Source organism: Bubalus kerabau, chromosome 5 (assembly GCF_029407905.1).
Source record: "Bubalus kerabau isolate K-KA32 ecotype Philippines breed swamp buffalo chromosome 5, PCC_UOA_SB_1v2, whole genome shotgun sequence".
In the NCBI taxonomy this organism is placed as follows: domain Eukaryota; kingdom Metazoa; phylum Chordata; class Mammalia; order Artiodactyla; family Bovidae; genus Bubalus; species Bubalus kerabau.
This window is the reverse complement of record NC_073628.1, coordinates 106,220,420-106,468,208: the sequence shown is the minus strand read 5'-3', so window position 1 is coordinate 106,468,208 and position 247,789 is coordinate 106,220,420. Positions and strand designations below refer to the sequence as shown.

Genomic DNA, 247,789 nt, shown 5'->3' with positions numbered 1-247,789 from the left:
AACTTTCACTTTTCACTTTCATGCATTGGAGAAGGAAATTGCAACCCACTCCAGTGTTCTTGCCTGGAGAATCCCAGGGATGGGGGAACCTGGTGAGCTGCCGTCTATGGGGTCGCACAGAGTCAGACACGACTGAAGTGACTTAGCAGCAAGACTTTATTCCTCCTACACAAGGGAATGAAATAGCACTTTGCAATTTTGCCATTATCCATTAGGGAAAGCTACCCTATTGCATGTATTTTGATGAATCTCTCATAATTATGATGACTAGGTGAGTGAGAGAACAAAATGCTTATGCCTGTCCCAGAAAGAGTGTGAGGGAAAACATCATTTTGTCCTTGCAATAACCCTGTGAGATTAGATGATGGTCCCCATTTTGCAAATGAGGAGGGTGTTCAGAGAAGGTGAGCAAATGTCAGAGCTATGGCTTGTTCTACAGTCCGACTCCAAAGCCAGTGCCCACTCCCCTACACTGCCTGGTCCCCACTTCCCTCTCTCCCACATCTCTGGAACTGCCATTCAGCCCTGGATTTGGAAACAGTTGCAAGCTCTAGATAGAAAAGGGATTGAGGATATCTAAGCACCGGGATATGCTCCTACATACATGCAAATTTATGTGACAAGGACGTTCCAGGCAGCAGCATTTATAAGAGAGAAGAGCTGGAAACTCCATTAGAAACACACGGTAGAATTGCTCAAAGATGACTTAAAACCGTAGCAACTGCCTTCCCGTTAGCTTGCATCACCTGTCATTTCTTTCTTGATTTTCAGTACTACCTTTTGTTTGTTTCTGTCTATGTCTGTCTCATCTATTAGAATGTCAATTCTTGAAAGTCAAGAACATTGCTGGGTTCCTAATGTCAGTGTCCAATCATTTTTGTGAAATGAATGAACCTGAGCATTTTGAGATAGCAAGTAAAAAGGTCATTGCAGGATGTTGTGCACAGGATACTATTTTTGTTTTAAAAAATGTTTGAGTGCAGGTAGAGAAAAATCTGTAAGACTGAATATTAATAACTTTGGGATTGGGACTGGGGATTAGGTAGGGATGATTCTCATTTTCCACTATTTCAGTCTGTTTTTTACTATAAGCATGAATTTCCTTAGTAATAATAAAAGTGTTTTTTTTTAATAATATTCCAGACTTTTATCTATAGGTGCCAACATTGATGTTTGGGGATGTTTATTCGAGCATTATTTATAGTAGCAAAAAGTAGAAATTATCGTTTGCCTGCTTTAAAAGGGCTTCCCAGGTGGCACTAGTGGTAAAGAATCCACCTGCCAATGCAGGAAACATGAGAGACTCAGGTTCGACCCCTGGGTCAGGAAGATCCCCTGGAGGAGGGCATAGAAGCCCACTCCAGTATTCTCGGCTGGAGAATCCCATGGACAGGGTAGCCTGGTGGGCTACAGTTCATGGGGCTACAAAGAGTTGGTCATGACTGAAGCGACTTAGTGTGCATGCAACACAGAACTTCATTCCTCTGGAGATCCCTCAGACTCAGAATGCTTCTTCCTTTTTTTGTTTAGTGGCTCAGTCGTGTCTTACTCTTTGCAACCTCATGGACTGTAGCCTGCCAGGCTCCTTTGTCCATGGGATTTTCCAGGCAAGAATACTGGAGTGGGTTTCCATTTCCTTCTCCTGGGGATCTTCCCAACCCAAGGATCCAACCTGCAGCTCCTATCACATCTCCTGCATTGCAGATGGATTCTTTTACTGCTGAGCCACCAGGGAAGCCCTAGAATGAATCCTTTCAGTTCAGTTCAGTTCAGTCGCTCAGTTGTGTACGACTCTTTGTGACCCCATGAATCACAGCATGCCAGACCTCCCTATCCATCACCAACTCCCGGAGTTCACTCAGACTCACGTCCATCGAGTCAGTGATGCCATCCAGCCATCTCATCCTCTGTTGTCCCCTTCTCCTCCTGCCCCCAATCCCTCCCAGCATGAGGGTCTTTTCCAAATGAGTCAACTCTTCACATGAGGTGGCCAAAGTATTGAAGTTTCAGCTTCAGCATCAGTGCTTCCAATGAACACCCAGGGCTGATCTTCTTTAGGATGGGCTGGTTGGACCTCCTTGCAGTCCAAGTTACTCTCAAGAGTCTTCTCCAGCACCACGGTTCAAAAGCATCAATTCTTCGGCATTCAGCTTTCTTCACATCCTTTAATAAGTCAATATAGTATTTATTTATTTATTTTTTAATTGAAGAGTAATTGCTTTATAGGATTTTGTTGTTTTCTGTCAAACATCAACATGAATCAAACATTGGTGTACATATGTCCCCTAACTGTTGAACCTCTCTCCCACCTCTCTCCCCATCTCACCCCTCTAGGTGGTTACAGCCCATTTGAGTTCCCTGAGATATACAGCAAATTCCCATTGGCTATCTATTTTACATATGATAAGGTAAGTTTCCATGTTACTCTCTCCATACATCTCACCCTCTCCTCTCATCTTCCCATGTCCATAAGTCTGTTCTCTCTGTTTCTCCATTGCTGCCTGGCAAATAAATCCATCAGTACCATTTTTCTAGATTCCATATATATGTGCTAGTATACGATACTTATCTTTCTCTTTGTGACTTACTTCACTCTGTATAATAGGCTCAAGGTTCATCCAGCTCATTAGAACTGACTCAAATGCATTTCTTTTTATGGTTGAGTAATATTTCATTGTGTATATGAAGCACAACTTCTTTATCCATTCATCTGTCAATGGATATCTAGGTTGCTTCCATGTTCTAGCTGTTGTAAATAGTGCTACAATGAACAATAGGATACATGTGTCTTTTTCAATTTTGGTTTCCTCAGGGTATATGCTTAGGAGTGGGATTGCTGAGTCATGTGTTGGTTTTATTCCTAGTTTTTTAAGGAATCTCCATACCATCTCCCATAGTGGCTGTATCAATTTACATTCCCACCAAAAGTGCAAGAGCATTCCCTTTTCTCCACACCCTCTCCAGCATTTATTGTTTGTAGACTTTTTTGATGATTGCCATTCTGACCGGTGTGAGGTGATATCTCATTGTAGTTTTGATTTGCATTTCTCTAATAATGAGCGATGTTGAGCATCTTTTCACGTGTTTGTTAGCCATCTGTATTGGAGAAATGTTTATTTAGGTCTTTTCCCCACTTTTAGATTGGGTTGTTTGTTTTTCTGGTATTGAGTTGTATGAGCTGCTTGTATATTTTGGAAATTAATCCTTTGTTAGTTGTTTAATTTGCTATTATTTTCTCCCATTCTGACGGTTGTCTTTCCACCTTGTTTATAGTTTCCTTTGCTATGCAAAAACTTTTAAGTTTAACTAGGTCCCACTTGTTTACTTTTGTTTTTATTTCCATTACTCTAGGAGGTGGATCATAGAGGATCTTGCTTTGATTTATGTTGTTGAATGTTCTGCCTAAGAGTTTTATAGCTTCTGGTCTTACACTTAGGTCTTTAATCCATTTTGGGTTTATCTTTGTGTATGGTGTTAGAAAGTGTTCTAATTTCATTCTTTTACATATAGCTGTCCAGTTTTCCCAACACCACTTACTGAAGAGGCTATCTATGCCCCATTGTCTATTTTTGCCTCCTTTGTAAAAAATGAGGTACCAATAGGTGTGTGGATTTATTTCTGAGCTTTCTATCTTGTTCCATTGGTCTATATTTCTGTTTTTGTGGCAGTACCATACTGTCTTGATGACTGTAGCTTTGTAGTATAATCTGAAGTCAGCAAGGTTGATTCATCCAGCTCCATTCTTCTTTCTCAAGATTGCTTTGGCTATTCAGGGTCTTTTGTGTTTCCATATGAATTGTGCAATTTTTTGTTCTAGTTCTATGAAAAATGCCATTGGTAGTTTGATAGGGATCACATTGAATCTGTAGAGTGCATCTGGTAGTATAGTCATTTTCACAACATTGATTCTTCCTTCCCAGGAACATGGACTATCTCTCCATCTGTTTACGTCATCTTTGATTTCTTTCATCAGTGTCTTATAATTTTCTGTATACAGTTCTTTCATCTCCTTTAGATCAGATCAGATCAGTCGCTCAGTCGTGTCCGACTCTCTGCGACCCCATGAATCGCAGCACGCCAGGCCTCCCTGTCCCTCACCAACTCCCAGAGTTCACTCAGACTCACATCCATCGAGTCAGTGATGCCATCCAGCCATCTCATCCTCTGTTGTCCCCTTCTCCTCCTGCTCCCAATCCCTCCCAGCATCAGAGTCTTTTCCAATGAGTCAGTTCTTCGTATGAGGTGGCCAAAGTACTGGAGTTTCAGCTTTAGCATCATTCCCTCCAAAGAAATCCCAGGGCTGATCTCCTTCAGAATGGACTGGTTGGATCTCCTTGCAGTCCAAGGGACTCTCAAGAGTCTTTTCCAGCACCACAGTTCAAAAGCATCAATTCTTCTTCGGCGCTCAGCCTTCTTCACAGTCCAACTCTTACATCCATACATGACCACAGGAAAAACCATAGCCTTGACTAGACAAACCTTTGTTGGCAAAGTAATGTCTCTGCTTTTGAATATGCTATCTAGGTTGGTCATAACTTTCCTTCCAAGGAGTAAGTGTCTTTTAATTTCATGGCTGCAGTCACCATCTGTAGTGATTTTGAAGCCCAGAAAAATAAAGTCTGACACTGTTTCCACTAGGTAGGTTTATTCCTAGATATTTTATTCTTTTTGTTGCAATGGTGAATGGGATTGATTTCTTAATTTCTTTCTGATTTTTCATTATTAGTATATAGGAATGCAAGTGATTTCTGTGTATTGATTTTGTATCCTGTGACTTTGCTAAATTCACTGATTAGCTCTGGTAAATTTCTGATAGTATCTTCAGTGTTTTCTATGAATAGTATCATGTCATCTGCAAACAGTGAGAGAGTTACTTCTTTTCCAATCTGGATTCCTTTTATTTCTTTTTCTTCTCTGATTGCTGTAGCAAGAATTTCCAAACCTATGTTGAATAATAGTGGTGAGAGTGGACACCCTTGTCTTGTTCCTGATCTTAGGGGAATGCTTTCAGGTTTTTCACCATTGAGAATAATGTTTGCTATGGGCTTATCATATATGGCCTTTACTATGTTGAGACAGGTTCCTTCTATGCCCATTTTTGGAAGAGTTTTAATAGGTGCTGAACTTTGTCAAAGGCTTTTTCTGCATCTATTGAGATTATTGCATGGTTTTTCTCTTTCAATTTGTTAATATGGTGTATCACATTGATTGATTTGCAAATATTGAAGAATCCTTGCATCCCTGGAATAAACCCAACTTGATCATGGTGTATGAACTTTTTAATGTGTTGTTGAATTCTGTTTGCTAGAATTTTGTTGAGGATTTTTGCATCTATGTTCATCAGTGATATTGGCTTGTAGTTTTCTTTTTTAGTGTTGTCTTTGGTTTTGGTATCAGGGTGATGGTGGCCTCATAGAATGAGTTTGGAAGTGCTCCTTCCTCTGTTTATCTTCTATAGTATTCTTAAAAATTAAAGTTTGGCCACCAGGAAAGACTGAACAAAAATTATTCCCCTCCCTCCCAAACAACAAGGAAACAGCTTAATCATCTCTTTCCTGACCCACAAAAACAAGGAAGTAGTTGGAGCTGAAGCCTTTAAATAGGAAATTTCAGCTCCTAAAACATTGCTTGTTGCTCAAAGGTGAAAATCCCCACGTTTTCTTCTCCAATATTTGTCCTATTTGTGAGTTTGTTTCCATACAGCGTGCATGCACACATCTCCGGTACTCACTCACACATGCTCTTACTTTCACGTGAGACACTATTTTTGTGTGTGTGTTTGTTGATTAATTATGAGAATAACAAACTTGGTGTGTGCAGAGTTTCAAAGGTGCTTTGTCCACATCAAAGCCACCTGAGTCCTTTTCTCTGAAAGCCTGAAAAATCAAATTACACAACCAAGGATCACTACTTTCCCAGATGCTGTTCACAGGCTGCATATTGATGGAGGGCAGAGAAAAAGTCCTCATAACTGATGTTTAGGTAGGAAGGCAAAGAGACAAGCTCTATCACCCTGATATGCTAGGGCAGAAAGCCTAGTGTGCTGTCCTCAGACCAAACTTCAACACTAAATCAGGATCAGGGACATCATTCAAATTAAATGGTCTAACATATCTGCATCCATATCTGTGGATTTCTTTTGCTGCTGAACTACTAACTAGCCAAACTCTTGAGCAGCTCTCACAATATCTGCTTTTCCATCTTCTGGGGACAGCACTTTCGCTGATGAATGGCAATCTTTGTCATGACTTTACAAATTCTGGTGAGTATTTGGAACTATCTAAGTCAGTCCAGATGTTCCTGATGTTGTTTTAAATTTCATTCATCAACCTGGAATTATTTCTTTTGACAATCCCCTGGTGGTCGTAGACGCTGAGGAAATAGATGCCCACGCCAGACCGCACCACCAAGCTTGCGATGTCGGAGAAGCTGGGCTCCTGCTCCTCCTCGGTGATCACCAGGCTCAAGTACACAGGCAGCTTCTCCAGGGAACTGCAGTCCTCGCGCTACTGCAACTGCAGGTGGGCCGGCTGGGCCGTTCCCCTGAGCCGAGGCCGGTGGTCAAGGCGGTTCCCGCCGGCAGCCGGGGGCTGGGAGCCGAGCGGCGCTAGGACCGCGGCGGAGGCGGCGCGGCAGCGGCTCCGCCTGATCCAGTTCCAGGTGCCTAACCGCAAGCGGAGCCCGGAGGTGAGCTTGAGATGAGGTGCAGGCCGAACCGGGCGTGCAGCCACCCACAGCAGCAGCTCCTACAGCCCGATCACGCTCTCGTGGCTCCCTGGCGTCCGCCCGCTCCCACACCCGCGGCGAGCCAGCTTCCTATCCAGACTCGCCCAGCGTTCCCCGCCCCCTGCCCCCAAACCCGTTCTTTACACTTTCCACGCACCCCCACCTCTTTCTGCTGTCAGTACCTCACCTCGCCCCCCACCCGCAACTCCCCCACCCCAATCTCCGCCATCTCCCTCCATCATCATAGCGATTGAACAGTGCAGACCTGGGTCTGCAGACCTGAGTTTGCACACCGGTTCTGCCACACTAGGGAGTTAATTTGAGTCCCAGTTTCCTTCTTTATACTTAGAACTCCCAGATTCTCTGGGACTTTCTTTTTCTTTTGGCCACGCCAGGCGGCATGTGGGATCTTAGTTCCCCGATTAAGGTTAGAACTCCTGCAGATCCCTGCAGCACGGAGTCTTAACCACTGGACCTCAGGGAAGTCCCTCCTTTATAAAGTTACTAACAGGATAATGCTGCCTCCGCCAAACAGCTTTAATGAGCGAAGTTTTGGAAAGGGCTTTGTAAGCTGCAAAGCTCCTTCCAGATGTTAGCTATATGGGTAAGATGTCCACCTAGCCCTCTGGATGGATGTCGTCTCAAATGATTACTCGCTCTAGTCTTTACTAAACAAGAAAAAAAAAGAGATTTGGGGGTATACGTTTTGTAATTCACTTACCTTAATAGCATTAGGCAAGAGCTGAATCACAACCCATGATTACAGCCTGGGCAAAAGCTTGCTAGAAACATTCTTCGACATTTTTAGCCAAAAAGTTGTTCGTTCCTCAGTGTTCTCCCTCTTTTGCATCCCACACTCAGCCAGCGACTGAGTACTGACTCAGTCTTAAGGGAGAAGTAGCATGAATTCAGCAACTTTGTATATAGCATCTTCTTATTCCTACACTGAGCCAGACTTCCTTAGGTAAGAAGAGAAACTGGAACTGGAGATCCTCAAGAGACCTAATCAGGGGACTTTCCCTGGTGGCACAGTGGATAAGAATCCGCCTGTCAATGCAGAGGACACAGGTTGGATCCCTGGTCTGGGAAGATTCCACGTGCTGTGGAGCAACTAAGCCCCTGCGCCACAGCTACCGAGCCCACATACTGTAACTACTGAGGCCCGAGTGCTCTAGGGTCTGTGCTCCACAACAAGAGAAGCCACCGCAATGAGAAGCCCGAGCACCACAAGGAAGAGTAGCGCCTGCTCGCCTCAACTAGAGAAAGCCTGCACACAGCAACGAAGACCCAGGGCAGCCAAAAATTAATTTAAAAAGAGAGAGAGACCTAGGCAGAAGTTGCCAGAGATGTCATAAAGGGGATTCAGATATGAGGTGAGAGGCTGGAGCAGATCAGTACTAAGATCTCTTCCAACTGTAAATTTCTATGGAGAAGAGCTCCTGCCCTTTTGAAGCATACAATCTAATCAGGAAGATAGACATGAAGAACGTGTAGAGACTTCCCTGTCAGTCCAATGGGCTTCCCTGGTGGCTCAAGTGGTAAGGAATCTGCCTGCAATGCATGAGACCTGGGTTGGATTCCTGGGTCGGCAAGATTCCCCTGGAGAAGGGAATGGCAACCCACTCCAGTATTCTTGCCTGGAGAATCCCATGGACAGAAGAGCCTGTGGTGGGCTACAGTCCATAGGATCACAAAGAGTCGGACATGACTAAGCAATTAACACTTGCCTTTTCCAGTGGTTAGGATTCTGTGCTTCCACTGCATCAGGCATGTATTCCATTACAGGTCTGGGAACTAAGATCCCTGCAGGGCCAAAAAGAAAAAAGATGAAGAGACAGTAAGGAAAAAGTCCTGAGCAGGAATGAGCATCGCCTATTTAATTACCATTGCAAGTATGTTAGTTGCTTCAGTTCAGTTCAGTCGCTCAGTCGTGTCTGACTCTCTGCGACCCCATGAATCGCAGCACACCAGGCCTCCCTGTCCATCACCAACTCCCGGAGTTCACTCAGACTCACGTCCATCGAGTCAGTGATGCCAACCAGCCATCTCATCCTCTGTTGTCCCCTTCTCCTCCTGCCCCCAATCCCTCCCAGCATCAGAGTCTTTTCCAATGAGTCAACTCTTCACATGAGATGGCCAAAGTACTGGAGTTTCAGCTTTAGCATCATTCCTTCCAAAGAAATCCCAGGGCTGATCTCCTTTAAGATGGACTGGTTGGATCTCCTTGCAGTCCAAGGGACTCTCAAGAGTCTTCTCCAACACCACAGTTCAAAAGCATCAATTCTTCTTCGGCACTCAGCCTTCTTCACAGTCCAACTCTCACATCCATACATGACCACAGGAAAAACCATAGCCTTGACTAGACGGATCTTTGTTGGCAAAGTAATGTCTCTGCTTTTCAATATGCTATCTAGGTTGGTCATAACTTTCCTTCCAAGGAGTAAGTGTCTTTTAATTTCATGGCTGCAGTCACCATCTGCAGTGATTTGGGAGCCCCAAAAAATAAAGTCTGACACTGTTTCCACTGTTTCCCCATCTATTTCCCATGAAGTGATGGGACCGGATGCCATGATCTTCGTTTTCTGAATGTTGAGCTTTAAGCCAACTTTTTCACTCTCCACTTTCACTTTCATCAAGAGGCTTTTTAGTTCCTCTTCACTTTCTGCCATAAGGGTGGTATCATTTGCATATCTGAGGTTATTGCTATTTCTCCCAGCAATCTTGATTCCAGCTTGTGCTTCTTCCAGTCCAGCGTTTCTCATGATGTACTCTGCGTATAAGTTAAATAAGCAGGGTGACAATATACAGCCTTGACGTACTCCTTTTCCTATTTGGAACCAGTCTGTTGTTCCATGTCCAGTTCTAACTGTTGCTTCCTGACCTGCATACAGATTTCTCAAGAGGCAGGTCAGGTGGTCTGGTATTTCCATCTCTTTCAGAATTTTGTGTCCGATTATTTGTGACCCCATGGACTGTAGTCTGCCAGGCTCTTCTGTCCATAGGATTCTCCAGGCAAGAATACTGGAGTGGGTTGCCATTCCCTTCTCCCAGGGATCTTCCCGACCCAGGGATCAAACCCAGGTCTCCTGCATTGCAGACAAAGTCTTTATCATCTGAGCCACCAGGAAAGCCTACCACTGCAAGGAATGGTGACTGTTTTTCAACTGGGGGAGGCCTGTGGGTTTAACTCCTCTAGGAATCCTTGGAATTGTTGTTGTTTTGTACCTAAGTCATGTCTGACTCTTTTGCAACCCCATGGACTGTGGCCTGCCAGGCTCCTCTATCCGTGGGATTCTCCAGGCAAGAATACTGGAGTGGGTTGCCATTTCCTCCTCCAGGGGTTGGAACTGACAGGTCTGGTTTAATAAGTCAGCAAATGTGACTTGGGACAACTAAAGTTGGAAGGCTTGGATTAGCTCACTGAGGGAAGGGCGGGTCCTTGCTCTGTAACTGCCAATCAGGGTGCGGAGATTTTAGAGCAGCAGCAGCTACACTGCCATTGCAGGAAGAGTACAGCCTGCTAGTCAGTGGGAAGCTCGAGGCGGCTACTTGTCATTGCTACTTGCTTTCTGAACACTGTTGGGACATTGTAGAGCTCACAAACTCAACACACATTCCTTGCTCTGTGAGGTACGCAGGATCATTTTTATCCTCATATTGTTGCTGAGGAAACTTAGTGAAATGCCTTACCCTTTATCTAGTGAGATACAGGCTATGCTGAGACCCACTTATCCTGACTTCCAGATGAGTGTGTGTGTGCTAGGTTGCTTTAGTTGTGACTCTTTGCGACCCCATGCACTATAACCCTCCATGCTCCTCTGTGCAGGGGACTCTCCAGGCAAGAATACTGGGGTGGGTTGACATGCCCTCCTCCAGGGGATCTTCCCAACCCAGGGATCAAACCCATGTCTCTTACATCTCCTGAATTGGCAGGCAGGTTCTTTACCACTAGCGCCACCTAGGAAGCCTCAGATGAGTGCTTGTTCCTTAAAGAAGATTGTCACGTGAATTTCAAGACTAATGTTAGAGTCAGGACTTTAAAAAGCTGATGAGTGTGGAGAAACTTCTCATCATATCTCAACTCCCCACTTTCCATTTCTAGACACACACAATGATGATAAATTTAAATGTATTCTTGCAAATGCAAGAATATTGCATTTGAATGTGTGCTCAGTCATTTAAGTCATGTGTGACTCTTTGCGACCCCATGGAATATAACCCACCAGGCTCCTCTGTCCATGGAATTCTTCAGGCAAGAATACTGGAGTGGGTTGCCATTTCCTTCTCCAGGGGATCTTCCCAACCCAGGAATAGACTCTGTCTCTCTTACGTCTCCTGCATTGGCAGACAGGCTCTTTACCACTAGGGCTTCCCTGGTGGCTCAGATGGTAAAGTGTCTGCCTGCAGTGTGGGAGACCTGGGTTTGATCCCTGGGTTGGGAAGATCCCTTGGATCTTCCACTTGGATCTTTACCACTAGTGCCACCAAATCAAATCCATGAATATGGTAACCTTCTGGAACAGTGCGGTTTGGTAGAAATATACTTTGTTAAATTTTCTAGAAGCTACATTTTATAAATAAAAAGGCGCAGAGTAAATTAATATATTTAAATCAATATATCAAAAATATTTTAAAAACTTATAATCAGAATATATAATACTAATGAGATAGTTTAAATTCTAAGTCTTCAGAATCTGGTAAGCATATTATGCTAATAAGACATCTCAATTTGAACTAGCCACATTTCAAGTACTCAGTTTGATTTGTAGCTTGGACAGTTTTGGCCAGTGCAGTTCTAGAAGTAGAACTGCTAGTATTTGAGGCTGACCCCAACACACTCCAGTACTCTTGCCTGGAGAATCCCATGGACGGAGAAGTCTGGTGGGCTAGAGTCCATGGGGTCGCAAAGAATCAGACACGACTGAAGCAGCTTAGCACAGCACAGCACTGTGAAGTTGGCAGGCATCTTTTGGGGGACAAAATATCTTCTGATGTCCCTCATATCACACAAAACATGCATGTCCTGCATCATCCTTCAAGAAAAAGAAATGAAAAGGAACTAAAGTTTACTCAATTTTTTAAATTGTAAAAGATTATATTGGAAGGGCTGTCTGAGACGATCTAGTCCAAAAGTTGACAAATTTCAGCCCTGGGTCATATCTTTTCACTGCCTGTTTTTTTCCTGCATCCTGAAAGCTAAAAATTATTTCTATGTTTTTTAAACAGTGACAAACTTTATTCTTTTGGGCTCTCAAATCACTGCAGGTGGTGACTGCAGCCATTTAACTAAAAGATGCTTGCTCCTTGGAAGAAAAGTTATGACCAACCTAGACAGCATATTAAAAAGCAGAAGCATTACTTTGCCAACAAGGTCCATCTAGTCAAAGCTATCATTTTTGCAGTAGTCATGTATGGATGTGAGAGTTGGACTATAAAGAAAGCTGAGCATTGAAGAATTGATGCTTTTGAACTGTGGTGTTGGAGAAGACTCTTGAGAGTCCCTTGGGCAGCAAGGAGGCCTTGGGCAGTCAATCCTAAAGGAAATCAGTCCTTGATATTCATTGGAAGGACTGGTGCTGAAGCTGAAACTCCAATCCTTTGGCCACCTGATGCAAAGAACTGACTTATTGGAAAAGACCCTGATGCTGGGAAAGATTGAAGATGGGAGGAGAAGGGGATGACAGAGGATGAGATGGTTGGATGGCATCAGTGACTCGATGGACATGAGTTTGAGTGAGCGCCGGGAGTTGGTGATGGACAGGGAAGCCTGGCGTGCTGCAACCCATGGGGTTGCAAAGAGTCGGACACACCTGAGTGACTGAACTGAACATTTTTAAATGATTCAAAAAAATTGAAAAAAGAATAATGTTTCATGACATGTAAATATTATATGAAATTCAAAAGTCAGTGTCCATTATAAAGCTTTTTCAGAACACCTCCACCCTCATTTGTGTACATTTTGTCCATGGTTGCTTTTGAGCTACAACAACAGAGTTGTCACAATGATAAAATGACCTACCAAGCTCACAGTAGTATTCACTGGCCTTTCACAGAAAAAGTTGGCTGACCCCCTGCACTAGACAAACATTCCCATTCTATTGGTAGGGAACTGAGACACAAAGACATGATAGGCCTGAGGTCACACCATCAGCCAGAGGTTGAAATAAGACCTCAGTGGTTAGTGCTCTTTTCACTGCACCATCACATGTACCCAAAAGCTTCTCGGTTTATCAGGACAATGACTGCTTGGTCCTTTTATGTGCCTGTCTGCTCCTCACCTGCAAGCCTAACCTAGGTTTTAGTAGGGGCCACTGCATCTGTGGTGCAGTAGTAAAGAATCTGCCTGTAATGCAAGACACTCTGGTTCAATCCCTGAGTCAGGAAGATCCCCTGGAGAAGGAAATGGTAACCCACTCCAGTATTCTTGCCTGGGAAATCCCATGGGCAGAGGAGCCTGGCGGGCTACAGTCCATGGGGTTTCAGAGTCGGACATGACTGAGTGAGCACGCTGCATTGTAACCTCGAGAGGGCAGCACTGGCTAATGTGACTCCAGAGAGCAACCTTTCCAAGAAATAACCAAAATAGAGTACAGCTATGTCTTTAAAAAAAAAGAGAAAGAAAAAAAGCAAGTCAAAAAGGTCCCAAGTGGCTTTTGATGGTGACATGCATACATACTAGTACAGTATAAGATATTTAAAATTTTCTTTTTTTTTTGGACAAATTGCCAAAGGTGAGTTCAAGCTCAGAAAATATCTACATCTAGCTAGAATTGAAGGAAGGCAAATTGGTAGCAAAACCAAAGAAGGCATTTCAGAGAAAAGCACCCACACGTTAAAAAAAAAAAAAAAAAAGCTTTCTGAGTATTGAGGGAAGACTAAGAGGAATAGTAGAGTGGGTTGCCATGCCCTCCTCCGGGAGGGGATCTTCCCAACACAGGGATCAAACCCAGGTCTCCCACATTGCAGGCAGATTCTTTACTGTCTGGTGGCTCAGACAGTAAAGAATCTGCCACCCACACACTAAAAAAACAAAAACAAAAACAAAAACCCAATTCTACTTTCTGAGTATTGTGGAAACATGGAGAGGAAATTAGTCCTCCTGGAGCCTTAGGGACGGTTTAAGTAGGTGAGTGGAGCTATGCTTATGACCCAGATTTGTACTCGTTCTGAGGGGGCTGAAGAAGAGCTTCCATCTCTTCATTTTGGTGAGGTCTAATCATAACATGTGGCTAGTGAGGTTTGCAGCCTAGTATGAGGTATTTAGTAAGTATAATTAATATCTGCAAAGGGCTGTAAAACCCTGCAGATGAAAAGGTGCCCTGTGGAAGATGCAGGATGGGCTGGTGTGACTGTGAGGGCAGATACATCTCCCTGGGTGTCACCGCTGTTGCTTCCTGAGGAGGCAGAGGGAAAAAGTAGGTTAAGGCCAGGTGGCACAGGCCTTCAACGTGACTCAGAACTGGGCCACAGGAAACCTGTCTAGGCAGACTATCACATCAGATGGTCTAGAGAAATTTCCCCAAGAATGCATAAATCCTCAGAGGCAGAATGGTTAGCTTCATGACACATAATCACGCCTGGAAGAAATCTGGTGGGGCTAATTAGGAAAACACAGATGGCACTTCCGTCTTTACAAGGAAGGGGACTGAGTTGTATTATTCAGCAAATATTTTCCTCAGCCTGAGCTTGACTTCTGAGATTTTCTGAGAACTGAGCATTTTTTCTAAGTAATCGCAAAAGCCTGGGTAACAGCAGGAACTAAGCTAGTAGTCTAATTATGCATCCCCATACTGCGATACTTTAAAACACTACTGGGAATCCCAATGAGTTCCTAATGTCTAATTCGTAAATTTAATCCAAAGTGTTCCACTGAATCCTCTTGTATGACCTTTGTTAATTATGTAATGTCTAATCACCAATGATGATAAAAAATTGAAAACGATGGCATGAACTGATTCACTCTGCTGCTCAGGAACAAAGATTAGGGCATCTCCGAGGAATAAAACTTTAGCATATAGGAAATTGCTTTCAAACTCTAGCAATTAAGTATATTTTTAGTCCCTGGAATGATAAAAATATGGAACTGCACTGAATGGGATTTTGTTGTTGTTCTTATTTTTTCCAGGTAGAATTTTGGTCCAGATCAATCCTATAACATGTGGGAAGACCTTACAGACTTATCATGAAAATAATCTGGTGACTTAGGGTACATTAAGAAATCCTCAGCAGAAATATCATTAAGTTTAAATCTTTATTCTGTTACTAAGAAAAGTAAATCCACAACTCCAATGCTGTATTTACTTTGGAAATTACAAACTACCAGAAAATAAAACAAAGACAGGAAGAAGGAAAAGAAAAACAGAGGTATTATACCACTCAAGTGCCCAGTATTGTAAATATAACTTGGAACTTACTTTACGACATTCACATAAAGCTAATTGACTTAGATGGCTTTGGTTTTCTGGATTTTGTGTATTTTTGTCAGTTCTGTAATGTTACATGGTTTAGAGGATCAAATCCTATTTTGTGTAATGTTGTATTCCATTTTTAAATTTCAAACCAGTTGACAGAATCTTTAGGTATTGGTACAGTCCTCAAAGAGGGGAAAAAAATCCAACTTAACTGTGACTCTGTTTCCTATTTATATTGTATTTCTCATTTAAGAAGTCAAAAACTCAGTGGACTTTACTCCAAGTCTCCCTAGCATATCTTAGATTTCAATAGCATTTCTCAGATTACAAAACACTTTTACATCTATTCTCTCCTTTCACTGGGTCTTCAGAACAATACTGTGGGTGGGTATGGCATGCATAGTATAGTTATTTAACAGCTTCATTTCCAAAAATTAATTCAATGAATATTTATTGAATGGCTACTGTTTGCCAGACACCTTTAGACAATGACCGTTCAGTGGAAAATAAAACACATGAAGAGCCTGCCAAAAATGTTTGTGATTTGCCTAAGACTATAGAAAGTAAATCCAAAACCTTTGGATGGATGTACTGTATCATCATTTCCATCTTCAGCTGGAAAAATGAAGCACAGATAACTTACTGGACACTGTCTCTTAGTACTGTAGTGGCGTTCCTTGTATAGATTTGCTCAGCCACATCTGCTTGCCAGTATTTGCTCCCATACATTCCAGCCTCTGGTCTTTCACTAGATCAGTTCTTTTATACTCCCATCTACAGTCAAGTCCTTCAAAGAGGCAGCTCCTCTCTCCTACCTAAGGACATGTATCCAGTCAACTCTCTCCCACACACTGCCATTCTCTAATGTATCAGAAAAAGATAAAATATAGTGTTGTTTAAAAAAAAAATTAAAAAGTATTGTAATTTCTTCTGCCTTAAAAACAAACTTCCTCAATCCCACTTCCTCCAGCCACTCACCCCTTACCAGTGATCACTCCATTTTTCTTCTTTCCTTTTGCAGCAAACTCCTATTCTCTAATTCGTAAGTCAAATAAGTATTTATTGAACAGATGCAGAATAAATGAACTAGGAATGTTTCATATGAAGTTAAGTAAGTTCAAGTATTCCGATGCCTTGTCACACACACACACACACACACACAAACTGGTTTTATATTTCTGCAAAAGGCAGAACTATACCCAATGGTTAGAAATATCCAGCATGATATTTGCACCAATAGTTTCAGTTTCTCCAATAAAACGGATGCTAAGGTTTCCCTCGTAGCTCAGCTGGTGAAGAATCTGCCAGCAATGCAGGAGACCCGGGTTTGATCCCTGAGTCAGGAAGTTCTCCTGGAGAAGGAAATGGCAACCCACTCCAGTATTCTTGCCTGGAGAATCCCATGAACAGAGAAGCCTGGTGGGCTACAGTCCATGGGGTCGCAAGAGTTAGACATGACTTAGTGACTAGATCACTCACGCTTTTTCAAAGAGATGAGATATAGGGACTTCCGGGGTGGTCCAGTGGCTAAGATTCCAAGCTCTGAATGCAGGGGGCCGGAGGTTCAATTTCTGGTCAGGGAACTAGATCCCACATGTTGTGACTAAGACCCAATGCACCCAAATAAATAAATAAACAAAAACAAATAAACATTTTTTAAAAAAAGAAATAAGATATAATTTTTTTTTTTTTTAAGCAACTGCATCTCTGGTAGCTCAGCTGGTAAAGAATCTGCCTCCAGTGTGGGAGACCTGGGTTCGGTCCCTGGGTTGGGAAGATCCCCTGGAGAAGGGAACAGCTACCCACTCCAGTATTCGGGCCTTGAGAACACCATGGACTGTATAGTCCATGGGGTCGCAAAGAGTCGACTTTCACTTTCCTTCCACCTAAAAAAATAGTATTCTTGGACCTTTCAAAGAAATCGAATTTTCATGGCCTATTCTCCACACCAGCAACTGAGGCACTCATACCATCAGAAATACACCTCAAGTCAACTAACTGATTTGTTATGGAAGTGGTCTTTTGTTCTCAGTTATATTTTCAGTTTCATATCAGTGATTCTCAGAAGGTATGAGAAAAGTCTCACAAAGCAGATATATCAGAATCCCTGGAATTCTGATATTCCATTCTAGGGAGACAGTCTTCCTCAGCCCCTAAGTGAATCACTTACCAGTACAAACCAGTATGAACTGATGGAAGTATAGTCTGTGCTAATATAAGGGAGTAACTAGAAAATATAAAGTAAACTACATAATATACTAAGCTTCAACCAAATTGGTATTTCAAAGTAGAAATTGTTTCAACAATTACTAGGCATAAATGTTCCAGGATAAAATATACATAGTAATTTATAGCTATGTTGTATCACATGTTCCAATAAGAATAAGATAATACAATACAATAATACAATACAGTAGGAATAAGATAATACAGCTGAAGGTAAAAAATGTTAATATCTATATTTATCAGTACACAGGATTTTAAAGGTGGAGCTTGAGCCCAGGATGATAAACACATTTTCAAATAAAGCACATAGCAAAACTAGTTAACTGTTGTTCACTGGGGAACTAGAGCAGGCTCCAATATGACAGGTGGAGAAAACTTACTAAAAGGAAACTTCTGGGACTTTTACAGTGGATGGGAATTCACCTGCAAGTGCAGGGGACACGTGTTGGATCCCTGATCCAGGTAGATTCCACATGCTGCAGGACAACAAATGCCCATGCGCCACAGCTACTCAAGGCTTCCCACTTCAGAACCTGAACTCTGCAGCAAGAGAAGCCGCCGCAATAAGAAGCCCATGCACTGCACGAAGAGTAGCCCTCTCTCACCACAACTAGAGAAACCCCTGGTGCAGCAAAGAGCCAGTGCAACCAAAAAAAAAAAGGAAATCTCTGGGCACTTAATTTCTAGGGTATTACCAGCCTTGTGATGGGGTCAGTTTGTCATCATCGTTCTAATACTTTTACAGGAAATCCTACAAAAGCTGCAAACTCATCGGTAATTACTGAAGTACACACTTGAGAAACCAGGGTAAAGTCTGCCTTGTAGCATTTCTTTTTTTTTTTTTAACCTTGTAGCATTTCTAAGCACTGTGTGGCTGGCTGAATTGCCTCAGACCACTGGTGAGCATCAGTGCTTATATAAACCCCAGGAAAATCTCTGCTAGTCTTTGTCCTACTAACCAAATTCTTCAAAGTAATGACCAAATTCCAAGTTCTATTTTCAGATTTTGTAGGATAGTGTTCTTTCCCAAAGAAATTGTGTATTACTCAGATTATTATGGAACAAATATGAGGCTAGCAGCAGACCACATCTTGAGAGTGTAACAATTCTTCCAGAAGTCTAAAGGTTTTGTTTCTGATTCTCCCACTGATCCAGGAACCTTTGAAATTAACAGTACTTTGTACCATCCTAGTCCCTAGCATCTCTCTCTCCAAATCCACTCCACTGTAGTACTCTCCACTGTAGTACTTTTCCAAAGGTCAGACTTCATATACTAATTTTTTTTTCTGCAACCCAGTCTAGTCATGCCTTTGCCCCCTCTGTTCCACCAAAACCGCTCTTGCCAAAATCACCATTGACCTCCATGTTGCTCCAAGGGTGAGTTCTCAGGCCTCACTTTAACCTCTCGGCAGCATTCCACAGTTGATCACTTCCTCCTCCTTCAGATATTTTCACCTAACTTCCGGAACGCTATTCATCTCTTGGTTTTCCTCTTACCTAACTGGTTTGTTCCTACACAGTTGCTCTGCAAGTTCTTTTCTTCTGAGACCTCTTAAGTGAGAAATGTCTCAGGGCTTTCCTATTTCTCTTTCCTTCTGTATCTATCTACACTTATTCCCTTGGAGATGTCATTAAGTTTCAGGCTTTAAGTGCCATTTATATGCTGACAATTCCAAAATACACACACACACACACACACACACACACACATTATGCATTTTATATAACAACATATCTTCAGAACTTCCTCCTGAACTAGACATATCCAACATCTTTCCTAATGTCTCCATTAAATATTTAATAAATTTCAAGTTGAACATGTCCCAAACTGAACTGTTAATATTCCCCTGGAAAATTGTTCTATCTAATGCTCCCTATTTCAGATGATTGCAACTCAGTCTTTTTAGTTGCCCAGGTTAAAAACCTCAGGCTCATCCTTGAATCCCCCTTCTATTAACTGTATATTCAACCCATCAAAAAGTCCTCTTGGATTTGCCTTCAAAAAAATCTATCCAGGATCTCTTAATCACTGATGTTCTCGTGTTTCATTTGGATTGCTCAAAGAGCCTCCTTTATAGACTTCTGCTTCTATCCTTGATCTTTTATTCTCAGTACTTCTCAAAACCTAAGTCATATCATGCAACAGCTCCACACCAATTAAAAGCCAAAGCCTTCCCACTCCGGCCCACCAGGTTCTACAGATCTGCCTCTCACTCCCCTTACCTCTGACATCCATCCTCTTCTATACTCTCTGCCTTGCTCACTCTGTTTCAGCCACTCTTCAGGTGCCATTCATGCTTCTACTTGAGTGCCTTTGGACTTGCCGTTTCCACTCCCTGGAAACTCCTGCATAAATATCCACATAGTTTGCTCCCTTAGCTCCTTCTAGTCTTCAGTATTTTCTTGAGGCCTATGCGCCACTTGAAATGATAACACATGCTTCCTCTCTCTTTATATTTCATCATCTTACTGTTCCTATTATTTAATTTCCTTTTTATATTTATTGTCTCTTTTCCCTCTATTCCCCCATAGTAAGTTCCATGACAACAATGATTTGTTTTATTTAGTGATGTATCTTAAGCACTTGGAATAGGATCTGGCATAAGGTTGATTCTCAAAAACTATTTGTTAAACAAATAAAGATCTTGGCTTTTAGAAGTCTTTTTGATGTATTTTCTAACTGGACCATTTAAACTGTGATGCCAAAATGATAAGCCTATGGGTTTCATATAATCTGCAGAACTGTCAGGATAGTATCTTGTTTTAGGAATGACCATATGAACTCTGGCAGAACAAACAAATGTTGGGTTGTTCAGGAGTATTTATTTTTATAGATATGCGTCTATTTTTCTAAAAAACACACAGTTGGCGGCAGGGATTTGTTCTTTGAACTCCAGTACTTCGGAAGTGCTGAACTTCTGAGTTTTGCCTCAGAAAGGAAAGGACTATTACAGCATGTGGGAGTGCTTAACTACTGCCAAAAATATTTGGGAAAACTTCCCATAATACTAAGTCTTTAAAGAAGATCATTTATCTTTTCCAGGAAAAGGTTACTATTGTTTTAAATTTGCTCCTATGCTAGAGTTTGCCATGAAAAGCTGGCCTTTCCTGGAACAATGAATAGAGATATTTAATATTTCTGTATGTTGTTTGGAAAAGGTGCACACAAGCTTCTCCAAATGCCAAAAGATAAAATCAAAGGCTTGAGCCAAAGGGGCCTAGAACATAGCACTCAATTCCACACTGGCTGTCTTAAGGATCTGAGTATAATTAATGGTTTTGGTTAACACCTAATCTCTTTCAGGGAACACAAACTGGTACAAATTAATTCAGAATCTGTTTTAGAATAAAAAAGAAAAACTAAAGGAACAATGGACTGGTAATCCTGGAATTCACTAATCCTGCCTGGTTTGACAAAGTGAAGAGACCCAGGAAAATACATATACAGAAGTATTTTCACTACTTGGGCAGATCATGAGACTGTGACAAAGAGTTTTGAGGCCAACAAGAGGAAGAGTGGTGTTATTCCTGGATTTCTGCTCTACCGTTTTCCAAATGCATGGCACTGGCCAGGACAGATGAACAGTGCAACATACTACTTTTTAAATGATAAACTATTTTTTAGAGCAGTTTTAGGTTCACAATAAAATTGAAAAGCACAGAGCTCCTTTACATCCCGTGCCCTCAACACACAGTCTCTCCAACTACCAATAGCTCACACCAGAGCAATATATTTGTTACATTGACACATCCTCACCCACGCCCACGGTTTACATAAGGGCTCATTTTTGGTATTGTACGGTCTATGGGTTTCAGTTCAGTTCAGTTCAGTCGCTCAGTCGTGTCCGACTCTCTGCGACCCCATGAATCGCAGCACACCAGGCCTCCCTGTCCATCACCAACTCCCGGAGTTCACTCAGACTCATGTCCATCGAGTCAGTGATGCCAACCAGCCATCTCATCCTCTGTCATCCCCTTCTCCTCCTGCCCCCAATCCCTCCCAGCATCAGAGTCTTTTCCAATGAGTCAGCTCTTCGCATGAGGTGGCCAAAGTACTGGAGTTTCAGCTTTAGCATCATTCCCTCCAAAGAAACCCCAGGGCTGATCTCCTTTAGGATGGACTGGTTGGATCTCCTTGCAGTCCAAGGGACTCTCAAGAGTCTTCTCCAACACCACAGTTCAAAAGCATCAATTCTTCGGTACTCAGCCTTCTTCACAGTCCAACTCTCACATCCATACATGACCACAGGAAAATCCATAGCCTTGACTAGACGGATCTTTGTTGGCAAAGTAATGTCTCTGCTTTTCAATATGCTATCTAGGTTGGTCATAACTTTCCTTCCAAGGAGTAAGTGTCTTTTAATTTCATGGCTGCAGTCACCATCTGCGGTGATTTTTGAGCCCAAAAAAATAAAGTCTGACACTGTTTCCACTGTTTCCCCATCTATTTCCCATCAAGTGATGGGACCAGATGCCATGATCTTCGTTTTCTGAATGTTGAGCTTTAAGCCAACTTTTTCACTCTTCAGTTTCACTTTCATCAAGAGGCTTTTTAGTTCCTCTTCACTTTAGACACATGTATAATGACAGGTATCCACCATTGTAGTATTATACAGAGTAGTTTCACTGCCCCAAAGAGCCCCATTCCCTGCAAATTCATTCATTCATTCCTTCCCCACTGCATGCATGCTCAGTCGCATCCAACTCTTTTCTACCTGCCAGAATTCTCTGTCCATGGGATTTTCCAGGCAAGAATACTGGAGTCTGTTTCTATGCCCTCCTCTGCAGGATCTTCCTGACCCAGGGATCAGGGATTGAACCTACAACTTAAGTTTTCCTGCATTGGCGGGAATATTCTTTACCACTACTGCCACTTGGGCCTTGGGAACCACTGATATGTCTTTGTTGTTTTGTCTTTTCTAGAATATAGTTGGAATATTAGAATACATATAGATATTACCTATGCTTAAGAAAATATGAATTGCAAATTTTGTACAAAAAAGGATGTGCTTTTTGTGTTAAATGTAATAGCAAATGGGAAATAAGTACTCGTTTTATAAATTTAAAAAATTCTAGGAATTAGAATTGTTTAAACAGATATTTCTATGTCTGTATAAAGAGAAAGAAAGCTTGTTCAATCGTTCTCTGAATTTCAACTGCTTGGCTGATTAGGGGTGTGATATTTTGTTTGCATTACTAGGATAGCACATTCGAATTCTCCAATAATACTAACAGTTCCACACTATTCAATTTTTGTTGTGCAGGCAAAAAGTAATAGCTTTTAAAAACAATACTTTTTTAGTAAAGCACCTATTCCCCAATATAAAATAAAAATTTAAAAAATATATTTCATAAGCTCTTACCACCAAAAGAACGTACAGTATTGTGCTTTACAGAATCTTGGGTATTAAAAAAATCAAAACTCTATGCAGTGGTTTTAGTCGTACTGAACCTGAAATAAAACTTGGACTTTAACAGTCACTCCTCAGATGTTTCTTTCATCTGGAAGCCATCAAATACTGATCTATTCCTTCAACGACAAATATATTCTTTACATATTCATCCATCATTATACATTAACCCCCCGGTTACTGAAACAGATAACCGCCTATATGTAGTAGGGGGAAAAAAAAAACAAAAAACTACTGTATCTGTGACACCAAAAAGATTTTAGACTGAAAGGCTGGCTAAATTATGAACACATGCTACTGTACTCATTCTTTTTTTTGAATTCATGCTGTGAAAAAAAAAAAAACTGCACAAAATTAAACAAAAATATCTCCCGCAAAAAGCAAGTCTAGAAGACAAATTTAGTAGCATTACTCTTTAATTTCCTGGCTTTGGTGATTTTGGAGTCTCAAAATTAAGATCACAATGCCAAGATTAATATTTAAATATTTCTCTGGATGTCAGGGAAAACAGTTCTTTCAGAATTTGAAATCACACTTGAAGGTAAAGATTTTATTGAGTCAATTTGTTATTTATATATTCATAAGGGATTTAAAAAAATTAAATGGAATATATCCACAACCGACAGAAATAAGCCATTCCAATCTATTGTTTCAGTTTATAGCTCAGATATAAATAAGGGGCTATAAAACCTGATCTGAAAATAGTTGCGCAGTGCGTGCTTCACAGGCAGCCAATGAAAAGCAACGTCTGGCTTCTGTGGCTGACAGCACTCCAAAGACACTACTTTTTTAAGAGACCGACCTCTTTGTTACCCTGTTGTTTAGCACCTTTGTTGGATCTCCCAGCTCCGCAGTTTAATTTTCATCTGCTGAACGCCATTGCGGTTCAAGGCATTGCATTCCAGCAGGCTTAGTGCTCCTAGCAGCACAAAGCTGCAAAAAGCGCTTTCACTCTCAAGGTGAAATGACAGCTTCCCACGCTCGAGTTCTGAGCACTGCCTCGTAAAACTGATCCTTTTCACACAGCAAGTGCTGGGGTGAGAGATCCCCCTTTTCAAGAGCTTAGAGGGCAGGAAGCACTTGGGACTCCGTGCACGCCTCTCGATGCTTTTCAGAGGTTCACACGCCGCGTGCTCACCCGGCGCGTGTCCGGGGCGGGTCGCGACAGAGCCTGAGCCCAGCCAGCAGGACACAGGCAAAGAACAAAGGCGACCCGCCCGCCTTCGTTCCCGGGGGCAGCCCGGCGCGCGGTCGCCGGCCCCGCCCCCCACAGCCCTACGCCCGCGGCTGCGCGAAATGGCGGCCGAGCCACAAAATGGCAGCCGGGCCAGGCCCCGAGCTGGCGCTGGCGAATAAAAGGCGCCGCGGACCCCTCCCCCCAGCGCAGCAATGCCAGCTCGGGCTTCCTCTTCATGGCAGTCCCGGCCCCGGCTCTGCTCAGGCACTGGCGCGCCTCCGTGGCTGCATGGAGACCCCCGCGGGCCTTCCCATGCCGCCTCTCAAGTCCAAACGACGCGTCGCCTTTGTTTTTCCAAACGGCCCCCTCTTCAGGAGGCTCTTACTGAAGGGGGTATAAACTGAAAAGAACTGAGCGTTGCACACCTGCAGGGCTACCCCTGTCCTCCCAGGACGCCCATTAAGCCGGGAGCGGGGCGGCGGGAGCACCTCATTCCCCGGGTCTCCACACTCGCAGCTTTAGTTTCAGGTCACCAAAGACGGGAAAGGGGGTTCAAAGAGACCTCCAAATTAGGGGAAATTAAGGAAAGGGGTGGGGGCAGAGCCCCAGACCAGTCCTTCGGCAGCCACGTCGAATCCCAACGCACTGAGTCCACACCCCAGCGCGCAGCAAAGAGCCGCCGGTGGCCCATAGCGCGCGGGCATCTCCAGAGCCGCGATGTCGGCTTTGGCTCCACCACGCAAACATCCAGTGAGCGTTTTAGGCTTTTCACCATTCCCCTCTGCCCACTCCCTTCTCCCTGTGTTGAGGGGCCTCGGGGGCTGGGCACGGGCAGAGGAAGGAGCGGCTGCTGTGGTCCCCATACTTTTTCCCCTGGCGTGAGGGTCTCGGCGGGCTTGCGCTTTGCTTTGGTCGTGGCTTGATAGATGGAGGCAGGGCGATATCGGTGTACTTTGGGTTTTTCGCTTTTCCGTCTCTCAAACGCTCGCTTCCCTGCGCTCCCCATCCCCCAGCTTCCTTTGAAGTGCATCTTTCCAGAAACTTCTCAGGGAAACTCAGCAAAAACCCGCAGGCTCCGAAATCGCCTCCCTCCCGGAGCATGCGCAACGCACTGGGCGGCAAGCTCAGTGCGCGCGTGTACGAGTGTGAGAGTGGTGCGTGTGCGCGCGCGCGCTCGCCGTGCGAGGCGGGACGGTTCTCTCACAATGAAGGGAACAGGTTTTCTCCCCTCCCCCAACGTTCCGTCGTTGCGCAAGCGCGTTGAGCCAACTCCGCTGGCCTTTGAGAGAAGTGGGGGGAGGGGCAGGCCCAAAGGTCTGGAGTCGCGGCATCGCGCGCCTGCGCACTGTGTTGCCTTGGCCCGGCTTTTTCCGCGCATCTTGTGGTAGGGCTTTGATGTGAAGTGCAATTGAACACCTCAGTTGCGCCGTACTCATTGTGTCCTCTACTCCCACTCGCGGAATCTGTAGTCTCTTGAGGGGTTATTAATTACGTCCCGCGGGTTTCCTGGAGAATGGCCTTTCCTTTGTGTCTAAGGGCTAAGGTTGAACCGTGTCTCGTTAGCCCCCTTCCACTCCTGCCTGCGCCTTGACCCCGGACAGGAATCGATGACTGGAAAGTGTTGGAGCCTTCTCCCAACTAGGGGAAACAGCTCTGATCAAATGACCGGGTGACGGCCGCGCTGGCTTCCATCAGGCACTGCCTGCAGTTCTTGCTTACTAAATAAAGGTGTCCTTTATTTGGAACCCTGCGCTTGGTCCTCGACACCAGCCTCTGCTGGGGCTGGTGGGGCTGGCAGCTGGGCTAGACCTCCGAGTGTGGATGCAGACAAAGAAAGGGCTTTGGCGTGCCGCTCTTGTCTCCATTTGCAGAATTGAGGTTAGAGCATGGTAACCATAGTAACCGCGTTTACAGTTTTTTAAGGTGCCTATTGTTTTGTTCTCTTTTTCTCTTCCTTTCGGAGTGTGGTGGAAATTATTACCAGGGTTGTAGGTTCTTAACCCGCCCGCTCCCTCACCACCCCCCCCCCCCGATCTTTACCTTGCCACGTATTCCACTTCCATTCAACCTCGTTTTTTGAAATCCAGTAGGTTCAGTAAGGTCCGCTTGGCAGGGCGTGGAGGCTTCCCACTTCTGCAGTCTGAGTTTTGTTTCCTTGCCACTCTTCTTTTGAAGTACACCACCGTCGCTTCCCTGGTGGACTAATTGTCTTTCTATATTCAGAGCCTCAGAGATGTAAGGTTTAAAAGAGGGAATTTGCGAAAAAGGCACTTTGGGGGATCCTAGAGACTGATGTTGCAATTGCAATTTTGTATTTTATGGTCTCCAGCACCTGCTAACTTGCCCGCAGGTGCTAGTGAGCCACTGACCACTCAGACTCCGAGGTCAGTCCAGGTCATCGCTCTGGGCGGAGTCATTCAGTGGTTCCTAGTTCAGGGAGATCTTTTTTCCTGCTGGGAATTTTGAGTTGGTGCCAGATTCCTATCAGGAACTCTTAGCTGTCTTGAGGCTGTTGACGTACTAGCAAGCTATCGAATTCTGCCCCTGCTAACAAGGTTATACCGTCTTTTGAAGCTTGGAAAAGATGAGATCAATCGCAGTAGTCCCCTGAATTTGCAGAATTTCTGGTAGAGATTATGTCTTAACAAATGATGGTTAATGAGAGTATTTAAAGGCAAAGTTCCTACAATAAGGATAACACTACTAAACAAGGGGAAGAAAATTTTGAGTATGTACGTCTTGCAATTTTAGTTAGGCATAAAATCAAATTTCTTATGTGCTAATAATTAGAATCTTGAGAAACTGATCTCAACAGAAACGATGTATTTAAGTTGAAAACCATGGAGAACAAAAGTAACCGGGTTTAAAGCCCACTTCTTTGGGTGAATTTTTATAAGTGAAGGGTTTAAGCTTGGGTGTGTGTTTAAATTATCTTGTGGGGGATGGGTAAAACACAAACTGCTTTTGTTAGTTCATCTCACTGTGCCCCTCCCACCAGCTAACAGTATATAGGGAAATCTTTAGTTATGACTCTTGCTGGTTCTGTTTTTGTAGAAAAAGCATTTTAAGTTAATCTAGCATTTTCTAAGAGAGTTATTTTGAGGCAAATTATTTTTCAGGTGAAGTATTTTCAAAGTAGAACTGTAAGGGATGGTTTCTAGGACTTTTGTAATATATAGCTTGAACAAATTCTATTATCTCCTTTATCAAAATACTGAAATTTAACTTTAAATTTAAAAATAATTTCAGCATTTAATTCAGAAGTGCATCATGTCCTACTTAACGTTTAAATAGGATGTGGTTTTATTTTAAGCCAAAAGGTTTCAAGTGTCTAATTATGGAATATATATAAAATTAGCAATCTTTACCATCCTGAAGATTAATGGTAAAATACTGAAGCAGATATGACTTAAAGTAGCATCGCTATTAAATAGCAATATTTAATTAAAATGTAAACAGTTTCAAAGCATATATGGAATTAGTTCAGGATGTTTTGAATTCTCTACTTCAAACTAGAGCAAGGCCTTTCAGAGGAGCAGTAGGGGAGCTCAACACCCTAAATTTGAAATTTTCAATACACATGTAACAAAGTACTAAGTATATTTGATTTGGTGCTATTGTTTCTGAGATGCTATCAAGTGTACTTTGATAGTTTTCTCTAAATTAATCAGCAGACTTGATTTGCATTATGTATATTATGCTTGCTTCTTGATGCTTAAGTGACAGTCTCTTAGACCTGGGGTGTTTTTGGCTATTGTATATCACTTACAGTGAAGAGGTGGTTTTTTCTCACATGAGGATTAGCAGTACAGTTTTAAAAGGTTGAATTAACTCTCTGAATTAACAGAGAATAATAATAATAATGTTCATGTGGGAGCTGTTACCATAAATATGTTGATTTAATGTAGTGAAGTACCAGCATTTCAGAGGAGCCCTTAACTAAAGTCCCCCAGAAGCTGACTTCCAACTCATTTTAACTTTTTTCTAATTGCAAGAGCAATACATGTTAACCAAAGAGAAGTTAAGAAAATATAGATGAATGAGAACTTTTAAAAAAGTTTTGAATTCTGTATTTCCCTGGCAGTCCAGTGGTTTGGACTCCGGGGCTTCCACTGCAGTGGGCATGGGCAGTTCTATCCGTGTTTAGGGAACTAAGATCCCCACAAACCTCAAGATGCAGCCAAAAAAAAAAAAAAAAAAATTGAATTCTACCACTTAAACACAACCATGATCAATATTTGTTAAGTATCCTTCCTGTCTATTTTTTATTCAATGCCATCAGTTCAGTTCAGTCGCTCAGTCATGTCCGACTCTTTGCGACTCCATGAACCACAGCACGCCAGGTCTCCCTGTCCATCACCAACTCCTGGAGTCCACCCAAACCCATGTCCATCGAGTCAGTGATGCCATCCGACCATCTCATCCTCTGTCGTCCCCTTCTTCTCCTGCCCTCAGTCTTTCCCAGCATCAGGGTCTTTTCCAATGAGTCAGCTCTTCGAATCAGGTGGCCAAAGTATTGGAGTTTCACTTCAACATTGGTCCTTCCCAATGAACGCCCAGGACTGATCTCCTTTAGGATGGACTGGTTGGATCTCCTTGCAGTCTAAGGGACTCTCAAGAGTCTTCTCCAATACCACAGTTCAAAAGCAACAATTCTTCGGCGCTCAGCTTTCTTTATAGTCCAACTCTCACATCCATACATGACCAGTGGAAAAACCATAGCCTTGACTAGACAGATCTTTGTTGGCAAAGTAATGTCTCTGCTTTTTAATATGCTGTCTAGGTTGGGCTTCCCTGGTGGCTCAGAGGTTAAAGCATCTGCCTGCAATGCGGGAGACCTGGGTTCGATCCCTGGGTCGGGAAGATCCCCTGGAGAAGGAAATGGCAACCCACTCCAGTATTCTTGCCTGGAGAATCCCATGGACAGAGGAGTCTGGTGGGCTACAGTCCACGGGGTCGCAAAGAGTAGGACACGACTGAGCAAGCAACTTAACTTAGGTTGGTCATAACTTTTCTTCCAAGGAGTAAGCGTCTTTTAATTTCATGGTTGCAGTCACCATCTGCAGTGATTTTGGAGCTCAGAAAAATAAAGTCAGCCACTGTTTCCCCATCTATCTGCCATGAAGTGATGGGACCAGATGCCATGATCTTAGTTTTCTGAATGTTGAGCTTTAAGCCATAAGCATTAGTAAATTGTATTCCCAATTCTAAATATTAGATATATTAGCAGTATTTCCTCATAGAGGGAAGAAAGTTACTTTTAGCAACTTTCCAAGGAAATGGTAGAAATATAAAAATTGATTTTTTAAAAAGAAAATATCAGCGATTATATCCATTTATGGAAAACCAAAAACAATGTAGAATAAATAATTTAACTTTCTTAGAGAATTGAACAGTAAAGTAGATTGTGAAGTGTGAAAAAATGATTTAGAGAAGGACTGGCTAACTAATACTATTCAACTGATTGGAGTTTTATCATTGACATATGTATAATTTCACTTCAGTCAGCCTCATATATCAAAATAAATCTGTTAATATACTGGTCTGTCTTTTTCATCAGTTGACGTGCAGAACTAGCAAGGTGTCAAAATACTCTGAGAATAGTGCAGTAGTTTTGTCTGTTTTATTTTCTACTGTTCTGGGGGGGGCGGGAAACTGATTCTAATACTAGGAGGTTGCTTGTATTGTCAGGTTCTCATATGTCTCATGTGCTTTTAATGTCACCTTTTGGAATTATCCTTCATACTCATGGGAAAATTCACTTCACCATCCATTTATCATAGATGAAAGAAGAGATCACATCCTACTTTTTGATCTTTTTCAGTGACCATAAATTATTAACTGTTAAATTAAAACATAGCAAAACATTTTTAGAACTAGTTAGTATATTTTCATGTTATGTCTTTAGGAATAGTGCTTACATTTTAAGTATGTTTTCTTATGAAACAGTTCATAGTGTGGAACTCGACTGGTAACCAAATTTTTGTTAAATATCTCGTAACTATACTGTCTCCTATTTAAATGGTGATAGTAATTTATCTGATCTGTTGGCTCCTTAGCATTCAAAGCTTGAGTTTGAAACTCAGATGCTTTTCCCCAATTGGGTTTCCATTACACATGACTGAACTCTTTGAGCACATCTAGCATGCTAAATACAGTCAGTCTGCACAGTGAAAATCAGTCCTGATTAAAAGCACATCTATTTTAATTCTACTTTGCAAATGGCTCTGCTTTTAATGTCACCTTTCTGAATTATCTTTCATACTCATGGGAAAATTCACTTCACCATCCATTTATCATAGATGAAAGAAGAGATCACATCCTACTTTTGATCTTTTTCAGTGACCATAAATTATTAACTGTTAAAAAATCAGAGAATAAAGAGTGGGCTGTTTTTCTTTTGAAAACATACAAAAATAAATGTTTATGAAAACAATTCTGCCCTTGTAAATATTTGTAAATAATTCTGCCCAAGGACAGAAACAAAGTAAAGTTTTCCCAGTGTTCCCTGATACGTTGTCAAAAAACATGAAAAGCACTGAGAAAACCCAACATTTGATTTTCAGGGCTGTGCAAAAGGCATGTATTTACCAGTTTTGTTATTAAGAGTTTTGCAATAGAAAAAGTCAGCAAAAGAGTGCAAGGAACTTCATAGTTGATATGCAGTCACACAGGCTGATTTGACTATAACACCTGGCTTTAATCCTGAAAAGCTATAAAATTGATCATGGTATGTTTTTAACTTCACCTGATGCTTACTTCTGATATTAATATGGAATTACCAGTCAACTTAATAGTATTCATGATATTTTTAGGCTGTGTTACTTTTAAATACTTTTACGTGTATTATCTTCCTTGATACTTCTAGCAACCTTACTAGATAAAGAAGAGATACTTTTATCCTCATTTTGCAGATAAGGATATTCAGACTTTAAGGAATTTGACCGAGTTTACTAGGCCATATAGCCAGTGACAAAAATGGAACTGTAATTTTTGACTCAATGCAGGGGTACTTCCATATACTATATCTCTCATTCATACCATCTGTTTTTCAGTATCCTTCAAAGTTCAAGGTCAAGTAGTGTTATGCTGAAGAATCAGTAAGGAGCATGGACATTACTTTTAACCAGTGAATGTTAACTTTTGTAGAAATGGATAGAATTCCCACCTGAATTGCTCATTGGAACTTAGCATCTATAATGTGAACTACTTTTCCTTCAAATGAATTTGCCTAACTGAAGTCAGAATAATATTTTTAGGGGCATCACAGGAACATACTAAATATTTGAACAGAAATAAAATTTGTTTTACTAATTAAATTATCTGTATGTCTATTTAGGCTGATGTAGTGAGATTTTAATAGGCTGAGAATTCTGAGAAGTGCATATCAGATTTTTAAAAACCCAAGAAGCTAAATTAATACCTTGCTTGCTACTTTTGGTGCCTATAATTCTGAAAACAAGTATGAAAATAACACTTCAAGAGAATCTGAGTATGAGGTGCTATCAAGTAATGTTTAATGGGATTTTGCTAGCCCAAATATCTTAATAATATATATGTGTGTGTGTGTGTATACATATATACATATATGTATATGTATGTGTATATATATATATATATATATATATATATAGCTTCATGTCTTGTGTAATCTTGGTTCCCCGATCAGGAATTGAACCTGGACCCGGGGCAGTAAAAGCGCTGAGTCCTAACCGCTGGACAGCCAGGGAATTCTCTAGCCTTTATATTGTTAAACAGAGACTGTTTCTCAGTTGTTTGATAAACCTTTGGCAAACTGGGAAATGATATTAACTTCATTTGGCATTTGCTAATCATCTTCTTGATATCCTGTGATCTCTAAAGGTCTTCGGGAGAACTTTAACTCAACTTTGCTTAACAATTTGTATGTTAGTAATTATCCACTCCACAGTTTCTCTTCTGCTACCTCCCAAAAGGTGGGAGGCTTGGAAGTATTTGCAAACAACTTTGCCATTTCAAATTAAACTTTATGTAAAATTACATATCTATTCTGCTTTTTACATGGAGAAACAGCACTTCTGTAACAAGATCTTTAGGAAAATCTAAGAGAATGACATTAAAAAGATTTAGTTGGCAAACATGTTGCTTTCAATTTTCATTTAATGTCTCCCTATTCTTGGGCCATAGAGAAATTATAAATACCTCTTAATTGATTCTTATTTTGTTTTAACTTATCCTTTTATTGTTCTGTGGGAGTTATAGATGGATACAAAATACCACATTTAATAATGACTCTAGCCTCTCTTCTAATGATTTTGCTCTAAAAGCTGCCACCACCCCCCCTCCTTTTTCAGCCCTTGAGTTTTCTTCAGCATGATTTTAACTGAAGGCTGCGTTCAAGGTGAGATATGTTCTTTATTTCTCTAATTGCAGGGTGCTGTTTTTTGAATCTACTTTGTTGCCTCTTAAAATGAGATTGAGCTGAGCTTCTGTTCTTCCTGTGACACTAAGAAGATGCAGCTAATTCAGGGCCTCTCAGGTTTTAAATGAGTAATTTACATAATATTTTAAAGTGTGTTTCATTGTGGCTGCTTATATAGAAATTTATGATTCATGGAAAAATGCCAGTCAGTTCAACGCTAACTGCAGCCACCTATATAGAACTATGTAGTTCACGAGTGTAGCTAACTGTATGCTGGCCCAACATTCCTTATGTGATAATTGTGACAGAGAAAGGGCCAAATGTAAATGTCTAGTCCTACATCTGAATATAGGTTGATTTGCTTTTACTTTTACTGAGGAATCAATTCCATAATACTTTCAAGAAAAAATATTTCCATGTCATTTAATGACTGATTTGCATGAAGACAAGGTGAACCTCTTGGGTGGCATTAAAGGCCTTAACTAAATTACGAATGACTGCCACTATTGTGGTGGTACTTTTTTATGAGTAAGTTGTCAAAAATCCAAAAATCATTTCAATGGATAGTTATCTCCTGAGGAAGCACATCTTGTTCTGTAATTGTTGTAACTGTGTAAGGGGTTGGGGTGCTTGTTTAGTCTTCTAATATCCTAAGAGTAAGGAAGAGAAGATCTCAGTTGAGCAGACCTGCTGAGATCAAATTTAAGTACAGTATAGACCCTGAACCCAAATACAAGAAAAGTTGATATGACTATCTGACATGACTCTCTGACACATCATTAAGAAGCTTATGTTAAGCTATATGACAAACAAAAAACCTACTTGGAGCTTTACCATCTGTGGAATTAAAGAGACAATTTAACTATGTACAGGTGACCCCAGGTGTTAGTGCCATTAATTATGATGACCATATGTTCCAATAAAAAGTATCAGTTTGATAAGTTGGCTTGTATTTAAGGAGACAGTGAATGAGATCTAATATTTAAAATCTGGTCTGTAAAGCACTACACCTATGATTGTTTTTCTGTAGATAAAAAACGTAAAAGGAAACTGAGCCGTTGACAGATCTAAACAATTCAATTTTTCTGGACTCAATACCATTGCCTTAATTTTGTGGGTTTTCTTCGGGGCTCTGATAACTAAAAAGTTCAACTGTAGGCTTTAAAATTTAAAAGCTCTTAGGTCTGGAAAGGCTGGGGTTCCAATCCCCTCCCTTTGCTTAGATTTTATAGTAAATTTTCTGAGGGGAACACTATCCAGACATGTAACCATCTCACTTCAGTTCTACTCTTGGTATACCATAACGATCAGCAAAGAGATCTTGCAAACTGTTTCGCAAGATCTTATATAAAATAAAGTTGCTTAATGTTACAAGCTAATGATTCTTGGGAGGGATGGGTTTCTGCAGCCGTCATAGCTTAGATGGGCGGTGAGAAAGGCGGCCTTGTTCTGACACTTTCCCAAGCAGGCGCGGCTCCAAGTGCCCGGAAATGGCCAGAAGCTGACCAAAGGTGAGCAGGGGAAGGAGTCCTGACTTCTTCTAGGAGAGAGGGCTCGGCAGCCGCTTTGACACGCAGCCTTGTGAATACCAACCCCCTTTCTCTTTTCTTCCCCCAGGCCAGCGCCTGGGACCCCTGCTCGAGGCGCTGGAGGCGGTACCTTCTCCCGCACTCGCTGTGCCCCAAGCCTGAAACAGCGCTTGACCTGACAGAGGGCTGCGCGCCTGCGCACTGGGACGGAGCGCGTGAGCGTTCCTTCCTGGCCCCGCGTTCTTCCCTACCTCGCGCGCTTGCGCGCCGGCTGGGAGGAACTCGGCGTCTCGGCCTCGGCGGGCGGTCGGGCGGACGAGCGCGCGCCCGCGGTGAGGGAGGCGGGCCGCGCGCGCCGGTGGGAAGCGTCCGGCTGCCACAGCGCCAGCTCCATCGTAGTCGCTGCCGCCCGGGTCCCGCTCGCCCCTCCTCCCCGCTCCCCCGCCCGCCGCTGCCCGGGCGCATGCGCCTCCGGAGCGCGAGGGTCGGCTTCGGGTGTGTGGTGGCGGCAGAGCGGAGCTGCGAGGCCCGAGAGTCAGAACCTGGGGGAGAGGGATGGTCTCTGCACGGGGGGGAGCCGGAGGAGCCGCCGCCGCTGCCGACGCCACCGCCGCAGCCGCCGCCGCCGCCGCCGCCTCCTCGGCGCCCGCCTCCCGGCGCTGACGGGCTCGTACGAAGCCGGCGAGGGGGAACCCGCACCAGCGGTCGCCAGCACACCGCCCAGCATGGTCCGGGAAACCAGGCACCTCTGGGTGGGCAACTTACCGGAGAATGTGCGGGAAGAGAAGATCATCGAGCATTTCAAACGGTGAGTGACACGAGGCCCGGGGCCGCGCTCTCTCCTCGGGCACCGCTGCCCACTCCGGCCCGTTGCCGGCCCCTCCCCGTGCGCGGAACTGGTGAGGGGACCCGGGCCAGACCCACGGACCGGTGCGGAAGGCGCGCGGCTGCCTGGCCGCCTCTCTGTCCGCGTCGCGGCGTTGGGCCTCGGCGGAGCGGGCCCGGCTCCCACCCTCTCCCTTCCCAATAAGGAGGCGGCTGTCGCTCGGCCTCAGCGAAGCCGGCGCCGGGAGGGTGTTCTCAGGCTGGCCAGCCGACGGTGGGGTCGCGTCCTCGCGCGCCGCTGCCCCGGTTCGGTGCGGCTGTCCCGGCCAACACGCCCGAACCGAGCTGCTTCTGAGCCCCCGGGACCCGAACCCCTACCCCGCCCCGACAACCCCCGGCCCGGCCAACTCCCGAGTCCCGCAGCAGCTCCCGCTCCTCGCCCTGCGGACGCGTGGATATGTCTGACCTAGAGAGGGTTTTGTGCGAAAGGAAAGGTTATACAAACGGAAAAGTCTTGGTAGGTGACATGGGGGCATCTCGGAACTGGAAAGACACTACTGGATTCTAGGGACCTCTCATGAAGGCTCACAGACCTAGAAACTAAATGGACGCAAATGTTTTAGATTCTCCCCACCTTGTTTTTGTGGGGTTGGGCGGAGGATGGTGTCCGAGAATAAGCTGGTGCGTCTGTTTCGGCTCTTTCGCCTTCCTGCCTTCAGCGCTCTGGGGTCCCTGGATGGGGAGCACGGTGGGGACCGAGCGCTCGCAGAGGAGGAGCCGCCTCTTGCAACAGAGCCCCCGCCGCGCCGGCTCTCCGGCCTCGGGGTCTGAACACTGGGCAGCCTTTATAAGGCTGCTCCCCTCCCGCCCAGAATTCCTACATCAGTGGTTTAAAAATGCAAGCCTTTTCAGGTTAAATGTAGCTCTTCTAGAAAGCTTTTTCCCAGAGTGTATTTTTTGTTCAGGGGTAGCAGCAGCAGCAGCAGTAGGGATAAAGGGTAAATGTTCTTGATACATTTTAGTTACTTAGTAGCGTTCAGCATTTGTTTTTATTTTGTGAAATCACTATCTGCCATCGCTGATGGAGCCTTCGGTGTGAAATAACCGAAAATGACGCTTTACTGAACAGCGATGTAAATCGAGAGGACCGTGGCAGATACGTGATAGTCCTCGGAAATGACTGTTTCTTCCGATATTCAAGACTTCGGAAGGTTTTAAGTTTGGTTTACTTTTAATTCCTCTTACTATCTAGTGAGTGAAGGAAATTATGGAGCGCCCTTATTAGTGAGTCACCATGGGAAAAATAGGTTGCGTCGCTCGCTCCTGAGCAGCTTGGATCAGGAAATGGAAGCAGCGGCAGCGGAGCTCCGCTCTTTCAAATGGAGGATCATTGATTCTGTTGGTGGTTGCTGTTACTGGGGTATTAAATCTTCACCGCTGGAACGCGCGTCTGCGCGTGTCCGCGTGTGAAAAAGAGCCTGGAATAGTGAGGCCATTCATAACCCACTAAAGCTGTCCTCGGCGAGACTGGAGGAGGCGCGCTTCCAGGGACTCCCGGTGTTTACTACGTTGTGCTGAGAAACCAGGCAGCGGGAAGGCAGGAGCAAAAACTCGCCTGTGTCCCCTGTGACAAAGGGGAGATCTCGGGCTCGTGGGGAAGCAGATGGGACCTCGCTCCCTGGCGCTGCTCCACCCCTTACCCCATAAGGAGGCCCCGTATCTTCAATGTTTTGGTGGAAAAATCATTTAGGCGCAAGATTATTGGAGTGGAAAAGCCACTTAGATGCGCTTGCTTTTATCTTCTTGCGGACCTTCTCTGTAGGTCTCCGCCTGGGAAATTCGTAGGCACCGACGTGCAAACACGTGCATTGCAGCATTTGCTTTGCCCCTCAGTATTACGTGGCCAGAAGTGTCATTTCGGCATTATGCAGATTCTAGAAAGAGTGTCTGCCTGTCGCGGGCAGTTTGACTCCCCTGGCGAGATGAGAGGTTCGAGAGGAAAAAGGAAGTTATCCGAGGGAGTCTTGGAAGGTTTTTAAGTAGATGGTGCTGCCGTCCGGCCTGTGTGAATGACTTTCTAAAATGGCGGCCAGGACCCACTTTATGTGGGAATCAGCAGAGCTGATCTCAGAATGCACAGAGGGAGGAGCGGGCGGAGGATGCGAGCTGCCTTGGAAGGCGGCGGTCTGCAGAAGCGTTTCAGTGTTAAAGACGGTTTAGCTAGCACATTGCTCAGGACTTCATTTAAAGCACTGTTACCTATTGCAGAGCAAAAGCAGATGCTATTGGTAAAAGCAGATTATCTTAAAACTAAGTAGACCGAGTGTCCCTGACACTCCTTTATATTTTTTAAAACGACTTTTGAGAATTTTAAACAAGTTTGCTCATATCTTTGGATAGATAGTGCATTCTTAGTGGGTTTAGAGAGTGTAAAAAGGTTTACAGAAAAATCTTCCCTTTACCCCAACCCTGGGAATTCCAGTTCCCACCCCCCACCCCCTACTCCCCTAACAGGTAATCTCTATGTCTGGCTTCTTGTTTATCCTTAAACGTGTACAAGAAATATTCTTGCTGATCAAGCTGTGGCGCTAAATGGACTTTGGAGAAATTCAAGGTCTTTTATCCTTATTGTAGAGAACGTTTTGTAAAATGTGAGATTGCTACAGGGAGGGAAGCTAAATGTGAATAAGTGAAAGGGATAAAACAGTGGTTGGACCAGAATAGTAGCTTTGCAAGAAAATTTAAGAATATTGACTTCTGATGTCTTCTAGAAATCATAATGAGAAAAACCATGCCTATACCTATACTAAGACTGAGGTTAAAGCACCTACTTTCACTGTTTTCCCTAGCTGATTTCAACATTAACTAATAACTGTTTTACAGGATTAAGTAGTGTACACTGGGAATACATTATATAAAATGTTTCAAAATGAATGTTCTTGTAACGGTGATTAGGCTTTGTAGTAAGTGTTTGAATTTTAAAGAATGATTCAAAGAGACAGCTTTGGGAGCAGGGTAGTTGAGAAGCATTTTGGGATGGGGGTCGATCAGAGCCAATTCTTTTATTTATATTTTGATCAGTGTTTGGTAGAAAATAGATTGAAGGAAGCTTGCTGATTTGGCTTTTTTCTCTGTGCCAAAGAAAGACCAAACCTTTAGAATGTAATCAGAACATTTTCAAAATTTGGCTTTACCTTCTTGCAATAAGAATAATATAATGTGCTCATTATTTTAACAGCATTCAATATACTGATTGAAAGGAATTAAGTATTTCTGAATCAAATTTTATTTAACAAAGATCCATTGCAGAGACTGAATTTGCACAATAGAGAAAGTCCTTTCCTTTGTATGGTGTGTTAGCTGGATTGAAGGGGGATGGGAGGAGTTATACAACAATTGGTTGCTGTCTTAGTTGTTAGAGGGAGAGGTGTGTGTGCTGAGGCAGCTCCCTGAATTAAAATGAGCCAATGAATAAAACCCTTTAGAAGGAAAAAAACTCTCTGTATTTTATTTTCAGATTTGAAGTAAATCTGATATACAGGTTCTTCCCATCCATTCTCAGTTCTAAAGAATAGGTTGAAGATCTTACAGAGGTTGAGCAAGGTAGTAGTTCATGTAAAAATTTTTGTCAAAGAATGAAACTCAGTTTTAGCTGGTATGTATGTTACATTACGTGAATTTGGATAGCTTTACTGCTGGGACACAATAATAAAGTATTGTGGTAGAGTTTCCTTATCCTCACATACTCTATGACTAGAGATATTTTTAGACTTAAACGAATTTGACTCATCCTAGCCTGCATCACTGCTTTATGGTTTATTCTTTTAGGCTGAGCCGGTTTCTATGAAGAAACACCTCTGTTTCTGAATGTTACAATTTTGAATACCTATTTTCATGATAGGCTTTTGCACATTAAAACAATGAAGTAAAATACTTTTATACTTATCTTGAAAAATAGCATTAAAAATTAACACAGAATGCTTGAAATTTTGTATTTTATTTCTTGAGTTAGAAACGCCCCTGACAGATTGGAGGAGAACAGAGGGCTCAGTGCCAAGAAAAAAGAAGGTGTTTGACTTGTGTAGAGGGCACCTTTTTCCAACTACCTTTCTTGTAGACTGATTACTCAGGTGTTGTATTGTTTGGTATGCTTATGAAGAGATTTCAGGCTTGAATTTGGAGACATTTTTAATCTTGTGAGCACTAATGCTTCAGAAAGACGTACAGATGTTACAGGGATAGTGGTAATTTGAAATTTTTTCCAAATAGTCTTCCAAGTCTCATTTTCCCCTTAGTTTCAAATTTTGCTCAAATTTTTAAAAAAACTGAATTTTTTTGTGAAAACTAGCATATTCTGATTGGGACTATGTGTTTGGTTTTTGTTTTTTTTTTGCTTTTTCTTTTAAGAGTCCCTAGTGTTTGAGCTGTATTGAACTAGTCCACAGTATTTAGAGTAAACATTGCAGTCTGAAAATACCTTGAGTGTATATAATCGTTAAAATTGTGCTCCCCGAGTGTCATTATTGGATGCTTTGAAATAAATTGTTGTTCATCAACTTTAAATAGACATATATTAGTCTGTTGAACAAGGAGACTAACTAAAGTAACACTTTTCTATATTAAAAACACTTTAATTTTTTCTTTATTATATGCCTTCTATCTGCTTATATTTTGAGTGAAAATAGCATGCTCTGTTGTGGAAATCAATTAGGATGTTTAATCAGCTTATTATAAATTATATAATTTTGTATGCTGCTAGCTTTTTTTTAGTATGTGGAAGTATGCTTTGCAGTGAGGTGTTCTTGGTGTAATGTTAAAGTATTGAGACAGTCACATTTTTTTCCCCTTACATGTGTCTCTCTCTGCCAAGTTAAAAATTTTAAACATCTTAAAAAAACCCACAGTGGTATGTCTCTAGAAAATCCTAACTTAAATTTAGTGAATTCTTGGATTTAATTACTTAGGATTTCATTTTGATTATAGGATGAATTGAAATCTAGCATGTTTAAAGATTCTTATTGTATGAGAACTGCTCCGTTTCTTACAGTTAAGGAATATTTGTGGAACATTCAAATGGAAAACATTTATTATTACTTTTGTTTTATACTTGGTGCTAGATTTTTGGTCCAGCATTAAACTTCGGGATTATGTGTATGTCTTTGTATCTTTGTATTAGATGCTGAGTTTCGGTTACATTGACAAATGAAATGAAGATTTTTCTGGTTATATCTTGTATTGATTTTGTTACAGTCTTAATCATGTTTATGCACAATATATGTACTCTTACATATGATACATTTATAATTTCTTTGGGCTTCCCTGGTGGTTCAGATGATGAAGAATCTGCCTGCAGTGCAGGAGACCTGGGTTCGATCACAGGATTGGGAAGATCCCCTGGAGAAGGGAATGGCCACCCTATCCAGTATTTGTGCCTGGAGAATTCCATGGACAGAGGAGCCTGGTGGGCTGTAGTCCATGGGGTTGCAAAGAGTTGGACAGTACTGAGCGACTAACATAGTTTCTTTGATTCTTAAAATAGGCTCAGTGATTTTTCTTTTTTTAACTTTCACCCAATCATTTTATTCCTTTTATTTAAAAACTAAAATATTTGTACTCTGCTTAAAAACATTTTGTATTTTACATTTGACATACAGTGATTTGCATCTTTTGTAAGTCAGTAAATTGGTAGGTATGAATTTTTTTTCAGGCATTACTTTTTTTTAAAGAATAATAGAGCCCACTAAAGAAGTTTGTTGTCAGCTTTTTTCTTTTTTTTAAAAGATTTATTTAATTATTTATTGGCTATGGTGGGTCTTCGTTGCTTCAAGCAGGCTTTCTCTAATTGTGTCTAGTTGCGGCAAGTGGGGACTACTCTTGGTGGTGTGAGGGCTTCTCATTGCAGTGGCTGCTCTTGTTGAGGAGCACAGGATCTAAATGTGTGGGCCTCAGTAGTTGCAGTGCATGGGCTTAGTAGTTGTGGCACACAGGCTTAGTTGCTTCATGGCATGTAAGATCTTCCCAGACTAGGGATCAAACCAGTGTCCCTTGTGTTGCAAGGCAGATTCTTAACCACTGGACCACCAGGGAAGCCCTTCAACTATTACTTTTTAAAATTCATGCTGTCTGCATTAAAGGCTCTTTTTTACTCAAGATTTAAAAATTTTTATTAATTTTTTTTTTTCCCCAGGTAGCTGCATGTTGTGGCATGTGGGATCTTAGTTCCCCAACCATGGAACCAGCCCATGCCCTCTGCAGTGGAAGTGTGGACCCCTAGCCACTGGACTGCCAGGGAATTCCCCACTCAAAATTATTTAAGTCATCTGAGATTAAAAGAAAAAATATATTAAAAGTTTAGCACTTTACTATATCAAAAGGATATTAGATTGTTCAATGAAAACTATTGCCATTTAGACCAGAATTTAGGAGGAGGTACTTAAATTTGTCTTGGAAAATACTGTATCTTTATTTTCACTAATTTCTTATCAGAATTTAGCATTTCTGTCAATTCTTAACTGTATCGTGGTGTAGTACCAGCATGGTAGTATGAGCAGTACCTGTGATGATCGCCAACACCAATCAGATGTGTTTTCATATTTCACATTACGGTTGTTGCAGACATCTCATTTATGCTCATCACAACTTGAAATGACAATAACTTTTAGACCTGCTAAATACTTCTATTTAACGCATTAATAAAGATGTGTATACACACACACACACACACACACACACATATGTTTGTATATATATGGGGGCTTCCCTGGTGGCTCAAATAGTAAAGAGTCTTCCTGCAGTGTGGGAGACCTGGGTTCAATACCTGGGTCAAGATCTGTGTCTATGTATGTGCAGATTACTGCAGACAGCATGAAGCAAGAATCTCTCTCTCTATACACACACACACACACACACACACACACACACACACGATACTGTATGGTCAATCTGTGTTGTGGATATACTTTTAAAATTCTACCTTGGAGAATTTGAACATACACAAAAAGTAGAAAAATAGTAAATTAATCCTGTGTACCCATCATTTAGCTCCAGTGACCATCAACCATGACTTATTCTGCTTTATGAGGAAAAAGAAAACACAGTAAGGGATGGGGAGTAATGGGGGTGGCGTGATGAGGAAGGCCTCTTTGAAAAGATAACATTTGATTCACAGGAATGAAGACCAGTCCATATAACTGGATCCACTGCCTAACTGTTATTTTTTTTCATTTAAAATTTATTTTGAAACAGTTAAGGAAAAGTACAAAGAATTCCCACATTCCCTTCACACAGATTTCTCAGTTGTTAGCATTTTGCCACATTTCTTCCATTACCTTCTCTTGTTGTCTCCTGGCATATCATCCTTTCACCCTTTATTCTCCGGTGTGTACCTCCCGAAAACAAAGACACTTCTGCATTTCACCATACAGTATTCTCAGCCAGGAAATCAACACTGGTATAACAGTATTACCCAATCTATAGACCTCATTCAAATGATGCCAGTCATCCCAGCAATGTCCCTCTTTCCTTTTTGATCCAGGATCCTAGCCAGTACCATGTATTGCCTTTGGTTGTTGGGTGTCATCCTTCTGTAACAGTTTCTTACTCCTAATTCTCATGTGCCTCATAACCTTAAAGAACATAGTTCTTTCAGTCTGTAGGCTGACCTTCCACCCAGGTCTGTCCAATATTACCTTGTGACCAGATGAGGTCATGCTTTTTTGGCAGATATACCACAGAAATAATTCTGTGCTTTATCAAAATATGGAAACAGTATGGCTCCATCCCACACTGGTGATGTTAACTTTTGATCACGTAGTAAAATTAGTGTCTTCACTATTTCCCCCCTTTTATTTGTTTAACATTTTATGGGAAGATATCCAATATTGTACTGATGGTCTTTTTTCCATCATCAGCCCTAAACCCGGTAGCCTTAACATCCTTTGATAACTTTTTTTTAATGTTTTCATTTTTGTTTGGCTACATTGGGCCTTGGTTGTGGCATGTGGAATCTAGTTCCCTGATAAGGGATTGAACCCAGGCTCCCTGCACTGGGAACTAGGAGTCTTATCTACTGGACCACCAGGGCAGTCCCCTCATTGTTAACTCTTGACTGTATCATATACTGCTGTGATTGTTGCAAATGATAATCTAGTACTATGATTACTTCCTCAGTAATTCTGCTGTAGGTAAGAATTTTCCATATATATATTTGGAAATATATGTATATATTTTTATGTACATATATAAATATGTATTTATACATATGTACAAAGTATAAATATATACATTGAGAATATATATACATTTTGAATAAAGGTGCAAGAGAGTGAAAAAGCTGACTTAATACTCAGCATTCAAAAAATGAAGATCATAGCACCCAGTCCCATCACTTCATGGCAGATAGATGGGGAAACAATGGAAACAGTGCAGACTTTATTTTCTTGGGCTCCAAAATCACTGCAGATGGTGGCCGCAGCTTGCTCCTTGGAAGAAAAGCTATGACCAACCTAGACAGCATATTAAGAAGCAGAGACATTACTTTGCCAACAAAGGTCCATATAGTCAAAGATACAGTTTTTCTGGTAGTCATGTATGGATGTGAGAGTTGGATCATAAAGAAAGCTGAGCACCAAAGAATTGATGCTTTTGAACTGTGGTGTTGGAGAAGACTCTTGAGAGTCTCTTGGACTGCAAGGAGATCCAACCAGTCAATTGTAAAGGAAATCAATCCTGAATATTCATTAGAAGGACTGATGCTGAAGCTGAAACTCCAGTACTTTGGCCACCTGATGTGAAAAGCCGATTCATTAGAAAAGACCCTGATGCTGGGAAAGATTGAAGGCAGGAGGAGAAGAGGATGACAGAGGACAAGATGGTTGGATGGCATCACCGACTCAATGGACATGAGTTTGAGCAAAGCTCCCGGAGATGGTGAAGAACAGGGAAGTCTGGTGTGCTGCAGTCCATGGGATTGTAAAGAGTCGGACACGACCAGGCAACCAAACAACAACAATATATATTTGGAAATATGCGTGTACATACAGGCACACATATATATGATTTCTATTTTTTTTCTGTAGGTTTTAATTTAGGGCTTGCTTATTTTGATACCCAAATCATCCTAGATTTGACCAGTGGGAACCCCTTCAAATTGGCTACTTTGCCCTTTTGCTATCTCCCCACTATTCTCTTAAACATTTATTTCTGGCAACAACAAAGGCTCATCTTGTATTTTCCCTCCCCCAGTCCTGGAATCAACCATTTGTCCAAGAAACTCTTGGTTCTTTTCATGAGGGATGGTATTTAGAAACCAAGATCTGGGTGCAAGTTTTCTCACTGGTACAGAGATAAGAGGATGTATATTGTGTGTGTATATGTATACAACCTGTTCATTGACTACATTAAAGCTTATGACTGTAGATCACAAGCTGGAAAATTTTTAAAGAGATGGAAATACTGGATGATCTTATTTGTCTCCTGAGAAACCTGTTTGTGGGTCAAGAAGCAGCAATTAGAACCCTACACAGAACAACTGACCAGTTCAAAATTGGGAAAGGGGTATGAGAAGGCTGTATATCATCACCCTGCTTATTTAACTTCTTTGCAGAGTACATCATGCAGAATGGCTGGCTGGATGAATCACAAGCTGGAATCAAGATTGCAGGGAGAAGAGTCAGCAACCTCAGATATGCAGATGATACCACTCTAATGGCAGAAAGTGAAGTGGAACTAAAGAGCCTCTTGATGAAGGTGGAAGAGGAGAGTGAAAAGGCTGGCTTAAAATTCAACATTCAAAAAACTAACATCATGGCATCTGATCCCATCATTTCATGGCAAATAGATGGGAAAAAAGTGGAAGCAGTCACAGATGTTATTTTCTTGGGCTCCAAAATCACTGTGGACAGTGACTACAGCCTTGCTTCTTGGAAAGGTATGACAAACCTAGACCAGTCAATCCTAAAGGAAGTCAACTCTGAATATTCATTAGAAGGACTGATGCTGGTGCTGAAGCTCCAATACTTCGGCCAACTGATATGAAGAACTGACTTACTGAAAAAGACTCTGATGCGGGGAAAGATTGAAGGCAAAAGAAGAGGGTGGCAGAGGATGAGATGTTATCACTGACTCAATGGATGTGAATCTGAGCAAACACCAGGAGATAGTGAAGGACAGGGAAGCCTGATGTGCTGCAGTCCATAGGGTCACTAAGAGTTGGACACGACTTGGCAACTGAGCACCACCACCAAATGTATGCATATATATACATTACATGTACCACTATATCATATATTTAAAAGCTGTGTTCGCACATGTTTCCATACATGAATATTCTTTCTGAACTCCCCATTTCCATGTTTTTAAACTGCTTCTCAGACAGTGAGAAACCTGACTGTTGTTATTCTCAATATATTTGCTTCTTTACCTAGTCATGTTCTCAGTGTAGCTAGTAGCCCAGCCACTCTGCCTCATCTACCTTTGGGCTCCTCGCCCCTGCTGCCGCTGCATCAAATCCCCTCCCTCTTGCCTATTCTCTTTGAAAACCGACACTGGGGGGGAGGTGAAAGGCAAGGCAAGGAAGGTGGAAGTGGAAATTACTTGAATGTTTTTGTCTTCAATTTTTTACCTTATAGGAGACAACTTGTGGATGGATGAATCACCTGCCTCTGATGCCATTTATAGGCAGATTTAGAGCAACCTCACTTTTTAAACTGTTGGTTTTGATTCTACTTCCCCACTGACTTTATGACATGAGGTTAATCACAGGATCAATATGAGCTGTATTATATGCTTAGTCATTCAGAAGAGGGAATGGTAAGAAGCTTGTTTTTTAGGAATAATATTAGGTCCCATCATTGCTCCATGTATTTGGGTGTTAGTCATTCACTTTATGTGATATCTCAGCAAATTTTGCCCTTGCTCTACTTCCCCCCAAACCTTACTGACCTCAACCTTATTTCTTTTTTTGTTTTAACTTAAATTTTTAAAAAGTAATTTTAAATTAGTAAATTTTAATTTAATTCTTAATTGAAGTATAACCGACATAACCTTATATTGATTTCAGGTATACAACATAATAAAATGATATTTGTATATATTGCAAAATGATTACCATTAGTTAACATTCCTCATCATGCATAGTTATAAAAACCATTTTTTTTCTCGTGATGAGGGCTTTTAAGATTTACTCTCATAGGAACTTTCACATATGCAAATACAGTATTAACTACAGTCACTGTGCTATACGTTATGTCCCTGTGACATTCACTTTATTACTGGAAGTTTGTATCTTTTGAGCCCTTTCGTTCCACCCATCTCCACACTCACCAGGCGCTGATCTTTTTTCTGTATCAATAAACTTTTTTTGTTTTAAAGAATTCCCATGTAAATGAGATCAAATGGTATTTGTCTTTCTCTGACTTATTTCACTTAGTATTATGCCCTCAAGTTTTAACTCATTTTGTTCCAAATGTCAAGATTTCCTTTTCTGTGGCTGAATAGTATTCCATTCTGCCTGTGTGTACATACATACACAGCCCATATGTCACATCTTCTTTATCCATCCATTGATCTGTGGATACAGATTGTTTCCGTATCTTGGCTTTTGGTAATAAATGAATATTGCAGTGAACGTGAGGATGCATATATCTTTTCAAATTAGTGTTTTTGTTTTCCTTGGATATATACCCAGAAGTGGAATTGCTGTCATATGGTAATTCCATTTTTAATTTTTTGGTGAACCTCCATACTGTTTTCTATAGTGGCGGCACTCAACTTTCTTTCTTTTTTTTTTTCACTTGGTATTATCTTTAATTACAAAGACTTTTCCAATCACATCACATAGAGATCATTTTATCCACTGCTCTGTTTGGCTGCCAATCTCTTATCTCTCTCCTCAGCAATGGTAAGGCGAATACCCTTTCCACGGGGAAGAGAGATCCATGGTTTGTTGCCTTTGCCAATAACGAAAATGTTTGAGAGCCGTGTGGCAAAGCTGTTGCCGTTCACATCTTTCACATGAACTACATCAAAAGAACCTGGATGCCTCTCCCGGTTTGTAATCACACCAATTCTTCCCAGGTTAGCGCCTCCAGTCACCATGCACAGGTTGCCAGTGTCAAATTTGATGAAATCAGTAATCTTGCCAGTCTCCAAGTCAATCTGAATGGTATCATTCACCTTGATGAAGGGATCAGGGTAACGGATGGTACGAGCATCATGGGTTACCAGATGAGGGATTCCTTTTGTCCCCACAAATATCTTTCTTACTTTGCACAATTTATACTTGGCCTCCTCAGGTGTAATACGATGAACAGCAAATCGACCCTTGGTGTCATAAATCAAACGAAAATTCTCTCCAGTCTTATCAATGCTGATGACATCCATAAAACCAGCAGGGTAGGTTATATCTGTGCGGACTTTGCCATCGATCTAAATGAAACGCTGCATGCAAATCTTCTTTACTTCATCTCCAGTTAGGGCATACTCAAGTCTATTCCTTAGGAAAATGATTAGGGAGAGACACTCCCTTAGCTTGTGGGGGCCGGTAGATGGACGAGGGGCAAACACACCAGTCAGTTTATCCAGCATCCAATGTTTTGGAGCTGCTACGCGTTTCAGGTGCTTCTTGGGACCCCGGGCCATGGCTGCGCTAGGCACGAAAAGAGCTCAACTTTCTTTTCCCCCCTCCCTCTATACTACTCTTCATCCCTGTCCAAAGAATTACTTAATAAATTAAGAACTGTATTCCTTTGCACAAGCCCTGCAATGTGTATAGTTGGTATTATTTTGAAGTAGCTCCCAGACATCTTATTTAATCCATAAATATTTCAGTGTTTATCTCTAGAAGATATGCACCAATACTGTGGTATATCTGTATTTCAAATACTCAGTCTGACTGGGGCATTTGAATAGGGGTATACCATTGGCTCAATTACAAACTTGAACCAGTACTCAAGTTTGTAATTGCTTTAAGAATTTTTTTTTTTTTTAACTCAGGCTCTAAATAAAATACTTAAGATTTATTTTAAAAATTTTGTTGAGGTAAAATTTGCATACAATAAAATGTACCTGCTTCAAGTGTTGAGTTTGTTGAATTTTGAGTAATGTAGGCATCCTTGTAATCACCACCACTACCACAGTCAAAATACTACATTTATTTACTTATTGATGGACATTAGACTATTTAAATTTTTTTTAATCTGTAAGTTTTAATCTCTTTACAGCTTAGTTTGTTGGAAATCAGGTTGACTGTAGAGTTTCTCACAGCATGTGTCTTGCTGATTACATTTTTGTCCTGTGGTATACATTAACATCACCTTTTGTCCTGTGTATTTGCTATATGTTCAAAAGGGCCTATTTTTGGATATTTGATAACTGTGTTTCAGTATAATTGGTTTCCTTGTAATTCATGCATTTTATTTTCCTTATGACCCCCTGGACTGTAGCCTGCCAGGCTGTTCTGTCCGTGAAATTTTCCAGGGAAGAATACTGAAGGGGGTTGCCATTTCCTTTTCCAGGAGATCTTCCCAACCCAGGAATCGAACCCAAGTCTCTTGCATTGTCAGGTGGATTCTTTACCACTGAGCCTTTAATTTAATAATATTCTGAGAAAGGTTTATAGGTTTCACAAGACTGTCAAAGCAGTCCAGGGAAAAAAGTTTAAGAAACATTGGTTTAGGCAAACCATTAGGTTAAGAGTAGAATGCTAGCAGTATATTTAAGTATTGATTTTAGCCTTGACCTAAAAAGGTTCAGGTTAAAAAGTTAATCACTGAAAAACTTTGACTTGAAAATGAAATGAAGTAGTGTCCTTTGAAATAGCTTGATTCTTTCCCTCTTTTTCCTCATTGTAAACTTAGATTCAGTTCAGTTCAGTCGCTCAGTCGTGTCCGACTCCTTGCGACCCCATGAATCGCAGCACGCCAGGCCTCCCTGTCCATCACCAACTCCTGGGGTTCACTCAGACTCATGTCCATCGAGTCAGTGATGCCATCCAACCATCTCATCCTCTGTCATCCCCTTCTCCTCCTGCCCCCAATCCCTCCCAGCATCAGAGTCTTTTCCAATGAGTCAACTCTTCACATGAGATGGCCAAAGTACCGGAGTTTCAGCTTTAGCATCATTCCTTCCAAAGAAATCCCAGGGCTGATCTCCTTCAGAATGGACTGGTTGGATCACCTTGCAGTCCAAGGGACTCTCAAGAGTCTTCTCCAACACCACAGTTCAAAAGCATCAATTCTTCGGCACTCAGCTTTCTTCACGGTCCAACTCTCACATCCATACATGACCACTGGAAAAACCATAGCCTTGACTAGACGTACCTTTGTTGGCAAAGTAATGTCTCTGCTTTTCAATATGCTATCTAGATTGGTCATAACGTTTCTTCCAAGGAGTAAGTGTCTTTTAATTTCATGGCTGCAGTCACCATCTGCAGTGATTTTGGAGCCCAAGAACTGCTTGTGGGAATTTTTTTCTGTTTTTTTTTCATCCTCCTCCCTCCCCCATTTATCCTAAAAATCATGGAATCTTTAGGTTTTTAGGATTATTCCTTTTAGTCAGCTTTAATTCTTTTAATGACGTGAATTTCAAGCACGTCCAATGTTAGAATTAAATGCCATATTAGATATTGATTTCTGTTATATAGATGGGTCTAGCCTTAAAGAAAACAAGATTTGTTAAAAATCTCAATTTATGGAGTGTCTTTAATTCAGTTAGTGTGTGATATTGTATATAAAACAAGACAGGGAATTCCCTGGCATTCCAATGGTTAGAACTTCACGCTTTCACTGCCTAGGGCCTGGGTTCAGACCCTCATTGGGGAACTAAGATCCTGTAAGCCATGTGGTGCAGCAAAAAAGGACAAAATAGGAAGCTAACTCTTCAGTAACACATTTATTATCTAAAGTCGGTACATTTATTTTCTCCAATAAATTAAATGGGTTGGATTTTAAGATTTCTGAGGTCTTTTTAGTTTAGAAAATCTTGTTCTAGGGCAAACTATGAACATGTTAGAACTGGTAAAGGGTCTTTATTGGCATGGATAAATATTTAATGACAAAACAAGGTATAAAATGGGACATGTAACATGATCTCTATCAGTCAGTTCAGTTCTGTCACTCAGTCGTGTCTGACTCTTTGTGACCCCATGGACTGCAGCATGCCAGGCCTCCCTGTCCATCGCCAACTCCTGGAGTTTACTCATACTCTTGTCTATTGAATCAGTTATGCCATCCAGCCATCTCATCCTCTGTCGTCCCCTTCTCCTCCTGCCTTCACTCTTTCCCAGCAGGGTCTTTTCCGGTGAGTCAGTTCTTCATTCACATCAGGTGGCCAAAGTATTGGAGTTTCAGCATCAGCATCAGCATCAGTCCTTCCGATGAATATTCAGGACTGATTTCCTTTAGGATGGACTGGTTGGATCTCCTTGCAGTCCAAGGGACTCTCAAGAGCCTTCTCCAACACCACAGTTCAAAAGCATCTATTCTTCGGTGCTCAGCTTTCTTTATAGTCCATCTCTCACATTCATACATGACTACTGCAAAAACCATAGCTTTGACTAGATGGACCTTTGTTGGCAAAGTAATATCTCTGCTTTTTAATATGCTGTCTAGGTTGGTCATAACTTTTCTTCCGAGGAGCAAGTGTCTTAATTTCATGGCTGCAGTCACTATCTGCAGTGATTTTGGAGTCCCCAAAAATAAAGTCTGTCAATGTTGCCACTGTTTCTCCATCTATTTGCTATGAAGTGATGGCACCAGATGCCATGATCTTAGTTTTCTGAATGTTGAGCTTTAAGCCAACTTTTCCACTCTCCTCTTTTCACTTTCAAGAGGCTCTTTGGTTCTTCTTCACTTTCTGCCATAAGGGTGGTATCATCTGCATATCTGAGGTTATTTATATTTCTCCCAGCAATTTTGATTCCAGCTTGTGCTTCATCCAGCCCAGCATTTCTCGTGATGTACTCTGCATATAAGTTAAATAAGCAGGGTGATAATATACAGCCTTGATGTACTCATTTCCCTATTTGGAACCAGTCTGTTGTTCCATGTCCAGTTCTAACTGTTGCTTCCTGACCTGCATACAGATTTCTCAAGAGGCAGGTCAGGTGGTCTGATATTCCCATCTCTTTCAGAATTTTCCAGAGTTTGTTGTGGCTCACACAGTCAAAGGCTTTGGCATAGTCAATAAAGCAGAAAAAGATGTTTTTCTGGAACTCTGTTGCGTTTTCGATGATCCAGTGGATGTTGGCAATTTGATCTCTGGTTCCTCTGTCTTTCCTGAATCCAGCTTGAACATCTGGAAGTTCATGGTTCACATACTGTTTAAGCATGGCTTGGAGTACTTTGAGCATTACTTTACTGGTGTGTGAGATAAGTACAATTGTGCAGTAGTTTGAGCATTCTTTGGCCTTGCCTTTCTTTGGGATTGGAATGAAAACTGACCTTTTCCAGTCCTGTGGCCACTGCTGAATTTTCCAAATTTGCTTCCATATTCTCAAATTTGCTGGCAAATTTACTGGCATGATCTCTATGGGGCCGATGAAAATCTGTACATGTAACTCTCTCGTGTATATGCTCACTGTGTCAACTTTTGATACGAATGGTGTTTTGATTGATAACTGAAAACTTAAAGTGAGAGATGAATGAGTATAATATTAAAAGCTCTTGCAAGCCAAAGAAAAAGAAAATCTGGTTCTGCCTGTCATTCTTCATAATGAATAAGAGTCACTGGAATGCTGTGAAGATTTTTAAAAAGTATATATTGATGATTAGTTGGATAATAAAAGAGCTTACTATATCTAAATACTGTGTATCCATCATGCAAAAGAAAAAGTTCTTTTCAAGTGAATCATTCTGCTAAATAGCTATGCTTATCAATCAAAAATAGCCTTTCTTAGGTCCAAATTTAAGTGGTCTTTGTAAAGTTTCAAACAGTTTTAAATTATATTGCAGTTAATTTTAAAAAATGGTGTATGTGCCTTGTTACGCTAATCTAAGGTATATAAGAATATACTCTTAATTTTTCTTGTCACTTATAGCGCCCCATTTTATTTTACTTTTTAATGAACTAGCCCTTTCCATGGTGGTTTTTGACACAGATTATTCCATTTCAGCATAAGTTTGCTTTGCCAGCGTAAAAGTAGGTGTATAAAAGGAACTTGCATCACAGCTTGGGGTCTCACAGGGTTGTGACATTAGATTTCCTTTGTGTTGATCTTATTGGAAATTTGATGGTAAAACATTTTTGCTTATAAGAAAAAGCTTTTTAGTTCTAAAGATGATAATTAATCAGACTAAAGTGTTGACTGAAGAAGTTTGCCTATTAATACTTTTGGGAATGATTGGATAGAGACTGGTGACTTAATAATTTAATGGATTTAATTTTGTGCAAGTTTGTTTTTTTTTTTTAAATTTGGAAGCATGATTATTTAAAAGTTTATAAACCATTGGAATTAAGTAGAAAAACCCAAACACCTTTTAAGATTAGAGTGGTACATTTCTTTAATCTGGAAATACAGGTAATCTTTAAAGATTTTACAAAACTACAATGGTGGATAAAAAGATTATGAAATTTGTGTATATTATAAAAAGATCACATTTCTGTCTTGCTTTTATTCTATCTAAGCAACTAAATATTATGAAAGTAGGATAGAAATGTAATCAAGTGAAATATTAGAAGGAATTTATAAATTTCTCAAAGTCTTTTAAATTGTTATTTTGTTACTACTATGAAGTAAGCCTTGTTACTACTACGAAGTAAGCCATAGATTAGAAGTTAGTTTCCTTTTCAGTGACTGTACTGTAATAGTCCTATTAAACCAGGTAGGAGAAGGCAGTGGCACCCCACTCCAGTACTCTTGCCTGGAAAATCCCATGGACGGAGGAGCCTGGTAGGCTGCAGTCCATGGGGTCGCTAAGAGTCAGACACGACTGAGCAACTTCACTTTCACTTTTCACTTTCATGCATTGGAGAAGGAAATGGCAACCCACTCCAGTGTTCTTGCCTGGAGAATCCCAGGGACGGGGGAGCCTCGTAGGCTGCCCTCTATGGGGTTGCGCAGAGTCGGACATGACTGAAGCGACTTAGCAACAGCAAACCAGGTAGGAAGCACATTTTCTGAGATTCTGTTTTTATTTTCTTTAGATTTATACCCAGAAGTATTTTCAAAGAGACCTTTGCATTTATACCCTTTCCTTCCTTTCTTTCTTCTCTACCCTCCTTCCCTGAGGTCTTCATTGCTGCATGTGGGCTTTCTCTAGTTGCCTTGAGCTGGGGGTGGGGTCGGGGTGGGGGGGGGGAAACTCTTTGTTTTCTTTGGTGTGCGGTCTTCTCCCTGCAGTGGCTTCTCTGGTTGCAAACACAGGCTTCAGGCACCCGACCTATGGGCTCCAGGGCTGAGGCTTCAGTTGTTGTGGTGCACTGGCTTAGTTGCCCTGAGACATGTGGGATCCTCCTGGACCAGGGATTGAACCCATGTCCCTTGCATTAGCAGGCAGATTCTTATCCACTGTACTACCAGGAAAGTCTAAGTGAGTATTTTTGATTTCCAGTATTATGTTAGGAAAGGAAATTCTGACTTATGCTACAACATGGATGAACCTTGAAGACATCATGCTAGGTGAAATAAGTCACAGAAGAACAAACACTGTATGCATCTACTTACATTAACTACCTGGAGCAGTCAAATTCATAGAGACAAAGTGGAATGGTGGTTCCATTTTTTGTTTTTAATTGTTATAAGCAGTACTGCTTACTAAGAAATCTTGTACACTGAGACATGTGCAATTATACATGAATGAAAAATTCCTGTGAATGAAATTTCTGGGGATGTGTACTTAGTTCTAAATTTCTTTTTTCATTTATTTTTGACTGGGTCACAGGGCATGCGGAATCTTAGTTCACTGACCAGGGATCGAATCTGCACCCCCTGTGTTAGAAGCACAGAGTCCTAACCACTGGATGCTAGGAGTGTCCCGTTAATAAAGACACTATCAGATTGTCTTCCTTAGAGTTTATCTAATTTATACTCCTGCAGACAGTGTTATGAAAGTACTATTTTCTTAGACTTTCACTGTTATCTAGATATTAATATTTAGATTTTTGTTTTACATGGTACTCTTTTTGGATTTTTGAAATTTTGAGTGAAATTGTTAAAGAATTTCCTGTTTAGGTATTTTGCCAATTTTTTGGGGGGGAGCTTCTGTCTCCTTTGATTTGCAGAAGTTTGTATATTTAGGAAATCACTTATTTCTCCATTTGCAGGTATTTTTCCCCATTTGTCTTGACTGCATTTTGCAATTTAGGAGCTATTATTTTTACGTGGTTTAATTTATATGGTCTTTTCCTTTATGACATAGGTATTTTATCTCATGCTGAGAGTCTGTAGAAGACTGTACAACAAACTATTAATTATTTATTTTTGGCAGAGAGAGAACACAAATCAGTAAGCTGTTACAAATCATTCTCCACCCCCTTCTTTTTCCACAACTCCCCCATTCCTCCAAGTAGAGCAACATTTTAGAATATTAGCTTTTCCTAAAAATGAGGCTGGGAGCCTGTGGTTGACTTTTCTTTGCTGGATATAGGGATTCTGAGTCTGTTTTTGCCATCTTTAGTTATTATTTGTACAGTTCTTACTCCAAAGATAGGGTGTGATTAAAGGGGAATATGTTAATTTTTCAAGAGTAGCTTATAGATATGTTTTATACATTTATACTGAAAGAATTCAGTATTGCTGTGAAATGAAGATAGGTTTTGCTTGTCATCTAATGGGTTTCTTATCTTCCCAGGCAGTCATGCCTGAAATAGAAAATGTCTTCGATGTGTGCCCATTTACAGGAAATGTCGCATTCAGTTGATTCATTGAGTAGGCCAAAAAGTTCGTTTGGGTATTCTGAAAACCCCGAATGAACAAAAACTTTTTGGCCAACCCAATATATTGAGGGTAACGTAGACGCTTGTGACCAAAGGAGACATAAATTCTGATACATTAAAAGACCGTGACAGGGGCTTCCCTGGGAGTCCAGTGGTTAAGAGTCCACCTTGCAATGCAGGGAACACCGGTTTGATCCTTGGTTGTAGAATATCCCACATGCCCTGGGGCAACTGAGTCCATGAGCCACAACTACCGAGTCCATAGGCAGTAACTGCTGACTCCTGCTCACTTTAGAGCCCATGCTCCGCAACAGCAGAAGCCACCGCAATGAGAAGCCTGCACTCTGCAACTAGAGAAAGCCTGTGCATAACAGTGTAGACTCATCACAGCCAAAAATGCATACATACATACATACACACACACGTAAATAGTGAAGAAAAGACAGTGACAGGTACTATTTTTGTGTTTTTTTCTTTTAATAGCAGTTTTAATGAGATATAATTCATATGGCATAAAATTCTTCCCCTGAAGGCTTACAGTTCATTTGTTTTTTAGAATAATTGCAGAGTTGTACAGCCATCACCACTGACACCAGAATATTTTTATCACTCCAGAATGAAACCTATTAGCAGTCATTCCCCATTCTTTATTTTCCCCAACTTCTGGCATCCACTAATCTTTTCTACTTCTGTGTGTTTGTCTATTTTGGACCTTTTACATATGAAATCATACAATATGTAATTGGCTTCTTTTACTTAGTATAATATCTTCGAGATTCATCCATTGTTGTAGCATGTATTAGGACTTCATTCCTTTTTATTGCCGAATGACATTCCATTGAATGGACCTACCACATTTTAAAAACTCCACTCAGCAATTGAACCTTTTTTTTTGGCTATTATGAATAATGATATTGTGACATTTCTGTGTTTTTATGTGGACATACATTTTCACTTCATATCTAGAAGAATTGCTGAATTACATGGTTCTAAGTTGAACATTTTCAGGAACTTCCAAATTGATTTCCAAAGTGACTGTACCATTTTGCCGTTTCACCAGCAATGTCTTAGGGTTTAGAAATCTTTGGAAAATCTTAGAAATCTCCTTATCCTAATCACTTGTTATTGTCTGTCATTTTTATTTTCGCCATTGTATTGAATGTGAAGTGTTATCTCACTATGGTTTTGGTTCTTATTTTCCTAAAGTCTGATGTTAAGCGAATTTTTGTGTGTTTATTGGCTGTTTACCTTTTTGGGAGAAATTGCCCATATATCCTTTGCCTATTTTTAAATTGCAATATGTCTTTTTCATTGTTGAGTTTTAAGAACTATCAGATAAATAATTTGCAAATATTTTCTATTTTCTGGGCTTATAGCAATTTTTCATCCTTTGGACAGAGTAAAACTATTAACTTGTAATTTGTGATTCTCATGCTAACAATTTAAATTTATCTTTGTCATTCTAGATAATTGTTAAAACAGGTTCTTCCTTTGGTTTTTAACTTATTTAAATTGATAATGAGACATATGACGTATTAAAATATCAACATCTTATTTGGTTATGTCCAAATTGCAGGAGTTTTACAATTTAAATATATGATTCTGAGCTACATACTACATTTAATGTGTTGATGTATGGGGAGTATCAGTAATTGTAAATGATGTAGCTTTAATGTCTACCTCCACTATGTTGAGGACCAGAAATAGCTGTGATTTATTTGAAAAGATTGGGATTGTACACGTAAATGGCTAAATAGCTAATTTTATGTTTTATTTTATTGCAATGAAAATTTAAAAAAATTTGACCTGTGACTATGTAGGAAAATTGTGGCCAGCTCCAGTTTAAATGCTGTTAAGAACCCCTGGAGGAGGGCATGGCAACCCACTCCAGTATTCTTGCCTGGAGAATCCCATGGACAGAGGAGCCTGGCATAGGGTCCATAGACTTGCACAGAGTCAGACATGACTGAATTGACTTAGCACACACACACATAATGCATTTAAATTTCTAGCGGATTCTGCATTTTGGTATTCTTCAAGTATTTGTAGTCACTGGTATAGGAAATAAAAGTCTAACACAGAGGGGAAACCAGTCTTTTGGTCTAAATATAGGATCAAGTCATTGATTTATAAATTTTGTAATTTCTTCATAAAATTTTTTTACTATAAAAGGTTTCTATAAGTGTTGATGTTACAGCATTGTTACAGATAGCTTGGTGGTTGTGAAGGATATATTTATAACCCAACTGTTTGAGTTTGGAAGAGGAATGATTTTGAATATTTTAATAATGTAAAAAATTGTTGTTTAGTTGCAAAGTCGTGTCCGACTCTTTAGCAACTCCATAGACTGAGCCATTAGGAAAGCCCATAAATAGATGTTTAAGGGAGACCAGGTGAAAGTAAAGGTGAATTTGCTCAGTCCTGTCTGACTCTTTGTGACCCTATGGACTGTAGCCCACCAGGCTCCTCCCGTGGAATTTTCCAAGAGTACTGGAGTGGGTTGCCATTTCTTTCTCCAGGGATCTTTCTGTCCCAGGGATTGAACCTGGGTCTTTCACATTGTAAGCAGATGCTTTTACCATCTGAGCCACCAGGGAAGCCATCGCAGTAAATGTGGCATTATTTAGGGTTATTTTAAAACTCGCTCCTACCAAAAAAAAAAAAACTCGCTCTTAAAAACTTTTAAGAACTATAGTGTATGTTGATAAATTTAACATTTTTTGATGGTGAACATTTTTGACCAAATAGAAACCAATGTAATATTTTTTGATTTGTGTTTTTGAAAACAAACCTTTTAGATTTTATATACTACAACTGGTAGCAATCAAATACGATTTCTCAAGTTTATGTTCTCATTTTTAAAAAGTTTAGGTTCTCTTGATTCTTTAAAGCTACAAGTGAATTAACTTATTACTACAAGCAGTGACTATGTAACTTAAAAAATTTTGTGTGTATTACTGGAGACTCTTTGATAGATTCTCTGAAAACCTATAGCTAAGGCTTGATGTTTTTTAAAAAAGGAAATATTATCTAATTGTGATTTTATTATTTTTGTTCTTTTTTTCTTTTTTAATTAGTAAATGTTAGGTAATGTTTCATCTTGAACACTTGAGGACTACTTGAGTACTATAGGAAATGTGTTGTTTTGAAAAGAGTAGACAAAACCAGGAAATCACGTTTACATTTTGTTTTTGTTGTTCAGTTGCTAAGTTGTGTCCGACTCTTTGCGATCCCATGGACAACAGCATGCCAGGCTTCCCTGTCCTTCACTATCTTTTGAAGTTTGCTCAAACTCATATCCATTGAGTCAGGGATGCCATCCAACCGTCTCATCTGTCACCCCTTCTCCTCCTGCCCTTAATCTTTCCCAGCATCAGGGTCTTTCCCAGTGAGTCAGCACTGCATCAGGTTGCCGAAGTGTTCAAGCTTCAGCATCAGTGAATATTCAGGGTTGATTTCCTTTGGATTGACTCATTTGATCTTCTTGCTGTCCAAGGAACTCTCATGAGTCTTTTCCAGCACCACAGTTCAAAAGCATCAATTCTTTGGTGCTTAGCCTTCTTTATGGTCCATCTATCACATCTGTACATGCTGAGTTTTTATGAATATGAAGAGTTAAGCAGCTTTTTTCTTTTTTTTTAAGATTTGGGTGTTTCTAGTCTACTCAGTGTAAAAGAGTAATGTAATAGCTGATGAAGTTCTTTGTTAAATTTGGAGACAAATTTGTATTTTGTTTCCAGAGTGTAGTCCCCTTATATAACAATGATGGGGACTGTGAGCCCACCATTTTGATGAAGGAGGCCCATCTGACTTTGTTTTCATAATCTGTGCATTGAGTATTTGGTCCCTCTTTTCAGTATTGCATTTAGCTCTTTGTTATTCAGAATTTAAGCTTAAATATTTGTTTTTCCTGTAGTAGTTTGGCTTTTTTTTTGACGGAGAGTTGCCTGATGCTTCCCTCTTTTCTCTTTCTTCTTTCTAATAGAATAAACCTTTGTGCGCTTGGGCTGAAGTGATTAGTTGTGTATGTGTGTGCATGTTAAAATATACAAAATACAAAATTTATTATTTTAACCATTTGACGTGTACAGTTGGTGACATTACGTGCATTCACAGGGAAGTCCCTGGTGGTCCAGTGGTTGGATTTGGTGCTTTTACTGCCAGGGCCCCAGCTTCCATCCCTGGTTGGGGAACTAATCCTGGAAGATGCTTGGCATAGCCAAAAAAAAGTGTACTCACAATGTTATGTAACCATTAGCACTATTTCTAGAATTTTTTCATTCCATACAAAATTCCATTCTGTACTATTAAGCAGTATCTCCCCAACCTTTATTCTACTTTATCTTCATGAATTTGTCTATTCCAGATACCTCATATAAGTGGAATCATAAATTAATTGTCCTTTTGTGTCTGGCTTATTTCATTTAGTATGATGTTTTCAAGGTTTATCCATGTTCTAGCACATATCAGAACTTCATTTCTTTTTATGTCTTAATATTCCATTTTATGTATATACCACATTTCATTTTATTCATTCATCCATTGATGGACACGGGTTGTTTCCATCTTTTGGTGTTTGTGAATAACGACATTGGTGCACATGTACCAACATTGGTACATATGAGGGCTTCCCTCATAGCTCAGTTGGTAAAGAATCTGCCTGTGATGCAGGAGACCCTGGTTCAATTCCTGGGTTGGGAAGATCTGCTGGAGAAGGGATAGGCTACCCACTCCAGTATTCTTGGGCTTCCCTTGTGGCTCAGCTGGTAAAGAATCCATCTGCAATGCGGGAGACCCTGGTTCAATTCCTGGGTTGGGAAGATCCCCTGGAGAAGGGATAGGCTACCCACTCCAGTATTCTTGGGCTTCCCTTGTGGCTCAGCTGGTAAAGAATCTGCCTGCAATGAGGGAGACCTGGGTTCGATCCCTGGGTTGGAAAGATCCCCTGGAGAAGGGAAAGGCTACCCACTCCAGTATTCTGGCCTGGAGAATTCCGTGGACTAAGTCCATGGAGTCGCAAAGAGTTGGACACGACTGAGCGACTTTCACCTTCACCTTCACCATCATTGGTGCTCAAATAGTTGAGCCCTAGTTTTCATTTGTCTTGGGTATATACCTTGGACGTGCTGGGTCATATGATAATTCTTTGCTTAACTTTTGGAGAAAATGCTACTTTTCCACAGTGGCTGTACCTTTTTACAGTTCCAGCAGCTATGCAGGAGGTTTCAGATTTCTCCATATCCTTGCCAATACTTGTTCTGTTCTGTTCTCTTTTCTAATACAGACTAGTGGGTGTGAACTGAGTGGTATTTTATTGTGGTTTTGATTTGTATTTCCCTAATGACTAATGATTTTGAGCATCTTTTTCTGTGCTTGTCTGCCATCTGTATATCTTCTTTGGAGAAGTGTCTTCTCCAGTTTTTAAAAAGTGAGTTAAGATTTCTTAGATTCTTGATACAAGTCATTTGTCAGATACATTTGAGGGTATTTTTTATGTTTATATTTCTGTTTCTATCATTTTATTCCCCAAATTTAAAAGATCCTTTCATCAATTAATTTATCCCACGTAATTTCGTTACATCTAGTTCAGTTGCGTGATGAAACTGGATTTTAGGATTATGTTTCCCTTGTGAGATGTAACAACTTAAATCATACTAGAGAATATAAATGAAACGTCCCACTTTCTGATAATATCAGCTTCTTCAGGGGAAGTGTAAAATTACGATCTTGGATTGTCAGCATGTAAGAGTGTTATATTTAAAAGCGCTGTGCCTGCCTTTTTAAAATGCCAAATTAAAAAAAAAAGCCAAATTACAGGGATATATAAAATACAATTAACTCCTAATGAAATTAGAAGAATTTTCTTGAATTTTAAAATTCTAGATAATTATGTTTTTACATGCATGCTTCAGAATATAAATGGTGCCATACAATTTTTCTTTTTGTACATAGTAAACTATTTTTGGAATGAAAATGAGAACATAGAGTCTGTCAAAAGATTTTCTGATGTATTAATTTATATAAACAATTTAGTTATACATAAATTATAAATTTTAACACTTTTTCTTTTAATCCCCTGGAAAAGAGAATTAAATAGCAAAAAATTACATTAAAAATTAGGACTGATACTTGCACATGCACAGAATATTTGAATTTATTTTGCCTTCCAGTAAGGAGTGTTTGAAATCATCTTATTTTTTCAGTAAAATCATTTTCACTTAATGAATTAAATTAAAATGAAATCTGTAGAATAGCTGTTTTCAGCTACAGTTTTTACTTGAATAAAAATCTCTTAAGACTGGTAAGTTACTTTGATTATCTTAGGTATAATATCCTGTTTTAGGATGTAAAATTCCTAAAAACTTATGAAAGTCATTCAGCTTAGTGTTCTAGAAAGGTAAAGTCAGTTTATAGTAAATACTATATTTACAAATGAGAGCAATAAAACAATCTGGTAAAAATGTTAATATTTGCCTCAAAAAAGAAAAATGTGAGTATACAAGACATTTAAAATTAACTTGCAACCCGTCCCCTATACATGCATAATGTAAATTGTTTAAATATAAGAAACATTTTTAAAACTATTTTTGGAAAATTATTACCATGCAGCAATAACACTGATTATTTATTTATTTATTTTTTTTAGATATGGCCGCGTGGAAAGTGTCAAAATTCTCCCAAAGAGGGGTTCTGAAGGAGGAGTGGCCGCCTTTGTGGATTTTGTGGACATCAAAAGTGCACAGAAAGCTCACAACTCAGTCAACAAAATGGGAGATAGAGACCTACGCACGGATTATAATGAACCAGGCACCATTCCAAGTGCTGCTCGGGGATTGGATGATACAGTTTCCATAGCATCTCGTAGTAGAGAGGTTTCTGGGTTCAGAGGAGGTGGTGGAGGGCCTGCTTATGGCCCCTCACCATCACTTCATGCACGAGAAGGACGTTATGACCGGAGACTTGATGGGTAAGTTCCAAGGTTTCTGTAGGCAGGTATTTTGTATTTGATATGGTGAGAAACAGAAACTCGTATTTAGGGGCCCCAGATGGATTTAAAGTTTTGGGCATTCTCAATGTTTCCTATTTTGGGTTGGAAACGGAAGTGATTTCTATCCCAGTGGCTGGTATCTTATGGAATCGTAGAGGATATTTCCTGCAGCTGATTGGATATCTACTGCTGAGATATAAAGTGGTGGAAGATTTTGTATGGCAGCATCATTTTTGGAGTTACCTGTCTTCTAGACTTTTATTCCTTCTCTTGGATAATGTTAAGGCTTTCCTTGGATATATCTCTTCTACCTGATGGAGCTACTTGGCTACAGATTTTGTGGTTGTACTATATGGAATATTTCTGGAATATTAGAGCCTACAGATTCTTTTAGAATTTGATATTTGCTTCTCAGTTTTCACTGCACGAAGTGTATGAACGAATTGGTATGTCACCAAAAAACCTAGCAGTCCATATAATTCGACCTCTTGGATTCTACAAACAATACTTTAACCTGGAAATATGTATTTGGATGAAGAGGAGTGAAGGCAATCCTTGATTTTTCCATTTTGGATCTACACAGTTTCCATGTTGGAATTATACTCCTTGATGGAATGGGGAAAAATTGAGATAATGGACGTTCCTAAATCCTGGAATATAGCTCTTCTTTTCTAATTGCTGGAATGTATGGGATATCATGTTGTCAAGATTCCATTAGCCCAAGAGAAGAGGATTACTATCCTGTTTCTTAAGCAAGTTGCTGTCCAATTAAAGGTACTTTAGCTTTGAACACATGGTGATGATCAGTTGTGGATACAGCAATCAAAATGGACTTTGCTGGATGGCTACAAAGGTGAACTTTTGGCGAGCAACTGTGCCTTCCTCATTTGGTGGAATCGTAGAGGATATTTCCTCTTCTGTCAGCTGCCTGATACATACTTAGGGCTGGAGATTTTTGTGAATGTGGATCAATTTATAATTTTCTACTGTCTCAAGAAAGAAGTCTGGGGGTTTGAGAGTTACAGTTTGTCTGGGACTGCTTGCTTCCAGTGGAATTATTTTATCTGGTCATTAAGATTTTTTTTCCTTGTGGTTCATCTAAATATCATTTGACACCCTTGCCCATTAAGAAGGTGGATTACCCCCAAAAGAGGGGCCAAAATTGGGGAAGTTATGTTCACAATTCTCTCCCTAGATTTAATTGGGATTATAGGTCGTGGTTCCACACTTGGAAAAGGTTGGTATATCCTGACCTGTGTATATTAGCCCCTCTCCTAACCCAAGTCAAACTTTCTTTATTTCCCCACTAACTCTAGAATTATTTAGTACTAATAGATGATTCAAAGAATAGCTATTAGATTTCAGCTCTGCTATCTCTTGTGCCTGCCTTCTGTATCTTCTAATGGATAAGAACTGTGCATATTTATAAAATATCTGATATAGCAGTAATTCTCCTAGAACTATTACCTATTGCTTCTGTTATATCATTAATAATAGCTCTTACTGATTAACATTTGATAGGGTACTAATTGAATTATTTATGACATTTTCTAAGTCTCAGAAGAACCCCTCTTCTTTGTTAGACAGTGAAATATCTATCCAAATTCCAGAAATGTAGCAAATAAAAAAGGAGAGTCATTTAATATATTTAAGTAGGAAAGATAATATTGAATTTTTTTGCCATGCCAGTTGCTTTTCATAATAGCAAAAACAAAATACAGCCTAGGAGAATGTATGATTGCTACTAAGTGAGATGGTGAAAATGAAGGTTAGTGGAGAGATTTGGAATCTAAGCATGTATTGGAAACACAGTATTAGTTGTAAGATTTTTGCCACATATTCTTCATTGCAGAGATTCTAATTCTTCTGTATCTTTCATAGTTCCTTAATCACTTTTGATAAAAGATAGACCCAAAGGTAAGGTTGAGAAGAGACTCAACCTCATGCTTGAGATTCAAGTGAACTGGTGTTGTAGGAACTTTCTTAATAAGTAGAGAACTGAAGATTTCTTTGTAGGATTGGAATTGGTTTTTAATATTAACATACAATTGCATGTGTATAATTGTACATGCAACAGTTTTTGTACTCATAGATTGACAAGTGTTCATGCCCTACAGAAAAAAACTTTTATAGTTAAACCATTGCTAAAAACTGAATTTTATAGTTTGCAAAGTTGCCTTATTTCATCAGAGGCAATTTGAGTATAACTAAAACCCTAAGCAAATATATTTCTTTTAACCATTAAGTAATACATTAACAGACTGAATTATGGACTAGGCATTTAAAAATTATTTGTAATTTGATAGCACAAGAAGATAAAATAACCATTATTCTTTAATTAGTTAAATTTATCATAGAATAGCATGTGGCAGCCCAATATTTTGATATCCTAAGTGGTTTTTGGTTTGATTTTCTTTTTTAAGATCCTGTTTTTATTATTAAGTGTGATTGTTTGGGCACAGCAATTTACATAATTTACTAATGTTATAATTACCCAAGAAATTGAAAGTTAATATGAAAAAGTTATACTTAACATTTTTTTCTATACTTCTTTAAAAATGCCCTCCTATTGCTGGGACATGGGCATGCATTGCAATGAGGCTTTCATGTCTGTGTGAAAAACAAATCATGGAAATTTTGCCTGAAATACATTTGCAAAGTAAATACAGTTTGGCATATATTTTAATCCAATGAAAGGATAGAAAGTTTCATTTTCATATTAAAATAAAAGTCTCTTCTTGTTCCATTAAATTTAAAATAAAAAAGGAAATGGCATATGTCTATTTCTGTATATAAGCCAGAAAATCCCTAATAAAAAGAGCAGCTGACTTACAGAACACTAGTCATGAAAGCCCAATATACAGTTACAACAGTTATTGCTTAGCTGTGGAAATAAGTTTTGTAGTCAAGTAAAATGTTAAGCTTGTTAATGTTTGCTTACTAAAGTAGGTTACTGCTGTTTAGAAAATGACCAGTTGCACAAAGAAAATGCTGAAGTGAATGTTTGCATGACTTGCTTTTAGATTTGCTTTCCCGTTTCTGATTGATTAAATATTTTTCCCCCCTCCTAAATGCAGGGCTTCAGATAACAGGGAGCGTGCTTATGAACATAGTGCCTATGGACACCATGAACGGGGGACGGGAGGATTTGATCGGACAAGACATTACGATCAGGATTACTATAGAGATCCTCGAGAGCGGACTTTACAACATGGGCTCTATTATACTTCTCGGAGTCGAAGTCCAAACCGTTTTGATGCTCATGACCCCCGATACGAACCTAGGGCTCGGGAGCAGTTTACACTGCCCAGTGTGGTACACAGGGATACCTACAGGGATGACATTACCCGGGAGGTACGAGGCAGAAGGCCCGAGCGGAATTACCAGCACAGCAGGAGTCGGTCACCACACTCATCCCAGTCTAGAAATCAGTCTCCTCAGAGGCTGGCTAGTCAAGCGTCTAGACCCACAAGGTCCCCTAGCGGCAGCGGCTCTAGAAGTAGATCCTCCAGTAGTGATTCAATCAGCAGCAGCAGTAGTACCAGCAGTGACAGGTAGGTTAACAGTCTTTTGTTATCAGAGACAAGGTCTTGAATAAATTGTTACAAATGGGCTACCATCAGTGGTACTGATTTTTAGTACAGTAATGTTTTGGGAAGTAATCTTGGATCATGTATATAATGAATGAAGAAACTTTGATTAGCCCTGTAGTACTCGAATCTGAATGATGATTTGCAAATACTGTTTCATCCTTCAGATGCTGAATGTTAAAATTGCCAAAAAGGAAGAAAAGCAATAACTTCAGTTGTATGAAACAAATCTTGTGCCATACAATGAACTTTCAAAGTTCTTTAATTTCTTAGTGTATACTATTTCTATTATTTGGTTGAAAATTTGTAAAAGCTGTCAGGGTAAAGATGTCTTGGTGAAATATATTGTTGATATGTTTATTATCAATGTATAAATTGACGTGTACATTTTAACTAATTTTAACATCAAGATGGTAATCAATTTATAAACTCAAGTAGGAAAGCTTTCTTTAAAATTCAGTTTGTGTCTTTGCTGTTCACTAAGGGTGAGTAGGCTAATTTTGTTAGTTGGGATTTTTTTCTTTTTTTTTTTTTTTACAAAAGAGTTGTTGTCTTTCAAAGATGAAAATGATAAATTGAAAATAATCTTAACAAGAAACATCTTATAAGCTAGGTTATGGGTTTTGAAGTAATAGGTCAAGGTTAAAAAAAAAGATCAAGGTAGACAGTATACTACGTTTATAATCTTGGACAAGTTACTAAAGCTCTCTAGGCCTCAGCTTTCTCGTCTTTCATAAGAACCATGTTTCCTAAAGTCATTTGGAAGGTTAGAATGAAAAAATCCTTAAAGGGCTTAGCTTGATACCTATATATGTTAAATACCTCCTTCAGTAACTCCTAGCTGTTGTTACTGCTACTACTTGAGATGTTGGTAGTCTTCAGTATTTTCTGTTTCTCTTTACTGTTATTCAACATGTTAATCTCAGACATTCTAGTTTTAAATTTAAATTTGTATTTAAATGTATTTTAAATTTGCAAGAGACAAATTCTTTGACCTAATTAAAATGCCCAGATTATTTTTCCTTTAGTATTGCCTGCTTAGAATTAACTTAAGAAAAGTAAATGATCATGTAATTGATAAAAGCCTCCTTTTATGCCTGCTGAGTTTTCTGATTCAAAACAATAAATGGAAGCATTTATTTATACATCTATCTATCTAGATGTAATTCAAATATTCTGGAAGATGTAGCATATTATAGTGAAGCAGGCAGTTTAAGTCGGAACAGTTAGGTTCTGGCTCCAGCTTTGCAGCTGAGACATGGTTGAGACCCTTAACTTCTTTTGATATCATTTGATGTATTGTTGAGTTAAAGGATTGACAATATTCATTTGAATTCTATAAATTGATTATAAAATCTTGTCATGATTCACTTTCTTCTGCATAGAGTTGGCCTAAGATACTCAAGTTTTAGTCATTTTCCCCAAACCTACCTCAGTAAAGGGATGGTACTGCACTCCACTGAATCAAAACTTTTTGAAAAGTCAACCAATTGAAGAAGTGTGGAAGTTAGAGATGAAATGCATGGCTTTCAGAAGGGTGGCATTGTACTTTGGTGGGAGTTTGTGGTTTGGGATTTGGCTCTTGGAGTTGTGGGCTCAAAAACTTGAACCCAGAGGTGATCTGATGAATTTTGATGGGGCTAATTGCTGTTTACATAATCAAAAGGAACAGTTGTATGCTTCTGAATATTTACATTCAGAAAGATAACTGCCACAAAGGCAGGATGAGCTTGGGAAATCTACGTGGAGACTAAATTATAACCGTAGAGGATATTTTCTCCTGTGTCAACTGCCTGAATCATACTTAGAGCTGAAGATTTTTATGATTTAGAGCTATGAAGGATATGTAGAACTTCAGAAAGGAGATACGAATTTTGGGCTAGACAGGGAACATTGTGAGCAGAAGAAACAACTTGAAGAGATACAAGTAGGTGGAAGAATGTTTTGAGAACAGCAAATAATTTAGTATGACTTAACCATGCTAATGTTTTTGGGTTTTATTTTTTATGCAGAGATGAGCCATTGAAGGATTTTGAGAAGGGAAATAGCTTATTGAGATCTGTGCTTTAGAAAGGCATCTGCTTTAGAATAGGAAAGAGAGATTGCAGTTAGACAATTTCAGTATTGCATAGAAGGAAAACTTGGACATTGAGAGTGCCTAACTTGGGAAAAGTGGACATTGTAATAACATTCAGATGATATCGATTTATGAAAAAGAGAATCAACTTTTTTGAAGACATGGAGAGCCTTTTGGTGCCGTTCTGTAAGAACAGGGCCAGGTAGGTCTTCCTTTGTGCACACTGCAGAGCCAGATAAGTGTATTGCCTTTCTCTGAGTACACATTCAAATCGTTGAAATACTTAGCTACAATTCTTAGTAAAGAGGAAGGTGAAACCAAAATTGATGTAATAGTTAAAAGAGTGGTCATTATATTGTTACTGAATCAAGTACAGAGAAATAAAATATTTGGGTGTTCAGAGCACATCCATTGTCTTGGGGTTCATCCCCCCTTTTATCAGATATCCTCCTTTCCTCTATAATTATATTGATTACAAAACATGTTATTTTTTTAAAAGATTTATTTTTTGGCTGTGGTGGGTCTTTGTTGCTGCACATAGGCTTTGTTGCTGCAGCGAGTTGGGGCTACTCTTTGTTGGGGTGCACAGACTTCTCGTTGCAGGGACTTCTCTTGTTGTGGAGCACAGGCTCTAGGCATGCCGGCTTCAGTAGTTGCAGTGCATGGGCTCAGTAACTACGGCTTACAGGCTTCAGAGTACTGGTTCAGTAGTCGTGATGCAGGGGCTTAGTTGCTCCGAGTAATGTAGGATCTTCCCAGACCAGGGATTGAACCTGTGTTCCTTGCATTGTAAGGTAGATTCTTAACCACTGGACCATCAGGGAAAGTGAAAGTGAAAGTCACTCAGTTGTGTCTGACTCTTTGTGACCCTATGGATTATACAGTCCATGGAATTCCCCAGGCCAGAATACTGGAGTGGGTAGCCTTTCCCTTCTCCAGGGGATCTTCCCAACCCAGGCATTGAACCCAGGTCACCCCCATTGCAGGCAGATTCTTTGCCAGCTGAGCTACGAGGGAATCCCCTCAAAATGTAATATTTTGAGTTGTTATTGTCAATTCACAATGTTCAATGCCCTTTTGGAAGAAATAAGTTCTTTTTTGTAATCCTTAAAACTTGATTGTGAAATGGTGACATTCCAAGTCCTTTAAAAATGTTTTAAATCAACAGGTTATCAGTTCAGTTCAGTTCAGTCGCTCAGCCGTGTCTGACTCTTTGCAACCCCATGAATCACAGCACGCCAGGCCTCCCTGTCCAACACCAACACCTGGAGTTCACTCAGACTCACGGCCATCGAGATGGTGATGCCATCCAGCCATCTCATCCTCTGTCGTCCCCTTTTCCTCCTGCCCCCAATCCCTCCCAGCATCAGAGTCTTTTCCAATGAGTCAACTCTTCACATGAGATGGCCACAGTACTGGAGTGTCAGCTTCAGCATCATTCCTTCCAAAGAAATCCCAGGGCTGATCTCCTTCAGAATGGACTGGTTGGATCTCCTTGCAGTCCAAGGGACTCTCAAGAGTCTTCTCCAACACCACAGTTCAAAAGCATCAAGTCTTCGGCGATCACCTTTCTTCACAGTCCAACTCTCACATCCATACATGACCGCGGGAAAAACCATAGCCTTGACTAGATGGACCTTTGTTGGCAAAGCAATGTCTCTGCTTTTGAATATGCCATCTAGGTTGGTCATAACTTTTCTTCCAAGGAGTAAGCGTCTTTTAATTTCATGGCTGCAGTCACCATCTGCAGTGATTTTGGAGCCCAAAAAAATAAAGTCTGACACTGTTTCCACTGTTTCTCCATCTATTTCCCATGAAGTGGTGGGACTGGATGCCATGATCTTCGTTTTCTGAATGTTGAGCTGTAAGCCAACTTTTTCACTCTCCTCTTTCACTTTCATCAAGAGGTTTTTTAGTTCCTCTTCACTTTCTGCCATAAGGGTGGTGTCATCTGCATATCTGAGGTTATTGCTATTTCTCCCAGCAATCTTGATTCCAGCTTGTGCTTTTTCCAGCCCAGTGTTTCTCATGATGTACTCTGCATATAAGTTAAATAAACAGGGTGACAGTATACAGCCTTGAGGTACTCCTTTACCTATTTGGAACCAATCTGTTGTTCCATGTCCAGTTCTAACTGTTGCTTCCTGACCTGCATACAAATTTCTCAAGAGGCAGATCAGGTGGTCTGGTATTCCCATCTCTTTCAGAATTTTCCACAGTTTATTGTGATCCACATAGTCAAAGGCTTTGGCATAGTCAATAAGGCAGAAATAGATGTTTTTCTGGAACTCTCTTGCTTTTTCCATGATCCAGCGGATGTTGGCAATTTGATCTCTGGTTCCTCTGCCTTTTCTAAAACCAGCTTGAACATCAGGAAGTTCACGGTTCACGTATTGCTGAAGCCTGGCTTGGAGAATTTTGAGCATTACTTTAGTAGCATGTGAGATGAGTGCAATTGTGCGGTGGTTTGAGCATTCTTTAGCCTTGCCTTTCTTTGGGATTGGAATGGAAACTGACCTTTTCCAGCCCTGTGGCCACTGCTGAGTTTTCCACATTTGCTGGCATATTGAAGTGCAACACTCACAGCATCATCTTTCAGGATTTGGAATAGCTCAACTGGAATTCCATCACCTCCAGTAGCTTTGTTCGTAGTGATGCTTTCTAAGGCCCACTTGACTTCACATTCCAGGATGTCTGGCTCTAGGTGAGTGACCATATCATTGTGATTATCTTGGTCGTGAAGCTCTTTTTTGTACAGTTCTTCTGTGTATTCTTGCCACCTCTTCTTAATATCTTCTACTTCTGTTAGGTCCATACCATTTCTGTCCTTTATCGAGCCCATCTTTGCATGAAATGTTCCGTTGGTATCTCTAATTTTCTTGAAGAGATCTCTAGTCTTTCCCATTCTGTTAAAATATAGCTTGGTTTTATCTATAAAAGAGGTTTCTATTCTATCTGTATGACTGACTGGAAAATTAATCATCCTCTGTGCCCCTTAATTGTTACAGCTTTGGTGAACAGATCCCTAGCAGTGCATTTCAAATGAGCAAACATGGGCTTGATGACAGTCTCACTGTGAAGTCCTTGTAAATGATACACAAACTGTTTCTGCCAAGATATTCACAGTATTTATTTAGCTGCTGACAAGATGAGGGGCAGGTCGCTTAATGTTACAAACTTGCTGTGTGCAGAGACCTGTGCTGCTGCTGCTGCTAAGTCGCTTCAGTCGTGTCCAACTCTGTGCGATCCCATAGACGGCAGCCCACCAGGCTCTCCCATCCCTGGGATTCTCCAGGCAAGAGTACTGGAGTGGGTTGCCATTGCCCTCTCTGAGACCTGTGCTACTGGGTGTCTATTTCTTTCTCTGTCTTGGTTATTTAGGGAGGCCCTTTTCTTTTCACAATAAATTTTAAATACATAAGTTAAAAACTTTGGGGGTCAGCCTTTTTCTTTTTTGTTCCTCCTTTTGGTTTGTCCAAGGAATATGTCAAGTAACCTACAGACTTTTATTCTTTCTAATCACAGAAACAGGAATTTAGATGGAAACCCTTAAAACAAATGTAATAATAAGCACAGATAACTGCATATAAATAACTGTCGTTGGTTGTTGTTCAGTCACTCAGTCGTGTCTGACTCTGCAGCCCCATGGACTCCAGCACACCAGGGTTCCCTGTCTTTCACCATCTCCTGGAGCTTGCTCAGACTCATGTCCATTGAATCGGTGATGCCATCCAGCCATCTCGTCTTCTGTCATCCCCTTCTTCTCCTGCCTTCAATCTTTCCCAGCATCAGGGTCTTTTCCAGCGAGTCTACTCTTCACATCAGATGGCCAGAGCTTCAGCGTCAGTCCTTCCAATGAATTCAGGGTTGATTTCCTTTAGGATTGACTGGTTTGATCTCCTTGCTGTCCAAGGGACTGTCAAGAGTCTTCTCCAACACCACAGTTCAAAAGCATCAATTCTTCAGTGCTTAGCCTTCTTTATAGTCTAAGTCTCACAGCCATACGTGACTACTGGAAAGACCTAGTGGGTGATCTCTCACTGTCTCTTGTCTCTGTGGCTTTCAGTAAGCCATGTCATCTTAAATTGTGTTTAGTTTACCAGTTTGAAGAAATCAGAATTTTAGAGCAAGCTTCCTTCTTAAGTAGGTTTTAAGAATTGGAATAGGTTGATTTAAAAACTGTATATAGGCAATTCCCTGGCAGTCTAGTGGTTAGGACTCCATGCTTTCACTGTTGAGGGCCTGGGTTTATATGTTGAAATATATAAAGACGAAGCTTGGAGATAGGAAGGGGAAGAAAAAGACACACATACAATATCATTTCCAGGTCAAAAAACTAACCTGTTAAGTCCTTGTGGTGTTTGTTTAAAGAATAATTTACTTTTTATTGAAAGGGAAATGAAAAATAATTTTAAAAATTTTATTTATTTCATTTTGGCAGTGCTGGGTCTTTATTGCTGTGCATTGCCTTTCTCTAGTTGTGGCGAGCAGGGATTACTCTCCAGTTGCACTACGAGGGCTTATTGCGATGGCTTCTCTTGTTGCAGAGCACAGCCTCTAGGGTGTATGGGCTCAGTAGTTGTGGCACATGGGCTTACTTGCCCTATGACATGTGGAATCTTCTCACACCAGGGATAGAACCCTTGTCCCCTGCATTGGCAGGCAGAGTCTCAACCACTGAACCACCAGGGAAGTCTATAAAGTATTTCTTATTGCTGGTATTATTTGTAGAACTTGTACGTGTATTTCTTTTATATGTTTTGAATAAAATATATCAAAAATTGTCTACAGTTTTATTAATTTTTTCTGTTAGCTTAAGAATATTTTACCTGAATTATAGTTACATAGTAATTATTTAGAATATTGAACAAATTCTGAATTTTTACAACAGATAAAGGTAAAATGAACGTGACCCTTTTAACTAAAAAAGTGTTAGCATGGCAGTCCCTAAACTGACAAGCTTTTGAAAAATCTCACACACACACACACACACACACACACATACATAATGTGTGTGATCAATTCTGCTAATAATTTTGTGAATGATGTAGATGTTTTAGATTACAGTTTCTTAGAGGGGGAATTTTATTCACATATCCTTTTGTCTGCAATTTCATAAGGAAGTTTTGTAGTTCGTTTAGTTTATGAGAGAATTTCAAGCTCATGAAGGAAAATTTTCAGTATTGTCCGTCTGAAGCTTTGTGGAAAAGTATGGATGAGGCTGAAGAGGTGCTAGACGTGGTGGCAGTGCATGTATCAAGCGGACAGTGGCAGTGTACTTTTCGCTTCTCTTAAAGTATGCTCATTTATAATGTTGATTGGGGGAAGGAATTCTCATGTTATTACTATTACCTGGCTATGTAATTTGCTATGATATATATTATATACTGGAAACTGTCAGACATGGCACCAGTTTTAACAGATACATACATGAAGTAAGAGTCAGTTTCTTAAAGTTGTTAAAGGGATTAATAATTAGTGGGGTTTTTTTGGTGATAGTTGCAATGCTTAATCATAAAAACACATTTGTCTGAAATTTTATCATCAAAGGTGATCTTATCTATAATTTGGGCTTCCCTGGTGGTTCAAATAATGAATAATAATTTCTGAATTCAGTTGGAGATAAAGTTTGTTTTTTTGCACTGTTTGACATGAATCACTTAAATTGAAATGGGATTTTTTTTGGTTATTATTCTTTGAGTGTGTAAAGAGAAGATACTTGTGCTCTGAAACCACTGAAACATAAACTGTCTACAGTGTAAAAATCAATGATTAGATATCTATTGATTTGGGGGATAAAACCAAGTGAAATGTATGTTTTAGATGTATTCAGAGGACTTTCAAGGAGGAACAGTAAAGGTTTAGTCAAAAAGCCTTTAGAAGAAGCCAAAGTCAAGGATAATAAATATTCTTAGGATTTTTTTCTTTGTCTTTTTCCCCTTATTTTTATTTAGCATGAAACTATTTCCACTCTTATTTTAAGCTTGAGTAAAACATTGCATTTTAAATATCTGACTTATTTCTGCATTTCACAGACATTCTTGGCCTGTTTTATTGTTTTTGTCCTTCTGCCTCATTTTTACTTTTTTAAGATAGTTGAAATTGTCTGAATTTTCAAAAGAATGTCTTTCCAAAAATCAGTATTATGAATAAAATGTATTTGTTACAGTGGACTATTCCAGCTGCTAAATGAAGTTTTTATTTTGAAATTTGCAACTCTTATTTGTGATGGATGGCTTTTTTGACTATGGTTTTGACTTTTTTAATGATTATTCTTTCCCTGAAATATTGGTATCTTAAGTTTTTAAAAAAAAAATTAATTTTGGTGTGTGTGTGTGCTTGCGCTCACACGTGCTCTTCTTCCTTGCTTTGCACAGGCTTTCTCTAGTTGGGGCAGTGGGGACCACTCATGATCATTGTGTGCCTGCTACCCTTGTGGAGTACAGGCCCAAGGCACCGGCTTCAGTAGTCCTGGCGCAAGGGCTTTAGTTGCTCCCAGGCATGTGGAATCCTCCCCCAGACCAGGAATCAAACCCCATCCCCTGAGTTGGCAGGTGGATTATGAAATCCACCGCACCTCCAGGGAAGTCCTCTAAGTTTGCATTAAAAAATTCACCTTTTTGGAAGGAGAAGGAGAACTAACATGCTTGCTGTTGTTTATTTGCAGTCCTGGAGAAAACTGATCTAAAATCCACATTGTTTTGCTTCATTTTGAGTGGGGCTGCTTTAAGTACTGTTAATTTCCAAAGGAATAAACATTTGCTCATTCCCTCCTTAACGCAGTTTTGGAATGGTTAGCACGTGTGGGGTGGTTTAGCGGTGTGTGCTTGAAGAGCTGCTGTTCTTCGGTCGCTCAGTTGTGTCCTACTCTTTGCGACCGCATGGACTGCAGCATGCCAGGCTTCCTTCACCATCTCTCGGAGCTTGCTCAAACTCATCTCCATCGAGTCGGTGATGCCATCCAACCATCTCATCCTCTGTCGTCCCCTTCTCCTCCTGCCTTCAGTTTTTCCCAGCAGATGAGTGCTGCTGCTAAGTCACTTCAGTTGTGTCCGACTCTGGGCGACCCCATAGACGGCAGCCCACCAGGCTGCCCTGTTCCTGGGATTCTCCAGGCAAGAACACTGGAGTGGATTGCCATTTCCTTCTCCAATCCAGTATCCCCATCTAATTAATTAATTAATTTTGTTGGTAGTGTTTTTTGCATTCCCATCAATGGCAGGCATACTGAAGAGCCGGTATTTTGGAAACATTCCTTTCCAGTTTATCGGGCAGTAAACGACACACTTCTGTCTTTTGGGATCACCTTAGCCAGCTAGGCCTTTTTTGTATGCTGAATATGGAAGATGGAAGTGTTTGCTAATTGCTTTGGTGGGCTTAACTTCCATTATGGAAATTTATAAATAGGTCTAGTTCCTTTTTTTAATTAAGTACAGCATTTCAGTAAGGCTTTTGAGAGGTGTAGGTAGGTGTTGCCAGCGTTGGCGTTCCGCGCAGAATAGGCAGTCGGTGTTGGAAACCAGTGCTAAGCTGACCCATTTTGACTGTATTAGGAGCCTTGCTTTCATTAGGAGCCTCTGCTACTAGTGAAAAGAGAACGAGCGAGGTAGACATAGAGCTGAGCGTAAATGAGAGTTCATTGTGTGCCCTGGGCAGCCAGTGCCTCTGAATATTATGGGGAGAGCTAGGAACTGCTTGTTTGTGACTCAAACCAGCCTAAACTGGAATCATCCAGTTTGAGTTGGCGGCTTGCCACCTCCCAGAGGCTTCCTTATTTTGCCCGTTTTTGCCCGGCCCTCAGCACAGGGGGCGGGGCCTACGCGTGGGGGCTGGCCCGATTTGGGGAGGAGCTCCTGGGAAGTGGCTGCAGGTCAATCCAGGTGTGTTCCCAAGGAGGCAGCCTTTCAAAAAATTCAGGAGGCCAAGAATAGAAGCTGATGTGAACACCACTCTTCAGTGCATCTTTCCATTATTACTCTCTTGTTTTAACTGTAACTTTCTCTCTTCTGCCCCTCAGAAACTAAGGCTGGAAAAATAGCTTCTGCTGTACCGCTGCTTGGGTATATCACAGCATGTTCTGTATTTGGTGATACGGAATTTGTTACCCCCCAATTAATTAATTATCGGAGTTCCCCAGGAACTTGCTTTTAGTTGTTAGTCTGTTTGCAGTGAAGAACTCTCTGCCGTGCTCCTTTTCATTCTCTTCACCGAGGTGCTGGGATTTATTTTGGCTTGTTAGGTGGAAGGAATGAAAAATAGGTTAGGGGGATAAACTTGTGACTTGGTATCTTGTGAGTTTTAATTTAACTTTGATGTAAATTTCTAAATGTTGCTTTAAAAATTAACAAAAAGTAATTTCAAGCCCTAAACAAACTTTAAACTTAAAAATACTGTGCCAGATTGTATTTGATTTAGAAGCAGAGTCAAAACAAAAATGCTTAAATTGTAGATTTTTAGTGTCATGACTGCTTTGTGCATAGCATCTTTCACAACTTTCCTCTTTGACAAATAAGGGAGTTAAATATGGCCTAATTCCTGGTCAGAAAACACTGAGAAGTCACAAAATATTAAAGCCACAAATAAAGGAGTGCATTTATTTTTGTCTTTAGAAGTGCCAGAGCTATATAGAAAATGTAAGTGCCTATAAATTTGTTTATGTTTTAAACTTTTGGAATGAGATTGAAACCTGTGTTGTTGTTGTTTTTTTACTTACGGTAGAAGTTTAGAGTGGTTTTGGAGACCTTGTTATTCTCTTTTATCTTTTGTGAGTTGTTTTCACTTGAAGGCTTTCTATGGTCTTTCTCAGAAGCCATGGTATAATCGTACCCTGCCCTGAACAAAGGGATCATCCATGCACAGAACTAAAGGGAAATGTGTATTCTCCTTTTAAAATAAACAGTAGCATTTTCTGAAGCTTAGAATTAGCCAAGATTTCATTGTCTGCCTTCTCCCCCTAGTTTTTTTTTTTTTTTTTTAATCTGTTTCTTCGAGTACAAACTGAGTGTTTACCCTTATCTGTAAAGGATAGTTTTGTGATTTACTCTCGTGAGAAAATGCGAAGAGCACCCTTTGATAATTTATTTACTTAAATTATTAGTCATTCATTAAACTAAATACTATTAGGGTTTCATACTGCTACAAATTGTATAAAGTCACTTCTGTGGGACATTTTCCTACATCTGCTTTGTAGGATAAAGGAACTTCTCTTTTCAGGTATACAAGATAATAAGTGAAATATATTTTAAAATTAACTTTGCAAAACAGAACTGGTTTTCCTAAGAATCTGAGTCATACTCTTAAAAAAACTTCTCTTGGTTGTAGAATGGATTAAAAATATATTCAAATATATGGTGATAATAATATGTATTCTTTGAATCAGATTGGAAAATATATAATTCAAGTAAAATAAGATTGGACTTTTTGAAATCTTTTATTTATGTTTTTAAAGTTGTGTTTATTTTTTGCTGCCCTGGTCTTTGTTGTTGTGTACTGGCTCTCTCTAGTTGTGGTGAGCAGGGCTACTCCACGGTTGTGGCACACAGACTTCTCATTGCGGCGCTTCTCTTGTTGCGGAGCATGGGCTCTAGGGTGTGCGGGCTGTAGTTGTGGTGCGCGGGCTTGGCTGCTCCAGGGCTTGGTTGCTCCACGGCATGTGAAATCTTAGATCCTGGACCAGGGATCAAACCTGAATTCCGTATATTGGCAGGCAGATTCCCAACCACTAGACCACCAGGGAGGTCCAGAGGACATTTTAGAATTTGACTTGGTTAATAACCTTTTGAGTTTTTCTTAATCCCATTAAATTAGAAAAACGAAAAATTGTTTTAAACTTGTGTGAATTGCTGGTACAATCCCAAATAAAGGATGGTGGTTTGTTTTTTTTTTTAAACTTATCAACAAAGATAGTTTTTAAATTTTAAAGTGATAGGTACCCAAGAACTAAGTTCTACTTTGTCTATTTATTCCTCTGTACTCTTGAAGTGGAAATGTATGTTTTCAGGGATCAGTCTGCTCACTTACTAGAGCTGTCTGGAATTAAAATGAGAACTTACGTGACTTTAACAAAATAACACTTTTCCGTTAGTTTTTCTTAATGATTTTTTGTGTATACTGTAACAATTATTAATTTATTTGAGAAAATATTTATTTCCGTATTTATGGCTGTGCTAGGCCTTCATTGCTGTTCTCGGGCTTTCTATAGTTGTAATGAGTTGGGACTACTCTCTAGTTGCAGTGGCTTATGTTGTTGCACAGCATGGACTCTGGGGCTCTTGGCTTCAGTAGCTGCTGCTTGAGGGCTCTAGAGCGTGGGCTCAGTAGTTGTGGCACATGGGGCTTAGTTGGCCCTGCAGCATGTGGAATCTTCCTGGACTAAGGATTGAACCCCCGTGTCCCCTGCATTAGCAGGCAGATTCCTAACCACTGGACCATCAGTAACAATTATTTTAAAATGTGCTAAACCTCTGAAGTGTTACCTCTCATAAATGGCGTTTCTTTTAAGTACTGTAATGGCTTTAACATGTTCTTGTTGTTCAGTCGCTCAGTCATGTCCAACTCTTCGCGGCCCCATGGACTGCAGCACGCCAGGCTTCCCTGCCCTTCACCATCTCCCAGAGCTTGCTCAGACTCATGTCCATTGAGTCGGTGATGCCATCCAGCCATCTCGTCCATCCAGCCATCTTGTCCTCTGTCGTCCCCTTCTCCTCCTGCCTTCAGTCTTTCCCAGAATCAGCGTCTTTTCTAAGGCTTTAACATGGCCTCTTGTTTAAGGATGATGTGCTTATTTATTGGGGAGCTTTCTGGTTCTAGAACTCAGTTGTGCATTACTGTATACTCTAGCCACGTGTGGCTGTTGAGCTCTTGAGATTTGGCTAGTCTGTGCGCTAGTACTGATCCACGCTATAACACGATGAACCTAAAAAAAATGCTTAGTGGCAGAAGATGGTAGGAAGGACCACATATTATATGATTCTCTTTATGTAAAATGTCCAGAATAGGTAATTACAGAGGCAGGAAGTAGATTAGATTAATGGTTACCTTGGGCTGAGGATGGAAGATAATGGGTTGTGCTGCTAATAGGTATGCATTTTTTTTTTCTTGAACAATGCAAATGTACCAAAGTTACATTATGGTGATGGTTGTATAATTGTATAAATATACTAAAAACTATTAATTGTATACTTTTAAATAGGTCAGTTTTATGGTATGAAATTATTATCTCAGTGGAACTATTTTAAAAAAATACAAAATTTTGAAGATACAGCAAAACAAAGTTACTAGTTTTTATGTTGACTGCATGTTGAAATGACATTTTGAGTGTATTACATTAAATAAGATACATTATTAAATTTCACCTGTTCTTACTTTTTAAGGTGTGGCTACTTTAAATTACATTTTTGTCTTCTATTAAATTTCTGTTGGACAGCACAGTTTTAGAAATGAACTCTATCAAGATGGAATGTCATGGAGTAATTTGTGCATTCATATTTAGTGTTTTTCATTTTCTTTTTTTAGAGAATAGCACCCATTATTTTTATTAATTCTCATGACCCTTCTATTCTTTTGACATTACCGATTAATGAAAAAACCTCTTGGGACTTTTCATAAAGTCCCAAGACTTAAAATATAGTCTTTGCTGAGTCTGTCTTTTTCAAATTTAGGATTGATCAGCCTAAAATATTAAAATGCATGTTGATTTCCAAAGTGGCCAAGGGAATGTCTCAGTTGTTGAAAACCTTTAATGTGTAAGTCTCTAATAAATTAACCTTCTAAGAAGAAAATTATGTCATCTTAACTGAGTGATATTTTTTAATTAAAAAAAAAAACAACACCTCAACCCCTTAATCTGAAGGTGTAATTTTTAAATGATGGCTAATACTTTTGATAAAGGTTTAAAGTGTGTTTAAAATACATGGAATTCTGGTGTTGAAATTAGAATAAGACACACATTTAATAGATACTTGTCTTATTTCTAGATGCGATTTATGTAACCAAAACTGGGGAGTTCTGTGACCCTTTGAGTGTTGTTTTTGATCCTGGGGAGGGGCACACTCCTCTCCTGAATGTGCTGTGTCATGGTAGTTGGATCCATTTGGAGTGCCGCTTTTGTTTGTTTCCATTGGAAGAAATCGCAGAGGAGTTGTTTAAGAGGAAGGACTTGAGGCTGGGGTTTTTTAGTGAGTAATGTGAAGTCATTTATAAATAAACACATGCATCAAACAGTGGGTGGCTTTAGGCTTCCTAGTGGGAGTTAGGTGCCCTGGTAACCTCTTGAGTATGAAGCTACCTTAATAAAGAGTTTAGAAGTGGAAAATAGCAAGCCTCTTTTTAAAAATCTGGATAGGAAAGAGTTGCAATTAGCTCCAAAGTTAAATTGGAGAAAGGCAAAACCCAAAGTTCAAATTTACTTGTGGGTTTGGTAAAGACTACAGCATTTGTTCATAACCATTTGGGAATTTAAAAACAACAACAGCAAAATGGTTTCGCTTGATCCATATGCTTTCTTGGTTTATGCCTTTTAAACCATTTAGTTGTTCATACAAGAAGTAGATCTAGTTTTATACTGTGTGTAGTTGAGGAAATAAATCCACTGTAATAACTAGCAGTTTAGATTTCTCCTCAGTTTGTCCCTTGAATGATACATCCATCCCATGGGTGTTCTAAGGGCTTTGCTGCCTTACAAAACGATGTCTTGTTCCTTAGGCACATGTGTTCTATCTGCCTGTCACTTCTAGGATGCCTTCATGTTTGATGCTCTTTGCTTTGAGTTACCTGAGTATCAGGTTTTGTGAGTTTTAAGGTTTTGTGAGTCTTACATTGCCAAAAATGTAATGACACTGCAGGCTGAGGCTTTTTGGAATTTAAGCTAAAGGTACTTTTGACCCTAGAGGAAAGGCTACAGTGAGAATATATACATAAGTAATTTTCCCACTTTATCTGCTACAAATTTTTTTTTCCGCTATGAATCTGTCCATGCAGAATCTGATCACATACCTGCCCCACTCCCAAATCTGTTTAAAAGAAAAAATAATAAGCTGCACTTTGTGACTAGTTTTCTGCTACCCCATCATCTTAAAATTAACTTGAAAGTTTTTTAGAGCCCCATGAAGCCCATCAGCAAATATGCCACGCAGTTCTTAGTAATATATTTATAAGAGCTTAGCCCCTTTCCAGTTTTTTTCCAATAGCCAGTTTTTGCTATTGTTATTAGAACACTAAGATTTGAAACCACCAACCTATAGTTTCTTAAAAATATTTATTCAGTATTTATTTATTTGGCTGTATTGGGTCTTAGTTGTGGCATGAGGGATCCGTTTGTTGTTGTGGCTCATGGACTCTCTAGTTGTGGTGTGCGAGGGCTTAGTTGCTCATGGACTCTCTAGTTGTGGTGCGAGGGCATGTGGGATCTTAGTTCCCCAACCAGAGATTGAACCTGTGTCTTCTGGATTGCAAAATGGATTCTTAATCACTAGACCACCAGGAAGGTCCTCCAAATATGTTTTTAATGCCTAAACTTGTAAGCCTTCAATTTTTAAAAAATTGTGGTAAAATATACATAGCATAAAATTACCATTTTAACTGTTTTCAAGTGTACAGTTCAGAGGCATTGAGTATATTTACTTTGTTGTACAACTACCACCACCAGTCATCTCCAGAACTTTTTCATCTTCCCAAACTGGAACTCTGTAATCATTAGACAATAATGGTTTCTCTTCCCTAGTCCCATTCTTCTCTCCCCTAGTCCCTGGTAACCACCATTCTAGTTTTTGTCTCTCTGAGTCTGACTATTCTAGGTAACTCATAAAAATGGAATAATACGATATTTGTCCTTTTATGTCTGGCTTATTTCCCTTAGTACAATGTTTTAGAGATTCATCTATATTGTAGCAAATGTCAGAATTGTCTTCCTTTTTAAGACTGAATAATATTCCTGTAGGCTTTTGGGGAAGAAACCTTTACTTATCTAGCTGTTGTTCTATAGATTAACTATTTGCATATTCCTTGTATTTAATTCTGCTAAAAAATAGTGTCAGTAATAAGCTTAAAACATTAACTTCAGCTGTAATTGCACCCAGAAGAGTCACTTGTACTTAATTTTTTTGTTACCAAGCTACACATATGCTACAGATAGCATATTTAAGCTCAATTTTAAATAGTATTTTCCACCAAAATAAGGTGCTCTTTAAAAAATTGTCCTTAGTAATTTTGTTTTTTCCTTCATTTATGTAAACTATTGGACTTTAGAATAGGAAGATAAATAAAATCAATTATTTTAATACTGCAGTTGAATTTACCACTACTTTAGTGACCATGAACTCTACACCTGTTTAATCTTATCTACGTATAAGGCAGAGAAAGTACCTAAGGTTTAAGCATGCTTGATATTTACAAATGCTCATAGGTAAAGGCTAGGTGGAAACTAAAACCCAGAAAAGTTAATTTTTGAAGAGTAGATTTTCTATTATACTTAGAAATCCTTAGAAAATAAATTATTTATTTTTTATATTAGTAGAAACTAATTGCAGTGTAAAGAAAAATTATTGCTGGTGGATTATGGCTTTCTTTCTGCTTCTAGCTGTGTCTCTTAAGGTAAAGGTTACACATAGGCATATGCATGTGCGTGTGCACACACACACACACACACACCCCCATGGAGTATTACTCAGCCAGCAAGCAACACAGTCAGACCTGGAGATTACTATACTAAGTGAAGTAAGTCAGAAAGAGAAAGACAGTATCTTTTATCACTTATGTGTAGAATCTAAAAAGATGATATAAATGAATTTATTTATAAAACAGAAATAGACTCAAAGACATAGAAAACAAACATATGGCTACCAAACGGGGGAGGGATAAATAAAGAGTTTGGGATTAACAAATAAATACTACTGTATATAAAATAGATAAACGGTAAGGACCTACTGTATAGCACAGGGAACTATATTCAATATCTTGTAATAACCTACAGGGGAAAAGAATCTGAAAAAGAGAATATAAATAACTGAATTATTTTGCTGTCCACCTAAAACTAACAAACATTGTAAATCAATTATACTTCAATTAGGAAAAAACAGATAAATGTTGAAAGAAAAGGAGACAAAACTTCTGTCGGTTTCACTATTTAAGTTAATCATCATATTTTTAAAATCAGATCTTTTCCCATTAGAAGTCTTTGTGGTTTCTAATGATAGAAGAAATATGTGGACAAAACAAAATTGACATTAAAATATTGGTTCCATAATTTAAAAATGCATTTTCACTCATTAATATATTAATACAGTCTTTCTCAATAAGTATCCTAAATACCAAGAATTTAAACTAACTTTTCATTGACTTTTGGTCTAAAGAGTTTAATTTATAATTTATATAGTCAAGACCTATAATGCTTTCCCTATTTCTTTCCAGATAGTTGTAGAATCACCAGTTAGAGCTGACTCATTTCTCTGAAATTATTTCTGGGGCACCTTTACCTTGATGAGCCAGGTTGTGGGGCCTCGATTCAGCAGAGCCTTATATAAGCCAGGTTGTGGGGCCTCGATTCAGCAGAGTCTTACTGACAAAACCCAGCACGTAGCTTGTTACATTGACTGGTTTGGAATCTCTCCATTTGTTTCTAAGGAACAAAGAGAAGTACAGTTCATTTTGTATTTTACTTCTTAGGTTTTGTGTGTCTGTGTTCAGTTCATTCGCTCACTTGTGTCTGACTTTTTGCCACCCCATGGACTGCAGCATGCCAGGCTTCCCTGTCCATCACCAACTCCTGGAGCTTGCTCAAACTCATGTCCATTGAGTTGGTGAGGCCATCCAACCATCTCGTCTTCTGTCCCCTTCTCCTGCTTTCAGTCTTGCCCAGCATCAGGGTCTTTTCCAATGAGTCGGCTCTTTGCATCGGGTGGTCAAAGTATTGGAGCTTCAGCTTCAGCATCAGTCCTTCCAATGAATATTCATATTCAGGACTGATTTCCTTTAGGATTAACTGATTTGATCTTGCATTCCAAGGGATTCTCAAGAGTCTTCTCCAACACCATAGTTCAAAGCATCAATTCTTCATCTCTCAGCTTTCTTTATGGTCCAGTTCTCACATCCATACATGACTACTGGAAAAACCAGCTTTGACTGGATGGACCTTTGTTGGCAAAGTAATGTCTCTGTTTATTTAATATGCTGTCTAGGTTGGTCATAGCTTTTCTTCTAAGGAGCAAGCGTCTTTTAATTTCATGACTGCAGTCACCATCTGCAGTGATTTTGGAGCCCCCCAAAATAATATCTCTCACTGTTTCCATTGTTTCCACATCTGTTTGCCATGAAGTGATGGGACTGGATGCCATGAACTTCATTTTTTGAATGTTGAGTTTTAAGCCAACTTTTTCACTCTCGACTTTCACCTTCATCAAGAGGCTCTTTAGTTCCTCTTTGCTTTCTGCCATAAGGAGGTGTCATCTGCATATCTGAGGTTACTGATATTTCTCCTGGCAATCTTTATTCCAGCTTGTGCTTCTTCTAACCCAGCATTTCTCATGATGTACTCTGCATGTAAGTTAAATAAACCCTTGATGTGCTCCTTTCCCAATTCTGAACCAGTCCCTTGTTCCTTGTCTGGTTCTAACTGTTGCTTCTTGACCTGCATACAGATTTCTTAGGAGGCAGGTCAGGTGGCCCAGTGTATGTGTATAGATAACATGAAATTTACCATTTTAACCATTTAAGTATACACTTTAGTGACATTAGTACATTACCTTGTTGTGCAGCAGTCACCACTATTCATCTCCAGAACCCTTTCATCTTTCCGTTATACAAGAACTCTTCATTCTCTTCTTCCCCAGCCCCAGGCAGTGCCATCATTCCTTCTGTCTTTATAAATTTGACTGCTCGTTACTTCATAAGAATTGAGCCGTACAATATTCCCCTTTGGTAAATAGCTTATATCATTTAGCATAATATCCTCAGAGTTCATCCAAGTTTTAGCATATGCCTGAATTTTCTTCCCTTTTAAGGCTCAATAAAATTCCATTGTATATTGATACCACGTTTTGTTTATAAAGTGGTCTGTCTCTGTACCCTTGGGTTACTTCTACTTTTTGGCTATTAAACATGCGATGAATGTGGGTGAACAAATATCTGTTTGACCCCTGCTTTTAGTTCTTTTGGTTATATATCCAGAAGTGGAATTGCTGAATGGTTGTGGCAATTGTAATTTTTTAAGGAACTACCATACTATTTTCCACAGTGTCTATACCATTTACTTTTCCACCAACAGTGCACAGGAGTTCTGGTTTCGTTCCATCCCAGCCAACATAGTTATATTCTATTTTTTATAATTGGCATTCTAATGAGTATGATGGAGAAGGAAATGGCAACCCGCTCCAATATTCTTGCCTAGAGAATCCTGTGGACGGAGGAGTCTGGTGGGCTGCTGTCCATAGGGTTGCACAGAGTTGGACATGACTGAAGCGACTTTTCATGCATGCACGCATTGGAAAAGGATATGTCAACCCACTCCAGTATTCTTGTCTGGAGAATCCAGGGACAGAGGAGCCTGGTGGGCTGCTGTCTGTGGGGTTGCAGAGAGTTGGACACGACTGAAGTGACTTAGCAGCAGCAGCAGCAATGAGTATGAAATGGTATCTTGTTTTGATTTGAATTTCTCTAACAGTCATGTTTAGCATGTTTTCATGTGCACCTTGGCCATTTGTATCCTCCTTGGAGAAATGTCTGTTCAAGTTTGAAGATACTCATTTTTGCATCTGATGGGTTGTTTTTTTGCTGTTGAGTTATATTGTCATTCTTAAAGGCAGTCTTTAAAATGTCTAAAAGTTATAAGGCAAATACCCCCTTAAGCTCTTTATGCAGAATAGAAGTTTTATTCATTTCTCTGACCATGGTACTTTGGTGAGAAAAATATCTATTTGTGATACTGAACTATCATCTTAAATCTCTAGGTTGAGGGTAAAGAAAGCTGTTGAGTTGAGGAACAATTTTAACGTGAATTGGAGTAGTTACCATTGACGTGAACCTGATAGAGTCAGAGTAGCTGTGCTGTATATTTCACCCATATATTTCACCATTTATTCAAAAACTATAAAACAGTGTTGTCTGCAAGTACTTTGATCCTGCTATTGACATGGCAAAGCACATATAAAAAGCTGTGTGTGGTTTCCCTTTCTGTCATGTTTTCCAAAATCAAATGACATCAGAACATTTTTGATCCTAGCTTCCTCTCGGTCGAATCTATAAAAGTTGACCTTTTTTTTTTCCCCGTAAGTTTTGGTGTTATTCAGAGATTTTTATGAAGTGATAAATACATATTTTAAAATATTTATTCATTTATTTGGCTGCATCAAGTCTTAGTTGCAGCACATGGGGTCTTCGTTGGGGTGCACACACTCTCTAGTTGTGGCTCTCAGCTCGGTAGTTGTAGCTCCTGGGCTCAGGAGTACTGCTGCTGCTGCTAAGTCGCTTCAGTCGTGTCCGACTCTGTGCGACCCCAGAGACGGCAGCCCACCAGGCTCCCCCATCCCTTGGATTCTCCAGGCAAGAACACTGGAGTGGGTTGCCATTTCCTTCTCTAATGCAGGAAAGTGAAAAGTGAAAGTGAAGTCGCTCAGTCGTGTCCGACTCCTAGCGACCCCATGGACTGCAGCCTACCAGGCTCCTCCGTCCATGGGATTTTCCAGGCAAGAGTACTGGAGTGGGTTGCCATTTCCTTCTCCAAGAGTACTAGGGCTTCAATATTTGTGGCAGGCACTCAGGCTCTCTAGTTATGGCATGTAGGTTTTGGAGTGCATGGATGCATGCACTCCTATGGACACAACTACAGCTCAGTAGTTGTGGCACAGGGGCTTTAGTTGCTTTGTGGCACATGGGATTTTCCCGGACCTGGGATTGAACCCGCATCTCCTGCATTGCAAGGCAGATTCTTAAGCACCAGACCACCAGAGAAGTCCCTGAAGTGATATATTAGTAATAAGGAAGAGTAGTGACTTTAAGGATTCCACATTTGAATTGCAGCTTAAAATTAGCACGTTGGATTTGCAAACGAAAGGAAAGCAGTCAAGGAAATAATGTAAGCTGGATTTTCTCAACCTTGGTACTATTCATATTTGAGGCCAGATAATTCTTTTTTGTGGGGACTATCTTATGCATTGTAGGATGTTAGTAGCATCCCTGGCCTCTGCTCACCAAGTGGCAGTAAGCTTCATCCCTACCCACAATTGTGACAACCAAAAATGTCCCTTGGGGGACAAAATTGTCCCAGCTGAGAGCCGCTGATGTAGGTCTTCACAGTTACAAGAATTTTGAATGAAATAGAATAATGCATCCAAAGACTCTGGACTTTGTTAGATATTTAAAGCATTGTGTTGTGTGTTATAGTGGTGCTTTTTCTTTCATTACATTCCCTGGTGGCTCAGACGGTAAAGTGTCTGTCTACAATGCAGAAGACCTGGGTTCGATCCCTGGGTGGGGAAGATCTCCTGGAGAAGGAAATGGCAACCCACTCCAGTATTCTTGTCTGGAAAATCCCATGGACAGAGGAGCCCGGCAGGCTACAGTCCATGGGGTCGCAAAGAGTTGGACACGACCAAGTGACTTCATGTTCACTTATGCTTTTCTTTCATCCCAGAAAATGTCTGTTTAAAAAATCTTCTACAAGGTTGTAGATGACAGGATCCATGAAGTGTTTTTGTTTTTACAGTTGCCAGTGATTATCCAGTCAGGTTAAAATGTGTCGAAGTCCTAGAATCTTGGCTTAGAACAGCCATTGTTTTTCTTGAATAACTAATGAAACATTAAAGAAGAAAGACATACTTTGCAGTTTCCAACAAAGTCATATTTTATCAGAAATTTTCTGATGGTGGGAAGATTTGGGAGAATGGCATTGAAAAAAAAAAAAGAAATTTTCATTTCACTCTTAGATACTGAATGTAGGTAATTACCTTCATTTTATTGAGCTTGGTGTACTTTCTTAGGCATCAATTTCAGTTGCTTGCATAATTCAAGTCAATAATTTCTTGGAGGCACACATCCATTATACATTGGGCACCATGGCTAGACTCTGTTTACAAAGATGAATCCAGTCTTAGACTTTTAAGAGTCCAGTAAATGAGTGGTTATAATACTGAGTGAAGAGGTTTGAGACAGACATCGTAGTAAAAGAGGTTTAGAAATACACAACTAAGAAACTAATGAATGCTTATGGGGTGGGGTGGGGTTGTCAAGAACAGCTGCAGAGCAGGAGGTTAACTTTGGATCTCACTAATCCTTGAAGGCCAATCAGGGAAGTACAGAAAGGTGTCCTCAGTAGGAGCAGGTATGCACAAGAGCGCTCATACTGCTGTGTGCATGCAGAGCTCTAAGCAGTCATCACTAACTCAGTAAATCCTCACCACAGCCTCTCATACGTGGTAAGCATTATGACCATTTACATGCAATAAAATGAAAGATTAGAGAGGAAGTAATTTAACTAAGGACTTACATCTGATAAGAAAAAAGGGAGCTACCCATGATTAGAACCTGGTATACTCTTTTGTTTTTTGTTTTGGCTGCACTGTGAGGCGTGTGGGATCTTATTTCCCCACCAGGGACAGAACCTGTGAAAGCACAGGGTCCTAACCACTGGATCATCAGCGAAGTCCCTAAACTGGTATACTGTTACGTGGGTAGATCATTGTTGTTATTTAATCGCATGGTTGCATCTGACTCTTTTGTGACCCTATGGGCTGTAGCCCACCAAGCTCCTCTGTCCATGGGATAGATCATTAGTGGGTGGGATACAGTGTGACAAGAGAGTGAGAATGAGCAACTAGGCAGTTAGTTTGGGGCCAAGTTGTAAAGGGTCCCTTCTCCCATGTTGAACAATATGGAGGTGTCAGAGCTGGAAGATTTGGAGGGAGGTGGAGAGTCAGAATCCTAGAGTTAGCAGGACCTTTGAAGGTCTCATAACCCACTAGGGAAATTAAAGTTTAGAGAGGCAAAATGAGGTACCTTGCCAGACTGAACAGTTGAGTATTTCCTTCCTGATTTTCTTATAAAACCAAAAAACCACAGACTTAATTCGGCAATTCAGGTTGTATCAGAAGTGGTGGAGTGTAAAATGGAATTAGGATCACATCAGACCATCTACTGAGCTAGTGGGGGTTTTTGTTTTTAGTCTTGTTTAAACTTTCTGGTGGGCTCAGGACCCTTTTATTTTTTTTTAATTACTGAGCTTTTGTTTATTTTGTACTGTCTCTTGACATTTTGCCATATTAGAAATTTAAACTTTAATTTGAAATTGTATTGATTTCATTTGTCATAACTTTTTTCTTTCCTTTTAAATTTTAATAGTTTATTTGAGCAAAAATCTAATTGAATTGGGCACTGCCAAACTGGAAGTGGTTAGGAGTGCTCCATCAACAGGAGCTGGAGTGAAAGATTTTTATGGAGAAAAGCAAAGCAGAAAAATTATTTGATCAGTTATAACTTTAGTATTTGCTTTATTTGGAAAAGCCTGACTGGCTGTTGGTTATTGGTTGTCCTTAGGTTTGATTTCCTAATCTTGAGGCGTTTGCAGGCTTAGGTTTGGTTTACTTATGTAAGGCTGTAAATTATTAGAGCTACCTCAGTCTAATGGTCTCCTTGCTTAATTAACACCCTTCCCCCCTTTTGGCCATCTTCTCATACAGGAGAGTTTAACCAAAAATTTGGTGTAAGCACCACTCTTGGTCACCATCAAGGCTGTTGTTTTTGTCTGGGCGTGAAACTCATAGGTTATGAGTCTGGTCTGTGAAAGAATTGTTTTTGCTGTTCATCTTATTTGTATTGCTGATGACTACAAACATGAATTTAAGACCCTTGAGAGATTACAGCCCACCAGGGAGAGTATGATGACGACTGTCAGTTGGATAATACCGAGAGACTAGAATGCTCCTTAAGGCTCCCTGGGAACCAGCCAAGTTGGTATCTAATAAAGCAAAGAATGTACCCAAAGGGGCATTAACCTGTCTTAAGTCAAGTGGCTTCTTTGTTAATTTCCTGTGTTTCCTCCAGGATCAGAGGGATTGATCCAGGTATAGCAGGAGGTATTTGCTGTGGCATAAACTTATGGCTTGTTTTGCCAGTAATTGAAAGCAATTCTGTTATCCAAACCACTTTAGCAAGAAATTCTAGGGACTTTTGTTGTGCGACTGTGGCCTTAGTGGTAGATTTAGTGGCAGTTGCCAGAGTTAAGGACGTTGTGTTCCTGTGCTTTAAGGACCATTGTCTCCCTGTGCATTTACAGAGGAAAAAAGCTAGTGGCGCAAAGACAAATCGAATAGTTTCATATTGGAGACAAAGATCTTCATCCATGATCTTGGGAGAGCCATCTACCTCAACTTGTCTGCTTCTGGGGAGGAAGCTCCATAGTCAGTTTTAATTTTAGCTCTCTAGCTGGGTGACATAACTATCTTTTAAAACAAAAAAGAGTGAGATGAGTGGCATCTCAGCAGATAGCTAGATTCTCATAACTACTTCTGTATTCAAATTGTGATTATAAAATTTTTATATGAAAAAGTGTGAAGTATATGAAGAAAATGTGGCCTCACAGATACATAATTGAAATAGGGAGGACATCAGACACCCTCAAAAGGACCTTGGAGATCCTCACAGGTCCTCACACCACATTTAGAGAACTGCTGCACTAAAAAGATAAGATTGTCTTGAAAATTTGGACTTGTGAAAAACTGGACCTAAAGGGATTATTACCTGGTATGATGATATGTTCTGTTTAAGAAATTAGATCATTTTACCCTTTCACTTTATGGAAGCCCCAGGGACAGCAGGTACATTTTGAATTGCCCAGGCCTGATGGAAAATCTGCACCTGGCATCTTTTATCTTAAGCTTATATATTAACTATATATAGAGAAAAAATTGTTAGTTGCATGATAGAAGAGAAGAGAGACTCTGCTTTTAACAAATCAGCCTTCTTAACTGTTTTTAACTGCCAAGTTTTTTAGTCACTTTCCTGGTTCCTTTAAAAAAAAAATCCACTTAGGCCATACTTTTGTTTCTCAATTTGGTGAAATGCTTTTAATATTCCAGCTTAAAAAAAAAAAACAGCATAGATGCGTATTTATCATAATCGAATGTTTACAAATACAAGTACGTGTGTGTGTGTGTGTGTGTGTGTGTGTGTGTGTGTGTGTGATTGGATGTTACTCTTGTGTGTGAACAAATTTATCCCCAAGTCATCTTATAAATGGGCTTCCCAGGTGCCTCAATGGTAGAAGAATCTGCTTGCAATATAGGTGATGCAGGAGACTAGGGTTTGATCCCTGGGTCAGAAAGATCCTCTGGAGGAGGACATGGCAATCCACTCCAGTATTCTTGCTTGGAAAATTCCATGGACAGAGAAGCCTGGAAGACTACGGTTCATGGGATCGCAAAGAGTTGAACACACTGAGTGACTGAGCACATCTTATAAATAGACATATGCAGTATCTTGACATTTTCAGTGTTAAGTGTCAAATGCTCACTGTAGTTCTGTGTATAAAATGGCTGTGGAAACAGTAACGGTTACTTATTTGACAACATAATTTGGTTTAAGAGAATCCTGGCATCCTGTATTCTGTTTGCTTATCAAGAATTACTGTGTAACCAATCACTTGTATTTCTCCACTATGGAAAATTTCCATCAGATCCACTTCTTAGTTTTCTGAATAATTTTTCTTTCCGGGGAGGAGGGAGGGCTGTGTCACATGACCTGCGAGACCTTAGTTCCTTGACCAAGGATAAACCCTGGGCCCACAGCAGTGAAAGTGCAGAATCCTAATCACTGGATCAGAAGGAAATTCCCCTTAGTAATCGTAATTTAAAAATTTTAAGCACATAACAAGAAATAATTCAGCCTAATTGTCTTATGTGCTTAGGAAAAGTGTAACTAGATTTCTTTTAAATTGTAATTTTTTCAGGTTCTTTACCATTTAGAATTTTTAAGTGATGTTGAAAATGTAATACTGATACGGTCAGGTAAATTTTTATTTGTAGTTTTTTTTATCAAAGTGAAGTTGACTTACAATGTTGTGTTAGTTTCAGGTGTACAGCAAAGTGATTCAGTTAAACATTAGTCAGTTCAGTAGCTCAGTCGTGTCTGACTCTGTGACCCCATGGACTGCAGCATGTCTAGGTTTGTCATAGCTTTTCTTCCAAGGAGCAAGCATCTTTTAATTTCACGGCTGTAGTCACCATCTGCAGTGATTTTGGAACCCAAGAAAATAAAATCTCTGTTACCTTTTTTTTGTTTTTCAGATTCTTCATCCTTAGGTGTGCTCAGTTGCTCAGTCATGTCTGACTCTTTGTGATCCCATGGACTGGGGCCCACCAGTCTCCTCTGTGGGATTTCCCAGGCAAGAATACTGGAGTGAGTTTCCATTTCCTTCTCCAGGAGATCTTCCTTATCCAGGGATTGAACCCATTTCTCTTGTGTCTCCTGCATTACAAAGGGATATTTTACAGCAGAGCCATCAGTGGAAGGCTTATAGGTTATTACAAAATACTGGGGATAGTTCCCTGTGTTATATAGTAGTTGGTTATCGACTTTATATATAGTAGTGTGTATATATATTAATCCCAAACTCTTAATTTACCCTCCCTCCCACGTTCTTTTTTATGGCTGAGTAACATCCCATTGTATACATACACCATATTTTATCCATTCATCTGTTGATGGACACTTAAGTTGCTTCCATATCTTGGCTTTTATAAATAATGCTTCAGTGAACATTAAGGTGCAACATGAATCTTTTCAAATTATGGGGTTTTAAAAAATATTTATTTAGTTGGCTACATTGGGTCTTAGTTGTGGTACACAAGAGCTTCACTGTGGCACATAGGCTTCTCTCATTGTGGCCTGTGGGCTTCTCTCTAGAAGAAGTCTAGCTGATACCCAGACTCCAGAGCACATGGGCTCTCTGGTTGTGGCAAGTGGGATCTTAGTTCCCCGACCAAGGATCGAACCCACATCCGCTGCATTGGAAGGTGGATTCTGAACCCTGGGATCACCAGGGAAGTCCCCAGGTGTGTTTTTTCCTAGATATATTCCCAGGAGAGGGATTGCAGAATCATATGGTAGCTCTGTTTTTTAGCTTTTTATGGAACCTCCCAGTGTTCTCTGTAGTGGCTGCACCAATTTAAATACATTTCCAACAGTGTAGGAGGGTTCCTTTTTCTCCACACCCTCTCCAGCATTTATTATTTGTAGACTTTTTGATGAAATATTCTGATCAGTGTGAAGTGATACCTCATTGTAGTTTTGATTTGCATTTCTCTAATAATTAGCGACGTTGGACATCTTTTTATGTTTCTCTTGTGGCCCAGTAAATTTAAAGCCCACTTTCTTAAAGCTATTAGTTGATGCATCTTCATTACCAATACTTTAGACAATTTAGATTGGAAAGCTTCCTATTAACTATTCTTGGCTCTTAAGAAACAACTAAAATAACTATACAGGCTTCCCTGTATAGTGTGGCTCAGCAGTACAGAATCCCCCTGAATGCAGGAGATGGAGGTTTGATCCCTGGGTCAGGAAGATCCCCTGCAGGAGTAAATGGTAACCCACTCCAGTATTCTTGCCTGGGAAATCCCATGGACTGAGGAGCCAGGTGGTCTAAAGTCCAAGAGTCCGATACAACTGAGCAACTGAGCACAAAATACTATGCATTGTAAATTTTGATGAACTCTTGTGATTTTTCAGTTTTAACAAGATTCTGAAAATAAGAATTTTTAAAAGTTAAAATTGACACAAAAATTCTGAGCATTTGGTTTTTATTTCAGTTTATAGGGCTGAAAAGTATTTGGGAACCTGCTTTGATTCAAGATCTTGAAATCCACACTACATTTAACAGATTACACTGGAAATATACATTGCAGTTTTGGGTTAGCATAATAAAATCCAAACTCAAAAGTTATATTGTTTTATCATTTCATAATTTATTTAAAAACCTTTCCTTTTTTTTAGTTATAACTCCAAATTGATCAGCAGATATTTCTGCCAGTTAAATTTTATATCTTGTTTCAGAATTGGTGTGGTAGCAGGAAATTAAACAAAAGTGTGATGACATTTCTATCATTGGTTTATGCCTTCAAATCATAATCATTGATTCCTCTGCATTTTTATAACAAACTTAAAAAGAACTTTGTTGGGACATTATTTTGGTACCCAAAAATTCTGCTCCTGGCCATATTTGTTTACATCTTTCCCTACTATTGCTAAGGAGTTTTGGTGTATATAATGGTAGTATTGATAGTAAAGTGTTTTCCTTAATGGTGATTTTATGGTTCCTTGAAATTAAATTGATAAGTCTATTATACATATTTTATATTGTAGTCATCTGGTGGCCTTATGAATAATCTTGTATTGCTTGGAGTATGTAATACATGTAACAACCATTTTTTTTCCTTCTGTGCTAAAAACAGGAGATTAATTTTGTTAACCCTTGATTTGAATGGGGCTTCCCAGGTAGCAGTAATAGTAATGAATCCACCTGCCAGTGCAGGAGATGCAAGAGACTTGGGTTCAGTCCTGGTCAGGAAGATCCCTTGGAGAAGGGGATGGCAACCCACTCCAGTAATCTTGCCTGGAAAATTTCATGGACAGAGGGGCCTGGTGGGCTACAGTCCATGGAGTTGCAAATAGTCGGATACAACTGAGCACGCATGGGTTAATTTGAATGAGAACAGTGTCCTATTTCGGAGAAGGCAATGGCACCCCACTCCAGTACTCTTGCCCGAAAATCCCGTGGACGGAGGAGCCTGGTAGGCTGCAGTCCATGGGGTTGCTATGAGTCAGGCACGACTGAGCGACTTCACTTTCACTTTTCACTTTCACGCACTGGAGAAGGAAATGGCAACCCACTCCAGTGTTCTTGCCTGGAGAATCCCAGGGATGGGGGAGCCTGGTGGGCTGCCATCTATGGGGTTGCACAGAGTCGGACACGACTGAAGCGACTTAGCAGCAGCAGCAGTGTCCTGTTTGGGCTTCCTAGTAGCTCAGCTGGTGAAGAATCCACCTGCAGTAATGCAGGATACTCTGTTTCAGTTCCTGGGTTGGGAAGATCCCTTGGAGAAGGGACAGGCTACCCACTCCAGTCTTCTTGGGCTTCCCTGATGGCTCAGATGGTGAAGAATCTGCCTGCAGTGCAGGAGATTCCCATTTGATTCCTGGGTCAGGAAGATCCCCTGGAGGAGGGCATGGCAACCCACTCGAATATTCTTGCCTGGAGAATCCTCATGGACAGAGGACCCTGGTGGGCTACAGTCCATGGGGTGTCAAAGAGTCAGACACGACTGAGTAAGCTCAGCACAGCACAGTGTCCTGTTCAGTTTGTTGACATTGTTGAGTTGCTCAGTGGTGTCCAACTCTTTGTGACCCCCCGGACTGCAGCATGCCAGGCTTCCCTGTCCTTCACCGTCTCCTGGAGTTTGCTCAAACTCGTGTCCATTGAGTTGATGATGTCATCCAACCATCTCATCTTATTCACTTGGTAATTGTAACACTACTTTTACTTTATAACTTAGAAAAAAATTATTTTTATTGATGGGAAAACTGAAGCCCAGTCATTTCTAGGAGGCCTGGTAGTGATGACTTGTGATTCTGTCTTGAGGCTTTTATCCATAGTAGTTTGTATTTTGTAACTCAGATATCTCCTTTTGGCTGTTACTGGCATAGGTTTATTTCTTTATGTTTTAAACTGTAGAAAACTCTGATAACTTCATAAAATTTTTAATATTTTGCCTTATTATGTGAGAACTAAATAAAAATGCTGTGTAAGTTGTATTTTCTTAGGGTATTCCACCCCCGGCCCCAGCCTGAGGTATTAAAAAAGCAGTAGCAAGTTGGTCTCAGTTCTTGGAGTTGAACGTACTCATCTGACTGGTTTAGAGTTTGTTGTGGATGTGAGAGCTCTAGTCTAAGGGCAAATGACAAAAACTATTGAATTTTTCTTTTAGGGAGTGTGCCTAAAGTGGATTTACCACCTGTGCCCCACCCCCAACCCCCATCCTGAGTTGTTTGCTTAAAGGATTAAGTCTTCCACTATAAGGAGCTGAGAGTATGAAGCAAAATTTCAGAACCCTGTAAATAACAGAACCTGTAAATAGCTTTTTATTTTTAGTGTATTTGGAAATGCTATAAAAGAACTTAAAGCCATAGCAGTCTTGCACATGGAGTACTGAAATGATAATTTACTATTTCTCACATGGTTCTTGGGCATTATAAACATGTTATAATGTCTGTCTCTTATTCAGACCATGTTACCATGTTGGTTATGTTTTCTCCTTGTCTTTCTTTTTTCCCAGAATTTATTTTTAGTTGGAGGGTAATTGCTTTACAGTTTGTGTTGGTTTCTACCATACATCAACATGCATCAGCCGTAGGTACATGCACATCCCCTCCCTCCTGAGCCTCCCCCACCACCTCCCACCCCATCCCACCCCTCTAGGTTGTCACAGAGCAGCAGGTGTGAGCTCCCTGCGTCATAAAGCACATTTCCACCGGCTATCTGATTTTACAGATGGCAGTGTATATGTTTCAGTGCTACTCGTTCAGTTTGTCCAACCCTCTCCTTGTCCCTGTGTCTACAAGTCCATTCCCCATGTCTCTATTACTGCCCTGCAGATACGTTTATCAGTACCATCTTTCTAGATTACATATATATGCGTTAATATATGATATTTGTTTTTCACTTTCTGACTGACTTCACTCTGTATAATAGGCTGTAGGTTCATCCACCTTATTAGAACTGAGTCAGATGAGTTCCTTTTAATGGCTGAGTAATATTCCATTGTGTATATGTACCACAATTTCTTTATCCGTTCATCTGTTGATGGACATCTATGTTGCTTCCATGTCCTAGCTATTGTAAATAGTGCTACGATGACTATTGGGGTACATGTGTCTTTTTCAATTATCATTTTCTCCGGGTATATATCCAGTAGAGGAGTATTTGAATCATATGGTAGTTTTATTCCTAGTTTTTAAAGTAATCTCCATACTGTTCTCCATAGTGGCTATATCAATTTGCATTCCCACCAACAGTGCAATAGGGTTCACTTTTCTCCACACCCTCTCCAGCATTTATTGTTTGTAGATTTTTTGATGGTGGCTTCTGACCAGTAGAGTGATACCTCATTGTAGTTTTGGTTTGCATTTCTCTAATAATGAGAAATATTGAGCATCTTTTCATGGGCCTGTTTTTTTGTTGGGGTTGTTTGTTTTTCTGGTATTGGGCTAGATGAGCTGTTTGTATATTCTGGAGGTTAATCCTTTGTCAGTTGTTTAATTTGCAATTATTTTCACCCATTCTGAGGTGAAATGTCTTTTCATTTTGTTTATTGTTTCGTTTGCTGTGTGAAAGCTTTTGAGTCTAATCAGGTCCATTTGTTTATTTTTGTTTTTATTTCCTTTACTCTAGGAGGTGGGTCAAAGAGGGTATTGCTGTGATGTATGCCAAAGAGTATATTGCCTATGTTTTCCTCTAAGAGTTTTATACTTTCTAGCCATACATTTAAGTCCTTAATCCATTTTGAGTTTATTTTTATGTATGGTGTTCAGAAATGTTCTAGTTTCATTCTTTTGCATGTAGCTATCCAGTTTTCCCAGCACCACTTATTGAAGAAGCGATCTTTTCTCCATTGTATATTCATGCCTCCTTTGTCAAAGATAAGGTGGCCATAGGTGCATGGATTTATCTCTAGGCTTTCTGTCTTGTTCCACTGGTCTATATTTCTGTTTTTGTGCCAGCACCATACTGTCTTGATGACTGTAGCTTTGTAGTATAGTTTGAAGTCAGGAAGGTTGATTCCTCCAGCTCCATTTTTTCTTTCTCAAGATTGCTTTGACAAAACACAAATTGTCTTTTGTGTTTCCATACAAACTGAAATTTTTTGTTCTGTGAAAAATATCCACTAGTATTTTGATAGGGATTGAATTGGATCTGTAGATTGCTTAGGGTAGTATAGTCATTTTCACAGTATTGATTCTTTCAGTCCAAGAACATGGTATGTCTCTCCATCCATTTGTGTAATCTTTGATTTCTTTCATCAGTTTTATAGTTTTTTCCATACAGGTCTTTTGTCTCTTTAGGTAGGTTTATTCATAGATATTTTATTCTTTTTGTTGCAATGAAGATCTCCTTTTCTTTCAACTGTGATTATCTTACACTTCAAAGTTTGCATTAAACTGAAGAGAAAAATTAAATTTCATTGACTCACATTTCCCACATTATTCACAGAGAAAAGAGCCTAACTGACAAGACTCTAGTGATTTGTATAATGTTTCTTTATTAATCCTTCAAAAATTTAAACCTGGGAAATTACTTTGAATGTCTGTTTTTTCTTAAAGGTTAGTGTCTATGAGGTGGTAGTAGTAGTAGTAGTAACAATAGTGGTAGCAGCTGCCCCTTCACTTATTTCCTGCCGGTCATATTCTGAGCTCGAAACCTGTGTGTGTTTTTGTTTCTTAACCTTGTGAGATAGGTACTATTATTATTCCCATGTTTACAGATGTAGAAACTAAGGCTTAGCAAGAGGTTAAGTGACTTGTCCAAGCATGCATGCTGTATGTCTGAGTTAGGATTTAAATAGACATCTCTGAATCCAAAACTCATATATCCACTATTTTATTAACATTACCCTTAAGTCATATGTGTTTACTAGTCTTGTTTTATTTGGAAAAAATTGTTCAGATTTTGCACAGAACAAAGCATTTGTCTTTCGGTGGCCTGTGCTGGTAAAAGATTGTTACTTTTACTTCCACATTCTTAGGCCAGTGAGTGCTGTCTTCTGCCATCTCTGAAGTTAGAGTATGAAATAGATGTGGAGAAAGTAGAGTATCCAGAAAACCCAGACCTGAAATTTAGACCTTTTGATGATTGCCACTTGTTGACTACAAGAAGTTTTATATGTGATTCTCTGTTGGTTTTTTCACTTGTTTGTTTTTTTCTTTGCCCATCTGTAGCACTGATTCCAGCAGTAGTTCAAGTGATGACTCTCCAGCCCGATCGGTTCAGTCTGCAGCAGTCCCAGCACCCACTTCCCAGTTGCTTTCGTCTCTGGACAAAGATGAGCCCCGTAAAAGTTTTGGGATCAAGGTTCAGAATCTTCCAGTGCGCTCTACAGGTAAAATTTTGTATTACTGTACTTTCCTCTCTGCTATTTTTGGGGAATGAGAGAGCAACTTATGTTTTCTACATTGTATAGATTTTGTTTAAATCTCTCTCTCTTTTATTCTGACTGTGTTGGTAATATTTTCTATTTGTCTTTCAGCTTTGACTCCTTTTTCTTTTTGTGGTTCATTGATATTTAATGCCATGTAATAAAAAGCAAGTGATTATAATTTATATAATTTCTAGGTTGTTACATATGTAAGATTGCATGTTACTTGCACCTAATTATATATACACATATACACATTATTATGCATATTGTATGCATTTGCACACATGAAGATTGTATGGTGTGTGTTATATAAAGAAAGCACGGTTCATTTTGAATAAAAATGCTTTCTGGATTAAATATTTTTATATTAGGAAATATTTGGTATAATGAAATTATAGAAACACTATTTTGAGTTAGATTTACAGTGGTCTGGAGTCCTATGAAATAACTTGGGCATAAAAAAATTATGTTAGGAAACCCATTTCAATATGTTAATATTTTAAATGAAGAAAGTCATGAATAATGACTGTATGTAGTTAAAAGCTCTATTGTAATTTTTATTCCAATTTTTTTTGACATTTGGTTATAATGTATTTTTATTGCTATGTCAGGCATATATTGAGTATGTAAACAACTGTTAGCAGATGGTCAGATCAACAAAGACCAAACTAAGTATGTCTTGCTAAGTGCATTTCAGTGATTACTTATCTATTAAAATAGCCTGTGAAACCTACATACCAGGTTTATGAATAGAGACTATTGAGATAGAAATGTTGATGAACTTTTGATTTAATTACTTTGTAATTTAGGAATGGACAGGGGTTAAAATTGGCTTGTCTTTCTGTACAGTTTTAATTTTTATAATGGAACTAATTAACACAAGACTTCCAGATAGTATATTCATCTCTAAAAGGCGTTAAAGTTGTTTAGCATGTTATATGCCATTTCCCATAGTTTTATCATCAGCATGATGCATGGAAAACCAGAGATATGACTTTCTTTCTCAAGTCTTTAAAGTTTTCATATGCATATATATGTATGTTTGTGAAGTTTTTATCATGAAAATTTTAAACTCACCCACAGTAGAAGAAATATTCCCTTACACCATACCAGATTTAAAAATCATCAGTGTTTTGCCACACTTGCTTTAACTGTCTCCATCTTTATTCTTTCCTGTTCTTGTTCCCTTTTTATCCTAAAGTGAATCTCTGGTGTTACATCATTTCACACTATCTTAAAAGATCTGTACATAAGAGTATTTTCCTGAGTAACCATGCTATATCATTCTAGCAGATAACCAGTAATATCTTTTAAAACCCAGTTTATTTTCAGAATTGTTCAGTAGTCTCTAAAATGCATCTTTAGAGTGGTTTAATTTGAAAAAGTAATGTTTTAATGCTAATTAGGTCAAAAGTCAGGTTAAAGACTCAGTAGCTTACATTTTGAGTTGTAACTGTATTAGAAAAATGAGCAACTTGTTTTTGTTTGATGGTTTAGATACAAGCCTTAAAGATGGCCTTTTCCATGAATTTAAGAAATTTGGAAAGGTGACTTCAGTGCAGATACATGGAGCTTCAGAAGAGAGATATGGTCTGGTATTCTTTCGGCAGCAAGAGGACCAAGAAAAAGCGTTGACTGCATCAAAAGGAAAACTTTTCTTTGGCATGCAGATTGAAGTAACAGCATGGATAGGGCCGGGTAAGAGACAGAGACAGCTCTCTTAACACACTTTCAGTGTCTTCTGTTTTAAAGAGCTGTTGTTTATTAAGTTGTTGCTCAGCTTAATAAAATAGATTGTTTTGGTTCAGAAGGCATGAAGATTGTTTTTGTAAAAGGCAGTTTAGGCCCTTGTTGAATCCCACCTCCCCCAAAGGATTGAATTGATTGAGATAAGGTGGTAGTTCCTAGGAGAATGACAACAGAATTAGAAAACAGACTACATCAATTTGAGGGACTAGTTAGACCAGTTTTGTTTCCATTATGCTCTGCACAAATTGGTCCTGTTATTCCAGTTTCCATGACCTTGAAAGATAATGACAGATGGAGTATATGCAGCCCGTTGAAAATTTCAAGGGGACGTTATATTGCTCGAACCTACCTGTAAGACTTGTCTATTCTAAAGCAGGAAGTCTTGTCAGACGTGACGTGGGTCAGTGTTCTTCCTGTTTCAGAACCACCTGCAGTGCTTGTTTATAATGCAGATCTTTGATCCTACCCTCGCTTACTGGTTTATAATTTGCATGCTTAAGTTTTTAAAACCCCTGATTTACTTGTGAGTAAATCTATAGAGGAATGAGCAGAAATGTTAACTTTATGCATTCGCATAATGTATGCGTGGGACAGTTGAACTTTAAGAGTGAGACTTTGAGTGGAATTTATAGGATAAACATAGCCCATTTCCTTGGAATATTCATTGTATTTGACAACTAAGAGAAAAAAATAGAATTTCTCTGATAAGAATTTGTGTTATTTGTATATTAAAACAGGCACAGAGTTTTTAGAATGAAGACTATAAAATATGCTTAATTTTGTGGTAAAACACAGGAATTCAAAGGAATATAATCTTTTCAAAGGAATTGTTAATATAAGTTATTCCTTCCCATTCATTTCCTCCTCTGGAGTTTGAGATGTACTGCCTTAACTTACACTTGGGCTAAGGGCAGCTCAGGAGTTCTTATTTAACACATTTTAAGCAGTCAGAACTGACTTTGAGGAATAATATTTAGAATGTCATATAATCTGTACAAGTTTTTAGAGCCATATATACATATGTAATTTTTAATTAGTGAGGATCTAACTCAGGGGCATTATCAATAAGTGACCTTCTAATCTCCAAGTAGTGGGCTTAGCTTGAGATTTTTAGTGGGAAAAAAAACAAAAAACAAAAAAAAACCATTTGGGGTCTTTCCTGGAAGCCCAGTGGTTAAAACTTTGTGCTTCCAGTGCAGGGGTCTCAGGTCCCATCCCTGGTCGGGAAACTAAGATCCCACATACTGACAGCATGACCAGAAGATTAAAAAAAAAAAAATCATTTTACCTAATTAGTTAACACCCAGGATGTTAACTGGGCTTTAACCACCAGCCACTGAAGATGTTGAGATGTTTTTTTAAGCTTCCCTGGTGTTTCAGACGGTTAAAAATCTGCCTGCGATGCAGGAGACCTGGGTTTGATCCTGGGTCAGGGAGATCCCCTGGAGAAGGGCATAGCAACCCATTCCAGTATTCTTGCTTGGAAAATCCCTTGGAAAGAGAATCCTGGTGGGCTACAGTCTGTGGGATCACAAGGAGTCAGACAGTACCGAGCCACTAACACTTCTACTTTTCTTTCATTGAAGATGTTGAGAAGTTGGATTGGTTCAAGCATAGGAAAGCCAAAGGTACTTTTCCCAAATGGGACAGCATTGAAAGACCAGTTGAATGGGTTATTTGAAAGCTGTGTTAAGGACATTTGGTTGGAATTAGCTGTTGGATGGTTGTCATAAATGTTTTATATTGAAATGTATGGAGCTGATTGCTTCCTTAGGTCAGAGACCTCTTGGAATTAAAAATATCCAAGTCCAGGAAACCTAACTTTGCCGACAGACCTCTGGTGGCTTCAAATGTTGTGCTTTTTTACTCCTCTGCTGTGCCACATCACAATCCCCTCAACATTTCAGTGATGTGTAGGCAATAAGAGTTAAAACTGGTCATGAAGGCTGAAAGACACACTCTGAAATTTTTACTGAGCTGTTTGGTGGAATTGAAGTCATTGTAGATTTGAATGGTTGCAGATCAAGCTTTATCATTCTGATTCTGCTTTTTCTTTTTTTTGACTGCACTACGAGGCTTGGGAGATCTTAGTTCTCCTGATCAGGGGTTGAATCTGGACCACAGCAGTGAAAGCCTAGAATCCTGACCACTAGGCCAGCAGGCCAAGGGCACTCCCCTGATTGCCTTTTAAAGTACAAATCTCAAGATGTGTCTGAATTATTTTTTTCTCCTTTTAAATGAAATATTTCTAAGTATGTATTCTCCTAGATAATTTTAAGAAGACCTTGTTGAGTTTAAAATGAGACATCAGATCAGATCAGATCAGATCAGATCAGTCGCTCACACAGATCAGTTGCTCAGTCGTGTCCGACTGTTTGCGACCCCATGAATCGCAGCACGCCAGGCCTCCCTGTCCATCACCAACTCCCGGAGTTCACTGAGACTCATGTCCATCGAGTCAGTGATGCCATCCAGCCATCTCATCCTCTGTCGTCCCCTTCTCCTCTTGCCCTCAATCCCTCCCAGCATCAGAGTCTTTTCCAATGAGTCAGCTCTTTGCACGAGGTGGCCAAAGAACTGGAGTTTCAGCTTGAGCATCATTCCTTCCAAACAAATCCCAGGGCTGATCTCCTTCAGAATGGACTGGCTGGATCTCCTTGCAGTCCAAGGGACTCGCAAGAGTCTTCTCCAACACCACAGTTCAAAAGCATCAATTCTTCGGCGCTCAGCCTTCTTCACAGTCCAACTCTCACATCCATACATGACCACAGGAAAAACCATAGCCTTGACTAGACGAACCTTTGTTGGCAAAGTAATGTCTCTGCTTTTGAATACGCTGTCTAGGTTGGTCGTAACTTTCCTTCCAAGGAGTTAGCGTCTTTTAATTTCATGGCTGCAGTCACCATCTGTAGTGATTTTGGAGCCCAGATAAATAAAGTCTGACACTGTTTCCACTTTTCCCCATCTATTTCCTATGAAGTGATGGGACCGGATGCCATGATCTTCGTTTTCTGAATGTTGAGCTTTAAGCCAACTTTTTTACTCTCCACTTTCACTTTCATCAAGAGGCTTTTTAGTTCCTCTTCACTTTCTGCCATAAGGGTAGTGTCACCCCCTGTGAAATAAGATGAAAATGTAGATAAAGATAGTTGTAATGAGCACTGAACAGTTTCTGGGTCCATCTGACTAAAAGTATATATATATATACTCTCTGATGATTGGGTGAGATTAAGGTCTGCTACCATTAGAGCTATTAAACTGGAATCAGAAGTGAGATGTATTCTGGCGTAGTTCACCCAGCAGCTCAGAAGTTGAGTCTTTTTAATATCAGTGTTGTTGTTGACATCATCAGTAATGTAGCTGGAGCTAATGAACACTTTGTTTTAGTCAAACTGATTAAATACTAACATTTTTGGATGGCTTTGTTTTACATTAAAAAAGAGATATCATACAGGCCATATTATGATTGTTATCCAGAAAACGTTGAAAGTCCCTGACTTGTTGTTTAGTCACTTGGTCGTGTCCTACTCTTTGCGACCCCATGGACTGTAGCCTGCCAGGCTCCTCTGTCCATGGAATTTTCCAGGCAAGAATACTGGAGTGAGTTGCCATTTCCTTCTCCAGGGGATCTTCCTGATTCAGGGATCAAACACACATAGAAGACAGATTCTTTACCATCTGACCCACGAGGAAAGCCCATCCCAAGTTAAATGGAACTTCAGAGAAAGCCTATGATTGAGTTAGACATTGAACCAGGACTTTGATCATAAGAAATAAAAACCTTAAGAGTCATTTAACCTCTTTCTATTTGTCATTGGGTACCATGCAACACCAAAAGAAGATATTTTGTAAGCGTTACTTCAGTCAGTTTTTATACAGTTACTATTCTTGTATCTAAAAATTGCTGTATTTAGATAATTGGGTATGACAAGCATAATATGCTAAATATTTTACAAAATATTGAAAAGTAAATAAAACATAGTGAAACTGGACTGTTTTTAGCTGAATTTCATGTTTATTTCAGATTTTAGGATTTTAGTTTTATAGTTTGCATTCAGAGCCTACTACATAATTTTGAAACCTAAGATTAGGCTTAAATAATTGCCATTTTCCACTGGGGTTTAAAACCTATTTCTGTGATAGTGATTATCTTTTAAAACAAATCAACTGAAATGGAAATTCAGTCTACTTTTCTATTTGAAAGATCAAGGTGTTAACTTTCTCTTAATTTTTTGGACATGTTTCTCTAGCCTCTGTATTCTTCTTTTGTTTTGGAGCTGTTTCTGATAGTATATATGATTTTTCAGATTACATGAGAATTAAGCCCCGCATATCAGAGATTTGATTTCTTAAAGTAGATTTTCCCATGATATATGAGTAAACATTAAAACACTCTCTGCTCCTTCCCACTTACAGAAACGGAAAGTGAAAATGAATTTCGCCCCTTGGATGAAAGGATAGATGAATTTCACCCCAAAGCAACAAGAACCCTTTTTATTGGTAACCTTGAAAAAACCACTACTTACCATGATCTTCGCAACATCTTCCAGCGCTTTGGAGAAATTGTGGTATGTTGTGTTTTTTTTTAACAATGAAAACAATTTTAAATCTTTGTCATAAAACATACAGCATAAGTGCAGCTTATATTTGGAAAAATGTATTTAGATGTTATAATGAATATTTTTCTCATTTGCCCTATGTGTTTTTAACTCCTGCTAAAAGATGATCTGGCAAAACTCATCAGGGACTGCTTTATGTGTGTATGTAAAAATATATAATTGTCTTTATTTACGTATGTATTTTCTTTTCCACTTTTCTTATCTTTGTCCATTGGATGCTGTTTTAATGCCATCTGTAGTCCTGTGGGTTGAAAGGAAAATCTGGAAGAGAAAACATGTCTGTAAGAAAGAAGCAACAGATTAGTGTATGATTCTTTTTATTACAATGCACGTTAGAAGTACCTTGGGAATTATTGGAATGTGGTTGTCATGCTGGAAGCTCGGTTCTGTTTTGAAGTTTTAATTAGAATCTGTTTAAATTACGCAAGTCATTATTTGACTTAGAGATAGAAGGATTTTTCTGTTCTCCATGATTTAAAACTTGAGTGAAATTATAGTGAAAGTAGTTTGGTTACAGTTTGTATCCTTAGGTATACTGTTTTGTGTTATGTTTGAAAAAATGGAAAATTACTTCTGTCTTCCTAGACTTTCTCTAGGACTTCACAGCTAATAATTGTGAAGAAAGTAATATATTTGGCCTTTGGAGAGCAAAAAAAAAAAAAAAATAGTTTGAGTAGAAACAGCTATTGTACATCTTTTATGTTTGTGTATATGTGATGTCCATTTGTCCATTCTTACGTATACACTAATGCTCTAAGCAAAAGATTCTTAATATTTTTTAATGGCATAACCTAGTCTTGTGAATAAAATATTATTTGTGCTTGTGGCTAAAAAAAACCTCATCTTTAGGGGCTTGAGAGAAGAAATTGAAGTCGTTGGCAGAAGTGAAGGAAAAACAGAGAAGCTATTTAGGGAGCGATACCAACAAAACATTCATCTTTCTTTTCTGATTATTTAACTTCTCTTATTTTTGTGAGGGTACTGTATACTCTTAATTCCAGCTCTACTGCCTACCTGGATGAGTGACTAGATGCTCAGTTACCTATCTGGGCTATAGCTTCTTCTATCTTTAGATCACAGTCTGTTATTTATTTGTTTTTTGGCTTTGCGAGACTATGAATTGATAAAATTTTGAAACATATTCTTATTTGAATGTTTGAAGGGAGTATAAAAAGTTGAATTTGGGCATGTGGATATATTTTCATCACCAGGGTTGCTAAAAATGAAATGATTATTGTGTTTTAAGAGCTACGCTTGTCAATAAGGCAGACATGTCAGTATTTGACAACTATTATCTTGTTTGCAGTTGCTCATGATTGTCACTGTTTTAATGACATACAAAGCTTGGGAACATGGTCTGCTGCTTATTGATAACAGATTATGCTATAACAGAACCTTTTTAGTGAGTCAGCCCACCATTGTTCTTTGGGAAATTTAAATGGAGCTATCCTGAGTTACTACATTCTATGTAATGATGAAAACAGCTTCCGTTTACCATTACTTAGAAAAATTTTGAGTATAAATTATGCTTTTTTTTTTTTTTAAGGACCCATCAAACAGCTCTTTAAATACATTACTCATTTTGCTCTGTTTCAGGTTTTGATTATTGGCTTGTGACCCTTAAGGAGGCTTAGATAATCACAATACATAATCTGCAATATATGGCCCAGCTCATTATTGTTTAAGTACAAGTTTTGCCATCCAAGTGTCTGGTTTCTCTGGACCATTTTCATGTGTAAGCCAGGTTTTTTCACTACCTCCTCTAAGTAGGCAGGACCAGAGTGTCAGATGTGACAGCAGGTTTTGAGCATTCCAAGGAAATGGGGATATTCCTTTATGTAGAGTGTTTCTTTAGTCCAGGGATGGTATTCTAATGCATCTTCACAGAGTAATTCAGATATTTATGTAGTCCATTCATTCTGGGTATGAGAGATTATTACCACATTTATCAGTTACCAGGTTTGATTCAGTTAGATATACTAATAGAATGAAGCTTCTGATTCGGGATTGCATATTTTAAATCACTTTTTGAAAATTTGACTTCTTTATCATTGTTATTCTTCCCAGATGCTGTATTTTAAATGGCTTGCCCCTAATAAGGATTTTAGATATTGCAGAAGGGAATTATTTGTTAGGTTTTCATTAAATAGGCCACCTTTTACTTCTTATCATAAATTTCTCTTAACACAGGTATTATGGATTTAAAATTTTGAGTTTTGAGTTGCATTGCAGTTGCTCTTCTGCAAAGAGCTTCACGTGCGAAGAATTTCATGGTTTGTGACTACAAATGTTGTGTTGAATAGATTTTTAGGCTATTTACAGTTGCATTAAGATGTATAATTGTAACTAAGCAGGTGGTTTGGGAGGAATCTGATTGTTTGGAGAACCATGTAGCTCATGTGGACTTGGTTTATTCTGATTTATTTTTTATTGACACATCACTAAGTGGTATCCATCCATTGTTTTTTCAGGATATTGATATTAAGAAAGTAAACGGAGTCCCTCAGTATGCGTTCTTGCAGTACTGTGACATTGCCAGCGTTTGTAAGGCTATTAAGAAGATGGATGGGGAATACCTTGGAAATAATCGTCTCAAGGTAAAGGAATTTATATAAGTTACTGTGCTGTTAATATTTGCTGTGTTTTTTTTTCCTCAAGATTTGGAGGTGTTTTATTTTGGTATATATGATTATTTAAAATTGTAATAGTATAGTTAGATAACCATAAAGGTAATAAACTTCTTTGCATCCTTATCCTGTTATACTGTAATCTGAATTAATACTTGCTTAGCCAGGCAGGATAAATTTTGTGTAAATTTTTGTTCGATTTTAACTTGATTCCCACTTGAGGTGGTGGTTGGATAAGATTCCTACAGAATACAAGTTTTTTCACAATTTTTGTTGTTGAATAATTGGTGGCTTAACTAATAGAAATTTTGCCTTTTGTATTCAGCTGGGTTTTGGAAAGAGCATGCCTACAAACTGTGTGTGGTTAGACGGGCTTTCTTCAAATGTGTCAGATCAATATTTAACACGACATTTTTGCCGATATGGGCCTGTGGTAAAGGTAAGTGGGAGGTATGAGTATGTGGCTTTAAGTCACTAATGACTTCCTTTCTTTTGGTATTCTGTCCTTTCAGACCCAGTTTCTAGTGCTGACTTTTCTCTGTAACTCATACATTAAAATTCTCTTTTTTCCAAAATTTGATCTAGAAGAGCACTTACTTATGATATGTTTTGAAAAAATGATATCGAACCCATCAAAATGATTAATTTTAGAACCAGTCTGCAAAATACTGTTAAATAGACTGTTGCTTAGGGATTTCTGTAATTTTATCTCATTAAAATTAGTCTGATTATATAATTATTCACATTTACACTTACATGTAATTAGACTTGATTTTTTAAAAAATGCTAATTTTCGAAAATACTCATACAACAGAATATTCATCCAACCAATGTTTGTTGTGTAACATTCACAAACATAACAGGAAAAGGGTCTCTGGACCCCATTCCATTATGTGAAGGTAAAGATGTTAACTTCTTAAAAGCAGATTTTACATTGTGGGAGGTATGTTGCATAACTTTGACATTTCTGTACATGTAGCTTTTGTTGTATGGAGAAACAGTTTTTTGGTCTGGTGGTTTTTTGTCGGTACTTACTTTAATATAGGACAGTACTCAGTCAACGTGGAAAAAAAATACACAAAAACAAAATAAAAACAATATACCTCAGGCCACAATATCCACAAATCTAAACAGTTCCTACAACATTTTGTTGTGTTTTAACTATAACATGCATCATCAGGAAAAACAAATTTTTTTCTGGAATAAAAAATATATATATTTATTCTTGGCAATGTGTTAGTGACTTAGAATTTTGTTGGGGCTAACACAGAATTTTGTTTAGACTGATGTTGTTTTGTTTTTTTACAGGTGGTGTTTGATCGCTTAAAAGGCATGGCCCTGGTTCTTTACAATGAAATTGAATATGCACAAGCAGCTGTAAAAGAGACCAAGGGGAGGAAAATCGGTGGAAATAAAATAAAGGTGTGCAGAATGACTTTAAGCAGAACCAAAACAAAATCATGTTTGGATCCCAACCTTTTAATGATTGGCATTTTGTTGGCTTATAGCACATCTAGTATATATCCTCAGTTTTCAAGGGCGATATTACAATTTTTTAATTTGGCTACTTAAGGACACAGAGGAGAAGGCAATGGCAACCCACTCCAGTACTCTTGCCTGGAAAATCCCATGGACAGAGGGGCCTGGTAGGCGGCAGTCCATGGGGTCGCTAGGGGTCGGATAGGACTGAGCAACTTCACTTTCACTTTCACTTTCATGCATTGGAGAAGGAAATGGCAACCCACTCCAGTGTTCTTGCCTGGAGAATCCCAGGGACGGGGAGCCTGGTGGGCTGCCATCTATGGGGTCGCACAGAGTCGGACACGACTGAAGTGACTTAGCAGCAAGGACACAGAGTCTTTTTAAACGTTATCACAGAACCTTCCCTAAAGATCCTCATTCCCTACACCCTGGGTTCCTGGTGCTCTCGAGTGAGCTCTCAGTGCAGGCTGCACTCCCAGGAGCTCCAAGTGTCAGTCCAGCTTCTTGAATGATCCTCTCGATCTTTTTTCCTCGTCTCTTAAAGAGTGGGTAATCAGTGAAAGTATGATCTTTTATCTAAGTATTTTTATTTAAAAACTTTTGTTCATGAGAGTTTCAAGGAATTTATGCACTTAATAACTCAGGTTAGATTGAAATCAGTCTTTTTAAATAAAATATTGATAGATGGTGAATATCATGCTTTAGTGACTTTGAGGCCTCACTGAGTAAAGTTTAAATGTTCTTCCATATTTTATGTTCTAACTGTGGTTCCAGCAAATTTATGCACAAGATGTTATTGTTGTTTAGTTGCTCATCATATCCAACTCTTTGCAACCCCATGGAGTGCAGCATGCCAGGCTTCCCTGTCCTTCACTCTCTCTCAGAGTTTGCTCAAACTCAAGTCCATTGAGTCCATGATACTATCCAACCATCTCATCCTCTGTTGCCCCTTCTCCTCCTGCCTTCAGTCTTTCCCAGCATCAAGGTCTTTACAACGAGTCGGCTCTTTGCATCACGTGGCCAAAGAACCGGAGCTTCTGCATCAGTCCTTCCAATGAATATTCAGGGTTGGTTTCCTTTTGGATTGACTGGTTTAATCTCCTTGCTGTCCAAGTTACTCTCATCCAGCACCGCAGTTCAAAAGCATCAATTCTTCAGCGCTCAGCTTTATAGTCCAACTGTCACATCCATACATGACTACTGGAAAAACCATAGCCTTGACTAGATGGACCTTTGTCGGCAAAGTGACGTCTCTGCTTTTTAATACTCTGTCTATGTTTGTCATAGCTTTTCTTCCAAGAAGCAAGCATCTTTTAATTTCATGGCTGCAGTCACCATCTGCAGTGATTTTGGAGCCCAAGAAAAGAACATCTGTCACTGTTTCCATTTTTCCCCATCTATTTGCCATGAAGTGATAGGACCAGATGCCATGATCTTATTAGTTTTTTGAATGTTGGGTTGTAAGCCTGTTTTTTCATAAGATATTACTAGATTTAGTTGGTCTGATTATTTAACCGATGGCCTGGAATCCTGATAGGTATGTTTCAGTTTTTGATTTTGCTTTCTCCACTTCTTCAGGATTGGGTTCTGAAACTTAAATTATAATTCTTTATCAAGATTTCTGTAGAATTTGAGAATTTTCAAGTTAAAAAAATACAGTTTTAGTTATGAGGACTATTTCACTTAAATGAGATCTAAGTTACATTTTCTTGAAATTTATCCAGAAGAAGAGTTTTCAAATTTGGTAACACTTTCCATCATTGAAATCTGAAACTTGCATTAAACACCTGCTATTCATTTTTTTTTTTAGGTGGATTTTGCAAATCGAGAAAGTCAGCTGGCATTTTATCACTGTATGGAAAAATCTGGTCAAGATATTAGAGACTTTTATGAAATGTTATTGGAAAGAAGGTATGTATTTTCAACCTATCAGCATAGCTTGAATTTGAAAATTTCTAGTACATAAAATTTAGATGGGATTAAATTCTGTTTTTCATCCCTTATTGCTACTCTCATTCCCCCCAAACTTATCCCTTTTATTATCCCCATGTATGGAAACACATTAAAAATGGATTTCTCATGTAGCTCATGGGAGTTGGGTTAACCTTATCTACATTTTCTCCCTGAGAATACTCATTAAAAGAGTTACCCTTTTCTAGATTATAACTTTATATATAAATCATCTTGCCTTACACATTTAAATTAAACATGTTGAAATGTATTGCTGCTGCTGCTGCTGCTGCTAAGTTGCTTTAGTCGTGTCCGACTCTGTTGGACCCCATAGACGGAAGCTCACCAGGCTCCCCCGTCCCTGGGATTCTCCAGGCAAGAACCCTGGAGTGGGCTGCCATTTCCTTCTCCAATGCATGAAGGTGAAAAGTGAAAGGGAAGTCACTCAGTCATGTCAGACTCTTAGCGACCACATGGACTACTTATAGACTATTAAATGCCCGGTGTATTTAGTAATGACAACATCCAAGTTGTCACCATGTATGAGCTCATAGAATTAATTGAAAGAACAAAGAACTTTCAAAAGACTATCAAGAGCTTTGTTTTAAATTCAGATCTCTTAAATAATTTGTGAATCAGAAAGCCAAAGTTGTATAAATTAGTAACTTTAGCTATGTAGAAAGTAAACAATCCTTGGGAATTCCCTGGCCTTCCAGTGGAAGGACTTGATGCTTTCACTGCCATGGACCTGGTTTCAATCCCTGATCAGGGAACTAAGATCCCACAGGCCACATGGCACGGCAAAAAATAAAGTAAACCTTACTGATCTTTGTTAATTTTTTCAGTCATGGTTATGTGGTATTTGATATTTTTTCTACTGCTTGTGGGAATTGTAGGAACCATTACAGTCCCCAGTCGACTATTTAAGGTGTCACCATCTAAATCAGGCTAATGCTTAAAATTGCATCAGAACTGATGATTAATTCTTTTTTAGACCACCTATATTAAAACACCTGACAATGTCAGTAGGTTCTTCAAAAGCTGATCACATTTGAAAATGGAAGCTATCATCCATATGATAAAGCTGTTTGTCCAAACTTGCCTCTGTGATTAAGTCTCCTGGAATGTTTCTACTAGATCTCCACCCTGTAGATATGTGTTAGAGAAAAGACTATTTGAGAAATGCCTTTAGACACTCAAGTTCAAGTATAAAAGGTCTCTGTGACAGTTCAGTTCAGTCGATCAGTCGTGTCGGACTCTTTTCGACCCCACGAATCGCAGCACGCCAGGCCTCCCTGTCCATCACCAGCTCCCGGGGTTCACTCAGACTCACGTCCATCGAGTCAGTGATGCCATCCAGCCATCTCATCCTCTGTCGTCCCCTTCTCCTCCTGCCCCCAATCCCTCCCAGCATCAGAGTCTTTTCCAATGAGTCAACTCTTCGCATGAGGTGGCCAAAGTACTGGAGTTTTAGCTTTAGCATCATTCCTTCCAAAGAAATCCCAGGGCTGATCTCCTTCAGAATGGACTGGCTGGATCTCCTTGCAGTCCAAGGGACTCTCAAGAGTCTTCTCCAACACCACAGTTCAAAAGCACCAATTCTTCAGTGCTCAGCCTTCTTCACAGTCCAACTCTCACATCCATACATGACCACTGGAAAAACCATAACCTTGACTAGACGGACCTTAGTTGGGAAAGTAATGTCTCTGCTTTTGAATACGCTGTCTAGGTTGGTCGTAACTTTCCTTCCAAGGAGTAAGCGTCTTTTAATTTCATGCATGGCTGCAGTCACCATCTGCAGTGATTTTGGAGCCCAAAAAAATAAAGTCTGACACTGTTTCCACTGTTTCCCCATCTATTTCCCATGAAGTGATGGAACCAGATGCCATGATCTTCGTTTTCTGAATGTTGAGCTTTAAGCCAACTTTTTCACTCTCCACTTTCACTTTCATCAGGAGGCTTTTTAGTTCCTCTTCACTTTCTGCCATAAGGGTGGTGTCATCTGCATATCTGAGGTTATTGATATTTCTCCCGGCAATCTTGATTCCAGCTTGTGCTTCTTCCAGCCCAGCGTTTCTCATGATGTACTCTGCATATAAGTTAAATAAGCAGGGTGACAATATACAGCCTCGACATACTCCTTTTCCTATTTGGAACCAGTCTGTTGTTCCATGTCCAGTTCTAACTGTTGCTTCCTGACCTGCATACAGATTTCTCAAGAGGCAGGCAGGTGGTCTGGTATTCCCATCTCTTTCAGGATTTTCCACAGTTTATCTTGATCCACACAGGATGAGGTAAATCCTGATCATGCTCCCAGAAACCTATTGGGTGCATTCCCTTTTTATTGCTTCTTCTTGCCACTTCATTTTTGTATAAATCAAAGAAGGTATATATTCTTTTTCATTTCCTCATGGTGTTTAGTGTAATGGTCATTACTTGAACGGTTTTTTAATGAAAAATATCCCCTACAGCCAAATTTCCCAAAGGGTGAACTTCTAAGGTATCAGTGGTTTTCCACTAGTGGATTGGAATCCACGTTCTAAATTTTTCTGTGTGTGTGTGAGAGAGAGAGAATGAACATATGTAAGAACATAGTCTGCATATCCTCTATAGGGAGGATTCTCCATCCTCCCCACCCCCACCCCCACAATCTGAAGTCATTGTTAATACTTTAAGTGCTTATAGGAATTCTTAGCCATAAGTGAGTGGAAAATGTATTGATGATCTAGTGGCACTTAAGACATAAAAATTTCATTAAAATTCTCTGTGTGTATGTTCAATATTTTTCAGAGAACAGTGTCTTGTGAGGGTTGGATAATGTTATGTGAGTGTTAATTTTTGAATATTGCCACTCAAATTAATTCATTTTACTGATTATCTGGCTCTGGCTTTGTTCCTTGCTATTTATCCCTGTTGAATGTTTAGAGATAAAGTAGGAAGCATGAGGGTGTGGGACTTTACTGTGACCAAGCTTTACCTCATTTGGTTTTAGATGGTAGTGTTTCTGGAATGCATTCCTTTCAGTAGAACTTAAGAATCTTTGCCTTTTCCATAGAGTGGAAGTCATGCCACTCAATAGTTGATGAATAAGTAGGGGGGGGAAATGCTTTACCCCCTAATGACAGTTCAGCTCACGAAAGCAAGTGATGACTCATTTTCATAGGGCTCTGCAGTTTAAAAGTATTTCTTTTATTCCCTTAAATACAGTGTCAAGGAAATAGGGCTGTGACTCTTCTCATGTGTTACTTATGGTAGGAACTGACAATCAGATGACTTTGCTGATAAGGTCACAGGCTCCTAAATGATTGGGCTAGAAATAAACCCAGTGCATTTAGTTTACCTGCTAGTGCATTGAGTCCTACAGGTTGCCAAAGTAATTCTCAGCACAAATTTATGGGGTCACATTATGCTTTAGATGAATTTCTCACCTACTTACAGTAGTTTGGATACTTTGTAGTCATGGGAACAGCATTCTCTGAAAACCTGGCCTTTCAAAGTCCTTCCGGGTCCTGCCAGAGCCTTTTGTACATAGTACTAGTGTGCAGTTTTATTGTCTCTTGCTAGAGTTCCTTGGTGGCAAGAACACTCATTTCTTTTGGTAGAGTCCGGCAAAATGTGTACAAAATCATCAGTTATTAAACTGAACAGTGTAGCACTAATGTTTACGTATATACCTTTGACTTCTGTAACTTTTTTCTTTCACATTTTGGACATAGTTTTAGTTTGCTTATTTTAGAAAATACCTGGAAGCCATTTTTAAACCTACTTTTAATGCAGGCAGTAAACTTACAGCCATTCTTGGTGTCTTAACCACTTTATATTAGAAAGCTTAGGGAATTCCCTGGTGGTCCAGTGGTGAGGACTCTGCACTTTCATTGCCAGGGGCTTGAGAATTCAATCCCTGGTCGGGAAACTAAGATCTTGTAAGCCATGATGTGATCAAAGGAAAAAAGGAAGCTTACAGTGTGTTCTCCTTTACATGTGAAAGTGATGCTTCCTTGGAGTTTGTATTTATGGTGATAAGGAGTTAAGTCAGCCTAATTTTACAAAATGGCTGGCCAATATTGAGGCAAAAAGTCTGATTCCTATGGAACTGTAGAAGGATCGTCTTGAATTGGTCATCCTATTAAATGAAATATCATAGATGTGTCATAAATGATTCTCTTTGAAATGATAAAGTTCAGTGTAAATGCATATAATAAGGTGCTGTTGATGCTTCCAGTGTTGAATGCTAAAGTCTAGATGCTTCATTTGCTGTTGAAAATGGGTTAGAACATTGCCCAGTAGCAACTTTGACATACTTTTCTAAGGTTCATTCTTTGAACAAATTTGAGTACCTGCTATGAGCCAGGAAGACAAAAGCTCATGCTTTTAGAAGCTTAGGTTCAGGGTTCATTATGTTTCATTGAGCTGCCGTTAGTAGTACCATGTAGACTGAGTAAGCCATACTTGTTTGAAAGAACAAAAATAGGACATGAACCAAGAGTAAAGGAATTGGCCTCTGTTACAGGTAAATTTCCATTTTATACACCATACACATTCTTGCATGTAAATTCAGTCCTATTTTGAATGCCCTGGGTCATGCCACTTTAACAATTAAGGAATTCTTTTACAATTAAGGAATTATCTCACACAGCTTGTAATACATAATTTGTTAGTTGGCAGGTTGGGGAAAAGTAACAATTACTGAAGGCCAAGTATGTGCCCTGTATTATGTTAGGAAAGTTTTTACAAAGTTTCATCTTATTTAACCTTCTTGTTTAACTTATTCTTAAATAACATTATCATTTTATAAGTGTAAAGACTGAGCCCAGGGAGACTTGCCCCCAGTGTGTTTTTTTAAACTGTGAATTGAGGTAGAGGTTGCAGAGGTAGAAAAATTTTAGTTAAATTGTTCATCTGTCTTTTCAAACAATACATTTGTTTCCCAAGTTGTGGTAAGACTATCTCTTGGCAGAGAAGTAATTAATTTATTTAACCTGCTGCTGCTGCTGCTAAGTCGCTTCAGTCGTGTCCGACTCTGTGCGACCCCATAGACGGCAGCCCACCAGGCTCCCCCGTGCCTGGGATTCTCCAGGCAAGAAAACTGGAGTGGGTTGCCATTTCCTTCTCCAATGCATGAAAGTGAAAAGGGAAAGTGAAGCCGCTCAGTCGTGTCTGACTCTTAGTGACCCCATGGACCTGCAGCTTACCAGGCTCCTCCGTCCACGGGATTTTCCAGGCAAGAGTACCTAGTCTATCTGAGATACTATTTCAACATGTATTCAATCTGAATAAATTACTGAAGTATATGTCTTCTTTAAAAAAAAAAAAAGACTAAATCTACCAGATCTAGTCTGTATTTTATAAACACCTCAATTTAGTCTAGCCAGATTTTAAGCTCTTAGTAGCCACCTGTGGTTTGTAGCTGTGGTATTGGATGGTGAAATTCTAATGATTTGGTCGTTGTTTAGTTGCTGAGTTGTGTCTGAGTCTTTGTGACCCCATGGGTTATAGCCTTTCAGGCTCCTCTGTCTGTGGAATTTCCCAGGCAAGAATACTGGAGTGGGTTGCCATTTCCTTCTCCTTTCTTATCTTGGATGAGGGATCGAACCCATGTCTTTTGCATTGGCAGGTGGATTCCTTACCACTGAGCCACGAAGGAAGCCCCAGTTCTAATGATTAAATAATGGCAAAGATTTTTAGAAGCAGGACTCTGTAACTGCACATGTATGATTAATGTGTCAGTGACGAGAAAACAAAAAACCAATACATTCTTTTTTGTCTTTGGCAGAGAAGAACGAAGGGGATCTTATGACTATAGCCAAGATCGTACATATTATGAGAATGTCCGTACTCCAGGCACATATCCTGAGGATTCCAGACGGGACTATCCAGCTCGAGGGAGAGAATTTTATTCAGAATGGGAAACTTACCAAGGAGACTACTATGAATCACGATATTATGATGATCCCCGGGAATATAGGGATTATAGAAATGATCTTTATGAACAAGATATTCGGGAATACAGTTACAGACAAAGGGAACGAGAAAGAGAACGTGAAAGATTTGAATCTGACCGGGACAGAGACCACGAGAGGAGACCAGTCGAACGCAGTCAGAGTCCAGTGCACTTGCGACGCCCTCAGAGCCCTGGAACATCTCCCTCACAGTCCGAGAGACTGCCGAGTGATTCCGAGAGGAGGGTTTACAGCCGCTCCTCAGACCGGAGTGGAAGCTGCAGCTCACTTTCCCCTCCAAGATATGATAAACTTGACAAACCTCGTTTGGAACGCTATACAAAAAATGAGAAGACAGATAAAGAACGAACTTTCGATCCTGAGAGAGTGGAAAGAGAGAGACGTTTAATAAGGAAGGAAAAGGTGGAGAAGGACAAAACTGACAAGCAAAAACGAAAAGGAAAAGTTCATTCCCCAAGTTCTCAGTCTTCAGAAACAGACCAAGAAAATGAGAGAGAGCAAAGCCCCGAAAAGTTGAGGAGTTCTAATAAACTGAGCAGAGAGAAAGCTGACAAAGAAGGATTGGCCAAAAACCGCTTGGAACTCATGCCCTGTGTGGTTTTGACTCGAGTGAAAGAAAAAGAGGGGAAGGTTATTGACCACGCCCCTTTGGAAAAGCTGAAAACCAAGCTTGATAATGACGCTGTCAAGTCTTCTGCCTTAGATCAGAAACTTCAGACCTCTCAGACAGAGCCTGCAAAATCTGAATTGTCTAAACTGGAATCTGTTAGGATGAAAGTGCCAAAGGAAAGGGGGCTTTCAAGCCACGTAGAAGTGGTAGATAAGGAAGGCCGGCCTAAACCCAGGAAGCACTTAAAACCAGAGCAGAGTGCTGACGGAGTGAGTGCTGGGGATCTGGAGAAGCTGGAGGCAAGGAAAAGGCGTTTTGCAGATTCCAATTTGAAAGTAGAAAGGCAGAAATCAGACCTCAAGAAAAGTAGTCCAGAGATGGAAGATGCTCGGGTGCTTTTAAAGAAACAGCCTGACTTGTCATCTAGAGATGTCATTCTGCTGAGGGAAGGAGAGTCTGAAAAAAAGCCTATGAGGAAAGAAATTCTTAAAAGAGAATCTAAAAAACTTAAACTAGACAGACTTAATGCTGTTCCCAGCCCCAAAGACTGTCAGGAGCTTACCAGTATTTCTGTTGGGACTGGCTCAAGGCCCAACTCAGATCTGCAAGCAAGGCTGAGAGAACCAGTAGGTGAATCTGTGGAAAATCAAGAAATCCAGTCAAAAAAACCCACTGCCTCAAAACCACAACTCAAACAGCTGGAGCTATTAGATGATCAAGGACCAGAGAGAGAAGATAATAGGAAAAACTATTGCAGTCTTCGTGATGAACCACTTGAATGTAAATCGGGCCAAGAGAAACCACATTCAGTAAATACTGAAGAAAAAATTGGCATTGATATTGATCACACGCAGAGTTACCGAAAACAAATGGAGCAGAGTCGTAGAAAACAGCAGATGGAGATGGAAATAGCCAAGTCTGAGAAATTCGGCAGTCCTAAAAAAGATGTGGATGAATACGAAAGACGTAGTCTTGTTCACGAGGTAGGCAAACCCCCTCAGGATGTCACCGATGACTCTCCTCCCAGCAAAAAGAAAAGAATGGACCATGTTGATTTTGACATCTGCACCAAGAGAGAAAGGAACTACAGAAGTTCACGCCAGATCAGTGAGGATTCTGAAAGGACTGGTGGTTCTCCCAGTGTTCGGCTTGGTTCCTTCCATGATGATGATGACCCTATTGGTTCTCCTAGAGTGTCCATAAGAGGGTCTCCTAAATTAGATGACAAAGGTCTCCCCTATTCTCAAATAACAGTCAGAGAAGAGTCCTTAAAATTTAATCCTTATGATTCAAGCAGGAGAGAACAGATGGCAGACATGGCTAAAATCAAACTATCTGTCTTGAATCCTGAAGATGAACTAAATCGGTGGGATTCTCAAATGAAACACGATACCAGCAGATTTGATGTGAGTTTCCCCAACAGCATAATTAAGAGAGACAGCCTTCGAAAGAGGTCTGTCCGTGACTTGGAACCTGGTGAGGTGCCTTCTGATTCTGATGATGATGGTGAACACAAATCTCACTCACCTAGAGCCTCTGCATTATTTGAAAGTTCTCGGTTGTCTTTTTTATTGAGGGACAGAGAAGACAAACTACGTGAGAGAGATGAAAGACTCTCCAGTTCTTTAGAAAGGAACAAATTTTATTCCTTTGCATTGGATAAGACAATCACACCGGACACTAAGGCTTTGCTTGAAAGAGCCAAATCCCTTTCTTCCTCTCGAGAAGAAAATTGGTCTTTTCTTGACTGGGACTCCCGATTTGCTAATTTTCGAAACAACAAAGATAAAGAAAAGGTAGACTCTGCTCCGAGACCTATTCCATCCTGGTACATGAAAAAGAAGAAAATCCGGACTGATTCAGAGGGAAAAATGGATGATAAGAAAGATGACCATAAAGAAGAGGAACAGGAAAGGCAAGAATTATTTGCTTCTCGTTTTTTACACAGCTCAATCTTTGAACAAGATTCCAAGCGACTGCAGCATCTAGAAAGGAAAGATGAAGAATCTGACTTCATTTCCAGCAGGTTGTATGGGAGGCAGACCTCTGATGGACTGAATAACACAACTGACTTGATTCAAGAGCCAGTAGTTCTTTTCCATAGCAAATTCATGGAACTCACACGAATGCAACAGAAAGAAAAAGAAAAAGACCAGAAACCCAAAGAGGTCGAGAAACAGGAAGATACAGAGGATCATCCCAAGACCCCAGAATCTGCTTCTGAGAATAAAGAGCCGGAACTGAAAACTCCATCTTCAGTGGGGCCCCCTAGTGTCACCGCTATAGCTCCGGAGTCAGCAGCAGCATCGCTGGAGAAGACAGCTGGTGAAAAGACTGGAGAGGGGCCTCCGGTGCCAGAAGAAAAGACCATTGAGCCAGCCTCTGTCCCGGAAGAGGCAAAATCCACAAGTACAGATCTGGCTCCCGTCACTGCGGAGCAGCCTGAGCAAGGAGACTTGCCCCCAGGAGTGGACACCAGGAAAGACACTGCCGAGCCTCCTTCCACTGTTGAAGGAGGTTCATCAGTCGATCAGCTGCCTTATCTGGATGCCAAGCCTCCAACTCCTGGGGCCTCGTTTTCCCAGGTAGAGATCAGTGTAGATCCTGAGCCTAACAGCACCCAGACACTTCCAAAACCAACTCAGAAGCCTGAAGAAGCCAATGAGCCTCAAGTGGAAAAGCCAGAATTGGCTGCTAACATTGAACCTAACACAAGTCAAAAAACGGAAGATGTTCCTGAGGCTCCGCCTCCGGCTACTGAAGTTGTAGAGGTTGATCCTCCAGTTGCTGCAAAAGATAAAAAGCCAAACAAAAGTAAACGTTCCAAGACCCCCATTCAGGCAGCTGCAGCAAGTGTCGTGGAAAAGCCCGTCACCAGGAAGAGTGAGAGGATAGACCGGGAAAAGCTCAAGCGCTCCAATTCTCCCCGGGGAGAAGCACAGAAGCTTCTAGAACTGAAGATGGAGGCAGAGAAGATTACAAGGACTGCTTCTAAAAATTCAGCCACGGACCCTGAACACCCCGAGCCAAGCTTGCCACTTGGCCGAACCAGGCGCCGGAATGTGAGGAGTGTTTACGCAACCATGGGCGACCATGACAACCGCTCTCCAGTCAAGGAGCCCGTGGAGCAGCCCCGAGTGACCAGGAAGAGACTGGAGCGGGAGCTGCAGGAGGCTGCAGCGGTTCCCACGACCCCTCGGAGGGGGAGGCCTCCAAAGACTCGCCGTCGGGCCGATGAAGATGACGAGACCGAGGCCAAAGAAGCTGAGACGGTCAAACCAGCTGAGGGCTGGAGATCCCCACGATCCCAGAAAGTAGCTGCTGGTGGTCAGCAAGGGAAGAGGGGGAGAAACGAATCCAAAGTTGACCCTGAGCGTCCTGAGGCGACCACTGAGGGGAGTCCCCAAGTGAACGTGAGGGAAAATAATACAAAATCCAAGGCTGATAAAGAAGCAGCAGCGAGTGAACAGAAACGTGACAAGAAAGAAATTAGCACGGACAGAAATCCACCTGAAACCCCCCCAGTTGAAGTAGTGGAGAAGAAAGCAGCCCCTGAGAAAAACTCCAAGTCAAAGAGAGGACGATCTCGAAACTCTAGGTCAGCAGTGGACAAATCTGCAAACGTGAAAAATGCGGAAGCCACCGTGAGTCCCAGTGTGGCTGCAGGCCCTTCAGAACTGCCGGTGGAGGAGGAGGCTGGGGTCGTGACTGTTTCCCCCGAGAAGAGCAAGAGTCCCCAGAAGGAGGGGAGTGTATCATCACAGTTGAACAGTGAGCCCGCTGAACCGGACAAGGAACCAGAGAAGGAGGATGTGTCTGCCTCCAAGCAGTCCCCAGAAGCAAATCAGTTAGCCCGGCAGATGGAGCTGGAGCAGGCCGTGGAGAACATCGAGAAGCTCACGGAAACCTCCACACCCGCAGCTTTCAAGGCGGCAGCTCCTGATGCCACAGAGGGCCTCTCTACAGAGGACAGGGACAAGCCCGCACACCAAGCCAGTGAAACAGAGCTGGCCGCGGCCATCGGGTCCATCATCAATGACATTTCTGGGGAGCCAGAAAACTTCCCTGCACCGCCACCTTACCCTGCAGAATCTCAGACAGATCCGCCACCTCCTGAGGAAGGCATGGAGCCTGAGACCAATGAGGCTGTGTCTGGCATCTTGGAGACAGAGGCTGCTGCTGAATCTTCTAGGCCACCAGGCAGTGCACCTGACCCCTCAGCAGGCCCAGCAGACAACAAGGAAGCCCGAGGAGACAGCAGCGAAACCTCCCACCCAGTGCCAGGAGCCAAGGGGTCAAAAGAAGTAGAAGTGACTCTGGTTCGGAAAGATAAAGGGCGCCAGAAGACTACTCGATCACGCCGCAAACGGAATACAAACAAGAAAACAGGGGGCACTACAGAGACCCATGTCCCTGAACCTGACCAGGTTCAAAGCAAGAGCCCTGCTTCAAGTGATGGGACGACGGTACAACCCTCAGAAGCTCCACAGGAAGAAAAGCAGAATGACAAGCCCCAGTCCGCTGCTCCCGAGTCATGTGCTTCTGACCCAAGCAAGACTCCATCCCGAGAGGATCTGCCCCAAGAAAGCAGCATGGAGGAAGAGACTCCGACCAGAGCACCTGCGCTCCCAGACCCCGCTCCTCTCTCGCAGCCTGCCCCTGTGCATGACGAGCCTCAAGCCAGATTCAAGGTGCACTCCATCATTGAAAGTGACCCAGTGACCCCGCCCAGTGACTCAAGCATGCCCACCCCTCCAATTCCCTCCGTAACGATAGCAAAGCTCCCACTCCCTGTCGCTGCTGGGGGGATCCCACACCAGAGTCCCCCTGCGAAGGTGACAGAGTGGATCACGAGACAGGAGGAGCCACAGGCGCAGTCCAGCCCGGCTCCGGCTCTTCCCCCAGACACCAAGGCCTCTGACATGGACACCAGCTCCAGTACACTGAGGAGGATCCTCATGGACCCCAAGTATGTATCTGCTGCGGGTGTCACGTCCACGAGCGTCACAGCTGCCGTTGCAGAGCCTGTCAGCGCTGCCCCTTGCCTTCACGAGGCACTGCCCCCTCCAGCTGAATCTAAAAAACCTGTTTTAGAAGAAAAAACAGCAACTCCAGTAACTAGCACCTCGGACACACAGGCCTCAGAGGTTCCAGTAGCTGCTGACAAAGAAAAGGTGACTCCAGTCATTGCTCCCAAAATTACTTCTGTCATTAGCCGGATGCCTGTCAGCATTGATTTGGAGAATTCGCAGAAGATAACTCTGGCGAAACCTGCTCCTCAGACCCTGACGGGCCTGGTGAGCGCCCTGACTGGCCTGGTGAATGTCTCCTTGGTCCCCGTGAATGCACTGGCTGGCCCTGTGAATGCCTTGAAAGGCCCTGTGAAGGGCTCAGTGGCCACGCTGAAAGGCTTGGTGAACACTCCCGCTGGCCCCGTGAACGTCCTGAAGGGACCAGTCAACGTCCTGACGGGGCCCATGAACGTTCTCGCCACTCCAGTGAACGCCGCCACAAGTGTGGTGAACGCCGCCACGGGCACGGTGAACGCCACTCCGGGCACAGTGAATGCTGCCGCGGGTGCAGTGACGGTCACGGCGGGTGCAGTGACCACTGCCTCTGGGGGTGTGACAGCCACAACAACGGGTGCCGTGACGGTGGCAGGTGCAGTGATTGCACCGTCAGCAAAGTGCAAACAGAGATCCAGCAGCAGTGACAGCAGTCGGTTCCACCCGGGGTCTATGTCTGTGATTGATGATCGCCCAGCAGACACGGGCTCTGGTGCCGGGCTGCGCGTGAACACTTCCGAAGGGGTTGTGCTCCTGAGCTATTCGGGGCAGAAGACTGAAGGGCCCCAGCGGATCAGCGCCAAGATTAGCCAGATCCCCCCAGCAAGTGCGATGGACATTGAATTTCAACAGTCAGTGTCCAAGTCTCAGGTCAAACCCGATTCTGTCACATCGTCTCAGCCTCCAGCCAAAGGCCCTCAAACTCCTTCAGGCTATGCAAACGTGGCCACCCATTCTACCCTGGTACTGACTGCACAGACATACAATGCATCTCCTGTGATTTCATCAGTGAAGGCTGACCGTCCATCCTTGGAGAAGCCCGAGCCCATTCACCTGTCTGTGTCCACACCCGTCACCCAGGGTGGCACAGTGAAGGTTCTTACCCAGGGCATAAACACACCTCCGGTGCTGGTTCACAACCAGCTAGTTCTCACCCCAAGCATAGTCACCACTAACAAAAAGCTTGCTGACCCCGTCACCCTCAAAATAGAGACCAAGGTCCTTCAGCCGGCAAACCTGGGCTCCACTCTTACTCCCCACCACCCTCCGGCTCTGCCCAGCAAACTGCCAGCAGAAGTGAACCACGTCACGTCGGGGCCCAGCACCCCAACAGATCGAACGGTGTCCCATCTGGCAGCCAGCAAGCCAGATGCGCATTCCCCTCGATCCAGTGGGCCCGCTCCAAGCCCATTCCCGCGGGCATGCCACCCCAGCAGCACCACGTCCACTGCGCTGTCCACGAACGCCACGGTCATGCTGGCAGCAGGCATTCCTGTGCCCCAGTTCATCTCCAGCATCCACCCGGAGCAGTCTGTCATCATGCCACCACACAGCATCACCCAGACGGTGTCCCTCAGTCACCTGTCTCAGGGCGAGGTGAGGATGAACACGCCCACACTTCCCAGCATCACCTACAGCATCCGGCCCGAGACACTCCACTCTCCACGGGCCCCCCTGCAGCCGCAGCAGATAGAGGTCCGGGCCCCGCAGCGCGCCGGCACCCCCCAGCCGGCCGCAGCTGGGGTGCCCACCCTGGCCTCCCAGCACCCTCCAGAGGAGGAGGTGCACTACCACCTGCCCGTGGCTCGAGCCGCAGCCCCCGTGCAGTCAGAGGTGCTGGTCATGCAGTCTGAGTACCGGCTGCACCCGTACACCGTGCCTCGGGATGTGAGGATCATGGTGCATCCTCACGTGACTGCCGTCAGCGAGCAGCCCCGGGCGGCAGACGGGGTCGGGAAGGTGCCGGCAGCCAGCAAGGCCCCTCAGCAGCCAGGGAAAGAAGCCGCTAAGACGGCAGATGCCAAAGCTGCCCCTGCCCCTGCCCCTGCCCCTGCCCCTCACGGGGAGGCCCGCATCCTCACGGTCACCCCTAGCAACCAGCTCCAGGGGCTGCCTCTGACTCCACCAGTGGTGGTGACCCACGGGGTGCAGATCGTGCACTCGAGCGGGGAGCTCTTCCAGGAGTACCGCTACGGAGACGTCCGCAGCTACCACGGCCCGGCCCAGCTCACACACACACAGTTCCCTGCCACGGCCTCCATCGGCCTGCCTTCCCGGACCAAGGCTCCCAGCCAGGTGAGCACGCCCAGTCTGTCTTCTGGTCCAGAGAGTTGAGGGGTTGGCGGGTGGCGGGTACCAGTGAGGTCCTGAAATATGTCGTCCTTTTTGTGGACTTCAAGAGGAGCTTCCTCAACTTCAGAATGAAGGGATCAGATTACAGCAGAGCCTGGGGGACATGAGGGAGCTCACAGTGGGAGCGGGTGGTGTGGTGGCCCTGACCCGAGGGGGTGACAAGGTAGGGAAAAGGTGACCTCTTACCAGAACCCTCAATCCTGAATGCCTGAGAGTGGGGCCATCTGGTTAAAGCTTTTTCCAGGGGCCTGGCTGTCAGGAGCTGCCCTGCAGGTGACCCATCCGGGGGCTTTTGGCTGCTTGGTTGGGGGCAGGATGATCTTTGTGCAAAACAGACCAACTCTCCTTTTTCTTCCCACCCAACGTTAGGGGCCCCCTGAAGGCGAGCCCTTACAGCCTGCTCAGCCCGCACAGCCCCTTCAGCCTGTGCAATCTGCACAGCCGGCCCAGCCTGCACAGCCCTCCCAGCTCAGCCAGCCTCCAAGCAGCAAGATGCCTCCGGTGTCCCAGGAAGCCAAGGGCACCCAGACAGGAGTCGAGCAGCCGCGCCTCCCTAACGTCTCTGCCAGCAGGCCGGCTGAGCCTCACACCCAGGTCCAGAGGGCGCAGGCAGAGACGAGCCAGACCTCCTTTCCCTCCCCTGTGTGTGTCTCCTTGAAGCCTGACCTCCCGACTCCTCTTCCTGCTCAGGCTGCCCCAAAGCAGCCGCTGTTTGTCCCCACTTCCTCAGGCCCCAGCACCCCTCCAGGACTGGCTCTGCCCCATACTGAAGCCCCACTCACCCCCAAACAAGATTCCTCTCCACACTTGACTTCCCAGAGGCCTGTGGATATGGTGCAGCTTCTGAAGGTAAGCCTGGACAGGGCCTCCCCTACCACGCTCCAAGCTTTACATTGTGTTCACTGTCCTGAGATCCCCATTTAGATCAGCACGTTCTCCTCAGGGCCATGACCAGCATGGCCTCATTCTCCAGCCGTGAGCTCACTGTTCTTTGTTTCCCTGCGAGCAGAAGTACCCCATCGTGTGGCAGGGCCTCCTGGCCCTCAAGAACGACACGGCTGCTGTGCAGCTCCACTTCGTCTCTGGCAACAATGTCCTGGCCCATCGGTCCCTGCCCCTCTCTGAAGGAGGGCCCCCCCTGCGGATTGCCCAGAGGATGCGGCTGGAGGCCTCACAGCTGGAAGGGGTTGCCCGAAGGATGACGGTAAGGCTCAGGGCCAGGTGAGCCACTGTCCCACCAAGAAGGGAGGCCACAGGTGGCCCCCACTGTCTCCCTGGCTTCTTTTGGGGTGCAGCAGTGGGATTCTTGGGAGTGGATGATGAAGGAAGGGCGTGTTCTGTCTCCACTAGGGGTGTAAAGTTCCTCTAGACCCAGAGATGAGGCTCTTTTTATTCAACAAGTATATGGATGATCCTCAAGGTCATCTCAGTAGTAGGGTTTTTTGTGGATTTAGGAGCCAAATCCCCTGGGTTGGATAGTCATCTTGTAGGCCTCTGACCTTGTGAGGTGGTCTCTGATCACTGACAGCTCCCTCTCCCCCAGGTGGAGACAGATTACTGTCTGCTGCTGGCTCTGCCCTGTGGCCGCGACCAAGAGGACGTCGTGAGCCAAACAGAGTCGCTGAAGGCTGCCTTCATCACATATCTGCAGGCCAAGCAGGCGGCAGGGATCATTAACGTTCCCAACCCCGGCTCCAATCAGGTCAGCCCAGCGTCCTACCTTGGCATGCGCACGCCTGTGGGGGTGGGGGTTGTGGGTAGTGTTGGTTGGATAGTTTGACTAACCTGCCAGTGCCAACTAGAGGAGTCCAGGACAGTTTCCAGAGGAGCTGGACCAAGGGGCATTCTGGATAGAGACCAGCTGGGGATGGGCATGTATGGGCAGGACTGCCGTTTAGCCATCTGGGAGACAGACAGTGGGCAGCTGAGACAGCAGAGGTTTTTCTTTAGCTTAATGATTGAAAAGAGCGTCCCAGGGAGGTGGTCAGTTCATTTGTTTTCTGATACCTAGTTTTCTTCTGAAAGCCTCAAGAGACCTTAGCTGGTTGGGAACTTGACTCAGCCTGGCTCCGTGTGTTGGGCCTTCAGGGCACCCCCCCCCCCCAGTTGGGAGTTTGAGGGAGGAGAGGTAGTAGGTGGGTGATGTGAAGCCAGGGGTCCCAGTTCTCTCTCTCATCCCCACTCCAGCCTGCCTACGTGCTGCAGATCTTCCCGCCCTGTGAGTTCTCTGAGAGTCACCTGTCCCGGCTGGCCCCTGACCTCCTGGCCAGCATCTCCAACATTTCTCCTCACCTCATGATTGTCATTGCCTCTGTGTGAACCACTGAATGGTCACCACTCAGTGCATCTTCCTGAGGCTCTGCAGCAAAAAATAACACGCAGGACAACCCAGCCAAGTGGAGGAAGAAGCTGCCGAAGGGGACGGACTCCACTGCCAGACGGCCAGCCTCAGCCTCCTGCCCGCCCGCCCGGCTCAGTCGGACAGATCCCTCTGGGCAGTGGTGCTGCTACTTGTATGTTTACATGACGTTTAGCCCAAGGACAGACCACCAACCGATGGACTTGCAGACACCTTGAGGCTGGGTTTCTCTCTCCTCTTTTTGGAGAAAAGGAACAGGGCAGTGGGATTTTTTTTGTTGTTTTTGTTTTTAAGAAACAAAACAGAACTGCCTTTGCACTAAATTAGTGACTTGGACTTTTGCACAGTGAAGACAGGCTGTGACACTCGGGATGTCTTGGTGAACATGAACACACGTCGCAGACTCACGCAGGACTTCAAACATCTGCTGAAACCTTGGGGTCAAGGAACATTTCATTGTTTGGTCCCCACTCCTCCCTTCCCCTTGCTCATTTGGATGTCACCTCTCTTAATTCTGCCACCACCATCTTTGATGCACCCAGGATGTACAGTTTACAATCAAAAAGAGCAAACGGAAGGATTTTCTCTCCTAGTGGAATATGCAGAACTTGGGATGTGTGTATATATAAATATATAATATATATAAATATATATAATACTGACTTAAAAATCAAATTCCCTGACATACATTTTTTTTAATCTGTGCCAAAAATGTGTTTTCAGAGAAAATCTTATTTTCATACTCAGACTTTGTATTGTCACTCGTTTGTATAAGTGCGCTTCGTTACAGCGGGTCCTGCCCCCACAATCTGGAAGTGTCACACACACACAGACTGGCTTCCCTTCTGCCTGTGATCTTGACCTCTCCCTCAACTTCCTAACACTTATTAATTTATGAAACTGTTTTTCTCAGCGCAGTTTTGTTTTGTGTGTCCATTGGATTACAAACTTTATTAAAAAATACAAAACATGTCAAGTGTGGATGTGACTTTGACTTGGATGGGAGGACCAGGGGTCCTTGGCCTCTAGGAACAGTAAACCCTCACCCCAAGTTTGCTTTCAGCCCCCTAAGTCTGTATATGGAACCCATCTCCTTCCTGCCACTAGTCCTCCCCAAGGATCATTTTATCTTGTACAAAAAAAATTTCATCACAGACTACGACCTGAACCACCTTTTCACTGCTGTGGTGGTAACGTGACACTTCAAGGTCCCAACTGGTTTCTGGGTAATGTTGAAGGCACTTCAAATTTGATAAAAGAATAGAGCCACTGCCCAAACTCAGAAACATATTAAGCTTTGGGGTCTTGTCCCTTCCTCCTCTGGATAAGGTGCAGGCTGACCCTGCAGCAGCTGCCTCCGAACAGCTGGACCCACCACAAGATGAGCAATTGGGCAAGGAGGGACGGAACACAAAGACTGGTCTCACTTGCAGTATCCCTGGACTCCAGTGCTGGATGGGGCCATCTCTGAGTGAGGAATTACAGCTGCTGGGGACGAGCCCTATGGAAAGGCAGCAGAGACGGCGTCTCAGGAGCCCCTGCTTCTCCACCCCCGCTGCTGCACAGCCCACCTCCCCACCAGAGCTCCTGGCCGCTCACTCCTGTCCCTCCAGCCCCTCACCTTAAGAGATCCACTGATTCAGGGCAAGTAAATGTTCCCAGAAGATGACGCTGGCCTGGCCTTGATCTTGCAGCCAGAGTTACCATGAAGCAAGTGTGGCGCGCTCTGGCTTCCTTAAGCCCAACAAAACCTGGCCTGTGGCCTGCTTGGTCTGGTACGCTGCCTACCTTGCTGATATGGCTGAATGAGCCCTCAAGCTGGGCCCTGCACGGGTGCCCTGGATCCTGGTAAGCAGTGTGGCCAAGCCCTTTGGGCCCAGCTCCCAACACCTGAGCAGAGGGGAGCAGGGTCACAGCCGTGTTCAGGGCAGAGAGGGAAGGTCCAATCCTCAGGTTGAGCATGTGAGCGGCCTCCAAAGAGGAGACCAGATGAGGGGATGGGGCTCGTGGAGCTGCAGTTTCTCTGGTGTGCTGCCCACACCCCAACTCAGGCGAAGGAGTCAGCCTCCTTCTACACAGGTCTTGGGGCTCCCTGCAAAGGGACAGCCTGGCCTTCCCAAGAAGCAGGCTCTGCTGGCTGGTGGCTGAGTGGAGAAGCCCTTCTGTGGTATCAGCTAGAGCTGCCAGCTCCCCGCCCCACACCCACAGGGAGCTACAGGCAGCATTAGAAAATAATCAAATTTATTCTCTCTAGGGAATGGGGTCACCCTTCTCAGTTCTAGGGTGCCATCCATCCTTAAATAGGAGGAGGGGTGCCTGCTCACTCAGCAGGTGGTGGACATTCAGGGGCTGTGGGGGGTGTCTCTGCCAGGGCAGGCTGCCCATCAGCCCCGTCCCGAGGGCGGAAAACCAGCTCCCCAGCCTGCAGCACCTGCCCGGCCGGCCATGTGCTGCCCGGCCCATACTGCTGGTAGAAGTCCGCATCTGTCTGGAACATGACCAGTGCCTGGGCCGTGTGGATCCGCACGTGCTGGGCCAGGCTGTTGGCGTCCAGGAACTTATCCCCGCAGGAATCACAGGCATAGAGGATGTGGGTGTTGGGATCTGTGGGAGGTAGGGGTGCGGTCACAACAGGAAGGGCCCTCAGGCCCATCACCTTCCCTGAAGGCAACTCTGCTACCCTCTCACCTTCTTCCTGCACTTGCTTCACAGCTTTGCTGATCTCGGCTTTAAGGACTTCAGTCTCATCGGCAGTCACCGCGGCCCCTACTGGCACCACTGTGGGCGGAATAAGCAAGGCCTGAGACCGGTCACTTGCTCCTCTGCGGACGCCCCAGAGGCAGCCCTTCTGTGACCACCCCCTGCTGCCCTGGGAGCTGACCGATGTCCGCACCTGTGAGCTGCGTGACAGCCGTTGCTGCCAGTGCCTCGGTGGCCAGCGTGACCATGTCATCGACAGTGACCACACTGACCTCACCGCCCTCCTCTGGCTCCAGGATTTTGATGCCGGCCTTGCCCTGGTGCACAGTCTTCACATGGGAGCGAAGGTTGTCCACCCGGTTGAAGCCGCGACCACACTTGTCACACAGGTAGGGCTTCTCTCCTGGGGGGGGAGGCAAGGTTCTCTCCTGCCATTGGGGGGAGGGTGCAGGGGGGGAGGACCTCAGTGGCCTCCAGCTTCCCCTGCAGCCCTGTCTTTCCAGCAGGAAATGCTCTGGGGTGGCCACTTGAGGCACAGATGGCCCTTCTAGAAGGTCTGAGAAAATGGGGCCCTCCTGGGAGTTAAACTGCTTTGGAGGCAGCCTGCAGCAAGTGTCAGCTCCCAAGGCTGGGGTCCAGGGCGTCTCCCACCCCTCCCCCCCGCACCACCCGGCCCGGGGTCAGGGCCTGGGACAGAGGTGGGCACACACTCACCAGTGTGGATAATGATGTGCTTAGACAGATCCCCCACATTCACGAAGGCCTTGCTACACACGCTACACTTGTGGGGGCGGATATTATCATGGTGGCGGATATGATTGGCCAACTGGCTGGACTGGACGAATCTGCAGGGCCAGAGGGAGGGGCTTGCACTGAATCACCCAGGATAAGGCGGGGCTGAGATGGAAGAGGACTTGGGGACCTGCTCTGGACAGCCGTGTAACCGGCTCCTGAGTGGGCCGGACAGAGCAGGCTTGTGCTCTGTCTGACCCTCTCCGCCCACCCAGTACTGGGATACCACCGTGCCTGGATTGGTGGGGGCGGTGGGCGGGGGGGGGGCGGGGGGGAGCGGTAGGCAGAAGGGCAGCACCTCTTGCCGCAGCGCTCACAGACGTAGGGCTTCTCCCCGGTGTGCTGGCGCACATGGGCGATGAGAGAGCTGGCCTGGGTGAAGGCTTTGCCGCACATCACGCACTGGCATGGCTTCTCACCTGGGGACGCAGGCAGCAGCCGGGACAAGATGTCAGCTCTTCCCTTCCTTCCATGTCCCCGCGTCGCCCCCGCGAGGCTCACCCACCCACCCGTGTGAATGCGAACGTGCCGCTGCAGGGCGCCGGGGTCAGCGAACTGCCGCTGGCAGTGGACGCACACGTAGGGTTTCTCCCCGCTGTGGATCCGCAGGTGCCGCTTCAGGTTCCCTGTGGCGAGACCAAGGGGAGGCTTGGCAGGGGGTGGGGGGCGTGCGGTGGCGCCGTGGGGGAAGTGGGGGGGCGGGGGCCAGCCAGGTCCTACCTGAGGTGGTGAACTGCTTTCCACACTCCCGGCACTTGAGGGGCCCGTCGGCGATGTGGATCTTCAGGTGGGCCTTCAGATTCCCCACCTGCGCCCAGACAGGGGGTCAGAGGGCCAGCCCCTCCCTCCCCGGAACCTCTGGTCTTGGCCCTCTCCGGGGCACCCTGTGGGGGTTCCACCCTTCCTCCAGTCCTGTGGCAAAAGCAAACCCCCTCCGGATCTGACCTCCCGGTTTCTTCCCCAGCCTCCCCTATGCCCCACCCCCACCCCCCACCTGGTTGAACTTCTTGTCGCAGTGCGGGCACTTGTGCTCCTTGTCTGTGTCGTGCGTCTCCAGGTGGCGCATCTTCGACGTGGGGTCAGAGAAGGAGCGGCCGCAGTAGTCGCACTGGTAGGGCTTCTCGCCGCTGTGCACCAGCTGGTGCCGCTTGAGGTTGCCCGACGTGGTGAAGAGCTTGCCACAGTCCTCGCAGCGGTAACGTGCCTCGCCCGAGTGCCGCTTCTTGTGTAGGTTCAGCAGGCTGATGAGCCGGTAGCTCTTGCCGCACTCCTCGCAGCCGTAGGGCTTCAGCGGGCTGGCGGTAGAGCGCGGAGGAGGAGGGTCGCGGGGGGGCGCTCAGCGGGGATCCAGGGTGGGTCAGGCGGAGGAAGGGGGCAGCCCCGGGGCCTACCTGTGTGTCTTCTCATGGGCCTTGCAGGCGGCCGGGTCGGAGAAGGCCTTGCTGCACTCCCTGCACGAGAACGGCTTCTCGCCCGTGTGGATGCGGATGTGCCGCTTGAAGTTCCCGGTGTGCGTGAACTCCTTCCCACAGTCCTGCGGACGCAGGGGGCGGGGTCAGGGGCGGAGCCGGGCGGGGCCCCGGGCCGGGCCGCCACCGCCCGCTGCGCACCTCGCACTTGTGGATGACCGAGCCGTAGGCCTTGGACTCCGTGCGGTCGCCGTAGGTGCCCGAGCGCAGGCCTCGCGCTTCAGCGCCCAGCTCCTGGCCCGAGTCCGTGCTGGCTGACTCTTCACTCTCCTCCGGGGCCTCGCCCTTCTCCAGTGGCGGCCCCTCTTCCTTGACCACCGCCGGCGCGGCGCCCTCCTCCTCCTCTCGCTCTTCTCCCTTCCTGGCCGGCTCCACCTCCATTTCTGCCAGGAGAAGGGCAGGCACTAAGGCATCTTGGGGGTTGGACGGTGGGCGGTGGGTGTCAAATGAGGCTGGGGGCGGGCTCATCTCTGCGTGGGCGCCTCGCAAGCGCCTGGCAGGGTCTGGAAGCCCCCGGGCGGCTGGAGGAAACCTAGGGAGACCGATGACCCGGAGAGTGCTACCTGAAGGTTACAGATAGGCCTCAGTCCACCAGGTCCCCAAGCTGGCGACCCAGGTGGGAAGGATGCTGTCAGCCAACAAGCACTGGGGGCAGGGGTAGGGGTGGGTGCCAGGGGCAGCAAAGCTCCCCCATGGTGCTCAGCTCAGGGAGAAACAGCAGGGCCAGTACTGCGACAGCCATACTTCTGTGCTAAGAGGAAGCAAGGCCAGGATATACAACCAAGAAACTGACATCAAAGTTCAGGAATGAGGAAAGATGATGTTGGCCCAAAAGCTGATGTGAGAGAGTGACTCAGAGTGAGATCAGCTGTGGCAGGAAGAGTGGGGGACGCTGACCTAAGTGAGGGCCGACCTAGCCGGTGGAAGGTACCTTGCTCTGAGCTCTCTGACAACGCAGCCTCAGCCTCAGCAGCAGCCATGCCACTCGTGGGGTCCGGCTTGAGCTCCACAGGCTCCCGGGGAGCATCTGCCTTCTCCGTCTGCTCTGCACCTGTGGTGGGGGTGGGGGCATCCAGGACTGGATTGGGGCCCTCTGTCCAGGGGCTGGATGGGTCTCCTGGACTAGGCCTCTGGAAGTGGCTGTGGCCCCAGGAGATTGGGTGGGGCGGCACATCCCAGCTCAGGCTGTTTGAGTCTCTGCTCTGGCTTTAACAGATGCCCCAGAAAAACCAACAGTTTGTTCTGGGGAGCCTGAGCTAAAGGGATGCAGCTGCCTGTGTCCCCTCACCCCCAAGGGCCTCCAGAGGAAGCCACTTGTGGTGCTAGAGCCCACACTGCAGGCAGGCGACGGCCAGCCAGCTGGATCCTCAGCATGGCAACTCACCACTGCCCGTGCTCTCGGCCTGGCCACCTCGCTCCTCCTTGGGCTCCCGGCCTGGGCCCGTGGGCGGACTGCTCCTGGCCGGGTCCAGCTCGCTCAGTGCAGTGGCAGCAGCCTTCTCCTCTTTGGCTCTCTTGTCACTCACTGGAGATGGAAGAGGACAGACCTGCCATTTCCCATCAAGTGCCCACCACTGGGAAGGGTGAAATGGCCCAGAACTCGCTAGCTCTTCCAGACCCTCCCTTGGGATATATTTAGGAAGTGGTTTGTTGGTTGGCTCACTCAACAGACTCTTCACAGGTACCAACATCATGCCAAGACTGCCAGCTAGGCCTGGGATGTAACAGCCATGGGGCTGGCAGACTGCTCAGGGAAACAGATCTCACACATGAAATGGTGCTAATCAGAGACTGCTGCTTACATGCAGAGGAGTGTGCTTTTCTCAAAGTGTGTCAGGAGGACTCTGGCCCACATCGGGCCTCAGGGGCTTTCCTGAGGAGCTAGAGGAGCAGGAGTAGATGGAGGGAGAGGAGGCCTGCTGGAGGAGTGGATTCTGGTGCAAAGGCCCTGAGCCAGGCGTGGCTGCCCAGTGCCCTCAGGAAGGGAGGGCAGAAGGGCCCCTCTGAGAGGCATTCTCAGACTTTGCTGCAGCTCCTCCCCACGAGCTCCCCACAACGCAGGCGAGGCCATATGACGCTGACCCAGAAGCAGGGGCAGAGCTCTCTTCAAGAGCCACCTGCTCAGGAACAGCCTGCCAAGAAGCTTACCTTCTGCGGCTGAGGCCTCCATATTCTCCCCAGGGCTGGCAGCCGGCTCAGCCAGTGACTTGAGGGCGTGACAGGCAGTGATGATGTCCTGCATCTGCAGGAAGCTGGCCACGGCCAGCACATCGTCCACGTTCTCAGAGCTCAGGCTCAGCTTGGCTGTGTACATAAACTCCAGCACCTGCCCCAGGCCTGCCAAGGACACAGACATCTGTCACGGACCCATCTCAAGACCTGGTACCAACACCCTGTCCAGTCGCTCCACTCCATAGCAGGATCGAGGGATTCATAAAAAGCAGAGTGGCAGCAGTAGGCCACCATTTCCCCCAGCTCCTGTGCCAGGGCAGAGGCAGGCTCCAAAAAGCACACCCACAGAGGGCGGAGGGTGCGAACAGCCATTCTGAGCACCCTCCACCCAGCCACTGCGCTTCATCACCAGAAGACAGAGTGCGTCACCACTGGCTTTCATCAGGGCTCTGCCACCAACCCTCTATCTGACGTCCAGGCCAGTCACCTGACCTCTCTGGGCCTCAGTTTCTGCATCTGTAAAATGGGGAAACAACACCTTGGCCAAACTTCTGGCAGCATGGCACATCATTGTGGGTTAGGAACCTGAACCTAAGACAAGTAAGCTTCTTCAATCCCAAGACCTTCCTGACACTCCTCCTCCAGACCCCAAACCTTGCCACTGCCATTAAGGCACTCGGATAGTGGGTCAAAGACTGACTCAGCAATGGAAAGGGACCAGGGGCTCAGAGCCTTCCTGCTCTCTGCTCCTTCTGATGAGCCTGTCCTGTGTTCACTCGTCCTGAAGCTTATCATGAGGCCTTCCTGCCACTCTCCCCTTACCACCCCACTCCCAGTCAAAAGAGGCCCTTCAATCATGGTAAGAACTTGGTACTCACGCACTTATGGCCGAGTCCTGTGTGGGAAGTCTGGCACCCACACCCCCCGTCCCCCACAGCTGGAAGGTGCTGCTCAAGGAGGGCCGTGTGTGGCACGGGGCCCACCACAAGCTCGGCCCTGGACCCAGCAGGGTACCTGCCGCGTTACTGATGTCCAGGTGCACCACATCCTTCTGGTCCACGAAGAGCATCTTGAAGTATTCGCTGCAGGCCGCCAGCACCGCTTTATGAGCCTTAAAGTCAACGCCGTCCACCACAAAAGTGCAGTCGCACAAAAGTCCCAGTTGTCGCTGCTGGTTCAGCTGCTCCAAGACATGCTGGCTGTGCTGGGGAAAATCCATGGCTGGGGAAAGCCACAGGCCTCCACGTTACCACAAGGAAGGACACCAACCGGCCCCGCCAGCGATCCCGACACCCCCGGGCAAGAAGCAGTGGGACAGGGAGGATGGAACCAAGTTCACAAAGGCCACGTGCCTCTGCAGGCCCAGACTGACCAGGGGCTGGCTTCTAGACTCTTAGAATGACTGGCCAGGGAAGGTCCAAAACCCAAAAAGCATGAAGGGGCCGACACGAAACAGTCACCTTCATGTCTCAGCAGGTAAATGATATTAAAAAGTCAAAAACCAAGTAAACACCAAACACTGATTACTGTCAGCACTTTAAAAAAAAAAACAAAACGGCTGCTTAACATTTTTTTACAAACAGAATGCATGACAGAATCTTAGAATAAACAACAGATCTTTCAACTGGATGTACTGGACTCCATGAAAACCTTTCTGTTTTATTTTCACTTTACTCCGTGTGCCGTGCACACGGGAAACATGCCCTTCGGAGGGCAGATGTTCCAGCGGCCAGCCTTTCAGGACCGGCCCCTCTCCTGCAGCACCCACAGGGCTCTGTGCAAGTCCCCTTGTCCACGGCAAACCTGGCCTTTGGGGTTGAGGAGCCATGATTCCTGCTCTTCCCCACTTCATGGGCTCAGTGAATTACATAAAGTTGGTGTGTTCTCCACCTCTGGAAACCTCTCTAGGTTGTCCCTCGAGAAAGAATGAACTCTGATCCTAACCCAAGAGCTGCCGGCCTGGCTGAAGTTTCTCTGTCAAAGGCCTTGCTTAGTTACTGCCTAGAAATTTCACAACTATCTCAAGTAAAAATGCTCACAAAAACTGCATGGCCTGGGACCAAATCACCCTGAACTGCACAAGCCATGACTGAATAAGAATCTAAAATGGCTCTCCCCTCCCCCTCAATACCACACCTGGGTCCTTCTCAAGATCAGTATTTTCTAAGGAAAAGAAGCAGGCAGGCTCTCCTTTCAAGAAAGAACAAATTTCCAAGTAAATGTCCACGCCCACTCCTGTGACCACATCACACAAACCCAACCAGGCTGGGCTGTCACACCCTGGCCCGGCACCCAATAAGAGGCAGTGGTTTCTCTTCCAGCTCTTCTGGAACCTCTGCTCTGAGACCTGGGTCTGCTCAGAGCTGCCCTAGGTGGTTCCTGGGCAGGCGAGGGTGACCCTGGGGTGGAGCAGTGGGGTGAGGGGGTGGCTCTCAGCCTCCAGGTTTCAGTAAGCACACTCTGGCTCCGGTTTTCCCCCCATTACATCAGCCTCTCAGGGCTGAGTCACCAAGCTGCAGCTCTGTAGCCACAGTGACCATGTATGGCTGTCTGGCTGTGATGAGACATGATGAAAGCCAAGCCCCCACGCACGTGGCTCAGCCGGCACAGATCCATCAGCTTTGAAGGATGCACAGCCCACCCACTCCACAGTGTCTGGAAACTTATCAAAAGTGGAGGGGTATGTTTGCTGAACTGGGACAAGTCACCGGGTAGGTGGGCAGGGCTCCATCAAGTAAAGGGGGCCAGAAAGTTAAAACAGGCCGTGTGCCACGGGGTGCCAGCCCCTGAGTCATGAGTTCAGAACTGCTCTGCCGGAGACTTGAAAATCCCCCTTCCCTTCCCCTAGCATCCCCAGGACTGTCCTTTGGCCCCAGCCTCCACACACAGCCTCCCAGCCAGAGGCACAGCTTCCTGGACCACTCAGATTAGAAGTGGCTGTGGCCCGAGGTTCTTATGTATAAGGAGGGAAGAGCTGGAAGCCAGCTCTGGAGCCGAGAGGTCAGACTCGAGGTGGCTGAACAACTTGCTGGGTAACAAACCAGCCGGCACACCACAGGGCCCCAGGAGCAAAGGCTGCTACTGCCCGGGCTACCCCATAAAGGCCTTCAATCCCTGGGAAAAGTTCCCATTCATTCCCTTTAGTAACCTAAAGGGATGCAAGGGAGAAGTTTGGCGACATGGAAAAGAACCAGTGTCCAGCCTGTGGGCCTAAACACACAGGCTGGGCACTTAGACCAGGGACCTGAAGGGGGTACATACCAGGCAGGTGTAAATGGAACCAAAGGTGGGTGGCAAGGACAGGCCTGGGCCAAACCAACCTGAGTTGTCTTCTCCCTGCTGTGGAAAAAGCCACACGCGCAGACAAATGTGTGTGTGTGAGCATGGGCAGCCCCTGAGTTCCAGTCACCAGCTCACCCTCTTTTTCCTCGGGAGCCTCGGATGAGACACCTCCCAAGTGCAGAGTGAAGGACCACAACAGCCTCCTCGATGAGCTGCAGAATCATCCCCTCAGAACTTTCCAATCAGACCCAAACCAGCCCCTACTGGTGGGGGGCCTGGCTCTCTCACCTTCACTAGGAGCCAGGAGGAAGCAGCTCCCAGGCTCAGAAAAGGAGTGCTGGCTGAACACGAGTTCCCTGCCTCCCACCCCCACACAAGAGGCAAAGAGTTGTTCTCATGCCCCTGGGCTGGAGCCAGCTGAAAGCAGAACCCTCCAGCCGGAAAGTGATCTGACTTGTTAGGAAGATAAACGTGAGAAAAGACTCCTGGCCAACAGTGTGGAGAGACCAGCTGGCTTAAAGGTCAGGTGATTATTAGCCTTCCCTGGAACCAGGGCTGCAACAAGCCCTCAGGCTGTCACACTCCCCGAGGCTTCTAGGGGAAGGGGCTCCTTGAAGCCCAGGACTCCTGGTGGGGGATGGGAGACGGTGTGGTGGGGGTGGGGTTGGGGGGGTGGGGGGTGGTATAGGGGCAGGGTGCTTATGTCCAGCAGAGGCCTTGGAGGAAGGCTGATAAAGGTCCCCGGGAGAGGGTGCTCCGTGACCCAGTAGCTCCAGCACCCCCACACGCACAGGAGCAGCTGTGTGCCCTGAGTAATGTTTTCCACCCAAAGCTAACCACAGCTTTCCGATGAGACATGCCCGTCCGGAAGTGTGCTCCTCCCCAGATGTGGGTGTCAGAACACCGAAACCTTCTGGAATTCCTCTGAAGCCTCCAGAGCTGTTCCAACAAGAGAAACAGTCCTAAAAGATCATCTGTTCTGACAAAGAAAGAAAAGGACGGGACAGAAAACAGGAGAGGATAAAAGAGAAGGAGGGAGCAGGGGAAGACGGGAGAAGCAGGGAGAGGAACTAGAAGGAAGGAAGGAAAAAGGAGAAAAAAGACCATCCCCACAGACAGACAGCAGTGCTTACACATACATGCTCACAAGCCCCATCTTGTGACTGGCCCCTGGGGGGCTTGCCAAGTGCTAAACGCTGTCACTTGTCAGCAGCGCTGTGGGTTTCATAACTGCAAACCCCCAGGGGCAGTGGAGTGCAGAGCCCAGGGGCAGTCTTCCAGGCTCACCCACTCATCTCCCAGAGCCTGCTGCCTAAGAAAGCTCCCACAGCCCCTTTCTCCCCCAGGCAGTGCCCAGAGCCAGTGAGGGGCGTCCCCTCAGAGGGGTCGAGCTACAACCAGGCAGCACCCCACCTCCAGACTTAGGTGAAATGAGCATGCAGTGCTCCAACCGTCTCCTCTTTCATACTCTACAGCAGTGGGCCCCAACCGTTTTGGCACCAGGGACTGGTTTTCAAGGAGGACAATGTTTCCACAGCCGGGGCGTAGCGGGGGATGCAAGTGACTGACGCAGTTGTAAATACAGGTGGAGCTTTGCTCACTACCAGTCACTCTCCTGCTGTACGGCCCAGTTCCTAACAGGCCACAGACAGATGCTGGTCTGTGGCCCAAGGGTGGGGACCCCTGCTCTACAATGAAAGGAACCTATCAGGATCTGAGCAAGCTTAAAGGGGACCAAAAAGAGAGGTGAGTGCATGGGGCACACAGAGAGACCTGGGGGCTCCAGGGGCAGGCAGTGTGGTGGGAGCCAGGAGTCCCAAGTCCATGTGAGGAGGGGGCACTATCTGAGGAGACTTTAAACAAAGTTAAGATCAGCAGCCATCCCACCTCTCATCACCCATGACTGGGATCAAGTGCAGCTCCTCCAGCCCAGCCATACTATGCGGTGCCCTCTGCCAAGCATAAGCATGCCTTCCTCCTCATTTCACCTTGCTTCAAGGGTGCTACACGTGGGCCTTATTTAAAGCTGCTTCCAAGAAAGAAGAAACTCACACAGGACAACACTGCAGAGCCCACCAAGCCCAAAGCCCTCATGTTTCCGACCAACTCCTGCCTGCAAACAGGCAGCTTCCGTGATATCACCATCTGCCAGGTCAATGGCCCTGACTGTTGGGGCAGACCACGTCATCAGAGCTGGGATGCTCCCCAGAGGACGAGCAGCCTGGCTGGACATGAGCCCTGGCCAGCCTCACAAGAAATTCATTTGGGAATGAAAACATGAGGGACCTGGGGAAGCCCCGCAGCATGGTTCCAAACAGGCGACACGGACACAGGCACAGTGGGCGCAGTCTCCACAGACAGCGGCCAGCAATCCCTCCATCCAGCCACACCTGCCACGAGATTCCAGCTGAATTTGGGGGGCTCTGTGTGGCTCTGACCAGCAGTGACACTGTGCCAATCCCGGGCCTGGCCCTTAGGAGGTCTGGAAGATTCTGCTTTGCTTGCTTGGAGCCCCGTCGCCCTATTGTGCGGATGCCCAGGTGCTCCTGCTGGGGACAGAGAACACACAAGGGGCTCTGGAGGAGACACCGTTGTGCACAGGACCCCGATGAAGAGCTGAGATGCCCCTCCTGACAATGCCAGGGTGCCAGCCCAGCCACTGGCTGAATGCTGGCACAGGAATGACCCCCAACACCTCATGGAACAAAAACAACTGCCCAGCCGACCCATGAAATGGGGAGAAACAAAAAACTGCTGATGGTTCAAGCCACTAAGCGCTGAGATGGTTGGCTGACAGAGAGAGATAACTGATACAGATGGTAAAACTGTAAAGAAAAGGGAATGATTCATGAAAAATTTCAGGGTAACAGTTCTCTCTGGATAGGAGGAGGCACAATCAGGGGTGTTCTAAGATACTGGAAGCTCTCTGTTTCTTTATCTGGATTCACCTAGATTATATAAACCTGTGCATTTCATATACTTTTATAAAAGAACATTTTTCAACATTTAACGATATCTGTAATAAGAAAGAAGCAAGGTACAGGTGCCACACTCAGTCCCATGCAGAAACAGGGTCGTTTCCAACTGTGCCCCAGGCCACTCTGGTCCGGGCTACCCTGAGGAGGAGAAAGGGTCTCGAAGGCTGACAGGAGTGCAGGGGGTGCAGGGGGTCGGTGGCACCAGAGAAAATACAATCCAGCTCATTTGCTTTTCAGATCCAAAACATGTGCAAAAAGACTGCTGAGGTGAGGAAGGTTTCTCACTGTGTCAGGAAATCCACGCTACTCAGTTCAATGAAACCTGAATCCCAGACCCCCCAGCATCAACAAAACAGCATCTATGGAGTGTCCTCAACATGGCACAGTCCAATCACCTCAAAATTAAGAGCATGGCCACCCTGGGCACCAAGTTCCACCCTGCTACCTCCAAGGGTAAGGACCTAAGAGGCAGTTCAGCACCATGCAGGCAGCAGAACCTCGGGTCAAGCCAAGCAGGGCCAAATCCAGGGCCTGGACCCACCACACGAGCTGGTGACGACCTTCTCTTGCATACTGGAACCAATGGAACTACTTCCCATGTTTGTTACATGATCCAATTGAGTAATGTAAGCAAAGGGCCTGCCCAGTGCCTGGCACATGGTAAGCACTCAGCAAATGATTGCTACCAGGAAACAGATGCAGACTACATATATTTTTAGGCCGAAGACCACATCAGATGGTTTCCACGTTATCTTTTCATGCTGGGCACCTCAAGTGTACTTGGTGACTTGAACCTTGTTTAGACGTTGTAATAATCTCATTACTCCTTCTAAATGTAATCTGGAAAAATCCCAGAGCCCAACTAACGTTAAGAGATGAGAGGGTACTGGATAAGAACAAGTAAGAGCGATTTTCTCTGTCAGGGAAGCACTTTATATCAAACAACTGTCTGGTAAACCCCAAGTGTGCTTCCAGATGACTGGCCTGCCCAAAGCTCTGAGTGGGTCTACAGAGCACCACTCTATCTCAGAGTCGAATGGGCACCTGTCAAACATGAAATATTACCCAGGTTATCAGCACTAAACTGCAGGCAGGATTTCCAAACTGTGGCACAGAGGGAAGCCATTAAGCCAGAAAACAACTGGCCAATCACCAGATGCCGATCTAAATGAACCACAGTCCCTGGCTCCTAGAAGTTGTGCCAGCTACAGGCCTGGACACAACACAGCCATCCAGAGGCCTGGAGGCATCTGAGAGCAGTGACAAGGATCAGCATTCCTGATTTTCTAGAAATACTGGTGGCTCCTGGACACAACTTGGCATACACAAACCTGGGCCAAGGAAACGGAAGTTCACAGCAGGCCAGCCCTGCAAACGTGAAACCTCCCTGCCCAACCCCACCAACCTACCCAGTGTGACAACCCGTCCCTTTTCAGTGCAATGTGACAGAGAAGCAAATATCAACAAAACCAGCCCTATGGAACTTGCCTCCTTGCCCAGCAAATACAGCTCTTCTATTAAGCTTGTGTTTCTCAAACTTTTAGAATCAATTTCCACTTTATATAAACCCACAAACCTGACTCAGCCCTTCCCAACAGCCCCCAAATGCTTTATCTTCTACTGAGTAGTGGCCCCTACCCTGAAAATCACTGCTTCCTTCTATATAATGCTCCCTGCCAAGGTTTAGTACTGTTTTCTCTGCTGAATTTATGTTATTAAAAAAACACTGATTTTTAAATCTAAAAATAATGTCTAAATATAAAATTAAATGTGACACTGATGTTGCTTTTCAAACTATACAACTTCCACGACCTCTAAGATTTAACCATGCTTCTGAAAGAGGGAGTGGACACCCATCTCCCTGACCCCACCGCTCTAGGAACGTGTCTGGGCAGGGAAGGGCTGGCTGAGCCTGCAGAAAGCAGTCCTGTATCCCAGCACCTGTGGCAGTTTAGAACTCACTGTACCAGTATGTGCAGATCAAGGGCCTTGCTACCAAAAAGAGAACACAGAACATGGGGCACATGCTTGGGGTCCGATCATTCTCTGTCCAGTACTCCCCGAGGGTGGTGGCACACGGGCACGCCCTGAAATTACACCTGCACATCTCCTCCTGTGAAGTTTAACAAGTCCACTGCTAGGCTTCCTGCTGGCTCAGTGGTGAAGAAACCGCCTGCCAATGCAGGAGACGTGGATTTGATCCCTGATCCAGGAAGATCCCACATGCTGCAGAACAACTAAGCCCTTGCGCCACAACTACCGAGCCTGTGCTCCGGAGCCCGGGAGCCGCAACTACTGAGCCTGTACTCCGGAGCCGGGGAGCCGCAACTACTGAAGCCCACACAGCCTAGAGCCTATGCTCTGCAACAAGAGAAGCCACCGCAATGAGAAGCGGCACACTGCTACTAGAGGGCGGCCCCCGCTCACCACAACTAGAGAAAAAGCCTACACAGCAATGAAGACCCAACACAGCTAAAAATAAATAAACACAATTTTTTAATTTAAAAATTAATTAAAAATAAAAATAATTTTTAAAATTAATTATAAATAAATAAATAATATATTCATCGCTGGGTGGGCAGACTTCTTGTTTCTTCCTTACAGCTGTTTACAACACCTAGGACCTTGCTCTCAAATCAAGTTGGGGAATAGGCCTGGTATAGAACAGATTTCGGAGAAGGCAATGGCACCCCACTCCAGTACTCTTGCCTGGAAAATCTCACGGATGGAGGAGCCTGGGAGGCTGCAGTCCATGGGGTCGCTAAGAGTCGGACACAACTGAGCGACTTCACTTTCACTTTTCACTTTCATGTATTGGAGAAGGAAATGGCAACCCACTCCAGTGTTCTTGCCTGGAGAATCCCAGGGACAGGGGAGCCTGGTGGGCTGCCGTCTATGGGGTCGCACAGAGTTGGACACAACTGAAGTGACTTAGCAGCAGCAGCAGCAGCAGCAGAACAGATTTCTGGCCGTGTGGAATATGACTGATTCAAGGTCAAAATATTGTGTGGACCCTTACAAAATGATCATTGTACTTTTGGTGCTTGCTACTGAAAAACTAACAGATAAAGCCACTATGAAAAGTGAACTCTTAATCACAGTCTTTTAATCACAACAGCAGCAATACGTATTTGAGAATCAGTTCTATGCGTGTGAATGAGAAATCTCCCCTAAAATACAGAAGCTCTGTGGTGCGATACAGCTGCCCATATACTTACTGTACTCCCCTCTGGGGTCCTCCATCCATAAATCAGGAAACAGATATAAACAGAGACTAAACAATCACACACATATTTAATGAGTGCTTACTCTGTGCTCACCTTAGGGGCAGTATTCCCACTTTGAGCCTAGTGGGGAAGACAGATAATAAATCAATACCTACATAATGTCACATACTCAGTGCTGTGAAGAAAACCAAAGAAAGCCGAGGCTATTAACCAGAAAAGGGTCAAGGAGGAGCTCTCTGAGGAGGTGACATTGACGCAAAGACCTGGATGAAGTGAAGAGCGAGCCATGCCACCATAAGCCCGGGGACAATTACAGACATAAGGAAGGGCAAAAGCAAAGGTCTGGAGACGGATGTTACTTGGCCAAAGGGGCCCGAGTGCCTGAAAGGGGAAGGGAGCAGGAGGATGAGAGGCACCAAGGTTGGCAGCAGTAGAGGCTAAGATCGCCCAGGGTTTCAGAGGCAAGTCAGGCTTTGGAGTTTCTTCTAAGTAGGCTAGTATGCCCTGGGGGTGCGGTGGGGCTGAGAACAGAAGAGTGACTACAAGGAGGCAAGTGTGATGGACACACGAACACCAGGAGAGAAGCCAGAGAGGAAGGTGGCCTCCAACAAGGTGTAGGCGGAAAGGTGAGAAGTAGTCGGATTAGGGATATGTCTTGGTGACGCCAACAGAAAGGCTGACCAAGTAAGATGTTGGTTGTGAGAAAAGAAAGGAGTCAAGGATGACACCAAAATTTTTAGCCTGAGAAACTGGCCAAGTGGCAGTGTCATTTACCGAGGTGAGGAATTGATGGTGGGAGCAAAGGATTAGTGAGGAGAAAGCAAGTAGACAGAGTGGTGAGAAATGCAGGTGGAGGGACAGGCTGGAGGCCACGCCTGTCACTCCAGGACTCAGCCTCCTCCCCAGCCCGTGGGGGTCATGCCAGATTTAAGCAAGAGGGCCACAGTTAGACTCACATTTCTGAAAGGTCACTCTGGCTGCATGAGTGTGGAGCGGCTGAAAGGGCAAGAGCAGAAGCAGAAAAACTCAGGAAGTCCTGCAGTGCTGGTCCCGCAGGACATGAGGAATGGGGCAGTGTTACCCCCAGGCTGGCGCCAGGTGAGGCTGACTGGTGCCCAGAACCCAACACACTCACTGTGGGTCTTTCTGAGCAGCATGTGCAAGCAGTCGTCCTGTTGAATATCAGCATCCTTTGAAAGCTTTAAGTATCTCAGCATCCCTTACCATTTAGTACCCAACCCTGCCCGGGAGAAGCTGGGCCATGCTATTTGTCCACCACCACATCCCAGGCTGAGAATTCCGACCTCTTACTCACATTTCAAAGAAAATGCCCACAACTCTGGAGGGACATACAAGAACCTGGTAACGGAGATCCCCTCACAGCAGCAAGGGAAGGATGGAAAGGAGTTACACTCTTCACTCTTGCATCCTGTCCGGGTTTTTCTGTTTTATTTTACCACTTGAAAAGGTTATCGATTAAAATATTAAAACCGAGAAAGTAAAACACAGAGGGAAGGAGGGGAGAAAGAAGAAAAGAGAGAAAAAAAATGTCCACAAAGTCAGAGCTTCTTCGCTTTCTCTTAACCATAACCTTTCAGACATTTTCTGCAAGACCTGGTGACCGAAAACTTCTCAAAAGCAAAAAATTTCTCATAAGGGAAATGGAACATTATGGTAATTTGCACAAAGAATGTATCACTTGGGAAAACTTGATAAGCAAAAATTCCTTAAGGGGACAAAATGGAAAATCCCCAAGAAGAGCAGCTGGTGGCCTTTTCCAGACGCGGATGAACCCCTCTGACTCTGCGACGGCCCTGAAGGCCTCTCCCGGGAGTCACACACACAATTCAGCACACGACTTCAGGGAGCTGGCTCCCCTGACCCGGTTAGAACTCCTGCCTTGGAATCCAGCCAAAGCTAGTTAAGTCCCTCAGGCAAGACTACTTAAATCTCTGCATCTCAGTTTCCTTTCTGTGAAACAGGGATGGTATTAAAAGTGTCCACTTCACAAAGCTGCTGTGGCCATCACTGTTATTATACATAAACCCAGGCCAGCAACATCAATCTGTAACAGGAAAGCGGGGAACCCAACGCTCGCCTCCCTTCCCTATTGTCTAAAAACGGACATAGGCACTTCCCTGGTGGTCTAGTAGCTAAGATTCCCTGCTCCCAATGCAGGGGGACAAGTTTGATCCCTGGTCAGGGAACTAGATCACACATGCCACAACTAACAATTTGCATGCTGCAATAAAACATCCTGTGTGCTTCAATTAAGACTCGGCGCAGCCAAATAAAAATTTTTTTAAATTTAAAATAATAAAAACAAAAATGGATGTAAAATCTCATCAGTAAGCCAGGTACCCATGAGAGATAAAGCTTCAACCTGAAAAAAGATCAGAAAAGGGCCCTGCAAACTGCAATACTTCTTCCACTCAATAGTAACCAGAAGGCAAGGCACAGGTACTTTGTACTTAACAGCAAAAGCCACCTTCTTTTCTACGAAGAACATGATGATTTTGGAGGAGCAAAGCAGCTTTCATCGAGAAAGAAGATAAAACATGACAATTCTAAAGGAAGGATTAGTCGTCCCAAGGTACTAGTTAAGATCAAGAATCCAAAATAAAGAAAGAAGTAAGTTGAATACTATTAATAATTACTGGACTTCTGTGGTGGCTCAGAGGTTAAAGCGTCTGCCTGCAATGAAGGAGACCTGGGTTCAATCCCTGGGTCAGGAAGATCCCCTGGAGAAGGAAATGGCAACCCACTCCAGTATTCAATCCAATAATTACTAGAAGGTAGATGTATGTATCAATGTAACATGTGATTTTCATGTGACTGACTTTTTCTGGGTTTGTTTTCTCATTAGGATTAGTGACTTCGAAGGTCCCTTCTACTGTTCAGATTTAATAAATGTTGAGTAAATGATTTCATTAACAAGACTGAAGATTACAAATGCATGCATTTGAAGTATAACAGATACCATGTGAATGACAATAAAAATGACATATTTACCTAGCACCTAGCTTTTTTTTTTTTTTAATCTAAAACTTTCCTTATATTGGAAATAAGATTTCCAACTAGGAACAGGAACCATATAGGACATGAACATCAACTATTAACTATATACTTGGACTTCCCTGACAGCTCAGTTGGTAAAGAATCCACCTGCAACTCAGGAGACTCTAGTATGATTCCTGGGTCAGGAAGATCCACTGGAAAAGGGATAGGCTACCCACTCCAGTATTCTTGGGCTTCCCTTGTGGCTCAGCTGGTAAAGAATCCACCTGCAATGTGGGAGACCCGGGTTCGGTCCCTGGGTTGGGAAGATCCCCTGGAGAAGGGAAAGGTGACATGAACATCAACTATGAACTATATACTAATATCTATGACCTATATAAGCTGACCTCAAACTGTACATTCACTATTCCATATAGGATTAAACTGAAGTTAATATTTGGTAAAACTTGACTGGGAAAAACTAAGAGTAAGGATATTTTAGAGAAGTATTTTCAGACACCTCAAAAACTTAAGACAGGCCTGGACAAAAAGTGGCCAAGAATTCAGTGCCTCTACCTCTAAGGATTTCTTCAAACTGTTAGGCTCCTCAGATCCAGATGCTGAGTGCTGCTCCAGAAGACAGCAATGTTTGGACTGCAGCCCCGGGAGGAGGAGAAGCAGATCACCCCGAGCTGGCCCTGAAGAAACAGTGCAGCTGGCCTCCTGCCCCTCCACCCAGCACCTGCAGCAGCATGAATCAGCAAAGCTGCTGGAAGCCTTTTAACGAATGACTTGCAACCCTGGCGGTTTTTCAGCCAGCCCCTTTTGAAGTGCGAGCTTCTGAGAGAAACTTGGAAACCACCCTAAGCACTGCCTGGTTGCTGGTCCGAGGGCAAGCAGGGCAAGAGACAGATAGAGACACAGAAAGAGAGGCAGACAGAGCACCTGCAAGGCCATGTAAGGAAGCAGGTCAGTCCCAAGGGGCCACTTAATGGGACCATGATGAGAAAGTGACGGTACCCGAACTTAATTCTTAAGGGCATGAAAGATAGGTCAGAAACCTAAATGTTCTGTCTCATTCACATTTCTACCCTTATATTCTCAACTTCCCAAATGCAAATATAAACTGGGGGGAAAATATTTACAGCCTATATGGGAAATAAGGGTTAGCAGTCCCAAAATATAAAGAACTTTAATCAAATGAAAACATATGTCCATGGGAGAATGGCATTGAAACATGTAAAATATCATGTATGAAATGAGTTGCGAGTCCAGGTTTGATGCACAATACTGGATGCTTGGGTCTGGTGCACTGGGACGACCCAGAGGGATGGTATGGGGAGGGAGGAGGGAGGAGGGTTCAGGATGGGGAACACATGTAAACCTGTGGCGGATTCATTTTGATATTTGGCAAATCTAATACAGTTATGTAAAGTTTAAAAATAAAATAAAATTAAAAAAAAAAAAAAAAAAAAGAAAACATATGTCCACACAAAGCTTGTAGACAAATGTTCACAGCAGCATTATTCAGAACAGTCAAAAGGTCAAAGCAGGACTTCCCTAGTTATCCAGAGGTCAAGAATCCACCTGCCAATGCAGGGGACACAGGTTCGCTCTCTGGTCTAGAAAGATTACACATGCTGTGGGACCACCAAGCCTGCGCACCACAACTACGGAGCCCATGTGCTGCAACTACTGAAGCCCACATGTCCCAGAGCCCATGCGCCACAGGAGAAGCCGCTGCAATGAGGAGCCTGCACAGCAACTACAGAGTAGTCCCTGCTCACTGCAACCAGAGGAAGCCCACGTGCAGCCACGAAGACTTAGCACAGTCAAAAATTAACTTTTTAAAAAAGGTCACAACAGTCCAAATGTCCATCAACTAATGAATAAGTAAATAAAATGCAGCATGCAGAGAATTATTTGATAATAAGAAAGTACTGATACGTGCTACAATTTGAATTGAACCTTGAAAATATCGTGCTATGTGAAAGAAGCCAGCCACAAAAGACTAAGATGCATGATTCCATTTATACAAAATGCCTAGAATACGCAAATCCATAATGATAGAAAATGGTTGCTTTGGGCTGGGGGAGACAGAGGTGAATGGGGAATGACTGCTAATGGGTGGCAGGTGTCTCCTGGGGATGATGAAAATGTTCTGGTTGTGACAGTTGCACAACTCTGTGAATAAACTAAAAGCCACTGAATTGTGCACTTAAAAGAGGTGAATTGTATGGTATGTGACTATCTCAATAAAGCTGTTATTAAAAAGTAAACAGCAAGAAAAAAAATCTTCTAACAGAAAAACAAGCCAAAGAAATGAACAGGAAATTCACAAATGGTGGCAAAGATCGAAAAGACTGAGTTTCCACTCTGGTCCAGAGCATGTCCCCAGCGAGCAGGAGCAGAAAGTGGTACACTGTGTCAGGCTGCAGCCTGTCAACACCAATGCAGATTCTAAATGTGCTCATCGGTTAGGTACAAATTAAAAATGCCTAGATATGAGTAACTGACCAGAGAGCCCACCATGCGGAGGCTACGATTTCCCAGCCTGATGGGGTATTACCCAGCTGTAAGGAAATAGTGACTCCTGGTAAAGGACTGTGGGACTGGGTCCAGAGAAAACAGAGCTGTGCTAATAATAAGTCCCACTATGCTGAACACTTGAGGGGAGGTTACTGGCAAGAGAAATACTTGGCTCGCTGTTTCCCAAGGGCAGTGACACGTGGGGCGCACAAGTCCAACAGCAGCCACTAGGGAGAAACTGGAATAGCTGCCGGGGCAACCTGCCTGCAGAGTGTTTCCTACATACACAACCTCATCAAATGTTCACACTAATTCTTTGGGAAAGTAGTAATATGATCACCCTCATTGTGCAGATGAGCAAAATAAGGCTTAGAGAAGTTGTCATTCCACCCAGGTCTCAATGACATGCCCGGAGCCAAGGCCAAAGTCCACCACACTCTATGAGGTGTGCTCTTTTCACTTTAAACAGGGACAAAACTTCCATGGACAGACAAAGAATTCTTCATTCACTGGATCCTCAGTCTGTCCCAAAAGGGCAAATTCTCTGCCATTAACTGGCAACTCCCTTTCTTTACACTAATTAGTGTTACAAAACATGTTATATATTTTTTCAAAAAGTCAGAAATGAGCGATGTTAAGTCTTAGTTCTGATCTTCAGTTTGCAACTGCCAAATGAAACATAAAATTGAAACTCTGAAGCATCTTAATTTCTGAAAGCATGGCACACCAGGTAGGGGCTTCCCTGATGGCTCAAGTGGTAAAGAATCCACCTGCCAACGCAGGAGACCTGGGTTTGCTCCCTGGGTCAAGAAGATCCCCTGGAGAAGGAAAACAGCAACTCACCCCAATATTCTTGCTGGGGCAATCCCATGGACAGAGGAGCCTGGTGGGCAGTCCATGGGGTCATAAAAGAGTCAGACATGAATTAGCAAGTAAACAACAACACACCATACCAGGTACCCCGACTGACTCTCATGACACAGGGCTACAAATGCTGAAGAAAAACTGTATGACATCTGTTAAAATGCATCAAAGAACTGGCAAATCAACAAGGAAGACTGACAGGTCAAACAAACTTAAGCAAAGGCTGGAATTCAGATAGCAAGTGGAGCTTTGAGGGTGGGCAGCAAAGGCATCTGCAGAACTGGGCAAGCTCAAGTTCTCCCCCTCTCCCCAAAAAGGGAGGTCCCTCCAGAATAAAGCTGGGTCCCAAAGGGTTATATCTTAGTGGAAAGAAAATGGCACAGAAAACAGCCCATATCAAATCAAGGCACCTGATGGAGAGGTGTACAATTCCTCTGGGAGAGTCTGTAACCACTAGATGGCCCCCCATGGACTACACCCCAAAGTCATACACTGTAAAAGATACACTTCAGGTAGATAAAAAGTGATCCCAAAATGAAAGTATTTGATGCAAGGAGGGAGGACCAACTAAAATAGTAAATAAGAAATAAGCGTATCTGGGGGCTTCCCTGGTGGTCCAGTAGTCAAGAATCTGTCTGGCAATGCACGAGTCACCGGTTCGATCCCCAGTCTGGGAAGACCCCACATGCCACAGAGCAGCTGAGCCGGGGCACCACAATGACTTAGCTCATGTGCCTAGTGCCTGCGCTCAGCAACAAGAGAAGCCGCCACAGGAAGAGCTACCCCCGCTCACCACAACCAGAGAGAGTCCATGCAGCAGCCAAGACCCAGCACGACCAAAACATAAAAGAGCCAAACTATACACCTATGGACTAAAAGCTGAGGAGGGAGTATCAGGAACTAAAGTGTGATAAGGTCCTAACTGCTTGGGAGAAAAGTGCAAAGACACTGACTAAAGTTTCCCTGGTAGCTCAGTTGATAAAGAATCTACCTGCAATGCAGGAGACCCCGTTTTGATTCCTGGGTCAGGAAGATCTGCTGGAGAAGGGATAGGCTACCCACTCCAGTATTCTTGGGCTTCCCTTGTGGCTTAGCTGGTAAAGAATCCACCTGCAATGCGGGAGACCTGGGTTTGATCCCTGGGTTGGAAAGATCGCCTGGGGACGGGAATGGCTACCGACTCCAGTATTCTGGCCTGGAGAATTCCGTGGACTGTATAGTTCATGGGGTTGCAAAGAGTCGGACACAACTGAGCAAACTTCACTTCACAAAATTAGAAACTGGCAAGTCATGTAAATTGAGAGATATGCCATGTTCATGAATCAGAAGATCAATATCATATAAACATCACCTCTATCCAAACTGACATGTAATAAATTCAATTGTAATAAAATTCAAAGTGATTCTAATAAAAGACTCCAACAATTTTTATGGAATTTGATAAACATAATCCAAAATGAAGATAGTAGAAAGCCAAAACCTTACCAGATACCAAGAATTGTTATATAAGAACTCAAAGGGACTTTCCTGGTGGCCCAGTGGCTTAAGACTCCCGCTCCCAATGTAGGGAACCTGGGTTCGATCCTTCGTCAGGGAACTAGATCCCACATGCTGTAACTAAGAGTTTGTAAGCTGCAAGTAAAGATCCCGTGTGCCACAACTAGAAGATCAGAGATTCTGTGCACTGCATCTAAGACCTGGTGCAGCCAAATAAATAAACAGAAAATAGAAAAAAATAAAAGAACTGAGAAATGAAATTGGCAGGATATTGGCACATAGACAGAGACAGATGGTAAAGGGCCCAGAAAGAGCACGCACACGTGTGGGCGCCTGGTGCACGACGGTGGTCACTGGTGACTTTAAAGATTCACAAAACAGGAATGTATTTTTCAGTACATAGTACAGGCTTAATCTGATGTGCTTATTTAAAAAAAGGAAAAAATTATCTCCTATCTCAAACCATATACAAAATTATTATGAACAGACTAAAGACTTAAGAGTAAAAGGTGAAGAATCATAAAACATTTGGAAGACAATACATGGGGAAATACCTTTATAAACTTGAAGCAGGGAGGAAGTTCTTAAAAAGAAATAAGTGAGAACTATTAAGAAAAAGTTAATAAATGACATTAAAACTAAGAATTTTTGTTCATTAAAAAAACTAGAGTGACAAGACAAGCCACAAACTGGAAGTGGATAGTTTCAACACATCTAACTGACAAAGGATTAATATCAAAACAAAAAAACAGGGAGAAAAAAGTCTCCATATAATAAAAAGACAACTCAATAAAACAATGAGCAAAAAGATTTAAGCCATTTTTTCAGAGAAGCTGAAAGCTGAATGATCCATTAGTGCATGAAAAGATGCTCAACCCACTAAAAACCATGAAGATGCAAATCAAAACCACGTGAGGTATCACTGAGCTTCCAACAGATTAGTAAAAAGTTTTAAATCTGATGATACCATTGTTCGGAGGATGTGAAGCAGGCAGAATTGTCAGCTGAGTAAACTGGGGAAACCACTCTGGAAACAACTTGGTATTACTGTATTTAGTCAAACTGAAGATGCACATACCCTAGGATTCAGTCCTCCTCCCTGGGGTGTATCCTGACAGGCTGCACACACGTGCCCCAGGAACGGTCACAGTATCACTGTCTGTCTCAGCAAAATACTGAAAACAAACATCCATCAACAATAGAAAGGATGCGTAAATTCTCATACAACAGGACACAACTCACCAGTGAAAACGAAACACACCTATATGCAACATGGATTAACCTCAAGAACACGTGTTAAGCAAAAAATTTACATCACTGAGAAAAACAAGATGATATACTGACCAGGTTCGATGCACGATACTGGATGCTTGGGGCTGGTGCACTGGGACGACCCAGAGGGATGGTATGGGGAGGGAGGAGGGAGGAGGGTTCAGGATGGGGAACACATGTATACCTGTGGCGGATTCATTTTGATATTTGGCAAAACTAATACAATTATGTAAAGTTTAAAAATAAAATAAAATTTAAAAAAATAAATAAAATAAAGAGGAAAAAAATAAATAAAGAGGTGGATGAACCTAAAGCCTATTGTACAGAATGAAGACAGAAAGACAAAGATAAATATCAAATGCTAACATATACATACGGAATCTAGAAAAATGGTACTGAAGAATTTATTTGCAAGGCAGCAATGGAGAAACAGAAAAATTAAATAAATAAATTTTTTAAAAAATCTACTACTCCTTCAAGGTTTTTTATTAACCAATGGAAAATTATACTTCCTAATCATGGCCAAACTAAAGAACACAAGAATCGTAATTCTGTCTCTTCATATCCAAAGCTAGTCTGTAAAATTTAATACTAAGATAGCCCTGGGGAGTGGTTAAGCATTAATTGGAGATAGATGTACTTGAGAGTAAAAAAAATATCTTAGCAAATTATTTTTAAATTTCCAATTTGAATGTGTATGTGCAGAGAATGTGAGTATATAACTTCACATGATGGTTAATTGTTCTATTTCTCCTCTGTGTCCTTGCTTTTTTCCCCTTTATTTTTCACCATTGCCAAGAGTACAATGCAAAAATTGACTTTGTGTAGAAAAAAATAATTTAAAAAATTAAATGATCTGATTAAATTAAAAAAAAAAAAAAGATGATGTACTGAGTCCAAAATCAGGCAAAATTAAATAATGACATTGTTTAGCACCACAAACACATGTGGTAAAACTATAAAGAAAAGCAAGAGATGGGAATTCCCTGGCGATCCAGTGGTTAAGACTTGGCACTTGCAGCGCCATGGCCTAGATTCAATCCCTGGTCAGGGAACTAAGATCCCACAAGCCATGGGGCCAAAAAAGAAAAAACACCAAAAGAAAAAAGAAAAGAAAAGCATGAACACAGTAAAAGCCAAATCCAGTGATTACGCTGGGGTGGGACTGGGACAGGATCGGGGGGAGGGGGGGGGGCGCTTCAAAGGTAATGGGAACAGTCTTTAGTGTAAAGGAGGTGATGGGTATATGGATGTTCCTTGTATGCTTATCCTTCAGGTGGTATATATTCTTTTGTATCTATTCAATATTTAACAAGACAACTTACAAAATTAAACAATGTTATTTCTGACTTTAAGCCATGATTTGAAGCATTAACTTAGGCAGCTGACTTGAGTTACACTCAACCAGGAAAGTCCCTGACAGGGGCCCACCCAGCTCTGAGACTACAGAAATGAGAAATGCTTCACCACCCAGGCTCCTGAGCTGGAGACAACTTCCCACTGGGCCCTGGAGCCTTCCACTCAGGACAGGAAAGGTACTGCTTAAATGAATCAGGTCAGGAGAGGAAGTGGAGTGGGTGGGGTAGGAGGAACAGGTTCTACTGCCAGACCTTTTAAGACCAGAAGCTGAGTACATTTTTGATGTGACAATGAACCCACCAAAGCTGCTTTCAGGCTGGGTCCAGACTCTCAGCAGGAACTGCCACCTCTGAGGCTCTGCATGCTGCTCTTTAGACACAAGTGAGCAACTCTCAACTCTAACCATGCCCTCCGCTTCCTTCCTTTGAAGCTCAAGGCTGATCTCTCCGATTCCTAACAAGCAGGTGTGAATGTAAGAGCCCTGGCTTTCTGTATGCATCTGTGACTACATCACTGAGGTCAACCGTAGGTAGCCCTCAGACTGTTAAGCTATTGATAGCCATGAGGACCTCTGAGAGTGCCAGACACCTATGCTGACACTGAACACACACACGTGGAGCAACTGCTAAAAGCACTTGGTGCTAAAACGCCTACTCTTTGTGACCTCTATTATTTCAATCATTTAAAAATGTGGCTGGCAGAAGAAGTAGATTTTGGTAAATCATGGCCTCTAGGACAATATGCTTTGTGCACAAAATGTACTTGGAGTTTTTCGCTTCCTGTGAGGTTGGAGTCCTGCCCTTTGGTGGTGTCCGTTACCCTGCCAGACACCAGGTCTGAGAACCTCTGTGCCACCCGTGTGGCACCATCCCTGGGGGAATTCCAGGGCAGTAGAGAGTGGATACCTGGTCTTTTTTGTGGCAAACTGTTCAAACTGGAGCTCGGCCCACAGAGGCTGCCCTTTTGGCATTCTAGACTGAAGGCTCAGTTTACATGCAACAAAATCAAGCCACCTGACGCTTTAAAATGTCTTTCCTGTATACACACACAGGCATGCATGTGCACAGAAGGGCCCGGGCACGAGGGCACGCAGACGCAGTTAACAGTCAGCTGGGCCAGGAACCGGGTCAGATGTAAGAAGGTCACTTACTTTCCTATCCTAAGCATTTTTTTCTTCCTCAACTCTGCACTTTCTTGACCCTCATAGGAGGTTGTTGTTAGGTCATCCTCTCCTAATTAACACATAGTAACACTAGATACCAACTGTGGACTCAAAGACTAGATAAAGCATTTTACATGCATTACCTCATTAATAATTCCACCCTTTAAATAAAGCTGGCGTGAGGTCATCATTATTCCCACTACAAACCCGAGGAAACGGAGGCTTAGAGAGGTCAAGTACTCTGTCCAAAGGCACACAGCTAGTAAGTGTAAGGACCAGGTATGTTAGGCTCAAGTATCTTTGACTTAGAAGTTCATGCTTCTAACCAGCACCCCATAACCCAGAAATTCTGTTTTTTGTTGTCTAGTTGCTCTGTTGTATCCGACTCTTTGCAACCCCATGGCCTGTAGCCCGCCAAGCTCCTCTGTCCATGGGATTCTCCAGGCAGGAATCCTGGAGTGGTATTGCCATCTCCTTCTCCAGAGGATCTTCCTGACCCAGGGATTGATCCCATGTCTCCTGCATTGGCAGGTGGATTCTTTACCACTGAGCCACCTGGGAAGCCCATACTGTGATTATCCATGTGGCTAAGAGCACCTTGATCCCAGGATCCATCTCCCTCATATGCACACCCTGAGCCCCCAGTGCAGTGTCTGACACAGCAGGCACAAAAAACAGTGACTGTGTAAGCAAGCATGGACTCCCTGGACCCAAGCAACATGAACAACCCAAAGCCAGAGGAGCCTGCCTTAGGGGGCCAGGGGGCCAGGGGGCCAGGGAACACACCCCACCCTGTTCCAACAGTGAGTGGCCTTCCCTCAGGCCTAACCATCAGAGGCAGCAATCCAGTCACACTGGGAACAGAACAGGTTCTCTCAGCCAGCCTTCCCTCCAGCATTGGAACAGTCCTGATTCCTCCTTGGGTTGTACACCAGAGGCTGGGGTTTGGGGACACATTGTACAAAAATATGTATCTTTAAACATTAGAACCTTAAAAGGAATGGGTATGTGCTCCCTACTCTGTCTTTCCCTCTCTGCCATATGGAGTGCAGACACAATGGCAGGATCCAGAGCAGCCTGCTCAGTCCATGAGATGGAAGCCTTTGAGCAAGGAAAGCCACATGATCAATGGAACCCTGCTTCTGGATGACTGCATAACAGAGTGAGCTACTCTCACAGTCTGGACTGCCTACTCCCAGACTGTTAAGGGACAGGAATAAATTTCTATTTCCTTTCAACCACTACATTTTGGAGCATTTTAGATTGTACTTAATTAAAACAAGGTGTGAACACTGCCCAGGGATTAATGTAGCATGATCTTTGTCAGTAAAATGACAACAATATTATCAACATTCTCCTAACCAAACTAACTAGGATTTTGTCATTACTGTACACTTTTAAAGAAAAAGTTGTCTGGAAAGGGTGAGCTGAAGCACGCTGTGCCTAGAGAAGAAGGACAAACAAATCGACCTCCTGGTTTGTTTCATCTTTGAGTCTTAACAAACTTACCTCAGATTTCCAAGTAGCCCAGGCTACTCTGTTCCGACAGTTTGTCTGGGGAAACTCCAGCTTGGCTCTCCTCCTCCAGCTCATTACCTGAATCAAAGACCAAGCAGAAAATCTGATGAGAACCTGCAGGATTCTAAGAGCTGCTCTTGTATCCACCAAATACAGGCAAATACAGAGCACTGAGTCTGGCACAAAGGCAGTGCTCAATAAATGTTACACTGGATTGTGACTGGGCTGCTGCAGGCCAGACCCCGTGCTGGACAGCTGGGATACTAAGATGAATAAACCTAGTCCCAGTCCCTACTCTCAGGAAAGCCCCCTACACTCAGGAAAGCCCCCTACACTCGGGAAAGCCTGCTGATCAAAAGACATAACACAAGGTTGATAAGCAAAGCAATGAGGCTGTGCCCAAGTAGTCTTACTGCACTGGCATTCCCCAGGGATGTCCCAGAAACCATGCTTCTCACTCCAGACCCTCACCCAGGTGACACATCCCTTCCCATAACTGTAGTGACTTTTGATGGATGCTAGATCACCAATGGACGGTTCCACTTGAAAGTTTTACAGGCACTAACAACAGACATGTTCAAAACAAAATATATCTTCTCTCCTTAAATCCCCTCCCTATCCTGTTCCCTATCCCACTGAGCAGCATCGCCATCCACCAGTCAAAAATTCAGAGCCAACCCTGACCTCTCCCCCAGCCCCTAAATCCCCCATCTAAGTCATCACCAACTTTGGTTAAGTCTACCTCCAACACATCTCTCCCCACCTTCTGCCTCTTATCTAACTCAAGGCCATGGTCATCTCTCACCTCCACAGTTCTAGTAGCCTCTTAACTGGCCTCCAGGCCCATTCCCTTTAATACAGTCTTCACTAGCATGATCTTTCTAATCCACAAATCTGATTCTTAAATGCGTTCTCATTAACCTAAAATTGCAAGTCCACAGCTAGGTTTAAAATCTTCCCTAGGGGAGATTGCACTACAGGATCCGTGGTTGGGGAACTAAGGATGCCTCTTGCCCCATGGCTGCTTTCCCTCCCCAAACAAGACCCCCAAGGACCAGACCATACACTAGTGTCTTTCATCTCTGTCCCTAGGCAGCTTTCTCACACCTTCCATCTTCAGCTGAGAACACTCTTCCCCTTTTCTGCCTGCACTCTCCAAGCATCCTCCAGTTCTGTTTCCTGGGGAACAGAAGCCTTCCTGGATTTGCCTAAACTGAGTGAGGTGCCTCTACTCAGTGTTTCCAGTGTTTTCTGCTTTTTTCCCATCATATCAGAATTGCCTACATTGCAGTATGTCTCCCACTTGAGTTTCTGAGCTCTGGGTGATGATGATTATACAAAAAATAACAGCAACAAGCACACACAGCATTTACTTTGTGCCAGCAGGCCTTCTTAGCACTTTACACCGATTACCTCATTTAACCTTTATAATCGTTTTAGGAGGCAGATTTTATTCTCAACCATGCTTTAAGGATAAGAAAACCGAGGCACGAGGTGAGGAACCAACGTGCCAAAGGACACAGTTGGCAAGCACCAAGACAGGATTCAAACCCGGCTGCTTGGCTCCACAGCCTACACTTTTTAACCACTCGCTCTATCCTCTGAACACATCAGGAGTTGAACCACCGTCTGTGGAACGAATGAATGAATGAAGTGATCTCATATAGGGGCAGTATCGGTCTCCACCACGACAAACTCCTTCTAGGCCCTCACAGGCATGTGTCCTCCAGCCCCGCCGGCCAAAGTGAGCTGCGCTGGCACCCCGCCACCTCGCGGCCTCAGAACGCCCACCCGCCGCGGCACGCGGGGTCAAGGGGCGGTGACAGCCGGGCGGCGGGGGCGGAGATGCCACCAGCTGGGGTGTCACCCAGCCCGGAGGCGACTCGCGCTCCCTCGCCGGGACGGCGAGTCCAGTCCGCCCGCCCACTATCCGCCCGCTCGCCGGGCAGCGCCCCCCTACCCATTTGTCCTGCACCCTCATGTACGGGGTCCCCTCAGTCCGGGTTCCCGTCCCAGTCCACTTCCCTCCCCTCCCCCACACAACCGTCCCCGGCGTCCCGCCGCGTCCCATCCTCCGCCGCCTCCGCCCGACTCCTGGGACTCCCCCGGCCCCGGGTGCTTGCTGACCCTCACCTGCCATGTCCTGGACCCCACCACAGAAGGAGGTGCATCACGGCCGCGAGAAGGCCGGGGACGGCACTTCAGAGCAGACAAAGGGCGCCGCCATGTTAGACTCGGGCGGAACCGACCTCGCTGGCTTCCCGGCTGCAACTTCCGGCGCATGCGCAGTGCCCGTCCTAGGCGTAGCTCGCGGACTGGCGCATGCGCATAGTAATCCAGAAGTTCTGTAAAACAGCACTGTGCGCTTAGAAATTCTCTCATTGTAACCTTTCCTTGATTTTCTGTTTCAAATGTAAAAGTAACAGCTTCTACGTGTTCAGCGCTTCCTGTGTGCCAGGCACTGTGTTAACCACATTACGCGCATTATCTCAAATCTTCTCACCATCATACGATAATATTTTTCTCCCACTTTTGAAGAAGGGAAAACGGAGTTTCAGGGTAATTGAATTGCCCGTTGTCACGCGTCTTACAAGCGGTGAAGCAGAGATGTGAATGAACCTAGTTGTGGCATCAAAGCTGTAGGATCACAGTTATGTTTTTCTACCTTCTGAGTTAAACGTTACCCCTTTCCCTGTTTAGGGGATATCCAGGATTCAGTTCCAGAGAAGGCAATGGCACCCCACTCCAGTACTCTTGCCTGGAAAAGCCCATGGATGGAGGAGCCTGATAGGCTGCAGTCCATGGGGTCGCTAAGAGTCAGACATGACTGAGCGACTTCACTTTCACGCGTTGGAGAAGGAAATGGCAACCCACTCCAGTGTTCTTGCCTGGAGAATCCCAGGGACGGGGGAGCCTGGTGGGCTGAAGTCTAGGGGGTCGCACAGAGTCGGATACGACTGAAGTGACTTAGCAGCAGGATTCAGTTCAGTTGCTCAGTCGTTTCCGACTCTTTGCAACCCCATGAACCTCAGCACTCTAGGCCTCCCTGTCCATCACCAACTCCTAGAGTCCACCCAAACCCATGTCCATTGAGTCGGTGATGCCATCCAACCATATCTCCAATAGCATATTGGGCACCTACCGACCTGGGGAGTTCATCTTTCAGTGTCCTATCTTTTTGCCTTTTCATACTGTTCATGTGGTTCTCAAGGCAAGAATACTGAAGTGGTTTGCCATTCCCTTCTCCAGTGGACCACGTTGTGTCAGACCTCTCCACCATGACCCGTGCATCTTGGGTGGCCCCACATGGCATGCCTTAAGCTTCATTGAGTTAGACAAGGCTGTGGTCCATTAGCCTGTGTGTGAATGAGGGTGCCTGAAAACAAAATTCGCCTTACAGATTTTACCAGCTCCTCTGTGGTGTCTTTCCAACTTTTCAGCACCACCAGGCCATTGACTTTTCTATTTCCTAATAGTTCTCCTTTCTTCAGTTTTGACCCTGTTTATTTTCATGATCCATAATTTTAACAACACCCTTGCAACAACCTTGATCTCCTTTGCTGTCTTGTCTTTTTGTCATGTGGATTTCATAAGAATTTCAACCCTGGGTGAATCCAACTGCTCCTTTTCCCCTTTGCCAACACCTAAAAAGCCAAACACAACTGGAGAAAGTACCCAATGGGACAGACTGTTCTCTACAAATTCATGACTTCCAGCCTTAAGAGGGACTTCAACAAATGTCAGTCTGGCCAGTTCACTGCTGCTGTCTACACAATAACTAGAGAAACTAAAACACTCAGCAACAGTTGACTTCACCCTTTCTTTTACAGGAAAAATAATAATAGGAAATCTGATAGGAACCCTCTTGTCTTCCCAATACTAAACATGTTAAGTTTCTACTTCTGAGTCCATCTTTGTTGGATGTAGTCAATTGAGACGTGCAATCCATTCCTTTCAGAATCTAAAAAGTTAAAATTTTATTTCCCAGACTCAGTAGCAGTTAGAATCCCAGGTACAGGTAGATTCTGCCAATAAGTAAGATTTGGAAGCCATTGGCCTGCTGATGTTAGCCGATTTTTGCTGGCAAGAAAGGTCATGCAAATGTGGGGTGTTGCAGCCAGCAATGCGTGATGGCCTGTCTCCAGCTTCCTGAGTGTTCAGAAGTATATATGAGATGGGGGCCGCCAAACTCAGCATTCTGGTGCCTGGAACCAGTGTCTAGTCCCAAATCTAGAGCCATGGACACTTGCTGTGGTGATGTGTTTGTTTTTTCAAGTCTTAGAAATCATGTTTTTCTTTTTTTAATGTTTATGCATTTATTTGGCTGTGCTGGATCTTCGTTGCTGGGTGGGCTGTCTCTAGTTGCAGCAAGTGGGAGCTATTCTTTGTTGTGGTGCATGAGCTTCTCATCGAGGTGGCTTCTCTTGTTGAGGAGCCCAGGCTCTAGGGCTCGTAGGCTTCAGTAGCTGCAGCTCCTGGGCTCTAGAGCACCGGTTCAATAGCTGTGGCGCACGAGCTTAGTTGCCCCGAGGCATGGACATCATGTTTATTTTTAGCTTTTACACCATGACAACAAAAAGTGCACAGTGGAGAAGTGAAGAGTTACATAAATTAATCAAAGGCCTAAAAGACAGTGCAATTGAGAAGATGAAAATGAATAAAGTTTAAAAAAAATCAATCTAAACCCCAGAGGGAATTAATGATAAATGATCCACAAGAGAAATTGGGAAAATCTGCTAGATGCAGGCTAAACCTCCAGCCTCCAGTTATGAGGATAAAGTTAGGATCTGGACACATGTTCATTATACCTGCATTTCAGCTCACTGTTTGGGGAGCAAGTGGTTGCAGGTATTAAAAAATCACATTAACTGTGTTTATAATCACACATTCACTCGCTTTTTAAGACACGTGGTTCTATAATTCATAAAGCAATTACCCAAAACTTACAAAAGACAACCCTCTTGGAGCCATGAGAACACCGCTAGCCTCTCCTTTCTGGGCGACCCCCCACCGTGACTGGGCCCAGGCACCCTGTTCATTAATCTCAGGTTGACCAATCTTACATTTAGAAGAAAACAACTTATCTTTCCCCAAAGGTGCTCCAAGTAGGCTATAGTGCTCAGCCCCAGAGTCTGCTCAGTTGCTGCTGGGAGCCCGAAGAGGATGCTCAGGTGTGAAAACTGATTCTGGCAGAAAATGAAAAAAAATCTGGAAGACCCCACCAACTTGACCAAGAAGCTACACTTGAGCTCCACATGGAACACCAAGTTTGAAGCTGCTCTGTATTCCAAAGGATTCCAAGGCAAAGGGAAGAAAAAAAAATTAAGGTCAAGGTGGGGGTGGGGTTGGAATTTACGCTTATAAAAGGACACCTGAAGACTCACTGCAACCCAGACAAACCTCGGATGTTAGGCAGAAGCCTCCTAAGTTCCCATGTTGTACGACCGTGGATCAGAAAGAGGCAGAGCCACAGACAGGGAGTGGGTGCCAGGGGCTTCCTGGGGTGAGAATGTTCTACAGTCTGCTGGGTGCCTATGGACCCATGCACTTGAAGCAGGTGAGAGGCGTCCAAAGGAAAGACATCTCCTATGTGTCTGGGGAGCGTCAGGTGAACCCAGATTTTCTGCATTACAGCTGACGGTTCCCTCAGGGAGGTGATAGCTTATGGCGAACAGTGTCAGATTTGTGATCTCCAAAGAAGATTTAGCTTCAGGACCAGGGAATAGGTTTGATCACTCAAGAGCTTTTGTGTAGCAGAGTTTTATTAAAGTGAAAAAGGACAGAGAACGCTTCTGACATAGACATCAGAAGGAGGATGGAGAGTGCCCCCATCCCGAGTCTTAGCAAGGGAATTCTATACTTTTTAATTGGTTATTACAATAAATCAAAAGGATATCTCAAGTCATAAAGATCTTACTAGACCCACTCCCATTATATACATTTTAAGATAACAGGATTAGTCAGAAGGTTTTCAGGAAGGAGAAACATGTCCTCAAGCAGGATACATTATTGTTATATAATCCTTACTAAGGAATAAAAATGTTTGTCCTTTCCTCCTCCTTGAGAATTCCAGACCCCTATCTCCTCTTTGAGAGCCCCAGACCCCTTTCTCCTCCTCGGGCACCCTGGACTTCTCATCAACTTGCCTAGGAATTGACTCTATCAGAGGGAAATGTAAACCTCACCAGGCAGGCCCATCTGGCTCTGTTCACAGGCTGGGCCACATCAGATAGGTGCTCCTTGGCCACACTTGTCGCTGTGGGCCCAAGGCAGGATCCTCTCCACCCTCAACCCCACTTCTGCTTGTGGATAGAAAACCAAAATTAAACCCTCTAATGCTTCCCTACTTCCTTGGTGGCTCAGACGGTAAAGCGTCTGCCTACAATGTGGGAGACCCGGTTCAATCCCTGGGTTGGGAAGATCTCCTGGAGAAGGAAATGGCAACCCACTTCAGTATTCTTGCCTGGAAAATCCCATGGATGGAGAAGCCTGGTAGTCTACAGTCGATGGGGTCGCAGAGTCGAACATGACTGAGCAACTTCACTTTCACTAATGCTTCCCTGGTGGCTCAGATGGAAAAGAATCTGCCTCCATTGCTGGAAACCTGGGTTTGATCTCTGGATTGGGAAGATCCCCTGTAGGAGGGCCTGGAAACTCACTCCAGTATTCTTGCCTGGAGAATCCCATGGACACAGGAGCCTGGCGGGCTATAGTCCATGGGATCCCAAAGAATTGGACACGACCGAATGACTAACACTTTCAATTAACAAACTGCTTGGATGCTAAAAGGACTATACGCCTAAACTCTCTGAGGGTTCAAGAACCACAGAGCCCCAGGCTCCAGCCCAGAGCAGCACCAGGCAGAGCCCGCAGGTGTCCCAGGGCCGTCCATCTATCCCCACCAGCAGCTTGGCCTCAATTTTCAGCTCTGCCCAACAACGGGCATTTTCTCTCCCCTGAAAATTTGAACATTTACTGAATGTTGTTTTATCTTTGGATTACATCTTACTATATTTTCCTAGGTTTGCATTGCAAATTACAAAAAACACCACTTCTGCAAAAGCAGGTATTCAGCGTACAGGCTTGAGTTTTCAGCTCTCACCTGCTGTATCCTGAGTACATGGGCAAAACACGGGGCTTACTGCCCCACTTCTGCCCTAGTCAGCAGGCCTCCCACCCTGCCATTCCCTTAGTGTATAGAGACCGCAGCCCTTTCCCCATCCCCACCATTCCAGGCAGACCCTCCGGCTTTACTGGCCAAGGGCTGACTTGAGTGGAGCCAACACAGTGCCAAGCACAGCCATGTCTTACCCCTTTGAACCTGCATCTAGAAGGCAGAAATCCCACCCAAGTGAAGCCAGTAAACTGACAAGGGTCCCTCCCAGAGCCTTGTGAGGAGCACCAACAGGGGAGTCTATGGGGGTGACTTTCCAACCGTGGGCACACCGTCCCCCTGGACTGAATGCTCCGGAGGAGACCATAGACATGTACAGTCACCCCTAGAGGGAAGTCTGAGCCCTCAGAAGCTGGGTTCTGCCCCTCTATTTAGAGCCACCAGGGACACTCACAGAACCCTTCCAGATTTGATCTTAAATGTGTAAACGCTGCTCATTCCCAAAAATAGCTCTGACATGAAAAGACCTAATGGACAGTAATTAAAGGAGTACTAACAAGTAATATAACCTGTTTTCATTTCTCACATTGAGTTTAAAAGTTATAAAAAAAACAAATGTTGCTAACTGAACAATAATCTTCAAAGATAGACAAATCTCAGGGTAAGTGGTGGCTTTGATGGTAAAGAATTTGCCTGCAATGCAGGAGACCCAGATTCTATCCCTGGGTTGGGAAGATCCCCAGAAGGGAATGAATACCCACTCCAGTATTCTTGCCTGGAGAATTCCATGGACAGAGGAGCCTGGCAGGCTACAGTACATGGGGTCACAGAGTTGGACATGACTGAGTGACTTTCAATTTTTCACAAGATAAGCTTGTCAACAGGGAGAGCTGGCAGTACAAGTACCAAAAGCCTGGAGTTAGGGTCACAGCTTTTCCTCAGGGATGTGCCTCTTGGCAAGACCAGGGCAGCTCTCACCACATGGACCTCAGGGGAGGAGCCTTTCGGAGACACAAGAGCCCATCACCTCCCAGCGGAGACCAGAACTCGGCAAGCAGTTCCCCACAAGTGCTCGGAAAGTGTTACTCATTCAGTCGTGTCCGACTCTTTATGGACCCATGAACTGTAGCCCACCAGACTCCTCTGTCCATAGGATTCTCCAGGCAAGAACACTGGAGTGGGTTGCCATTTCCTTCTCCAGGGGATCTTCCCAATCCAGGAATCAAACTGGAGTCTCCTGCATTGCAGGTGGATTCTTTACCAGCTGAGCTACCAGGGAATCCCCCAGCGGTTATAATATCCATGTGATAATGGATAGTTTGCATTTCCTCAAGTTTAAAAACTTTTGTGCATCAAAGGGTGCTATCCAGAAAGTAGAAATACAGCCCACAGAATGGAAACAAATATTTGTACATGATATATCTAATAAGAAGCTGTTCTTTAGAATACATTAAGAACTTACATAAATCATCGACAAAAAAGACAACCAAAGTTTTAAAATGGAAAAGTACTTGAACAATGACCAGAAAAAATGTAAATGATCAACAAGCACATAAAAAGATGTGTTCCATGAAAAAAAGAAACCCAAAAGATGGATCCCCTGGATGGGATCCTAGGGCAGAAAAAGGTAGAATGAAGGGAACCTGCATACAGTATGTATTTCAGTTTCTAGTAAGGTATCCAAATTTGTTCATTAATTGTGAGAATTCTGTCAAAAATTAGGATGAGAGGTGAAATTTAAAAGTCAAATAAGAACAAGCTATTGCATCAACCCGGAAATTTACAATAAAATGGTAATTTCCTAATAACAAACAAATGAACCCTAAAATATGGGAAATACAAGCAGAACAATTAATCATCCTATGACCCATCCTCCCCGGCTACTTCTCCTCTGGTTGTTCTGGGATTTCCCTCTCCTGGGACATAGAAGAAATAGACACAGAGTGACTGGGCAGTTCCCCTTAGATCTGACCCCACCCAGTGTCTCTGTCCACCCCCAGGCATGCCTGCTCAGTGAGGACACTGTGCCAGAGGGAGTCTCAGGAGTCATTGGTCTTGATGCATCGGGACTTTTTGACTCCCATGGACTAGACATGCTTCCTCAAGTAAAATAAATTAATATTATTTTAAATGATCGCTGTTGTTGTTTAGTTGCTAAGTCATGTCTAACTGTTTTGTGACCCCATGGACTGTAGTCCTCCAGGCTCCTCTGTTCATGGGATTTCCCAGGCAAGAATACCAGAGTGAGTTGCCATTTCCTTTTCCAAGCTACCTTCCTGACCCAAGCATCAAATCCATGTCTGTTACATTCAGTTCAGTTCAGTCACTCAGTCATGTTTGACTCTTTGCGACCCCATGAATCACAGCACGCCAGGCCTCCCTGTCCATCATCAACTCCCAGAGTTCACCCAAACTCATGTCCATCGAGTCAGTGATGCCATCCAGCCATCTCATCCCCTCCTCCTCCTGCCCCCAATCCCTCCCAGCATCAGGGTCTTTTCCAATGAATCAACTCTTTGCATGAGGTGGCTAAAGTATTGAAGTTTCAGCTTCAGCATCAGTCCTTCCAATGAATACCCAGGACTGATCTCCTTTAGGATGGACTGGTTGGATCTCCTTGCAGTCCAAAGGACTCTCAAGAGTCTTCACCAACACCACAGTTCAAAAGCATCAATTCTTTGGAGATCACCTTTCTTCACAGTCCAACTCTCACATCCATACATGACCACTGGAAAAACCATAGCCTTGACTAATGGACCTTTGTTGGCAAAGAAATATCTCTGCTTTTCAATATACTATCTAAGTTGGTCATAACTTTCCTTCCAAGGAGTAAGCGTCTTTTAATTTCATGGCTCCAGTCACCATCTGCAGTGATTTTGGAGCCCCCAAAAATAAAATCTGACACTGTTTCCATTGTTTCCCCATCTATTTCCCATGAAGTGGTGGGACCAGATGTCATGACCTTAGTTTTCTGAATGTTGAGCTTTAAGCCAACTTTTTCACTCTCCTCTTTCACTTTCATCAAGAGGCTCTTTAGTTCTTCTTCACTTTCTGCCATAAGAGTGGTGTCATCTGCATATCTGAGGTTATTGATATTTCTCCCGGCCATCTTGATTCCAGCTTGTGCTTCTTCCAGCCTAGCGTTTCTCATGATGTACTCTGCATATAAGTTAAATAAGCAGGGTGACAATATACAGCCTTGACGTACTCCTTTTCCTATTTGGAACCAATCTGTTGTTCCATGTCCAGTTCTAACTGTTGCTTCCTGACCTGCATATAGGTTTCTCAAGAGGCAGGTCAGGTGGTCTGGTATTCCCATCTCTTTTAGAATTTTCCACAGTTTATTGTGATCCACATAGTCAAAGGCTTTGGCATAGTCAATAAAGCAGAAATAGATGTTTTTCTGGAACTCTCTTGCTTTTTTAATGATCCAACAGATGTTGGCAATTTGATCTCTGGTTCCTCTGCCTTTTCTAAAACCAGCTTGAACATCTGGAAGTTCATGGTTCACATATTGCTGAAGGCTGGCTTGGAGAATTTTGAGCATTACTTTACTAGCATGTGAGATGAATGCAATTGTGCGGTAGTTTGAGCATTCTTTGGCATTGCCTTTCTTTGGGATTGGAATGAAAACTGACCTTTTCCAGTCCTGTGGCCACTGCTGAGTTTTCCAAATTTGCTGGCATATTGAGTGCAGCACTTTCACAGCATCATCTTTCAGGATTTGAAATAGCTCACCTGGAATTCCATCACCTCCAGCAGCTTTGTTCGTAGTGATGCTTTCTAAGGCCCACTTGACTTCACATTCCAGGATGTCTGGCTCTAGGTGAGTAATCACACCATCGTGATTATCTGGGTCGTGAAGCTCTTTTTTGTACAGTTCTTCTGTGTATTCTTGCCACCTCTTCTTCATATCTTCTGCTTCTGTTAGGTCCATACCATTTCTGTCTTTTATCGAGTCCATCTTTGCATGAAATATTCCCTTGGTATCTCTAATTTTCTTGAAGAGATCTCTAGTCTTTGCCATTCTGTTGTTTTCCTCTATTTCTTTGCATTGATCGCTGAGGAAGGCTTTCTTATCTCTTCTTGCTATTATTTGGAACTCTTTATTCAGATGCTTCTATCTTTCCTTTTCTCCTTTGCTTTTCCCTTCTCTTCTTTTCACAGCTATTTGTAAGGCCTCCCCAGACAGCCATTTTGCTTTTTTGCATTTCTTTTGCATGGGGATGGTCTTGATCCCTGTCTCCTGTACAACGTCACGAACCTCCATCCATAGTTCATCAGGCACTCTATCTATCAGATCTAGTCCCTTAAATCTATTTCTCACTTTCTCTGTATAATCATAAGGGATTTGATTTAGGTCATACCTGAATGGTTAAGTTAATGCTTACAAGAGACAAGTTAAGAGTAGGCTTGGGGCCATGCCCCAGCTACGGCAGGGCATAGTTCTGTGTCTCATCAGCCTTACTCACAGTTTTGGTCTCACCACTCCAGTGAAATGGCTCTTCTCAACATCACCAGAGTCCAGAACCAAAACCCCTCATCGCCAACTGCTTAGTCTGAATATAAGAAAGTGGATAAATTTTCTTCTCAAAAAACTCTAGATGGCGGAGGAATAGGATGGGGAGATCACTTTCTCCCCCAAAAATTCATCAAAAAAACTTGAACGCTGAGTAAATTCCACAAAACAACTTCTGAATGCTGGCAGAGGACATCAGGCACCCAGAAAAGCAGCCCATTGTCTTCGAAAGGAGAGAGAAGAAATCCAGCTCCACCCACCAGAAAACCGACACAAGCTTCCCTAACCAGGAAACCTTGACAAGCCACCCATACAACCCCACCCACAGCGAGGAAACTCCACAATAAAGAGAACTCCACAAACTGCCAGAATACAGAAAGGCCATCCCAAACACAGCAATATAAACAAGATGAAGAGACAGAGGAATACCCAGCAGGTAAAGGAACAGGATAAATGCCCACCAAACCAAAAAAAAAGGAAGAGATAGGGAATCTACCTGATAAAGAATTCTGAATAATGATAGTGAAAATGATCCAAAATCTTGAAAACAAAATGGAATCACAGATAAATAGCCTGGAGACAAGGATTGAGAAAATGCAAGAAAGGTTTAACAAGGACCTAGAAGAAATAAAAAAGAGTCAATATATAATGAATAATGCAATAAATTATATCAAAAACACTCTGGGGGGAACAAATAGTAGAATAATGGAGGCAGAAGATAGGATTAGTGAGGTAGAAGATAGAATGGTAGAAATAAATTAACCAGAGAGGAAAAAAGAAAAACAAATTAAAAGAAATGAGGACAATCTCAGAGACCTCTGGGACAATGTTAAACGCCCCAACATTCAAATCATAGGAGTCCCAGAAGAAGAAGACAAAAAGAAAGACCATGAGAAAATACTTGAGGAGATAATAGTTGAAAACTTCCCTAAAATGGGGAAGGAAATAATCACCCAAGTCCAAGAAACCCAGAGAGTCCCAAACAGGATAAACCCAAGGCAAAACACCCCAAGACACATATTAATCAAATTAACAAAGATCAAACACAAAGAACAAATATTAAAAGCAGCAAGGGAAAAACAACAAATAACACACAAGGGGATTCCCATAGAGATAACAGCTGATCTTTCAATAGAAACTCTTCAGGCCAGGAGGGAAAGGCAGGACATACTTAAAGTGATGAAAGAAAACAACCTACAGCCCAGATTACTGTGCCCAGGAAGGATCTCATTCAAATATGAAGGAGAAATCAAAAGCTTTACAGACAAGCAAAAGCTGAGAGAATTCAGCACGAGCAAACCAGCTCTCCAACAAATGCTAAAGGATCTTCTCTAGAGAGGAAACACAAAAAGGGTGTATAAACTCGAACCCAAAACAATAAAGTAAATGGCAATGGGATCATACTTATCAATAATTACCTTAAATGTAAATGGGTTAAATGCCCCAACCAAAAGACAAAGACTGGCTGAATAGATACAAAAACAAGACCCCTATATATGTTGTCTGCAATAGACCCACCTCAAAACAGGGTACACATATAGACTGAAAGTCAAGGGCTGGAAAAAGATATTCCACGCAAATAGAGACCAACAGAAAGCAGGAGTAGCAATACTCATATCAGATAAAATAGACTTTAAAACAAAGGCTGTGAAAAGAGACAAAGAAGGACACTACATAATGATCAAAGGATCAATCCAAGAAGAAGATATAACAAGTATAAATATATATGCACCCATCATAGGAGCACCGCAATATGTAAAACAAATGCTAACAAGTATGAAAGGGGAAATTAACAATAACACAATAATAGTGGGAGACTTTAATACCCCATTCATATCTATGGATAGATCAACTAAACAGAAAGTTAACAAGGAAACACAAACTTTAAATTATACACTAGACCAGTTAGGCCTAATTGATATCTATAGGACATTTCACCCCAAAACAATGAATTTCACCTTTTCCTTAAGTGCACACGGAACCTTCTCAGGGTAGATCACATCCTGGGCCATAAATCTAGCCTTGGTAAATTCAAAAAAGTGAAATCATTCCAAGTATCTTTTCTGGCCACAATGCAGTAAGATTAGATCTCGATTACAGGAGAAAAACTATTAAAAATTCCAACATATGGAGGCTGAACAACACACTGCTGAATAACCAACAAATCACAGAAGAAATCAAAAAAGAAATCAAAATATGCATAGAAACGAATGAAAATGAAAACACAACAACCCAAAACCTGTGGGACACTGTAAAAGCAGTGCTAAGGGGAAGGTTCATAGCAATATAGGCATACCTCAAGAAACAAGAAAAAAGTCAAATAAATAACCTAATACTATACCTATAGCAACTAGAAAAGGAAGAAATGAAGAACCCCAGGGTTAGTAGAAGGATATAAATCTTAAAAATTAGGGCATAAATGAATGCAAAAGAAACAAAAGAGACCATAGCAAAAATCAACAAAGCCAAAAGCTGGTTCTTTGAGAGGATAAATAAAATTGACAAACCATTAGCCAGACTCATCAAGAAACAAAAGGAGAAAAATCAAATCAATAAAATTAGAAATGAAAATGGAGAGATCACAATACAAATACAAAGGATCATACAAATACAAAGAAAATACAAAGGATCATAAGAGACTATCAGCAATTATATGCCAATAAAAGGGACAACTTGGAAGAAATGGACAAATTCTTAGAAAAGTACAACTTTCCAAAACTGAACCAGGAAGAAATAGAAAATCTTAACAGACCCATCACAAGCATGGAAATGGAAACTGTAGTCAGAAATCTTCCAGCAAACAAAAGCCCAGGTCCAGATGGCTTCACAGCTGAATTCTACCAAAAATTTAGAGAAGAGCTAACACCTATCTTACTCAAACTCTTCCAGAAAATTGCAGAGGAAGGTAAACTTCCAAACTCATTCTATGAGGCCACCATCACCCTAATACCAAAACCTGACAAAGATCCCACAAAAAAAGAAAACTACAGGCCAATATCACTGATGAACATAGATGCAAAAATCCTTAACAAAATTCTAGCAATCAGAATCCAACAACACATTAAAAAGATCATACATCATGACCAAGTGGGCTTTATCCCAGGGATGCAAGCATTCTTCAATATCCACAAATCAATCAATGTAATACACTACATTAACAAATTGAAAAATAAAAGCCATATGATTATCTCAATAGATGCAGAGAAAGCCTTTGACAAAATTCAACATCCATTTATGATAAAAACTCTCCAGAAAGCAGGAATAGAAGGAATATACCTAAACATAATAAAAGCTATATATGACAAACCCACAGCAAACATTATCCTCAATGGTGAAAAATTGAAAGCATTTCCCCTAAAGTCAGGAACAAGACAAGGGTGCCCACTCTCACCACTACTATTCAACACAGTTTTGGAAATTTTGGCCACAGCAATCAGGGCAGAAAAAGAAATAAAAGGAATCCAAATTGGAAAAGAAGAAGTAAAACATTCACTGTTTGCAAATGACATGATCCTCTACATAGAAAATCTTACAGATTCCACCAGAAAATTACTAGAGCTAACCAATGAATATATTAAAGTTGCAAGATATAAAATCAACACACAGAAATCCCTTGCATTCCTATACACTAATAATGAGAAAATAGAAAGAGAAATTAAGGAAACAATTCCATTCACCATTGCAACGAAAAGAATAAAATACTTAGGAATATATCTACCTAAAGAAACTAAAGACCTATATATAGAAAACTATAAAACACTGGTGAAAGAAATCAAAGAGGACACTAATAGATGGAGAAATATACCGTCTTCATGGATTGGAAGAATCAATATAGTGAAAATGAGTATACTACCCAAAGCAATCTATAGATTCAATGCAATCCCTATCAAGCTACCAACAGTATTTTTCACAGAGCTAGAACAAATGATTTCACAATTTGTATGGAAACACAAAAAACCTCAAATAGCCAAATCAATCTTGAGAAAGAAGAATGGAACTGGAGGAATCAACCTGCCTGACTTCAGGCTCTACTACAAAGCCACAGTCATCAAGACAGTATGGTACTGGCACAAAGACAGAAATATAGATCAATGGAACAAAATAGAAAGCCCAGAGATAAATCCACTCACCTATGGACACCTTATCTTTGAAAAAGGAGGCAAGAATATACAATGGAGAAAAGACAATCTCTTTAACAAGTGGTGCTGGGAAAACTAGTCAATCACTTGTAAAAGAATGAAACTAGAACACTTTCTAACACCATACACAAAAATAAACTCAAAATGGATTCAAGATCTAAATGTAAGACCAGAAACTATAAAACTCCTAAAGGAGAACATAGGCAAAACACTCTCTGACATAAATCACAGCAGGGTCCTCTATGATCCACCTCCCAGAATATTGGAAATAAAAGCAAAAATAAACAAATGGGGCCTAATTAAAATTAAAGGCTTCTGCACAACAAAGGAAACTATAAGCAAGGTGAAAAGACAGCCTTCAAAATGGGAGAAAATAATAGCAAATGAAGCAACTGACAAAGAATTGATCTCAAAAATATACAAGCAACTCCTGCAGCTCAATTTCAGAAAAATGAACGACCCAATCAAAAAATGGGCCAAAGAACTAAACAGACATTTTTCCAAAGAAGACATAAGGATGGATAACAAACACATGAAAAGATGTTCAACATCACTCATTATCAGAGAAATGCAAATCAAAACCACAATGAGGTACCATTTCACACCAGTCAGAATGGCTGCTATCCAAAAGTCTACAAGCAATAAGTGCTGGAGAAGGTGTGGAGAAAAGGGAACACTCTTACACTGTTGGTGGGAAAGCAAACTAGTACAGCCACTATGGAGAACAATGTGGAGATTCCTTAAAAACCTGGAAACAGAACTGCCATATGACCCAGCAATCCCACTGCTGGGCATACACACTGAGGAAACCAGAATCGAAAGAGACACGTGTACCCCAATGTTCGTCGCAGCACTGTTTATAATAGCCAGGTCATGGAAGCAACCTAGATATCCATCAGCAGACCAATGGATAAGAAAGCTGTGGTACATATACACAATGGAGTATTACTCAGCCATTAAAGACAATACAGTTGAATCAGTTCTAATGAGGTGGATGAAACTGGAGCCTATTATACAGAATGAAGTAAGCCAGAAAGAAAAACACCAATACAGTATACTAACGCATATATATGGAATTTAGAAAGATGGTAATGATAACCCTGTATGCGAGACAGCAAAAGAGACACAGATGTATAGAACAGTCTTTTGGACTCTGTGGGAGAGGGCGAGGGTGGGATGATTTGGGAGAATGGCATTGAAACATGTACAATATCATATGTGAAACGAATCGCCAGTCCAGGTTTGATGCATGATACAGTATGCTCGGGGCTGGTGCACTGGGTTGACCCAGAGGGATGGTATGGAGAGGGAGGTGGGAGGGGGGTTCAGGATGGGGAACACGTGTACATCCGTGGCGGATTCATGTTGTTGTATGGCAAAGCCAATACAATATTGTAAAGTAATTAGCCTCCAATTAAAATAAATAAATTTATATTAAAAAATAAATTTTAAAAAATTAAAAAAAAAAAAAAAGAGTAGGCTTGGAGGTGTCAGGTCCAAGGGCTCACATTCATGTAGTGTAACCTGGTCCTTCTCCAACCATCAGTCCTGTTGAGTGGTTTCAGGGCCCCATTCACAGGCACAGTCTTTCTCACTATATCCAGGACCTCAAGCAACTCTGGGATGTCAACCACTCAACATCCATTCTACTGGGAAAAGTTCATTCCTCCCTAGGACTCCATGAAAACACATGACTTTGAATGCCTTTGGTGTGGCTTGGGTCACGTTCTCATCCTTGCACCAACTGCAGCAAGCAGAGGACTGAAGCTGGGATTGGCTGGACAAGGATCATACACCCATCTTCCAGGTGAGTGGAACATAGGGTCAGTCCCCTGAAATTATTGGGACTGGAAGCAGGTGAGAAGCAGTTTCCACAGAAAGATGGAGGTACTTCACTTGGACATGAGGACAGATACTGGCTTGGGGAAAGCAGCAGATTCCACATCACTAACAGCCCACTGCACAGCCCAGAATTTGAAGCCCAAGGTTAGAAGGGATTCATATAAGATGGGGAAGCCACCCCTCTGATGCCCAGGCTGTCATCCCACAACAGTAAGAAGGTCTCCCATTTTCTGAAAAGCAAGGTTGATGATGGTGGTAAACTCAAGGGTCCTGCTTTGGGTCCTTGCATCTCAGAGACTGGCCCAGAATAGCCCATGTGCCCTTGAGAGGCACAAGGATCTTGTTCTGTTCCTGGGAGGTGGTCACTCAGGGTTCAGGCCTGCCCCCTGACTACATTAGTCACCAACCCCTGAAGAACAATACTGCTCATTTTTACAGTCTATTCCCTCCCCTTTACAAAAAGCAGCTACCAAATGCTAGGGAGGTAAGGAAACTCTTGCTCAGTGGAGTACTGGAAGGGTCAAGGATGATTCAGTACCACAGAGTCATAATCAGCCAGCTCCCCAAAACCACATGGGTCATGTAGCTTTCCAACACCACTCAGCCCCTGGGAAATTGCCTGGTGGGAAACCCATCTGGTCCCTCATATCATGACTCTTAATGAGTATGAAAGTCAAAAGTTTATAATGACTGGAAGGCCAAAGTTTTTCAGGGCCTCAGTCTGCAATTGGTATTGTTTTTACAATTTACAAATTGCATTTGTATTGTTATTACCCCTGTGGGCAGGCTAGAAGGCTAGGAAGGAGGAGCCCCTTTTCTAAACCACACAGATGTCGGTAATATAAACATGCCAAGGGGCTGTCTATGCTCTCAGGGTGGTTGTTCACTTGCCCAGCAACCTGAGCACCTCAGTAACTGTCATGGGGGCTTGACAGGGCCCAGGTTGGCTGGAGCTGGAGAAGCATGGGTGCCTGCCTGAATGGTCAGGTGAAGTGCTATCCTTGAGGCCTCCAGAGATGGAGAGGGAAAAGAGGGATGAGGGCAGTTTGTGCTTAAATCTAACTCTGTTGTTGTCATTCACTCACTCAGTCATGTCCAACTCTTTGTGACCGCATAGACCGCAGTTCTCCAGGCTTCCCTGTCCTACACCATCTCCCAGAGCTTGCTGAAACTCATGTCCATTGAGTCCATGATGCCATCCAACCATCTCATCCTCTGTTGTCCCCTTCTCCTCCCACCTTCAATCTTTCCCAGCATCAGGGTCTTTTTCAATGAGTTGGTTATTTGTACCAGGCAGCCAAAGTACTGAAGCTTCAGCCTTAGAATCAGTCCCCCCAAAGAATATTGAGGATTGATTTCCCTCAGGATTGACTGGTTGGATCTCCTTGCTGTCCAAGGGACTCTCAAGAGTCTTCTCCAACACCACAGTTCAAAAGCATCAATTCTTCAGTGCTCAGCTTCTTTATAATCCAACTCTCACATCCATACTTGACTACTGGAAAAACCAGAGCTTTGACTAGACAGACCTTTGTCAGCAAAGTAATGTCTCTGCTTTTTAATATACTGTCCAGGTTGGTCATAGCTTTTCTTCCAAGGAGCAAACATCTTTTAATTCATGGCTGCAGTCACCATCTGCAGTGATTTTGGAGCCCAAGGAAATAAAACCTCTCACTGTTTCCACTGGTTCCCCATATATTTGCCATGAAGTGATGGGACTGGATGCCATGATCTTAGTTTTTTGAATGTTGAGCTTTAAGCCAATATTTCCACTCTCTCCTTTCACCTTCATCAAGAGGCTCTTTAGTTCCTCTTCACTTCCTGCCATAAGGATGGTGTCATCTGCATATCTGAGGTTACTGATATTTCTCCTGGCAATTTTGATCCCAGCTTGTGCTTCATCTAGCCCAGCATGTCGCATGATGTACTCTGCATATAAGTTAAAAAAGCAAGGTGACAATACACAGCCTTGACATACTCCTTGCCCAGTTTCTGTTGTTCCATGTTCAGTTCTAACTGTTGCTTCTTGACCTGCATACACATTTCTCAAGAGGCAGGTCAGGTGGTCTGGTATTCCCATCTCTTGAAGAATTGTCCACAGTTTGTTGTGATCCACACAGTCAGAGGCTTTAGTGTAGTTAATGAAGCAGAAGTAGATGTTTTTCTTGCTTTCTCTATGATCCAATTGGATGTTGGCAATTTCCTCTGCCTTTCCTAAATCCAGCTTGAACATCTGGAAGTTCTCAGTTCACATACTGTTGAATCCTTGCTTGGAGAATTTTGAGCATTACTTTGCTAGCATGTGAGATGAGTGCAGTTTTGCAGTAGTTTGAACATTCTTTGGTATTGCCTTTCTTTGGGATTGGAATGAAAACTGACCTTTTCCAGTCCTGTAGCCACTGCTGAGTTTTCCAAGTTTGCTGGCATATTGAGTGTAGCACTTTCACAGCATCATCTTTCAGGATTTGAAATAGCTCAGCTGGAATTCCATCACCTCCACTGTCTGTCTTTGTAGTGATGTTTCCTAAGCTAGCCCTGTTGACTTCACATTCTAGGATGTCTGGCTCTAAGTGATTGATTACACCATTGTGGTTATCTGGGTCATTAAGGTCTTTTTTGTATATTTCTTCTGTGTATTCTTGCCACCTCTTCTTAATATCTTCTGCTTTTGTTAGGTCATACTATTTCTGTCCTTTATTGTGCCCATCTTTGTATGAAATGCTCCCTTGATATCTCTAATTTTCTTGAAGAGATCTCTAGTCTTTCCCATTCTACTATTTTCCTCTATTTCTTTGCATTGTTCACTTAAGAAGGCTTTCTTATCTCTCCTTGCTATTCTTTGGAACTCTGCATTCAGATGGACATATCTTTCCTTTTCTCCTTTGCCTTTTGCTTTTCTTCTTTACTCAGTTATTTGTAAGGCCTTCTCAGACAACCATTTTGCCTTTTTGCTTTTCTTTTCCTTGGGGATGGTTTTGATCTCTACCTCCTGTACAGTGTTACAAACCTCCATCCATAGTTCTTCAGGCACTCTATGAGATCTATACTGTTACCTCCACTGTATAATCATAAGGGATTTGATTTAGGTCATATCTGAATGGTCTACTGGTTTTCCCTACTTTCTTCAATTTAAACCTGAATTTTGCAATAAGGAATTCATGATATGAGCTACAGTCAACTCTTGGTCTTGTTTTTGCTGAATGTATAGCGCTTCTCCATCTTTAGCTGCAAAGAATATAATTAATCTGATTTCGGTATTGACCATTTGGTGATGTCCATATGTAGAGTCATCTCTTGTGTTGTTGGGAGAGGATGTCTTCTATGACCACATGACCACTGTGTTCTCTTGGCAAAACTCTGTTAGCCTTTGCCCTGCTTCATTTTGTCCTCCAAGGCCAAACTTGCCTGTTACTCCAGGTATCTCTTGACTTCCTATTTTTGCATTCCAGTCCCCTATGATGCAAAGGTCATCTCTTTTGGGTGTTAGGTCTTGTAGATCTTCATAGAACCATTCAAGTTCACCATCTTCAGCTTTAGTGGTTAGGGCATAGACTTGGATTACTGTGACATTGAATGTTTGCCTTGGAAATGAACAGAGATCATTCTGTCATTTTTGAGATTGCACCCAAGTACTGCATTTTAGCCTCTTTTATATAGAACCATAAAAGACACTGAATGCCAAAGCAATGCTGAGAAAGAACAAAGCTGGAGGTATCATGCACACTGATTTCAAACTATATTACAAAACTATAGTGATCAAAGGGCTTCCCTGGTTGCTCAGCTAGTAAAGAATCTGTCTGTAATGCAGTAGTCTCAGATTTGATTCCTGAGTCAGGAAGATCCCCTGGAGAAGGGATAGGCTACCCAGTCCAGTATTCTTGGGCTTCCCTGGTGGCTCAGATGGTAAAGAATCCACCTGCAATTTGGGAGACCTGGGTTTGATCCCTGGGTTGGGACAATCCCCTGGAGGAGGGCATGGCAACCCACTCCAGTGCTATTGTCTGGAAAATCCACATGGATGGAGGAGTCTCACAGGACACAGTCCATGAGGTCTCAAAGATTCAGACACGACTGAGCAACTAAGCACAGCACAGCACACATAGTGATCAATACAGTATGGTATAAAAACAGACACATGAACCAATGCAATAGAACAGAAAGCACAGAAGTAAGCCCATGCATATATAGCCAATTCATCTATGACAAGATGCCAACAGTATACAATAAGGAAAGGATAATCTCTTCCATAATGGTGCCGGGAAACATGGTCAGTTGCATGTGAAAGAGTGAAACTAGACCACTATCTTACACCATACACAAATATTGACTCAACACGGATTAAAGACTTTAATGTAAGACCAGATATAGGCTCCTAGAAGAAAACATAGCTCCTTCAAATCCATCTTGGCAATGACTTTTTGGATTTGACACCAAAAGCAACAAATGTAAAAATAAACAAGTGGGACTGTATCAAACTAAAAAGCTTCTACACAGCAAAATAAACCATCAACAAAATGAAAGAGCAGCTCATGGAATGGGAGAAAATACTTTCCAGTCACATATCTGATAAGGGGTTAAAATCCAAAATAGATAAAGAACTCACACACACAAAATGAGTTCATAGATAGAGAATAGACTGGTGGTTGCCAAAGGCAGGAAGTGGGGGGGGGGGTGGGCAAAATAAGTGAAGGGGGTCAAAACATACAAACTTTCAGTTATGAAGAAACAAGTCATAGGGATGTAATCTACAGCATGATGACTATAGTTATTAATAATACTGTATTACATGTCTGAAAGTTGCTGAGAGTGTACATCTTAAAAATTCTTATTATAAGAAAAATACAGTGTACAGTTGCATGTTAAAGGGGCAGGTATTGAAGCCATGGGCACACTCTTCAGGAGTGCATGTAGAAAGTGGCAGAGGAGAGAGCCTACGAAGGAAACAGGCAGTGCTCAGGCATAGAGGGAAGCCAGAGGGGCATTGGCAAGGGCACCACCCCATGAGGTTGTGCAGTCAGGAAAGCTGCCCGGAAGCCAGTGGAGAGGAGGCTGAAGAGGGACATGGACTGGTAGCATGAAGGCTGTTGATAACCACCTCAGGGCCTGACCACAGTGGTGGGACATGGGGGAGGTCAAGGAATGGATGCCACCCTTCCAAGAAAGGGGTGTACAGAGCAGGCTGCAGGAAAGACTCTGACGCCCTCACCCTGCACCCAGCAGCCGTGGAAGAAGTCTGTTGAACTGAAATGCTTGAAGGCAGAGAAACAGACTGGCCTGTGAAGGAAGGTTAGCAGCCAGGGAGTTTCCTTGAATGAAGGGCTCCTCCAGCACGAGCCCCGCCACTGAAAGCTTCCAGATAATCCTGGAAGTTCCCCAGGTCTCCCCTTCAGTTCACAATCTCATCAGCACCTTGGCAGTGCAGCAGGCCTCCATTGGTGACCATCGTAGCTGTCCTGATTGGGGTGGAGGCATGAGTGGTGTGTAGCCCCCCAGGCCTGAAGCACGCTGCTTGTGCCCAGAGCCCTCAAAGCCTCAATGAAGCAGCATTCTTGGTGTCATCTTCCAAGAAGATGGTTATGTGCTGTCTAGATGCCAGGCCACCCTCCCCCTCTCCCAATGTTCCCTCTCTGTTCTCCCCAAGCTCACCTTTCCTCTTTTGAAGAAAGCTACATTCCTTGCCATATGCAGTGGGGACCTGGAAGGCTCCCAGAAGCGTCTGAGCTCTTATCCTGCCCCCAAGGACACCACGGGGCCCAGGACCACACTGACCACTAAGTCTTCAGCTCCTGTGCGGCATGGTGAAGGCAGGAGCAGCCGAAGTTAGCAGGTTCCCAGATCCCCAGCAGGACCATCAGCATTAGACCTGGCTGCTTTTGCAGGTGTCTGCAGTGCACCTGTCCCAGGAGTCCCCGCTGAGCACTCCCTACCGTTCCCCCCACCATGAGAGTGCCTGCTCATCTGGCTTTTCCTTATCTGCTGCTTTTTCTCAGCTTGTCCTGCTGGTTGCAGGAGCTTCTGCTGGTCTCTGCACGCTGCTTGTTGGCTCATGAACCCACTGTCCTCTTGCCTAGAGCTTGAGAGGGGAGTGTTATGCCATTTCTTCTGCTCTTCCTCCTCTGGGGTTTATTAACTCTCTCCCTTCCCTGATGTCTTAAAGTCTCATTGCTAGGAAACAAGAAGGTCTGTGAAGGACTAGAGGAAGGACAATGGCACTTGGGATTCTGCGTGTTAGAGGATGCAGGGCAGGGCAGGTGTCAGATTGGCTTTTGTTGAGAAGGTGGAGCACCTCTGCTCATCATCTCAGGATGGGGGCTGGTTGGAGCTCAAGCTGCTTTTCTTGAGATTGTGGTAATTCAGGAGGAGAAGCTGCAGTGAGGGGCAGGGGCCAACACATACCTGATCTGTCCCTCGTCTCCTCCTTTATCTGTAAGTTATGGCCCCTCTGCTTTTGAGCAAATGTCCAGTGTGCCCAGGGCCCAGGGGTCCTGGCAAACACTAGGAAGAAGCCAGGCCCTGACCTGCTTTGAAAGACCAGTTGGCAGGAGCAGCAGCACCTTCTTTGAACAAGCACATGACAGGGGCTGCTCCTCGGGACACCGTACTGACAGCCCACCATGGCCCCACGCTGACTGCTGCCCCCACCGTAGTCTCAAGGTCTCCAGTCACACACCTGGGGGCCCAGAGACAACCAGGCTTGGCTTGTCCCAAAGGAAGTTGCCCCAAACCTGCATGCCCACAGGCCTCTCTGTAGGGGTCACCCATCCGTCCCACCAGGCACCCCGCCTTTGAGACACCTTCACTGCCGGATCCTCTGTGAGACAGTGGCTTGAGTCTGACAACCCTGATGAGTGCAGCTCTCACAAGCTCCATGTTTTCTTCCGTGTCACTTGGCCAGAGCTGCCAGAGCAGACTCTGTGCCAGAACAATAGAAATGGGCTCCTAGGCTCTAGAACTGTGAGATGATAAAGATGGACAGAGGGACAGCCATGTGAGAACTCAGAGAGAAGATGGCCATCTACACTGCAGGGAGAGAGGCGTGGAGAGGAACCAACCTTACCGACATTTAGCCTTTGGACTTTAGCCTCCAAAACTGTGAGAAAATAAATTTCTGTTGTTTAAGCCACACAGACTGTATTAATTGTAGTATCAGCCCTGGCAAATGGATACGGTGAGTAATGCCATGTGCCCCACATGCTGGGCCTGTGCACCCCTCTTCCTGTGCACCAGTTTTGCCTTTCAAGGGAGAAACCTTGAACCCTGACTGATTTCTCAGAACTCAGGTGAGAGGGTATTATTATTAACTGGCACCCACTAACTCACCCTTCCCCTTATGGGGGCCCAAACTGGGTTGTACCCCCAGGGTGTACAGAGGAGCACGGCCACCCCAGTAGTGGGGTCTGAGGAGCAGGGCCCCCTGGACTGGGCAGCGTCCTTCAGTTAGGATGAGACTTGAGGGTGTGTGGCCAGCTCTCTGGATGATATGGGCAGGAAGCCCGGGAGCCCATGGGCTCTGCCCAGCAGCAGCTCAGGACCCTGGGTCAGGAGAGACCAGAGCAGTCCACCCCAGGGATCCCCTCAGTGCTCCTGCCACCTGTTCCCCACGGTCACCCCTGACAGGAAGTCCCTTTCCGGGGGCTGCTAACTGACCATCTGTCACATCTGCACCCACAGCTCCTGCTCTCCCTATTCAAGTGCAGAGTGCCTCGCACACAGGACTCCCCAACCCAGGGTTGCGTGCAAGACTAACCTCTTCCACGGCCCCAAGAGGACACCCCCACACCCACATTTCTTAGTAAACAGAGTTGTGTACCTGGCTGTAAGCCTCATTTGGCCACACGTGGTGACCCCTTCGCCATGACAAGGCTGTGATCCATGAAGGGGAACTTAAATTTACAATATTTAAAAATCATGCTTCAACCTTAATGCTGTGACTTTTAATATGGGTATTTTCTGACAGTCTTTTCATCGATCACAGCCTTGCTGTGGTAAAGGGGCTTACATAACTCAACAAAGCTATGAATTATGCAGTGCAGGGCCACCCAAAACAGACAGGTCATAGTGAAGAGTTCTGACAAAATGTCATTCACCGGAGGGAGGAATAGCAAGCCACCACAGTATTCTTGCCTGGAGGACCCCATGGACAGTGTGCACAGACAAAAAGATACGATATTGGAAGATGAGCTCCCCAGGTCAGAAGGTGTCCAGTATGCTACTGGGGAAGAGCAGAGGGCAGTTACTAATAGCTCCAGTAAGAATGAAGCAGCTGGGCCAAAGTGGGAATGACACTTAGCTGGGGATGTGTCTGGTGGTAAAAGTAAATTTTGATGCTGTAAAGAACAATATTGCATAGGAACCTAGAATGTTAGGTACATGCACCAGGATAAATTGAATGTGGTCAAGCAGGAGGTGGCAAGAGTGAACATTGATATTTTAGGAATCAATGAACTAAAATGGACTGGAATGGGTGAATTTAATTAGATGACCATTATATCTACTACTGTGGACAAGAATCCCTTAGAAGAAATGGAGCTGCCCTCATAGTCAGCAGGAGTCCAAAATGCGGTGCTTGGGTGCAATCTCAAAAACGACAGAATGATCTCAGTTCATTTCTGAGGCAAACCATTCAACATCACAGTAATCCGAGTCTGTGTCCCAACCACTAATGCTGAAGAAGCTGAAGTTGACCAGTTCTATAAAGACCTACAATACTTTCTAGAACTAACACCAAAAAGAGATGTCCTTTTCATCATAGGGAACTGGAATGCAAAAGTAGGAAGTCAAGAGATCCCTGGAAAACAGGCAAGTTTGACCTTGGAGTACAGAATGAAACAAGGCAAAGGCCAACAGAGTTTTTTGATCCTATTTTCACCGGCTTTTCCCTTGTCTTTTAGCCACTGCCATTCTGGACACCTATTTCCTATTCTAACTACCTAACAGATACATGCCAGGTACTTAGGAGTTGAGAGTGAAGGAGCACAACATGCCTATGACTTCTGCTATTAGTAACACAAGTTCCTCTCCCTCTTCTAGACTGTCCCCCACTCCCACCACATAAATCACCTTAGTTCATCCTCAAGGCCGGGATCCCAGCCCTCCTTGGAGACCCCAGGGCATGACGTTGGAAAGGGGTTCTGAGGCCCATGCCCTCTGGATGCTGGCCCAGTCTCCAACTAGGCCCTGCCTTCATTCCACATTAGAGTGTGTAAATGCAGACTATTGTGGAGGATCATGCTTTTAGCTGGAAAAAATTTCTAAAAAGGCAAAGACAAGGCTGAATATTGGGCTTGTGCAACGGGAACTGGAGCCAGAGGCTCAAGGAGAATGTTATCCTGAGCCTTTTCCTCTGCTTGTGAAGGGGCACAGGCAGAGAGTATCAGAGGTGACCTGGCCCAGGAAAAATCTAAGACATGAGCTGGACCGGAATCCAGCCTAGAGAGGGACCTCTCAGCGAAACTGAGACTAGATGACTGCAGCCTGAGTTCCCCCATCAGTGGAATCCCTGGACTGCACAAAGGGGCTTGTGGGTGAGCACAGTGCCAGCTACTCAGGACACTGTGATCCTCGGCCCTGTATCTGGCCTTGCCTGTTGTGATTTGAATCAAGGCCTTCAACCCTCCTGTGCCTTGAGAAATGCTGGGAAGAGCAGCCTGAGGACAGGAGGGCACTAGGTCACACCTCTCTGAACCCAGATTTCTCCTCTCCAGAGGCAGGGATTGGAGAAGATGCAGAGGACCCTTCTCACCCTCAAATCCATGAGGTCTAAAGAGGCCTTGGCTCCCAGGAGTCTGGTGAGGCTTCAGGGCCACCTGATACCAGCTCCCATTACCCTATTTGTGTTCAGGAGATGTGCCCACATCAAGACCCCTCCTTCTGCTCACGCTTTTAGTTCAGTTCACAGCAGTTGCTCAGTTGTGTCCAACTCTTTGTGATCCCATGGACTGCAGCACGCCAGGCCTCCCTGTCTATCACCAACTCCTGGAGTTTACTCAAACTCATGTCCATTGAGTCAGTGATGACATCCAACCATCTCATCCTCTGTCGTCCCCTTCTCCTCCCACCTTCAGTCTTTCCCACCATCAGGGTCTTTTCCAATGAGTCAGTTCTTCGCATCAGGTGGCTAAAGTATTGGAGTTTCAGCTTCAACATCAGTCTTTCCAATGAACACCCAGGACTGATCTCCTTTAGGATGGACTGGTTGGATCACCTTGCAGTCCAAGGGACTCTCAAGAGTCTTCTCCAACACCACAGTTCAAAAGCATCAATTCTTCGGCGCTCAGCTTTCTTCACAGTCTTTCTTCTCACATCCATATGTGACCACTGGAAAAACCATAGCCTTGACTAGACGGACCTTTGTTGGCAAAGTAATGTCTCTGCTTTTTAATACGATGTCTAGGTAAGTCATAACTTTTTTTCCAAGGAGTAAGCATCTTTTAATTTCATGGCTTGAGTCACCATCACGCTTTTAAGAAATCCCCAAGAAACAGGGCTGCTGGGGTTCGGAGTGCTAGGTCATGTCCCTGCCTGCCCCTGGGGCTTCCCTCCCAGCTAAGCTAGATGACTGAGGTGCTGCTGCCTCCCGCCCTCCTCGCAGCCCTATCCTGTCCTTAGACGCTGTGAAGGTGTTAGCCGCTCAGTCGTGCCTGACTGTTTGCGACCCTATGCGCCTATGCTCCATAATGCTGCAGCCGGCCGGGTCTCTGTCCCCTGTCTGCACCTGGAAGGCACCTCCCACCGGATTTCTCGGAAGGAGCCGGGTCCTCTGCGCAGGCTCCCAGTGCCGCCACCAGGGGGAGCTGCCTTCTTGAAATGGCGCTTATTTTTCCCGGATTTGGGGCAACTCTGATGAAAGGTTGACCATAAAGTCCCACTGTGCGAGTTGTTCCATAAAGAAAGCCGAGTGCCAAAGCCCTGATGGTTTTGAACTGTGGTGTTGGAGAGGACTCTTGAGAGTCCCTTGGACTTCAAGGAGATCAAATTGGCAATCCTAAAGGAAATCAACCCTGAATATTCAGTGGAAGGACTGAGGCAAAGAACTGACTTATTAGAGCAGACGCTATTCCTGGGAAAGACTGAAGGCAGAGGAGAAGGGGATGACAGAGGATGAGATGGTTGGATGGCATCACTAACTCAATGGACATGAGCTGCCTCAGGGTCCAAGAGTTGGTGATGGACAGGGAAGCCTGGCGTGCTGCAGTCCATGGGGATGCAAAGAGTCGGACAGGACTGAGTGACTGAACTGATACAAATTTTAAGATTCTTTTTATATTTCTGTAAAAAATGGCAACAGAATTTTGATAGGGGTTGCATTGAATCTATAGATTGCATCATAGATACATGCTAGGTACTTAGAACTTGAGAGTGAAGGAAAACAACACACCTATGACTTCTACTATTAGTAACACAAGTTCACTTCCCTCTTCTAGACTTCCGCCACTCCCACCTCCACATAAATCACCTCAATTCATCCTCAAGGCTGGGATCCCTAATCCTCATTGGAAACCCCAGGGGATGACATTGGAAAGGGGTCCAAGGGCTTATGCATTTTGGACAGTGGCTCAGTCACCAGCTAGGCCCTCCCTTAATTTTATATTAGTGTATGCAAATGCATAGTATTGTGGAGAATCGTGCTTTTAGCTGGAAAAAATTTATAAAAAGTCAAAGACAAGGCTGAATACTGGGCTTGTGCAAGGGGAACTGGAGTCACAGGCTCAGGGAGAAGGTTATCCCAAACCATTTCCTGCACTTGTGAGGGGCACAGGCAGACAGCATCACAGGCAACCGAGCCCAGGAAAGATCTGAGCTGGACTGGAATTTGGCCTAGAGAAGGACCTCTCAGTGAAACAGACACAGCTGTAATCTAGATGACTGCAGCCTGAGTTCCCCCATCAGTGGAATCCCTGAACTGCACAAAGGTGTTTGTGGGTGAGCACTGTGCCAGCCACTTGGGACCCTGCGATCCTCGGCCCTGTATCTGGTCTTGCCTGTTGTGATTTTACCCAGGGGCTTCAACCCTCCAGTGTCTCGAGAAATGCTGGGGAAGACCAGCCTGAGGACAAGAGGGCACTAGGTCACACCTCTCTGAACCCAGATTTTTCCTCTTCAGAGGCAGGGATTGGAGAAGATGCAGAGGACCCTTCTCACCCTCAAATCCATGAGGTCTAAAGAGGCCCTGGCTCCCAGGAGTCTGGTGCCTCACCAAATACCAGCTCCGATCACCCTCTTTGTGGTCAGGAGATGTGCCCACATCAAGGCCCCTCCTTCTGCTCACACTCTTAAGAAATCCCCAAGAAACAGGGCTGCTGGGCACAGGGTGCTAGGTCCGTGTCCCTGCCTGTCCCTTGGGCTTCCCTTCCACCTAAGCTAGATGACTGAGGTGCTGCTGCCTCTCACCCTCCTCGCACCCCTATCCTGTCCTCAGATGCGTGGGGGTGTTAGCCGCTCAGTCGTGCCTGACTCTTTGCGACCCTATTCGTCTAATTAGTGCTGCAGCGGGCCAGGTTTCTCCCCTGTCTGCTCTCAGTAGGCACCTCACAGCGGATTTCCCAGGGAGAGCCGGGGTCCTCCGCGTAGGCTCCCAGTGCGGCCACCAGGGGGCGCTGCCTCCTTGAAATCACGCTTATTTTCCCCAGATCTGGAGCAACCCTGATGAGAAAAGAAAGTGAAGTTGCTCAGTCGTGTCCGACTCTTTGCGACCCATGACCCATGGACTGTAGCGTAGCCTACCAGGCTCCTCTGTCCATGGAATTTTCCAGGAAAGAGTACTGCATTGGGCTGCCATTTCCTTCTCCAGGGGATTTTCCTGACCCAGGAATCAAACCCTGGTCTCCCGCACTGCAGGCAGACACTTTACGGTCTGAGCCACCAGGGAAGCCCAACCCTGATGAAAGGTTGACAGTAAGGTCCAATTTGCGAGTTGGACTATAAAGAAAGCTGAGCGCTGAAGTGTTTGAGAGTTGGACCATAAAGAAAGCTGAGTGTGGAAGCATTGATGTTTTTGAACTGTGGTGGTGGAGAGGACTCTTGAGAGTCCCTTGGACTGCAAGGAGATCAAACCAGCAATCCTAAAGGAAATCAACCCTGAATATTCTTTGGAAGAACTGAGGCTGAAGCTGAAGCTCCCATACTTTGGCCACCTGATGCAAAGAGCCGACAGATTGGAAAAGATTCGGATGCTGGGAAAGATTGAAGGCAGGACAAGAAAGGGTGGACAGAGGATGAGATGGTTGGATGGCATCACCGACTCGATGGACATGAGTTTAAGCAAGCTTTGGGAGTTGGTGATGGACAGGGAAGCCTGGCATGCTGCAGTCCATGGGGTTGCAAAGAGTTGGACACAACTGAGCGACTGAACTGATACAAATTTTAGGATTTTTTTTTCTGTTTCTGTGAAAACTGTCAGAATTTTTATAGGAATTACACTGAATCTGCAGATTGCATGATAGAGATGTCAGGGGAGCTCGGTTCTGTCTCGTCTCAACAAAAATTTGAAGCGACGGACGTTAAAGCCCTTGGCGTATCACAGCTCTCAGACAGACTGTGTTATAGCTCTTGGGTCTCGAACAAACCGTGTTATAGCTCTTAGACAGATCAGTGTTACAGCTCCGTGTTACAGCTCAATTTTATTTAGAAAATAGCAGGAAAATACATCCTCGAGGTGTGAGGGCATGCTGACTCAAAGAGATGAAGAAAAGAGAGAGAGAGATGAAGAGAAGAGAGAGAGAGAGAAAGAGAGTGAGCACGGGAGAGCGCGCCATCCCCGGCCCTTCGGCTCCTCTTTTTATGGTTTTTCTTCCCCCTGGGCCTGCCCTATGTAAATTGAGCTAGCCAGGAGTGCTGTTTATTCCACCTGAGGTCCTCACTCCATCCTCCGACCTTCCTTTGTCCTATTTTCACCGGCTTTTCCCTTGTCTTTTAGCCACTGCCATTCTGGACACCTATTTCCTATTCTAACTACCTAACAGATACATGCCAGGTACTTAGGAGTTGAGAGTGAAGGAGCACAACATGCCTATGACTTCTGCTATTAGTAACACAAGTTCCTCTCCTTCTTCTAGACTGTCCCCCACTCCCACCTCCACATAAATCACCCCAGTTCATCCTCAAGGCTGGGATCCCAATCCTCCTTGGAGACCCCAAGGCATGACGTTGGAAAGGGGTCCAGACGCTCATGCCCTTTGGATGCTGGCTTAGTCTCCAGCTAGGCCCTGCCTTCATTTTACATTAGTATATGTAAATGCATACTATTGTGGAGGATCATGCTTTTAGCTGGAAAAAAATTTCTAAAAAGTCAAAGACAAGGCTGAATACTGGGCTTGTGTAAGGGGAAATGGAGCCAGAGGTCCAAGGAGAAGGTTATCCTGAGCCTTTTCCTCTGCTTGTGAAGAGGCGCAGGCAGACAGCATCAGAGGTGACCCGGCCCAGGAAAGATCGCAGATCTGACCTGGACTGGAATTTGGCCTAAAGAGAAGTTTCTCAGTGAAACAGACACAGCTGCAGTCTAGATGGCTGCAGCCTGAGTTTCCGCATCAGTGGAATCCCTGGACTGCACAAAGGGGCTTGTGACTGAGCACTGTGCCAGCCACTCAGGACACTGTGATCCTCAGCCCTGTATCTGGCCTTGCCTGTTATGATTTGAATCAAGGCGTGGATCACAGTAAACTGTGGAAAATTCTGAAAGAGATGGGAATACCATACCACCTGATCTGCCTCTTGAGAAACCTATATGCAGGTCAGGAAGCAACAGTTAGAACTGGACATGGAACAACAGATTTGTTCCAAATAGGAAAAGGAGTACGTCAAGACTATATTGTCACCCTGCTTATTTAACTTATATGCAGAGTACATCACAAGAAATGCTGGGCTGGAAGAAGCACAAGCTGGAATCAAGATTGCCAGGAGAAATATCAATAACCTCAGATATGCAGATGACACCACCCTTATGGCAGAAAGTGAAGAGGAACTAAAAAGCCTCTTGATGAAAGTGAAAGAGGAGAGTGAAAAAGTTGGCTTAAAGCTCAACATTCTGAAAACTAAGATCATGGCATCTGGTCCCATCACTTCATGGGAAATAGATGGGGAAACAGTGGAAACAGTGTCAGACTTTATTTTTTTGGGCTCCCAAATCACTGCAGATAGTGACTGCAGCCATGAAATTAAAAGACGCTTACTCCTTGGAAGAAAAGTTATGACCAACCTAGATAACATATTAAAAAGCAGAGACATTACTTTGCCAACAAAGGTCTGTCTAGTCAAGGCTATAGTTTTTCCAGTGGTCATGTATGGATGTGAGAGTTGGACTGTGAAGAAAGGTGATCGCCAAAGAATTGATGCTTTTGAACTGTGGTGTTAGAGAAGACTCTTGAGAGTCCCTTGGACTGCAAGGAGATCCAACCAGTCCATTCTCAAGGAGATCGGTCCTGGGTGTCCATTGGAAGGACTGATGCTAAAGCTGAAACTCCAATAGTTTGGCCACCTCATGCGAAGAGTTGACTCATTGGAAAAGACCCTGGTGCTAGGAGGGATTAGGAGTAGGAGGAGAAGGGGATGACAGAGGATGAAATGGCTGGTTGGCATCACCGACTCGATGGACATGAGTTTGAGTGAACTCCGGGAGTTGGTGATGGACAGGGAGGCCTGCGGTGCTGCAATTCATGGGGCTGCAAAGAGTCAGACACGATTGAGCGACTGAACTGAACTGAACTGAACTGATGCCTCGAGAAATGCTGGGAAGAGCAGCCCGAGGGTGAGATGGCACTAGGTCATGCCTCTCTGAACCTAGATTTCACCTCTTCAGAGGCAGGGATTGGAGAAGATGCAGGCGGAGGACCCATCTCACCCTCAAATCCTTGAGGTCCAAAGAGACCCTGGCTCCCAGGAGTCTGGTGAGGCTTCAGAGCCACCTGATACCGGCTCCAATCACCCTCTTTGTGATCAGGAGATGTGCCCACATCAAGGCCCCTCCTTCTGCTCACACTCTTAAGAAACCCCCAAGAAACAGGGCTGCTGGGCACAGGGTGCTAGGTCCATGTTCCTGCCTGCCCATTGGGCTTCCCTCCCACCTAAGCTAGATGACTGAGGTGCTGCTACCTCCCACCCTCCTCGCACCCCTATCCTGTCCTCAGATGCGTGGAGGTGTTAGCCGCTCAGTCGTGCCTGACTCTTTGCGACCCTATGCGTCTGATTAATGCTGCAGCGGGCCGAGTCTCTGTTTCCTATCTGCACTCAGAAGGCACCTCCCACAGGATTTCCCGGCGAGAGCCGGGGTCCTCCGCGTAGGCTCCCAGTGCGGCCACCAGGGGGCGCTGCCTCCTTGAAATCACGCTTATTTTCCCCAGATCTGGAGCAACCCTGATAAGAAAAGGAAGTAAGTGAAGTCGCTCAGTCGTGTCCGACTCTTTGCGACCCATGACCCATGGACTGTAGCGTACCCTACCAGACTCCTCTGTCCATGGAATTTTCCAGGAAAGAGTACTGTATTGCGTTGCCATTTCCTTCTCCAGGGGATCTTCCAGACCGAAGAATCAAACCCTGATTTCCCGCATCGCGGGGAGACCCTTTCCCCTCTGAGCCACCAGGGAAGCCCAACCCCGATGAAAGGTTGACCATAAGGTCCATTTGTGCGAGGTGGACCATAAGGAAAGTTGAGTGAGGAAGCATTGATGGTTTTGAACTGTGGTGTTGGAGAACACTCTGCAGAGTCCCTTGGACTGCAAAGAGATCAAACCAGTCAATCCTGAAGGAAATCAGTCCTGAATATTCATTGGAAGGACTGAGACTGAAGCTGAAGATCCAGTCCTTTGGCCACCTGATGGGAAGAGCTGACTCTTTTGGAAAAAACCCTGATTCTGGGAAAGATTGAAGGCAGGAGGAGAAGGGGACAACAGAGGATGAGGTGATTGAATGGCATCACCAGCTCGATGGACATGAGTTTAAGCAAGCTTGGGGAGTTGGTGATGGACAGGGAAGCCTGGGGTACTGCAGTCCATGGGACACGACTGAGCGACTGAACTGTACTGATGAAAGTCCTGTGGAGTTTCACAGAGTTGGACATGACTTAGCAACACAACAACAACAAAAGCACAAAGGAAGAGAGATCACAGCAATGTCCAGGTTCCCAAAGTTCTGGTCTTATTCTGAACCCAAAGTACGTTAAAGAGGCTGATGTTTGGGAAACTCTGCTTACAGGAATTTGATTCTGACCTCTGCCCAAGTCTCCACTTCTATGTGACCACATGTGGGACTTCGATGCCCAGCGTGCAGGTTTGTGGCCTTTTTAGCTCATCTGGTGGCCAGCTTACTTTCCAAGATCCAGGTAGGGACAGCAAAGAATGAATAGGAGAGAAGGGGGCCTTGGAATCAACAGACTCCTTCCCAAGTGAGAAACTGTGTGTGCGTGAGCAAGTCACCCAGCCTCTCTGAGCTGTTCTGTGACGACAGAGGTAAGGATGCCTCCTGCAGGACCCTTGGGACCAGCAGAGGCAACAAGGCAGCTCCAAGCCAATCGCTGGGCAGCTGGACTCTCTCACTCCCCAACTCTACTGGTACAGTTCTGCCTTCTGAAACCTCTCCTCAACTGAGAAAACAAATACATAAAGCAAGCCAGCCAGGTATCACTCCACATCCATTAGAATAGCTATAATCTTTTTGATGGAAAAAAAGCAAGTGTTGTTGAGGATGTATGGAAGATGGAACCCTTGTACACTGCTGGTGAGAATGACATGTACATGGGGAGGCTTCCCTGGTGGTCCAGTGGTTGAGAATCCACCTGCCTTCCAATGCAAGGGACATGGGTTTGATCCCTGGTCAGGAAACCAAGATCCCTCATGCTGTGGGGCAATTAAACCCATGCCAAAACTAGAGAAGCCCTCACATTGCAATGAAGGCCCAGTACTGCAAAAAAAAAAGAGAGAGAGAGAGAGAGAGAGAGAGAATGTATAGTGGGGCAGCCACTGAGGGAAATTTCAGTCATTCCTTAAAAAGTTAAACACAGAATTGCCATTCCACTCCTCAGTATGTGCCCAAGAGAACTGAAAATACACAATCAAGCAAAATCTAGCCCCTGAAAGCTCATGCTTTGCAGCAGCCAAAAAGTAGGAACAACCTAAATGCCTACCTGCCAATGAATGGATTAAAAAATTGTGGCATATCCACAGAATGGAATATTATTCAGCCATAAAAGAAATGAAGTGCTAACACAGGCTACAACATAGATGAATCTTGAAAACATTATGTTCCATGAAAGCAATCAGTCACAAAAGGTCACTTATTGTACAAGTTCATTTATGAGATGTCCAGAAAAGGCAAATTCACGGAGATGAAAGCAGATGAGTGGTTACCAGGGGTGAAGGAGTGTGTGTGTGCTTAGTCCCTCAGTTGTGTCCAACTCTTTGCAACCCTATGGACTGTAGCCCACCAGGCTCCTTGGTCCATGGGGATTCTCCAGGCAAGAATACTGGAGTGGGTTGCCATGCCTCCTCCAGGGGATCTTCCCAACCCAGGGATGAACCCAGGTCTCCAGCATTGCAGGCAGATTTTCTGAGCCACTAAGTTCAGTTCAGTTCAGTCGCTCAGTCGTGTCCAACTCTTTGCGACCCCATGAGCTGCAGCACACCAGGCCTCCCTGTCCATCACCAACTCCCGGAGCCCACCCAAACTCATGTCCATTAAGTCGGTGATGCCATCCAACCATCTCATTCTCTGTTGTCCCCTTCTCATCCTGCCCTCAATCTTTCCCAGCATCAGGGTATTTTCAAATGAGTCAGCTCTTTGCATTAGGTGGCCAAAGTATTGGAGTTTTAGCTTCAACATCAGACCTTCCAATGAACACCCAGGATGGACTGATCTCCTTTAGGATGGACTGGTTGGATCTCCTTGCAGTCCAAGGGACTCTCAAGAGTCTTCTCCAACACCACAGTTCAAAAGCATCAATTCTTCGGCGCTCAGCTTTCTTTATAGTCCAACTCTCACATCCATACATGACCACTGGAAAAACTATAGCCTTGACTAGACAGACCTTTGTTGGCAAAGTAATGTCTCTGCTTTTTAATAGCCACTAAGGAAGCCCATAAATACTGGAGTGGGTAGCCTATCCCTTCTCCAGGGGATCTTCCCAACCCAGGAATCAAACCAGAGGGTAACAGCAAATGACTGCTTAATGGGTGGGGGTCCCCTTTTGGGGTGATGAGGCAGTTTTGAAACTAAACAACAATATTGGTTGCACGATACTGTGAAGGCATTAAATGCCACCAAATTGTTCCCTTTAACATAATTAATTTTACAATATGTGGATTTTGTCTCAAAAAAATAAACAAGTAAATCAAGCCAGCCTCACATGCCTGGAGTAATGGGAGCCCAGCCATCCCCTGGGACGCCAGCCCACGTCTGATACTCTGGGGCAAACGGTCCCCCCACCCCCACTTGCAGGCCCCCCTCCAAGCCCTGCTGGCACCTTCCTTTCCACATCGCCTGCCCTCACCCAGGCGCTCCACCTTCCTTCAGCTTCATGTCTCTCATCTCCTGCTTTATCAACCTTGCTATGGAGCCCAGTTCCAAAACTTACAACCCTAGTCCAGGGACCTAGCAGCAACCTTTGGTCCTGCTCTTCCTCCTCATTCACCAGCCTTGACCTGACCTCTAAGACAGCAGCTGTCAGGCAGTTCTGCCCCCAGACTGAGCCTGGAGTTCCTCCTCCTACCTAAGGCTGACTTTGCTCCTTTGGGAAACTCCTCCTGGCTCTCCAACCCTAGCCTCTAAAGCAGACCCTTGGCCTTTAACACACTCAGTTCAGTTTAGTCCTTCAGTCATGTCTGACTCTTTGCAACCCCATGGACTGCAGCACGCCAGGCTTCCCTGTCCATCACCAAATCCCGGAGCTTGCTCAAACTCATGTCCATCAAGTCAGTGATGCCATCTAACCATCTCATTCTCTGTCATCCCCTTTTCCTCCTGCCTTCAATCTTTCCCAGATCATGTCTTTTCTAATGAGTCAGTTCTACCCATCAGGTGGCCAAAGGATTGGAGCTTCAGCTTCAGCCTCAGTCCTTCCAATGAATATTCAGGACTGATTTCCTTTAGGATGGGCTGGTTGGATCTCCTTGCAGTCCAAGGGACTCTCAAGAGTCTTCTCCAACACCACAGTTCAAAAGCATCAATTCTTCAGCTTTCAGCCTTCTTTATGGTCCAACTCTCACATCTATACACGACTACTGGGAAAACCATCGCTTTGACTAGCCTCACCTTCATCAGGAGGCTCTTTAGTTCTTCACTTTCTGCCGTAAGGGTGGTGTCATCTGCATATCTGAGGTTATTGATATTTCTCCCGGAAATCTTGATTCCAGCTTGTGCTTCATCCAGTCTGTCATTTCACATAATGTACTCTACATATATGTTAAATAAGCAGGGTGACAATAATCAGCCTTTCCCAATTTGGAACCAGTTTGTTTTTCCAAGTCCAGTTCTAACTGTTACTTCTTGACCTACATACAGATTTCTGAAGATGCAGGTAAGGTGGTCTGGTATTCCTATCTTTTTAAGAATTTTCCACTGTTTGTTGTGAACCACACAGTCAAAGGCTTTAGTGTAGTCAATGAAGCAGAAGTAGAATTTTTTCTGGAATTCTTTTGCTTTTTCTATGATCCAATGGATGTTGGTGATTTGATTTCTGGTTCCTATGACTTTTCTAAATCCAACTCGAACATCTGGGAGTTCTCAGTTCACATACTGTTGAAGACTATCTTGGAGAATTTTGAGCACTACTTTGCCAGTGTGTGAGATGAGTGCACTTGTGTGGTAGTTTGAACACTGTTTGGCATTGCCTTTCTTTGGGATTGGAATGAAAACTGACTTTTTCCAGTCCTGTGGCCACTGCTGAGTTTTCCAAATTTGCTAGCATATTGAGTGCAGAACTTTAACTGCACTCCAGCAATATCTTTTAGGATTTGAAATAGTTCAACTGGAATTCCATCACCTCCACTAGCTTTCTTTGTAGTGATGCTTCCTAAGGCCCGCTTGACTTCACATTCCAGGATGTCTGGCTCTAGGTGATTGAACACACCATCGTGGTTATCTGGTTCATTAAGGTTTTTTTTTGTATAATTCTTCTGTGTATTTTTACCTCCTCTTCTTAATATCTTCTGATTCTGTTAGGTCCATTCTGTTTCTGTCCTTTATTGTGCCCACTTTTGCATGAAATGTTCCCTTGGTGTCTCTAATTTTCTTCAAGACATCTCTAGACTTTCCCATTCTACTGTTTTCCTCTATTTCTTTGCACTGATCACTTAGGAAAGCTTTCTTATCTCTCCTTGCTGCTCTTTGGAACTCTGCATTCAGATGGATATGCCTTTTCTTTTCTCCTGTGCCTTTTGATTCTCTTCTTTTCTCAGCTATTTGTAAGGCCCCCTCAGACAACCATTTTGCCTTATTGTTTTTCTTTTTCTTGGGGATGGTTTTGATCACTGCCTCCTGTACAATGTTACAAACATCCATCCACAGTTCTTCAGGCACTCTATCAGATCTAATCCCTTGAATCTATTTGTCACTTCCACTGTATAATTTGTAAGGGATTTGATTTAAGTCATATCTGAATGGTCTAGTGGTTTTCCCTACTTTCTTTAAGTCTGAATTATGCAATAAGGAGTTCATGATCTGAGCCACAGTCAGATCCTGGTCTTGTTTTTGCTGACTGTTTAGAGTTTCTCCATCTTTGGCTGCAAAGAATATAATTAATCTGATTTGGTATTGACCATCTGGTGACGTCCATATGAAGAGTCTCTTGTGTTGTTGGAATAGAGTGTTTGCTGTGATCGGTGCATTCTCTTGGCAAAACTGTTAGCCTTTGCCTTACTTCATTTTTGTACCCCAAGGCCAAACTTATCTATTACTCCAGGTATCTCTTGACTTCCTACTTTTGCATTCCAGTTCCCTATGATGAAAAGGACGTCTTTTTTTTTGGTGTTAGTTCTAGAAGGTCTTGTAAGTTTTTATAGGACCATTCAACTTAAGCTTCTTCAGCATTAGTGGTTGGGGCATAGTCTTGGATTTCTGTGACATTGAATGGTTTGCCTTGGAAACGAACAGAGATCATTCTGTTGTTTTTGAGATTGCACCCAAGTACTGCATTTTGGATTCTTTTGTTGACTATGAAGGCTACTTCATTTCTTCTAAGGGATTCTTGTCCACAGTAGTAGATATAATGGTCATCTGAGTTAAATTCACCCATTCCGGTCCATTTTAGTTCACTGATTCCTAAAATGTCAGTGTTTACTCTTGCCATCTCCTGTTTGACCACTTCCAATTTACCTTGATTCACGGACCTAACATTCCAGGTTTCTATGTGATATTGTTCTTTACAGCAGCGGACTTTACTTCCATCACCAGTTACATCCACAACTCGTCTCTCCCAAATTGAAGGAGGAGGAATTAAGTTTCCATGCCTCTAACTTTCCCCTCCACTCTGCTCCTCTCTCTGACACTTCTGGTCAGACCTCTAGGAAGTGTAGCTCACAGGCGTATCTCTGCTTGCCCTGTGTCCCCAGCCTCATCCCAGCCTCCCAGCCCAGGTGGCAGCTCCAAGGATCCCCTTCAGCTCTGTCTTCCCAGCTTCTCCAAGGCCTTTCTGAGGGTTGGTGGCCCCCCACCTCGCTAACCCCATTCCTGCTTCCTCTCATTCCTTCAAGCTGCCCTGGATCTCCTCTTCTTGGTCCACCTTGAGGGGGGAAGAGGGGACACTTATAGCTGCCTTATATTCGTCAGGGTGGGCAGACATCAGGCGACACATAACCTGGGATTGGAGGCTCACTTCACAGTCACTGAGGTCCTTTCTCGTTTGGCACAGTTGTGTGGAATCCCCTGGGTGAGTTTCTACCTGACTTGGAGCTAGGTCCTTCTGCCTGCGAGAGCAGCATCCACGCTCAAGGAGAGGCGAGGCCCCAGAAAGCACTGAAAGCTCAGCCACCTCACAGCCTCTCACCCCGCCACTCCTCACCTAAGATGCATGGAGGCCAGGAAGACAGCGGGGCTGAGCCGTCTTCCTGTGGGACCCTACACTCTGGGGGATGGGGGGGTGGGGAGGAACTTCTGGGGATCAGCAGCCCCTCTGGCACAGCCTGCAGGCAATATCTCCCCTCAGATCATTCACTTTATCTGCAGACAGACAGCTCAGTGCCTCCTGGGTCTGCAGCCATCTCCAGTTAAACACACTCACTCCACAGTTTTCTGTGCTCCAACATCTAGCCCTGTGTCTGGGGGAGCACAGGTTACAGGGCCTCTATGTGAAGAAGCCGGGCCCACAGAAACAACTGGGGGAGCCCCACTCTGTGGAGTCTCATTTTCCCCAAAGTACATGAAATCTAACGCCCCGAGACTTTTCTGTCATTCTCCAGTAATCGCAGTCTTCTGTTCCTTAAGGTCATTATTAAAAGTTTCATTTCATGGAGAAGGAAATGGCAACCCACTCCGGTATTCTTGCCTGGGAAATCCCATGGACAAAGGAACATTCATGAGGTCCCAAAAGAGTCAGACAGGACTTAGTGACTAAACAATAATAACAAAAACAAAAGAAATACAATTGATTTTGTATATTGTTCTTCTTTCTGCAGCTTCTTAACTCCACTTAACCTAGTACTTTTTTTGTAGACTTCATCAGATTTTTCATGTAGAAATTGTCTGAGGGTAGGGACTTTGTCTTGCTCATCACTATATTTCCAGCACTGACAAGAGTGCTTATATAGGTAGATACACACAAAAAAATTATTAAATTGATGGATACATTCTAATTTCCTCCATTAGACTGTAAGCTGTGAGAGTGTTAGACAGTTCAGTCACTCAGCCGTGTCCGACTCTTTGCGACCCCATGGACTGCAGCATGCCAGGCTTCCCTGTCCATCACCAACTCCCGGAGCCTACTGAAACTCACGTCCATCGCGTTGGTGATGCCACCCAGCCATCTCGTCCTCTGTCGTCCCCTCTCCTCCCACCTTCAGGACATTTTATTTTGTTCTCTGGAGCATCTCCCAGTGCTTGGAACAGAACCTGGCATGTTGCAGGTGCTTAATAAATATTTGGTGACTGGCTGAAAATAAATAAATAAATAAAGTCTCATTTCAGTGATTGGAATGCCCAGTCCTGTGCAAGTGGTCAAGGTGAGCTCCTGTGGTGAGTAGAAGGGACTTGGTTTTGCATGCATTTCCTCAGTCTTCAAAGAGTCAAGGAGGAAAGAGCAGGATTCTCACCTGATTAAAACTGCTGAAATCCACATTCTCTGTGCTTAGCAAGTGTTTGGAGCTAACATGTCCTCTCACCCCCCGTCCCCTCCCCCCAGGGATCATTGTGTGTGACCCTCATCCTGAGCCTCAGGAATCCCACGGTCACCTACCTGTGGGCCACATCCCCTCTGGCACAGTCCACCAGAGGATTGGGAACCAAGAAGCCCCCAGGTCAGGTCTCTTTCCCAGGCATTAAGGAGCCTTGAACACCCTCCGTCCTGACCAGCAATGAGAATGCAGACCCCAGTGTGGAGCTCACCCTGAATCCCTGTACTACCCACCCACTTAGCTCAGTCTTGCCTTAGGACTTTCCTGGGGATCCTCTTTCTACCTGAAGGGGCTTTCCTCTGGTCAAGACAGACATCCAGTCAAAAACCAGCACAGAAGCACTGCACTTGTTAAAACCACTCTTTCTCAGTCCTCCACATATGACTGTCTAGTGTTTTTCCTATTTATTAATTAGTTTATTTGTTCATTATCTGCCCCACCCCTAGTGGAATACAAGCTCCTGGCACCTAGCAGCGCTCTGCACACAGCTGTTATTGTTCAGTTGCTAAGTCGTGTCTGACTCTTTGCGACCCCATGGACTGCAGCATGCCAGGCTTCCCTGTCCTTCACCATCTCCTGGAGTTTGTTCAAACTCATGTCTGTTGAGTCAGTGATGGTATCCAATCATCTCATCTCTGCCGCCCGCTTCTTCTTTTGCCTTCAGTCTTTCCCAGCCTCAGGGTCTTTTCCAATAAGTTGGCTCTTTGCACCAGGTGGCCAAAGTATTTAGGAGCTCAATAAAAACTGCTTAGCATGTTCATCATATGGGGCTGTTAAAGCTGCCCCACAGTAGGTGTAGGACAAAAAGGGTCGTGGATGGGTGAGCAGGGACCCAACACTTAGAACCTGCTTGCAGGGAAGTATGGGTGGGGTCCTGGCAGAGCCTCACAAAGCCGTTTCCTGGCTGGTGAGGGTGAAAGCTGCAGAGTGAAGGGTACAGGGCAGAGGATACTGTCAGACCTCTACAGACAGTTCTTTAGAAGTTTTGCTGAAGCGGGGACAAGACAACGTGTGGCTGAAAGGAAAGGTTTGTGTATTGTGATGCTGTGTGAGGCTGTGGGGTTAGGGAAGAAGCAGCTGCAAAGGAAGAAGAATCTGAAGACGGGGGCAGGAGGAGCAGGGAAAGTGCAGGCAGGGCTGGTGGGGCCCTTAGCCCTGAGGCAGGAGGCAGGAACCTGGGAGTCCTTCCTGGTGACATTGGCCAGGCCTTGCCTCTCTGGGCCTCCATTGTTTCATCTGCACCCTGAGGCGACAGAGCGATCATTAGCTTCAGGACCTCTCTGAACAGCACAGTACCTGCCACAGTAATAATACAAAAGTAGTCATTGTCATTTTCATCCCTGTGACGTTGGGAGGGCAAGAGAGCCGATGTGGCTGCAGAGAACCTGGTGGCTATGGGGCCGGGCAGGGACGGCAGTTTCCTCAGTGATCTGGGAGGAGCCAGCCGCGGGTCCCAGACATGCAGCTCCGGAGCGGCCCACTGGGACCTCTGCCCCGGCGGCAGAACCAAAGCCAGGGATACCCAGGCTCTGCAGGCCGGCCTCAGGCCCGGGTCCAGCGGAATCGCCTGGTACCTGCGCTCCAGGCCAGGCCGGAGAGCCGGGAAGAGAAGGGTTAAGCCGCGCGGCCTGGGGGCCCAGGGGTGTGAGGCGGGGGGAGCCGCAGGCGCGTGGCCGCGATTGGCTGGGGCACATGCCCGGGGGCAGCTGCGGGCGGATGGCCGCCCAGACTTCCTGGACGCGCCTGGCGCCTCCGCCGCGCCGCCGCTGGCGACCTCGGGGGACGTGCCGCCGGCTGCCTGGGGACAGCTCCGCTCCCGCGCCGGCCCCCAACCCCCGCCCGCGGTTGGCGGGCGGCGGGGACTGTCTCTCTAGGGGCTTGTCAACCACAGTGACAGCGTCGCCGCCGGCGCCGCCCACGCGTGCTGCTAGGGCTGGTGCCCACCAGCCAGCCAGCACCTCTCCCCCTACAGGGCTGAAGGTGTCCCGAGGTCCGTCCGCTGGGCAAGCCGCTGGCCCAGTGGAGCCCAGCGGGTGAGCCCCTCTTTAGTAGATCACTTTGGCTGACGCACCCGCAGCGAGGAGGGGGCTGGTTCTGGAAGCTCCAGGACCTCATATTGCATAACAGATGAGGGGGTGAACTCGCTCCCCAGCACCCTCCAGCTGGTCGGACAGCACCCTACTTGATGCTAAAGTTCAGCTTCTCTGTACACTGGGGCTCAATGGGGTCTGGAATCTCAGAGAGAGAGAGTACTGGGTGCAGGAGAAAAGGACACAGGTTAGGACAGGTCTCCCATGAGAAGACACAGACCAGGCAAAGGGAGACATGGTGGGCTCCTGCTTCCAAAAGCTATGCATCCCCACCCAGGAGGGTTTGATAAGGAATTTATTCTGGCCTGGAGAATTCCATGGACTGTATAGTCCATGGGGTCGCAAAGAGTCGGAAAGGACTGAGTGACTTTCACTTTACTTTATAACAATACTTTCCAAGGGCAGGGCTGCTGACAAGATTAAGGTGCGTGCAGATTCTTGGTGAGTTTCTCTGGTCCTTCTAATCTTGCCTCAGGTGGTTTCTGAGGCAACTATTCTAATCTGCCCTTTGGAACTCAGGGAAGGTCAGGGAGGCTAAAGTCTTGCCTATGAGAAATGGTGGACGGAAAAAAAAAGGGCTCGGTGCTGGAGAGCCTCACAGAGCCCGGCAAGGTTTCACACTGTGGCCAGGAATCTTAATGGTGGATGCTCAGGTCAGCACCCCCACCCAGGCCCGCCCGCAGCTGTTCAGACTAGAATCCTAACAGGAACACCTGGAAGAGGCTCCAGAAAACCCTAAACCAGCCACCAAGAGTTGATAAAGTCTCAGTTGTCATTTTGAAAAGTATTGGTTTGCTCATGCTGGTGAGATAAGCACGGTTGAAAAAGATATAATTCATAGAGAATTTCATTGCAAATAGAAGATGGAGCTGATGCTCCTGGGAAAGACTATGGCAGTTTTCAGAGAAAAGTTTCTCCACCTTTTTTTGGTCTGGACCTTGCCCCTGCTCTCCCTTCTATGTAGGACCCTCTGAACCTCAGCCCTGAATATGGTTAGGGGAGATCATGTTGCCTTCCTTCCTGGGTTCCCATGGGAGACCTGGCCTAGTCTGTGTCCTCTGCCTCCTCCACTCCCCACCCACTCTGCCCTAGCCTACTACCCTGTGTGTGGCTCCTACCTCTTCAGCCCCCTGGCTGCCTTGCCTTTGTAAAAGGGGAGGAATTTCCTTGGAGAGGGAGGCAGTGAGGCGATCACCTGCCCCGCTCCCTCATCTATCACCCTGAACTGTGTTTCATGATAAAATTTCTCATCCACAGCCAGTGATAAATGGAATCAGCCCAGAGGAGACCATACTGAGTAGGGGTGGGAGGGGTGGGGATGTCTCATTCAGGGCTTCTGGGCCTGGGTGAGGAAAACCCAGATAAATTGTTTCTCTGTGTTAACACGCAATCCGGAAAGAGCCAAGGTAGTGGATTTGAGTGACCTATTCTGTACTGTTGGTAAGAAGGCATGTATATGTGATTCTGTGTGCTCTGAACCAGCTTGTTAACCCTGCAGAGTGATGGTGCAGGGCTGGGGGCCTGGTGTGTGCAGGCCAAGCCTTGGAGGGAAAGCAGTAGGGATTCAGAATACAGGCATGGTAGCCAGGTGGGTACTGAATAAGACCCCAGAGCAGAGAAGCTATATCCCCGGTGGAAGCTGCTGTGAAACTGTGTCACTCAGGTTGGAACCTGAACCCACGGTCTTCCAACTGAGATCATACACTGGGTCTCAGGACTTAATGAAGCTCTGGTTCTTAATGTCTCATTGCAGAAAGAATTCAGGGAGAGACAAAGTGATAGGTAAGAAGTAGATTTATTTAAAGAGAAACACACTCCACAGACAATGTGGGCCATCTCAGAAGGCAAGAGCAGCACCAGAGTATAGGGGTTGTCAACTTTTATGCTGCTGTTCAATTGCTAGGTCGTGTCTGACTCTTCGCAACCCCATGGACCGCAACATGCTAGGCTCCTCTGTCCTCCACTATCTCCCAGAATTTTCTCAAATTCATGTCCATTGAGTCAGTGATGCTGTCTAACCATCTCATCCTCTGTTGCCCACTTAGAGTTGAATAATTTCATAGGCTAATGAGTATACTGTTGGTAAGAAGACATGCATATGTGATTTTGTGAACTCTGAACCAGCCTGTTAGCCCTGCAGAGTGATGGGGCAGGGCAGGGGGAGGGTGGGGAGTGGGTTGGTAAAGAATCTGCTGGCAATGCCGGAGACCTGGGTTTGATCCCTGGGTTGGGAAGATCTCCTGGAGAAGGGAATGGCTACCCACTCCAGTATTCTAGCCTGGAGAATTCCATGGACTGTATAGTACGTGGGGTCACAAAGAGTCGGACACGACTTTCATTCCAGCTATTTGGGGAATGGGGTGGGGCTTTCCAGAAATTGGGCCACTGCCCATGTTTTGACCTTTATGGTTGGCCTTGGAACTGTCATGGCACCTGTGGGTGTGTCATTTAGCTTGCTGATGTATTAGAGTGAGTGTATACTGAGGATCCTGGTCTAGTGGAAGTTGACTTGTCTGCCATCTTGGACCTATTTGGTTCCAATCAGTTTATGTCATGTCCTCAGACCCTGTCCCCTTCCCTCCTGTTTCAGCTAGAGGAATCAGAAAAATGGGGTAAGCCACAGAGTGGGGTGCTAGGGCAGACAGGAGGAGGGGCTGGTGTCAGAGCCCAGCCTGCTGCCAAGGGAGGGAAGGAGCAGCTAGTGGGCTTACAGGCAGGATGACGGGAAAGAGCACCTCTAGCAGCTCCAGGTGTCAGATGAGCCCCTGGTCCTCCAAACAGGAGCCTCCAGGCCTTTAGGTATCCAGACCTCAGGCAACTCTCAGCACCAGTGGGAGACACAGAACTCGAAGGCCTGGAAAGCCAAGGCAGAAAAAGTTTGCAGGATGGAGCCCTGGGGAGGAGGGAGCCCCGGAGTCTGCAGAGCACAGATCAGCCCATGCATGTGAGGATCGTGCCGGGGCCAGGAAAGACCCACCAAGAGGGTCAAAGGAAGTCATGTCCAGAGCTCAAGGAGGATGTGAAAAGTGTGGGCTTATTCTGACAGCCAGGCCGGAAAAGCTGAAAAAGAGACAGAGTATCAAGTGGGTCTTGCCATTATAAAGTAGGACAAAAGTGACCCAGGACTAAAGGCTGCTCTAGTTTTCCCAGCAAAGCTTAAAAGCAAGACCTAAAGGGACCAAAATGCTACCAACTAACTTGCCGGTGTTCAGAACAAAGTGCAAGGATATTTATGAAATATTCAGATCCTGACAAAACTCACAGTGGTGATCACCCAATCAAAAATCAGCAGACGTGCCTGGAGGCAGGAAGATACAGCCCAGAAATGACTGTGATGAAAGGATGAGTGTTCGAGGACATGGAAGCTTTTCCTACAGCCATATCCAGGTGTTCAAGAAGCCAGAGGACAGAATGAATGTGTCTGGAGCAACAGTGAATGCTGCAGGCAGGGGAGGGGGGCATTCTGTTGTGGGAGGAGGGTAAAACTTGAATCTGAAATCTGAATAAGTAAGATCCCTTCAAGGGGTGTGGGCTCACAGCCAGACCCTGTGGAGGTCACCAGGCACACATACCCAACCCCACACAGGCCTGGGATGCCTGGCACAGAGTAGATGCTCAAAACATACACTCCAATCTTGTTTAATTCATGCTCCCTTTTTACAGATTCAGAAGCAGAAAGGGTGAAAGTCTTTCCAAGGCCACACAGCCAGTAAGTGGTGGGTGCAGTGCCCTGGGCATGTGGCCTCGGGCACTCTGCAGAGCACACCCCTGACCCCCACGTCCTGCCAACCTGGTGGGTTCAAGGTAGGCTTCAGGTAACCGTGGTTCCCAGGATGCAAGCAAGCTGGGAGAGGGAGGCATGTCAGTGTTGGGGTCCAATGACATTAGCTAGCAGGAGAGAGATGTCCATGCCCACATCCGATCCTGCCACATCCTCCATTCAGGATGGTTGGAGCCCAGAGTCCCCCACCCTAACTCCCCGACCTTGCCTTGCCCTCAGCCTCCTCAACTTGGGGGGTGGGAACCCGGCCTGAAGGTGCTCATTTCTATAATTCTGTAATCACCATAATTGCCTTAATCACCACTCAGGCTGGAGCACTCTGGGGTCTTCGGCCTCTGCATTCAGCCCTCACCTCTGTGCACCTAAGCAGCTCCACCTGGGGGCACAGATGCACAGCCCAGGGGACAGCCCTGGGTCACCCCCACCTAGCCCAACCCTGCCATGGCTTAGCACCGGGAACTCCATCATCACCAGCCACGTATCTAGACTGTTTGCTGCACACCTGCCTGACCAGGAGCCCAGTGCTGGACACAGGAAGACAGGATGAGCAGGGAGTGAGTGGTGCCATGCTTGCAGGTATCATACCCCGTACAAGTGCCTGCCCTGAGTTCCACCCAGGGAGGCACAGACACACCTGGAAGAGGTGATATGAACCCAGACACCAATCTTTCCTTCTTTCCTTCATCCTGGGTGGTGTGTTGTGGGGAGGGGGAGCGTGGGCCTCTGTTGTGTTGAGTGATCTCTGCACTAACTGGGCAAGTACCAGGGTCCAAGCATGCAACTTTACCAGCCTCTAGTGATGAGGCTTCACGGGCAGAGGCCTGCATGGAGAGGGCTGGGGGGAAGGCTGAGGTCCAGAGCATGAGAGCTAAACCCCATAGCTCCACCTGCTCCAGAGCTGTCCTTGGCACCAGCTGCACACTCTCCAAGGCTGAGGCTCCAGGGTGCTGCCATTAAGGATTGGGGGAGGGAAGATGAGGCCCCCCCACCCAAGAGTCTCCACAGCCAGCAGCAGCTGAGAGCCAGGCCCAGGCAGGCGGCAGGACCGCCACCGGCTCCTGCCAGGCCCCTGGCAGCATGAGCAATGGCGGGCTGAGCGATAAGAAACTAATAATTTATGTTTCCAGTTCCCGCGGCCCCGGCGCCGAGGGAAGGCTGGGCCACAGCCTCCTCCTCACTGAGCGGCCGCAATCCTTTATTGCACAAATTATTAACGACCAGAGAATGAATGACTCTGTAATCAGATCAGGGCTGCCAGCACTTTTCATTTCATTTATTTGTATAAATTCTGAAGTCAGGCTCTAGCCTGAGCTCAAAAGCGAGCCTCACTCTGGCCGGGGCCCAGGTCCCCACCAGAGCACACCCCTCCCTCACCATCATCCATGACTCCAAGCGGGTACTGAAGACAGAGGGGGTTGGGGAGGGGGCAGGGAATGGGCCTAAGCTGCAAGACCTGAGTTGCCACGTGCCCACCGAAACCTCCTCAGACCATGGGTCCTGGGCCAGGGTCAGAATTCTGTCCTTCAGCCCTCTCAGGGCCCCCTCCTACCTGTCCTCAGACCAGGGGGTTCCAGGTCCCTGATGGAGACCCGCCCCTACCCATGCTTATCCTTCACCCCAGACCCTCACTCCCCACAGGAGGCCCTGATACTCCAGGCCGCCTCTGCTTCCTCCGGCTCCAGGCCCGTGCCCCTTTCCATCTGCTTCTCCTGCCACCTCCTGGTCCTCCTCCCCCAGTCACCACCTGCCTCATGGGCTGGTCTCTCCCCTGCCCTCCCCCTTCCTGTCCTGCTGCTGGACTGGGCCCTCGCCTCCCTTGGGTTCAGGGGCTGTGAGGCTTTCTGCTCGGCACTGAGCAGTGAGCTGCCTATGGTCCTCTCACGAGCCCACTTTTAATCTCATTGACCTCTCGTTATACTACAGCACATAAATTCAGATTTGGAGAGCTTATGTTCCATCATAAATTGGGCTGGCAGACTTCCGATCAACAAGATAAAGCTGTCTCCTGTGAGGTGGGTGTTTTATTAGTCTTGGCCTCAGTGCTGCAGGCAGTGGAGGTGGGGGTGGGGAGGGAGGTCTCTGGAACCCTCCTGTGCTGTTTCAGATGGGCCTGATGGTGCTTTTTGCCATCATGGGTACAATGGCATCCCCTAGACCCCCATCCCCATAGCATCAGAATGAGCAGCCACAGCTGGACCCCCAGGCTAGGCACTGGAAGGTCAATAGGGAGACCCCATGTGCACCCAGGCATGTGCCCATGTGTGCCCCTCCCCCTGTGATGGAGCTTTGTGAGCTTGGCCAGAGCCAGAATGGGGTTCAGGGGTGGGGAGGCAGCTGCACATGCCTGGGCATCCTGAGGGACAAAGGGCTGGAGGAGGAGCCCAGAGAAAGAGCATCCAGGACGCAGCTCCAGAGACATGGTGGCCTGGCCTGGCTGTTAGAAGCTGCAGATGCCTAACTACCAGGATCGCCAGAGATGGATACGGGGAGGTCTTGACATCTTCAGGCCACCCAACAGGGCCTGGGCTCCTGCTGCCCAGGACTGGGGATGATGTCTGCTGACCGTGCCTGTCCCTCCCTGGAGGACAAGTCCTTCTTCAAGAATTCAGTCTCTGCCAACACTCTCTCCCTCTGCTCCCAACACTTCCATCCCAGCTTCTGGCCCAGCCTGCCAGCACCACCACTCAGTGAAGCCACCCAAATCAGCACAGTAGGACCTCCACCTGGCCCTTTCAAGCCACCAGCACTGTGTTCCTACCACTCTGAGTTTGCTCTGATTGGAGCACCTCTGAGTACCCGGGCCTGCCCAGGGCCATGGCAGCACAGAAGGAAATCTGGGAAATGAGATGTATGCTGGTGTTCTGGGGGCACAGTGGGGCCCTACCACGAGAGGAGGTGATCCTGGGAGGCTTCTTGGAGGAGGGGATGCTGCTGTGAGTCTTGAAGGTGAGTAGGTAGTTGTTGTTCAGTCACTAAGTCATGTCCGCTTTTTGTGAGCCTCATGGACTGTAGCATGCCAGACTTCCCTGTCCTTCACCATCTCCTGGAGCTTGCTCAAATTCATGTCTATTGAGTCAGTGATGCTAATCAACTATCTCATCTTCTGTTGCCCCCTTCTCCTGCCCTCAATCTTTCCCAGCATCAGGGTCTTTTCTAGTGAGTCAGCTCCTTGAATCAGGTGGCCAAAGTATTGGGGCTTCAGCTTCAGCATCAGTCCTTCCAATGAACATTCAGGGTTGATTTCCTTTAGGATTGACTAGTTTGATCTCCTTGCTGTCCAAGGGACTCTCAAGAGTCTTCTCCAGCACCATAGTTCGATACCATCAATTCTTCGGCACTCAGCTGTCTTTATGGTCCATCACTCACATCTGTACATGACTACTGGAAAAGCCATAGCTTCGACTATACAGACCTCAGTTGGCAAAGTGATGTCTCTGCTTTTTAATATGCTGTCTAGGTGCTTGCTCCTTGGAAGAAAGCTATGACAAACCTAGATAGCATATTGCATTGAGCAGAAGCTGACAAGTTTCCTGAGGGCCATGTTCCTGGCTGGAAGATGGGATGATCCAGCCCAAGTAATAGCTGTGCTCTTTACCAATTTTGAATCACCTGTTGCATCTCTGAGGCCTTAGGCACTCAGGAACCCACACATACCAACTGGATCTCAGATAGAAAGTTACACAACTGCTGACATGAGGCAAATTCTCAGATTTTGACAAGGCCAGTTAATCCAGGAGGGTGGTGTGTCTGTTTTAGGAGAGTCTGTTGGCATCTGATGTACACAGAGCATCAAAGACTGGGGTCCTCTGACCTGGCAGGGCATGAGGACCCCATATTGGGAGATGCCTACACTCCTCTACACAGAGGTGAAAATACCCTATACAAGCCCCAGCTCTGCCAACTGCCTCTTCTCCTCCCATTCTCAGTGGCCTCCAAGCAGTCTTCCCACTTCCCCAGTCTGCAGGTGGGAAGCCCCCAGGGCCAAGCTGGGACTCTTAAATGCTCTGAGGAACGCGTCAGGTTGTGTCCTTGGACAGAGGCCTGGAGCTGCTGCCCTCCCATGTCTATGGTAGGTGTGGTCTGGCCTCGGCACATGGGCTCTACTCAGGATCTCAGCCAGTACCATGCTGTGCCCTTCAGCCAACCCACGTATGGGTCCACATGCAGGGCACTGTGCGTAACTCCAGGGGCATGTATGCCTCAGGGCCACCCATTGTGACACCCTAGACATCAGCACAGAAGATAAGATGGGCTCATGGAGAGCTCAGCAGCTCACAGAGAGTGCCCACAAAGACATCAAAGCACCCCACAGGATGTTACTGATTCAATCTGTCCTGGAGAGAAGGGCTCATTGGCAATGGGAGTCCAAGACTTGCCCTGGGATGGGGTCAGGCTAAACCTATGACCTCAGAACACCAGCCTGGGCCAGAGCTGTGGAGAGAAACAGTAAAACTCACTGTATACCTAAGCTCTCTACTTCTGAAAATCCCTAACAGACAAATCTATGCTGACAAAGTGATTGCTGGCTCTCCAGGTGACCCTGTGGTGAGACTGTGTACGAGAGGCTCAGACCACCCACTCCTCCTCCTGGTGCAGGCAGGTGCAGAGCAGCAATCCCACCAGGGCACAGGCGGATGAGATCCTAAAATATATAGCCAACTGCACAGTGAAACCCTGTAAATTCTGTTGGGGTACAAGTTTCATTAAAGAAAGAAAAATGAATGGGAATCCAAAGCAACAGTGGTTTCCGTGAGGTTCCTCAGTACCCCTGACCCCACTTACTGGCCATGAGGCGGGCACCCTGGAGAGCAGCTGGGAGTGACGGGGTTGGAGGAGCCCATTACCCAGGACAGAGAGAGTGAAGGCCATTTCCAGGTACTTCTGGCTGTTTCTCTTTGAGGTTTACTCTGCTTCCCCTGTGCTTGAGTTCTGCCCTCTAAGGTCCCAGAGAACAAAATGCTGGTGACCCCTCTATGTAGCAGAGAAGGCACTTTGTGGAAAGAAAGTGAGACAGGGGACTGGAGGGCTCAGCCAGTCACAGCCTGTCTCTGAGACCTACTCCAAGGTCTGTGGTTGCTTCTTCATGCAGGAGTGGATGCAAACCTTGCCAGGACCTCAGAACAGTGGACCACACCTGTCCTTGGGCTCTGACCTCCCCATCACTCTGCGCAACACCTGCCGACAACCAAGCGTGCTCACTCTGACTCCTGCGGGAGGGTCTCCCAGCCTCCTGAGGTTTTTCTCTCGCTCTGGTGAGGAGGAGCTTCTGGGACAGTAGGGTGGGCAGGTGCTGGGAGAAGAGGTGAACAGGGGTGGAGCTGTCCTAGGCCAGGAGGCCAAGCTGGACTGGGAGTGGGTCACATGGGGATGGCCCCCAAGGACAGTCCTCACACTGACACATGAGTGTGTCTGGGGAGCTGTTGCCAGGAGTTCACATTCTGCAGGAAGTCCATCATATAAATGGTTACTGCTGGGCTAGTCTGGTCTCCCTGCACAGTCTGGGAGCCTCACAGAGCTGGGTATGGAGGCAGTGACTTCTGCTACTACCCCCGAACCAGCGCCTCAGCTCCAGCTTCTCTTGGTCTTCAGGGTCCCTGCCTGGATGCCCTCTCTGCTTCAGTTTGCACCCAGCAGCCTGGCAGAGAGCCTACCTGGCCCCTTTTCCGTAAGCCCCCTCTTCCTGTCCCCATGGTCCTTGACTGATGCCTTGAGGATGCACAGTAGGTGTCTCTAAGGGTCCTGGAGGACTCCCATACCTTCGCTTGGCCCCACTTTCAGGGGGAAGCCTCCAGCTCCTGCACTCTGAGACCATTTATGGAGAAAACATGGAGGGTATGCCAGGGCTCATCACAGTATTGACCAGGGCCCCTGTAGCCACATTTCACCCTGTCTGCTCCAAGCCAAAGAGGACCCCACAGATGTTGAGCCCCTCTCTCATTTTCAGATGGGGAAACCAAGGTGACGATAAGGGCAGAGGGGGCTATGTCACACAGTGGTTGGCCAGGAGGACCCAAGTCTCAGGACACTGCAGGGTCTGCTCTCTCCACTGCCTGCTTCAGCCTTTCCAGCCAGCTCAGGCCCAGGCAGGGCCACGGCACTGAGCAGGCTGCCCCAGTGATGCCAGTAAGTGAGTGTTTTCACTCCCGGGGAGGGACCAGGCATGCAGAGTCAGTGGCAGCTAAGACACCCACCCATGTGAGCAGACAACAGCTCCCTCTGTGCTGGCATCAGTGCACCCAGTGTATTCTGTAGCTTGTCAAGCACATGTGCGTCACTGTCCTTGTGTCTGGGGTCACTTCATCTGTCTGAGAAGCTGTGCATATGTCAGAATGTGTAAAACAGCAGGTGAATATCATGGCACATGGAACCGATAGTGTGCACCCCACGGGCGCCCTGAATCGGGACACCAGACCCTAACTCTTTACTTCTTTAAATGGCATTAAGTTAAGGTCAGTGGACCATAAAGAAGGCTGAATGCTGAAGAACTGATGCTTTCGAAATGTACTGGAGAAGACTCTTGAGAGCCTCTTGGACAGCAAGAAGATCAAACCAGTCAGTCCTAAGGGAAATCAACCCTGAATACTCATTGGAAGGACTGATGCTCAGGCTGAAGCCCCAATACTTTGGCCACCTGATGCAAACAGCTGACTCATTGGAAAAGACCTTGATGTTGGAAAAGATTGAAGGTGAAAGAAGAGGGCAGCAGAGGATGAAAGGCTTGGATAGCAACACTGATTCAATGGACATGAACTTGGGCAAACGCTGGGAGATGGTGAGGAACAGGGAGGCCTGGTATGCTGCAATCCATGGGGTTGCAAAGAGTTGGACGCAACTTACAAACTAGCAACTAGCAACTGAACAACAACAACAAAAGGTCAGCGGACAGACCAGCCTCAGAAACACCTACTTTCCTGAGAGAGACAGCATGGCCTGCAGCCAGTTCACAGCTGGCCAACAGCGAGGCATGTCCCAGCAGGGTGGCCCCTCCTGTGTCTGACCTGGAACCAGGAACAGATGCTTCCTGAAGGTTCTGACCATTTCTGCAGGGGTGTCTGAGGGAGCCACTGCGCCACTCACCTCTGACCTCTCATCTACCCTTTCCTGATGGAATAGTGCTGCAAATCAGACCCTTTAACTGGACAAGCTGTCTTGGACATGACAACCGTATCCATCTGGCACTCTTGCTGCAGGCCCGTGTGTCTATGTATGTTTCGTGCATAGGTCCTGGTGGTGTCTTCCATCTTGGCTGTCATATAAGTTAGCACACACACCGTCTGTGCATATTTGTGCTGAGGATGTCAGCATCCGTGTCTGCACCTGTCCTGTGCCAGCAGCTTTGGGAGCTGCTGGGTGTGCGTGCGGCTGTGAGCACGCATGTGGGCTGCTGTCTGTGTGCCTTTGAGAAGGCATGGATCTGTTGGTTGCTGTGGGTGCTTGTGTGGGCATGTGTGTGAGGCTGTGCCCACACCTGTGGGGCCCCTGTGATCTGTCCTGGCATGCCTTCCTGTCTGGGCGGGTCTGGGCCTGCTCTCCTACCCCCTAAGGTACTCGGGGTGAGCACAGGAAAACCGGAGGCTGAATGAAGGTGCCCCTGCACCTGTGGTCTCCGCGACCCACTGCTTTCTTCTGTATTTTCCAGCCTCACCTCTAGGTCTTTCTTCCTGGGGTTTTACCACATCTGGTACTCAATAAGTGATTGATTGGTGAAGGAATGGATGAAAAGGGGACTTTGAGGGGGTGTTCTGGAGGGGAGGAAGGCGGGCACTCCAGGATAGGAGGGAGCGCCAGCTTTGGACCGGCGGGGCAGCGCCAGCCGGGCGATCAAGGCTGGCAGAGCCTGGGTCGGGGGCATCAGGGTCTGTGGGCCGCCCCCGCGCTCCCTGGGGACGTCTCGGGTCACCGTCTGCACCGCCGGCCGCGCCGCCCCGCGGGTTATTTATGACCCCCTCTCCCTCCCTGGCGGCGGCGGCGGCGGCGGCGGGCGGCAGCAGCAGCGGAGGGCCCCGCGCGGGGGAACCTCGAGAAGCGATGGCGCCGCGGAGGCCGGCGGGCGGGGGCGGGGCCTCCTCGGGCCAGAGGAGGAGCTGCAGCCGCCGACCCCACTTTCGCTCTCCGCGGGGTCGCCAAGCCTGAGGGCAAGGTGGCGGCGATCCCAATGCCAGAATTCTGTCCCTCTGGCCTGACTCCAGTGTGAGAAGTGCAGAGGAACGTGCGGGCTCAGGCGCCAGACGGACACAAGTGGACAGGCGGGAGGAAGGGAGCAGATCCTTTTGGGAAGGCCCTCTATGGGGTCGCACAGAGTCGGACACGACTGAAGTGACTTAGCAGCAGCATGATAGGCTATGATAGGGTGAGAATACCTACTCCCCCAGGGGAAAGCTGCTCTGAGCCCCCGTTGGGCAGAAGGTTCTATTTCCCAAGAACAGGGGGAAATATGTGGGGGCTGGGGTAAACTGCCCTGATCAGTCAAGACCCTGGAGGACCCCTGGAAGATGTCTCCTTGGAGTTAAGAGTGGCCCTAGGAGGAGGGGGGTCCTGCAGGGAATTTTGGACCCAGTCACGGTGTTTTCAGGAGGGTCCTGGTCCTCCAACGAAGGCTGGAGCCAGATGGCGGCATGGAGGTTAGGCTGGGTCCGGTAGGTCAGCCCCACACCTTGAAAGCTGGGCCCCTCCCTGAGAGCCACAGTTGGGGGTCCTGCATGCCACTCCTAACCACTGTGGGCACAAGTGTGACGAAAGAGGCCGGGGATGAGTGAAGAATGGTTCTGGGAGGACCCCTGCTCAGACTCAGGACAGAGGAGAGGCCGGACCTGACAGCTCCCTGGTATCTTCTCAGATCTAGAGATGAGCTTTCAGCCTCCCTTCCCCAGACCACAGTGTGAAGATCAGGGGTTAAGAGGCCTGAGGCTCAGCGGACAGGTGCAGGCAAACATTAGAAGAGCTGGGCGGAGGCTGTCTTTTGGCAGCTGGGTCAGGGCTGTAGCCAAACAGGCTCATTGGACGTGGCCTCTCCAGATAGAGCTATGACCGCAGATTAACATGACAGCTCCCCATGGGTCTTGGTGCTCAGGTGAGGACAGCCTCCTGCATCCATTAGACACGGAGCATCACACCTGAGAACAAGATATAGGCCACAGAGGCTGGGTGTGGGAGGAGCTCCCTAGCTGTCACTCCTGGGGTCAGGTATGTGCAGGAGTCCAGGTTACAAAGAGAGCAATGGGGCTGAGGGTGGTGAAGTAAGGAGGGGTCACTCGCATTCACACCTGTCTTGCTACCCACCCCTTAACCCCCCACAGACAAATATACGAGAAGTAAAGGAGTGGAAGTTCCCAGACACATTCTTGGTCTGAGCCCAGACCTCACTCCCCAGGTTGGTCTTGGGGCTGGCTGATACCTAAGCTGAGAGTGAGGAGAGCAGTGTACATCAGCACAGGGGTCCCCAACAGTCAGCCACATGTCCAGCTGGTGCTGACGTCTGGTAGGAGGCCCTTGGGGAGTAGGGGTGGAGTGTTCCCTCACTCCCAGCCCACCCTTGCAGAAGGTGCAAGCACTCCTATGATCCAGCTCACTCCCCCCCACCTCCCCAGCTCCTGCCCCAGAGCCTGGTCAGGAAGATGCTCATATGGGTGCCCCACCAGGTACATCTCAGAGGGGCAGGGGCAGGGGTCTGAGAGCAAAGTTGGGAGCTGAGGCTACTTTCTAGCTTGTCCAAAATGGCACACCCGAGAAATACAAGGTCTCACCAAGTACTATCAAAGCCACCGAGTTTCTCAGTTTCTCTTCCCAATTTTCCCACGGCGGGGCCACCATGCCAAACTGAAGGGAGGTATGGGTTGATCCCAGGGGACAACCCCCCTCATTCCAGGGCTAGACCAAGGCTGGAGGAAGAGGTGGACACAGATGCAGAGGTCCCTCGTCCTCAGACTTGCACGTGGCAGGTAACAGAAATATGCTCAAGTGCACAATCCCACATTCAGCTGCCTCTCCTCCTCCCCACACACCCCACCCTCCACCCAGATTGCCTCTAGCCCCACTTCCTTGGCCCACCCCATACTGTTTGTTGTGGAGGCAGACAGCCTGGATTTGAAACAACTGTGTGACACCAGGAGTTACTTGGCCCTTTTGTATCTCGCCCTTCCTCGTCTGTAAAATAAAAACCCTTTGGGTATCAAAAACAAACAAACAAACAAAAAAAACTCAGATGATCAGATGAACTAAGGCTTGTGAAGTGCATGGTAAGGGGGGCACTTATTGATAGAATTGTCGTTGTTATTCACAGACCACAAACCTTCCCCAACACATTTTCCGCGACCACACACCACAAACCCACAGCGCACACCCTGTAGACGCTGAGGAGACCACTCACGCCCTCCGCACTGATTCCTACCACCTACCCAGAGCTGCTGGCTCACACGCACCCGCCAGGAAAACGGCAATTCCGATCCCGGATACTCTCTTTCGCAAGGAGCCAGCCCTCGCCCCACGTGGACTCCGGGACTCGGACTGGGGCGCCCTAACAGTGACTCCCTCAGCAGTGTCGCCGGCTGTGCGCGCTGCGACTCGCTGGCCTCCGTCCCCCGCACCACCACCTCCCATCCGCGCCCCCCGCCCCTCCACCCCGCCCCACACACACCGGTCTTCTTTCCTCCCGAACGAGAACGCCCACCCAGGAATAAGGCAGGAGGTGCAGCCAGGTCCCGTCGCCCCCGTCTGAGCCCAGTCGGCCGTCACGCACCCCCTACTGGAGCCCGTGCCGCCCGCCCGCCGCGCCAGGGCCGTTTAAATGGGCCAAGTTGTGGCGGCGGCGGCGGCGCGAGTCTCCCAAGTCCCCGCCGGGCGGGCGCGCGCTGGAGTACGCGGGTGCGCGGCTGGGACGGTGGGGCGGGGCGGGGGCCTGGGACCCTCGGGCGGGGCGGGGCACGCGGCCGGAGGCTGCACAACTCCTCACTGCCCGGCTCGGCCCCGCGGGCGCAGCAGCGAGCCGGGCGCCCGGCCGCCCCAGGGGGCGCGGGCGCAGGTGGCCCAGCGCCCAGTGGAGCCCCAAGGCCCTGGAGCTGCGGCGCTGGGCAGGTCGATCGGGGATCGATAGAGCTCCGGCAGCACCATGTCTCGGGCGGCAGAGGCCCTGCTAGCCGGATGGGCAGCGGTCCGAGGTGGCCCGGCCGGGGCACAGTAGAGGGGAGGGCGGGTGTGCAGCCAGGAGGCTCCAGAGCCCCGGCCCTCGAGACCCAACTCCAGCCCGGGCCGGAACAAGTTGCGCCGGCGGCGGAGGGCCACGCTGCAGGAACACAGGCCCACCATGCCGGCGGTCAAGAAGGAGCTACCCGGCCGCGAAGACCTCGCTCTGGCTCTGGCCACCTTCCACCCGACCCTGGCAGCGTTGCCACTGCCGCCGCTGCCTGGCTACCTGGCGCCACTGCCCGCCGCGGCCGCCCTGCCCCCGGCAGCCTCGCTACCAGCCGCAACAGCGGGCTACGAGGCGCTGTTGGCCCCGCCGCTCCGTGCCCCTCGCGCCTACCTGAGCCTGCATGAGGCCGCCCCGCACCTCCACCTGCCCAGAGACCCTCTGGCCCTCGAGCGCTTTTCGGCCACTGCGGCCGCGGCACCGGATTTCCAGCCGCTGCTGGACAACGGCGAGCCCTGCATCGAGGTGGAGTGCGGCGCCAACCGCGCGCTGCTCTACGTGCGCAAACTCTGCCAGGGCAGCAAGGGTCCGTCCATCCGCCACCGCGGCGAGTGGCTCACACCCAACGAGTTCCAGTTCGTCAGCGGCCGCGAGACGGCCAAGGACTGGAAACGCAGCATCCGCCACAAAGGTGCGGCCGCCGTGGGGGCGCGGACCGCTCCGGTCCCTCCCCTCTGCTCCCTGAGGACCCGTGGGTCCGGATCCCCCTCGTCTGCCACCTGGGAGACTCCAGTTCTGCCTAGAGAGGGCGCTGAGACTCTGGGGCCGCCGCAGGGACACCCCCTTCCCCCAAGCACGGTCGCCTTGTTGGACCCGGGCTGAGCGCCCTCGGCCTCCGTGGTCCCCCCCAGCGCTGGCCGCACGAGCGGGCGGCTCTTTCTGCCCGGAAGGTCTTTGCGGGATTCCTGGGCCTTCAGGCTCCGGGGAAGTTTACGGGAACTCGGGAGAGCGGGCGGGAGGCCGACTCGGCAGGATACTGCCCTCCGGGGTCGAGGAGCCACGGGTTCTGGCGGGAGTGGAGGGGCACAAGTGAGGCCGGGTGCGGACGCGCGCTGGTAGAGAGAACGGCAAGGTGCACGGGTGGCGCAGGCAGGTGGGGGCTGCGGGGGCGCGCGTCGGGGCGGGAGCGCGCGCGGAGCAGAGTGGCAGCAGAGCTGGGAGCAGTCTCTAGGGCTCCCGCAGGAGTCTGGCTCCAAGGCCGCGACGTGTGGGCGTCAGAGCGGGCATGCGGAGGGAGAGGGGGTGAGCGCTAGGCTAGGGGTGGGGGATAGTTAGAAAGTTAGGGACCCAATCACGCTCGTCGACTCAGGGGCTCGTGGCTCCGCGGGGTCAAGCGCAGTCCCGGGTCCTGACAGCGCCGCTCACCTGCGCCAGGCCCGACCTCCACGGTCCAGCTCCGGATTCCCGGGGACCTGCTTGGAGAGGGTGGAGCGCGGGAGGAGGGGCGCGCGGAGGCGGGGGAAGAGGAGGGAGAGACCGCCCTGCGTCAGGGGAGGGCGCTCACCGGATCTTGAATTCCGAGCTCTGCAGATCCCCGCGACGTCTGCGAGGGTGGGGTGGGCGGCGAGGCCGGGTGTGGGTTCGGAAGTTGGACGGAGGCGGGTGTTCATACTCGTGGCGGGAGGGAACCCGGCCTTGCCTCTGGCAGCGCCCCGGAAGCATGCCCGCGTGCCCGGCCCCACCTGTGCCCGGCCCCGCTCCCTTACCGGTCCTGCCTCGACTCTCCTTGCAGGGAAAAGTCTGAAGACGCTTATGTCCAAGGGGATCCTTCAGGTGCATCCTCCGATCTGCGACTGTCCCGGCTGTCGAATATCCTCCCCGGTGGTGAGATGTGGGAGAAAACCTGGGGCTTCAGGGCTTGTTTCTCCGCTGCGGAGCTTGGCCTATGTTTTCTAGAATCAGTCCTAACCTCAACTCTGCCAGTGGGCAGGAGGGAGCCCTCAGGGGCAAATAGAGGAGACGGCTTTGGTGGGTATGCTGGGGCATCAGACCCCGTCCCCCTTGATTAAGGGCAGGGTCCTGCCTATCCTGAAGCGTCTCTTTGGGAGCCCGGGAGCTGCTTCTCCTGAGGTCCTGGGGACAGCTCATGGTGTGAAGGACTCCTCCCTGGACAGTGTCATCTGATCGGGGCCTGGGGACTTTGCCTTGTTACAGGTGTGTAACACCTTTGCCTTGTGTGGGGTGTGGGGGGAGCACAGTTTCACCATGTCAGTTGGCCCAGCCTGGGAGAGGAGCTGGTCCTAAGGGGATACTTGTTATGGGATGTGACAGTGTCGGCCAGCCTGGATGGACTTTCTGAGTGGCCACAGGCTTGGATGTGAGTGACCTGCATGTCTGGATGCCTAGCGCTGGAGCCCTGTGGGACAAGGCCAGGGATGTCCAGGAATGTCTGAGGATACAGCCTGGTCTGGGGCACAGAAGGTGCAGTGTGGGCCTTGGTGTCAAGAGAACTGCATCTAGAAGCTGGTGTGGGGCCTCCAGCCCAGTGTAGAAGTCTGTTGAGCCCTCATTAGCCTGGGGGTTGGGGTGCACAGGAGAGCTGGGGCCTGTGCCTGCCCTGAAGCACTGCCTTCCCCCTCCCATGCCCTCCAGGCAGCAGTGGCTGGAGGCGCCATCTGAAAATCTTGTCTTGCGAGGGACAGTCTGAGCTCCTGGGGGAGAGCCCATGAGGACCACGGCTCCTGGCACCACTCAGCAGCCCCCTCTGCCAGGAAGGCCTGAAAGGACCCTGCAGGCGGCCTTCAGCTTGTTTACTTTGGACTGGTGGTAGGGCGGGGGTGGGGAAGCCTTGGATTCCTGGTGGGCCTTGGGGGTGGGCAAGCCAGGAAGCCACAGACAAACCTGTAAAGACACACAGGTTGGCCAGGGGAAGGGGACACAGCTGAGCCTCCCCACTTGCCCACCCCACACACTGTCTGGCTTGAGCTCATTGTACTCACAGGCAAGCCTGCATGCAGAGCCCCCAGACAGAGCATGTGCGCAGGCAGCCTACCTTTGCTGAAAGCCAGCACACCTGCCTGGGGCAGGAAGTTGAACTCCCTTTCACTTCTCAAGCAGTTGGTACCAGAGAGAACACCCTCCAGGCTGGTCTGGGGCCTCTGCTCAGGCGGGAAGAACCCTCCCACCATCCCCTTCTGAAGGTCTCCCACAGGAGGGGGTGGGCAGGTGGACTGAGCCCAGCATCAGTCCCCTCTAAGACATTTCTTGACAGGAAGGACTGAGGAGCCAGTGCTTGGCTGGGACAGGGGCTTAGCACCCAATTCTTAAATCTGTGTGCTGAGCAGGGGTCAGCAGCTGAGGTCTCTGGTGTATGTGGGAGGCAGATGTGTCCCTGTCCTTGGTTCAGGTCAGGACTGCTCATCCTGGTCCGTCTTCCTTAACGCCCCACTACCAGAGCCGTTCCAGGCCACCGTACCTAGTATGGCCTTACCCAAGTGGCAGCCTCACTGCTCCGTTTCCCTCTCCTCATCCTTGTCCCACAGATGAGAAGTAAAGGGAAGTGCACGGAAACTTTTTCTTCAGAGAATAGTTTAAAGTGGAAAGGCAGGAGAGGAGGTCCTGGTGCTTGGCCTACAGCAGGCTAGAGAAGGGCAGAGCTGAGGGGCTTTGCAGCCAAGCACACCCCAGACAGGCCAGAGCTGCTGAAAACCCTGCCCCCCAGAGCCTGGCCGGAGGAGGCATGGGGCCGTTAGCCACCCCCTCTGCCTCCCTGCCTCACTGAAGCTCTGCTGTCACTGGTATAGCTTGGAGCCAAGGCCAGGGTCTTAGAAGCATGGGGCCCCCCCGTTTCATCTCGTAGGCCTACCCCCAACTTCACTGCTCCCTCCATCCCACCTTCCCCAGTGCTGCCCACTCTCTCACTGGGTGTGTTGAAGAGAGGACCATGGGACACCTCCTGGGTGGATTTGTGAGGGCAGGTGTGGCAGACTGTGGCTCCCTGACCCTGTCAGGGGCACTGCCCAAATCTGGGACTGGGGTGGGCCATGTGTCTGGAGGTGAGGCTGGTCTGGATCTGAAGAGAACCTCTTCTCTGGAGGATAGGGCTGTGGTGGCCACACACAGCTGCCCTTCAGATCCAGGGGGACACTCTGTGGGGAGGGGCGAAACCCCCCTGGATACCTTCCTCCCCAAGCTCCTGTGTATAATGGGGACAAAATTATCCTGGCAACAGGAGGGTGGAGTCCTAGAAGGCCTCAGTCACTGAAAAGATGAGAGAGAATTAGATAATTCCAAGGTCCCTGCCACCATCCTGAACCAGTAGTTATTAAATAAGAAAAAGCCTCCAGCCCACCAGAAAACGGGAGCTCTTCTTCCCTGGGGTGGCAGGACCTGCAGACACCAGCGGGTGCCATGCTATGCAGGCTCTGGGCCCTTCTGTGGAGGCTCTGCTCCCTGCTCACACTGGGAGCAGGGGAAAGGTGCACCTCGTAGAAAAACTCTGAATCTCGTAGTTCCTGACCAAGGGGATCAGTCCCCCCAGGGTGCATAGGACAAAGGGCTTTGGCTGCCAGATGACCTGTGAACCAAAGGTCTGCAATTTACAAGGGATCAGCCCCAGACTCCAGGCTTCAGATACCCCTGAGCTGGGCTTCATTTGGCACTAAGCATCGAAAGCGGGCTTGGCATGGGTAGGGGTTCACACAGAGTCTGAGTGGGATTGTCAGGCAGGCGTGCATGCAGAGGTAACTGCACGGGGTCAGGACACACAGCGTCCTGCGGGTGCTCGCAGCCCTTTAGGGGCTGGGAACACCGGGTTGGTCCCCAGCAGGTGTCCACACACAGGCCTAGCACCTGTGGAGGGGCTGGCCTGAGTGTGGAGTCTGGACAGGGCAGTGCCCATACGCTTACTCCTGAGCGCCTACCAGGGTGGAGTGGAAGGCAGTCTCTGGATGGGTTTGTGAAGGAAGCCTTGCCTCCCTGCTCTTGTCTTGGCCTCTGGCCAGTTGTGAGTGTCCTGGAGGGCTGGAGGCCCCTCTGCTGTAGGTGGGGGCGCCCAGGAGGCTGAGCAACACGGTTTGGCCTAAGCGTCCTCTCCTCCCTCCCTGTTCAGAACCGGGGGCGGCTGGCAGACAAGAGGACAGTTGCCCTGCCCCCTGCCCGGATCCTGAAGAAGGAGCTGACCCCCAGCTTCTCAGCCAGTGATGGCGACAGCGACGGGAGTGGTCCGGCCTGTGGGCAGCGGCTGGGCTTGAAGCAGGAAGACGAGCCGCATGTCCGTATCATGAAGAGAAGGTGCTAAAGGGACCAGGAGGGGAGGGCACGCGGGCTCTGGCGGGGGTGGGGACTTCAGGCAGCGGAAGGCCAGGTCAGACCTAGAGGTGGAGAGCCTTTGCCCTGAGGACAGGGCCCCAGCTTAGCTTCTATCCTCCCCGTGGACGCTGACAGCTGCCGCAGGTGAAACAAAGCCTGGACTCCCAGGGACATGCCTCAGGACCACTGTGAACCTGCTTTGCCCTCACTTGGGGGTCGAGTGCCAGGCCAGGACTCAATGGTATCATTGAGGAGCAGGTACCACCAATAGTCAAGGCCAGAGCAGGCCAGGGAGGGTCCATGTGGCCTGTGTGGGGAAGGGCCAAGGAGGGCCAGAGCCGCTGGGTTGTGGAAGGAGAAAGGCTCTTGGAGGAAAGTCTCATGGCACCACAGCCAGGCAGGGAGGAGGGAGCTGCGTGGATCCTCATGGGAGCACCCCTGACACTCACACTCCCTCTCTTTGGAGTGGCCACTCCCTTGGCTCCTTACTGTCTCCCCCAGGCTTGGGTCCACCGTTCCTGACCTCCTTCTTTCTCCCCTCCCTCCTGGCAGAAGCCTCTCCCTCTACCCACTCACCTCTTTAAAGTTCCATCCATCCATCCATCTGTCCATCCATTGTCGTCTGTCCAGCATGTCATATATACCCAGAATTTCCAGGCCTTTTTCCTGCTCAGTCTTTTAACATATTCTAATTTCTCCTACCCTAACCCTTTTGGACACCAGAGAGCCCCCCTCCCAGCCCCGACTCCCACCTGTGCTGAGGGAAAGCACCGCGTGGGCCTGCCCCCAGCCTGCCTCAGCCCGCGGGTCTTCTCAGGGACACTGCTGTGGGTGAGAGGGTGGGCACAGCACAGAGCTATTTGCTTGCTTGACCCCTCCTACCTCTGCTGTATGACTGTCACTTTCAGGAGGCGGCTTGGCAGCCGCTGGGACCCAGGGGCCACCACCGGAGCCAGTGGTGGTGGCCATGGGGTTCATTCCTCGACCTGGTTCCCAGCACCCCCGGAGCAGCTCTAGCAACTAGGAATTTGGGTTCAGTCACACGAGTGGCACATGCAGAGGAAGTCACGGCCCCCACTCCTAACACAAGTGGGGGCTCTGCTGGCTCCACACAAGAGGCAGAGACGTGGGACCTCAGTTCTGTCCTTCCCAATTCCTTGTCTGCTGAGCCCTGGAGCAGGCGCCTGCCCCGTGGGTCTGTCCTGGCTGCAGCCACCAACGTGTTGAGCTGGTACCAGATGATGCTAGAGGCGGTTCTGAGCCAGCCCAGTTCCCTTGAGGCTGGCACTCCAGGGAAGACACAGGGCATGCCACGTACATGCTCTGCTGTCCACGTGCTGAGTCCTGGAGGCCACACTGACCCTCTGCTTCTCTCCTTGCAGAGTCCACACCCACTGGGACGTGAACATCTCCTTCCGAGAGACGTCCTGCAGGTAGGGCCGGGCCTGGGCCGGGCTTCCCTTACGTGTTGTGCACAGGCAGCACAGAGCCTTGTCGCTCCATGTCCTCTGGTTCTGACTCTAAATCCCTGCAGCCTCCCTCCCCTCCTCCTCCCCTTGGTCCGTGGTCTATTGTTGACTTCTGCCTAAGCTGTGACAGCAGCTCAGATATGGGTTCTGGGCCCAGCCCTGAAGCCAGAGCGTGCTCCCCCTCTCACATGTGAGCCCATCTGCCCATAGATAAGGCCGTGCCTGCCCCCTCCCACTCTCCCAGAGACCTAACAGAATGTGAGAATGGTGATGTGTGAGTGGGTCTTGAAGGACACATAGGAGCTCACTAGGGAAACGGGGTGTCTACAGAGACATGGAGGAATGAGGGAAGGGGATGTAGGAAGGGAGGAGGGGAAGCTGGCAGGCCTGTCTTAACTGGCCTTAGATACTGGGCCTATTGGGCATTTTCCTTCAGGCAGTGGGGAGCTACTGAAAGCTCTTGAGCAGAGAAGTGGTTCGTGTATGCTTTGACAAGGTCCTGCTGTAGGCCCCATCCAGCAGGTTGGGGGTTTGCTCCAGTCCGTGGAGGGGCTGTAAATTCAAGCCATAGTAAGGAGATAAAAATGGGGAGACCTGATGTGGAGGTTGGGGGTGTTGGGGAGACCCAAGGCCCCCATCTCAGAAGGGCAGAGTGGAGCCCTGGCGCTGGTGTCTGGTCAGTGGGATTAAGTCTTAGCCCAGGGCTTCCAGGGAAGGCACAGGACAGGCCCAGCCGAGCAGGCAGTGGGCATCCAGGGCCTTCGGGCCCCTCTCACAGCCTGGCTCTGTGCCAGATGTGTTATTATTTATACTTCTGAGAATGTCTAGGTCCTGGAGCCAAATTACAATGAAAACATCTTTGAACTTATTTCCACCTCATTTTGAAGTTGCCTGCTCAACTGATCATTTTTATGAACCGTCATGAACGTTGATGACATTTTATGAGCCTTTTACTTGGGAAGCTACATGAGAAATTGTCAGTAAGGCCTGTAGGGGAATCCCAGGCTGCTCTTTCCCTGCCTGCTGCCCCCTGCTCACCCCAGCTGGCCATGGGATGTGGGAGAGGGCCCGGGTGTCCAGACACAGTAAGAGGCCAGGTCCCAGTGTGTGTGGTGGACCCTCAAAACAGCTGCGATGATTGTCTGGATTTTACCAGAGGGGAGATTGGGGGGTTAGCCAACAGGACTTACAGACGATCTGCCCCCCACCTCGCCCTGCTGTGGCACCCCGGCGTCTGGCCAGGGAGGGCTGAGCAAGCCCACAGCGCAGCTGCTTCACACACCCCCATCTCAGCTCTGCCTTTGTCTCTTCCTGGCTCCTTTTGGCCCCGTCCCTGTGTCTTTCTGTCTCACGCTGCTGTCTGTCCTTCAGGCTCTGTCCATCTGTCTGTTTGCTGTTTCCATCCTTTCTGTCTATCCAGTAGAGCCTGACTTCATCCATCAGTCTTCATCTGTCTGTCTGTCCCTCAGTTCCACTCATCTATGCATTCACCCCCATCCCTCTGTCTGCCTGAGTCTGCCATAACCACTTGCCGGGTTGGAGCTCCCCCTTAAGCCCCGTGCATCCAGGGCAGCAGGCAGGAGATGTGGGCCCTGCCTTCCTGAGGCCCCTGAACTGACCAAGAGATGGACAAGGACTGGACAGTATACCAGGCACTGGAGGGGCTCCTCATGGGGAGAAAGAGTCTGATGGTTCACACATTTTTTTAAAAATAATTTTATTTAATTATTTCTGGCTCTGCTGGGTCTTGGTTATACAGGCTACTCTCCAGTCGTAGCGCTCGGGCTTCTCAGTGCAGTGGCTTCTGCTACAGAGCATGGGCTCTAGGGTGTGCAGGCTTCAGTAGCTGCCACATGTGGGCTCAGCAGTTGTAGTTCAACTGGGCTCCATAGCACAGACTTAGTAGTTATGGCACATGTTGCCCATAGCACATGGGATCTTTCCAGACCAAGGATCAAACCTATGTCTCCTGCATTGGGAGGCAGATTCTTTACCACTGAGCCACCAGGGAAGCCCTCTTCATGGTTCTTTGCATAAAACCTGGCATAATTTGTTCAGTGAACAACCGAGTGTCCACGCAGGTTTTCTGGGGCTAGGCCATGCTGTCTTGGAGCTCATGGGGCGAGCCCCCAAGGCAGGAAGTGGAGGTTTGATGTGTGGGCTGTGTCTTGATTCCCACAAGGCATCACCTCCGTGGAGCCGCAGCACCACCTGAGTGTCTGAATGAGCAGCTGAAAGAGTTACTGGCCACAGCGGTTGTGAGCGCTGAGCCCCAGTCCCTGTGTAAGCACTCAGCTGAGGATTCACGGGAAACAAATGAACGGGCCTGATCCCAACCTTAAGTCTCTGGGGGCTGGTCCACCTCCTGCAGGAGTCCTGGGGGCGCCAAAAGGAGGTTCTCTCAAGGGAGAACTCGGGCAGCAGCAGTCCTGGCACCAGGCACCCCTACCCCTCCCTGATGCTGAGGACAGCACTTCTCTCTTCCACCCCTGCCCCCCGCATTGATGAGGATGATAGAGAGGATGAGAATTGCTGCCAATTAATCCCATAAAGTACTTACTCCCACCCCACCTGCCCTCTTGTTTGCATGGCGGGGGGTTGGGGGGGTTTCCCTTCTCCAGGGAGAGGGGTTGGGGGTGGGGAGAGAGCTTGCATCAGGGTCTCCCAGCAGCTCTAGAGCCCAGCCCTGGAGGCTTTGGTGCTGAAACTGATCTGCTTAGGGGCCAGCTCTGGATTAGCCTGCTCCGGCCACCTCGGCCAGAGCGGGGGTGGCGCCTGGGGGTTATTTAATGAGGTTTAAGATTGGTTCCCAGGTCACTTGGTGGAGGCCCCCCTTGAGGTGGCCCAGCCAGAAGGCTGCTCCATTACAGGTGGGCTGGGGAGCAAGGGTGCTGGGGAGGGATGTGCCGCAGGGTGGGCTGGGGTCCCTCCCTGCTCCTCTTCTGTCCTGTCCTGACTTCCTGCCACTCCAAGTGCGTCTGGGAGGTGGCAGGGGCCCTTCTCTGTGCTAACAGAGATGCTCTCAGAACCCCAAGGGCAAATGCCGTGGGGGCCATTCCCTCCCTCTTTTGTCTGGGGTTCTGTGATATAGGCAGTGAGCTGATTTAACAGGAAGAGCAAAGACAGAATGAAATTAAATTCCTGTTTATCCCAAGGTTCTTGATGGGGAGCCCTGAGAAGAGCACAGTGTCCTGAGCACAGGCACACTGGTGACTGCGGTGTGCATCTGTGTCTGTGTGTGTCTGCAGGTCCGTGTGAGTGTGTGTGCGCACGCCCATGTATGGCCCTGCATGGGCACACAGCTCATTGGCTGCAGAGTTTGGTCTCAACCTTGGTTTCTGGATTTGAAAAAGCTGCGAGTCCGTGGGTGGTTGGAAGTTTTAGTTGCAATAGCAGTATGTGCACAGGAGCAAGTGCTGGGTCCACGTGTCCTCTCTGGCAGCCTTGGGCCGGCCCTGGTGAGACCTGGCTGCCCCCCAGAGCAAGAAGCAAGGACAGTGGCCGGTCTCTCTGGAGAGAGCAGAGTCCGGACGGGGCCAGCCCTGCACTCCACACGGACGACCCTCCCTGGGAGCAGCAGTGGGGCTGAGTACAAGGCTGCTGTGTTCAGCAGACACTTGGCAGGTCCTGGTGGTCCCAGGTGGGGCCTGCATAGGTCAGGGTGAGACTCCAGCACCCAGGAGGAGATGGAGATGCTCACAGGAATGGTGTGCACGAGGTGTTGTCACACTCAATGTCCCCTGGGCCATGCATGCTCACACTCAGGCTCAGCCAGGAGCCCCGAGGGGTCTCACCTTCCCTGTCTTGCTTTGCTGCAGCCAGGACAGTGACCTTCCCACCCTCATATCCAGTGTGCATCGCAGCCGCCACCTCGTTATGCCTGAGCATCAGAGCCGCTGTGAATTCCAGAGAGGCAGCGTGGAAATAGGCCTGGGAGCCGCAGGTGAGGAGCCAGGGCAGCGCTGGGTGAAGCAGGGCTGCCAGGCTGCACAGAGCAGCGTGAGGACAGCCGCCTTGCAGCCTCCCTGCGTCTCTGCTCAGCGGCTCTGGATGCCGCCACCCCCAGAAGCCTTGGCGGGCAGCCAGGAAGTCCAGTGGAGGAGGCGGGAGGTGGCGAAGCCGGCTGTCCCCCGGGGCTCCGTGTGATGGTAATTGTGTTAATCCCAGCCAGCCGGGCAGACAGGAGGCGGAGGCGGTGGCTCCACTGTGGCTGCTGCTGGGGTGGGCTTGGAGTGGCCAGAGGCCACAGCTATCCCCTGCTCTCGGGGGCAGATAGAGGCAGGACAGTCAGGGAGCGCAGGCCTCGTGGAGGCGTACACCTGGGCATGGCTCCTGGATGGGCAGGGATGCGCTCTGCACACACCTACCCCAGAGCCAGGGCCCCCGGGAGAGAAGGGTCCATGTCCTGAGAGAAGAGGGCTGGGGCAGGAGGGTGCTCGCCCGGGGCTCTGTCCCTGTGGAGGGCTAGCTCCTGGAGGCAACAAGAGCTCCGAGGGAGGGGGCAGCTTGCTGAGCTTTGGCTGAAGGGGGCTCTGCATGCTGAGAGGAGCTGGCAGGGGTCCCTTTCTGCCCTATGGACCAGGGCAGACCCAGGAATTTCCCAGCAGTGGCTGCAGCTCTCAGGAAGGCTGGGCAGGGGGTGGTCCATCCTGGGACCCCTGAGTACCCCCATCAGGCCCTCCAGGTGTGCCAGTGCCTGGGTAGTCCTCTGTTGGGGGTGGAGGGCTGCTGCTTCTGGAGCCGAGTTAGAGGCTCTGAGCAGGCAGCTGATAAAAATCTAATTGCCCCATCGATCGAGTGAGCCTCCAGAGACCCACAGTGATTGAGATATTCAGAGCCAGAGGGCTCCTCTGCTGCCTGCACACGCGGAGACCTCCTCATGGTGCCTGGCCTGAGTGCTTGTGTGCCCCGGGTCTGGCCAAAGGCTTGGGCTTCCACTTACACCCGTGTGACACGTGTGCGTCAAAGTGCCCTCACTGTCTTCCTGCTGAGGTATAGGACCCGCATATGAGCACTTCATGGGTCACAATGATCTGTATGAAGTGCCATGTGTCCTGTGTCCGGGTTTCATCCAGGTCCTGCCCTCTTCTTGGGACTCTAGTCCTCACCAGCTTCCATGTCTTTCTGCCAGCCCCTGGGTGGAGGCCTCGGCCTGTCCTCACCTCCTCCTCCCCAGGAGCACGTGTCAGCTCTGTGTTCACCTGAGCAGGAGGGGTCAGGGAGGACTGGGCTCGCGGTGGGCCCTGCAGACATCTCCTTACTGTATGTGTGTGTGTGAGTATATGCAGCCCTCATCAGGGACTGATGAGCTCCAGACCCCCATGGCAGGACCTCTCTATGACCGTAGGCATGGGTCTCACTGTGGACCCGCCTGCCACCCCCTCCCAAGCACCTCTGCCAGGCAGAGACGAGCCATCACCCCCCAAGAGAAAGGGGAGGGGGTCTTCCCACTGTGGAGAATGAGAACTGGATCGAGGGAAGTGGAAGCCCTGGGGTATTCTCTGGGTCCCCAAGGGGTATGTGCAGGGTCGGGTGCAGGCAGCAGATGTGGACCAAGCCCTTCCCAGGCTTGGCAGAGCTGGACGCTGCAGCCCTGGTGGTACTGCTGGCCAGAGGCTCTCTGCCTTCCTCAGGGGCTTCATGCTGGTTGAGCAACCCCTACCCATCCTACCAGGTCACTAAGGTAGGGACCTTTGTCTGGGTGGTGGGGACCTCGTCCTCGTCCCCCTCAGGGCAAGGTCTGGGGCTAGGCCACTGGGCCCAGGCCAGTGGCAGGAGGTGGCTGAGATCAATAAGTTATTAGCACCATTCTGTCAGCTGTAAAGTGGAGATTGATCGGCACTCCACTGCTGCACTTCCTCGCCTGATAAAAATGACAGATTAAGGGAATAAGAAAAAGGAATTAGGCTCTGGAGCTGACCGCAGGGTTTCTCAGGCTCCCCTTGCTGAGGTGTCATGGTGCGCCTGGGTCACTGAGGGGGTGGCCCCTTCACCCAGATGGCCTCATGAGGAGGGAGCGGGGCCAGGAGCACAGGGTTTGGATTGGAAGCCGACACAATTGCTGAACTGTTCCACAAAGACCTCCCAGACCTTGGGCTCAGGAGGGAGCCTGGCATCAGGGTGCCAGTGGCTGAGGTAGAGAAAGGCTGACTCCTGGGGATCGGAAAGAGGACTTTAGGATAGGGGTGGGGCAGGCTCTGGGCCACGTGAGGGGCTGTGCACAGTGGGTGATGGGGTGCTCTTGGGCACTTAGCCCAGCTGGACAGGTAGTGTCCTTGGGCTTTCTGGGGGCAATGATGGGTGTGTCCTGGCGGGGAGGAACCCAGGAAGAATGGATGGGGCAGATGCACCTGACCTCCAGGGCCTGCGGCCTCTAGGAGGAGGTTGGGCTACCCTGGCATGGGACCCTGCACTGCTGGTAGTCAGTCACCCCTGCCCCAGGAGGAGAGGTTGGTAAGGTGTGGAGGAGGGCTCCTTACTCTGCAGAGGAGGCTTGTCTGGCAGGTGGGAGCATCATGGTGCCTGTGGGGTCCTGAGTTGCTGCCTGAGGCCATAACCACGCATCTCCCATCACATCTACACACATGCAGTCCAGAGCCCAGGTCTGGACTGCCCCATTCCCTCACTCTGACCCAACCCTGCTGGACTGGGCAAGGCTTGAACCTGGCCAGGACCCATAGGCACCCGAGTGATGAGAGCTATGGTTCTGGGCTGAGCTGGAGCTGGGCCGGCATTGAGGCCGGTACTGGGGTGGGCCAGAGCTGTTCCTATCCTGGCCTCTCTGAGGCCTGAACGCAGGATGGGGTTCACTCTGCCCTCTCCCAGGTGACCTGTTGGGCAAGAGGCTGGGTCGCTCCCCCCACATCAGCAGTGACTGCCCTTTGGAGAAGAAGGCCCGAAGCAAGTCTCCTCAAGGTGTGGGCTTTACCCCGGGGGGGTGAGGGAACAGCCACTGGAGAGGGAGGGGGACAGTCTGGACCCTCTGCTGGGCATAGTCAGCCAGCAGCAGATTCTAAGAGGGGAGCCCCTGCTTCTCTCCCTCAGCAGTGTCTAAAGGGGAAGCCCCCTCTCCTGTGTTTGCCCAACCCAGAGACTCTGTTGCTTCCGGAACTAGGGCCCAGCATGGCCCCCGAGGACCATTACCGCCGGCTGGTGTCCGCCCTGAGTGAGGCCAGCACCTTTGAGGACCCTCAGCGTCTCTACCACCTGGGCCTCCCCAGCCATGGTATGCTGCCCCACCCCACGGCATCGTGAGTGTCCACAATGTGCTTTGGACTCGCCCTGTCCTGTTAGGTCTCTGCTTACCCTGAAAAGAGTGGCTGCTGACACCAAGGCTGGGATTGGATGCAGGTCTTTTGGCTCCTCAAGCCTTGAAAGCCCTTGTAGGTGGACAGTGAGGCCCACCTCCTCCTCCCTGCACCCAATACAGTGGCCTGTTTGGGTAGATCTGGTAGGGAGGGTAGTCCCTCACCAATAAGTCTCCCGAAGGCTCTCCCAGCAGGGCCTCAAATGGCCACTGCTGCTGCTGCTGCTGCTGCTGCTAAGCCGCTTCAGTCGTGTCCGACTCTGTGCGACCCCATAGACGGCAGCCCACCAGGCTCCCCCATCCCTGGGATTCTCAAGGCAAGAACACTGGAGTGGGTTGCCATTTCCTTCTCCAAATAGCCACTGCCCACTGCCATTTCACAGAGGAGGAAGCTGCTTGGGGGATCTGAAGGGAGAGTGGGAGGTGGGGGTTTCACCAGGCCGACCCATCCCTCTCCAGCACATGCAGGTCCTTGTGGGTCCCCGCCCACCCCTGCCCCCATCTGAATGGTGTGGTCTGGATACTGTAGTCCTTCCTGACTCCAGCTGCAGTCAGGGCAGAGTCTGTGCCAGACCCCTTCTCTGGAGGGTGGGGCCAGGAGCAGAGCAGCAGTCAGCCCCCTGAACGTCCACATGGATGTCTGTCCAGCAGCAGGATGGACAGCAGTTCAGGTTTGGTGGCCCAGCTTTCACTGGTGCTCAGGAGGAGCACCTGGAAGTCCCCCTACCACCACAGGGGCACCGTCTGGCACCCTGTCCAGCTGCACCCTGACCTTGCAGACCCCAGCCCAGGGGGAGTAGTTTGCCTTTCCTGGCTGGAGCTGGGTGAGGGGTACTTGCTGGGAAAAGGGGCTGGATTTCCTCTCCTTACACAGGCACTGTCCCCCAGGGCAGTCAGGCACCGAGAGCCTGAATAATTCACCAAATGTTAATAATTTAAAAATCTTCCTTTTTAATTGCTTTCCCTGCCCTGCCTGGGGCCGGCTCCGCTGGCTGTGCGGGGGAGGGGCGCCGGCCGCCAGGAGCGGCGCGGAGCCGGGCTGTCAATCAGGCCTCCGCCTGCCGCCCCCGCCGGGAGCCGACGGTAAATAACCGAGGCCGCGGGCGGGCGGGGGCGCAGGACCCTGCCGAGATCGATGCGGGCGGCCGCGCCGGCTGGGCTCTGCGGGCTGGCATCCAGCCCAGGGCAGGACCCACCTCCGCTTTTCGGGTAATTAATTTATAAACAGGCGGTGGCAGCGGAGCCGGCACAGTGGGGGGCTGCGGGGCGGGGGGGCGGGGAACTCTGAAGTCGGGGCCTGAGCTGGACAGAGGGCTTGGGGTGGAGAGCAGAGCGCCTAGACTGCGCAGTGAGCCCAGGTGTTACCTAGGAGAGGGCTGGAGACCTGCCCCAGCTCCTGGACTCCAGCCCCGCTGCCCCCACACTCTAGCCTTTGCGTGACCCCTCCCTTCACGGGCCCTGCAGTCTGGCTCTTGGCAGTGTCAGTTCTTGTCGAAGTCAAGGTTCCTGAACTACCAGCCTTCCCTGTCTGGGCCTTTCCCTTTCTCCATCCCAACCACGTTTTGGTTCCTAACTTCTCCACATCCCTTATAAATGCTCACCTGGCCCCAGTCCCAAGACCAGTCGGTGCAGCCAGGCACCTTGCCTAGGGATGTCTGGTGTCTGCCCTGCCCTGTGGCCTTCTGCTCATCTTTCTGCACCGGTGACCAACCAGCAGGATCTGGGAGAATAAGCTCCCAGTCTGCGTCCTTGGCCAATGTCCTGTGCTGAACAGGGTGAGGAACATGAGAGCCTGGTGGGGGCTGGCCTCTGGGTCACTGCTGGTGCCTACCCTCCTCAGATCTCCTGAGGGTCCGACAGGAGGTGGCGGCAGCAGCTGCGAGGAGCCCCAGTGGCCTGGAGGTCCACCTGCCCTCATCCACGGCAGGTCAGCGTCGGAAGCAGAGCCTGGCTCAGCACAGAGACGCCACCGGCCCAGCTGGCGCCCCGTGCTTCTCAGAGAGGTATCAGGGTGCCTGCATTTCAGAGAGGCCCCTACATTTCCTGTGCTGGCTTCTGGGCTAGAGAGCTGCAGGTGGCAGACCCATCAGCTGGTGTCTGCAGGTCAAGTCCACAGCCCGCATCTCCCCATCCCAGCCGCACAGCCAGAGTCCTCAGTGGACCTGGCGCTGTGCTTGGGCCTAGGTTGGCGGCCTGCTCTGCAGCAGCAACGTAATGCCCCCTCAGCCAGGCAGAGGCCCAGGGGAACATTCTCGGGGTAGGCTGAGGATGACCGCCCCTCTGGGTGGGGTGTCTTTCTGTTGAGCAGCTGTGGGGCTGAATCCAGGGGCCCCTGAGACAGCTGAGGGCTTTGCTTCCCCAACAGGGAGGTGAGGGGGAGCAGCACGAGGTCTGGCAGCCCCAAGGTCGAGGTCGGGGGAGGGCTGAGGAAGGGGAGAACCCCGCCGCAGCACCGACTCAGACACTGGAGCTGCTGGCTGCACGGAAGAGCCCCCCAGGCTTGTAGGGGCCGGGAGACTCCAGGCAGGGGCGGGGGCTGGAGGACTTTGACTGCTCCCCGCCCCTCCCGCCGGGAGACCCCCCACCCCCACCCCCCCCGCACCCGGCTGGTGTTCGCTGCAGCCGCCGCCTCCCGGACCATGGCTAATTGCGCCCGGTCTGCACAAGGTTGGCTGGGCTGGGCGGGGGCGGGGGCGGTAAAAGGGGGGCCAGGGCCGTGGGGCCAGGGGCTGCCGCGCGGTAATTACCGCCACAGTCGCCGCCGCCCGCCGGGCCAGCGCCTCCGCGCCGCCGCCGAGATTAATTGGCGCCGCCAGCGGGGGCAGGGACGACCGGAGCCGGGGCGGGCGCACATCGACCGCCCGCAGGGCCGGCAATTAGCAGAGGCGGCCAGAGCGGGGGCCGCGGGGGCTGGGGCGGCAATTCCGGGAAGGAGGGGGCCCGAGCCTGCGGCGCGCGTGGCCCAGCAGTCCACAGGCAGCTTTCGCCCTGCCGTCCACAGGGAGCTGTCGCAACCGCCCCCCTTGCTGTCGCCCCAGAATGCCCCACACATCGCTCTGGGCCCCCACCTCAGGCCCCCCTTTTTGGGGGTGCCCTCGGCCCTGTGCCAGACCCCAGGTGAGCAGTAGTCGGGTGTGCGATTTTGTCCCTCGGGCGCGGGGAGGGGCTGTTGGTGCGGGGCCATCGGGTATGTCTATTACCGAACCGGTGTCCATCAGTGCTCCCGGCGAACCCATCCCTGCCCTTGTTGAAGCCAAGTACAGATCAGGGCGGGCTTGGCTGGCCCTGGACCACTCGGGCACCCGGCCTCGTGGTCTGTCCCCTTCCCCCCAGGTTACGGCTTCCTGCCCCCTGCCCAGGCGGAGATGTTCGCCCGGCAGCAAGAGCTCCTGCGGAAGCAGAATCTGGCCCGGTATGTGCTTTGGCTGGGGGGGGGGAGGGGTGACGGGGCGGAAGTGGCTCTGCGGAGCTGCCTGACCCCCTGCGGGCTGTCCCCACCGCCAGGCTGGAGATGTCAGCAGAGCTCTTGCGCCAGAAGGAGCTGGAGAGCTCGCACCGGCCACAACTGCTGGCGCCCGAGGCCGCCCTGCGCCCGCCGGACGGTGCCGAGGAGCTGCAGCGGCGCGGGGCCATGCTGGTGCTGAGACACAGCTCCGCACCGCTGCTGGCCCTGCCTCCCCAGGGCCCGCCGGGCCCCGGGCCCCCTACCCCACCCCGAGAGCCTGCCCGCCGAGCTCCTCGGAAAGGGGGCCCCAGCCCTGCCTCAGGCCGGCCCAGTGAGTCCAAGGAGACAACGGGGGCTGGACTCTGGGCACCAGACGGTTCTGAAGATGAACCCCCCAAGGACTCAGACGGCGAGGACTCCGAGATGGTGGCTGCTGGAGGCCAGGCCCCCCACCCAGGCCAAGCCCCACCTGGAGGGGCCAGCTCTGAAGGGAAGGGTCTTCTCTCAGGGTCCATGCTGCCCCCTCCACTGCCCCTGGGCTTACCCTACACTGTCAGCCCCTTCTTCCACACAGGTGGGCACCGCCCCCCCCCACCCCCACGTGCCTTCAGATCTTTCCATGGGGTGGAAGGAGACCCAGTCCCCCTACGTCCCACCCAGGGTCTCAGGGAGGGTCTTCATGGGGAGACAAGTTCCTTTCAGTCATCAATCCAACATTTCTGAATAATTAGGGTGAGCAAAGGTCAGCAGACAGGGGTGGGGTCATAGAAAAGCGCTGGCCAGAGTCCTAGTAACACAATCCTCCCCAACTCAGGCACCATGGGGGGCCTCTTCATGGATGGGGAGGAGGCCACAGCCCCTGAGGACGTCAGCAAGTGGACAGTGGACGATGTCTGCAGCTTTGTGGGGGGCCTGTCTGGCTGTGGAGAATACGCACCGGTGAGGGGGCACCTGCCCAGGATGGTTCTGAGCCCTCCCATTCCCCTGCTGTGCTGCCCACCCCAGACTTCTCAAAGACTGGGGGAGGGAGGTCCTAGTGAATGCTCCTCCCTCTCCTTGTCAGTGCTTCTGCCTCCAGCATGGGCACATGCCCAACAGAGGACAGTTTTTCTTCTGACATTTTCCCCAAGTTGCACCACCAGGGTCTCTTGGATCTGCTTTCTCTGGAGAGCGGAGGACACCCTAGGACACAGAGCCCCAGCACTCAGGCCCTGATACTGCACCCCTGCCCCCTCCCAGGTTTTCAGAGAACAGGGGATTGACGGGGAGACCCTGCCCCTGCTGACGGAAGAACACCTCCTGACCACCATGGGGCTGAAGCTGGGGCCTGCTCTCAAGATCCGGGCCCAGGTGAGCACCTGAAAGGGGCAGTGGTCTCCAGATGGCCAAGGGGCAGCACGGAGGCTCTGCGTGGCTGCACGCCAGCAGCCTCACAGGCCCCATCGGGCCGTGTCTCCACAGGTGGCCAAGCGCCTGGGCCGCGTCTTCTACATGGCCAGCCTCCCCGTGGCTCTGCCGCTGCAGCCACCAACAGCGCGGGCTCCTGAACGGGAGCTCAGCTCGGGGGAGCAGCCTCTGTCCCCAGCATTGGCCCCCTCCCCCTATGGGGGGGTGCACCCCCCGGCCAGCCGCGCCTCACCCAAGCACGAGAATGGAACCATGACTCTGCTCCCAGGGCCTGCGGACCCCTCCCAGTCTCTGTGCTGAGCTGGTGTCAGACCCAGGCCTTCAGTGCCAGCCACTCCCAGGCAAAGGCCACCCCGCCCACAGCTTATCCCCTTTTTGTTTGGATGCAAAAAACAATTTTAAACACGACATTCAGTTTCCACAGACTCTGGGGGTGACTGCAGAGCCTGGTGCAGACCCTGGGGGTCAGTACTCTGCATCCCAGGAGCTGCAAATAAGCCAGAGACCAAGGAGCCACAGAGGCACGTGGCGCTGGCCCCACCGCATGGCTGCGTCAGCCCGCCCCACCGGGTAGGTGCATTCCCATCTGCCACCGTGGGCTGTGGTGGGAAGCAGGCCCCACGGTGGCTTACGGACGCAGCTCCAGGAACTGGACGGCATTTGGTACTTTCTGGTCTTTTATGTTGTAAAAATAAAGGCCTGTCCACCATCTACTGCCCTTTCACCCTGCAGGGGCGCTAACCTCAGGGCCTCCGGGCTCAGCCCCAGTGGAGAAGCAGCACGCCTGACTGCCTGGGGAGGCGGGAACCCTGCGCAGCAGCCCCCGCCAGACTCTAGGTGGGCAGCCTTCAGTCCTCCTCAGAGAGCTGAAGGTCCTGCAGCTCATCCTCTGGCCCCTGGGCCAGCTGCCACAGCTCCTGGGGGTCCAGCCCCGCCTCTGTGTCTGGGCGTCCATCTGCAGGGAGAGAGCACAGCTACATAAATTCTGCTTTATCAGGAAGAAGCCAGCCTCAGAGGTTACTCATCACTAATTAATCACAGCACTAATTAATTTATCGCTGCTGCTGTTGCAGAGACAGCCAGGATGGAGCAGCTGGCCCAATGTCCCCAGGGAGGGGCGTGGGCCCAGCTTAGAGCCAATGGCTCTAGCCACCCACAAGATCCTCCAAGGCAGCCCTGGGCTCCAGACAGATGGGCTCAAAAACCATAGCAGCCCTCACTCTGGGAAACACTTACCCTTTGACTTGCTGACTTCCTCCTCCCCGCTGCTACTGCTGCTGTCGTCCTCCTCCTCCTCCTCCTCCACTTTCTGCCATGTTCCTGGGGACCCAGGCATCCCTGGGAACCAAACACAAGAGCCCATGGGAGTGGACCCACCAGCAAATGCACAGAGGTGGCTGCTAAAGCAGCAGGGGGGGCTAGGGGCACAGCCTTGTACCACACCTTCCCTTAGGTCTCCTTTGTTCAACTGGAGAGGACCCAGAACTGCCCCCAAAAAGTTGTGGTGGGAGGGGGTGACACAAGGCTTAGGGGCCTGTGTTCCAATTCCAGGAGGGCCCCCACCTCAAAGCCAGCCACATGGCAGGAGGGGTGATGACAAGCACCCTTCCTGTGGTTCAATGAGGTGGGAAGCCTGCTAGGCCCACCTGCTCCCAGGACCCCAGTACAAGCTGAAGTTCACTCAGGCCAAACCTCTCTTTGTGAAGTCTGGGGCATCATCCTCATCATCACTCTCCAGATCGAACAGGTCCTTGAATTCTGCCCTGTCCTCATCCTTCCTGTCCCCTACCTTGCGGCGCTTTACCTCTGGGAAGTTCAAATCTTCCAGCTGGAAGGATAGGGACCAAGAGCAGCAGGTAAGGGTGGTAGCCCACCCACCACAGCCAGAGCCCCACTCACATTCCCACTGACGGCTTTACCAGACCCAGTCCTGCTCCCCCTCGCCCCCCAGCACCCCTCCTCTAGCGTCCAGCCTACCCTCCAAGCAAGGACCCTGCCCAGCCACTTTCGGGACGATTAGTCAGCATCACCGGGCAGGATTCCTGGACAGCAGCCTCACCAGGCCAGTAAGGAGGCCACGAAGTGCCATTGAAGCGCCAACCTTCCTGTTCCCCCCAATTTCAGCCATCACCCCAGAATAGACGCAGCCCACACTGACAGCAGGGCAGGGCTGCAGACAGCCATGTCACTTGGCACGAAGCCATCCCCTCAGGTCACGCCGTCCACACCCACTGCTCAGGACCAGACCCAAAGACAGCTAGAGCTCTTCGCAGCCCTCCCTGCTGGTCCACAGCTGGCCCACATGACAAGGTTAGCCCAGAATTCACCCCACAAAAGTCCTAGCCCATCAGGCCTGAGAAGGGGCAGCAGATGCTCTGCCCCAGCACAGCCCTGGGGCCTTTCCTCCTGGGGGTCACAGGAGAAGCCCCCAGACTCTACCTGGCTCTGCCCACCATCTGCTGTCAGAGCAGCAGCAGCAGCTGGGGGTAGCACCCACCGACCCCCGCTCACATCCTCCCAGCCAAGCTCACATCCCAGAACCCCCGCCATACTCGTTCTTTGCCACTAATCTCCAGCTGAATCTCGCGGTCCCTCAGCTTTCGCCACTGGCTGTAGTACTTGGTAAGTGGGGTCCCCTCTTCTCGGGTTTGCTTCTCCCAGGCATCCTGTGTAGAAGTCCAAGGTCATGTCCCACCCTAGGCAAACTCCCATACACCAGCCATACACTGACTGGTGCCCCCAGGGCCTGGGCTCTAGCCCCCAGCTGACCACTGCACGCTGATCAGACACGCCGAAGGAGACTTTCTGGCGGACACTGCGGATGTGCTCTGCGTTCTCCTGCACCTTCTCGAGCAGCTGGCGTACCTGACGGCAGTAGTTGGCCACCTTGCACTCCCGGAGGAAGGATTTCAGCTGCAGAAGAAGAGGCTCAGCCTAGTTCCAGGCACAAGGCTGTTCTGTACCCTGTGTGCAGTGACCGCAGACAGGCAGGGGCGGGGGGTGGGGTGATGTCATGGGTTTCTGTGTTTCAGGCCTGGGGGACACTCCTCTGACAGGGGAGCCCTGGTGCACATGGTGTGGGGGGTTGCTGTGTGACCTCTATAGCCCAGCCCCCGGGGGCCTATGCAGGGCTGATGGGAGAATGTGCGCCAAGCCTGGGGGCCAGGCAGAGGGATGGGCAGTGGCGGGCACAGCATCCAACTACTCTCCAGGCTACATCCCACCCACTGCCTGTCTCTGTAAATAAAGCTGTACTGGCGCATTTGTTCATGCATTTCTGTGAGTTTTTTTGTCCTTCTTTCTGCGGGTAAGTTAAGCAGTTTCGAGAAACCATGTAACTGCAAAGCTTAAAATATTTACCATCTGACTTTTTACCAAAAACATTTGCTGACCCTTTTCCAGACCACGATCCCTGGGACTCAGACACAGCAGGTGCACACACACTATGTGTGGGTAGCCCCGCTCCACTCACCACCAGGCCCACGGGCACAGGCCTCCCTGAGACGGGAAGGATCTAGGCTGAGGGTGACAGACCTCCAAGTGGCCTAGAAGGAGCTCTGTGGAGGGAGAGTCCCCCCACCCCCACCAAGTATTGCCTGAAGAAAAGCTAAGGTGGACAGCCAAGGCTTCTTCCCACCCCAAACCTCTCCTATTGCATCACCCAGCCCAAGAGCACCTGGAAAAGCATGCATTCAGACTAGCCCAACCCAGAGCTGGGGGGCCAGGTCCAGCCTGCTCAACCCCAGCACCTCCAAGCAACCTCATGGCTGGTCTGGACCCTGGGCTGTGGCAGGGTGGAGAAGTGCTGGCAGGTCCTGGGGTCCTCGCAGTACACCCATGCCAGCCCATTCAGGCTCCACACCCAGGGATCTAGCTGCCAGGCAGTGTCAGCAGAGACGCCAACTGCCCAGGCTCTGCCACTTGTCCCATGTGGCTGGGACTGCAAAGTCTCACTCTAGTTCCACATGAGGGGAGCTAGCCCATTAGGAGATGGTCTGGTCTGCTGAGGGGTCTGGGCCCATGGAAGCATCCAGGCGGGAGGCAGCGGGCACACACCTGCAGGACAGCGGGGAGCACCAGCTCAGGGAACGCGATGCTGTGGGCCTGACTGTGCAGGTACTCCAGGGTGAGGTCATACAGCTGCTCCACCAGGCCGTCCTGAGGTAGCGAGAGAGCGGTCAGCGTCAGGGCAGATGGGGGCTCAGGTTCACCAGGCTCCCCCAACCCCAGGAGGCCCACAAGGTTCAGCTCTGGAGGGCAGTGAGCCTTCTCCAGTCCATACTCATCAACCTCTAGGCACCCCACACACGATGCTCTCCAACACCCTGCAATGACCCTGCCCAGGGCACTCCCAGACCCTCCCAGAGGCCGGGCTCACCCGGTATGCCTTCTCCTGCAGGTTGACCTTGGACAGCTTCAGGATCACAGCGAAGTTGATGGGTCTGGAGCTTATGCGCCCCGGCCTCCTGTTGAAGTCAACCTGCTGGAAAATCTGTCCCAAGAACCTGTCAGCCCCCCTGCACACTATGGGACCCTGGGTCCCTAGAGACCCTTCTTGAAACCAAGGACAAGACGCAGTGCCAGCCCTTCAGACCCCAAACACAGCCTTTCCCCCCATCAGCTCGAGTTCCAGATCTCTGGTCCCCCAGAGTCCCTCTGCCACAGAGCAGGTCCCTGGCTGAGGGAGCAGGACCAGGGCAGGACCTTCATTTACTGCTGCTGCCCTCCTCCTCAAATGGGCCAGAAAACCTTGTGAACCAGCATCTGGAGACAAAGAAGGGTCCCTCCAGCCCGGGGTCGCCATCACTGCAACTTCCTCACCCACAACCGCACCCCCACAGCCTGGTCCTGCTCTCTAGCGTTTGGAGAGAAGCCTTTCCTGACCTGAGCTGTGTGCACACGTGTACACACAGATGCACATGCACAGAGACAAGCACAGGAACACATTTTGGAGTTAACGGGGCTTCCAGCCCAGCTCTGCCGCTGATACTGGCAAACACGCGGATCAACCCAAGTCTGTGACCTAAAACCAGTGCTCTCGGGCCGGCCCTGCAGAGCAGCTGTCCTCACCTGTAGTGCCACTCTCGCCCACCACGCAGAGTACTCACAGGCAGGCTCCATGCAGAGCAACGCCCTGACGACACCTACGTGCTATGTCATACCCATGTGCTATGGGCGAGGAGCCAGCACTCAGGACAGTGGTACCAAGGTGAGGGGTGATCAGGCCACATGCAACAGGAGGCATTTCCCCCGACAACCCTGGGCACAGGCTCACCTCGAGGATGAAGGGCAGCACTGGGATGAAGGTGCCCGTGCTCTCCGAGAGCAGTGTCAGGGCGCGCACGCAGTGCATGCGCAGCGGGTAAAAGCGGGCCGTGGGGACCAACCTGGGCACATGGGAAGGAGGGAGTAAACAAAGGCCCAGCCTCAGACCCTCCTGGCCCAGCTGCCCCAACCTCTCCCCACTCACTGGGCTCCAATCTCAGGAAGGGTTCTTCCCCAGCAGGGCCAGTGGCCACGCCTGCCCTGGACAAGTAAGGGCAGAGTAAAAGGTCCCTGCCGAAGTTGTGAGGACCTGCCTCTTTACTCCGTTACACGGGGACACACCCTCCCTGCCTGCCAACTGAATTTCATTTCAAGGCATGACATGGTGGGGCAGCGGAAGCCTCTGGTGAAAACCTTTCTTTCTTCCCTTCAGGAGGTCAGTGATGCCCTCTCCTGGCCACACATGGCTCCTCCAGTCTCTGCTCCCAGAGACCAACACTGAATATTCATATGCATACCGTGGCACATCACACCAAATCTGCTCTGTGCAAGAGGCCTGGGCAAATAAGCCCAAATTCCCTTCAGACTGCACACCACCTCCTCTGTCCTGTGACCCCGAAATACATATGTGTGCTGCATCCTCGACTAAGGTCACAGGCAACCAGAAGCCCAGCTGACAAGAATTCTGGAATGTAGGCACAAGGCCACAGACGGCCTAACCCCAGACCTTCCTCAGGTGCTGCCAAGTCACAGCACCACACCCTAGAGGCCCTAGTCACCAGGGGCACTGGCCAGACCCTCCTGGAAAATTAGCTCCTCCTGGCCTTCCTGGATACCTCCTTGGGTGACTCGACCCTATCCTGACCTCCAGGACAGCCTCCTGTATCCTTGTCCCCAGAAGGCCCTGTGTAACCCTAGCCCTGACCCCCCAGGACACCTATGTAACCCTGGCTCCTCCCTCCTTCGGCCCTCAGCGTGGCCTCACCCATCCCCGACTCACTTGATGCAGCCGATGACAACCTGGGATAGCGGGTAGATCAAGGGCTGCAGAGCTTCACTGGGGCAGACGGTGCTGAGGGCACGGCACCACAGGTAGAGGCAGTGCACGAACTGCCAGTTGTACACTGACTGGTATGTCTCCTGCCGGAGAAATCCACTCGGTCAGTCCCTGGGTCCCCTCTACTCCACAGCCCCCACCAGCAAGGCCCCTGCCCCGCCAAGGGGCTGAGCTGTCTCTCCCATGAGGCTCAGGGCCCACGGTGGGTCAGGCTCCACTCCTGCACACCTTCCTGCGTGTTGTCATGGCGTTGCGCAAGTGGATGGCGAGCTGGCGGATGTAGAGGAAGGCGTGCTGGTAGGCCACGCAGGTGTCCAGAGCCAGCAGCTCCGTCAGGGTCCGCTGCATGAAGTTGATGAGGGGCAGGGTGCTGGGAGAGGTGAACTTGCAGTTCCTCACGTACGTGATATACATTTGCTGCCGGAAACACCTCAGTCAGAGCTACCTCTGAACTCCTGGTGCCCTGTGCTCCCAACACGCAGCTCTAAGCCCCCTCCAGACAAGGCCTTTCCCTCAGAGCTGGCCTCAGCAGGAACCACAGCCCAGACACGTCTGCCGCAGACCCCTCTCCTCATCATGGTCCTGCTCCTTGAGTCCAGCAGCCCTGAGAAGGGTCTGCAGCGCAGAGGGGAAGGGTCTCACTGGGAGGCCTGCGACCCGAAGTAAAGAGCTGCAGTGTCAGTAACCATGGAATCAGGCAAGGAGCTACAGTGCCCTTGGCTTGTGAAGAGCCCCAACCACAAAGGCAGCCTGCCCAGCCCTCAGGTCAAGACTTTCAACCCAAACCCCAAGGGAAGACCTGGGGGCACCGCTACCTTGAGGACGGGGCTCAGGAAGACATCCTTCTTGTGCCGGCAGACCTTGACGAGGACCACAAAGGCCAGCACCCGCAGTGTCTCCTCACCAGTGCTCCACAGGACCACCATCCTCTGTGGAAGCGAGCTATCATCACCTGTCCTGGCCCCCTAGAGCCCAACCAGAGGCAGCCCTTCTCACAGTGCCCGGGGGAGCCACAAGATAGAGCTCCATCAAGGAGGAGCAAAAACACAGCACACCACCCCTTCTGAAGGCCGCACAGAGAAAACGGACCTGTCATCCACACGTATGCATGGGGTGACAGAAAGCTGGCCCACCACCAGGGCAGCCCACCCTCGAGTAACTGGGCTCTGCTACCCCGAGTGTGCTCACACAGAACCCCATGGGGCAGCACAGGTGCCGCCTGCTCACCGGCCAGCAGTGCCCGCCCCAGCGCACCTTTAGCAGCATGCGGCACTGCTTGGGAAAGGTCAGGTAGTAGGGCACAGAGCTGCCCACATGCTGGAGGACGGCTGCTGCCACTGTCACCTCTGCCACACAGGCCACCAGCTGGGGAGGAAGGAGAGGTCAGCGAGGCCCAGGATGTGAGTAGCCAGGCCCCCATGTGACTGGTAGGCCCCACCTCCCAGAACTGCACCTGGATGACGGAGCTCAGGTAAGCCTTGACATCCAGCCGGAGCTTAGCCCACAGCGGGCTACTGGACGGCTGCAGCACCCTGTGGAGAGACAGCACCCCCTCAGCTCAGGAGGCCACTAGGAGGCAGACGCCAGTGTCCAAAGCACAAGGGCACGTGGGCCCTGTAGAGAGACACCCCACCGCCCCGCTCCCCGACCATCTTCCCCATGACGTTCAGGGGCTCCTCCAGCTGGACAGACATGAGACACACTAGGACTCTCTCAAGGGTAGCCCCTAGCTATGCTTCAGGCAGGGTACCATCAAGCCTCAAACCCCCATCACACAGCCAGAGGGTTAAACGTCCTCCCTGTCTGAGCTGGGGCCAGCCACTTCCCCAGAATCTCCAGATGGACCTCTGCCCTCTAGCTCCCATATGGCTCATGCACCCAGTCTGCAGTCCCAGGTCTGACCCAGGCATCACAAACCAGAACCACAAGCTGGCTCCTTTGGGCCACTCTTTTGTCTTGTTGTTGGCCACGCCTCATGGTTTTTGGGAGGGCTCCTCAATCCCTGGGCCATGGACCAGTACCGGTCCACAGCCTGTTAGGAACCAGGCCTCATAGCAGGTAAGCAGTGGGCAAGCGATCTAAGCTTCATCTGTACTCCCCATCGCTTGAATTCTCACCTGAACCATACTCCCACCCCACTCCATGGAAAAACTGTCTTCCATGAAATCCATCCCTGGTGCCAAAAAGGTTGGGACCACTGGCTTACAGGGTCTTGGTCTCCTGACCAGAGACTGAACCTGAGCCATGACAGTGAAAGTGCAGAATCTAACCACTTAGACCACTAGGAAACTCCCTGGGTCACATACACTTTAGAGAGACCAAGCCACTTACAAATTAATTTCAGCAACAGTGGCAAATACTTCTGGAAGTTTCTCAAAGGCATCGTCCCTCAACACTCAGAACTCAGCACGTAGGTGTTCATTCTAACTGCTAAAGCACGTGAAAGAATAAAGGACAGGGGCCCCTGAAAGTCTGCTGGCTGATGCCAGCTACTGGGCACCTAAAGCCACAACCCAGGAGGCTGCGCCACCTCCTCCAGGACCTGCCATCCTCCATGGAGACTGCTCTGCGCAGGGTAGCGGCCCCCGTGGGAGCCCACACCCAGCACCACCTGTACCGCGTGTGTGCTGCCCACTCATTCGCTGCCTGGCCCCGTCCACCTTCACCAGTCTATCAGCTTCCCTGGTCCCCTCAGACAGAGCCACCTCCACATGGCCGTGCCTTCCTGACCCATCAGTCCAGCCCCCACCACCAGGAGACCTAGGTATTCCCATCCCCAAATCCTGGCCTCCCCCACCTCCCGTTCAGACGGTCACAGCAAGACCTCTCCCTGGAGGTTTCCAGACTCCTCTGAGCCCCAGTGTAACCCACAACCTGCCATGTCAGCTACTCATCTCTCCCCTCTGAAGCCCTTCTACGGCATTCTCTGCTCAAGCAACCTCTAATATGGAAGTCAAGGCCCAGAACCTGCATGGATGAGGCCCCTGCTTAGAGACACACACACACACACGCATGCACACACACACATGCCACAGAGCAAAAACCAAGGAGAGTAGGTGAGACTGATTAGTCCAAAGAAGAAAAGAGAGAATCCTGACCCAAGAAGATGGGGGACCAAAGCCAAGCACACACTCTGTAGCTGTTGAGGAATCTGGGCAGGGAGGAGGAAGGACAGAACTATGCCCATAGGGCCCCAAGTGTCCAGCCTCTGCCAAGAGCCCTGCCAAGAGCCTGGCTCTGTCCTCAACATCCTTCTGGGCCAGGTGGGGCCACTAGGTCCCAGCACCACTGCTGTTCGCAGGGCCGGACCCTGACCACATCCCTGTGCTGTCCTCTTTCCTCTTACCTGCTGCTGTCTCTTGGGGCTTTTCCGAACAACAGCTTCTGGAGACAGCCAAAAAGATCTCTGATGCAAAAGGTGACCAGAGCATTGAACACTGCAATGAGGGGTCCAGAGATGCCATTCTCAGAACAGAGGATCAAATAGAGAGCCTGTATCCCTGGTCCCCTTGCCCCAGCTCACCAGCACTGTCCGTGACCTGGAATTTGCTGGTCTCAGCGCCTTCCTCGTCTCCTTGGGTGGTGGCCACAGCCGCTCGGAACGCCTGTACAACTTCATGGAACAGCTTTGGTGTAAGGTTCTGCTAAAGGGGCAGAAGGACCCAGACATTGGGGGTGCGGTCAGTTGTGCTTGGCAAAGCAAAAGGCAGCTAGCTGGAGCTCCAGGAATTGCCTTGAAAGAAAGGCATCCCTCACCCATGTCTTCAGACCAAGAGCAGAGGTGGGAGCAGTGTTACTCAGCCACATGTAGGGAACAAAGAGAGTCCACAATCCTCCTGGAAGGGCCATAGCGGAGGGGTGGAGGTCCCGGATCCGAACAATGACCAGCTCCAAGTGGTATCTGGAGTTCTCCCTTTCTGTCCTTTCTTTTCCCTGCAGAAACCACTGCAAGGCCCTCAAAATGGCCCTGCCTCCACCAACTAGCAAAGACACAGAGACCACATCTTCCCCACAGTGGACTTCAGGGAGCCCTGGAGAAAAACTGAGAAGAAGGGTACAGGCAGAAGCCCTAGTTTCTGAATGAAGGGGAGAATGAAGTCCTGAGCCTGCACAGCCCCAAATCACTGAAATGAAGCAAGGGCAGACTTAGGGAAGGGGGGGGTCAGCTGCTTCCCACCCCCGCCACTTCTCACCTTTGCTGCCTGCTTCCATTTCTCAACCATGGCGAGGGTCACAGGGACAGAATCCCTCCTCTTCCCCTCAGGTCCTCTGGGGACCCCATCCTCCTCCTCCTCCTCCTCTTCACTTGCTTCCTGTGCCAAACACAGGGGGTCGGGCTGTATGGGATGCAGAGACCACAAATATGTCCCTGTCCCCCACCAACTTTGCGTAGGGCCTCACTTCCAGCATGTTTGGCAGGGAGTGGAGCTGCTCCTCTTCATCCTCAGAGCTGTCTGAATCGCTAAAGTTCAGCAGGCTCTGGTCATTCTCCTGCAGGAACTTGTAGAACTCAGGGTCTTTGTCCTTCAGCCGAGAGAGCTGGTCCTTGTGCTCAGACGCACCACCTTTACGCCGACTGAGAAGGTGGGGGTCTTCAAGTCTGATTGGCAGCCACAGCCAAGGCCGAGGGGAGAGGGGTTGGGGTAGGGTGGGGGGGGGATGTGGCTTCTCGTCCTCCTCAGAGAATCTATAAGATTTAGTCTGTTCCCTCCATAGCAGCTGCCAACAAGCAAGGCAGGGGGATTTCCACAGACTAAGTTTTCAGTAGATCTCTCTCTCTCCAAAACCCAAACTCATACACTCAACAGTCTCTCTACATGTTTCAATGCACTTGTTTCAATCCCAACACATATGACGCTGAACTTGGGCTTCCTCCAAACTTGCTCTGCCCACACCCTGCTCTTGGAGAACCCACTCCAGTATTCTTGCCTGGCAAATCTCACGGACCGAGGAGGCTGGTGGGCTACAGTCCACAGGGTGGCAGAATTAGCAACTGAACAATAACACCTCAGTTGTTGAAAACTCCCCCTTTCCAGGTACTTAGGTGAAAGGTAAACCCTCTCTGACTCTCACATTGAGCATGCAATCTGTCATGAGATCTCACCATCAATACTTTCAAAATTCTCATGACTCCTCTCCAGCCAGCAACATCTCTCAATTTCCTTGTCCATCCCTTCCCCTTACAGCTGCTCTTAGCACAGCAACCTAAGGGACCTATTCTGTTACCAGTTACATGACATTACATCACTACTCAAAACCCTGAGATAACTTCCGGCTGTACTGGAATGCAGGTAAAAAGTCTACAAGACTCTGCCCATCATCATGACTCCAGATACACCTGCTACTTTCCCCCTCATTTCTGCCACAGCCGTGCTCACCTCTGAGTGAGCACTCTCACTGCAGGACCTTTTCTGTTCCTGCTGCCATTCTTCCCCTACTGCTGCAGTTTACTCCCTCAGGTTTTGCTAAATTAACACCTCCTTAAACGCTCCCAGCTAGGATCCCTATTCTTTTATCTTTTTATCCCCTTCTGCTTTTCCTTCTTGTCTGCAGCACTTTTCGCTTCTACCACCCTACACACTGTCGTTTATCCAAGGCCGGGTAAGCTCTCCGAGGCTAGAAAAGAAGACTATCCTCCAACGTTGGCCCATCATCTGGATGACTTGACACAAAACAGACGCCCGGTAAATACCGATGGAGAAATAAATAAGCCGAAGGGTCTGGGGGAGGAGTCAGAAGTCCCTAGGCCTCAGTTATGAGGCGCCAAGAGTGGTAAGCACACTTCTGGTAGGGCGGGCCAGGAAGATTAAGATTAAGGGGGTTCGGCTTACACACAGCCCACGAAGGATGCTCCCACTCACCTGGCCAAGGGACTCCCACCTGGTCCATCCGGTTCCCGGGCTACCGCGCGCACCGCCTGCGTCTCCGCCTCTGGGGCTCCTTCGGGCTCCGATTCGGACTCGGAATCAAAGCCCGAGGCCAGAAACTCATCCACCGTCAGCTCCTCAAGGCGCCTGCGGGCCATGCCGTTGGAGTCACGACTCCCCACCAGCTCGGTGTGCCCAGTCCGGCCTCCCCAGGGACACAGAGAGGCGCAAGGGGAACCCCTTTGGACGTAAGCACCCTCCGAGAGGCTGGATAGAAGCCTCAACTCACCGCTTGCGGCTCAGCGCCGCTGCCATGACTGCCGGACCTCAACGTGCACCCTACTTCCGGTCCCAGCAGCCCTTGCGCCAGGAGAACTTCCTGCGGGCCGACCACGCCCCTGGCCCCGCCCCTTCAGGTGGCTTTAGGGTTCTACAACGGTGGCTGCGGCGGCATCTAGGCGGGAGGGCGCGTTCACATCTCTTTTTTTAGACGGGCGGCGCCCCTACTCCCAGGGTGGCAAGCGGGACTCGAGCTTCCGGCGCAGGCCTGGTTCTGTCACGGCTCCCGCACGCTTTTTTCTGTTGAGGGACGGACTGCAGAGCTCCAGGACCCAGCAGGACTGCGTAGGGCGGAATCCCGCTGTCCGCTTACAAATCTTTTTCTCCAAAAAAGGCACTAATAACGACATCGCCCTGGCAGAAGGTGGGATTGGGGCCCGGGTCGCCCTCGCCCAGCCCTGCCCACAGCCTC

General features: G+C 46.4%; 4 protein-coding genes, 1 long non-coding RNA gene and 2 pseudogenes across 22 annotated transcripts; 3 read left to right on the top strand and 4 right to left on the bottom strand.

Annotated features, from left to right (window-relative positions):
* Positions 1 to 4,850: 4,850 nt before the first annotated feature.
* On the bottom strand, positions 4,851 to 6,955 carry LOC129654301 (dehydrodolichyl diphosphate synthase complex subunit NUS1-like; annotated as a pseudogene).
* Positions 6,956 to 34,554: 27,599 nt separating this feature from the next.
* SPEN (spen family transcriptional repressor) lies at positions 34,555 to 128,149 on the top strand. 3 transcript variants are annotated; one of them, XM_055582587.1, is made up of 15 exons: positions 34,555 to 34,689; positions 61,225 to 61,545; positions 64,644 to 65,120; positions 98,206 to 98,366; positions 99,903 to 100,103; positions 104,571 to 104,722; positions 107,245 to 107,370; positions 107,726 to 107,839; positions 108,709 to 108,822; positions 110,693 to 110,793; positions 116,606 to 124,763; positions 125,190 to 125,669; positions 125,830 to 126,024; positions 126,364 to 126,522; positions 127,008 to 128,149. In XM_055582587.1, exons 1-15 carry the CDS (start codon positions 34,607 to 34,609, stop codon positions 127,137 to 127,139), a joined length of 10,974 nt encoding a protein of 3,657 aa, XP_055438562.1. In that variant the 5' UTR covers positions 34,555 to 34,606; the 3' UTR covers positions 127,140 to 128,149. The 3 variants fall into 3 exon arrangements, with proteins under 3 accessions (XP_055438562.1, XP_055438565.1, XP_055438563.1); XM_055582590.1 differs by lacking the exon at positions 64,644 to 65,120; XM_055582588.1 differs by lacking the exon at positions 99,903 to 100,103.
* Positions 46,477 to 47,374, bottom strand: LOC129653183 (40S ribosomal protein S4, X isoform-like; annotated as a pseudogene).
* A 1,254-nt stretch (positions 128,150 to 129,403) lies between the features above and the next one.
* ZBTB17 (zinc finger and BTB domain containing 17) lies at positions 129,404 to 159,313 on the bottom strand. 12 transcript variants are annotated; one of them, XM_055582594.1, is made up of 19 exons: positions 159,131 to 159,313; positions 156,989 to 157,075; positions 138,432 to 140,143; positions 137,574 to 137,651; positions 136,449 to 136,502; positions 135,327 to 135,533; positions 134,289 to 134,477; positions 133,525 to 133,665; positions 133,072 to 133,191; positions 132,282 to 132,523; positions 132,063 to 132,205; positions 131,666 to 131,966; positions 131,392 to 131,479; positions 131,181 to 131,297; positions 130,970 to 131,090; positions 130,594 to 130,724; positions 130,073 to 130,282; positions 129,868 to 129,957; positions 129,404 to 129,783 (listed from the first exon to the last, which is right to left on the bottom strand). In XM_055582594.1, exons 6-19 carry the CDS (start codon positions 135,529 to 135,531, stop codon positions 129,500 to 129,502), a joined length of 2,382 nt encoding a protein of 793 aa, XP_055438569.1. In that variant the 5' UTR covers positions 135,532 to 135,533; positions 136,449 to 136,502; positions 137,574 to 137,651; positions 138,432 to 140,143; positions 156,989 to 157,075; positions 159,131 to 159,313; the 3' UTR covers positions 129,404 to 129,499. The 12 variants fall into 12 exon arrangements, with proteins under 12 accessions (XP_055438569.1, XP_055438568.1, XP_055438570.1 ...); XM_055582593.1 differs by lacking the exon at positions 136,449 to 136,502 and having other exon boundaries at positions 138,432 to 138,568; positions 139,985 to 140,143; XM_055582595.1 differs by lacking the exon at positions 136,449 to 136,502 and having other exon boundaries at positions 138,432 to 138,533; positions 139,985 to 140,143.
* A 45,896-nt stretch (positions 159,314 to 205,209) lies between these two features.
* Positions 205,210 to 207,718, top strand: LOC129654028 (uncharacterized). The gene is made up of 3 exons (XR_008715346.1): positions 205,210 to 205,363; positions 206,711 to 206,799; positions 207,443 to 207,718. It is a non-coding gene; the product is annotated as an uncharacterized LOC129654028 (long non-coding RNA).
* Positions 207,719 to 215,689: 7,971 nt separating this feature from the next.
* On the top strand, positions 215,690 to 235,371 carry SAMD11 (sterile alpha motif domain containing 11). The gene is made up of 14 exons (XM_055582581.1): positions 215,690 to 216,603; positions 217,705 to 217,796; positions 221,023 to 221,204; positions 222,605 to 222,655; positions 226,510 to 226,634; positions 229,517 to 229,606; positions 229,782 to 229,916; positions 231,838 to 232,000; positions 232,999 to 233,114; positions 233,331 to 233,409; positions 233,502 to 234,016; positions 234,257 to 234,381; positions 234,682 to 234,792; positions 234,904 to 235,371. The coding sequence occupies exons 1-14, from the start codon at positions 216,087 to 216,089 to the stop codon at positions 235,147 to 235,149; spliced, it is 2,547 nt and encodes an 848-aa protein (XP_055438556.1). The 5' UTR covers positions 215,690 to 216,086; the 3' UTR covers positions 235,150 to 235,371.
* A 137-nt stretch (positions 235,372 to 235,508) lies between these two features.
* Positions 235,509 to 247,414, bottom strand: NOC2L (NOC2 like nucleolar associated transcriptional repressor). Of its 5 annotated transcripts, none has more exons than XM_055582582.1 (20): positions 247,328 to 247,414; positions 247,033 to 247,185; positions 245,573 to 245,771; positions 245,365 to 245,484; positions 244,695 to 244,815; positions 244,518 to 244,608; positions 242,625 to 242,703; positions 242,426 to 242,536; positions 241,987 to 242,100; positions 241,400 to 241,588; positions 241,115 to 241,254; positions 240,320 to 240,370; positions 240,125 to 240,236; positions 239,228 to 239,341; positions 238,906 to 239,007; positions 237,619 to 237,762; positions 237,402 to 237,515; positions 236,542 to 236,677; positions 236,086 to 236,187; positions 235,509 to 235,804 (listed from the first exon to the last, which is right to left on the bottom strand). In XM_055582582.1, exons 1-20 carry the CDS (start codon positions 247,351 to 247,353, stop codon positions 235,698 to 235,700), a joined length of 2,325 nt encoding a protein of 774 aa, XP_055438557.1. In that variant the 5' UTR covers positions 247,354 to 247,414; the 3' UTR covers positions 235,509 to 235,697. The 5 variants fall into 5 exon arrangements, with proteins under 5 accessions (XP_055438557.1, XP_055438558.1, XP_055438559.1 ...); XM_055582583.1 differs by having other exon boundaries at positions 244,695 to 244,812; XM_055582584.1 differs by having other exon boundaries at positions 245,573 to 245,747.
* Positions 247,415 to 247,789: the final 375 nt, after the last annotated feature.

Bases quoted from the DNA above. Each gene is read 5' to 3' on its own strand.
- SPEN (XM_055582587.1), top strand. From the start codon at position 34,607: ATGGTCCGGGAAACCAGGCACCTCTGGGTGGGCAACTTACCGGAGAAT. The intron at 100,104-104,570 runs GTAAGAGACAGA...TCCCACTTACAG, and splicing joins AACAGCATGGATAGGGCCGG to AAACGGAAAGTGAAAATGAA. The intron at 126,523-127,007 runs GTCAGCCCAGCG...TCCCCACTCCAG, and splicing joins CCAACCCCGGCTCCAATCAG to CCTGCCTACGTGCTGCAGAT.
- ZBTB17 (XM_055582594.1), bottom strand. From the start codon at position 135,531: ATGGATTTTCCCCAGCACAGCCAGCATGTCTTGGAGCAGCTGAACCAG. The intron at 131,298-131,391 runs GTAGGACCTGGC...GTCTCGCCACAG, and splicing joins AAAGCAGTTCACCACCTCAG to GGAACCTGAAGCGGCACCTG. The intron at 130,725-130,969 runs GTGCTGCCCTTC...CTGGCCCTGCAG, and splicing joins TGTGAGCGCTGCGGCAAGAG to ATTCGTCCAGTCCAGCCAGT.
- SAMD11 (XM_055582581.1), top strand. From the start codon at position 216,087: ATGCCGGCGGTCAAGAAGGAGCTACCCGGCCGCGAAGACCTCGCTCTG. The intron at 216,604-217,704 runs GTGCGGCCGCCG...CTCTCCTTGCAG, and splicing joins ACGCAGCATCCGCCACAAAG to GGAAAAGTCTGAAGACGCTT. The intron at 233,410-233,501 runs GTATGTGCTTTG...CCCCACCGCCAG, and splicing joins CGGAAGCAGAATCTGGCCCG to GCTGGAGATGTCAGCAGAGC.
- NOC2L (XM_055582582.1), bottom strand. From the start codon at position 247,353: ATGGCAGCGGCGCTGAGCCGCAAGCG. The intron at 244,609-244,694 runs GTGAGCTGGGGC...CCCTCATTGCAG, and splicing joins CCAGGTCACGGACAGTGCTG to TGTTCAATGCTCTGGTCACC. The intron at 242,537-242,624 runs GTGCAGTTCTGG...CTTCCTCCCCAG, and splicing joins ACCTGAGCTCCGTCATCCAG to CTGGTGGCCTGTGTGGCAGA.